Source organism: Rattus norvegicus, chromosome 1, assembly GCF_021556685.1.
Source record: "Rattus norvegicus strain SHRSP/BbbUtx chromosome 1, alternate assembly SHRSP_T2T, whole genome shotgun sequence".
NCBI classification, from domain to species: Eukaryota; Metazoa; Chordata; class Mammalia; order Rodentia; family Muridae; genus Rattus; species Rattus norvegicus.
Genome location: NC_141534.1, coordinates 186,641,457 through 186,879,722, shown reverse-complemented (window position 1 = coordinate 186,879,722; position 238,266 = coordinate 186,641,457). Strand labels below are relative to the sequence as shown.

Sequence of the window (238,266 nt, the reverse complement as noted above, 5' to 3'; positions counted from 1 at the left end):
CATGGGCTGAAAACTCTGAAACTGTGAATCCAAACCAACCTTTTTTTTATTTTTTATAAGTTGATTAATTCAGAGTCTTTGCTGCAGTGAAGACATTAAATGCACCTTCAATCACATTCATGGGGCTGGGAAACTTGACACTATCAACACATATACAAGTGCATGTTCTTGCTTTATACCTAAAGCTCCCCTAGTTCCAAAGGTAGAGCTTGTCAATCATTGCTCGTTGACACCAGGTATTACTGGGCAAAACAAAGAGTTTTACTGATGTATAAAAGAGTTATTTATTCTATTTTATGTGTATAAATGTTTTGCCTGCACGTATGTGTGTGCACCATATATGTACATGAGGAATTGGAGTTAAGAATGGTTGTGAGCTGTAGGATTACATCATTATGCAGCAAGGATAAGGCAAAGCCTATCACTGAATGAGAAGAAAGGGTAGGCAGGAGAAAAGTCTAGGAAGGAGAGAGGAGGAGGAGGAACCAGGGAAGAATCAAGACAGAGATGACGGAAGAAGATAATTCCAATCCAGGTTGTCTAGGTGAGCCGTTTCTATCTTTATCAATTGGCAGCAAATTTATTCTGTGGATGTATTGTGAATTGAATATTTAACATATAAATCTAATTGCTAAATTACAAGTTTCTGGAACTTTGATTTTACCTGCTAAGGGGACAGTGTGTGAAAACAGCTGGAGTGTGTGGTTCCTGCAAATCCGCACTGAGTGAGGACACTTGGGAACTGGTTCGGTCTTTTTTTTTTTTTTTTTCCTAATTTTTATCGTAATAGGTGATGAACCAACGTGTTGGGCAAGAATTCACTAGAAAGTTAAGATTATCAGCCTAAGAGTTAGAGAGAAAGTTTTATTTTCTAAGAGGGGGCTAGCACCATGTTGAGTCAAGTGATGTCTCAAGCCCAGGAACCTTAAACAAAGAAGTACAGACCCAGGCTAGGATTGCATGCTGTAGGTCCCCTGCTGTGATAATTACTGACAGCTCAGAGAGTTAGAGATTAAAAGCTGCCTGTTTCTTTAACAAAAGTTGTTTGGGAAATGGTTTAATTTAGGTCTGGTTTAATTGCTTTAAAGATAGTAAAAAGCATTAACGTTCTAATAAGTTTTACAAGATACTCATATTCTTTCTAACGTGGGCTCCACGGAAATTTTGGGTTAAAAATCCTGGTTTGACAAGTTGCCTGCTTCTTAATGACAGAAATATGATTAAATTTGTTTTCATAGTTAAAAGAGTACAGGGTTTATCCAAATCATGTGGAGATTTTCACCCATGGTTCAGAACTTAAGGAAAATTAGTCGCTGACTCAAAGTAGAGAGTGGTGATATTTACAAGTTAATAAAGTTATTAAAAAGAAATCTGTATACCAGGCAGAGTGAACACAGACATATATTATGAAAGTTATTAATAAATAAAAATCTGACACTCCAGGTAGACAGCTTGGCAGATCGATGTATTTTGGGTTAAAGTCCTGGTTTGATAAGTTGCTTACTTCTTATTGGTATTGGAATTGATAGAAGGTGTTTGAATTTTTTATGAATTATGGGGTTAAAGGCCATAGGGCTTGATGATGCCAGCTAGTGAGGGTTTGTGGTTATTTTTTATATTTACCACAACAGGAAGCGCAGATTCTCTTAACATGGGCTCCATGGGAATTTTGGGTTAATTTCCTGGCATGACAGATTAGAAAAGCCTAACAGGCTCATACACTATTGTTTAGCTTACTTCTTTTGTAAAAATAGTTTTAATTTTCATAATGGTTGTGATTTTGGCTCTTGTTATGTTATTCCTCTGGGAGAGAGAGTACAAGACACAAGCTTTTCTGGTTACAGACTAAAGAACACAGTATTTTGGGAGAAAGGTTTTGTCTTTGTGTTTTTTAAAAGGGTGATTAGGCTCTGGACACCTTCCAGAGTTATATGGATCAGATTTGATAGAGGGAGACTGCCTAAAAAACAGTTGATTCAAGAGAATCAACAAAAAGTTATCTCGATAAAACATTTGTCTTGAGAATTATATATTGGAGAATGTACCTGCTTGGATTCCTGATCTCAAGGACTTTCAGCTGGGTCCAGCCAAGACAGGCACATCAGGCTACAAGATTCATTCCATTTTCCCTACCCCTTACCCCCACAAGGATTTCTCAACACCTAGGTACAGCTTGAAGAAGTTATTGAAGAGTCGTTGCCCCGATTCCCTGGACTTTGGAGGGCTGAAAGTGGTGATTTTAAGGTTGTTTTTATGAGGAATTCAGAAATGGTCATAATTTAACAGGGAGGAATTTAGCTAGATTGATTCATAAGGCCATAATCTCATTTGGTAACTAAGCCAAAGTTATATTATTTACCTTGGTATAGAATTTACTTGCTACAAAAATTTTTAAAGTACAAGGCTTAGACTCAGTCCTATAACTGCCATTATAAACTGTTTTTAGATGATTAGCAATACAAGTTAAGAGACAGATAACAAACTCATGGTACTGAGTAATTAAAAAGGTGTTTTGGGGATAGTTCAATTAGAAATGGCCAACAGTAGTCAAGGCCTAAGAGTTTAGAAATGCTTTGCACAGATAGATAATCTTCAAAGGTGTGAGAAATCCACAGAATATGGCATTTATGGACATTTCTTTATTAAAGATCATTTGACTAGAGAACTGTCTGCTCCCGACAGCACCCCTTCCTGGATTCAAAGAAGAAAACTGAGTATCAGTGGAGTTGCTCCAATTGTGGCGAGACAGTCACTGGGCAAGAATTGCCTCAATTCATCTATGGACAAATACTGTCCAGAAAGGGATGCATTATGCAGAATAGTTGACTGATAATCTTTGATGAGCCAGAATTGTCAGCACTTCAAAATTCTGCATTACAAAGTTCTGTCAGATGATGCTGGGCCAGAAGGCTGAAGACTGACACTCCAATATTTTGAGGAAGGAGGACTGTCCAGGTGCTCAGCGGTCTCTATAAATTGGCTATGTTTTAGAAGCTATGTTTTGTGCTTCTCATAATTTCAGGTAATATTAGTCATTCTCAGATTTCTCATGGAGTTGAAGACTAGTTTACTCTCATAGCCTACTCAAGCTTTGAGAAAACATAGTCGTCTAGATGATTTTCTAATGGTAATAGTTGTGCACAGCTTATATTTAATGAAAAAAAATTTTTTTAATTAAACAGAAAGAGTGATGTGTAGGCTGATGTCATTATGCAGCAAGGATAAGGCAAAGCCTATCATTGGATGAGAAGGAAGGATAGGCGGGGAAAACGTGTAGGAAGGGAGAAGAGGAGGAAGAGCAAGAGAAATCACGATGGAGACGACAGAGCAGGATGATTCAGATCCAGGTTGACTAAGTCAATTTTATTTTATCTAGGTAGGTGGTTTAAATCTTTATTAATTGGCACTGAATTTATTGTGTAGATGTATTATGGATTGAGTACTTAACATATAAAACTAATTGCTAAATTACAAGTTTCTGGAACTTTGATTTTTACCTGCCAAGGAGACAGTATGTGAAAGTGGCTGGCAGAGAAACAGCTGGAGAGCGGGGCTTCCGCAGATCCAGAGTGAGAACTTGCTGGAATCAGTTCTGCTGCATTTTTTTTTATGTTTTTAAAAATTAGTTTTAAAGTTGTTTTAATGTCTTGAATCAGAATTATTCTTTTGGGGGAGAAATATTAGCTCTTATAAATTCTGATACATGTTCACAGTATATATGTTCACAGTATACATGTTCAAAGTATCTGATACATCTTCAAAGGTGAGGCACTATCCCTTATAACACCTATAAACCTTGAGCTGTCTCTAACATTTTTTAGTGGCACTTTCTTTTCTTTTGTAACATATATTTTATTTTATTTTTCATTGGATATTTTTTATTTACATTTCAAATGTTATTGCCTTTCCTGGTTTCCAGTCCATAAGCCCCCTATCCTATTCCCCTCCCCCTTCTTCTATGGGGGTGTTCCCTCTCCCCAACCATCTCCCTTCCGGCCTTGACCTGACATTCCCCTACACTGTGGAGCATCTAGCCTTGGCAGGACCAAGGGCTTCCCCTCCTGTTGGTGCCCAATAAGGCCGTCCTCTGCTACATGTGCAGCAGGAGCCATGAGTCTGTCCATGTGTACTCTTTGGGTAGTGGTTTAGTCCCTGGGAGCTCTGGTTGGTTGGTACTGTTGTTCTTATGGGGTTGCAAGCCCATTCACCTCATTTGATCCTTTCTCTAACTCCTCCGGTGGGGAGCCCATTCTTTAATGGTTTGCTGTTAGAATTCGCCTCTGTATTTGTCATATGCTAACAGAGCCTCTCAGGAGACAGCTGTATCAGGTTCCTGTCAGTGTGCACTTTTTGGCTTCCTCAATATTACCTAGGTTTGGTTGCTGTATATATATGGGCTGGATCTCCTTCAGTCTCTGCTCCAAACTTTTCCTCTGTATCTCCTCCTATGAATATTTTTATTCCCCCTTTTAAGAAGGACTAAAGCATCTGCACTTTGGTCATCCTTCTTCTTGATCTTTATGTGGTCTGTGGATTATATTTTGGGTAATTCAAGCTTTTGGGTGTGTGTGTGTGTGTGTGTGTGTGTGTGTGTGTGTGTGTGTGTGTGGGTGCATGCCTGTGTGTGTGCGTGTGTGCAAGAGAAAGAGAGAGAGAGAGACAGAGACAGAGACAGAGACAGAGACAGAGACAGAGATTGGGTTACCTCACTCAGGATGACATTTTCTAGTTTCATTCATTTGCCTATGAATTTCATGAAGTCACTGTTTTTGATAGCTGAGTAGTACTCCATTGTGTAGATATACCACATTTTCTGTATCCATTCCTCTGTTGAAGGGCATCTGGGTTCTTTCCAGCTTCTGGCTATTATAAATAAGGCTGCTATGAACATAGTGGAGCACGTGTCCCTGTCATATGCTGGAGCATCATTTGGGTATATGCCCAGGAGAGGAATAGCTGGGTCCTCAGGTAGTTCTATATCCAGTTTTCTGAGGAAGCCCTAGACAGATATCCAGAATGGTTATACCAGCTTGCAATCCCACCAACAATGGAGGAGTGTTCCTCTTTCTCCACATCCTTGCCAGCACTTGTTGTCACCTGAGTTTTTAATGTTAGCCATTCTGACTGATGTGAAGTGGAATCTCAGGGTTGTTTTGATTTGCATTTCCCTGATGGCAAAGGATGTTGGACAATTCTTTAAGTACTTCTCAGCCATTCAATATTCCTCAGCTGAGAATTCTCCAAATTCTTTCTAAGGGTAGTATTTGAATCATTCATCTGCTCAAACAGTAATGCTTGAAAAAGATCAAGAACAATTATTGTGAATGCCTATGACACTGCCCACTGAGGGTCTGGAAACCCCCTTAGAGTTTTCATACAACTCATAGATTAAGGGGTGACATGATGTCTGCAAGGGTAACAAGCAGAGTGATGCTCTACAACAGCAAGAAGTCGTCAGGACACATAGTGCCTCTCCAAGGCACACCCATTATGACTGTGCTAACCAGTGGGCCACATTCCATGAGTTCTAAAGCTGTTTGCTGTCCCTTTCGCATAGACCTTGACAGAATGGCCTCTTTCTTGATCACTTTTCTTATAAAGCCACTAATCCCACCACAAGGGATCCACCTTCACAATCTCCTCTTATCCTGGAGAAGAAGACCCAGTAAAATACAGACAACATATGGACTTGGGGCAATTTAATCACATTAATCAAATACTTTCAACTCCCAAATTCTTCAACTAAAGGTCCTAGATGTATTTGGAGCATGGGTGTGTGTGTGTGTGTGTGTGTGTGTGTGTGTGTGTGTGTATCCCAGTACTCCTACTTTTCTTTCAAATTCCCAGCCCACAGAATTTGTAAGCATGGTTGTTTGAAATGGCAGCATTTGAGGTTAATTTGTTATGCCACAGTGTGCAAATATGATAGGCTGTGCATGTTAAGGGTGAGTTCTGGCTGATATAACTGCTTTTGAAAAGTCACTGACAGGGTATTACATGTAGAGAACCTAGAAGAACAGAAGGATAATGGGGTCAATCTTCCTCATGTGTTGAAATAGACAAGATCTGGGACTTCTTCACAGTCATGCACACCAGCCTTCTTTAAAGGCACAGACTATTATGGGTACTTTATTTCAGCCATAGACAAGAAGAATGGAGCAGAGTGAAGCAAGTCAGGGTCTTAACTGAAGGACAGCAAAGGCAAAGGGCTTCCACTATAAACAACACCCAAGACAGGGCTTATGGGTTGGACCCAGTGTGATGGGATATAGTCAAAATCTCATGGTGGGAGAGACACCTCAGAAAAGTAAGGTGGTAGCATATGCTTGTAACCCCTGTGCTAGTGAGGCAGAGACAGAGACAGAAGGATCCCTGTTTCCAGCAAGTGATCTCCAGACCCATGAAAAATTCTTTCTTGTAGGAGACAGACGATATTTGAGAGAATGACACTCATTGCTTTCCTTTGGTGTTCACATTACAACATTCTTGTGAATGCAACCTTTCACTCACACGTGTACCTGTATATGCATGAACGTGTATTTTACACATAATCTTTCTCACTATAGGATAATGATAATAGGCCAAAGATTAAGAATGATCAGTCAGGAAAAGGAGTATGGGACTCAGATAACTAGTGTTTAGGTTAGATGGTATCACTCAAACTGAAATGGCACAGTGCAGCTTTGGCTGGACAGAGATTTCTCTCTAGCCCTAGAGTTTTCATTAGATGAAGTTTCGAGCATGGCCACTTTAGTGTGAGAAATGAGCAGAGAGTAAAAGCATCGAGAAAAGATGCTAAAGAGAAGAGAGGCATTAAGTTGTCCAAATATACCCGTAAGCTTTGCAAGAGCTGTGTCTAAATATCAGGCTAGCCTTAGAGATTGTCTAATATCATCCTTTATTCTTATTTATTTGTGTGTGTGTGTGTGTGTGTGTGTGTGTGTGTGTGTGTGTGTGCTTGCACTTATGGAGGTCAGAGGACAATATGCAGGAGTTGATTCTCATTCAATCATATAGGTCTTGGGGATTGAACTCAGGTCATCAGATTTGGTGGCAGGTTCCTTCATCTGCTGATGGAGCACACGGGCCCCCTTCTTCTGTTGGTTTTCTTCCAGTGAACCATATTGGGTACCTGAAGCCATATGGATCAAACTCCATATAAACAACTCACACCAGCCAATCAGATTTTATCTTTTTAGAATTAAGTTAGTGACACTGGAGGGGGAAGGTAACAGTGTCAGAGGGTATAAAATGAGGAAAGCTCATGATATGACACCATCCTAAATTTTCACAATGAGCAGGTTAAATATGGATGCTCAGGTATGGGGGAAGTGGGGAAGCGAATGTGATCATCTACTCCTGTGGAGCTGTGTGGAGTGGTTGCCTGCCACTTGACCTCTCTGTGGCTGGCTATACCCCCATGAGTTCTGACTGGCAGTCCATGAAATGTCTCAGACCTTGAAACAGAATAGCTTTTCAAGTCTCATATGCTTATAAACCTTGAAACCCAATGAGGCTTAATTAAAATATTAGTTCTGGAAGAACCAGACCAGGATTTATTTCCAAATCTCAGTGACTAATTTTTGGGTTATTATTCTTGTCAATGCCATCTTCACAAACACTTTTATGTAGACCAGTGTGCAACCCAAGTAAACGCACGAGCCTGTGCCATCTAATATGTGTACAATATGACATGTACACACCCTTGTAGATGAACTCTCTAAAACTTAACAACTTTTCTTAACAAAAACATCTGGAGTTCAATCAAACAACGTAGTATTGGGTTTTCATACTTTAGTGGGAGGGAGGGAGCAAGGGAAGGAGATGTGTTTGGTAGAGACCTTTTTTTCTTTTGCCTGAAGAACAGACTGTAGTAGCCAAAGTAAACATACTGATGAGGCAAGGGAGGGTGCTCAAACGCAGGTGTTGGACAGACAGACCCTGTCTCTGTGACTTGTCTATTGTGTGACTGTGCATTATCACCTGATCTCTGGCTTCCTCCTCTGTAAAACTGAGGACAATGGCTGAAGTCAGAATGAGAGTCACTGGCTCATGGCAAGTGTTTGGTAAGCAGTGCTCTGTTACTGTCACTGAGTGTTCTCCAAGAAGATGCACCGACTCTAGAGAACCTTTGCTTCCATTTCCTGATTGCCCAGTTCTATTAAGAAGGTTCACTAACTCTTTGTCTCTAGGTTACAGGCAAGGCTCCAGCCCCTCAGCAGCTCTCTTTGACCCATAGATGGGCTGATCAGGTTGTCTTGATAGCTGAGCCTGTGGTTTATCATCAACAGAATCATTCATCAGCCCTCTAAGGGATCCCTAGGTCATAAGCTGCTACAGACATCCCCTTCCTGTTTTGCCCAAAGAGTGCCTTCAGAGTTTTGATTTTGAAGTGATTTTATTATTAATTCAAGGAAATAAAGCTAGAACAAAAAATGTGAGCTACAGGAAGTGGTACATTTTGGGGTGCAGAAGATGAGCCTGCAGATGTCACCCAGATGAAGTAAGATGGCTCATGACCTGTATAGGACTCATGACAAGTGTATAACAGTGCCTTGGGCATGCTCTGTAAGTGGTATTTCCTTCTCCTTTGGGCATGATGTCCCTAAGGATTGACACAACTTGGCGAAGACACTAGTGTCCTTCTACACAACCCTTTTTCTATTTCTCTCCAGTTCCTTCTCATCTCTCTCTCTCCTCATTCTGCTTTCCCCTTCTCTCTACCCCTTCCTGACCACATGAATTGGCAATTTCTTTCCCTTGCTGTTTTAGCCTTTTCTGACTTCAAACCTCTTATTCCCTCTTTCTTTCTTCTTTTAGCATGAAACGTGTCATTGTTCTGTGTCAATAACCAAGCAAAGACCTAAATCACATACATGCCTCTACATGAATAATTTCATATTGCTATAGGAAGACTAAGGAGTCATAAGAAAAGGATTGGGAAAGACAGAGCAAGAGCCTTGGGAGTCTCACTGGGCCTGGGCTTATCCTGATGTTTTCCATTCCTTGGCTCGAAGTTTAGCTCGCTCAATTTTTCCTGTGATGGTCTTGGGCAGGTCTAAGACAAACTCCACCTGTTGTGAAAATCAGATTGACATAGGTCATTGGTGACAACAGTGGCATTGGATTTTTAAGAGAAGCTGCTGTGAGCACTTAAGGCTGGAGGGTCCCGGTGAATGAGGATGGAGGATAGAGGATGCGGATGTTCTAGATTGTCTCTTTTTGTATTAAGAACCCTTACAAGAAGCCAGGGCAGGAAGAAGTTGGCTAGAACATGACAGGAAGGTAGAGAACACTGGCTTTTACATATAGTCATGAAAAATGAACATAATGTGGCCCAGAGGCAGACACCTGAGCTCCTACATAACACTGTGCGCTCCAGTTCCTACTCTAGCCAACTGAGGAAGGACCCTTGCCTTTTTTTGAGACACAGCTTAATCATTAAGTATGATAAAGGATAGTAATGTCTTTATGTTCTTTTGGAGAAAGGGCAATAGTATTGTCTCTTCCAAGTGCCTTAGCAGTTCAAATGTGATCTTTGCTGAATAACTATGAAGACCAACTGCTCTAAAGCGTTTACCATTTATTTAGCTTCTGAGCACACTTGAGGAATGGAAGGAAGCCACAAGGAAGAGCTCAGTTTGTTGATAAGAAGAAAACAACTCTGCTTATGGTAAAAAAAAAGAGGAAGAGGAGTTGGGCATGGTTGTAGGAAGGGCACTGCAAGGGAAAAGAACCTGTTGCCTTGGGGATTCTAGAGGAAAGACCAGGGCCAATATTTGAGTGATGCACTCAATATGTATATGGCATGACTGGGCCCCCTCACTTGATCTTAGAAATGTCCAGTTGCAATTCAAAACCCATCACATCTGGAATGGCTGCATGTCTTGCTTCTTTTTAAAAAATTAAAAAATAGGGCTGGAGAGATGGCTCAGAGGTTAAGAGCACCGACTGTTCTTCCCGAGGTCCTGAGTTCAAATCCCAGCAACCACATGGTGGCTCACAACCATCTGTAATGAAATCTGATGCCCTCTTCTGGTGTGTCTGAAGACAGCTACAATGTACTCATATGTAATAAATAAATAAAATATTTTAAAAAAAATTAAAAAATACATTTATTTTTATTGTAGGCATATGGGTGTGTTGTAGGCCTGCATTTATGTCTACCATGTGCAATGCAGTACCAGCAGGCACAGGAAAAGGGCATTGGATCTCCTTGGAACTAGAGTTACAGATGGTTAACTGCCTTGTGGATCTGGGGAATGCAATTAAGATCTCCTGGAGGGGAAGCTAGTGCTCTTGTCTGCTGAGGTGTTTCTATCCTCATTTAACTTCTTTAAAACACTCATTAAATATTTACTCTGTTCCAGCCATGCTCTAAATACCTGATGCTTTTATTTACCTCACTCCACCTCCACATCCCTGCTCCCCAGGCTCCAGAGAGGACATCTAGTTCTCTATTAAATCAAACAAGCCTCCAACAGATCAGAGTTCTCAAGCCAGTTCTCAGGCTGTCCCAGATAACTTACCCTTCTCCTGCTGCACTATAACCCCTTATAATTGACAGGACTCTTCTACCAATTTTGCTATCTTCTTTGCTTCCACAGCCCTAGCAATGGTCAGTCTACTCCTCTCCTGATCTCTTCTCTCTGTTCCTCTCTCTGTCCCAGAGAGGTAGCCAATGGCATTCTACCCCAGATGCCTCTTGCTATTCTCTTCTCTGTTATCTACAAGTAAAAGCCTCCCCGATTAATCATGGAGTGGCCATGTCAGTGGTTTTGTTACTGTATCCTTCACATACAGAAGGGAACATCAATATCCTCCATCCCCACTTTACAGATGAGGAAACCCAGGAGCACAGAGAGTATTAGGTAATTAGCAGAAGTTGATTTTTACCCATGCTCCTAAGAATGTGTTGCACTGCACCCCTTTCATTTAAGAATGAAAGTTTGGTTGTGGACTTTGCTATTTAGTTGAATTGCTCTGCAGGAAGGGAGGATATAGACCCATACCAACCCCTTTCTAGATTGTCTTGGCTAAGGATTACTGTCTTGCCAGGGTCATGTCCCTCCCCACAGCAACATGATTTCATGCCTGTTCTACACGAGGCTATAATGGCCCTTTCCTCTCGTCACTTGGACTCAGGAAAGTTCTGGACTGTCTTCAGATCTTCCCATGGTCTGTCTAGGTTCCTACTGAGACCGAAACCCAGCCTATGTTCACTCTGTTCCATGCTCCCTCTTCATCTCTTGTCATTCTTCCTCTCTCCAGAGATGCACGTCAGAACTTCTTTAACCCCCCCTGGATATGAATATCAGTCTCTAGGGTCTACTCTCAGGGTGACTACCTATGACAATTAGCCTGTACTAAGACACTGGGGCACCCCAGATAACTAAGAACTGAATTGGCTCTAAGTTTAACATGGTTTTTCTCACTTTCACCCCAGCCTCAAAGTATGTTTCTCCCTATTCTCTGGTACAAACTCTTATTTTGTACAGAATCCAACAACTAGGTTTGCTATAGTTTGGACAAGAAGTACCCACAAAAACCCATGTGTTAAAGGCTAATGCAGTGTTCAGGGGAGGGTCTTTGAAGGTGTGATTGGATCACCATCTTCATCAATGGTTTAATCCACTTGTGAGTTTAGAACCTGGTGGCATTGTTAGAAGGCAGTGGGCTCTTTGGAAGTGGGCATTCTTTCCAGGGGTATCTTGTCCCTAGTCTCTTCCTTTATTGCTGTTTCTTGACTAGTTGAGGTAGAGGTCAACAGCTTCTCTCTACTGTGTCCTTCCACCATGACATTTCTACCTTGTCACATGTCTAAAACTAAAGGGGTCAGTTGACCAGGGATCACAAGTTCTGAAACCATGAACCAAAAATATCTACTTCCTTCTTCAAGTGTTTCAGAGGCAGGGATGAGAAGCTGAGTAGACATGGTCTTCCTGCCTTGGCAGTGCACTTGCCTTGGTCTCCAAAGTGAAAGCCACTGGTAGTCTCTGCAGTCATTGCATTCTGTCATTTCTACTAAGGGCATTTCCATTTCCCCAGAAGAGCTTCTCATTCCTCACTTAGACCACATTCTGGGTGTAGGGAAGAACTTTCTCCCATCCTTTCTGTACTCTCTGCAGGGATGACCACATGACTCAGAACTGATCAATTAAGACACCCCACTGTCTTGGTTGCATAGAATGATTTAATAGTGGATACTTAACCCAGCAAGAAGCAATTCCAATGTCATCACTGGTCTTCGGGGAATATGCATACAGTTTAGCAAACACTGCGGTTTGCTAAGTTGCTATGAATATATATTTGGAGTGGATGGCAGCTCAGAGGGAGAATGTTTCAACAAATGAAGCCAATACAGAAGAAGGAAAGTGGAAAAATGAAACAGAAATCTCTAACCACATCATACACATGCCTGGAACTATGAAGAAGGTTGTGCCAACTCATGGACTTGTCAATTACGTAAGCAGCAAATTTCGATTTATATATATTTTTTTTTGGTTCTTTTTTTCGGAGCTGGGGACTGAACCCAGGGCGTTGCGCTTCCTAGGTAAGTGCTCTACCACTGAGCTAAATCCCCAGCCCCTCGATTTATATTTCTATCATTGCAACTGAACTCTGTATAGTTCTGAATATTTTTGCAAAGTCCTACTGTACAGCCTGCAAGTAGAGGTCAGAAATTACTGGAACTTCCATTAAATAATTTGGCTTTTAATTCAGAATAAGTTAAAGGCTGGGGCCATTTTTCATGCACCAAGATAGTTGTAGAATTGTCTTTGGAGAGATTTTGGTCACTGCAGGGAGGAAATGTAAATTAGAGGCCTTGTCCTCATGCCAAAGAAGAGAAATAAAACAGATGTTCTTTTGCAAAGCACAGGGGACATGGGTGGTGACAGCCTTACCTTCCTGGGGTACTTGTAGGGTGCTGTCACTGACTTCACGTGTTCCTGAAGAACCTTGGTGAGCTGGTCTTGGTCATGGGACAGGAACTCAGGGGCTAGAACCACAAATGCCTTCACCACCTACAGCAAGAATGGAAACCAAGAGGAATCTTCTCTTGAGATAAAGCAAAATCAATATCAAGATACCCACCATGGCTACTGCAACTAAATGCCTGCATTCATCCAAATATCAGAAGCAAAGGAAAGGAAAACATGGGAAGTGGATAAGAACAGCCAACATTCCAACGTGTTCTCAAGTGACTTATTTGTTTGAATGAGAATCAAGGATAAGAGATCCCAGGCTCAGCTCATACACTAGGGGCAGTAAAGATTGCTGGGAGGAAAACCAAGACTGGGGACTCTAACTTTAAATGGTTTGTTTAATCTCTTAAAAAATGTACTCATCTGTAGGATGAGATAAAATTTTCATATGTAATTCACAGGAAAGGAAATAAAACCACCTATAACTCAGCTTGGTCAAAGGCCCTCTTTTGCTCTCTCAGTGGCTCTTGTTATCTTACATGCCACATGTCTGTATCTGCCAGACATGTGACATCACCAAGCCTGTGCCATGAAGAAGTGCACTGGTACACAGACCCATGTGTCTGCCTTAAGCCCTCTTCACATACATCCTAAGCTCTGTACAATCTTGCAACCCTGGTGCTTTCCTTATTCATTGCATGGCTCAAGGGCTACATCTTCTAGACCAAATCCCTCTTCTTTTACTCTTTTACTCTTGTTAAGAGACAGATCCTTCCAGGTATTGCTGAGACTTGTCCCTGGCGTCCTGCAAATATACAGCACAGTTAAAACTCACAACAGTCCCTCACCTTACAAATGGGCAAATTGAAGGAAATAGTGATCAAGCAGTTTGGTGCTTGCCAATAGATAATTGGCAGTATGGCCAATATGTGAACCCAAGCTACCAAGCCTGTGCATCTGTGTTCTTAACCACCTTATAATACTGTTCTCATGTTTGACAACTGCTCTGTCACCTCTCTTCTGATAGGGTCTGGGCTGCTGATCACAGCTGTTTCAACCACGGCAGGATGTTCCATCAGTGCATTCTCCACCTCGGAAGGTCCAATTCGGTACCTGCAAAAATATGTCTTTCAGGGAAGATGGGACACCCAGCCTCTAGGACTGAGAACAAGGTGGAACAAAAAGCCTAGAATACCCATTCTTGTCCAGAAACTGTGCTCACCCACTGGAATTAATGATATCGTCTGTCCGTCCCATGAAGTGGAAATACCCTTCTGTATCCTTAATTCCCCGGTCTCCCAGAAGCCAAAAGTCTCCTCGAATATTAGCCTGTGTCTTCTTGGGATTGTCCTAGTGAGCACAGAAACAGAGAGCTACTGTGTCTGCAAAGTCTAAGTCCCCTGCCCCAGAGCTTCTATAAATAGTTACTTTAGTTCACCACCCAAGTACACTGTATGGTGGAGCTAACACAAATCTACCAATCTTGGATTTCCCAGCTAACCTGGATCTTCTCTCCATTTATTTCAGTCATTATACTAAGAGTCTCTCACCTACTACCCTAAATCACAATCTTACAGATGATATTAACATATTCACTGTTCCCCGTCCAGGTTCCGTTTTCCCTTCCACAGACAATTTAACCTCTCTTCATCTACAACACCACACAAGGTTATTGAATCCATTTGGCATTTCCCCACTGATCTTCCATTGTACTGGAAAGGTCGAGAGACAGCCAGCAGAATTCCAAAGCCTCACCCCATGTTAATACTTCCACCATGGCTGGCCCCTCTATTTAACTGAGCCTCTGGCATATAAGTGGTAAGGATGCTTGAGGGCTACTGACTGTCTGGACATTTTTATATCTTACTCAGGTGTGGGAGCATGGGTTTTAAGTTGAGATGCAAGGGTAGGGGCTTGTCTGAAGCCAAACCAATATTCCAGGCTGTAGAGCTGGGAGCAAATTTCTTGGTCACTGGCTCAGATTTTGTAGTCACCATGCAGATTAGATTCTGCTCGCCCTAAACATATCTGCCAACATCACTGTATCAGTTTCCTTGTGTGTTTGATGGGGACCCCCATATCCTAGCTCTCCTGCTAGCAACTGGGACCACATGGGGGAAAGTGTACATGCAGTGTTTGGAAAAGAATGTAATGTAGCTATGTCCCGCATGCCCCAGTTTCCTCTGTATAGTGAGAGTGATAATTTGGATCTGTCATGGTTACTTTATTTAGCATACTTATATATAGTGAAATAACAATGGCTTTGTAATTACCATTGTCATTATATTCTGTATTGATACAACCTGATCCCAATTCACCAAAGAGGAAGTGAGACAGGGATATGAATAACTTGCTCCTGATGGTCCAGCAAATACTGGGGTAGCATTTGAACTTAAGCAAGTTGGCTCTAAAATATTTACATGTCTAGGAGCATTAAATATGTCTAAGGTGTATTAGGAGTCTTAAGACAATGCTTGCCTCATAGTATATATTCAACAAACTAATGGTTTTCAACCTTCCTATGTTGCAGCTCTCATGTTCCTCCTATAGTTCCCATGTGGTGGTGATCCCCAATTATAAAATTATTTTTGTTGCTACTTCACAACTGTAATTTTGGTACCAAAATGTTGGGAACTGCTGTAATAAATGATAGGAAGAACATTACCATTAGACTTGCTTATTTACTATTTTGGGTACAAGCTTTTGCTACACATTTAATGGTGTGTAGTTGATGTTGTCCCTTACCCATTTCCAACAGTTGTAGATTTGACTGTGTTTATAATCTCTGACTTTACCATCACTTCCTGGTGAGAGAGCTGGCCCTACCCATGTGTTATTTGTGAGGGTCTTCCAGATGTCTAGATGCTTGATGCTATCGGTACTATTGTGATTCTCTCTGGGGAGTACCCAGCATGTCTCCAAAGCTCCACAATACCATAAGGCCCAGGTCCATGCTTTGCGGAGAGAGCAGGGAGAATGCTGCTGTGTGTAGCTCAGCACAATAAGAACGCTGGTATGATGTAGGAAGGTTTGTTGTTGCCAAGGCTCATAGGGAACTGTGAGATCTTTAGTGATTTCTTAGGATGGCAAGAGGGAATGATCTGGCTTCTCTGTGTACAAAATACCCATTTTGTTTGTTTGTTTTTGTCATTCTAATTTTATATTATTGCTGGCTTACACAGAATTAGGTATAATTATGGAAAAGCACCCATTCTTGAACTCTGGTAACTCTGTGAATCTCACCAATACCTCTTAGGGGTGTTCATAACATTAGGCATCCCTTGTTCTATGTGGTCTATCTCATCATTGCAGGGAACAGAGGGAGAGCTTAGGTCCTTACCACATATCCAGAGAACATGCCTATAGGCCTGATGGGCTTCACCCTGAGAGCCATGTCTCCTTCCTTGCCAGGGGGCAGGACATTGCCCTGCTCATCTATGACCTGAAGGAAGGGGAAGATTGGATAGATGACTCACAGAAGAGGAGCTAGCACAAACAGTTAGCCACAATCAGAGTTGGCCTCGTATGATCATTTTGTTCTTGACAGGTACCCAAAGTCAAGAGAAGCCAAGAGGCTTAAGTTTGGATTCCTCGTCCACCTGCCAGGCTTTGTGCCAGTAAAGCTTATCAGTATGCTGGACCAGGCTCTAAGAGTTCAGGAGCAACGTGTGCCTCCCATTATCATTGCAAGCCTCCTCACTTGTAGACCTATAGACTAAAATTCAAATGTTGTTCTGCTACCTGGACCACTGGCATTCAGCTATGAGGCATTATGCTTAGACACTGACTGATGTAAAACAGAAACACTAATGGTGAACAAAGCAGGATCCTAAAAGACATTTCCATTCAGTTGTCATAATTAAGACATTACCATAGCGAATGACAGATCATCACACATGAATTAGACATAAGCCATCATACTTCTGATCAACAGAATTCTACATGTTTTCACAGACACATAAACATAAATACCAGTTCTTAGAATGCAGCCCAAATCAATAAAAAGAGAAAAAACTTTCATTATAATACAGTCACTACAATCTAATAAAAACAGAGCAACATCCATTGACAAACATTCAGAGAGTGGTAGAGCTACACTGTCTTATCATATGTCAATGAATGGGATCGTGTTACAACTGGTACCTGCTGACACAGTGAAATGGTGCCTAGTTGTTAAATTTTAAGCCCAAGTTACAAAACGTCATGTCAAATCACTTCTATTTTTCTTTTAAAATCATGTTTAATTCGGTAATTATCCAAGCAATTTGTTAGATAAGCAAAATGGCTCCCATTTTTCTCCCTCCCTTGCTTCTTTCCCTCCCTTTCTTCCTATTTTCTTCCTTTACATTCATTCATATTTTGTGTATGTGCGTGTGCATGTAGGTTGGAGTTTGAGCTTTCCTTGTACCATGTGAGTCTCAGAGAACTAAACTCTTATGCATCAAGTCATTACACTGCCCCCCCCATTTAAAATAGTATTTTAATGTATCAGTATTATTTTTTTAAGTTCAAATTTGTTATTTTGAGAATTTCATACACTAAATTTTGTTATTCCCATCCCCCTCCCCATTTTTTTTTATTAACTTGAGTATTTCTTATTTACATTTCGAGTGTTATTCCCTTTCCCGGTTTCCAGGCAAACATCCCCCTAATCCCTCCCCCTCCCCTTCTTTATGGGTGTTCCCCTCCCCATCCTCCCCCCATTGCCGCCCTCCCCCAACAATCTAGTTCACTGCCCTCCCCAATTTTTTATCTCTTCCTCTTTATTCCTCTCAAATCATGCCCTTTTCTTCTTTAACTACTGTTGCATACATACATACATGCATACATACTACATACAACATAAATACACACATATATACATACAACACACACACACATGCACAAACACACCATGCTGAAACCATTTAGTGTTACTCAAATATGTTTGTGCTTAGGGTTAAATTTGGGGGCTTGGATAAGCAACTAGAGGGCTTGTCCCTGGAGAAAACCACTCAGTCTTGTAGCCACTGATTACTTCTAATTCTTCACATAGATGTGGAGCCTTGTGAAATCTTCCCCACGATGTTTCCCCAGACTTAAATGTGGAGGTTTCACTAAACGTAACAATTGGGATTGGTTACCCCACTGCCAGTTGTCCTCTGCATTTGGATAACCTGTGAATCTCTGTAGTGGTCTCCTCTCCTCTCCTCTCCTCTCCTCTCCTCTCCTCTCCTCTCCTCTCCTCTCCTCTCCTCTCCCCTCCCCTCCCCTCCCCTCCCCTCCCCTCCCCTCCCCTCCCCTCCCCTCCCCTCCCCTTCTCTCTCTCTCTCTCTCTCTCTCTCATTTCATCTACCCCATTTTCCCCATGATGTCTTTCTACCTTCCTTGTTTCTGTGATTACTCCATGGTATGTACTCAATCCTAAAGGTTTGGAACTAGGATCCTGAAATAAGTGAGTAGTCACAGTGTTTCTTTGTCTGGGTTACCTCACTCAGTATAATATGTTCTATTCATTCACCTGCAAAGTTCATGGTTTCATTTTTCTTTACAGATGAATAATATTCCATAATGTATTTATATTAGTTTTCATTATCTATTCCTCAGTTGGAAGGTATTTAGGTTGTTTCCATTTTCTGGCTGTTGTGAGCAGAGCAGGAATAAATGTGGCTGTGGAATGGGATGTGAATCCTTGGAGCATATGCGAAGGAGTGAGATAGCTGGGACATATGGCTGAACTACTTCTAATTTTCTGTGAATTCTCCACATTGATTTCCACAGTGAATCATCATTCCACAATCCCACCAACAATAAGTGAGGGTTCCCCTTTTCTCCTGTCCTTGATGGCATTTGTTTTAGTTCTTTTCTTGGTCTTGACCATTCTGACTGGGGCAAAATAATACCCCATAGAAGCTTTAGTTTTACACTTCTCTAATTGCTAAAGATAATGAATACCTTTGTTTTTTAAACATTTTTACTTTTTCCTTGGAGAACTCTGTACATTCCAAAAGACTGTTTTTGAATTGGGTCATTTGTTCTCTTGATTTTTTCTTTTTTCTTTTTTCTTTTCTCTTTTTTCTTTTTGAGTTGTTTTTATAGTCTGAGCACTATTCCTTGGTCATGTGTATAGCTGACAAAGAGTCTCTGCTACTCTGTGAGCATCCTCTTCACTTGGCTGATTATTTCTTTTATGAGGTCCTATTTGCCAATTGCTGGCCTTAATTACTAAGCAAATGATGTCTTACCTAGAAAGCCCTCTCCTGTGTTGGTGTCTCATAGGCTACTGCCGATGTTTCTTCCTAGTAGTTTAAGAATTTTATGTTTCATATTTGGTTCTTTCATTTACTTGATTCTTTTTTCTTTTTTTTCTGTTTTCTTTTTCTTTTTTTATTAAAGCTGGACTTCAACAACAAAAGAAACACCAGAAAGCCTACACATTTGTGGAAATTGAACAACTCTCTACTTAAGGATCTCTGGGTCAAGGAAGTAATGAAAAAGAAATGAAATACTTTCCAGAATTCAATGAAAATGAAGGCACAACAATTCAATACAGTATCTGAAGTTCTAGACAGAACAACAAGACAACTAAAAGAGATCAAGGGATACAAATTGGAAAGGAAGAAGTTAAAGTATTAATATTTATGGATGATATGATAGTATATATAAACAACTCAAAAATTCTTCAAGAGAACTCCTATAGCTTATAAACACCTTCAGCAAAGTGTCTGGATACAAAATTAACTCAAAGAAATCAGTAGCTGTCCTTTATACAAGTGATAAATGGGCAGAGAAAGAAGTTAGGGAAACAACACCCTTTATAATAGTCATGAATAATATAAACTATCTTGGTGTAACTCTAACCAAGCAAGTCAAAGATATGTATGACAAAAACTTCAAGTCCTTGAAGAAAAAAATCAAAGAAGATATCAGAAGATGGAAAGATCTTTCATGCTTGTGGATAGGTAGGATTAATATAGGGAAAATGGCCATCTTACCGAAAGCAATCTATAGATTCAATGCAATCTCCATCAAAATTCCAACACAATGTTTTTATAGACTTTGAAAGAACAAGTCTCAACCCCTATGGAAAAACATCCATTTGATTCCTTGGGACTGATTTAATCATTATACTAGTGAATATCCAGTTTTCCCAGCACTATTTGTTGATGATCACTGTCTTCCCTTCAGTGTGTCTTTTTGTTATCTTTGCCAAAGTGAAGCTGGCTACAATTACATGCATTTGTTTGGGTCTTCTGTACTATTAACCTCCATAGCTGCTTTTATGCTGGACTATGCTTTTCACTGCTGTATCTCTGTAATATAGCCTGAAATTTGGTATGGTAACCCTGGAGGTTTTAATTGATATCGTATCACATCTATAAAATGATTTTCATAGACTGATAATTTTTACAATATTAATTATGCCAATTCCTATTTATGGGAAGTCATTTTATTTTCTAGTGTCTTCCTAAATTTCTTTCTTCAGAAATCTAAAGTTTTCACTGAAAAGTTTTACTTCCTTGGTTAGGTTTACTCCTAGATAAGATGGGATTATACTCATATCTCTTTCTCAGTATGTTTGTTGTTGGTGTACAGAAGAATTAATAATTTTTGTAAGTTGATTTTTGGATTCTGACACTTCACTGAAATGTAGAATATTTCTAGAAGTTTGTTGTTGAAATTTAGTGGATCATACATATATATATATATAATTTCATATCATTTGCAAATAGGGCTAATATGACTTCTTTTCCTATTTAATTTCATTCTCCTGTTTTATTACTGTAGCTTATGCTTCTAGTACTCTACAGAAAAGGAGTGGAAAGTGTAAAAATCAATTTCAAATCTGTTTCTCCTTCTGGCCCTTTAGTTCCCATCAGTAGTGACTCTGAGACTAATTAGTTATTATTAGATGCCTAGGCTATAGGCTTTCCCCAGACTAGATTGCAACTTATTTAACCCACTTGACTATTAACTATTTTGTCTACCATGTGGATACTTACCTCTCTTTTAGTCCTAGCCTTGTTCTTCCTTAAAGTTTTCTCAGCATCTCCCTGCTGGTCTGTCTCCCATCTTGTCTCTCTTTATCTCTTACTATTCCCCAGAATCTTCTCTCTCTCTGCCAGTGTCCCACCTCCTATTTCCTGCCCCAGCTCATTGACCATCAGTGTTTTTTTATTGACAGATGATATTCATAAGAGATTCTTTCGGGGGCTGAAGAGATGGCTCAGTGGTTAAGAGCATCGACTGTTCTTCCAGAGGTCCTGAGTTCAAATCCCAGCAACCACATGGTAGCTCACAACCTTCTGGTGTGTCTTCTGGTGTGTCTGAAGACAGCTACAGTGTACCCATATACAAAAAGAGATTCTTTCTATGGGGGAGGGTGGATATCCTTGTCTCAGTCCTGATTTTAATCTAATTTTTTCCAACTTTTCTTCATTGAGGGTGATTTTGGCCATAGTTTTCTCATATATAATGTTTATTATATTGAGTTTTGTGCCTCCAGTCTTATTCTCTACAGAACCTTTACCATGAAATTGGGTTGGATTTTGTCAAAGGCTTTTGTGCATTATTGAGATAATCATGTGATCTTTGTCTTTAAGTCAAGTTCTTTGATTTATTATATTTATCATTTTAGGTAATTTGAACCATGCCTGAGTATCTAAAGACAACTTGATCATTATGGATGATATTTCTTAAATGAATTTTGCCTTTATGTTCATCAGCCATATCTCTCTGTAGCTCTATTTATTACCTGGTTTGGGTGTTACAGTTATTATGGTTTCCCAGGTATGTGAAAGTACTCCTTCTGTTTGTATTTTTAAAAGTTTTGGCTATAGTTCTTGTTTGAAAGACTGGTAGAATTTTATCTAGATGCGATGGCTTTGTTTGTTTTTGTTTTAAGTTGGAAAGTGGAGATTTGTGGCACTCACCTAGCTAGGCTGGAATAACTGATACCAGTTCAACTCAGTAAAAGCATAATTAACAAGTACAATTCCATGCATTAATACCCACCCCCATCACCCTCAGCAAACCTGGACATCATAAGGGACAATGGCTGTTCCCAGGTAGCCTGGTTTGACTTTCATTGTCCTAGAAACTCTGCAGGTAATTCCCTGTGGAGAGACACAGACAGAATAGCAAGCCTCAAGAAGATCCACACAGTCAGGGAAGGAAAGGTTCAGAAGCAGGTCTCACCTCTGCCCTCAGTTGCTAGAATCCCTGTCTTCTCCATTCCTGTACCCTGGCTCCCTCTTTTTGCCACCAAACATTTTGTTCAGAGGACAATCTGGTTACTCCCCAGGGAAAAGAAATAAACAACCACTCTCCACAAATCCAACTAAATGGGTGGAATGAGTTAGAGTGACTAAAACCAACAGTAACAGATCACACATCTCAAAATTGGAGAAGCAATGTTCCCAACACAGAGGAATGGTAAGTGTTTGAATAAGTGGATAGGATAAACACTTTGGGTGATCATAACATGTAGCACATAGATATAGAAATATTACACTGTAGATTTGGGGTACAACTTGGTGGCAGAATAATTGCTTAAAATTTGAAAGCCCCTTGGCTTGGTTCTCAGTTGAAGCAGATGCAGATGCAGATGCAGAAGAAAGAAGAAGAAGAAGAAGAAGAAGAAGAAGAAGAAGAAGAAGAAGAAGAAGAAGAAGAAGAAGAAGAAGAAGAAGAAGAGAGGAGGAGGAGGAGGAAGAGGAGGAGGAGAGGAAGAAGAAAGGAAGAAGAAAGAAGGAAGAAGAGGAAAAGGAAGGGAAAGGAGAAGGAAGAGGATGAGGTGGTAAGAGAATGAATAAAAAGGGAAGGGAGGAGGAGGATGAAGGAGAGGGAAAGGAGGAAAAATTTTATGTTCAGTTCTTATGTGTCACGTAATTATTTGAAAATATGAAGTTACCCTCTTCAATCCGGGAGGCCTACATTCATGATAGGGACAGTTTCCCTGAATCCTGAAACCTGCCCTCAGAGAGGCTGTGGTACGGAGAAGCTCCGTCTGTACATGCCCTTGTCTGGACAGACAGCAACATTTGCTGTGTGTGCTCTCTGTGTACTATGGTCCTCACTCATGTTTTCCAGCTCTTCCTGACTGCTTCACGTCCCAGTGACAGCACTGCCTTCAGCCTGCTGGGGACACTACCAAGGGAGGCATCAGCCAGAGAAGGTAGGTGAGAGGGCAGAGTGGAGGAGAGAAAAATAAGAGATGCTCTGAAAAGAAGCAAGTCGAGTTGGGGGACAGAATCTCTAGGCTATTCTGAGGAGTAGCACAGATGGTGCAAATATGTGCTGCCCATCAACTCCAAGATGTATCGTCAGGGATGGTAAGATTGTACTGGCTCGTCCCTGTCCCTTGCCTCTGTTTGAGCAGGTGAGTGCCGTGCCTGACATATATGAGGGTGTCAGTTTTCTGCTAATGCATGACTCCATCACAGAAGACTTCCATGATCATTTTGTTAGAGTGAATAGCTGGGTTTTGGTTGCCATGGTGATGGTGTTGAAGAAAGAACTGTTAGGTCAGTAAGAAGAATTACTTTTCTGATGGGACTGAGTGGTGGCTCCAATCTTAGACTTTCAAGCCCTCAAAACTATGAACCACAACAGCTAGTTTTCTTCATAAATCGGCTAGCCTCAGGTATTAGGTTATTGTAATACAGATCAGACTAAGCTGTGCTGACCTTTTCTACTTTGTGAGTCCTTCTTTTTTCTACCCTTTATCCCCCAGTTTCACCCCCTATCACTAGATAGGTGAGAAAGGAGAGAGGAGGGAGAGAGAGAGAGAGAGAGAGAGAGAGAGAGAGAGAGAGAGAGAGCGCTGAGTCTAATTTCTTTTTTTCTTCTGGTGGGTTTTTGCTATTTTGTGGGTTCTTCTTTTTCCTATCCTTATCCCTATCTCTCTAGTTTCAATTCCATCACTAGATAGGAGAAAAAGAAGAGAGGAGGGGTGGAGAAAGATATAGAGATCTCTGAATCCAATTTCTTTCTTCTTGTTTAGTTTGAGCATGACTAAAAAAACCACAAACACCCCATACGTACACATACCTTGAATGACCACCAACCACCAACCCCACCTATGGGGGTCCTTGCATTTATGTACTATCTGGAAATTTCCCAGAATTCCAAATTTCACACAACTGCAGAAACTATCTGCAACTTGCAAAACCATGCCTCTGTTAGAGCATGATGCAAATCATAATCACCTGCTGTGAAGCAGCCCCATATCTCCACACCTGGGATGAAAATGAAAACATATTCCTATAATATTTCTCTGTCTTCCAAGGAAACCAAAATTCCAGAATTCTCACTACACTAAACCTCTTGCTCTTGACTACTCTTTGCCTTTTTTCATAACCTTTTTCATCACCTACCATGGCATCTATTATTTGATTTTTCTGTCTTCCTCCCCACCAGAATGCAATCCCCATGAAATCAAGATCATGATCATTTTGTTCCCATTGTAGTTGTTCAATAAGTATTTCTCAACTAAAAGAGTGATACCCTATTTCACTAAATGTCCTCAGTATCGAACAGAATCTGAATCTAGCAGGTGCACAAAGCCCATGGTTCCTTGGGGAGCAAATACCGTTTCTGTCTGGCCATAGATTTCTCGGATTTCCAGTCCTGTCTTGGCTTTCCAACTCTCCAGAGTCTCCGGGAGGAGGGTCTCTCCTCCACTGAAGCAGCTATGCAGATGTGGGAACTTGTAACTAAAGAAGAGAGTTCATTTACTTTTAGCTTCATTGGAACTGAAGTCTACCCAGGCTTGCGCTGAGCTCTGGGTGCTGTGATGATGTTCCTGGCTTTAGATAGGCTAAGTATGTCCAGCTTAATAGGTACAGGGATGGGTCTAGAGGATCCTACCAGTCCCCGACAGGTCCATCACCTGGAAAGATCCTGTTGTAGCAACATCCGGTAAATGAGGGGGGCACCCAGCAGGGTATTGATGGGGTAGCTGGAAAGCACCTGTAAAGAGAAAGCTCTCTGAGACACTGCTCATTAGACTAAATGCCAAACTCACCGTGTCAGTCACTACTTCTCGAGTTTTAGTGATCCCGACTGAAGTCCTTGTTTGTCTGTTGTGTTTGTCTTACACGTAAAAAGTCTCAATATTCTCACACATTCCCAAGGCCCAACAGAGGAATGAACAGATAGAAAAAAGTTCAAGACTCATGCGGAACACTTTTGTCGAAGCCTGGCTGGCTCTTGCCACTCAGTTTAAGATTCATCCTCATAATCTCCCATTCCACCCAACCAGAGCCTCAGCCATCATGGGGAACAGACTAGATGCTGCAGCAAATGAATCATGTGACCTTTACTCAGTGCCTTATCCTTCTGGGACCTGGTTTATTATAGGCTATTTCTAGAAAAATCGCGGTGAAAGACAATTCCCGAAAGGCATGGAACAGAATGCTTCCTCAAGAAGTTCCCACAGTGACCTCATGCAGTATGTACTGTGATCCTGCTTATGGGCCTGAGCCCTGCAAGACTAAGTAGATTGTAAACAACTGGAGGATTCAGTATTTGCCATGTGCTATGTAATGTTCTCTCCCCAACCATGCTTGTTTTGTGCAGAACAGAACAGTGATCTAAGCGAACATCTGGAAAAAAACAACAATAAAGAACATGCAAGCATCACACAGTCGGATCCTGCATGTGTAGCAGACAACTCTATGCTGTGTCATATTTCTGCAACCAAAATGAAAGCACACTTACTGTTTGTTACTATGTGGTAATAAGCAGCTATGGCATGTAGATTTTCTCAATGACTATTTCAGACTATATAGGAAAAGGAATCCCACCCCCCACTCCTCTTAATCCTCCCATATAAATTCCCCAAACTGGACATAAGTCAAACACCCATCTGTAATATGATGGGAAAGAAATGATGGTTCATTTCTAGATATATTCTTAGAATGGAATGCTATAGAGCAATTAAAAAAAAACTTCATATATATGAAAAAATATAGATCAACCTCACAAAGAAATTGGCTTAGGGAAAGAAACCAGGCACAAAGGGAAATACATCCTATACCTGAATTCACAAAAAAAGGAAAAAAAGAGAAAGGGTAAAATCTAAGCTGGTAGAAGTCAAAAGAGTTAGTAACTTATGAGGTGAGGACATGGGCAGGGTAGGCATGGGCACCTTCTGCAGCTATGGAAATATTTGAGGTTGCTATCTGGTGATAGTTACATGTGAGTCTGATGTAAGCCATGCATCTTATTTATATGCTGGATGGAGCAATAGTAGCCATAAGAAAAGAATGAGAGTTTCGAGTTCTTTATATATATTAGCCCTCTATTAGATGTAGGATTGGTAAAGATCTTTTCCCAATCTGTTGGTTGCCATTTTGTCCTACTGACAATGTCCTTTGCCTTACAGAAGCTTTGCAGCTTTATGAGGTTCCATTTGTTGATTCTTGATCTTAGAGCATAAGCCATTGGTGTTCTGTTCAGGAAAATTTCCCCAGTGACCATGTGTTTGAGATACTTCCCCACTTTTTCTTCTATTAGTTACACTGTATCTGGTTTTATGTGGAGGACCTTGATCCACTTGGACTTGAGCTTTGTACACAGCAATAAGAATGGATTGATCTGCATTCTTCTACATGCTGACTGCCAGTTGAACCAGCACCATTTGTTGAAAATGCTATCTTTTTTCCACTGGATGGTTTAGCTCCTTTGTCAAAGATCAAGTGACCATAGGTGTGTGGGTTCATTTCTGGGTCTTCAATTATATTCCACTGGTCTACCTGACTGTCTCTGTACCAATACCATACACTTTTTATCACGATTGCTCTGTAATGCAGCTACAGGTTAGGGAAGTTAGACTTCAAAGAATCAAATAATCCTATTAAAAATGCGGTACAGAGCTAAACAAAGAATTCTCAACTGAGGAATATGGAATGTCTGAGAAGCATCTAAATAAATGTTCAACATCCTTAGTCATCAGGGAAATGCAAATCAAAACAACCCTGAGATTCCACCTCACACCATTCAGAATAGCTAAGATCAAAAACTCAGGTGACAGCAGATGCTGGCGAGGATGTGGAGAAAGAGGAACACTCCTCCATTGTTGGTGGGATTGCAAACTGGTACAACCACTCTGGAAATCAGTCTGGGGGCTTCTCAGAAAATTGGACATAACACTACCTGAGGACCCAGCTGTGCCACTCCTGGGCATATACCCAAAAGATGCTCCAGTATATAACAAGGACACATGCTCCACTATGTTCATAGCAGCCTTATTTATAATAGCCAGAAGCTGGAAAGAACCCAGATGCCCTTCAACAGAGGAATGGATACAGAAAATATGGTACATTTACACAATGGAGTACTCCTCAGCTATTAAAAACAATGACTTCATGAAATCTATAGGCAAATGGATGGAACTAGAAAATGTCATCCTGAGTGAGGTAACCCAAACACAAAAGAACACACATGATATGTACTCACTGATAAGTGGGTATTAGCCCAAAAGTTTGGAATATCCAAGATACAATTTATAGACCACATGAAGCTCAAGAAGAAGAAAGATAAAAGCATGGATGCTTCTGTCCTTCTTAGAAGGGGGAACAAAAATACTCACATGAGGAAATATGGGGACAAAGTGTGAAGCAGGGCCTAAAGGAAAAGCCACCCAGAGACTGCCACACCTGGGGATCCATCCCACATGCAGTCACTAAACCCAATCACTATTAGGGATGCCAAGCAGTGCATGCTGTCAGGAGCCTGATATAACTGTCTCCTGAGAGGTTTTGCCAGAGACTGACAAATACAGAGGTGGATGCTCACAGTCAATCATTGGACTGAGAACAGGGTCCCCAATGGAGGAGTTAGAGAAAGGACTGAAAGAGCTAAAGGGGTTTGCAACCCATAGAAAGAACAACAATATCAACCAACCAGACATCAGTGGGAGGAGATACCCTTGGTCCTATGAAGGATTAATGTCCCAGTGTGGGGGAATGCCTGAGCAGGGAGGCAGGGGGAAGGGGATGGGGGAATGGGGTGGGGGTTTCTGGAGGGGAGCCCGGGAAGGGGGATAATATTTGAGGTGTGGATAAATAAAATATGCAGTGGAAAAATGGAAAAAAATAAAAAGAATGACTCCGTTCTCACCTCCTCCTTTCTCTTCCTCTCCACTCTCTGCTCTGTGGCTATGTGAACCTCGTAGTCTGAGGCCTTTCTATGCAGAAGCCTAAGCTTACAGAGGCAATGTCTGACTCATATAAATGATTTTCCAATTGTACATTAGAATAGTGGCATTCCATACATTTTAACCATTGTCTTGTGTTATACCACAAATAAATAAGGAAATATGAAACACACACACACACACACATACACACACACACATGAATAAGCACACTCATGCATGTGCATAGACACGCACGCATGCACACAGATGCACATATATACATATATGTGTGAGGAAGATGGTATTACCTATCATCTCGTTTTCTGAGATATGACATCAAGAGAAGTGTCTCTTTCTTGGGAGAACTACCAACTAGTCCCATCTCCTGAATGCAAGTCATTCATCAATGTATGCATCCATCTTTCTCCCTAGACAATGAGCTTTGTTAGATGGTGCAGACTTCCATCTTTCTTCCTGCTGTCCACTGCTCATCCACGTGGCTGGGGTTTAGCAGAATTTTTATGAACTTAAATTAACTGCAATAACCTGAAGTGTGCCAATCTGGAATTTACTCTGACCAACCAATGCAAATGGTCCTCTCTTACCTTTAGAACAGTTTGTGGATCAAACTTTGGCAAAAGATGGACAAATATGCACGTTCCCAATACCCAAGGTTCCAGAAATGACCCTAAAATGTTTAATATCCAGCCTGTGTCTGAGATGGTCCACATTGTGTCAGAAGGTCCCAGTCCTGTCCAGCTGAAACACAGAAAGCAGGCACAGGGAGATGAGTGTATATCAACACTGTGGCACTTGAGGGGCTGTGATGGGGAAGGGCTAGATGTGGGGATGCAGTGTGTGTGAAAGTGTGGGAGTGCTGTACAAACTGTTACCCTACAAGAAACAATTTAGCAGAGAACTGGTTTTCACTCTCACATTTGTTTCAATACTAGGACACTGGCTGGCAAGCAGAATCACCTAGAAAATGCTTAGTAACAAAAGACATCAGAGGAAACGTTTGTGTGTGTGTGTGTGTGTGTGTGTGTGTGTGTGTGTGTGTGTGTATGCATGCATGTATGCATGTATGTACATATGAGTGTGCAGATACATATGTATGGAGTGTTCGGGTGTCCTTGTCTATCACTCTCCACCTTATTCTTTGAGATAGGGTCTCTCACTAAATCTGGGACTCACTAATTGGCTAGACTGGCTGGCCAATGGGCTCTAGGGGGTTCCTACTAGCCATGTTCCTCCAGTGCTGGAATTACAGACATGCATCACCACATGCATCACTCTGCAGGTGCTGGAGATCTGAGCCCAGGTTCTTACTCTTGTAAAAGCATTTTGCCCAGTGAGCCCAGGCCCTCAGCCTTCAGGTCAACACATGATAATCTTGTCAACATCAGAGTTGTTGAGTAGGCCTTTGGTTCTCTTTGCTCCAAGTACTGCCTGAACACAGCTGCAGTACTGAAAATATCTGTTTCCTTTCTTTCTCCAGGGCAGAATAAGAGGCATCAACCCCTTGTCAAAGCAAAGATGTAATAGGATAAACAGAAAAAACACACAATCATTTACACACACACACACACACACACACACACACAGAAGATGATTGATCTCTTTAGGAAATTAAGCATATTGGGACCTATTAGGGATGATGGTAGTGAAAGGTATTGTCTTCATTTAAAAAGTAATTTATTACATGTCCTTTAAAATTGCACTTTATTTCAGCTCATCTATTAAGTTATTTATTTTGTGTGCAATTATGCACACGTGTGTGCTCATGAGGAGGGTACACACTCCTGTGTGTACATATGTGTCTGTTTGTTGAGGCCAGAGATGAACATCAGGTGTTGTACTCAGGTCCTCTCTATCTTAAATTTTGAGATAGTATCTCTCACTGTCTGCCCTGGAATTTACAAATTAGGCTAAGCTTGGCAGCCTGGAAGTCTCAGGACACCACCAATTGCCACCTCTAAGATTTAGCATTACAAATGTGAGCAACCAAACTACTTTTTTAAAATGTGATTCTGGAGACCACTGTCTTATTGCTTGTGTGACAAGGACTTTATGACTCCTCACTCCTAATTTAGACTAATTTCGTCTTCTGATATAGTTGACTCCCTGGTAGGACATTTATTCTTTTAAAAAGTTTTTTAATATTAATATATGTCCTGTTCAAATAATAAAGTTATCATTGGAGGAAGGAGTTATGGGAAAAGAACACAAAGATCTTCAGCCATTAGCTCATGAAGACCTTGGCACTGTATCTTCCGACTCCACAGGTCACAGTGGCCTAGGAATGAAATCAGTGCTGTTGTGCGGCCTATGTTCTAGAAACTCCAATAACACAATTCATTTCATTCCTCTAATGATCCTTTTCACATGAATTGATTTCCAAATAATATGTTCCCAGCAAAAAAGAAGATGTCCTGGAGTCTGAGTACCATTAAAGAAAATTGCCAGACAACCCCAAATACAAGGTAGAGAGCACCGTGGAAGAGGACTTTTGTACCCTATTGCTATCCATTCATCCTACTAGTGTGGCTTGACACAAGGAAGAAGTATTGAGACCTTGAGTTGTCTAAAACAGAAATGCCACACTGAAGAGTTCCCAGTATGTGAAGCCTTGCTTTTATAGCCCCACTTCTCTGTTGTCTTTCTTGAAGTCCCCAGGGAAGATCAGACCTGACTTCAGAACAGTTGTTATGAATCTATCGAAGGAAAAGGCTCGACTTACCCAGCATCCATCTTGGCCTTGAGGCCCAGGCTGCAGTGGGAGTGCTCTGCCATCTTGGGAGGGCCACTGGTCCCGCTAGTGAAATAGATGGCAGCTGATTCTTGGCTTACAGTCTCCACACACTGATGAATGGGGGATGCATCCCTACAGGAACCAGAGTCAATGTGTCAGATCTAGCCTGGACACTGGACACTGGAGGCGGTGCCTCATCTTCTCTCAGTTGCCCTCTAGTCAGATGACCGTCTCTAAAGGGAAGCTCTTGAGTGACAAAACTGATGGATTCCTGAGTGAGTCCGACTTAGCACTTTGTTAACTATGTGAGTTTGTACAAGTTACTTAACATCTATGAGTCTCACTTTCCATATATGTGAAAAGGGGTCAAGAAAACCTGTCTCAGAGAGTTTAGCGAGAAAGGTAACTCTACAACAAAAAAAGCAAGGGCTTAAGTAGCCGAGGCTTAATGTTAATTCAGTTTTGTTGGGCCCCAGAATGATACCAGGAGCACAGTTAGTTTTCCAAGTGGTTTTAAAAAAATTATTTATTTACATTTTATGCATATGGGTGTTTTGCCTGCATTTATACACATCATGTCTGTTTACTGTGGAGGCCAGAAGAGGGCATTTTATCCTCTGGAACTGGAGTTACAGAAAGTTGTTAATCTGCCATATAGATGTTGGGAATTAAACCCAAGTCCACAGGATGAGCAGAGCTAGTGATCTCTTGACACCCACTTTTATTCTCTGGAAGAACTTACAAGTTTTTTAGGCGGTCTTTCTAGTGTATTGAATTTGAATCTCTAAAAGCTGGTATTTTATTGCTTTTTTTAATGAAAATTCTTTCAAAGATCATGACAGAAGAAATGGGGCAAAAACCTTTATGTTCTCTCTAAATATTTCCTAAGTCTCTAATGGATGGATATGGCAAGAAACCCATTTATCTAGTCAGCCTTGGTATGAAATTCTGGAAGAACCACCATTCTGGAAAGTGTCTCCTACGGATACAGAATTAGGGATATAGAATGTGGGGAGAGCCTGAAAGTCAGTGCACCAGGCATCTCTGAGGGTTGCCTCGTATACTGTTGGACTCACTTCACATTTGATCTATGGCTGTGATGAATAGTTCCAGATGCCTTTCAATCCCATTCAGTATGTAGTATGTGAATGTATATCTGGGTACTTGTATGGTACAAGTCTGTAGTGTGTTTATGTAATATGCATTTTATGTGCCTCTGCCATTTGTCTGTCTGTTTGTACATTCGTGTGTGCGTCTCTCTCTCTCTCTCTCTCTCTCTCTCTCTCTCTCTCTCTCTCTCTCTCTCTGTGTGTGTGTGTGTGTGTGTGTGTGTGTGCTGTATTCATGTATGTGCTAAGCACATACCTGCATGTGACCACTCAAATGCCACAGATGTTTCCTGCTTCTGCTCTCTGCAACATTGCCTTAAGACAAGATCTCTCAATGAACTGGAATCTTAGCTTATGGTAAGGCTAGATTGGCCTATGAACATTTGGGATCTGCCTGTGTTTACCTCTCAGTGCTAGAGTTCCAGTCATGGGCAGCCATGCTGGCTTTTTACATGGATGCAGGAGATTTGAATCTGGTCTCTTGCTTATACAGCAAGTGCTCTTATCCACTGTGACACATCCTTAGGCCCTTAGTCTCCTGGGGATTTTTTATTGGATCTTTTATGTATTTACATTTCAAATGCTATTTCCTCTCCCCCTCTTCCATCTCCCTCCCCCCTCCCCTCTGCTTCTATGAAGATGCTCCCACTCCCACCCATCCACCCCCACCTCGACACCCTGGAATTCCCCTACATTGGGGAATCGAGCCTTCAAAGGACCAAGGGCCTCTCCTCCTACTGATGCCAGACAATATGCTACATATGCAGTTGGAGCCATGGGTCCCTCCATGTGTACTCATTGGTTGGTGGTTTAGTCCCTGGGAGCTCTGGGGGTGTGGGTGGGGGCAGTGTTGGTTGATGTTGTTCTTCCTATGGGGTTGCAAACCATCTGAGGATTTTTTTAATGCTACTATGGCATGGGACTCTGTACCTGCAAATATAAAAGTCCAGAAGTGTGAGGTAATAATGTCCTTTCCAACCATCAGCAAATGAATGTCAGTCCTTTGTTAGAAAATCCTTGGGGGTGTTCTTTGTGCTTTGGGGGAGGTGTCTGAATGCCCAGTTCTACCCACCTTTGGAGTGAGTCTATACTAAACACTTGCAATTGCTTTCCTTTCTTCATTGTCTCAGTCTCCTTAGGTTTATACTGTGCACAACTATACAATTTCTGGTTTGGATTTCTAGTTTGAGTGAAAACCCGGCTAAGGCAAGAGATACTCACTTTAGCAGTGCCTTGAAGTTTAGCCATCCTTCTCGATTTTTTTCAGACACCAGCAACTTGATTTTCAGAAAAGAGCAGTCAGGGGCCACAGCATCCACTTCCTGAACCACTTCATCCCCAGCCACAATGGCCCTGGCCTTGGATGATTGCAGCCTGTAGAGTATGTCTGTGGATTTCATCTGGGTGGTTCCAGGCATGAAAACAAGACCTGAAGAAGCCAAACAGTTTAAAGAGAGCTAGGAAGAGAATTGTCTTCTTCCCCAGAGAAGGGCTGTGCACGGCCATGGGACCAACAGGAAGGGCAGGAGAGAGGACCAGTGGAGAATAAGGACAGCACATTCTCTGGAGGTTTCTTTGGGGAGAAGAGGCTGTAGTTCTCTGCCCTCCATTTCTTCCACAGGGGAGAGTGCCCAGCCTGTGTGGGCAGTTACTAACCAGAACGCATGCAGCCGAGGGTCACCAGCCACCACTCTGGGACTCGAGGAAGCACTACTGCTACACGGTCCCCACGCTGCAGGCCACAGGCCCCGGTGAGAACATTGGCCGTCTGTTTACTGATTTCACTCAGTTCTCTGAAGTTCCACTTTAGTTCTTCCCCACTGCCATTCATCCACCATAGGGCTGGACCTGGAGATCTCTTGCCAGCCTGAAGAAAGAGAAAGCCTGGTGAGCAGAAGACCTACAGGGACACAGCACGTAGGACGGTTGTTAGGATAATCGTCTTATGCAATGTTTAAAGGTTGTCTTTGTGTTATTCAAATGTTGATTTCTGTACCCGCAGTGTTGATAACTGTCTGGGTTTTGGTATTGTTGTTTTTATGAAGCATCACCTGTTTTAGTGTTTTGTAAAACATCTTCTCCATCACTTGATTGATTTAATAAAGAGCTGTGGCCCAGAGTGGGCGGGAGAGGAACATCCAGGCAGATAGGAATTCTGGGAAAGGATCAGGCCTGAGCACACAAGGGCAGGGTGGGGATGTCTCCAGCTGGACATGGGGATGGAAGGAACAGGCGCCGGGGCTGTGTGAGAGAGATCTAATGACTATGTGGCAACTGTGGCTGAGTATAGATGGTGAAGTTATACAAGCTAGTGGGAACAAGCCTAAGCTATAAGGTCTAATCTTTTATTAATAATAAAAGGTCTTCATGTCATTATTGGGGGCTGTCAGGTCAAGATATTCTGGTGATAGGAACACAGCAAACAGAACAAATTTCAGGTGTAGGGGTAGGCTTGTCAATCTGAGGACATCCACACACAATTAAAAAGTGTTGAAAACCCTCAAGTTATTTTTTAAAATGTGGGTTAGACCTATTAACACAATGGAGACTTTTAATATGCATGTTTTTAAAAAGCAACAGTAAAACACATTATATATTACTGTGATAGATGATATGATTGGCAGTTGGATTAGCTTGAGAATGCCTAAGAGATGAGTAAAGTGTACCTCTCATGTATGCCTGTGGGATTACATCCTTATCGTGTAAACTGTAGGACAAATTCCACTCCCTAGAACACATTACCAAAAAGCAGGTCGTGGTGACACACACTGGTAATTCAGGTACTGGGGAGGTGGAGACCGGCAGATCTCTGTGCCTTGACATCCAGTGTAGTGTACTCACTGAGTCACTGGTCTGTGAGGGACCTCCTCTCCAAACCCAAAGTGATGGATCTGAGGAAGGGCACGTGAGGTTGACCTCTGGCATCCACTTGCACTCGTACATTTTAAACATGTATACATGTGTGCACATCAGTGCATATATACACACAGAGACAAAGGGACTTTTGTTGTTAGGCATTGCCCTTGTCCTGCGGTTCCTTCCTCTGGATTCAAACAGTCCCTTGTAGGACAGGAGAGGCTCCGGGGCTCAGGAAACTAACAAAGCAAACAATGAACAAGTCTACAAGACGCACAGGCACGTGACTCTTCAAGGAGCCAGTTCAGGCTGTTTTAGTTAAGTCGTAAATGGCTAGTTGCATAACACATCAATAGTACATGCTCAGGAGGGCTTCTCAGTGACACATGTCCCTCTGGGTTACTCCTGTAACTCCCTTCCCACACCCTTGTAGCTAACCCCAAAGGCTTATTGTCTCATCAGTATTGACTTAGATCAGATCAGTTCTTGGGCCTCTCATCACATAGCTGGGGTGAACACCACGCCTCCCAGGAAGAGCTATGGAACAACCTTGAACCTGTGTTCCATCTTCAACAGAGCGGAGGGTACAATTGCCGAGCTAAGGTTATGTCACAGAGCCAGGACCTCAGAACAACATCACCGTCACAGTTCCCTTTGGGTATCCTGGTTTGGTTCCCTTGCTGGTTAAGTCCAGCCTTTCTCCTGCCTTAGCCTGGGTGAGCCAGTTCAGCCTTTTGAATTGTATTTCTGATGAAGGCAGTGGTAAGCTGGTAGTGAATGAAACTCATAGATGGAAAAGAAACTTGGAGGTTTCTACATCCCTGCCTCCACCCCGACCCCATCTCTTGGGCTGAAGCCCTTTTCTACTCTGTTGAGTGGGCATCTTACTCACAGACCTTGAGAGCAGGTACATATGGCCTAGTTTTCTGAGAAGACTGGCTAAGCCTTGAGTGTTGGTTTCTTTCTGTGATCATGTTAATCAGAATGTCCATCACTGTGACAAACACCTTAGTGTATCTCTTAGCTTGTGCATCAGAGGGTTCTGTCAATATCCCTTGGCTGTGTTGACTCTGAGCATGCGTAAGGTGAGGCAGAGAGTCACAGCAGTAGGCATGTGTGACAGGGGCTACTTACTCTACTACAGATAGGAAGTAAAGAGAGAATCAGAGACCACAGACAAAGCAAACCTTCAGGGTTATGTTCCCAGTGACCTGCTTCCTCTAGTCCCACTGTGTAAAGCTTCTACCACCTCCCAATCCATCATAACCAGCAGGAGATCAAATGTTTAAAGTGAGCTTATGGGGTCACTGCTGTAACAAGACCTCAGACCTTAGCACGACTCACTCTACGATGAAAGTACCATTCAGTTAAATTCAGCATGGAGACAGAAACACTTACCAAAACTAAAACAAAGGCCCAATCTGTCAAAACGCATCTTGTTCTGGGAAAGTCTCTAAGTGTATTAACCTTGCTCTTTAGCTTCTGTAGTTCTGTTCTGGCTAACTGAAGTATGTCAACCTAGAGCATGCTGGTTTGTGCTTAAAAGATCACCCTGAGAATGACTCAGGGATGAACCGGGACTCCGAACACCCAGTGTAGCTGTGGCTGGCTAATGAAGACTTTCTATTATCCTAGACCCATGTCAGAGCAGTCTTCTCTGGTGAACGCCTCACAATGTTTCTGAAAGCCCCGGAGAAAAACCAGAGACCATGAGTCACTGGGGTCTCAGAGCCCCTTAGCAAAATAGTGTAGTTGTCAGGGCACTCCTGCGGTGTGTGCAACTTGAGATGTTCCAGGCCCCCCAGGAATTCCTTTGATCAATTACTGCCTATCACTTCAGAGGGTCCGGACACTTCCACCACAATAAAAACAAATTGGAAAGTCAACTGATCTGTCACCTCCAGAAGTAAGTCTGGTTAAGGTGCCTTCTGTTTGGACACATAGGAGAGATAGGACATGGCTGGCCATCCCAGTGTCCAGGATCTGTGTGAGAGTCCTGTCTGCCTGCTAAGGCATATGAATGTGTGGTAGCCACCCCTGGTTTTTTTCTCTCTGTCTCTCTGTCTCTGTCTCTGTCTCTTTCTCTCTCTCTTTCTCTTTCTGTATATATGTATGTGTGTATGTGTATGTGTGTGTGTGTGTGTGTCTTTGTGTGGGCATACCTCTCTTTGTCTTTCTATGTGTTTCTGTCAGATCTGTTTCTCTGCATTGACCAGTAGCTTTCTCTTGTGTGAAAACAAACTGGCTTAAGAACTATGCCCCCATCTTTTTGGGGACCTGAATCTTCTTGCTTCTGCCAGATCACCCAGAGAAACCCAAAAAGACCCCTCACTCGTTCCTCTTCAGGAACAGGCCCTCTTGCCCAGTCTGTTGCTGGATTCCCATTCGTAGTCAGAGCTAGCCCCCGTGTGGAGGTAGGAAAGAACTGGATGTCTCATTCAGGGCTGCCTGCCATCTAAGGAAAACATACAAGGAGGGGAAGACTCTCTTGGATGAGCGCTCCTTCTGCTCTGTGCCTGCTCTAAGCAGCCCCAGGGAAGGGGAAAAATTCCCTGGGCTGAGCTGGAAGGAAAAAAAGAAAGGTTCCACTCATTTTTCCATTACAATTGTGTCTCCTTTTTTACCAGTGATTCATAAAAACCCATATTCTTTGAAAAAGTAAAAACAAACAAACAAAAAAACAAACAAATGCCCCTGGGCAGGCAAGCGGATGACTACCAGACAACACAGCCTGGATAAAATGGATTTTTCCTTCTGTCTAACTAACATTGATCAAACAGACTTTAAACAACTTTCACTGTGTCCTTTCTAAAGGATTAAAGATAGCTACTAAAAAGATTTCCTTTGTTACCAACTTGTCCCCAGATATTAAAAAATATTAAGTTATAACTAGGTCCCAGTTGCTAGAAGTCCCTTGAAGAGTGCTTAACAGTAGAGAGCTGAGTGGGACAAGATCTTTTATATAACTGAAAGCCACTATCCCATTCTCTCATGATGAAACAGTGAGACTGACAGATACCCAGCAAAGGTTGGGTGTCTCACCCTCACGTAGGGGATTAAAGAAACCAATACCTTAGGATTGGCCAAACCCTAAGCTCCTATAATTGTCCAATTACCCAGTTTAGCTACCTCTTTCCAAATGAAACAATACCCAGTGACCTTGGACACGTAAGGGGAACTTGCAGTTTACATTGCCTAGCTTAAAAACACAGACATCTTGGTCCCTAGACAGTCACCTTGGACTCTACCTCTTCTGCCTATGAAGAAACATGAAACCTCTGATTCTCATGAGTCTGGTTCTTCCAGAGAATCAGGTGTACATGGTCTTTGACCTGAAATATGTATTCTCCAGCCTCTCATTGGCAGAAATGAATGGACCTATCTTGGATTTTACATGTACAGACCCAATGGGAGGTTACAGTGGGCAACTTACCTGGACAGGGCTGCTCCAGGAATTAAAGACACTAAATGCAGACTTCTTGCCATTCTGCCAGAAGTTTCCTGGGAAGGTAGATTATAAAAGGGCCACTGCTGCCAGAGTTGTAGACCTTGGGCTACAGAATGTCAGCTAAGAGTGTCCAACTTTGTGTATCAGAAGCTACCCATCTTTGCTACCAGCTGAAGGAAGGGAAAAGGAGCCAGTCTCAGATAGGATTGCTACCATCCTTCAAGTCCCAACTCCAGAGCCTAAGAGACAGGTTTGAGAGTTCCTGGGTATAGGTGGATATTGCTGCCTCTGGATACCAGGGTTTGTGGAAATAAGAAGACCTTTATACACCCAGCATGGAGTAGGGCACTAAGTTTCTAATCTGGACTGAGACTAAACAAAAGACAGTTGAGGCTTTTAAAACAGCTCTGACTTCTGCTTCAACCCTAAAGGGGTTTTAATACAAACTTTGGGGCCATGAAATACTCTGTGTTTGGAACCTGAAGCCACAGGATGGCCCACCTGTTTAAAAGCTGTGGCAGTTACTGCTAGTTTAATAAAATAAAGCAAACAAGTTAACACTGGGTCAAGATCTTATCTTCCCAACACCCATGACCCGACTGAGGCTCTCTGGTGGAAGTCCAGAATGCTGGTGGCTGTCTAATGATTGTGTGACCTAGTAGCAGGCCTTACTTCTGGCATCCAGTCTGAGAAACCTAGCACCATCAATTTGGCTGCTCTCTTGTCCCTGGTGCTCATTAGTGACTATCAGGAGATGAGAGATAAAAGCAGGTATGTGTAAGCTACAATAGTTACTCTAACTGAAATGATTTGGGTCCATGCCAAGTACCTCAGCTCAGAAAGCAGAACTGATTGCTGTGACCCAGGCTCTCAGATTGGGAAAGGAAAGTCCACCACAGTATACATGGACTGTCAGTGTTATGCTTTTAATACCAGCCATGCCCATAGTATACTCCAGAGAAAAAAGAGAGCTTCTCATTACTAGAAAGGGGGACATTATAAAACTTGCCCCCCAACCCAGAGGCTATTTGTCTTCCTCACAAATTGCTATCCTCCATTGTCAGGCTGCTAACTTGGCTGCCTGATAAATGGCCCTAAGACCATTGGGGCGTATGGATATTCTGATAAAATACCATGACCAAGTAATGCCTGAGACTCCATGGTAAAGGAGAAATGGACAACTTAACCCCACAGGTTGATAGAGGACACCAGAGGGAAAGAGCATTCTCCCAGAAACAATGGGCAGGACTCTGGTAACTGACCCAGGCTACTCATCTGGGATCTACAAAACATTCTGAGTTGCCCAGACTAAGGTATGTTATACAAAGACTGGACAGCCTAGTGCAGGATGCCTCAACTAGACTTCAGGTTTATGCTCAAAATGGACCACTCTTACCCAGGAAGGTGTCTGAATGAGAGACCAACATTCTGGTAAACTCTTGGAAAACTGACTTCAAGATCCAGCCTGCTGGGGGGATGATAAAAATACTTGATAATTTTTTATAACTATTTTGTTCCCTTCTGAAGAAGATTCACACATCCTCCCTTGGGCCCTCTTTATTACCCAGGTTTTTGGGTCTGTGGTGGTTATCCTGCACTTTATGGCTAATGTCCACTTATAAATGAGCACATACTATAGTTATTTCTCTGGGTTTGCATAACCTCACTCAGGATGATATTCTCAAGTTTCATCCATTTGCCTACAAATTTCATGATGTCTTTGTTTTTAATAGCGGAATAGTATTCCATTGTGTAGATGGACTACATTTTCTGTATCCATTCTTCAGTTGAGGAATATCTGGATTGTTTCTAGTTTGGCTATTATGAATAAAGCTGCCATGGACATAGTTAAGCAAGTGTCCCTGTAGTATAGTGAGGCATCTTTTGTGTATATGCCAAGTCACCAGAGGTGGATGAAGAGAGGGAACTGGGTGGGAGAAGGAGTGTGGAGGGGTACAGGAATGGCAATTAGATGTTGGGGCAGGAGACAGGAAAGGGCAGGGAATGAGAACAGAAATCATTGCAGGGAGCATCTCTGGGACTAGCTGGAGACCTGGGATAGAGAAGGTTCTGGGAGTTTATGCGTGGTGACCCTAGCTGAGATTCCTACCAGCGGGGGATATAGACACTGAAGTAGTCACCATCTGTTGTCGGTTGGACTTCCAGTGGAAAGAGAGGAACATAAAACCATCCGCAAAGCCTTCAACTCGAAATTAGTCCTGCCTACAAGATGCACAAAGATAAAGATGGAGCAGAGACTGAGGGAAGAGCTCACCGACTGGCCCGACATGAGATCCATCCCAGGGGAGGAGCCATAATGGGACAAGCTAACTAGCAGGTGATCTTCCTGAGATGGCCTGCTTCAGGTTAGTATATAATCTGTGGCAGGTTCACCCTTATGTGGCAAGGTCACAAAGGAATTCATTTTAGGAAAGATTCCTGCTATTGATATATTTCCCTGTTATTATTAAACATATATAACAATCACTAAGCAATAGCACACCCCTTTGAAGCAGATCTCTGCAGATCTACGATGATGAACTGTCTAGTAGTGATGCTATATAGACAAATGGTTGACTTCCTAAGTCTTAATGGTGATCCTATAAGAATTCTTAAAATTATATCAGTGATTATTAAGCTATTTTATAGTGGGACTGCTACTAGGTCCTTTTTAAATAGTCAAAACTGCAGCCAGAACTCTGCCAGTCTCCCAAGTGTCACCAGTTAATGGCTCTTAGACATTAACCAGACTTTCTCTGACTCACAGCACATTCCAAGAGGTTGTAAAACAATTAACCAAAGGTCATAAACAGAGAACTAATGATTTATTATAGGTGCTAGGACAGAAGATAAAATATTGACTGGGTTTATCTATACAAAACTTCACTAATAACTTAGTTATAGTTTTAAACCTTCAGCGAACCTGTGGAGCTGAGACAGGTGATGAATGTTTAGCCAGATAATTTCTCCTAATGGATATGCATGTAAACACTCTCTGTTGGAAACTTCTGTTTCAATTTATTTGATTTTTTGTGTGAACTTATGATAAACTTTTTAACATGTGATCATGTAATCTGAAAGATGTATAAGTACTGAGGATTAAGAGGAGAGAAATTTTTTCCCTTAGGAGAATTTTTTCCTTTTCCCCTCCTGGAAGAATTTTTTCCCTTTCCTTGCTTAGAAGAATCAAACCCCACCCTCCCCACTGCACCCCCCCACACCGCGCTTAGAATCTTTCTGCTTTTCTCCTTAGATAACTTTTATAGGAAAATTTTTACAACTTGGTAATAAATGCTGTAATCATTTTTCTTTTCTTTTTTTTTTTTTTTGGTTCTTTTTTTTTTTTTTTTCAGAGCTGGGGACCGAACCCAGGGCCTTGCGCTTCCTAGGCAAGTGCTCTACCACTGAGTTAAATCCCCAACTGTAATCATTTTTCTAAGTGTCCATTTTTCTTCCTCGGACTTCTGACTAGCAGGCTGCAAGTCAAAATGCAGCAGTTCCTGCTGAGAGAGAGGCATTACTTAACCCTCCACTATTAGTTAGGCTACCCTTGTTAATCACCTAAGCCAGCAGCCTTTAACCCCTCAGAAAGAGCAAGAAAGTTTTTAGGACTTTTAGAAGTTATCGTCAGCATTTCAGTACACTTAGAGAGCTAGAACATCTGGAGACCCTCAGACTTTGAAGTCAATACGAGAGTCCTACTCTGTGCACTTCACCACCACCCTCTCCGGGCCAGGAGACTCCTAGCAAAAGCAACCCTTGACACTATTCATGATACTCTGCTATGCTTGCAGACAGGTGTCTAGTATAACTGTCATCTGAGAGACTTCATCCAGCAGTAGATGGAGGCAGATGCAGAGACCCACAGTCAAACATCAGGAGGAGCTCAAGAAGTGTTGTGGAAGAGTGGGAGATAGAATTGAGCAAGCTGGACGGGTCAAGGACACCACAAGAAGACCTACAGAGTCAACTAACCTGGGTCCATGTGTGGATCACAGAGACTGAACCACCTACCAAAGAGCATTCAGAGGCTGAACCTAGGTCCCACACACATTTGTAGCAGATGTGCATCTTAGTCTTCATATGAATCCCCTAACAATTGGAGCAAGGGCTGTCTCTGACTCTGTTGCCTGCCACTGGACTCCCTTCCCCTAACTGGATTGCCTGGTTGGGCCTCAGTGGGAAAGGAGTTGCTTAGTCTTGCTGGGACTAGATGTCCCAGGGTGCTGTGGTACCCTAGAGGGACTTCTCCTTTTCTGAGGAGAAGAGGAGGGGGTAGTGGGGAAGGGATTGTAAGGGTGGGACTAGGAGGAGAGGAGGAAGGAGAGGCTGAGATTGGGATATAATGTGAATAAAAAAATAAATTATGGAAAGGAAAAAACTGAAAAAAATACTAGGTAATTTTTAAAGATATTTTTTCAGGGTGGGTAGATTTCCTACTCTGGACTGAAACTGCTCAAATAGAAGCTAAAATCTCCTCCAGGAATTGGTCCCATGATTTAACCTCCCCCTACAATGGGGTCCAACAACGGCCTAGTTTTCATAGCTAAAATCTCTCAAATAATAGCTAAAGCTTTAGACACAGATTGAAATTTCATTTTCCATATAGACTTCAGAGTTCTGGACAGGTTTAAAAAAGGACATTAAGAGAACCCTTAACCAAACTCCATTAGAGTCTACCAAAGGATTGGCAGACCTCCTTCCTTTGCTTTGCTTCAGCCCGCTGCTGCACACCATGTAGGGAGGAATTTATCTGCTTCTTTGAGATTATGTTTGGAAGGCTTGCCCCACTGCTTCCCGGGCTCCAAGAACAGCAGTTGGCAGAATTCTTGTTCTATTCCTTTCTCAAGTCACGACAGGCCCTCCAATCCATTAAGACTTTACACTGGACTATCCAAGTCTCTCACCAGTTTTCCATTGTTCCAGTCCAGTGATACTATCCAGATCAAATAGATAGCCAAAGGGGCCCTGAAACCAACTTGGAAAGGATGCTATAAGGTGATTGTCTCCACTCCTATGGCTGTAAAGGTAACGGATGTTATACCATGGATCCACCTTACCCAGGTCAAGAAAATGGGAGCCATAGATGCTGCTTCTAAATAGACTGTCTCCGGACTTCATTGGGCCCTCTACCTCCTCCTGAGACTTGTGTCTGGTATGAAAACAGGGTTATGCTCCAACCCCCACAGCCCTCATGTCTAGACCTGGGAACTGAGTAAGATAGATATAGGAAAGGTTTTATCTAGTGTGACTACAGACCAACAACCCACATTCCATCTATACATACCCTGTATCTAGGCCCCCTGATTGCCAAAACACAGAGTGTTTAAAAGATTCTGTCCTTTGGAACATAGGAAAAACCTGAGGAATTAGACTCTTTGCCACAGAAAGGGACTCTGGGGACAGAGATAATTATTTCCAAACAAAACTTAGCCAGGATTGCTGGCTATGCTTAGACATCAGGGCCCTGTAATACATAGGGAAAGGAACCAACCAAATTGTCAGCCCATTGTCAAAACTTCCATGACTCTGTTAGAGGACTTACAAGGGGCTAAACCTTGTCTAATATCCAAAACCTGTTACCTTTCCACTTTCTCTTATTCTGATGCCTGCCTTATGGGTGAATTCATATAGACAACAACATTACTGGGCCTCAGAGACTACTTGGTGGGCGTGTACTAATAGGTTGACTAACTCTACCTCTTCTAATACTTTCTAAATTAAGTATATAGGTTGAACAGGACCAAGAAGTATTAGAGTTCAGTTTTTGAATTAAAAGAGCAATTAGATGGTCCTACAAGATCGGAGAGGCTTAGATGTCTCAGGAGATAAAGAAAGTATGTATGGCTTCGGGAAAGTCCTCTTGTTTCTAGGCTAATTTGTTCAGGAGTAATTTGAGGAAGTCTTGCTGTGGTTGGAAAAATAACATATCTGTCTCTCTTCCCTTAATCCCCCTGGCTAACTACTCTGCTATCAGGACTGGCTGCTAATTAATTCTCATTCCGATTAGATTTACAGTGAGCCTCTGTGTCTTAAACTAAAACAGGATGAGTCCATGATTTGACTCATTCACTAACCCCCCCCCCCAACTAAGACAAAGTGAGGCCCCAGACCTTAGCACAACTGACTCCATGATGAAAATACCATTCAGGCTGTAAAACTCAATATGTAGTCAGAATTATCTGCTGAAACTGAAACTTTTCCTCTGGGAAAGGCTCGAAATGTACTGAGCTTAAGAGCCTACCCTAAGAAAGGCTCAGTGTTACCTGGGATCCTGAATACCCAGTGTAGTCACCAGCTGTCTAATAGAGACTTTCTATTGGCTTAAACCCATGTCTGAGCTGATGACTATCCCATAACACTACCTACTTAGTCCAGTACAAGTCCTCTTACCTCACCTTTGCTCCAACCTACCTCTCTTTATTTCATGCTGAAGGTAACAATACAGCATGTGTTTGGGGTTACTATGTTGATAGGTCACAACATGTGCCTCTGTCCTTCATTTTAAAAATGAAGCTTGTATTAATTGTATACAATCATATGTTTAATAACAATTTTCTTACATGTACACAATTCATTCCAATCATATTTACCTTCCCATTTCTCCTGTCTCCTTTGTGTGTGTGTGTGTGTGTGTGTGTGTGTGTGTGTGTGTGTGTGTGTTTCCTAGTAAGTTTTATTAGGAACATGGGGAAAGATTTGCCTACAGGAGGAGCATGGGCATATTACTTGTGGCTATACTACTGAATACAATGTCTATCCATCCCTCTTTAGCCTTTAACTGTGTGAAAATCCTCTGGGAGAGTTGAACCTGTGAGCTTCTCCCTACTCCGTGAAATCTAGTGCAGGTACTTACAGTTGCTGTGAATTCAAGAGTGCAACAGCCATCTCATGCCCAGAAATCTCATTCCACATACCTAATTCTTATGTTCTTTCTGTTCCTTCTTCCATAATATCCCCTGAATCTCTGAGGGGTGTGGGAGAGATGTCTTATTAATGGATGAATATTCAACAATCACTTATTCTCAGCACAGTGACCAGTTGTGAGTGTCTGCAGTTACTGACTCCTGCAAGAAGATGCTTCTCTGACAGAACCCCATGGTTCTTCTGCCTTTCTTCCAAGTCACTCTATGCTGCATCAAGGAAGATGGCCATCCTTTTCACAGTCTGAGATGTAATGAAGTATTCCAGAATGTTCTATGAATGACTTGATAAATGAATGAAATTATTTAAGCTGTACTGTCCAGTCTCCCCTTACCTTCTCCAGGCTGGCCCAGTGATCTATCACATCACTAGCGAAGTTGAACTTGGCAGGGACTTCTTGGTGGCCCCACTGTATGGGCATTAGTTTCTTGATATTCATATGGAAAGAACGGTGGAACATCTCAGTGCCCCAGAAGGTGCAAAGTCTTGGAATTTTCCACAGCCAATGCATATTCAGAGCTGTGAAGGAAGAAATTATAGGTGAGGTCTTCCCTGCTGAATTTTGACATTTAACATAAACTAGTGGGAACAGTTATCTCTTCTCTGTCCTCCATGGTTGATTGGTTGTATTTGTGAATGAATTGAAATGAAACTGAGTGCCTGGTTCAGTCTCTTTCTGTGCATTATTCTCCTAAGGCATCATCCCACCAGCTCCCATTTCTTACTAGGCTTGCTGGCCAGAGAGTCCCAGTCATCCTTTTGTCTCTGCTCCCCTGGCACTGGGCTCATACAAATAGTTTTTAATATGGGTGTTCAGCTTCTGAATGAGGGTTCTTGTGCTATTGCAGTAAGTGCTCTTACCAAGGTGCCATCTCCCTATCACCATTTTCAGGATTTTCTGTGAGAACTACATATCCCAGGTGAGCATTAGCCTTTCCTGAGTCCCGGAGTGACAGCATGGGGAACTAAGCTAGGCCCAATCTGGCCCTTTCCAACCTATGGTTATTTTCAACTAAGTTTTGTAGGCACATTCTAGATCTGTGTTTAGAAGGAAACAGCTATGAAATGAGTGGGATTCTCATTAATGTACCAACTGCTGGCTAATACACTAATTCTTTGGAGTCAGTTTTGGTTGACACATCTAAAAATCCACCCATGTACAGTGCAGGATCTAAATAAGCAATCACTTACAGAATTATAGCTGTTGTAGTTTTCTTGAGCTTCATTGGCTCCAGGGAAAGATGTTCCAAGGCTATAAACATTGGTCTTTGAATTCTGTCACATGCTCTTGGATGAGACTGCAGAATTTTAAGCCTAGTGATCTTTGAGTCAGGGAAGCAAGCCAGCAATCTATCCTGTTGGCTGGCTTCCTAGCCCCCTTGGTTCAGGCAGAAGCCATTAGATGCTTGTCTGTGGCACTTGCAAGTTTTCTCATGATTTCTCAAAAAAGAAGAGGCAAGAGTTTCCTTCCTAGGCCCTGGGCTATAGTGATAGCTAATGTTCTCATTGTTGATGGTCTCTCTCCCTTTCAGTGGCTGACTCTTATCTTCTAGCCTCATCTCTTCAAATAAGAGTATCTACATCTTCATCACTAGCTAACTCCCTACTTCTTCTGTGTACACTCCTGTCCAGCTCTCCCATCCTCCATTTTGGTGGCCGAAGGCTCCTTCTCCTTTATGCAAGGTTGTCCCCTTATTAATTCCTTTGATACTCCCTTTGTGGCTCTAGGAGTTTCGAACTGTTTTCCTTATGGGATTTTTTTCTTGTCCTTGCTATCCTTTACTCCTCATGACTGGTGAGTGTCATCATGATGCATGGTCCCACCTTTTTGCCTCTTGAATAAACACTCACCTCTTATGGAACTCTCTCTGGCAATAGCTTGGCTTGCTTCCCTCTCAGGAAGGAGTTCTAGAGTTCCCGAAGCACCAGTAGAGAGAACAGCACTGATGACAGTTTCCTCATCAAATCTGAGCAGCCTCCAAGGGCTCAGCTAATCATTAATGGGGCATAACTTTCAAGTAATGTTACTCCTCCTAGTCAAGTTTATGTGCAGCACAGTCTTTGAGCTTGTGTTAGGGTGTCAACTGAACTGTTCCTTAGTCCAAGGGAAGTGAAGTTAAGTATCATACTGACATCAAGCTTTTGTGCTGACCAGGGGAAGAGAATGGACTTTCAGAGTCTCTGTGCCCTGCACTGTCTCACTACCTTTAATTTTCGTTCATTTTGCTTCTACCAAGGGTCTCTTTTCCTGCTGTTTGTGACACTGATCTAGGGACACTGCTTGGATTCAGACCTCTTGCCAATGGTTCCACAAGTGTGTCTCTTGGCTGGATCTCTTTTCTGGGTGCTTAGCTATTTGACGTCTCCATTTGAATATCTAATAGGTTTTTTAAAACTATACCCAGATAGTGCTAGGCATCCTATCTCTAAACCATCCCACTGTATCTTAGGCCTTCACCAGCAGCTAGCCCCCTTAATGTTTCTGTTTTCTCTGCACAAAATCTCAGCTTTTCACCTCCTCTATGCCTAGATCTGATCAATCTATTAGTTCTGCCTTCCAACTGTGACTGCAATTTATCCCACTCTCTTTGGTGTCCCAAACCATTATTTTCTATTTGTCTAGGCATTAGCTACTATCACTGTGATGAAACCCGTGGCCAAACGCAAGTTGATGAGGGATGGTTGATTTGGCTCACACTTCCACATTGTAGCGCATCATTGAAAAAGGCCAGGAAAGGAACTCAAACAGGGCAGGAACCTGGAGGTATGAGCTGATGAGGAGGCCATGGAGGAGTGCTGCTTACTGGCTTCTTGTTGTAGAACCCAGGCCTGCTTGCTCAGGGATGACACCAGCTACAATGAGCTGGGTCCTCCCTTACCAATCACTAATTTAAAAAATGCCCTACAGCTGTATCTTATGGAGGCCTCATCTTAATTGAGGCTCCCTCCATTCAATTAACTCCAATGTGTATCAAGATGATGTAAGACTAGCCAGGACACTATCCATAGGAGCATAGGAGTGCTTTCTTTTCTATCCTTCTGCCTCCATCATTGAAATCTGTTCTCAGAATGAGCCTGACTTAACTCAGTCAGACCATGGAGTCTTCCAAATGAAATACATGGCCGTTGTCTTGTAGGTCACTACCTCAAAGTCTTCTTAGAACTCTTCCTCCTGCTTTCCAAGTACAGTCAATGGGCCTTCTTTGTTACCCTGTCTCTATGCTAGACACACTCTGGCCTCAGAAACTTTGTGCATGTGATTCCCTCTGCCTGAAATCCCTCCCCTGAACAGTTGAATGACAAGTTCACCTGTTAGCATCACATCCTGTCTAAAAGTCATCTATGCTAGTTAGGGGTTTTGTTTGATTTGTTTTCTGCTTGTTTATTGTTTATTTGTTTTGGGGTTTTATTTTTGACAGAAGCTAAAATAATCTGGGAAAAGGGAACCTCAGTTGAAAAAAATACATTCACAGGATTGACCCGTGGGCAAATCTGTGGCAGATTTTCTTCATTAATGATTGATGTGGGAGGATCCAACCCACTATATGTAGTACTGCCACAGGGTGGGTGGTCCTGGGTTGCATATATTTCTTATGATATATTACATATATAAACATATTATGCATAAATGTATAAATTAATATATACCATGTAACTATATAACTATACAAATATAAACATATATGTATATAAATTTCCTGAATAAACCTTGGAGACTGAGCCAGTCAGGTGCATTCTTCTATGGCCTCTGCTTCAGTTTCTATCTCTAAGTTCTTTCTGTGAGTTCATGCCATGACTTCTCTGCATAATGGATTGTGAGCTGTAGGATGAAATGAACCCTTGCTTCCTGTGGCTTCTTGTGGTCATAGTGTTTATCACAGCAATAGAAGGCAAATTAGAGCATCATGACTTGCTTTTGTTTTTGCAGCCAAAGCATTCTTTCAACCAAATATTTTCTTACTTCTATATATGTGACGGGTTTGTGTTCAGGTTCCCATGAAGCCAGAAGGGAATTTCAGAACCATGGAGCTGAGTTACATTGTGAGTAGCCTGATGTGGATGCTGGGAAATGAACTCGGGTCCTCTGGAAGAGACTAGTACATGTTCCTAATCACTGAACCATTTCTCCAGCCCCTTAGAGGATTACCTTTGTGAGTCCTTTCAGAAGATCTGATCTAACATCACAGCCTCCATTTTCCATGCTGTATTTCTTCTCTCTGGCCATATGTATCTCACTCACCACATATGCTTTCTCTTTGTTTTCCTTCGTATTTTTTTCACATGTGCTCTTGAGGGGAGGGATTTTTATGTTTCAGGATTCTTATTTCGAAAGTCCTAAAGGAGGTCCAGGTACCCATCCAGTAAATACAGCAAATGTATGTTGAATAAATTGTCCTTCATCCTCAAAATAACTTTGTGAATCAGGGGTTACTTATGTGTCTATGCACACACACACACACACACACACACACACACACACACATGCACACACACATGCCCATGCTATGTTAATATCCTTTTTTGGCAGTTTATACATTCAAACACCATATTGTGATCATACTCGCCCTCTTTCCCTCTCTTCATTTTCCTCCCACTGCTGACTGCCTTCTTTTGAATCCTTTTTGTTCTCTCTCTCTCTCTCTCTCTCTCTCTCTCTCTCTGTGTGTGTGTGTGTGTGTGTGTGTGTGTGTGTGTGTGTGTGTGTGAAGATGTGGTTTTGACCTACTTGGTTTAATTATGGTTTCTTACATGTGCATGAGCATAGATGGGGCATTATATACTGGAGCAGGAGCAACTGACTAATGTCTACACTAGTAAAGAAAATGTCATCTACCTGGAATTGGTGCCAAGCAACCCTTATCTCAGGTCAAGTGGCTGCATTGCCTGTGAGGCAAACAGAGGCAGATAAGATTTCAGAATGGATGGAGAAAGATCAAATAGGGAATCAGAGGAACACAGATGGTCAACTCAGATGGTCACATAGATTCTAGCTGTCTTTGATATGGCTTGGGGGACAAAGGTCAATGTTTCAAACTCACTTTCCTTGTTTATCTTGAGGGATAAAGTGGCTCCTGTTCATCCTTCCTTTCATCTCCACAGCTCTCTGGCAATGTTTCAGTGGTCTAAAGTTCATTTTTGTGTCTTTCTGTTTCCAGTGACCATGAGTAGTTCAGAGTGGCAGAAAGGCCCCAAGTCTGCTTTCCAGCCTTTGAGGACCACTGATAATTCAAGTCTTAGTTTCTCTTTCTGTTGGATAGGGAGAGGTCAACAGTGACATCTCCAAGTTTGCCTAAACGAAGATATGTTGCAAGACATTTTATTGCACTGTAAATTCCAAGATTGCATTGTTTACTAGGAAAATGTGTTTTTACCTGTGACATAGCTCAGTCTTAGCCTATATCTTGGGTAGAAATATAAGCCTGAACTGCTGTTTTCCCATGTGGCTCTATGTTGGTAGGATTTGCTTGGAAAGAGACAAGCTGCTTATGAAAGAATTAGGAAAGGTTTCCTTCCTAGTCAGTGCTTAGCAGTCCCCTGAGATTTACTATGCTCATTGGAAACCCAGAATGACATGTTACTCTTCCCATTGCCTTTCTCCTAGGTGCAGTTGCCCTGTCTCAGGTGCTTATTGGGGACATTAAAGCTATTGACCTCTGATGGGCTTAAGTCTTTTCCTGGATATAAGGCAGGAGTAGATTTCATGCTACCTTTCCTGCTCACTGATACTTTTAAAGTCCCATGTGCCCACTCCTCAGTCTGGATTCGTGTGCTTTTATTTTTTAAGTTAATATACTTATTCTTCACATTTTCATGTGCATGTGTGTGTGCATGTGTGTGTATGTGTATGTAACATATAAAATGTATTTTGACCATGTTCCCCATTATCCTCTTACCACAAAACTCTTTCCACCTAATATGTTCCCTCTTTTCCTTTCATATTTATTTTGATGACATGGTGGGGAGTTATTTGCTTGCACCAAAAGTCATTTAACAGTGGCTAGATCACTGAGGACTATGACAATTAGATTTTCCTGCTTCAGTAACCATTAACTGCTGACCATTCCTCAGGGAAGGAGGCCTTGTGAACCTCTCCAGTATTCACAAGGGAATGTTGATGCATCCAGTGTGGTGAAGAAATCGGCCACTGTTTTGAATTCATGGTGGTTCAGGAAGAAACCTGCTCCATCCTCAAGCTTCCTCCCTTTTTCTCCCCTCTTTTCAACGTTCCCTGAGCCATGGAATGAGTAAAAAAATCTATGGGCATAAAAGTAAATATTTACAAGACATCTTCACACTATCTCCATTTAGCAAAACAACTATGTATGTTCCCCCTCTAGAGACTATGACCTCTCCAGCTTTAGGATTTTGGTCAAGTTAACACTACCAGGCATGAATTCCCTCCTGTAGAATGAGCCTGAAATCCAACCAAAAAGTGATTATCCTCATTGTTGTCATGCCATTACTTTTACCAGTGGACATGTCTTGCCTGGATGATTAATATTGTATGTAGGTTGACTTTTCTCCACTACATGCTGACTAGCACCTCCCAGCACTATGAAAACTAGCCTAGTACGGATGAAGCTCCCAGCTCAGTGCTTGATTTCCCTATGGCTTACAAGCACAATATGTGATGTCTTCAGCAAGGGCCAAGTCTTCTATTTTGGAGGGTAACTAAGAACAATAACAACAGTCTGTATTGTTTGAGGGACTCTAAGGCCTAAATGACCAAATACTCATTTTGGTAACCCATACCTGGTGCTGGGATTTTCATTTAATAACTCATGACTTCTGGGACCACCAATATAGGATTGGCTTCTGTATCGGCTCATACCTCCTTGTTTCTGGGCAAACCACTCTCACCATTTCCAGCACCCCCATCCTATTCCTAGTTCTCAGTCTCCCTACAACTTGCTAGGAAGCTCTGAGGATGTACAATTAGATTGTCTAGGTTTGAATCCTAACCACCTGCTCCTGAGCTGAATGCACACAGAGAAGTGATTTTATTCCTTCTGGCCTCCAGCATTCTTGTCTAGAAAGAAGGGTAACCCTAGAACACCTCTAGAAATGAGTACATTGAACTCAATGGCACCTATCAAACACCTAGCCATAAAGATGTTGAGACTAACAATTGTATGGTGGTGCATTTCAGGACTGCTGGGCATGACTCAGGGGTGGAACATGTGTCTAGCATTTGTGAGACCCTGGGTTTGATCCTCAGCATAACAAAACAAACAAACAAACAAACAAACAAACAAGCAAACAAACCAGAACAGCCAAACTCAGTAACTTCTGGAGAGATGAGATATTTAAATTTTGGTTGAAGTTAAAGTATTTCTTCTTTTAAATTTAATTACTCAAGTTCATGTTATTTACTTATTTAAATCACAAATAAACAAAGAATACAAAATGCATTAATAACTGTAAGGATCTGATGGATTGAAGCCTGTGCAGTTTGGAATAGATTTGGAAGGGACATCTTGAATCAAATCCAAACCCCTGTACAGATGTAGGATCTAGGGATCATTCCTGATGATCCCATGCCTGGGGAAAACTGGATGGTGGCACAGTTCTGGGAATAGCAGTCAAAATCATGCACAGTCAGGTGAACACACACACACACACACACACACACACACACACACACACACACACACAGAGAGAGAGAGAGAGAGAGAGAGAGAGAGAGAGAGACACACACACCCCACACAAATTATTTGTCTTCTTAGAAAATGGGGCAAAGGGTTCTGCAAAGGTATTTGCTGTAATGCTTCTAAAGTCAGTTTCCAAAAGATAAGCCGTGGAACCCCGTCCTCCCCGGCCTATCTGTCCCTGTCAATTAGTTAGCAAATATTTATCAAAAAGACATGGGTGTGACCAAAACATACTCATTCCAGTTTGGAGGAAGATTGGATAATACGATGTAAAATAACTTTTGTAATTTTAGATACTGTTAAGCACATTTAGAAGTCAGCTCATGTCACATTTCCATTTAGAATCAAACAGTGAATCTTGACATAAAATGGCATCCAAGTTTTGCCATCATTGTAAAAGGACCATATGACCATCACACTCACTTCTGGCATCCTGCCTGTTCACACATCCCTTTCACTTCAGCAACACTGCTTCCCTCCTTGATGCCACACCCAGCGCAGCCTTTGCACACATGGAACTCTTATTAGACTGCGACTTCTACTTGAATAGCTTCCTTTAATCCCTCAAATCTTTCACAGACATTTCCTTGTCACAATCTCAGTCATCTTAGTAAAGCTTACCTTAACCACCTACCTACCTAAAATTGCAAGCCACCTCCAGACTGGTTCTCCTTTCCTCCCTTCCTCTCTATTCCCAGACTCTATGATCCTTAATCCTAAATCAATTTTTAACATTATAGAAACAAATTTTAAACATTTTCTTGCTTCTGTCCCCTTCCCCAAGGACTTATGCTTTTTAAATACAGGAATGTGTTTCCCGTCTTGTTTATTGAGTTAGCTAAAAAAAACTTAGGATACAATACATTCCAGAGTATTCACTGAATACCTGGGTATATAAATCAGCAGCATAAGGAAAATAAAACATTTTGACATTATAATGAATGTGGGTGTCTGAAGTATGTAGCTACATACATGACTGCTTCTGCATGTGTGAGTGTGCCTGTGTATGTTTGTGCGCACAAGTGTTATGAATGTCTGAATGTCCGGGCATGTGTGATTGCTTGTGTGTGTGTGTGTGTGTGTGTGTGTGTGTGTGTGTGTGTGTGTGTGATTTATTAGAATGACTTACAGGCTGTGGTCCATCTAATCCAACAGTAGATCCTACGAATGGAAGGTCCAAGAATCCAGTAGTCATAAAGAATCATTTCACAATGCTGAATGTTACAGGTGGTCTTCAGTGTGTGCTGGAATCCCAAAGAAGTAGGCCCTAATGCTAGTGAAGGAATGGACTTGCAAAGAGAAAGGGTTTTTTCTTCCATGTCCTTTATATACACCACAAGATGTAGTCCAGATGACAGGTTTATCTTCCCACTTTAAAGATTTGGCTTAGAGACTGGTCTTCCAACTTCAATGATTAAGAGAAAAATCTTTCACAGGTGTGCTCAGTCATTTGCGTTTTTGTTAATTACAGATGTAGTCAAGTTGACAATCAAGAATAATCATCCCAAGTCCACCCCTTGTCAACTTGACATACAATCACATCTCCTTCTGTCATGATGTCTGTGTTAGGATTACTATTGCTGTGATAAAATACCATGATTAAAGGAAGTTGGAGAGGGAATGGTTTATTTGGCTTCAACTTCCTTATCACTGTTTATCATCAAAAAGGTCAGGATAGGCCTCAGACAGGACAGGAACCTGGAGGTAGGAGCTGATGCAGAGGTCATGGAGAGATGCTGCTTACTGGTTGGCTTCTTGTGGCTTGCTCAGCCTGCTTTCTTATAGAACCCAGGACCACTAACCCAGAGGTGATATCACTTAAAATGGCATGGGTCCCCCCCCATTGATCACTAATTAAGAAAATGCCCCCATTTCCCTATCATCTAGAAGCATTTTCTCAATTGAGGTTGCCTCAGTTCAGATAACTTTAGCTTGTGTCATGTTGACATAAAACTAGATAGCATGCATGCTTAATTTCCAAATGAAAACAAGAATCAGCTTATAATTACACCCAAACAGGCTATAACTATCTCAGGTACAATCACAAAATGCATTACATATTTAACCAAGTCATAATTATTCCTAATATTGTATAACTGTCTCCCTCATATAGCCACAAACACATTATACATTTAGAATAGGTGGCAATGTCCTTTGAGAGACATTCTCTTACTATTTCAAACTTAAATATGATGCCAACTGATATTCTCTCAATTTATGTTATATCACATGATAAAGAAATCAAGGAAAGAAAACACCAATATTTTTACAAATACATTCTTAACAAAATATGACAGAAACATTCATGTCAATTATAATCTTTTCTGCAACTGGTCACATGGCCTTAGCTGGTATTTATACTACCATCCTCTGCTACTCATTCTGTATTTCCTCCACCTTCAACAAATACCTCAGCAGGTCTGGGATCTTTTTCTAGAGGAGGGACCAATGCTTTTAGTCCTGAAGTGACTATGCTCTTTGCCATCCTGCCTGGACTAGGTCATTGTAGTATCCCATTGACTTTAATCACAGGACATGGTAGCACCAAGAGATACTGTACCCTAAAGGATCTCCTGCACTCTAGACATAGTCTTTCTTACTTTTATTGTGCAGAATGAATCCAATTTCCCCTTGGTAATCTGGATTGATCACCCCTCCTAATACTGTTAACCTGTTCTTAGCCTATTGGCTTAAGGGCATCAGAAGCCAGAAGCAGCCAGGCCAGGGAGAACTCTGAGCCTACAATTCAATAGAATGTTTTTTGTGTTTCATAGCAGGAGTGCTCCCCCTCTGGAGTCTCAGCTAGAGGCCAACAGAATTTAAAGTTGTAATAACAAGAAGCAAAAATCTTCCTAGTATGTCACTAGGAATGACAGTGAGTGGGGCTATTCCCTTTTCTACTCCTTGGTTCTTGGACCTGTGAATCCTTGTTATGGGAGAAACTGTACTATTTATCAGATGCTGATTCAAAGCATATTCTGTCTTTTCAAGGACCCCACCCCTATCTTCCATGGTGCTGCCACCTAATTAGGGATGTGCCTATGTTTTCAAAAGGCATTCCATCTTTCTGTCAGGCCAGTTGGTCCATGATTGTGGGAAACATGGTTAGATCAGTGGACTCCATATTCATGGGCCCACTGTCACACTTCTCTAGATGTCAAATGAGTTCCTTGGTTAGAAGAAATACCATGGTGGTTGATAAAGGATCCTGTCAGTCTATGTGTGGTAGTTCTGGCATTATGTGCAGGAAAAGCACGTTTATAACTAGAATAAGTATCTATTCCAGTAAGGACAAAGTGTTGTCCTTTTCACAAAGGAAGTAGTCCAGTGTAGAAAACCTACCACTAGGTTGCTGGTTTAGTTAGCCCAAGGAATGGTGCAATATCTGGTGCTAGGTGAGGGTCTCTTTTGTTAGCAGATCTGGCATTCAGTAGCAGTTTTAGCTAGGTAGGCCTGGGTAAGTGGAAGTCTATGTTGTCAAGGTCATGCATAATCTTCCTCTCTGCCACCATGACTAATTTGTTCGTGGACTCATTGGGTAATGACAGGAATGGCTGGGAAAAGAGGCTGACTGCCCACAGAAAGGGTCATCCTATCTACTCGATTATTGAACTCCTCAGCTGAAGTCATTTTTGATGAGCACTCACATGGGATACAAGTACCTTGAAGTCATTTGGAGAGATCTATCCACATTTTTCTTCCCCAGATGTCTTTCTCACCAAATTTCTAATCATGCTCCTCCTATAGCCCTGATCAACAAGCCAACCTGTTGACTACAGCCTATACATCAGGGAGAAATCACATATCTGGCTATTTCTCCTTCCAAACAAAAATGTTTGACTATGTTAGCTGCTAGAAGTTCTACCCACTGTGAAGATTTCCCTTTACTGGTGTCTTTCATGATTGTCCCAGAAAGGGACATCTGTCCACTTCTAGGTGGCACCTGCATAATAAAATACAGAACCATAGTAAACCAGCTCTTATAGTCTCTTCCTCAGTCAACCAATGATAGGGCACATTCCATGAATCTATAGGTGCATGCTTGGAAGCATAGCAGGGGTCTGTTATCACCAAAGGCCAAGTGAACATCCCTGGTCTGGGCTGCCACATGGGGACATATTGATATCTGAGGTCTGTGCAGGAATGCCCTCCTCAAACCTGGAGGTCATGGAAAAGTTGGCCCTGGGGGTGTGAGGACAGGAGTGTTGACCCTGCCCCTAGCCAGCTGCAGTACTTGGGAGAGTAGGTCCACACTTTGTAGGAGCTTCTGGTGAGCTGGCCCTGAGGGTATGAGGGTGGAAGAGCTGGTTCTGCTACTCATCCCCCCTGTGGTGGCATGGATGAGAGAGAGAGAAAGAGAGAGAGAGAGAGAGAGAGAGAGAGAGAGAGAGAGAGAGAGACTCTCCTCCTCCCTTACCCCTTGCCACCTGCAGCAGGTGGGAGACCTGAGCTGTACCTGACCCTGCAGCTCCATGGAGAGCTGGCCCTGCACCTGCCCTGAGCAGCACAGTAGAGCTGACCCTGCTGGTGGAGGCATGGCTGAGCTAACCCTAAGGGAGTGGCCATGGAGCAGATGGCCCTGCAACTTGTCTGCCATGCAGTAACCTGGGTGAGGGAGAGATGCCCACCTCTTTCACCTTACCACAGTAGGCAGGAGCGCTAACCTCAAGATTATCAAAATGGGAGATCTGGCCCTGCCTTTCACATACTGCAGCCCTTGGGAGAACAGGCTCTGCACCTCACTTGGGCAGAATAATAGAACTGACCCTGGATGTGGGGGGTTGTAGGTGAACTGGTTCCTGAGGGCATGAGCATGGGAGAGTCAGCCCTGCTTCTTGACTGCTGTGTGGTAACATTGGGGACAAGGGAAAGATCCCCTCCCCTCTTTTTTGTCCTTAACACCTGCCTCAAGTAGGAAGACTGGTCCTGAGTGGGTCATGGGAGCAGGAGAGCTGTCCTGGCCCTTCACTTCCTGCAGCACTCCAGAGAGTAGGCCCTGCACTTCAGTGGGGCAGCACAGTAGAACTGACCCTGATGGTGGTGGGGCAGGTGATCCTGAGGGGAGGAGGAAATGACTGGGATTGAGATGCATGATGTAAAATTCACAAAGAACCAATAAAAAGTTTTTCAAGAGGAAAAACGAAATTATAAAATTTGCATGTAAATGAATCATTTTACAATGATCAAGAAACAATCATTCTGGGTAAGGTAATCCAGAGCCAAGAAGACAAATGTCACATTTTCTCTCATTTCTGCACCAGTTTTGAATCTCCAGATGTATGTGTTCTATTGGTAAAACCAATATAGGTCAGGAAACTATAAGGGTTAAGGGTGGGAGATTTTCATTGTAAAGAGGATAGGATGCAGTGGTATAAAGGGGGGAAAATAAAGGACCCAGGAGGGTTGGATTGAATGGAGAATATGTGGGTAGGGTACAGGAAGAATATATATATATATATATATATATATATATATATATATATATATCTTAAATAAAGTTACCCTGTAACAGGTTGGCAATGGCCCTATGAGAAACCACCGGCTATCAAATAAAAAGCCTATTGTCAGGAATAGGCTCCTCTTTTGGAGTTGATGGCCACAGCAGTTTCACAGATGCCCCAATATTACAGGCTATTATCATTGTTCTCTATTACCCTCCAGGACTTGATTGTTAAAAGTACCTACACTGAAGCCACAGGTTCTTGTGGCTCTGACTGAACATCACATGTCAAGGAGGATGGAGAAATCAAGCTGGTATTGACCTTGAAGCATCATCCCTATTGAGAAAAGTAACTATTATCTTTGTCATCTGCTATCCTGTGAGCTACAATAATGATTGGCCTTGCAAAACCTCTCCATGGGTTCAATAGAGCATAAATGTCATGGGAATAACCAACCACTTTCTGATTGGATTTAAGACCTGCTATACAAGATATAATTTATACCTGGCACTACTATGGGGCCAAGAACCTTTGTCTGAACATGTCATAGGACCTAGGGAGAAACTACTGCTATTATTCTGTTAATGGAACACAGTATTGAATACTTCTACTTATCTTTGTACCTATTGATTAGTGCACCTGTTAACCTTCATCAGAGAAGTTTCTTTTGCAATAGATGGTGTGGTGAACATAGACCCGCAACTATTCAAGGTACAGAGAAGAGAAGACAGTGGAGTTCTTAACCCCAAATAAGGCACCTATACCACACTCCTGCCTTTGGAGGCTCAGGGATCATCACAAAAGACAAGATAAAGAGATGGTAAGCCAGAATTTTGCAAGACAAGAAAACTGTTTTTTCATACACAACAGGCAACTGAGCATGTAACACACAGTAGTTGGGACAGCATGAAGAAGACCTGGGTAAGCTCAAGCCAGATTCAACATGGAGTGGAGGTGGAGGTGGGAGTTGGGGGAAGTATGCATGGAGTTCTACCCTTAACTGAGGAGCTACTGGAAACTGAAAGTTGCTGGGAGAAGAGAGTCAGTTGTCCTTATGGGCATGGTCACCCTGCAGGTTGGGATAGGACACCCACAAGTATATGGACTGCAGAAATCGGACTTGATGGGGTTAAAAAAGAGGACACGATGTTGGGTGGGTAGAAAGAGGAGTGAATCTAGGAGGAGTCTGGAGAGGGAAGTGAATGTGACCAAAATGCATTGTATGAAATTCTGAGATAATTAACAAAATAAAAAAACGAATTAAGTAAACCACATACTGTAATTCTAGTACTCATAAGGTTTATATAGGAGGCTCTAGAGTACAAAGCCAAGACAGACTACATAGCAAGACAAAAGAAAAATACATTTCTTTAATAAATGTGGGATTGTATATTGCTTTAGGATTTTATTTTCTAAAGGTGTATTTGAATATACTTCCAATGTACTTCCAATGTATGCAAAGACCCAACACCTAAATTAAATTAAATTTATTTTAGTTCAATTATTAAATTAATTTAAATTTAAATTATTATTTAACTTATAGTTATTGAATTATTCAGGAGTGTGAAGCAATGGCTACTCGATGCTGAATACCTTTTTTTTCTCCATCTTGATTAAGGGGTATTTCTTATTTACATTTACATTTCAATTGCTATTCCCTTTCCCGGTTTCCAGGCCAACATCCACCTAGCCCCTCCCCCGCCCCTTCTATATTGGTGTTCCCTCCCCATGCTCCCCCCATTACCGCCCTCCCCCCAACAATCCCGTTCACTGGGGGTTCAGTCTTGGCAGGACCAAGGGCTTCCCCTTCCACTGGTGATCTTACTAGGCTATTCATTGCTACCTATGAGGTCAGAGTCCAGGGTCAGTCCATGTATAGTCTTTGGGTAGTGGCTTAGTCCCTGGAAAGTCTGGTTGTTTGGCATTGTTGTTCATATGGGGTCTCAAGCCTCTTCAAGCTCTTTCAGTTCTGTCTCTGATTCCTTCATCGGGCATCCCATTCTCACTTCAGTGGTTTGTTGCTGGCACTTGCCTACGTATTTGCCATATTCTGGCTGTGTCTCTCAGGAGAGATCTACACTCAGTTCCTGTCAGTCTGCACTTCTTTGCTTCATCCATCTCATCTAGTTTGGTGGCTGTATATGTATGGGCCACATGTGGGGCAGGCTCTGAATGGGCGTTCCTTCACCCTCTGTTCTAAACTTTGCCTCCCTATTCCCTCCCAAGGGTCTTCTTGTTCTCCTTTTAAAGAAGGAGTGAAGCATATGCATTTTGGTCATTCTTCTTGAGTTTCAGGTGTGCTGTGCATCTAGGGTAATTCAAGCATTTGGGCTAATAGCCACTTATCAATGAGTGCATACCATGTGTGTTTTTCTGTGATTGGGTCACCTCACTCAGGATGATATTTTCCAGTTCCATCCATTTGCCTATGAATTTCATAAAGTCATTGTTTTTGATAGCTGAGTAGTATTCCATTGTGTAGATGTACCACATTTTCTGTATCCATTCCTCTGTTGAAGGGCATCTGGGTTCTTTCCAGCTTCTGGCTATTATAAATAAGGCTGCTATGAAAATAGTGGAGCATGTGTCTTTTTTATACCTTGGGGCATCTTTTGGGTTTATGCCCAAGAGAGGTATAGCTGGATCCTCAGGCAGTTCAATGTCCAATTTTCTGAGGAACCTCCAGACTGATTTCCAGAATGGTTGTACCAGTCTGCAACCCCACCAACAATGGAGGCATGTTCCTTTTTCTCCACATCCTTGCCAGCATCTGCTGTCGCTGGAGTTTTTGATCTTAGCCATTCTGACTGGTGTGAGGTGGAATCTCAGGGTTGTTTTGATTTGCATTTCCCTTATGACTAAAGATGTTGAACATTTCTTTAGGTTCTTCTCAGCCATTCGGCATTCCTCAGCTGTAAATTCTTTGTTTAGCTCTGAACCCCATTTGTTAATAGGGTTATTTGTCTCCCTGCAGTCTAACTTTGTAAATTCTTTGTATATTTTGGATATAAGCCCTCTATCAGTTGTAGGATTGGTAAAGATCTTTTCCCAATCTGTTGGTTGCTGTTTTGTCCTAACAACAGTATCCTTTGCCTTACAGAAGCTTTGCAGTTTTATGAGATCCCATTTGTCGATTCTTGAGCTTAGGGTATAAGCCATTGCTGTTTATTTCAGGAAAATTTCTCCAGTGCCCATGTGTTTGAGATTCTTCCCCACTTTTTCTTCTATTAGTTTGAGTGTATCTGGTTTGATGTGGAGGTCCTTGATCCACTTGGACTTAACCTTTGTACAGAGTGATAAGCATGGATCGATCTGCATTCTTCTACATGTTGACCTCCAGTTGAACCAGCAACATTTACTGAAAATGCTATCTTTTTCCATTGGATGATTTTGGCTCCTTTGTCAAAAATCAAGTGACCATAGGTGTGTGGGTTCATTTCTGGTTCTCCAATTCTATTCCACTGGTCTATCTGTCTGTCTGTACCAATACCATGCAGATTTTATCACTATTGCTCTGTAATACTGCTTGAGTTCAGGGATAGTGATTTCCCTGGAAGTCTTTTTATTGTTGAGGATAGTTTTAGCTATCCTGGGTTTTTTGTTATTCCAGATGAATTTACAAATTGTTCTGTCTAACTCTCTGAAGAATTGGGTTGGAATTTTGATGGGAATTGCATTGAATCTGTAGATCGCTTTTGGTAAAATGGCCATTTTTACTATATTAATCCTGCCAATCCATGAGCGTGGGAGATCTTTCCATCTTCTGAGGTCTTCTTCAATTTCTTTCTTCAGAGTCTTGAAGTTCTTATTGTACAGATCTTTTACTTGCTTGGTTAAAGTCACACTGAGTTATTTTATATTTTTGGGACTATTATGAAGGGTGTCATTTACCTAATTTCTTTCTCGGCTTATTTCTCTTTTGTGTAGAGGAAGGCTACTGATTTATTTGAATTAATTTTATACCCAGCCACTTTGCTGAAGGTGTTTATCAGGTTTAGTAGTTCTCTGGTGGAACTTTTGGGATCACTTAAATATACTATCATATCATCTGCAAATAGTGATAGTTTGACTTCTTCTTTTCCAATCTGTATCCCTTTGATCTCCTTTTGTTGTCTGATTGCTCTGGCTAGGACTTCGAGAAATATATTGAATAAGTAGGGAGAGAGTGGGCAGCCTTGTCTAGTCCCTGATTTTAGTGGGATTGCTTCAAGTTTCTCTCCATTTAGTTTAATATTAGCTACTGATTTGCTGTATATGACTTTTACTATGCTTAGGTATGGTCCTTGAATTCCTGTTCTTTCCAGGACTTTTATCATGAAGGGGTGTTGAATTTTGTCAAATGCTTTCTCAGCATCTAATGAAATGATCGTGTGGTTCTGTTCTTTCAGTTTGTTTATATAATGGATCACGTTGATGGTTTTCCGTATATTAAACCATCCCTGCATGCCTGGGATGAAGCCTACTTGATCATGGTGGATGATTGTTTTGATGTGCTCTTGAATTCGGTTTGCCAGAATTTTATTGAGTATTTTTGCATCAATATTCATAAGGGAAATTGGTCTGAAGTTCTCTTTCTTTGTTGTGTCTTTGTGTGGTTTAGGTATAAGAGTAATTGTGGCTTCGTAGAAGGAATTCGGTAGTGCTCCATCTGTTTCAATTTTGTGGAATAGTTTGGATAATATTGGTATGAGGTCTTCTATGAAGGTTTGATAGAATTCTGCACTAAACCCGTCTGGACCTGGGCTCTTTTTTGGTTGGGAGACTTTTAATGACTGCTTTTAGTTGTTTAGGAGTTATGGGGTTGTTTAAATGGTTTATTTGTTCCTGATTTAAGTTCAGTACCTGGTATCTGTCTAGGAAACTGTCCATTTCCTCCAGATTTTCAAGTTTTGTTGAACAAAGGCTTTTGTAGTAGGATCTGATGATTTTTGAATTTTCTCTGACTCTGTTGTTATGTCTCCCTTTTCATTTCTGATTTTGTTAATTTGGACACACTCTCTGTGTCCTCTGGTTAGTCTGGCTAAGGATTTATCTATTTTGTTGATTTTCTCAAAGAACCAGCTTTTGGTTCTGTTGATTCTTTGTACAGTCCTTTTTGTTTCTACTTGGCTGATTTCAGCTCTGAGTCTGATTATTTCCTGCCTTCTACTCCTCCTGGGTGTGTTTGCTTCTTTTTGTTCTAGAGCTTTTAGGTGTGCTGTCAAGCTGCTGATATATGCTCTCTCCTGTTTCTTTCTGCAGGCACTCAGAGCTATCAGTTTTCCTCTTAGCACAGCTTTCATTGTGTCCCATAAGTTTGGGTATGTTGTACCTTCATTTTCATTAAATTCTAAAAAGTCTTTAATTTCTTTCTTTATCTCTTCCTTGACCAGGTTATCATTGAGTAGAGCATTGTTCAACTTCCATGTGTATGTGGGCGTTCTTCCCTTATTGTTATTGAAGACCAGCTTTAGCCCGTGGTGGTCTGATAGGATGCATAGGATTATTTCTATCTTTCTGTATCTGTTGAGGCCTGTTTTATGACTGATTATATGGTCAATTTTGGACAAAGTACCATGAGGTGGTGAGAAGAAGATATATCCTTTTGTTTTAGGATATAATGTTCTATAAATATCTGTTAAATCCATTTGGTTCATGACTTCTCTTAGTCTGTCTACGTCTCCGTTTAATTTCTGTTTCCATGATCTGTCCATTGATGAGAGAGGGGTGTTGAAATCTCCTACTATTATTGTGTGAGGTGCAATGTGTGTTTTGAGCTTTAGTAAGGTTTCTTTTATGTATGTAGGTGCCCTTGTATTTGGAGCATATATATTTAGGATTGAGAGTTCATCTTGGTGGATTTTTCCTTTGATGAATATGAAGTGTCCTTCCTTATCTTTTTTGATGACTTTTGGTTGAAAATCAATTTTATTCCATATTAGAATGGCTAGTCCAGCTTGTTTCTTCAGGCCATTTGCTTGGAAAGTTGTTTTCCAGCCTTTCACTCCTCAGAGTGTCTGTCTTTGTCTCTGAGGTGTGTTTCCTGTAGGCAGCAGAATGCAGGGTCCTCATTGTGTATCCATTTTGTTAATCTGTGTCTTTTTATTGGGGAGTTGAGTCCATTGATATTGAGAGATATTAGGGAATAATGATTGTGGCTTCCTGTTATATTCATGTTTGGATGTGAGATTATGTTTGTGTGCTTGTCTTTGTTTTGTTGCGAACAATTAATTTCTTGGTTTTTCTAGGGTGTAGCTTGCCTCCTTATGTTGGACTTTACCATTTATTATCCTTTGTGGGGCTGGATTTGTAGAACGTTTTTGTGTAAACTCGGTTTTGTCATGGAATATCTTGGTTTCTCCACCTATGTTAATTGAGAGTTTTGCTGGATACAGTAACCTGGGCTGGCATTTGTGTTCTCTTAGGGTCTGTATGACACCTGTCCAGGATCTTCTGGCTTTCATAGTCTCTGGTGAGAAGTCTGGTGTAATTCTGATAAGTCTGCCTTTATATGTTACTTGATCTTTTTCCCTTACTGCTTTTAATATTCTTTCTTTGTTTTGTGCATTTGGTGTTTTGACTATTTTGTGAAGGAAGGAGTTTCTTTTCTGGTCCAATCTATTTGGAGTTCTGTAGGCTTCTTGTATGTTTATGGGCATCTCTTTCTTTAGGTTAGGAAAGTTTTCTTCTATGATTTTGTTGAAGTATTTACTGGTTCTTTGAGTTGGGAGTCTTCACTCTCTTCTATACCTATTATCCTTAGGTTTGATCTTCTTATTGTGTCCTGGATTTCCTGTATGTTTTGGGCCAGTGTCTTTTTCCATTTTCCATTATTTTTGACAGTTGTATCGATGATTTCTATGGAATCTTCTGCTCCTGAGATTCTGTCTTCTATCTCTTGCATTTTGTTGGTGATGCTCGTATCTATGGCTCCTTGTCTCTTCCTTTGGTTTTCTATATCCAGGATTGTCTCCCTTTGTGCTTTATTGCTTCTATTTCCATTTTTAATTCCTTCACCTGTTTGATTGTGTTTTCCTATAATTCTTTGAGGGATTTTTTGCATTTCCTATCTATAGGCTTCTACTTGTTCATTTGTGTTTTCCTGCATTTCTCTAAGGGAGTTCTGTATGTCCTTCATCATCATGATCAAATGTGATTTTAAATCTAGATCTTGCTTTTCTGGTGTATTTGGACATTCAATGTTGCTTTGGTGGGAGAATTGCGCTCCGATGATGCCATGTAGTCTTGGTTTTTGTTGCTTGGGTTCCTGCGCTTGCCTCTTGCCATCAGGTTGTCTCTGGTGTTACCTTGTTCTGCTATTTTGGACAGTGGCTAGACTGTCCTATAGGCCTGTGTGTCAGGAGTGCTGTAGACCTGTTTTCCTGTTCTCTTTCAGCCAGTTATGGGGACAGAGTGTTCTGCTTTTAGGCATGTAGTCGTTCCTGTCTACTGGTCTTCAGGTGTCCTGAGTCCACCAGGCAGGTCACTTGGAGCAGAAAAGTTGGTCTTACCTCTGGTCTCAGGGCTGAAGTCGCTCCTGAGAGGTGGGTTTCAGCTCGCCGTGAGGGCAGAAACCAGAAGGGCCTGTCCTGCCTTCTCTCGGCACCCTGTGCACAGGGGGCCCAGATAGCGCTAGGCGATTTCCTCTAGAGTCAGAAATGTGGTCAGAGAGTATTCTCTGGCTTCCCAGGGGTGTCTGCCCGTCTGGCAGTCTAGCTCTCCCTCCCATGGGATTTGGGTGCAGGGAGCTGTTTGACCGGGTCCCTTCAGATCCGGGCAGTGTCTGGACTGCAGCATTGAGTGCCCCTATCTTCTTGTTCCCAGAGGCCCTATACAGTTTCCTCTTGGGCCAGGGATGTGGGCAAGGGTGGGCAGTACTGGAGGTCTCTCCTGCCCTGCAGTCTCTGGAGTACCCACCTGTCTGGGCACTGAGCTCTCTCTCCCATGGGGTTTGGGAGCAGGGACTCGTTGCTGAATTCTTGATCTGGGGGTATAAGTTATGTGTATTTCAACACCCTGCTGGGTCTATCAGACCATATAAAGTAGATGTTATCAGTATCTGCCCACATGAGGGCAGAGGTAGAAGCCCTGTGAATTGTGTGAGTATGGCTGGCTCTACCTGAGTGTGAAAGGTTCCCAGCAGTAATCTGCTCTCTTCTGCCTTCCCATGAAACCTTTCCACAGTCTACCGCATTTATCCAGAGGTCTCACTGTTGTCTCTTACCTTTATCCAGGCTTCAGTCAATCCCAGCTCACTAGAGACATCTCCTCCTTCCCCCTCTCTCATGTGTGTTTTTATCACCTGTATATGCATTCATATTTTATACATTTGTGAATCCATATGCATGACTGGGGGTGCAAGTATGTATTTGTGTGAGGTTATGCATGTGCATGGTGGGGAGCAGGGATTGCATATGCATGTGGAGGCCAGAGTTTCATGTCAGGAACCATCTCCTGTTGTTCTTCCACTTTATTCATGGAGGCAGGATCACTCTACAATCAAATCCCAGAGCTTGCTGATATGTCTGGTCTTTCTAGTCGGCTTTCTCTGGAGTCTCCAATCTCTGCCTTGAGGCTGTGCTACCATACTCAGGGAGTATTTGCATGCATTTCTGGGGATCTAAACTCTGGTCCTCTTTCTTGTACAGAAAACACTTTAACTATTAGAATATCTCCTAAGCTCCAATGGAGACTTCTTATGCAAACCACTATATACCTAAGTTCCCTAGGCTTGTCAGTCACTGTGGCATTTACCACAGTCATAACCTTATTGCTACTGCTCCATAATAAATAATACCAGCCTATCCACTAGACTAAACTTTTGTAAGCAGTATTGTGGATTTGTTGAAACACTGCTTACTAGAACTTTAGAATGTGACTAGTGGATTTGGAAATGGGGTCTTGGTTGCTTTCTTACTCCCTTACTTTCATGTTTTTGGGGTTGAACCCAGGGCCTTACATGTGTTAGGGAAATGCTCTACCACTGGCTGCATGTCCAACCCCTTCTTTTACTGACTTAGTTTGAGACAAGGTCTCATTAAGTCACCCAGACTGGCCATGTTTTTACTCTGTGGCTGAGGAAGTCCCTGAAACTTGCACCCCCAACCCCTTACTTAAAGTCAAAATCTGTAAAGAAGTAATAAAATTAATGTAGGTCATGGGCTTCCAAATGCCCTCATGTAGCAGGAAGTGACAGGTGTCCTTAAACAGGAGGAGTTGAGAAGCAAGTATACATGCATCCTTTGCAGGTATGAGAGAAGAGCATAAGGCACAGGACAAACACAACACTTGCAATGCGAAGAGGAACCTCAGGATGGAGCCAACCTTCCAGCACTTTGATTTTAGAGTTGTCCCTGGAATAGAGGAGACAGATTTTTGCTGTCAGCGCCACCCCATCCTGGGACTTGCCTGTAGCAAACTCATGCTGGTTGCCTTTGCTTGTTATCATTTCACAGGCCTCTACACTAAGCACTTGCTCAATAAATACATATCAACCAGTGAGGAGAAATTCTGGGATCTGGGTAGAGGTCACAGGCATTGCTTTGAGTTTCCATCAGTTTCTCCCTTTTGTGGTTAGTGTCAGTCATTCAGAACCACACCTTCTAATTAAAGGACCTAGAAGAACATGGCTTCTCGACACCGTGCCCTGGGATACTTACTACTCATGGACTGAGCAACGATTTATGAACAGTTAGAAATGAGGATGGAGGTGGTTTTGGATGCCATTTCCACTGGTATTTCTTCTAAGGGGTTGCTATGTGTGTATAGTTTACTCACAGCAGTTTCCCAGTGCATGGATATACATCTCTATCTCTCTATCTATAACATCTATATCTATACCTAGATCTAGATCTAGATCTAGATTTAGATATAGATCTGTGCATGTCAGGGCCAGAGGTGAATGTTACTGTTTTCCATTATTCTTCACCATCTTAACTTTTGGAGCTTCTCAACACCTGACTTAAGACAAATGCAGACACTCACAGTCAACCACTGGACTGAGCCCAGGGACCCACATGGAAGAAATAGGGAAAAATGGAAGGAGCTGAAGGGGATTGCAACCCCATAGGAAGAACAACAATATCGACTAACTGGATCCCCCAGAGTTCCCAGGGACTAAACTACCAACCAAAGAATATACATGGAGGGACTCTGACTCCAGCTGCATATGTAGCATCTGGCATCAATGGGAGAGTAGACGTTTGGTTCTGTGGAGGCTTGTTGCCCCAGTGAAGGGGCATGCTAAACAAATGAGGAGGGAGAATATGGATGGAGGGAGCACCCTCTTAGATGTAAAGGGGAGGGAGGATGGGAGGGTGTTTGCAGAGGAGAGACTGGAAAGGGGGACAACATTTGAAATATAAATAAAATAACCAATAAAAAACTTTGAGGGCTTTTCAGTGAGCACATAGCTTACTGATGGGCTAGGCTGGCTAGCCAGGCAGTTCTAGGGATCTTTTTCTCTTCTCCTCCCACTAAGGTTAAGGTTACAGATGTGCATAACCACAGATGGCCTTTACATAGCTATCAGGGATCTGAAAATTGGGTGCTCATGCTCACCCAGGAGGTACTTTATGATCAGCACCATTTCCCAGGCCAGGAAGAAAAGATTGCCCTCTAAAATAACTTGTTCATTAAATTAGTTGTTTCTACTTCTTAAGAAAACCTGAGAGGTGCAAGTGTCTAAGGAAAGGGACCAGTCATGTCTCCAGTGTGTTTCCTCACAGCAGCTTCCCAATGGCAGTTTTCCCTCTAACCTTTAATACAGCTTACATTTCCCCTCCCCTACCCAGGACACAGGCTGTGCCTAAGTACTTGAATAGTTACATTAATTGATCAAGCTAGTGTTAATTGATTTAATTATTTCTCTATTGTTTTGGTGTGTGTGTGTGTGTGTGTGTGTGTGTGTGTGTGTGTTTAGTTTTAAACTGTGCTTCACAGAGTATCTTTGCATACCAAATGTTTACTGTATTTTGAGTCTTTTCTTTTATAGTGAGTCCCAAAAGTGTGATTTCTAAATGGAAGAGTATGGTCAATGTTATGACCCAGATACTGTTACCAAATGACTTCATCCAAAGGGTCACATTTTACATTTCCACTGGCATAACAAGACCATGGATTAAGGTTGTGCTGATTTGTCTGTCCCAGGGACAACAGAATGCTGAAGATCTCCAGAGATGGAAGTTAAGCTTTGGTGAATTTGCTGGACTGGGCTGTGTCTGTGAGCTCTGGACTAGGGATGTTCTTGCATTTGCCAGCATCATTCCAAAATGCCCATTTGGAAGCTGACCATCTTTGATGCCTATTCTCCTCCAAGGAGTAGCTAGCCAGCCCCACTTCCTTCTCCTTGAGAACCTTCAGAGAGTCACAGCATCTTTCTTGGGTTGCGCCTCATCTCCCCCACTCTTGGTTTCTCAATTTACTCCTTAGGATCTTTCCAGAAACCGTCTTTGGCAGTTCCGAAATAAAAGCCACCTGGTGACCAAACAAACAGATACAATCATGCTTAGAAACCAAATGTCAGGGTGGGTTGGCAGGAAGGGGGAGTGGTTGTGGAGGGGGAACACCCTTATAGAAGACGGTGAGGGGGAGGGGATAGGGGGCTTATGGACGGGAAACAGGGAAAGGGAATTCCACTTGAAAATGTAAATAAAAAATATCCAATAAAGTAGAAGAAGAAGAGGAGGAGGAGGAAGAGGAGGAGGAGGAAGAGGAGGAGGAAGAGGAGGAAGGAGAAGAGGAGGAGGAGGAAGAGGAGGAGGAGGAAGAGGAGGAGGAAGAGGAGGAAGGAGAAGAGGAGGAGGAGGAGGAGGAGAGGGAGGAGGGGGAGGAGGAGGAGGAGGAGGAGGAAGAAGAAGAAGAAGAAGAAGAAGAAGAAGAAGAAGAAGAAGAAGAAGAAGAAGAAGAAGAAGAGGAAGAGCAAGAGGAAGAGGAAGAGGAAGAGGAGGAAGAGGAAGAGGAAGAGGAAGAAGAGGAAGAGGAAGAGGAAGAAGAAGGAGAGGAGGAGGAGGAGGAGGAGGAAGCCATCATTTCCCAGAGGAACTGTTGTCTTAATTCGTTACTTTCACTACTTCTTTGGAAAGCTCCCACAATTTAGGGTTTTAACCCCATGTTAACTGTGATAACAGTTAAAACTGCTAGTGCTTGGAGCACATGTGTCTTCACCTCTCAGCAAACCCTTTGCTTCTCACCTACAGATCACTAGAGAAAGAACATGTGCTTCAGAGAGGATCCAATGACAAGAGACACATGAGGTTGAAGCATCAACTGGGGTATGTGCATCCCAGCACACAGCCTGGACCAGGAGACCAGGCCATGGAGCAGGGACTCATTTTGTTCCCCAGCTTTAGGACCCTGGGTGGTTACCTTCCTGGGGTACTTGTATGGAGCAGTCACTGTCTTCACATGCTCCTGGAGTTCCCTGGTCAGGGCTTCTGGGTCATGAGACACATAGGCTGGAGAAAGGACTATAAACGCCTTTACCACCTGCAGGGAGAGAACCCCAGAAAGGATCAAGCCTTCGGAAATGATGCTTTTCTCCTTAAGCTAGTCTTGTAACTATGTGCTTACTTAAACTTAAACATGAGGGTTCAACTAGATCCTCAAGCACAGACAGTGACGTGAACAACACTGTTTCCTCATTTCCTGCCTGTTCAAACCAAAGTACTGAAGCATTGGCTTTTCTGGAATCATTTTGGAGCCCCATCTTACAATGGCTCCATTAGAAGCCAACACTAATTCCCATAAGATATAAAGACCAGGAGGAAGTTCCTTCCCAATGCCAATGGCCATTCACTTCTAGGTTTTTCTGCAGGAGGATAGAGGGGCAGGGGCTGTTCAGGCAGGACTGAGAAAAATGCAGCCCTGCTCCAGGGCCTCTGGTCTTTGGAGAGTGCTTTCTGTACATTTCCCACCAGCAAACATGCAGCTATATCACCATTTCTGTTTCAGTCATTCCAAGGGGCATTCTGTGCCTTGGCTTTGTCTGCCCAGGTTTCCCCTGGAATTTGTCTCCTGATAAAGAGGGAACAACTGTTCAGAACACAATTCCTAAGCTTGTCGAGATGGCTCTGGGGGTAAATGTGTTTGATGCTGAGCCTGACAACCTGAGCTCATTATATGGAGCCTACATGGTTTTACTCTTGCAAGGTGTCCTCTGACTTCCACACATGTGCTGTGATACGTGTGCACTTTTATTCACACACACACACACATATGCACACACATAAAATAATGCATTTTTAAAATACCTAGTCTCCTAGAAATGTCAAAGCCTACATCCATAAAGTCTCACCAACATGACTGCCTCAACATGAGCCCAACAAGGACAATACCAATAAACATGCCAGAGTAGATAGGGGAAAGCCCACAGGTATCTATGCAGCACAGAGAATTACAGGCAACTGGGGAATGTGGTGAAGGGGAGAAACAGTCTTCCCCAGGGAAGAGTTCACCAATTGGTTATCCAAAACCAAACGGTCGGTCCTGTCCTAAGTAATAACATTACACAGACTGAGCAGGTTATATTTAGGAATATATATGTATATACATATATTCCATGTATATATACATATATTAGATATATGTATATACTTATAATAACAATTAATGATAAAAGAGGCCACAAATTTGAAAGAGGGCAAGAAGAGCTATCTGGGAAGGGTTAGAGGAAGGAAAAAGAAGGGGAAAATGTTATTATTATATATATTATCATATATATTATATAACCTCAAAATAAAGTAAAGAATACTTTCTGATAGCAATGGAAGTGCTTAAAACGCCACTTGGCTGCAGGTCTACACCAACACTAAACTCTGCACACTTCCCAAATGTTTGCTAAGGGGTAGCTCTCCTTGCACACTTCCCAAAGGTGTGAACTCACTATCCCTGTGTGTTCAAACAAATCTGGCTTTTAAGAAGAGCTACCTCTTACTATGATTACTGTTAAACCTATTGTGTGCCAGGCCCTGTTCGGCCTCATTTGGATTGCTTGGATTGTCTGCCGTCCAAGTAAAATGGAATTTGGCTTTCGCATCTTGCCTTTGTAGAGTGTATTTATGATTCTAAAGGAGGTTAATCCGAAGGAATGTGTGACTGCAGGTGGGGTTTCAGCTTTGTGGTTCTAGGGGTGGGGCTGAGACCAAAGGAGGGATCTGCCACTCCTCATTCCCCTTGTTCCTTTGGGTGCTTATAAGTAGAAAACAATGACCTTCTGTTCTTCCCTGAAGGCTTACCTCTCCCCGGATGGGGTCTGGGCTGCTGACCACAGCAGACTCCAGGACAGCCGGATGCTCAGCCAGTGCACTCTCTACTTCCACAGGCCCAATCCGGTAGCTGGAAGAGTCAAACTTTTCACATGACTTCCCCTCCCCTCTGGATGCTCAAGGAGAGGAAGAGCTAAACTGACCTTGAAGAGTTGATTACATCATCATTTCTCCCCACGAACCAAAAGTAGCCGTCCTCGTCCATATGTGCTCGGTCCCCAGTGATGTAAAAGTCTCCTTGCTCTGATGCTACTGTCTTCTCAGGATTGTCCTAGAAGAGAGGGGAGTCCATGGAGGATCATTTGGGAACAACGATTTAGGTCAGCTCCTGACTGAAGAGCCCCCAGTGGCCAGCCCCCTTCAACAGGTGCTTTATTGGTTGTCAAGCTGTCCAGAGTTTCTGACAGGACAGAAGGCTGGAGTCCTGCAGATTTGTGACTTCCCTTCCCTCTTTTAATTAAATGAGAGCTGCTGGGTAGGATCCCGAGCAACCACTCATGAGCATCCTTAGAAGAGGTGAACTCATGAGGTTACACACAGGGCAACTGGTGCTGGGTAGGCAAGAACACTGAGCCTAGGCAACAGAAAATAAAGGGCTTGAAACCTCAGTGATACAGTAAAGAAAAAGTCAAGTTATGATTCTAAAATTACATGTACGTGCATGCATGCATGTGCGTGTGTGTGTGTGTGTGTGTGTGTGTGTGTGTATGAATGTGGACAAATGCTATTATTGGAAGTCAGAAACAGTTTCAGGTGTCAGACCTTCCTGACTTTATTCTAGATGGGTCTATTTTTGGATATTTGCACTGCATGCACCAGGCTAGCTGGCCCAGGAGCTTCTGTGGATTCTCCTGTCCCCATTTACTCTTAGGAACTGGGATTTCAGACATGTGTGCTACTATGTGGGGCTTTAGGTAGTTTCTGAGGATTCAAACTCAGGTCTTCATGCTTGCAAGGTAGATGTTTTACTCACAAAGCTGACACAATAGCCTAATTCCAAAAGTCCTAAAGAAAATGTTACTATTTAATGGAAAGAAAAACTTACTAGTGCATGCAAAAATCTGTGTGACTGGTAAATAAATTATCTTGAGTCTAAGATACAAAAAATGGAACTTTCATGATTCCATGTATAGTTTTTTAAAAGAAAACAAAATTACTATATAGCAACAACAATTTGCCAGTTGCTTCATGTTTGAGGTAAAGCATGTTGAATGTAAAGGATCTCATGGAATGGTGAAAGATTATTTAAACAAATGGAAAGACAGAAAGAATGAGTAGGAGTTAGTGAGATGGATCAGTGCTCACCTGATCATCTGAGTTCAATTCACAAACCTACATGGTGAAAGCAGGGAACTGACTTCACCGAGCTGTCTTTTGACCTACACACACACAGTCTGGCATATGTGTGCTCGCGCGCGCACACACACACACACACACACACACACACACACACACACACACAATTAATTAGTGTAAGAAAATTAGAAAGAATGAGTGGAAAGTCAGCTTCTTCTGGGTTGGTTTATAGACTTAATGAAAATCCAATTAAAATTTCTAACAAATGTTTTCATGGGTCTTGACAAGTTGATTTTAAAATGCACAGTCAGTCAGCTTAGTATATGAGCTACAGGGTATCTCTGTGACAAGTAGTTCTTAATTCTTGGCTGCGCTTTCAAATTACGCAGGGGCCTGATCCTCATCATCCCAAAATTTAGTTGATTTGATTTAAGTGGTTGTAGGGATCAGTACTAGTTGAAGCTTCCTGGGTGTTTCTGATGCACATCCAGGCTTGAAAGTTTTACAGAAAAGAATAGGAAGAGATTCTAGCCAAGGTCTAGAGGACAGATAATTACTATCTTATTTTGGAACCTTGGACTGAAGTTCAACCAACAAACCAGAAGCAAACATCTTGAAAACTTGGTCTAGCACCAGCTTGCAGTTGGTTCTTCGGTAAGAAACTTTGCTTTCCAGAATTTAACCTTTCCTATCTGTGTTTGTGCTCTCAACACACTCTTGTTTAAGCATAGGACCTTGCATATAAGTTGTTTGACACCGGATAAGCCATCCACTTTTGTACCTTCCTTGTCAACAGCGGTGTTCCTAATCAATAACTATAGCAACCAACTCAATGCAGTTACTACAAGGGTCATGCTACAGATACTTACAAAACATGCTTCTCAAGGTCTGCATGGAGTGATTACTGTGACTCCTCCCAGCTGTTCCCCACAGCTTACCAGATAGCAGTTGAAGAAACAGAAGGGTCTAGTAGGTTTGATGCGGATGGCAATATTTCCCTCTTTTCCTGGAGGCAGGACATTACCCTCCTCATCTACAATCTAACAGAGAGGTCATAGTATGGTATCTGAGCATCCTTTGTACAGCCAAGTTACTCAAAAGGTCACCCTGCATCCCCCAGAGCATAGATTGCTCAGTGCACTGTCACAGAGGCTGCCTACCTGCACATCATAAGGTGGGCTTGCTTTCCCCATAGATCCAGACTTGATCGTTGAGCCTCTAAAATTGCCACAGATGAGGACCTGGAGAGAAACCAGTGTTAACCATGGGAAGCCTCCATCCCCTTGTTTCCTGGTCCATGCTGGCTCTCACCTGCCTTCTCGTTCTTCTTCCTCCTCTTTTTCTGTCATCTTTCTTTCCCTCGCTTTCATACTCTTCCCTTCTTTTCCCTTATTTTTAAAATCTTCTCTGTCCATGGCCAACAGTCCATTAGGCACTTGTAGTGTTCATGGGTAGAGAACTAAATTGTCATTTAGCTCAAAGATTCACTCACTCCCACATCTTGCCAAGATGGTTATAGGGTTCACTGCTTAAGATTTTATTTAAAAAGACATCATGGGCTATTCTGGAGTGACAATTTCCTTGACCAATTATGAGCATTAATCTTTATTGTCAACTGGATTGAATTTAGAATCCTCTAGAGGACAGTGTATATCTGAGAAAAGGAAACCATTCTGGACATGGATGTGACAATGGACCTTTTCGTTTCTGCCAGGTAGTTTGTCATAGCTACAAAAAGAGTAATCATGGGAGGCATCAGGAAAGCTGCTTTGCAGGGCCATGGCATATGGGAAATTACCTGAGACTTAAAACCAAAAGGAGGCATGGATAATGGCATTCCATAGTCAGTTTCAGGGCCCTAGAGCCAGGGAAGTTTCTGGCAGGTGTCAGGGAGAGGTGAGGAACTGCTGTCAGTTGGTGATCCTCTATAATGGGGCGATGGTTCTGATGAGGAGGTCTGAGACACCAACTCACTGTTTCTGATTGTCCGTAGCCTTCATGGAGCTCCAGGCCTGTCTGGCTTTTCCACTTGTCCCTCACGTCAGGGTTGAGGGCTTCTCCACCGGTCAAACAGTGCCTGAGGCACTGGAACTTGTACCTTTCTCAAGCAGGGAGACAAGGTTATCTATGTCATAAACATTTCTACTTACCCTCCAGCATTGCTAGATATTCAGAGCCCCACTGACACTAGCCCCACTGACACTAGAGGGTAAGTTCCCTTCTGTCCCACAGTAAGCTCCATGCGGTCCAAACTCTCTCTGCAGCTGCGGTCCACAGATCAATCCTATCCAAATTTGGGTTAAAATCAGACTCATATGATAGGTATGGGCACAACAGTGAAGTGTTCAAATTAATCTACCTAAAACAAACTAATAATAAATCCATAGAGGCAATGACCTGACTGAAAGTAATAAATCAATGAAAATTTTAATAGATTAAAAATAGCCTTCTGGGCTGGAGAGATAGCTCAGTGGTTAAGAGCACCAACTGCTCGTCCAGAGGTCCTGAGTTCAATTCCCAGCAACCACATGGTGGCTCACAACCATCTGTAATGAGATCTGATGCCCTCTTCTGGTGTGTCTGAAAACAGCTAGAGTGTACTTATACATGATAAATAAATAAATCTTTAAAAATAGCCTTCTAAGAATCCTCCAATTGCGAAGACTGGATATAAAATTTCCAGAGATATTAAATAAGTAGTAAACCTGTCTGTCAGTTCAAAAGTTACACTAAATATAAATAATTTTGGATCATTTTCTTTTCCCAGTTGTACTTCACTAATTCAGTTCAATTACTTAGTGTTGCTAAGCAGTACCTAACTGGTCTTGAAGAATTATCCAGGGGCTGTTTCCAGCCAAAATAACAGTGTGAGAATATTCACAAGAAAGGAATGAATGGCATTGATTCTTATATTTAGAGGAATACATTTAAAATCATGCAAGCGCTCCATTCTTTGGAATATTTAATGGCCAGGGTATGTGACTTAGGAAGATGAGTGCATGCGAAGACACGGCGTTGGGAAAGGATAGAAGAGGGAGACATGATTAGGATTGGTAAGTTACTCACCCAATACCCCTGCAAACAGCCAAGCCCAACTAGTGGATGCCGTTGTATTTGTACAGGATAAGAGCCAGGCACAGTGTTGTCAACTTTGTTTGAGTATCCCAAGGCAGATACCTAGGAATGGCTGGCTTGGGTTAGGAGATGGAGTGAGTGAGCTTGTTAGTCTAAACAAATGAAAAACCTTTGGTAACCAAAACTATTCTATAGCTGACCTGTGGAAACCCAATGATCACTGTGACAGAAGTCACGAAAATGCTAAGGGTGTGGTGTATGGTGGTGATCCAGTCAAAAATTCGAATTGCTTTAAATACTTTCAGTTTGTTTTCTGGGTATGAATTATGAAGATCCATAAAAACCATCTTTAAAAGCTTAATGTAAGATATGTGGGAGTGTGTGTGTGTGTGTGTGTGTGTGTGTGTGTGTGTGTGTGTGACACAGTAGTGACAAAGAGAGACACATGAAGACATAGAAAGAGGCAGAGGTGGAGCAAGAAACTCCCAGAAAGACAAAGATATAGAGACAGGAAGAAGAAAAGTTGGACTGAAAGATGGATGCCCTCATATGAGGACCCTGTAAGTGCCAAGCAGAGACTGTACCTTGTCAGATCCTCTTGTACAAGCAGCCGGAAGAGGGTTGGGACACAGCAAATGGTGGTTATTGGGAACCTGCAGAGAGTCTAAACAAAACAAGAATTAGACAGTTTTCTCAGAGAAACTCAGGTGAAATGGGATGAGTGAAATGGATCTCAATGTGTCACTGACAAAGCAGGGTAGAACACTACACATGGCAGCTATCTGTCAAGGTGACGTCCATGATCCACCTTCTAGCATTTGCACCTTTATGGGGTCTCCTCTTACACTGCTCCAAGGTTGGTCCATGGGACCAATAGCATCCTGTTGACATGGTGTGTGTCACTTGAGATTAGATGACAGAAAGAATGCAGCTCCTGTCTCAAATGTTCTTACCTTTCTCCCTCTCTTGAGTGACTCACTCTGGAAAGACAAGGTACTAGGCTGTGACTACATTCTAGCTGTCCTCGGCAGACAATGAGGAAATGATACCTCTGGCCAGTTTTCAGTGGACAATCAATAAAAACAACAATCCAGAATTTAAACAGATTACCCAGGATTAACCATGCTCTGAAATGACTGCATTCCTAGAAGCTATCTTTGTAAAAATTATTGTGGGAGATGCCACAACCAGCACAAGACTAAGAGCCTCAGTTTGGTCCTAGAACCCAACCCATGAGAAAAGGAGTCAGGTGTGGTAGTGTATGCAGAGACGGGTAGATCCCTGAGACTCACCGGCCAGCAGTCTAGTCCAAAAGACAAACTCCAGGCCAAAAACAAGTTGGAAACTATTATTTGGCTTACACAGTCAGTTTCTGATGAGTGCTTGTGCTGCTCCTGCCTTTTTACCATGAATTACTATGAATCGCTACACTGCTGCTGTTAGTATGGGTGTACCTGGGAAACTGCAAAATAATAGATCATGAATATGTTGCCATGGCTAGGGATGGTGAAGAGAAAAGCTGCACAGATGGCTGACACATCCTCCAAGAACAATGATGATGGGAAATGAATAACAACTAGTGTATTAGGAACACAGTATCTTTGTTCTCATGACAGCTTAGAGAGTGAGACTCAAAGAAGTCAGGAGACTAGGCTGAGAATACAAATTTGACCAACGAAGAAGTCCATACTCCTTGCCACATTTGACCCAGCTTGTCTCAAAGAGATGGGTATGGGGAGATAGGCTCGTTGATATCTCACAAAATGCCATTTAGAGGAGAGAGCAAAGGCATTCCATGTCTTCACTTGGGATGTCAATCCTCTTCCTTCGTGATAAGAGCCCAGAAAAATAAGACAGGAGGCACTGGGTGAATGACTTGAGTTCGCTGAATGACTCGGTGCAAGGACAGCTGCACACGCTGACTAGACTTTGGATTTTACTTAAAGTTTTGACAAATAGTTTGTGTTTTGACAAAAGCATAGGGAAGAAGGTGAAGGAAAGAGAGGTGCAGCACGCAGTGAAAGGCTTTGATAAAGTTTGGAAAGATGAAATACTTTCATGCCTGGGGATCTATTTTGAGGGCGGGTAATGACTGGAGGTTGCTAAATAGACTGAATCCAGATTACCAAAGTTCTAAGTGAATTTGTCATTCGACTCCTACATTTTCTCATGCTACCTGAAACATTGATTCCATTCATCCCATTTACACTCAGGACACAAGAGGTGATTCAGAGCTTGGCACAGTGGCATACACTCATAACCTCCACTCTTGGCACTCCAACGCAGAAGACCTCTGGTTCAAGGTTATCCTGGGTTACATAGTTATGACTCTGTTTCAAAACAAGGCCTGGAGAAGTTGCACAATGATAGGACATTTGCCCAACATGTGCAAAGCTCAGAAACCCAGGACTAGCTTTTTCTCCTTACATTTAGAATAGTTTTAGCATCAACTTGGGGCAGCTCATGCACAAAAATGCAAGCGCCATTGGCCCAGGCAGAGAAGAGAGTCCAGGCTGCTTTCACCCAACCAGTGTCAGTTGTGTTCCAGAATATGTCAGACTCAGTCAAAGCCATCCACTTCCTGCCAAAAATGAGAGGAAGTCAGAGCACCGTCATCAATAACTCCACCTTTAGAATGGGTTATATTATTCATAATTTGGAGCTCAGACCTCAGGATATACCACTTAAGCTCTTCAAATCTAGACAAGACCCATCAACTCAACTATGATCTCAACAAACGCTTACTCAGCACTTTCTTTGTACTTGTGTTGTAGGCTAAGAAAACAAGTTAAAGGAACAGGTCCTGTACTTCCTCAAAGGAAAGACTACAAGACCCTACCTGACTAACCCTCTGGTTCTTCTCTGAACTCCATTTCCATATTTTTCCTCTTTCCCTCTCTCCCCTCTGTTCACTCATCCATCTTGTATTTGGGCCTTATAGACAAGTCATTCCAATACCTTCCGCTGGCCACAAAACCCAGTCCATAGCTGCACTGGGAATGTTCCACCATCTTGGGGGCCCCCGTGGTTCCACTGGTGAAGTAGATGGCCACTGAATCTCCACTTCTGGTTCTCACGCAGTTGTGTTCTGGAGATGCCGCTCTGGAGAATGCAAGGATACTAAGAGGCACTAATAACAACACTCCAAGCAGTCCCAAAGATATAACAGTGGTAGTAGGGCTGTTTCAACACATTATGTATGGGTGCTGTGTGGAGCACTGTGTCATTTGCAGACATGTTCATAAATAGATACTATCTCTACAACCATTTTTATAGCCAAAGCTACAAAATTGAGTCTCAAATACCCAAATGATTTATTTGAGAGATCCACAAAAGTTGGGTAGATAGCTCATTCAGAACAACACAAAGGAGAGAACATGAGTTTAGATCCTCAGCACCTACAAGAATGCTGTTTGCATCTGTAATTTCAGGCTTGGAGATGCAGAGACAGGAAGATGCCTGACACTCACTGAGCAGCTGTTCTACCTAGATGGTGAGCTCCAGGTTCAGTGAGAGACCCTGTCTCAAGAAAATAAGGCAGTGGAAAGTAATACAGAAACATACATAAAGTTAACCTTTGGTTTGCACATATGTGCATACACCTATATGAACAAGTATACACACACACACACACACACTTACACACAAACGAAGATCTTGTGTACATTTCTTGTGATAGGACAGATGCATGCATTCTCCCGTCTATATTTCTGTCCATCTGACAGAACAGTCCCCTTCCTAACTCAATTCTCAATGTAGAGACATTTTTTTCTAAATGTTTTCTCAAAAATTAGGCGTTTGAGATTAGGTAATTTCCTAAATTCTGGGATTTGAAGACTCAGCTAGCTCCTGGGTCTCAGACCTGGCTGTCTTGTGATCTCTGAGTTAAATTTTAAAAGCAATTCTGTTACTTGTGCTCCACCTTGGACAAAATAAAATCAGAACCTTGCATTTTTTAAGATCAGATAATTTTAATGATAACTGAATTTTAAAAGGATATATTTAGGTTAACTTGATGACTCATCAAAATGTCATGGGCTGAGCATTAGAAATGACAAACCCTAAGGCTCTGATTCAGATATGTCTGGCTAAGTAGGGCAGATGCCAAATTACACAAATTTGTATTTATTCAGGTGCATCTGCTCACAGAGGTGGACACTCTAGGCTCAGGAGTCCAGCTCCCAGTGACCATTTTTGGAATCTTCTGACATTGCTTTGTTTTTAATTTTGTTTTGGGACAGGCTTTGTATTTCAGGCTGGTCTCAAACTCACAATCCCAAATGCTAGGGTGACAGGCATTCTGGTCTCTGTTCAGGACAAATATCTCAAATCCACAGATCAATGCCCGCTGCATCCTTGTTACAGAGCAACGTATATCAACTGTGCCCTAATTCAGCCTTTACTTCTCTTTGGCATTTTAGATGAGTCATTTCCAGTTTCAAGACTGTTTTCTCACCTGTAAAAATAAAATTGCACCTGTGTAGCTCCTTTTAAGGATTAAGCAAGAAGATTTCTTCTTTACTACAGTGTTCTGAACACCAAAGGCAATGTCAGCCACAGAACCGGTGTTATTAAGCCCTTCCCGTGCAAATAAATGCAGCTGGATCTTATTTAGCCTAGAGCCTGTCATACAGCAAGCACTGATATGAGACAGCCTTTTCATTATTGACAGCTTTTTGTGAATTAAATGTATCATAAAATTTAACTTATACACTCTGGTTAAGAATTCCAACAATCTTTGCCACCATGTTAGAGGATGCTGGGATACAGTGGCGCACCCAGTTACTGAGTAACCTTGAACATCCAGGGGTTCACAGGATGATGTGTCTGGCCAGTATCTATTTGGTTCTGTCTCTTTGTATTCAACCCTGTTGCTGAAAAAAGAAAATATTCAAAGCCTATCTCACTGCTACTGTCCTGGAGTGTCCCAATTTACCTCAGGAGTTCCCGGAAATTGATCCAGCCTGGACGACTGGTATCAGACACCAGAAGCTTGGTTTGAAGGGAGGGGCAGTCAGTACTGATGGCATCCACGTGAGGAGCTAGGGCATCACTGGTGATGATGGATTTGACCCTGGCAGCCTGTAGCCGGTACTTGAGATCCTTCTGTGTCAGCTGGGAAATGCCTGGGATCATGACCACACCTTGGGTCACACAGAGAAGAGAGATTGTTAGGAGAGAAGGAAGATCTGAATGTAGAGGACGGAGAAATAAGTAGCTGAGGAGGGCTGGAACACCTGAAGGAACAATCATGGTAACCAGGAAATTCAAAAGACATGGAGTACTCGCCTGTGATAAGAACTGCCGAGGCTTTGCTTCACTCAGTTCTCACAATGCTCAGAAATACATGCTATTGTGAGAAACACACCACAACATTTGAAGAGCCTAGGTCTTTAGACTTTCCTGCCTTGACTAAATCAAATGGTTTCCCCAAGAATACACAGTGAATGTGTGATACAGCTGGACTTGCAGAGCTAAAGCAGCGTTAAACCTGCTCGTCCTGGCTAGTTTTATGTCAACTGGACACACACTTAGAGTCACCTGAAAGGGGGAACCTCAATTAAGAAAATGCGGCCATAAAATCAGCCCACATACAAGTCTATAGGGCATTTTCTTTTTTTTTTTAAAGATTTTATTTATTTATTATATATAGGTACACTGTAGCTGTCTTCAGACACACCAGAAGAGGGCATCGGATCTCTTTACAGATGGTTGTGAGCCACCATGTGGTTGCTGGGAATTGAACTCATGACCTCTGGAAGAGCAGTCGGGTGCTCTTAACCGCTGAGCCATCTCTCCAGCCCTATAGGGCATTTTCTTAGATAGTGGTTGATGTGGGGGAGGGATCCAGTTCACCATGGGTAGAACCATCCCCCAGATGGTGGTCCTGGGCTCTATAAGAAAGCAGATGGAGCAAGTCATGATGAACAGAGCAGCACCCCTCCATGGCCTCTGCATCAGTTCCTGCTTCCAGGTTCCTGCCAGGTTTGAGTTCCTATACAGACTTCCTTCAGTGAAGGACTAAATGTGGAAGTGTAAGTTGAATAAAACCTTTCCTCTCCAAGTTGCTTTTAGTCATGGTGTTCTACCACAGCAATAGCAGGCTGGACGAAGATGCTGAGAGTCCGTGATCTTGAATATATTATATTGTATTGCTGTAACAACTCCTTAGTTCAGTGTTTTTTCATGCTTTTCAAATGAAATGTTGTGCTGAATCCTGTGTTGTATATGGGTCCCTTGCTGATAAAGGAAGTATAATAGGCAGGGACTCCAGAACACCAAAGCTATGCTAAGGGTGGCAAAGTCTATCTACCTCCATGGAGGAAGAATAAGAACGACGGGCAGCCTTGCCATTTGAAAACCCTCAGTATCTTGGAGCACAGATTATTAGTATTTTCCATCGAGTTCAACATACTCATTCATAGAGAAAAACAACTAGTGAGAACAAGAAGCAGAGGGAAAGGTCACTTCAACACAGCATGAGAGCCAAGCCCATGGTCTCACTGCACTTTGCCCTGCCTCCCAAATGCTTACACAATGCAGCACCCAGTATGAATGCTCTGAGTTGAATTGTGTTCTTCTATGCATGTGTATGTTTCAGTCCTATGCATTCATGTGTGTGTTGGTGCTATGTGTGCATGTGTGTGTTTGGATGCTATGTATACATATATGTTGTGCTATGTATGCATGTGTATGGGGGGTGCTATGTGTGTATGTGTGCGTGTCACTCTTCAAGCACTGTCTACCTTGTTTTTGAGACAGGATCTTTCATTGCTTTGGAGCTTGCCTAGTGGCCCAAGCTTGCTGTTGAGCACCAGGGATCTACCTGTCTCTGCCCAGAGCTGAGATTATAAGTATGTATCATCACACGTGGCTTCTTTCCTTTTTAATATGGCTTCTGGGGATCAAACTCGGGTCTTTGTAAGCTAGCCCCAAGCACTGCTGTGCTTTTTCATTCCATCTCTCTGTTGTCACAGCCCACTAAAGTCATTTGTTTGCTATGCTTTAGGAACTGAGGCCCAGGAAGATGCTCGACAGCCAGAGCTGTCAATCAGAGAAAGTCAACCAGTATAACCTGACAAGAGCATATGAGGAAAATGTAGGGATGCAGAACTGTATTGACATCGGCTTTGATCTCTTCTTCTGTGTTAGAATGGAGGTTCCACTTCACGTGATAACATGAGATGTGATTGTAAGTTAATTTTTTATGAATATCAATAAAAGTTATAGGTAGGTGAAAGTGAGATATTTGGTAGGAAAAATAAATAACACTCTGACCAAAAGTTTTTATTTTTATTTTTTAAATCAGGAACAGATCTCTTAGCACAGTTCCCAGCACATAGTAGGTGCTTAGAAACCTGCAGGGTTCCTTGTGCTTTGACCCTTACTAAGTGGTTGATTTTTAATTCTCATGTCATTGTTTGACCACTGCATGCAATCTGGTCTATGACTGTCAGGCAAAGGAAATGTGAACCCCGTATGGGATTCTCTTCATTCCGTCTTCCAAATCTTGTGGGAACTGAAAAGTTCTGGTGGGCAGTGTCAGTCCTACAAAGGGAGCTCTAGACTTGCTCACTGACCTGTTCGCATACAAGCCACGACGGTCAGCCACCATTCTGGGAGTCTCGGAAGCACCAGCATTAATCTGTCTCCAGGTTTCAGGCCACATGCTCCCTCTAAGATGTTGGCTGCCTTCCTGGACTGCTTCCCCAGTTCCTCAAACGTCCACTTGATTTCTGTTCCTGAGCCATTCACCCACCAGAATGCAGGCTTTGGGGGGCGGTGCCCTGTCTGGACAGTAGGTGCAGCCAGGAAAAAAATAGAAGCCATTATTGAGTGGTTTTGCTCATTTGTTTCTAAAGAAAAAACATATTTTATAGATATATTGAATAGTTCCTCTATTATATTGTTTGTTATCAGAGGAGAAGGAGCAATTTTAATTGGACAAAAAATGGGGGAAATGTTGTGGGTTGTCCTGATGCTGTTTGTATTCTGATGCTAATTCTGCTTCCTCATGAGGGGTTGCTCCTGATGAGCAGCCCATTATGTACTCGGGTGATCTCATGTGACCCCTCTGCCTGTTTTAACTGCTCAATAGAAGCTAGAGCCTGTGATTGGGCAGTGGAGGGGAAAGGTGGGAAGGGAGGTTTGAGAGTGGGGGCGGGTGGAGAGGTAGAAGAGGATGAGAGGAGAATGAGAGAGGACTGAAGAAAAGGAGGAAGCCATGATGGAGCAGAACCACATGGCCAGGAGAAACCACGAGTAGCAAGGGGCCTTGTAGCTGGGAAATAACTTAGTATAGTGTTAGATCTGGCCAACTTTGCCTTACAGCCTATAATTATTGGATTGTGTGTTTTTATATGGGCTTATTGGGGCTGGAAATTTCAACAACATAGGTATCTGATCAAAGAGTTCAAAAATCAAAATAATTGGCCAAGAGTATGACTCAGTTAATAGAGTACATGTTTGACATACACCAATTCCTGGGTTCAGTCCCCAACATTGGATAAACAAGGTGCTGTGTAGCGTGCCTATAAAACCAGGACTTAGGAGACAGAAGCAAGAGGATCAGGAATTCAAAATCATCTTTGACTAGTGAGTTTAGGGCTAGCCTTGTCTACATGAGACCCTCCTGTATAAAACTAAAAGCTAACCAGCCAAACACAAACCAAAAACCTTGCCCCCCTCCATGTAGGTCAGGGACTTGTCAGTTTTATTTGTAACTTAATATCCTCCGAGTGTTGAGTTAGGCAAACCTAAACAAATTTCCTATACCAGCATTATAATGTAAAAGGTAAGAAGACTTACACTGTCCATGATCCTCCCTGTTTAATTAAACCATTACTCACTTCACCTACAAATCACCACATACAATTACACAACTCACTAGTTTTTAGAATAGTCCCGCCAGGTTGCATGAGTTTTTGTTGATTTGATAAAATGTCATGACCAAAGGCAACTTATTTTGGCTTAAAGCTCTAGAGAGTTAGATGTCCATGACAGTGGGGAAGTCACGATGGTGGGGAGTTTCCCTCTGGAAATGCTGGGAGACCTCTTACAGCACAGAGAAAACAAACTGAAAGTGGACAAGGCCATAAACTCTGAGACCCTGCCCAGGGCTTGTCCAATGTTTTTCAGTCACTAGTAAGATCCTGTAATGCCCGAGGCTTGCACACTGATTCTGAGATGCACAGGAGTGCACTGGAGGTTTCCAGTTACTCCACTAGCTTCTGGTTTGTCTTCTGCTTGCCCTGTGGACATCTAACACTTCATCTGCTTCATGTAATCATGTTAAACTACTTGCCTACAGTTTTTCAACAAATGGCTTCCCCAGAATAGACTTTCCTTACTGGTTGAGTTGGGCCAAATCTAGACGGCCTCACAATAGTAACACCAAGTCAACTGGTTGTTCAGAAGCAAACAGTCGGCCCTGAAAATATGCATAAAAATAACATACGGACACAGCAAGTTACATTTAGGAATATATGTGTGTCTGTACACACGCATTCAACAATAAGGAAAATGAGAGCTTTGAAGGGAACAGGAGGGATGTGTGCGAAGGTTTGGAGGGAAGAAAGAGAAGGGAGAGAATATGTAACTATATTATAATTATAATCTCAAAAAGGAAAGAAAAACATGGGGGAAATAACACCAAATAGTGATTATTCTTTGGGAAACAAAGCTTTGGACAAACTGGCTTCATTCTTCACCTTCTGAGGCTGTCAGGCTCCACTGGGAACAAGGACTGCTGTTTTCCAGAGCCTCTGGTTGACTAGAAAATTGTGTCAGGACCAGGGAAACTTAAAAGGCCCCCTGGGCTTGCTGTTCAGACCAAGGCTCAGGGAACTATTGTAATAAACCCTTCTGCTGCCAAGGTCTCTGCTTAGTTCTGAGAATTTGGGTTCTCTCTCCTTTTCAGTGTTATTTCAGTATGTAGATGACACAAGCCTAGCGACTGCATAGGCTGCTGCAGTGTCTCACCCATCCTTACTCTGTCTGTACCAATTTACCACGCTCAGTGGTATTGCTGCATCTAGTTGTGGCAGAACTGATGACAGATAAGATAAAATAGGGATCCTAGATCATGCCTGAAAGATAGGCATATGCTACATGCCTGTAGCACCTGGAAGTCTGAGGCAGGAGGCTTGTCATGAGTTCAAGACTGGGCTACAAGTTGGCTATACTTCTAGGTCTGCCTGAGTTTCAGATTGAGACTGTCTCAAAGACAAAGAAACACACTCAGTAGGCAGGCAGGCCGGTGGATCTCTGTGAGTTCAAGGCTAACCTGGTCTATATAATGAATTACAGGCCAGCCAGGGATATATAAACCCATTTTTGTTTGTTTGTTTATTCTTGAGAAAATAAACAAATTTAACACTAAAATTTCCTTGGGAACAAACTTTACATTCTATTATTACCAAGAAATTATTCCTATCAAATATAATACAGATAGCCATAACAGACACATATAGAAAGGGAAATAAGAAGGAAGCATGTGCACATTAAGACATGATATAAAACAAGTTTTGTTTGTTTTTGCTCACTTCTAGGTGAAAAGCTTTGAGCCTGAGCTTCTGTGTCTCCTACTCAGAAGAGAAGAGCATGAGAGACAGAGCTTCCATCTGCTTAAGATCCATCGGAAGAGGATGAAGAGCAGACACAGATGCCCTCTGTGATCTGGGTTCAGACTGGGTGACACTTTAAGCACACTGTTCAAGGTGTGTCTGACTCATACTACTGGGGTCTAATTTGTCCCCTTCAGGTCTCAGGCTTAAATGTTAACAGTTTCAATTTTTTGGACTTACCAAGTTCCCAGGTCACAATGTTGCAATGTGCTTGTCTTACAGTCTCACTGCAGTATCTGGGGGGACTTCAGGTGCCCCCGAGGGAGACCAGGGCAGGGTGAGCCTCACCTTTTCCAGCTGACTCCACACATCTAGCACATCGTGGGCAAAGTTGAAGTACTCTGGCACTGGCCGCTTCCCTAGGCTGATGGCTTCCCAGGTAGCTACAACCTCAGGGATAGGGGGAGGTGGTGGCTGTGTGTGAATCCTGAAGACTCCCCAGGAACTCCTCCGAGCCTGGTAGACCAGACCTCTCAGCCATAACCTCATGTCTTCTGTCACCTTCTGCCTGTCACCAAAGAGGAAGGACTGTAGTGTTGAATTCTGGAATTGGGGTTGAAGAGGAGTCTGTGTCCAGCCCGGAGAGTGGTGGTGTAGCTCATACTGACTGTCATTCCACTGGGACCCTGGAAGTGTCTCTTCTCTGGTATCAGGGTCTGCATGTATCTGAGGCCATCCATTCATAGCCCACTTCTTAAAACTCAGACGTTAAAAGGGATCTCTCAATGACAGTAATTTTGCTGTATTAAAAAATAGTCGAGAACCTGAAGGGATCTACTGGATAAACAGTTCTCTGCACCCAAATCCCGTGGGAGGGAGAGCTAAACCTTCAGAGAGGCAGACAGGCCTGGGAAACCAGAAGAGACTGCTCCCTGCACACACATCTCGGACGCCAGAGGAAAACACCAAATGCCATCTGGAACCCTGGTGCATGGAAGCTCCCGGAAAGGGCGGCGCAGATCTTCCTGGTTGCTGCCGCCGTGAAGAGCTCATAAGCAACACCCCATGAGCGAACTTGAGCCTCGGGACCACAGGTAAGACCAACTTTTCTGCTGCAAGTGACCTGCCTGGTGAACTCAAGACACAGGCCCACAGGAACAACTGAAGACCTGTAGAGAGGAAAAACTACACGCCCAAAAGCAGAACACTCTGTTCCCATAACTGGCTGAAAGAAAACAGGAAAACAGGTCTACAGCACTCCTGACACACAGGCTTATAGGACAGTCTAGCCACTGTCAGAAATAGCAGAACAAAGTAACACTAGAGATAATCTGCTGGCCAGAGGCAAGCACAGGAACCCAAGCAACAGAAACCAAGACTAAATGGCATCATCGGAGCCCAATTCTCCCACCAAAACAAACACGGAATATCCAAACACACCAGAAAAGCAAGATCTAGTTTCAAAATCATATTTGATCATGATGCTGGAGGACTTCAAGAAAGATGTGAAGAACTCCCTTAGAGAAACACAGGAAAACATTAATAAACAAGTAGAAGCCTACAGAGAGGAATCACAAAAATCCCTGAAAGAATTCCAGGAAAACACAATCAAACAGTTGAAGGAATTAAAAATGGAAATAGAAGCAATCAAGAAAGAATACATGGAAACATCCCTGGATATAGAAAACCAAAAGAAGAGACAAGGAGCTGTAGATATAAGCTTCACCAACAGATTACAAGAGATGGAAGAGAGAAACTCAGGAGCAGAAGATTCCATAGAAATCATTGACTCAACTGTCAAAGATAATGTAAAGCGGAAAAAGCTACTGGTCCAAAACATACAGGAAATCCAGGACTCAATGAGAAGATCAAACCTAAGGATAATAGGTATAGAAGAGAGTGAAGACTCCCAGCTCAAAGGACCAGTAAATATCTTCAACAAAATCATAGAAGAAAACTTCCCTAACCTAAAAAAAGAGATACCCATAGACATACAAGAAGCCTACAGAACTCCAAATAGATTGGACCAGAAAAGAAACACCTCCCGTCACATAATAGTCAAAACACCAAACGCATAAAATAAAGAAAGAATATTAAAAGCAGTAAGGGAAAAAGGTCAAGTAACATATAAAGGCAGACCTATCAGAATCACACCAGACTTTTCGCCAGAAACTATGAAGGCCAGAAGATCCTGGACTGATGTCATACAGACCGTAAAAGAACACAAATGCCAGCCCAGGTTACTGTATCCTGCAAAACTCTCAATTAACATAGATGGAGAAACCAAGATATTCCATGACAAAAACAAATTTACACAATATCTTTCTACAAATCCAGCACTACAAAGGATAATAAATGGTAAAGCCCAACATAAGGAGGCAAGCTATACCCTAGAAGAAGCAAGAAACTAATCACTTGGCAACAAAACAAAGAGAAGAAAAGCACACAAACATAACCTCATATCCAAATATGAATATAACAGGAAGCAATAACCACTATTCCTTAATATCTCTCAACATCAATGGCCTCAACTCCCCAATAAAAAGACATAGATTAACAAACTGGATACACAACGAGGACCCTGCATTCTGCTGCCTACAGGAAACACACCTCAGAGACAAAGACAGACACTACCTCAGAGTGAAAGGCTGGAAAACAACTTTCCAAGCAAATGGTCGGAAGCAGCAAGCTGGAGTAGCCATTCTAATATCAAATAAAATCAATTTTCAACTAAAAGTCATCAAAAAAGATAAGGAAGGACACTTCATATTCATCAAAGGAAAAATCCACCAAGATGAACTCTCAATCCTAAATATCTATACCCCAAATACAAGGGCACCTACATATGTAAAAGAAACCTTACTAAAGCTCAAAACACACATTGCACCTCACACAATAGTGGGAGATTTCAACACCCCACTCTCATCAATGGACAGATCATGGAAACAGAAATTAAACAGAGACGTAGACAGACATAGAGAAGTCATGAGCTAAATGGACTTAACAGATATTTATAGAACATTCTATCCTAAAGCAAAAGGATATACCTTCTTCTCAGCTCCTCATGGTACTTTCTCCAAAATTGACCATATAATTGGTCAAAAAACGGGCCTCAACAGGTACAGAAAGATAGAAATAATCCCATGCGTGCTATCAGACCACCACGGCCTAAAACTGGTCTTCAATAACAATAAGGGAAGAATGCCCACATATTCGTGGAAATTGAACAATGCTCTACTCAACGATAACCTGGTCAAGGAAGAAATAAAGAAAGAAATTAAAGACTTTTTAGAATTTAATGAAAATGAAGGTGCAACATACCCAAACTTATGGGACACAATGAAAGCTGTGCTAAGAGGAAAACTCATAGCGCTGAGTGCCTGCAGAAAGAAACAGGAAAGAGCATATGTCAGCAGCTTGACAGCACACCTAAAAACTCTAGAACAAAAAGAAGCAAATACACCCAGGAGGAGTAGAAGGCAGGAAATAATCAAACTCAGAGCTGAAATCAACCAAGTAGAAACAAAAAGAACCATAGAAAGAATCAACAGAACCAAAAGTTGGTTCTTTGAGAAAATCAACAAGATAGATAAACCCTTAGCCAGACTAACAAGAGGACACAGAGAGTGTGTCCAAATTAACAAAATCAGAAATGAAAAGGGAGACATAACAACAGATTCAGAGGAAATTCAAAAAATCACCAGATCTTACTATAAAAGCCTATATTCAACAAAACTTGAAAATCTACAGGAAATGGACAATTTCCTAGACAGATACCAGGTACCGAAGTTAAATCAGGAACAGATAAACCAATTAAACAACCCCATAACTCCTAAGGAAATAGAAGCAGTCATTAAAGGTCTCCCAACCAAAAAGAGCCCAGGTCCAGACGGGTTTAGTGCAGAATTATATCAGACCTTCATAGAAGACTTCATACCAATATTATCCAAACTATTCCACAAAATTGAAACAGATGGATCACTCCCGAATTCCTTCTATGAAGCCACAATTACTCTTATACCTAAACCACACAAAGACCCAACAAAGAAAGAGAACTTCAGACCAATTTCCCTTATGAATATCAACGCAAAAATACTCAATAAAATTCTGGCAAACCGAATCCAAGAGCACATCAAAACAATCATCCACCATGATCAAGTAGGCTTCATCCCAGGCATGCAGGGATGGTTTAATATACGGAAAACCATCAACCTGATCCATTATATAAACAAACTGAAAGAACAAAACCACATGATCATTTCATTAGATGCTGAGAAAGCATTTGACAAAATTCAACACCCCTTCATGATAAAAGTCCTGGAAAGAATAGGAATTCAAGGCCCATACCTAAACATAGTAAAAGCCATATACAGCAAACCAGTTGCTAACATTAAACTAAATGGAGAGAAACTTGAAGCAATCCCACTAAAATCAGGGACTAGACAAGGCTGCCCACTCTCTCCCTACTTATTCAATATAGTTCTTGAAGTTCTAGCCAGAGCAATCAGACAACAAAAGGAGATCAAGGGGATACAGATCGGAAAAGAAGAGGTCAAAATATCACTATTTGCAGATGATATGATAGTATATTTAAGTGATCCCAAAAGTTCCATCAGAGAACTACTAAAGCTGATAAACAACTTCAGCAATGTGGCTGGGTATAAAATTAACTCAAATAAAACAGTAGCCTTCCTCTACACAAAAGAGAAACAAGCCGAGAAAGAAATTAGGGAAACGACACCCTTCATAATAGACCCAAATAATATAAAGTACCTCGGTGTGACTTTAACCAAGCAAGTAAAAGATTTGTACAATAAGAACTTCAAGACTCTGAAGAAAGAAATTGAAGAAGACCTCAGAAGATGGAAAGATCTCCCATGCTCATGGATTGGCAGGATTAATATAGTAAAAATGGCCATTTTACCAAAAGCGATCTACAGATTCAATGCAATCCCCATCAAAATACCAATCCAATTCTTCAAAGAGTTAGAACAATTTGCAAATTCATCTGGAATAACAAAAAACCCAGGAGAGCTAAAGCTATCCTCAACAATAAAAGGACTTCAGGGGGAATCACTATCCCTGAACTCAAGCAGTATTACAGAGCAATAGTGATAAAAACTGCATGGTATTGGTACAGAGACAGACAGATAGACCAATGGAACAGAATTGAAGACCCAGAAATGAACCCACACAGCTATGGTCACTTGATTTTTGACAAAGGAGCCAAAACCATCCAATGGAAAAAAGATAGCATTTTCAGCAAATGGTGCTGGTTCAACTGGAGGTCAACATGTAGAAGAATGCAGATTGATCCATGCTTATCACCCTGTACAAAGCTCAAGTCCAAGTGGATCAAGGACCTCCACATCAAACCACATACACTCAAACTAATAGAAGAAAAACTAGGGAAGCATCTGGAACACATGGGCACTGGAAAAAATTTCCTGAACAAAACACCAATGGCTTATGCTCTAAGATCAAGAATCGACAAATGGGATCTCACAAAACTGCAAAGCTTCTGTAAGGCAAAGGACACTGTGGTTAGGACAAAACGGCAACCAACAGATTGGGAAAAGATCTTTACCAATCCTACAACAGATAGAGGCCTTATATCCAAAATATACAAAGAACTCAAGAAGTTAGACCGCAGGGAGACAAATAACCCTATTAAAAATGGGGTTCAGAGCTAAACAAAGAATTCACAGCTAAGGAATGCCGAATGGCTGAGAAACACCTAAAGAAATGTTCAACATCTTTAGTCATAAGGGAAATGCAAATCAAAACAACCCTGAGATTTCACCTCACACCAGTGAGAATAGCTAAGATCAAAAACTCAGGTGACAGCAGATGCTGGAGAGGATGTGGAGAAAGAGGAACACTCCTGCATTGTTGGTGGGATTGCAGACTGGTACAACCATTCTGGAAATCAGTCTGGAGGTTCCTCAGAAAATTGGACATTGAACTGCCTGAGGATCCAGCTATACCTCTCTTGGGCATATACCCAAAAGATGCCCCAAGGTATAAAAAAGACACATGCTCCACTATGTTCATCGCAGCCTTATTTATAATAGCCAGAAGCTGGAAAGAACCCAGATGCCCTTCAACAGAGGAATGGATACAGAAAATGTGGTACATCTACACAATGGAATATTACTCAGCTATAAAAAACAATGACTTTATGAAATTTTTAGGCAAATGTTTGGAACTGGAAAATATCATCCTGAGTGAGGTAACCCAATCACAGAAAAACACACATGGTATGCACTCATTGATAAGTGGCTATTAGCCCAAATGCTTGAATTACCCTAGATGCCTAGAAAAAATGAAACTCAAGACGGATGATCAAAATGTGAATGTTTCACTCCTTCTTTAAAAGGGGAACAAGGATACCCTTGGCAGGGAATAGAGAGGCAAAGATTAAAACAGAGACTGAAGGAACACCCATTCAGAGCCTGCCCCACATGTGGCCCATACATATACAGCCACCCAATTAGACAAGATGGATGAAGCAAAGAAGTGCAGACCGACAGGAGCCGGATGTAGATCGCTCCTGAGAGACACAGCCAGAATACAGCAAACACAGAGGCGAATGCCAGCAGCAAACCACTGAGCTGAGAATAGGACCCCCGTTGAAGGAATCAGAGAAAGAACTGGAAGAGCTTGAAGGGGCTCGAGACCCCATATGTACAACAATGCCAAGCAACCAGAGCTTCCAGGGACTAAGCCACTACCTAAAGACTATACATGGACTGACCCTGGATTCTGACCTCATAGGTAGCAATGAATATCCTAGTAAGAGCACCAGTGGAAGGGAAAGCCCTGGGTCCTGCTAAGACTGAACCCCCAGTGAACTAGACTGTTGGGGGGAGGGTGGCAATGGGGGGAGGGTTGGGAGGGGAACACCCATAAGAAAGGGGAGGGGGAGGGGGATGTTTGCCCGGAAACCGGGAAAGGGAATAACACTTGAAATGTATATAAGAAATACTCAAGTTAATAAAAAAAATAGTCAACATGCATTTTGTTTATGTATATGGATTTGTATATGTGTTCAGGTGCACATGTGTGTTCACATATGTGTGCTCATGTGCATGTGGAATCCTTGGCTGTTGTTCTTCAGGCACTGTCCCCTGCTTTGAGATAAGGCCTCTCATTATCTTATAACTCACCAGTTAGGCTGTGCTGGCAGGGCAGTGCAACCCAGGAATCCGCCTGTCGCCAGCTCTTCCCTGTAGGTTCTAGGATAGACTTAGGCCCTCATACTTACAGGACAAAGATTTTATTGATTGAATTATCTCCCTAGCCCATTAACTCACATCTTAACTATTTTAACTGATAAATAATTACATAGCCTTAGAGGGCACACTGTGACATTTCATCTAATTTGTGCAATGTGGGATGGTCACATCAGTGTAGTTAACACAGCTGGCATCTGGAAAGGCCCAACTCTGCCCAGTAGAGACAAAATGGTAGCTACACATGCTGCTCACAGCTTTGTAGCACTGAGATGCAGGAAAGTAAGAAAGAAACAAATTAGAAGAATGTATCTTACTTATCCAGGATGTGAACACCACTTCACTTGTGTTTTGTACCAATACTGCAAGCACAGTGAGCACTTGAGGCTAACACAACATAGGTTTCTTAAGTGGCAGGAGCTGCCAGTGGGCAGGGCTGTTTTAGGACCTTGCTGCTCAGAGGATGGGCCTTGGAGCATGAGTGGTCCCCAGAGCTGTGCCTTGGCTCCCACCTGTGAGTGTGACTCTGCATGTTCACAGGATCCCAGAGATATATGGAGCCTGGGGACACTCAGTTTCTGTCCCTTGGGCCAAGTTCCTCTAGTCGTAAGAGAACAGGCAACTAGGAGACAATGACTGTGTTTCCACAGCAGGAAAGGCTCATTCCCACAGCCACTGAAGGCTGACTGTGCACAGAGTATGTTGACACGAAACAAAACTCAATGACATCATTATTCCACACCAATAAGTTGCCCATGCTCCTGAAACCAACCATTCATGCTCTTGTAAGCAGCCCTACTTAAACTCAATGGGTTCAAGAAATAATAACTTAAAAAACCCAAAAATGTCAAAGAGGGACTAGAGGAGGAGGAGGAGGAAAAGGCAGAGGGAGAGGGAGAGGGAAAAGGGAGGGGGGGAGGAGGAGAGGATGGGATTAGTGGGGATGGAAAGGGACAAAGGTGGCAATGAGGATGATTAGGCACTTTATCCATGTCTGAGAAGCCACACTGAACCCATTATTGTGTATAATAACATATGCTTAACCAATAATAAGAATTATTCAAAAAGCTTTTCATTAAGCCCTATGACAACTCTATCCCACATGCTACTTTCCTCATTAGAGGAGGTGGCTTAGAAGGGAAAAAGTTACTTCTGACTCTCACTTTCCAGAGAAGTCTATGTTCAGCCTTTGTCTCGTAGCCACTAACCTGGGGATTAAGAGCCTCAGATATCCCCCGACATCACCCCTGAGTTCTGCCCCAGGTCTGTTTCTTTGACTCTTCCCTTCCTGATGGCTGACCTCCACAGCCTCCAGCTCTTTCTCCACACTTTCCTAAGGTCACCTCATGCCATTCCTATCCTTGATTTAATCCCCCCGCAAAGGTCTCTGGGTAGGTGACACTTGTCAGTGAAGGATTTCTTGCTCAGTTACCTTGTTTTAGAATCTGAGGTGCACAAAAGGCATCTGTGTTCCACTTCGGCAGCAGGACAGACCAAAAAGCTCCTGAGATTTCCCCAGAAGCTGATGGAGGCAGGATTCAGGCAGGGAGCTTTAGCACCAAGCACAGCCTACAGAGAGCCGGATTAGGAGTCAGCAGCTTCAACTTTCAGAGGGTAGGGACACTAAGTCTGTGAAAGCGGCTTCACGCCAGGGTTTCCCAGGCACACAGTGCCTGAAAGATTAAACCCTGCCCTGGAGTCAGCCTGCTAGGTACTGGTACATGTGCTCCCAGGAATTCAGGTCAACAACTAGAAACTTGAACGAGTGCTTTACTCTGCTTTAACAGAAAGGTCATTCGCCGCCCCCCCACCTCCACCCCCACACCACGCCCTTCTCCCAGGGCTTAAAGATTAAAAGTGACCCTGAAGGAGCAGCTTGGCAAAGGATGCATGCAGGATTCTAAGAGCTAATGAAATAGCTCTTGGATGGGGGCCAAGGCAGCGCAATTATATAAATTTGCTGGAAAAAAAAAAGAAAAGAAAAAAAGAACCGGATCTTAGTTAAATAAAGCTGTTGAAATCAGAAAGCTTTCTAATGTCCCCTTACTTCCTCCAGGGTCAAAGTCAATGCTGCGACACAGGCGCACTGCAGGCAAGCGGGCTGCTTCTTTGAGGACAGCAGCAAAAAACTGTCCTGATCCACCGCCATTAGGATACCTCGAGTGTGGCTATCACCAGAACTAGCTTGTGAAGCTCCCACAGGTTAATTTGTGCCCTACCCTACCCCATAATTCATTCCAGCACAGCGCTGCTACATGCCTGTGTCTTCGTTTCTAGCAGCTCCTTCTCCAAGGTCTCCTACCTTCAAGGTGTCACTTGGAGAAGCCCCAGGGCCCTTCCTCAGACCTGAACTGTTTCTATCAGCAGGCTTTTGCCACGCTTCCTCTGACCACCATTCCTTCCTCTCTAGGACAGACCACTTTCCAATGCTGTGCACTTTCAGATAATTCACATCAGGCCTCCCTTTCACACAGGTACACTCGGACATGTGGATGGAGATTTGGGATCCTCTGTGCTCCCTCCCATATCCCTACACTCAGAACAATCCTGCATTTGGGAAAGTTCATGATTCTTTGTTGAGTCCTCAAGTAGCAAAAGCAAAGATTTACTTAGTATTTTTTTTCACTGTCAGATATTGTGTTGGGGTTTTCCATGGGTAGTAGGTTCAAAGTGTGATTTCTGACTTTTGTTTGTTTGTTTATGATAAAGTCTAACCTGGTAAAGTCCCCACCCTCCGGCCCAGGACCTCAGAGCACCTTTCTTAGCAGTAGAGGTGGATGAGGGGTTGTCACACAGGCTGTATAACATTCATGAGCCGTGTTTCTTCTCTCATCTCCTAGTGAGGCCAACCTGGCCATGTCCACATAAGCTGCTTTTCTTTCTCCCTACCGCCTTGGCCACAGTGTCTTTATGAGCCCTAAGCAATAAACTCATGCCTGAATTTGCAGAAATATGTTCTACTCACTCAGATATATGGACAAATGAGCCGTCTTCAAGTGATATAATCTCAATATTCCTATATGTGTCAGTATTTGATAAGAGTTGGGGCTGCAGAGCACTGAAGGCTGAAAACCATAACAATGATATACTAATAATACAAATAGCCTTTATTTTAAAAATATTTCCTGGGTGCCTAGTATACGCTAGGCAAAAAAAAATGACATGTAATTTAGGAGGCAATTAAGGCCCAAGATGGGGTAAGGCTGTTAGCATTTGATACAAAGTTATTGGGAAAGGGCTAGCCAGGAAAGTGGCATGGCCCTTGGCTTAAAGTAGCCAAGAGAAGTCTTGAGTATCCCTGGGTAAAGAGCTTCCTGACCAAGAAAGCTGCAACTCAAAGGCCCCGAGGTAAGAAGATGAGCATCATATTTGAGGAAGAAGAGGTTGATGTGTAGGGAAGACAGTCAAGGAAAGGTGCTAAGAAGGCCTGGAGTGTGGCTCCATGGTAAAATGCTGCTAAGTATGTGTGAAGCCCTGGGTTTGATCCCCAACACTTCTGAAGGGAAGGGGAGGGGAGGGGAGGGAAAGGAAATGGAGGGGAGAGGAGGGAAGTGGAAGGGAGGGGAAGGGAGGGAAGGGAATACGAAGGGGAGGAGTAAAGAGAAGGGGACAGGACAGCAAGTGCAAAGATGGGCAGGGAAGGGGAAGGGAGAGAGAAGAGAAGGGGAGGGAAAGGAAAGGAAGGGAAGGGAGGGGAGGGGAAGAACGAGAAGAGACAGACAATGGTGGGGATGGGAGAGAGTGCTTACTGCTTCCATATACTCAGGTGCTCATTTTGCACCTATCTGTTTAACCCTTTTTATATCCATCAAGTGCCACCTCATTAAACAATAGAGGAAACCAAGCCTCAGGAAAAGGAAACATGTTTAAGGTCACATGGGTTAGGACAGTGCTAAGATTCGAAGGCCAATCCACAGACAGCCAGCTTCCTACAGTCAGGTTGGCTTCTGGCCTTATAAAAAGTCTGTTCCCTGGTGTCCATGGGTACATGCTTTGACCAGGGCTACTAGGCTGGGCCCCTCTTACTCAACAATGGCCCATTCTCAAGCTCCCTTGCCTGGCCCTCTAGAACCCTAGAACTCAGAACATAGTTTCAGAGGCAGTTGTGGCCTCCATGTGCTCAAGCAGGAACTTAATTACTGCTTGTGGATTTCTTGGGATCACTCATTAGCAGACAGGACCTGCTCTCGTCACAAGGGGAAACTTAAAGCCTGCTCCTCAGACTTCTGCATCCTCTCTGATTGCCACAGGGCTGACTGGCCCAGCTCCATATGGTCTGACAGTCCCAAAAATAATCCAGCTTCTTGCAGGTATGAGCTTACTAAATAAGACCACTCTGATTGACAGACTTAACCCTGGTGACCTTACTAAATGTATTATATATTTAAGACAGCAACACATTAGGGTCAGTGCAATGGCTTTATAGGCTCAGCATAACCTTACCCGAGACCTGTTTGGGTTTGGACTCAAGCATTAGTATTTGTAAACAAACAAAACAAAAACCAAAATCTCTCACAAAATCATTATTGTGTAGTTGTAATTGATCCACTAAAATAGGCCATGGGGCTTGTGCTAAGAATTAAACAAGGCCATCCATTCACTCACTCTTCACCGGGCATCAAAACAGGTCCAGATGTGGTTCTAGGAGGTGGGGAAGCAGCTATGAACCATGCTAGTCATTTATATTTAACATCTTTAAAGATCCAGATGCTGTGCTTCATTATCTGAAATCTCAACGCTTGAGAGCTTGAGGTGGGAAGATCATGATCGTCTAAACAGCTTGGCAAAAGCCAACTGGAATACTAAATAAACCCTGGTGTTTGGGAGGCCAGGGTGCTACAGATGGAGGTGAATGAGGTTGGGTGACTTGAGAAACCTCCCCACCTGATAGCTGGTATCTGAGCTGGGGTGACCTCTGGTGTCCATTGGTGCGTACTCTCAGTAGGATCTTCCAAGCTCAGCTCTGGATGACCAGAAGGTGAGATAAACAAGTTGTAGACAGAAACAAAGTTCTGGGGGGGGGGTGAAGCTGGGGAGAGACCGAGGTCACAGGGCATTAAGGACAAGGTCTAGAGACATTGGACCTGAGAGACTGCACAAGTTTTTGGATGATTCATGCTGGCAGATGATAAGAACCTTTCCAGAAAGGGAAGCAATTTGGTCTAGTTCATATTAAAAATGGTAGTCTCTGACTGGACTGCTCTGTGTGTGTGTGTGTGTGTGTGTGTGTGTGTGTGTGTGTGTGTGTGTGTGTGTGTGTGTGTGTGAGAGAGAGAGAGAGAGAGAGAGAGAGAGAGAGAGAGAGAGAGAGAGGATTGAGGAATCCAAAGAATAGAAGACCATTGAGCATCCCCTGGTCTGGATAAGAGCCAATAGTGGTTGGGATATGAAGGCCCATATTGGTGGAATCCTGGTGGACAAACTCCCAGAAAAGAGCTTGGGAACACTCCTTCAGTGTCACCTATTCCTACCAAGGAAGGGTCCCATTCTAGTCACCATCCCCTCCCCTGAATTGGGGACTGACATTGAATCTGAGCTTGGAAGTTTTAGGACTGAGCACTGTCTGGGTGAGAGGGGTCTCAGCAGGGAAACACAACGGACACTGGCCACAGGAGCAGGCAGGCACATAAAGAATGAGGTCCACACCCAGGTAACAAACACTCAAGGCACAGGCGGAGAGCAGCTGAGGGTATAGTGCCTGTAGGGCTGCAGAGCTTGAGGGTCTCCCAGAGATGATGCAGAGGCAAGCCTAGGCTTCAAGGACTCTCAGGAGCAAGAAGAGCAGTGGCTGATGGCTGGGAGGAGGGGTTGCATTCTTTCCGCTCCTGGAGAATGTAAACAGTTAGTTCATTTATTTGCTTGCTGTAGTCACATGTTCCCTCCACAAAGCTTTCTACCATTGCCTGCTTTAAATGCTACACTCTCCCTTTCACCTTTTCCAGTCTTTCTTCCCTGCTCCTGTCCCCAGCTCTTACCAGCATCTTACTTTCTGTCTCATTTACTTGTTTCCCAACAGAACCCAAAGACTCTAGTCTGCTTCTTTCTGTGCCTAGAAAGATTTTGGGTCATCACCTCAAAAGTGCATAATGAGCGAACCAATGAATGAGTGAATGTTCTTGTTTTAATAAAAATGACCCCCATGGGATCATAAGGAGTGGCACTACTCAGGGGGTGTGGCCTTATTCAAGCAGTTGTGGCCTTGTTGGAGAAAGTGCGTTCCTGGCTATTCCTCCTGCTGGGGATACTGATGTAGAGTCTCAGATACTTCTCCAGTACCATGACTGCCTCTGTGCGGCCATGCTTCCATGATGACCGTGGACTGAACCCCTAAAGTGGTAAGGCAGCCCCAATTCAGTGTTGTCCTTTATAAAAGCTGCCATGGTCACTGTGTCTCTTCACAGCAATGGAAACCCTAACTAAGACAGTAAATGGATGGATGGATGGATGGATGGATGGATGGATAGATGACGGATGGATGGATGGATGGATGGATGGATGGATGGATGGATGGATGGACAGATGACTGAATGAGAAAGCAAAGTTGGAATGTGCTGGCTCCAGTCTGCTTCAGTCCTCAGGGTGTCTAGGCGCCATTGGACACAGGGCAGGGTTGGAAGGAGCAAAGTTTATTTGGGCAGGGTGGGTTCACAAGAACTTGGCCAGCTTGAGTGCTGGGGAGAAACAGCCGTCTCTGAGAGGTTTTCAGTGAAACCTTTATTGGGGGTAACAAGGCCTATAGAAACCTCGGGGAGTGGAGTGGGGTTTTGGGTGAGTAACATCATTTGCTGGGGCTGAGGTTTTGGGAATACTTCATTTACATGAAGAGGAATTTCCACTGCTTGCTGGACATGTCCTTATAGGGAATGAGGAAGTTAAAGCTGTAATTTGGCTACACTACCTCAGGAGTGGCAGAAGTGAGGGTTATATATGCTGCATGATGGCACATGCAGGCCTAGAGCAAGGAGGGGCCAGTCCTACTTCTGCGGGTCTCAGGATGAGATTTTGAGAGTTTAGACCTATCTTGACATCACTTTTGCTCTGGACTAGCTCCCGGAGTCACACGGCTTTCTGGCCCCATAAGTATAGAGAAGATCGATGGTGAATGCAGTGACTTGAATGAGCCACATAGGCTCATAGACTTGAATGCTTGGTCACCAGGAGTTGGCACTATTTGAAGGTATTAGGAGGTATGGGCTTTTTGGAAGTGTGTCACTTCTTTGGTATTTCAGAAGCCCAAACCAGCCCCAGAGGCTCTCTTTTCCTGCTGTCTATGGATCTGGATGTAGAAGTCAGTTTCTCCAGCACCCTATCTGCCTGCATGCTACCATGCTCCCCATTATGATGATAATGGACTACACCTCTGAATCTCTAAGGGAGCCCCAATCAAAGGCTTTTCTTCATAAGAGTTGAGAGTGGTCATGGTATCTCTTCACAGCAATAGAACACTGACTAAGACAGTGAGCTTGTCTTACCAGCCGGTAGGGTCTGTTTTCTGTGATACAGACCCGGAGCTCTGGAATCAGGCACTTCGAGTGCATGCCTTAAGTAATGTAGAAAGTGAGGTATGACACCCAAGGCCGTCTTTCTGTCCTTCACACAGGCTTGGTAGCTTGCAAACACCCACACATCACACAAATATGCACACACACACACACACACACACACACACACACCATACACACACAAAAATTGCATGAGATGATCAGGAAAATTTATTCACTGCCTAGATAGTTAATAATACAAAGATGTTATTTCTATTTCACTGAATGTGATAATTATATTGTGGTTTCTATACTCTTAATAATTCCTTATCATTTAGAAATTCATATTGAAATATTTATAGGTGACATGTAGAATGCCTGAGAGATAAACTTCACAATAACTTAAGAGAGTTTATGAGACTATAAATGGAATACTTTGTCGGGCTATGGACCTTAGGAGTGTGTGTCTTGAGGACACATATTACTATTTTCGCTAGTTTGCACCTACGCAAAATTTCCCAGATAAAGAGATAAAACAACAAAGAGTTCAAGAATCATCTAAGGACCTTTGATATTTGAGCCTTAAACTGGTGAGTTTTATGTCAACTTGACACAAGCTAGAGTCACTGGGAGGAGAGAGCCTCAATTGAGAAATTGCCTCAGTATTAGGCTATAGGCAGGCCTGTAGGGCATTTTCTTAATTAGTGGTTAATGGAGGAAGGTCCAGCCCATTGTGGGTGGGGCCACCCAAGGGATGGAGGTCCTGTGTTCTATAAGAAAGACTGAGCAATACATAGATAACAAGCCAGTAAGGAGAACTCTTCAATGGCCTCTGCACCAGCCTCTGCCTCCAGGTTTTTGCCAGTTTTAGTGCCTGTCCTAGCTTCCTTCAGTGATGAACAGTGATATGGAAGTGTAAGCTGAATAAACCCTTTCCTTCACAGCTTGCTCATGGTCAAGGTGTTTCATCATAGCAGTAACTAAGACAGGTCTGTGCTGTCATGAATAGGTTTGGCCTCTATAGATTCATGTGTTTCAGTGCTTGGCTCACAGGGAGTGGCACTATTAGGTGGTGCGGCTTTATTGGAGGAGGTGTGACATTGTTGGAGGAAGTGTGTCAGTGTGGGCGTGGGCTTTGAGGTCTCCTATGCTCACACTCCAGTGTGGAATCCAGCCTTCTCCTGGTCGCCTTTGGATCAGGATGTAGAACTCTCACCTCCTTCCCCAGCACCATCCGCCTGGAGGCTACCATGCTTTGTACCATAGCGATGATGGACTGAACCTCTGAACCTGCAAGCCAGCCCCGATTAAATGTTGTCCTCTATAAGACGTGCCTTGGTCATGGTGTCACTTCACAGCAGTAAAACCCTAAGACAGAAGTTGGTACCAGGAACTGGGCTATTGCTGTGATAGTCTTGCCCATGCTTTTGCCCAGAGGGATGTGGATTTTAGGATTTTTTAAATTAGGAAATCAGTGGAATGTGTTAAGTGGGGATTCATGGGCCATCCTAGTGGGAACATGGAAGACAGTAGTAAGAAGGGTAATTTGAACTGTGGGACCTGGCTCAAGAGTTTTCAGAAGAATGTTAGTATGTAGCCTAGAGACTGTTCTTGTCATATTAGGGAAGGCTATGGCTGCTTTCTGCCCTTGTCTAAGAGTCTGAGGGTAAAATGAAGAGATTTAATTGCATTGACAAGGGAAATCTTGAAACATCCTAGCATAGACACTGACCTGTGGCTCACTCTTATGAAGAGTGTTTTGATCAAATGTAGCAAACAGAGAAAGGAAAAATATGAAATTTTTGGTTCAAGGGTTAAAGGAAGTGGTCTGGGTAGAGTTGGTGGGTCAGGAAGCAGCATTAGTATTAGTAAAGGATAGTGGGAGGTGACCAATCAGAGTCTCACTTTGGCATTCTGCATTGGCACTCATTCTGCAAACTTCTCTCCAAGTAACTAGGAAACCAATGGGCTCCCGTGGCCTGTGTTTGATTCCAGGCCTTGATGAATGAGAGTTGTTCTAGCTTCCCTTATATAATCAGTGTCCAGGGATCGAGGTTGCTCAAACAACCTTGTCTTTTGCTGTATGGCTGCTGCCAAGCTGTGTGCAGCGCCTGAGTGCTGCGAGCCCTGCGTGCTCCATCAGTTCCCCATCAGTGTAGGTTTGAGAAGAAATCTATTTCCCCTGCTGCCCCCTGCAGGCGATCTATGGAACTGCTCTGGACACCTTTGCTGCTGCTGGCTGCTTGCCTCTCAGAGGTCCTTGGCTCACCAGAGATGGACACCGGCATCAACATTTCCCAGCCTTTGCACATCCTGGAGGATCATAACTTAATGGTGTTGACTCCTGAAGGCTTGACGCAGACACTGAATGAGACCCGCTTCCTAATGGTGATTTTCCGTGAGTATCTGGCTCTGGCAATGAAGGGTGTTGCCTGTCTCATTGATTTGGGGGACCACAGGGCTTCAATATACTATCAAATGCATAGAAAGCACAAAAGTACTGCAGGCACTCAGCTGGGCATTGGTCTGTCCCTGTAAGAAGGCAAAATTCTGCTCACTAATAGCTGCTCTGTCACGGTGGAAGGCTATCATCTTTTTTTCTTGAACTCTCTACTACTGAGATACACGCTCAGCTCCTGCTTTTATGGTTTTTAGTCACTCCAATAGCAACCAATACGAACACTTCAAAGTATGTCAACACTTCCCTTCACATGAGCAGAGATTATAGCCATCTGAAAGCGACACTCAATTAAAGTCATTAAGTTCCCATTGTTGATTCTGTCAATACACAATCGAATTCAAAATGAGTTTTTGAAAACTGGTAGGCCTTCTAAATTAACCTTTGGGAAAATCATTTTGGGGAAGGCTTATAAATGTTTAACTCAAAGGTGGGCTTTTTATGCAGGAGAATTTTGAGGAGATTGCAGCGGCTCTCTAATCCTTGGCCGGTCTCTCGTCTTCTTCAGAACTTAGGGTCGATGCTTGGCAGAACCTTTCCTTCTCAGGTCTCAAGCTGTCTGTGTCTAAAACAAACTTCATTATTTTGGGTGTGGTTCTGATCACCTGTTTCTCATAACGTCATGTGCGTATGAATGACACCACCACACATCCAATGTCAAAGTCAGAAACCTCAGGGTCATCCTCCAATTTGCTGTAGCCTCATGTAGGGTGTATTTCTATACTCTACTGTTTCTGTACCCCAAACCCTGTGGTCCCCGGTTCTCTCCACACCATCTGTCTCTGAAGGTCTCCTGCTTACCATTTCCTGCCTGACACCTGAAGTAGGCTCCCCTATGGGTTCCTTGTGTGTTCCGTGTGTTCTCTGTAAAGCACCCAGAGAAGCTGGTTCTCAGAATGCAGCTCTAGTTGTCAGAATGGAATATTTTGGCTCCAGTCTCTGGGCTGTTTGTCCTGCGCTTGGTTCTGTAGTATCCTTGCTTCAGTTTTGACCTTGGACTGTGAGATTTAAGTTTGTGAGGAAGCTTTTACTCATTCCCATTTAGCCTGGGGAAGACTCTTTCCCAGTCTTCTTCTTAGCCTTCCTTCTGGTACATTTGCCAGATCATATCAAAAGTACTTCTAAACTTGCGTGTACTGTGGGCTAGAGAAGCAAACCCTACCCATGTCTATGCCTAGATCTGGCACTAGTGGAACATGGTAGGTCTTCACACATGTCAATTAAAGAATGAATGAATGAATGATATTTTCTTGAGATATCATTTTCTCTGTGACAATTAACTTGAATGAGTCAAAGAAAGAGAGAAAGTCTATTTTTTTGGTAGAAAGTGACCAAGCAAAGATTTAGAAGTCATTGAATTAGGGCCTAAGGCAAAGGTGGCAGGAATGTGTCTTGGGGTCACAGTAGATACTGGTGGGGGTGATGATGAAGATGGCGATTGGGATTAGGATGATGGTGATACTTGGTGATGACGGAGGTAAAAATGGAGAGATGTTGATGGTGATAAATATAATGATGGCAATGGTGACAACTGCCCAGGCCGGCCTTGATTGACAACTCGACTTAGAATAGAGTTATCCATGGGGAGAAGCCTCAGTTGAGAAACTGCTCAGCTCATATTGGTCTGTGGCTTGCCTCTGAGGTACTGTATTAATTATTAGTTAATATAACAGTGTGAAAACCTCTGTGGAATGGATCGCCATTCCTTGGACAGGTGGTCCCTGGCAAGCTTGTAAGCAGCATTTCTCCCTGGTTTATGATTTGATTCCTGTTTGACTTCCTGCTCTGACTTCCCTCAGTGATGGATTATGACCTGGAACTATAAGGCACATAAATTGTTTTTCTCCCCAAGTTGCTTTTGGTTGGAGTGTTTTAGTATAGCCTAAACAAACAAACAAACAAACAAACAAACAAATAAATAAATAAATAAATAAATAAATAAATAAAAAATAGTAACTAATGCAGGATAGAGATTATCCTAAAGATAGTGATGGGTTGGGGTTGGTCTGGCCCTGCTCTGTGTTTAAATGCTAAATACTGGCCCCCAAGATCTGGTTGCCACCAATAAGCACATCCTCCCTTTCACCAAGTAATGCTTTGTAACCTTGCTCCCCAAGTTAATTGGTCAATAAAAGACCACCTATGATTGGGTGGGAGATAGAGGTAGGAGGGTTTTCAGTTACCTGGCTAGGAGTTGCAGATAAGGAAAGAAAAAGAAGAAAGGAGACAGAAGAGGAGGAAACCGCCATGGAAGGAGATGGACCGTGAGCATGTGGCCAGGAAAAACAGTAAGCAACGAGGGACATATGGCTGGGTTGTCAGTCAGAAAAGCTCCGAAACCTGCCCAATGCAGGTTTACAGCTTGTAAATAAAATGCCTGGATTGTGTGTCTCTTTATAAAAGCTAGCTACAATTTATAATTCCTTTTGCAGTGATGTTGATGGAAATGATGATAATGGTAATATGGTAGAGATTAAGATTTAGGAGATGATGGTGGTGGTGGTGGTGGTGGTGGTGGTGGTGGTGGTGGTGGTGGTGGTGAAAATGACAATGATGTAGATAGCGATGTGGGTGATGATGGCAGTGATGGAGAAGCTGATGGTGACGATGGTTGTGGTGATGTAAAGGCATTGCTGATGATAGCTGTCATGGTTTTAACTTTGTCAGTGCTATTTTTTTTGGGCATTTATCAAACACCTGCATTGCAAACACTGTACATCGGTCTCCATCTTACCCATGAAGCAAGTTTGAAAAAGGTTAGGGTCACGCAAACAACTGGTCTCGGTTTAAACCCATTCTTCCACCTAAACGGCTGTTCAATCTGTCCCATACCACTCCATTGACCTTCAGAAGATGTACGTATTTACTCATAAGTATTCACTGAAGGCTTGGAATGGCCAAGATGTATTCTCAGCACCGAGGAATGAGTGGTGAGCTACATATCCTTCCCAGAACTCACGGGCAGGAGAGGAGAGACAAACGCTTTAGAAGCAAAACCTGTGGTGTATCTTGTGGCTAAAAGTACTATGGAGAAGAGAAGGGGTGGGCGGGACGAAAGTCTGAGAGGCCTGTGGCCTTGGCAGCACAGTCTCCTCTACCTCCATTTCAGACAGCCCATGCGGTTCTGTGTGGAGTCTCTAAATGCTCTACCATTTGGCAATGATCCCAAGGCTTCTCCTGCCTGATCACATGCGCTCACACACTCAGCAAGCATGAGCCCAGCATGATGAGGTCTGCAGGGAAGCTGGGAGAGGCCATTGAGCAGAGCGACTGGCAAAGAGGCCAGAGCTTGCTGCTGGCGATAGATGGGTGTAATGAAGGTAACAATGGTGGCGGAGCAGATAGAAGAAGCATCGATCCGTGTGGGAGGCACGAAGTCTCTGCCGCCATCCTTGCTTGGGGAGTTTTATGACAGTGATCATTCACACTCAGGACCCAGCAGTGATGGGCAACCAGGCCAGTGCCAGCTGTCACAAGGCCCAGCCTCCAAGGCATTGCTTTATGAACATATATCTGTCAGATGTGGCCTTGGCACCCATCCCCAAGTGTGCCAGATGGACAGGAGGTTTGGAAAAGATAGAATGTTCTGGGTTGAAAGGGAAGCTGTTTTCCCCCAGTCCCGACTCAGATATCAGCCTCAGACATGTGGCAGTAGGTTTCTGCAGTCTGTCACTGTCATCAGGACGTTTACCATTTCATCTCCTCCCCCGCCAGCGTGGACATCCATGCCATGGCCAAGGTCAGTTCTCTGAGGCTGATTTTAGTAAAGAGCCCCTACCTCACTCGCTGCCCAGCTGTGTGAAGAGCCAAGGACTCCAGAATATTAATATACTATAACAGAGTACAAAGTCCCCTTGGCTACCCCTTGGCAAGGTGGTGGGATCAGAGAGGGGAGTGAGAATCAAGTGTGCCCAGCTCCTCACACACTCCTCACCTGATTTTGGAGAGTTCCTAGTCACTGCAGGAGAGGCACAATGATTGCTTAGTTCCACAACATTCCACCAGATGGCGCAAATGAGCTATATCACTAGCCCTTAATTTCTGACCAAAGAAAAATTTACATCATTTAATAACAGTGGTAATTAAAATGCATTATGTCTTTATTATGCGATAGCCATTAATCTAAGTGTTTTTACATGCCTAGGGAAAGTTAAAAAATAGGAGCTCTGCAGCCAGCTTGAGTATGTCCTGGTATCAGGGCTTTGGGCAAGTATGTGGTTTTGTTGTATCTCAGTTTCCTCACCTATAAAATTGGAGGAGGAGGATGACGATGATGATGATGGTGGTGGTGGTGATGATGATGATAACATCTATCTAAGATTACTGAGAGGGGCAATAGTCTTAATACCTGTAAAACCCTTAGAAAATACTAAGCACCATGTCACTGTTAAATAATTTCACTTGATTCTGAAAATCTCCCAAATCATTCCTTTCTAAGATGCATTTGCCTCTTTGCCTGTAACATTTCTGAAACCTACTCCTTAGTTGTGAACACAGGGGCCAGGGGCTCCCAGGACAAAGAGGACCGGAAAGGGAAGGGGAGAGAGAAGCCTAGTTTATCTTTACACTGCTTCTTTCAGACAATCCAACCTTAAAACAGTCCAGGAAGCTGGCCAAGGAGCTGGGCAAAGCTGCGGAGATCTTTGGGAAGGGCAAGAATGGCTTGGGCTTTGGCAAAGTGGACATCACCATGGAGACGGAGCTTAAGCAGGAGTTTGACATCACCCATGCCCCGGAGTTGAAGCTGTTTTATGAGGGCAACAGGTTAGAACCCATCAGCTGCAAAGGTAATGGTGACTGGAATTCAGGTGGTTGCATGCTCATGGGAAGCCATTGGCAGGTCAAGGATGGATATGTGACATTCTGGTCCACATGCTTCCCAGTTGACCTGGGATCCTTATATTGTCACTCCCTGGAGCCATCTCCTTTTTCCTCGGTATCCAAACACAGGAAGTCACCATAGGTAGTGGGCATGGCTGGAGAGTGGCAACATTATTCCTACTTGTGATCCATTGGCTGGAATTCTGATCCATGATCCCACTGAAATGCAAGAAGGCTTAGACATATGGCTCACCTCTATGTCCAGAAGGAAAATGGGACTTGGTGAGCATTCAGCCTTCCCACCACAAGACCTCAGCCAAGGAGGGGAACATGAGTTTTAGACTCCAGACCAGAGGTTCTTTCCAACTCTGCTCTTGTACTAGAGAATTTTGTCAGGGAAACACTTCTGGCCCAAAGAGGGAGTTGCCAGGGGCTGAGGACATAGCCTTGATAGTAAAGTGCTTGCCAAGGACTCAGGTTTGATCTCCAGGATCCCTATGGGAAAAAAATGCAGGATTGGTGATGACTTCTTGTAATCCCAGAGCTGGGGAGGTGGAAATGGGCAGGTGGATAGGACTAGCAAGTCATCCAAGCGAGCTGACTTGGTAACTTTTAGACCAGTGAGAGGCCCCATTTGAAAAAAAGGGGGGTGAACACGGGACATGTATGGTTGACCTTTGAGCCTCTGAATACACACACACACACACACACACACACACACACACACATGCACACACAGACATGTACATTCACACACATAAACAATCAAGAAGAACCCAAGGGTACTGGAACAGAAGGTTGAGTGGGGTGTCTACCCAGTACTTTCTCTCCCACTGTCACTCATTGCTTTATTTGCTGACAAATTTATTCACAAACCCAGATACTGACACATTACCATGATGATGATGTCTGGAGAATTATATACTTTAGTGTGTGGCACAGATGATCCTGATTTTTAAGTGTTAATAGATATGGGAAGTATAAACAGATACTGGATAGGTTGGTGCAGCAGATGGATGGATGGACTCACTGCTGGGTGGAAGAATGGATGAATCTTACAAAACTGGGGAAGCCTGAAAGAACTCAGCAGGATGGCACTGAGGTAGCTCAGTGGGTGAAGCCATTTGCTGCCAAGACTGGACCTGAGTTCCATTCCTGCAACCCTCGGGGTGGAAGAGGGCAGTCCATGCCTGTGAGTTGTTCTCTGACCTCCACAGGTAAGTTGTGGCACACATCCTTGAATAATTCATAAATGAGTGTAACAAAAGAACCAAGCCCATCTTCTAGAATGGCACCACGGTATATGCGTATATGCGTCGAACGGCAGAATCAGAAAACAGGCACTGCTGTTTACAGAGTTTGGCACTTCTGAAGCCTTCTAAGCAGGGAACACAAGAAAATCCCAGGAGCTAAATGAGCCACACAAAGGAGACAGTCCAACTCAAGAGATGAAGAAGAAGTAGGCAGTTTAGCTTTGAACAAACCTAATGGAATATTGCTCCAGGACCTGGAGAATTAGACTTTAGGAGCAAGGGAAATGCAAGCTCGTTGCAGTTCTCAGAATGCCCACAAGAGGGCGCAGGGAAGACACTGGGCAGGCTGGCTGGGAAAGGCACTTTGTGTAACAAACCAGGCCCCAACAGTCCAAATGAGGGGTAGTGTGTGGAACCAGAAAAGGTGACAAGAGGGATGGCATTTGATTGCTCGGGATGCTGAGGAATGATCCTCAGTAAGAGGCAACCATCTAAGCCAAGCAAGGGCCCTTGATGTCTTGGCCTCAGGGAGAACCGTGAAGAATGAAGCAGGCCTGGTGTACTTTGTGCAAATAAACACCTGCTCATGGCATAGCTCAGGTGCTGGCTTGCCCTTCCCTGTTGACGGACAACTGAGACCTGATTCCGTCAAGAGATGATAGATGATTGTGTTGTAGCTTCTACACTCTATGTGAGGTTGGAGGAGAACGTACTCAAGGACTCCTTCGTCTTGGAGGTGGCAATGAGTTATTGAGACCACCTCTGCCATGCAGCAGGTTTCCCTCTCCTCTTCCAAGAAGTCTACCCTGACTGCTTAGGGCATGCAGCCTGCTTCTCAGCTGTGTTTCCACGGTATCTGTGCATTCTGATCAAGAGGTTACCTCACAAAATGCTATCTGCTTTGAAGCCACAAAGACAAGGGTGATCTAACCTCCATCCTTGGGTTCCTGCCTCTGCAGCCAAGTCCTCGCCTTTTGCCTCAGGAGCAACCAATGCCTCTTGCCTAGCCTCAGTTTCCTGATCTTAAAATGAGGCATGTGAAATCTCTACCACCCCGGGGCTGCTCGGAAGGCGGGGCAATGCTTGCAAGGCACAGGGCCTGGTGGGGCCAGCACTGGCTTCTGGGTGCTTTGTATGCTTCTCAACAGCCCAGCCCAGCAGTGACTTTTACAGCTGGTGCCCAGTAAAGTGTCACAACTTCTACACAGCATCCTAGGCTGGGGCTGGCAAAACGGCTCAGTAGGTAAAGGGGCTTGCTGCCAAGCCTGGCAACCCAAGTTTGATCTCTGAAACCCACACATTGGGCTCCAACAAACTACCCTGACCTTCACACATACTCCTTGGTACCTGCACACTGGCACACATAAATAAATACATTGAAATATTGAACGCTTTTTTTTTTAACAAAGGCAATGCTCAGGCTAGTTAGCAGTAAAGTCAGGGAAGACTTCTGGAAAGGGATGAGTAGTAGATATTTGAGCCTTATGAGGCAGAAAATCTGTCATAACTACCCACTCTGCTGTACACTATGTGAACAGGCATGGTTGTATTTCAATAAAGTTTTATTTATAAAATCAAACAGCAGGCCATATTTGGCTCAAGGGCTAAGTTTGTTGAATGGTGATCTCCATGGTGCTTTATATTAAATAAATGGAAATGTTTATTATTAAGTATTAATTTCAGAACAATTATGTTCTGAATAGTTAAGTTTGAACAAAATGAAATAACAAGAGCCCAGTTCAGGAAGGCACACACCCGAAGACAACACATTAAATTTTGAGCTTACTCCTCTGCCTCTCAATGTTACTTCCCAAGCACAGAAAGGGGAAACGGGATGCTAGGATAGCCCACTCTTTGAATAGGATGTGCTTAGACTGTGAGTACTTGAGAAAAGCTATAGACCTCGGCTTACATTTGCTCACTCTAGACAGAATGAATAATACCTACTTGACAGGACTCCTTGGAGTTCCAAGAGGAGACATTGCTCTGCGCACCACCTGCACTGGGATTATTTATGACCATTGGTGGGATGCGGTCCTTGCTGGGTCAAAGCTCGGTCCTCCAGTATGCAAGGACTGGTGGTGAGAGACTTGGCTGTGTCTACCTCCCCGCAGGAAGGAGACTCAAATGGCCTCTGGGGCCTCTATTAGTTGATGCAGTCACAGCTTGTGCTTGGAAATATGCAGCCAAGCTCTGGCCCTGTCAATCATTGACGCAGCATTCACACCTGAGTTACTAACACTGTGTCCTCTGGCACCGAGCCAGGAGCCAGGGGAGGCACAGTGTCTGGCAAGGGCAGTACCCAAGCTGCAGGCACTTGGGAATAAGATGCTCCAAGAACCCGAACTTTCCAGTCTCCAGAGCACCAGACAGAGAAGAGGAGAAGCAACTCCCAGAAGAAGAGGCCTGGGCGCAACTCTTCTCAAGCTGGCTTTCCTGGTGGTCCACTTCCTTTGCTCCCTCATTGTATAGTGATTTTGTTTTCTCTTTGTTTTTCTTTCTTTTTAGCACTAACTGTGCCTGGAAGCGCACAAGTTTACTCCAAATCGTGACAACAGTTTCAGAAAGTGATACACTTACAGAAATCATAAGAAAATATCCAGGGCTGGGGAGGGGGTGGTAAGACAGAATGACTGGGGGCAGGGAGCACATGAACAAGGAAACCATCAGTGCAGGGAAGAATTGAGGCTGCAGTCATGGGCCTGCTGACCTGATGGTTAAGCTCATTTGAAGGCTTTCTTGGTGATCTCTTCTGTGTGTGCATGCTGCTTTGCCTTGTTTGAGATGGGGTCACTCTGTAGCCCAGGTTGGCCTGGGGCTTGAGGCTCCTCCTCCTTCAGTCCTGAGAGTTAGGGTTATAGGCATGAGGCCTTGTTGTCAATCTTAATTGTGTCTACCAAAGCTGAGCGTTCCATCTTCTGTGCCCAGAAATCCTGATGGAAGCTAGTCACTGTGCTCTGGGTTAACATACCCTAGGATTCCAGCTATAGGGAGCAAGGGACAGGGAAAGAGATTCGTGATGTTAGAGGTGAGGAACACGAGGACTCTGGGGTGGGAGGCTTCCATGGAGCTTGTCTTCCTCAACATACGAAGACCCTGAAAGGCTGGCCAGGACCACACCCCACACCCTATTTCTTTATCTGAGTAGCAGTTACATGCACATGTCTATTTTGTAAAAAGTCATTAAATATACATTATCATGCACTTCTGCTTGGAACAGTGTTAATCACGGTTTTCCTACAGTTCTAATGCTCTGAGGATGGAGGTTCTCAACCTGGGGGGGTCTTGACGCCTTTGGGGATTGAATGACCCTTTCACAGTGGTTACATATCAGAAATCCTGCATATCAGATATTTACATTATAATTCAAAACATTAGCAAAATTACCACCATGAAGTAAGAATGAAAATAATTGCATGGTTGAGGGGAGGGGTCGCCACAACATGAGGAACTGTATTAGAGGGTCAAGGCAGCATCAGTAAGGCTGAGAACCACTGTCTTCGGAATTGTGGTGCTTCCTGTTGTCTTTTTGACTGGATCTAGAATCCCCTGGCAGATGGGGCTCTGGGCACAGCTGTGGAGGATTAGCTTTATTGGGCTAATTGATGTGGGAAGACTCACGCTAACTGAGGGCGGGCCTTCCCCAGACAGGTACTAGAGGATGAGAACTGGAGCAAGTGAGCTGAGCATGATACTCACTGCTCTCTGTGTTTTGATGTCACATGACCTCCTGCTTCCAGGCTCCTGCCCACCACCTTGACTTCTCTGCTGTGATGGGCTGTGCTTCGACCTATGAGCCAGAGCGAGCGCTTTTCCCTTCCGTTGCTTTTGCCAGACAGTTTGTTTGTTTGTTTGCTTGTTTGCTTGTCTTTGCTTTTAATCATAGCAGCTAAAACGTAACTAAGATATTGGAAGTCTCTTTCAGTTGCCTCTGCGATTCTGGATGAACTGCTCAGTCTTTATGAGGCAATTTGTCCTGCTTCGGGGCCTTTGCACGAGTGTTGTGCTCTAACTTGGAGGCTATCCTTTTCTTAATGCTTCCTGCTTAGCTCCTGGCCATTTTTCAGATTTTAGCTCCTATGTCATTGTCCCTACCAAACTTTTTTTTGATCTTGGCTTCCAGGTCAGATATTTTTGCCACAAGTTCATATAACTTTGCTCCAAATATTTCCTTTGGGTATGATTATACACTTGTTTGTGCAATTAGCTGACTATTGTCTTCCTCAACATATAGGAGCTTCAAAAGCTGTGGTAATTTGTTTCTTTTCTACTCACAACAACATCTGCAAGACTTAAGTATTGCACCTTAATGCAATGAGGGGAAATCAATACACATATGTCCAGTAAATGAATAGTTAAAGGAATTACCAAGTCACAAATGATGGTTTGGCTGCATTTTGAAGCGATTCAAAACAGATCCTGTTGTGTTCAAAAATTATTTAAAGATTTCTCCATAACCCTATACCAGACACTACCGTAAACAAGAACTTACCCCATTTTTTTGTCTTGTGAAACTGATGTTTCTAGGAAAGGCACATCTGACTGTACACAGCCATGTGTCCATTCTGGTATACCATATGTTTTCCCAGATTTGGAATATGTGTCCTCACTCTAGAGGTTAGGAATTCTGTGCTTGGCTCTCCCATGTGGCAGTTAAATGATAGAAGCCGGGGTTCTGGAACCTTCCAGGATATTTAGATCTCATTGAGAACATTAGAATCATAGATGCAGAAACTGGATGTTCCCCGAATTTTCAGAAACATGTGACCTTTTGACTTATATCTTAAGAAAACAAATTCCTTTTTCTATCACCTTAGAGAGGACTGAAGATGCTTCCTCCAGGGTTAGATTCCTAGGTGAGCTGACGAACTGGCTGTTGGCAAACTGAACCTTGCTTTCCTCATCTGCAAAATGGGAATAGAGTTGTTGTGAAGCTTTAATATAAGTACGAAATTCAGTACAGGGTCCGGGCTGTGGGGAGAAGTTAGGAACAGTCAGCTGTGGTTGATAGACTCATGTCTTGCAATTCTGGAGGAAAAAAAAAAAGAAAACTGAGATACCGTCTTTAGCCTGCAAAGGGTGGGATTCAAGACATGAAGTTTCTGTTCATTGAATTCCGGGAAGTTCTGATGGTACTCATTTCATTGTCTCTCTTCAGATGTGGTTGAATCAACAGCTTTGGTTGTTTGGTTGAGAAGACAAATTAGCAAGAAAGCCCTTTTGTTCAACAACAGCAACGAAGTGGCCGATTTTGTGAAATCCAGGCCCCTGGTCATCGTTGGCTTCTTCCAGGTACTGGGGTAGAGAGTTGTAGGTCATTTCTGAGTGGTGTGGGGAGGGAAGGAGGGTTTCTAACTTGGATCGGAGCTTTGCCCAATTTCTCCATCCACTGAACTGGTGTTTCCAAGAAGCTCCTGGTTCAAACGAAGAAAGAGAACACAAAAGTTGAAATGTTAGAAGTTAGAGAATGGGGAAAAAATGGAGAGAGTAGGAGGAAATTGGCATTCCTATTTAGTTGGTTTTAACAGTGGAACTGATCTCTGGGGTATCTATGTAGCATGTCGGAGACTAAGAGGATGCCTTTGTTTTCCAGCTTGAGGATGATTTTAACTATGATTCTAACAGTGCCTGTAACTATGCGGAGGCTTAGCCGGTCTCTAGGGATCAATCCCCATCCAGATGCAGTAGGGAAGATGCTTGGAAAAACACATAAAGAATTTAAATGTCACTATGAATTGTATTATGGTCACTTTCTATTGCTCTTTATTCTTTACAGTTATAAATATTACCAAGTATGTTTGCTTGTAGAAAACGAGTTTTTCATGTGCCTTAACTGATTTACTTTGGATTGACAATTCTTCATCTCTCAATAACATCCATCTTTGCTATCATGTTCACATGAGGAGAGTGCATAGCTCTTCCCTTTCTCCTCCCCCAAGAGTATTCTTGCCCCAAATATTCCTTCATGCTGAATGCTGAATCCCCAAGGCCAACAGGGCAGCTGCATCCCAATACCAGTTCACATTTGCTGTTCTGTACAGTCAAATCAAATCGCTTCTTCTGAAAGTGCTTCAGGAATTAATTTTAAAAAATTCTCAGTTCATGGGTTAGGACAACTTTTAATAAAAGGAAAAGTGAAGATATCCAGTTATCACCTTTGATCTCTGAGAATTCGCTGTGTGTGGTTCAGTCATAGTCAGAGAAACATTCTGGATGGGAAACATGCATAAAAGGAGACAGACCACCCAGCAAAACCCCAACACTTAGAAAATCAAAGGCATAGATGGAGTATTCTTTCCTATCTTCCCCTCAAGCCAGGCACTGTTGCTTCTCCAGAGAATCATGGAATGGTCTTTCCCAAACAGGATTTAGAGGAAGAAGTGGCAGAATTGTTTTATGACACCATCAAGGACTTTCCAGAACTAACGTTTGGAGCAATACAAATAAAAAATTCATTTGGGCGATTCCACGTGATCCTTGACAGCGTCCTTGTATTTAAAAAGGTAGGTCTTGGCCCTATTGATTGTGAGGGCTCTTTCACTTCATACTAAGGAATAGCACTTGGGGACAAGCTCTGGTTCTATTAACTATGACCTAAGTGTCACTGGTTAGTTGACTTGTGAGAAATCTGTTTTCCTGGTCCCCTGACTTCCCAACTTCTCTGCCTTTGCCAATATCTGCCATACATAGAATTTGGGGAGTTCCTTCACAAACCCTATTAAACTTTTGTTACCTGTAGTCTGTCTACACATCTAAGTTCTGCAGAGTAAACCAATTATAAAACCAAAGGCTTTAGCAGTTGTGGAAAATACATTTCAGGTGTTTTTTTTTATTTACTAATGATAAATACCTTTATTAAGTACTTGGATTCTTTATTAGACCTATGGGCAGAAAGTGGTATATTTTATTTATCTACCAATTATAGTAATTTAATTTTGAAATTATAATTACATAATCTATCCCTTTCCTTTCCTCCCTCTAACTATCCTATATACTCTTGCTCTTTCTCTAATTCATGTTCTCTTTTTACTTAGTTATTATATACATGCACATATAACACACACACACACACACACACACACACACACACACACAAAACTAAATGCATAGATACAACGTTCTCAGTCCGTATAATTTATAGAAAGGTCTATGTTAAACTGACAAACATTGAACACTAGGGTTAGACTAGTTATAAATCCTGACTTCAGGGTTGGGGTATGATTCAATGGTAGAGTACATGCTCGTACATGTGAAGCTCAAGGTTCCATCCTAGTACTAACCAACTAGATAACTAACTCCAGAGTCTGTCTGTAACCTAGTAGTTTTGGATAGGTTATTTCATTTCTCTGTGCCACAATTCCCTCATGTGGAAAGTGTGAGGGGTATGAATACAACAAAGAAAAAGAAGAAAGAGAAAAGGAAAAGTGGGAGACCAATATTAGCACCTTCCAACATCACCAATTGTTTGGAAATCCTACAAGGCTAAGAGAACTAACACATACACCTTGTTCGGGTCGGTAGCTAGCACAACTACAGCTTTCCAATTAGAATTATGGGACTGCTGCTATGACCAGCAAAGAGCTGGAACTTTATACATAGGACATCTTAGGACTATAACACATTGAAGCAAGAAAACAAAGACAAAAATCAAGTTTGTGTTCTAAAACCATCAGGATGGCTGGTGTCAGGGGCAGGGGTGGGGAAGCTGGAAGGAAGCAGAGGAGAGGTGGAGAGGTCAGTGTGGAAAGCATTTCAAGAGTCTAGGGGAGAAGTTTGTACCAAGTTCTGGCTGGTGGGGGTGAAGACTGCTCACGGACTGTAAGTTACCACATTACCCCTATGTTTATCCAAATCCTTCTGGGAGCAGTTACATAGCAGGATTAGATATTCCAACTATTCATTAGGAAAAACACATAGCGGGGAGGAACTCAGAGAGCCATCAGATCACAACGAAGGTGGGACCCTTTGGAGAAGAAGTCTCAGAGATGGGGCTTTAACCACAGGAAGTTGATCGGAGGTGCCTCTTGGGGAAGTCTTGGATCTTCCAGTTCTGGGTTTGCCTTTGTATCCCTGAAACCTTCAGCCACTCTTTGGTGCAATGTGGCACGGTACTCAGCCTTAATGCAAGTATTTTGGTGGATTTCAGAGCATAGCAGCTGGGACTGCCAGTCCATCACATTTGCTATCTCACATACAGACTGATTTGCTCAATGTTCCTAGTTATTAAGTATTTGGGTTATGTACTATTCCTGCCAATATCCTCAATGTTTTACTCTCATGCTGGGGTGGGATGTACTATTTACATCTGTTAGGTGTATATATTATGGAAGTTATTGCCATCTAACATGCCTTTCCCCTGGCTCAAGGGGAGAGTTGTGAAACGTCAAGAGCTTATTAACGACAGTACAAACAAAGACTATCTCAATCAAGTCATAAAGCAACAGCTCACGGGTTTTGTGATTGAATTCAACCCTGAGGTCAGTGGCAAAGGGGTCCAGAAGAACAGTGGGTACCCTTGCGTGTGTCCTTTGAATGACACGTTTTCCTTGCAATTTCAGAATAAGGACCTGATTTATGAGATGAACATCTTAAATCACATGTTGCTCTTTATCTCCAAAAACTCAGAGCCATACAGCACCATAATCCGGCATTACAGACAAATTTCAAAGGAATTCCAGAACAAGGTTTGTAGCCCAGCTCATTGTTGAAAGCTCTTTAATGGCGCAGAGGAACCGCAGCACACTCTTGAGTATAGTTGTCTTTTCTACTCACTATACATTAATTCGGAAATTATGTGCACATAATTTGTGTATGTAGTTCACAATTTACATATCAATGCTACATAATGTTTACTATTTTATTTCAGATGAGTCTGTTCTATTCTTCCTTTGTGGGGAGCCAAGCCTATGGTCTTTCATTCATCTTAGTAAATATGCTCAAGGTGTTCTTTTCAGGTCTATGTTCTACAGAGACTCTGACTTCAATGTAGAAAATACACACTCAAATCAATGAGCTAAAGTACATTTCCTGGTGCTTGTAACTTCTCTCAGCAGCACCAGTGGAAAGAAATCACCTCTTATCCCTATGTCTGTGTGTGTGACTTACTGCATCTGGACTATGAAAGATTTTTTGGTTTTGTTTTGTTTTTTTGTTTTTTTTCATTTACAGTAATTCTGAAATTAAACGATAATGTTGAAACATAAAAACAGAGCAAAGACACTGAAGTACAAACACGCTAGTTTTCAGAAAGATGCTTCCAATAACAGATACCTCTCACAAGTATTAATCTACTTCATTTCTCAGCTTTATACTTTCAGATATTTAATGTGACTGTGGCCTGGTGACTTCTCATGAGCTATAATAGTCAATACTTAGCTATGTTTATTTTTTTTAAAAAAATTACTATTAGTCTGTGGGTATGTGTGCACATGGGGATATGTATCCCACAGTATGTGTGTGGATATCAGGGGACAGCCGTGAGGAATCTGTTCTCTCTTTTTAGGATGCAGATCTTGGAAACTGAACTCCAGTGCAGCAGACGGTTTTACCTGCTGAGCTGTCTTGCTGACCTTGAACTGTATTTCCTTTTTTTTTTATTTTGTTTTGCCTTAATCCTTTAATGTAGCTGGAATTTTATCTTGGAACAGATCAGGAGAGGGAACTCTAAATTCATGTTGCCACAATTTGGGGAGAGCATCCCCAAATGTCATTACTGAGCTACAGATAACGGGTTTGACTAATATTGTCCCACCAAACCTCACCACTTTACTGCCTACTACAGTATCCGGGGTGTAGAAATAACTGATACTTATTGGATGTGTTCAAAATAGTTTAACAGTCTGTTCTAGTTTGTTATTTTTGTTTTGTTTTGTTTTATAGTTTCCATAGAGCCCAGAAGACTGGTGCATTGTCTCTTGTGGGCAAACCTTTGGATGGATGAATGACCTGAGAGTAGGTGACAGCAGGTGTCTGTGAAAACCTCTAACTCATCTCCTTGCATCCATTCTCACTTATTCTCTGCAACTAATTGTTTGCACATTCCTCTCCTCAAAACTCTCTGGCTTGATACTGTCTTTATTCTCCTCAAACCAGACCTAAGTTTCCTACTAGACTTCTGATCTCCACTTTCACTTTCATAGCGTCCGATTTCATCCCCCACGATGCTCTCCGTCACGGTGCTGGTGTCTCACTTTCCTTTCCTTTCCAGAACATTTTGATTTCCGTGTTCTTTTTTCTACTAGAGATTTTCTTCTCTCGTGTCGAGTTTCTAATTGATGAACTGATAGTCCCTGTACTGTTTGCTAAAATGGATTTTTCTCCTGGCACGCTGACTTCTCTGAGCTCGAGCCCATGTCTTAGCTCATCTGCATGGTTTCTCTGCCCCATCACTCTGTTGTGTTTTCTAATCCTCGCTTGTCATTACCTAAATGTGTTTCTCATCCATGTCCTCCACTAGAATGTAAGTTTCACAGAGCAGAGATTCCGTCTTCCACGTAGATTTTTGAATATGTACTCGGCACTCTATGAACATTTATTGTGTGAATGTATGAATAAATGGGTTACGGGTTTCCTTCATAGAGTAAGTTTGAATTGACACGTGGGAAACATTTTTCCACTTGCCATTCAGTAAACCAGGCCTTTGCCCACCTTCTAAACTCTCTAAGCAACTCTCTAAAGCAAGTATGATCAGGCTTAGCATTTTCCAGAGGAGGGAGCCAAGGCATGAAACAAGGATAAACAGAAAGGACATGCTAAGTTCCTAAAGCTGTGTGGCTTATGCACCGCATAAAAACTATGTTGAGGAGGCTGCCTGTCTGCTCGTGGGTATAGGAGTGAGTCTGCCTTGGGGTGCTCCCTAATCCTTGCTATTTGAGTTTCATTAGTTCCTAGCTTCTCAGTGGTTCCCTACCCTTGATCCGAAGGGTCCAGAGCTACAAGAAACTTTGCTTGACTTGGCAGATTCTTTTCGTCCTTGTGAATTCGGATGAACCTAAAAACAAACGCATCTTTGAGTACTTCCAGATCTCAAGAGTCAATGTCCCATCTGTTCAAATCCTGAACTTAAGCTCTGATGCCAGGTACAAAATGCCCACGGATAATATAACCTTTGAAAGCCTCAAGAAATTCTGCAATAGCTTCCTCAGCAGAACTGCCAAGGTAAGCCTGCTCTCAGGTGAGTCATGACTAGAACCTGAGCACCTCCTTACAGTCCTGTTGGGTTTTGTCCAGCTATAGGAAGAGACAGCACAGAGACCATTCCAAGGTTCAATGGAATACAGTCTCTTCATTTCTGCCTTGAATCACTGCATCTCGTGACTTCTTCTGAGGCTGGAGATATGCTGCCAGTTCTTCAGTCATAAAGAAAATTCTCAGGAGAAGTTCAGCTGTTCTAGAGAGCTGACTTGTCACCTGAAGGAGGTCTTCATCGTTACAGCCTCTTCTCAGAATATCCCCTTGAACTAGGGTCAGAAGAGAAGAGATGAAGCAAGTAGCATCCAGGAGTTAGCCTCAGAGCTTCAGAGACCCTTAACGTGTGTGTTGGCTGGAGAGGAGTAGTCCATGTTGCTGGAAGGGATAGGTACAGGAACTTAACCATAAGCACTCTTGCTGATGTCATAGTGGTTTTTTTACAAACCAAAACATCTTTGAGAGTAAACAGAGAATCCTTCAAACATGTTTTGGATAGTGACAGGCGTGATGACAGGGGTGTATGGAGAGCCTTCAGATAATTCAACATCTATGGGGACCTTACCTCCGGCTGCTTCCATCCCCTTCTGTCTGTTTCTATGGGGACCCTGTGTCCTCTGCAGCCTTCTCAGGGGAAGCTCTTCTCTGACTTACATGATCCTGAGGTCAGATGAAAAAGCTGGTGTCCTTCCTCATGCTTCCAAACCATTTCTCTATCATCTAAAATCCAATGTTCTTTGACTTTCATGCCTTTGGCATCAATTTCACCACTTCCGTCTTTTCTGTGTTGCTACCCTCTGGCCATCTCCCTTTCTTTAATGATGCAGACTTCTCAGGGCAGGCTATCTGCTTTACCATCCTTCCTAGACACTAACATCTGACACGCTTGTCTCTGTTCTCTGTGAATTGTCATGTCTGCACCATCTCAGCCACTTGGCTCATGTGCTAATAATCCAGAGCTGGAAGTTCCTCCAAAGGCCTCATTTCAAGCTTCTCCTCCTCTTAATTCACTTCACTACTGACCACACTACTAAACGCCCCACCCCTCCCATGACCTTTGATCTTTGGATCCTATTTCAGTCTCTAGGGTGACATTCTCCATGAACTTGGATTCTATGTTTTTTTTTCCCTTAACTCTGATAACTTCCTCATCCTCTTCATGTTCCATTTCTTCTATACCTTGAGGGTATAGAAGGTACACACACACACACACACACACACACACACGTATATGTATATACATATATACATATATATACATATATACATATATACACATACACACATATGTATATGTATATACATATATACATATATATATATATATATATATATATATACATACACACACACACACACACACACACCTCCAGGCAAAAATCTAACTCCTGCTGAACACACTTGTTTTATTCTACCTCCATAGTAATGTTCAAAAGGAGCTACTTTACCATGAGACTGACCGACCTTGTAGACACACCAACCAAACCTCCCTCTACCAAGAAATATTTCAGAATCTCTGTATAAATCTCTCTATGGTATTTATCTCTTTAACTTTAGGTCAATTTCTCTTCCAGTCCCATTCCTATTTTCTCTCTCAGCTCAACAGTCTAGTCATGTACCATCAAGGGAAGAGAAGTCTTTATGCTAGAGGCATCCGCACATTCTGTTATCACATCTACAATGTGCCTGAGACCCTCCCTAGCCTCTCTTTCCTCCAGTTACATGCAGGGTGCTTTTCCACTCTTCAAAAGTCAACACATTCTCTTGTGCTACTGGAACACAGATAAACATTCGCCACCTGATCAGTGATTTCCATCTGATCTGCCTATTCCCAATTCTTCATTGTTTGCATCATAGTTTTTCTTCCATGGCCAGTTTCCCACCACCTTTATGCTTCCAGTGAAAGCACCTTCAAGTCATTTCCAGAGGCTGTAAGGTAGAGGAGGGATATCATCACTAAAGAGAAGGCTAAAGAGTTTGACAGAAGCCACATGGCAAGGACTTCATAAGCATATTAAAGATTTGGCATTCCATATACCAGGAGAAACTAGATCTCCACGAAACAAATAGAGCTTTAATTGTAGGAAAGAAAGGCATAGTGAGGTTTCGAAGGAGATTCAGAGGGAATCTATGTGAGGAGCATGGGCTAGCTAGACTAGGGCAGTCACAGGGAAATGGAAAAGAGAGGGTATAGACTCAAGAGATACCCAAGAGTCAGTGATAGTATAGAAAAACAAATTCTAAGATTTCTAAAACTTTAAGCCAAAACAGCTGCTAAATTCATTCTTTCCGTCATCCATTTGAACAATTTTTACTGAGGTCTTTCTATGTGCAAATACTTGATAAAGGAAGAAAAGAAGTCCTTTATGGTGTACTACCTAGTCTGGAAGAAAAAAAATAGAAAAAAAGGAAGTGAATATTAATTCTGAAAGAAGCATGAGGAAATATTTCAAAGAACTTATGGTGGTAGAACCTCATATAACTTGGGAAATCTAAAGCATTTCTCCAAAGAGCATCTTGAAGGATAAATTTGAATTAACTGGATGGAAGGAGAGTAGAACTTGAAGTAAGGCCTTCCGGGCACTCTAGAGTGTACCAGTCAGAAGTGGCTTAGGCTTTGGGGCAACTGATGATCAGTATAGCCAAAGAAATGCAAGAGGGAAAGTAGTGATGAACTTGGGGGACACCAGCGCACAAACGCCTTGTCTTGACTCTCACAGTAATGAGGACAGCCATAGTCTTAATGGAGAAGCTAATGGCATAAGTCCCACTGTCGTCTGAGAATCCCAAGAATTGTGTATGGATAAACTGCAGCCCAGAGCTCTGACTCCCCTTCAGCACCCTGACTCCAGGCTGCTCTGGACCAGTGAGAAGATATCACTGGGTTCATGATTATCTCTGCATTGCAAATCCTTTCAAGAGTTTGTCTTTCCAAAACAAAGCCTTTCATTGTTTATAATGGAGGGTTGGGAACCCCAGTTGCTTGTTCTTTTCCATACCGGGGAGTGTTAGACCTCTTGAATTTGCTTCCTAGAAACACAAATCCAGTGAAGAGATTCCAAAATATTGGGACCAAGAGCCAGTTAAGAAGCTCGTGGGAAAGAACTTCAATGTGGTTGTCTTTGATAAGGAGAAGGATGTGTTTGTGATGTTCTGTAAGTATCTTCATGGAGACAGTGAGAGCCTAAGGGCTCCAATACTTTACAAGTATTGTTTGTGAATTCTTGGACAGTGCAGGCTTTAAACCCATAAACTCTAAAACCATGCTGAGGATTATCTCCTGACTCTCAACAACATTAGCTCAGGATGCCAGCAGCCACAGGCAACTTGGTGCCCCAAATTAATTCTTCCCATGTGTGAATGCTTTCCAGCTAATCCAGACCTATGACAATGTGTAACAGCAGTAACATGGCTGGCTAACACGGCTTTACTGGATGCAACAGTACGTTAGGACTCAGGCTTGCTTCACTGTATACCTATGTCATTATTACCTAACAAATCCTCTTGAAAGCAGCTATTGCTGTGCTTCCAATGTGTGGATCACTCAACAGAATCTCAGCCAACAATTATTCCCAGTGTTACTCAGTAAGTGCTAGAAACTGGATTTTGACCATTTTCCGTCTGGCTCCAGCACCTACATTCATGCTGCCATCCATAATTCCCCTACTTTGGACCGTATCTGATTCATCCAATGTTCCTGTGAGGTAGAGGCACAAATGTTTCATGTCAAGGACTTTGTATATAGTATATGGCATGTTGCAAGCACTCCACAAATAATGACTACTGTTACTCCATCGTAATTATTTCCACTGCCGACCAAGGACTGTGACTCTTTCCCATCATCTATAGTTTATACGCCAGCCTCCCCAAACTAGAACCTTCTCTCCATGAGACACTGCAGAAGGTGACTCCAAAGCTACTTCAGACAGGTAAAGGTAGCATTTAGTGAGCTTGTACACCAGGCCAGGCTTGTGTGTAGCAAGGTGGTGAGGATAGCACATTGCCTTTCTCCAAGATACAGGTCAAGGTCACACAGTAAACGCTAAGAGCCAAAGTACAGCCGTCCCTGTGCTGAGCCCATCATACACCCTTTCACAACCTCAATGAAGCAGACACTTGACAGCTGACAGTGCTTCTGAGAGCTATACAGCTGAGTCATAGCTCTCTGCTCCCTTTCATCGATGAGCTGAGGAAGCCTTTCTCCACTTCTGAGACACACAGAGTTCTGAGAACACTCATTTGCCTCTGATGAAAGGCAAGAGCAGCCTCATTTTCTTAGAAGCAGGGCTGTCGGATTGCACCCTGGGGCTTCAGCCATTATAGTCCTCCATGTTCCTAGCCAGGGCCTATCAGACTCCAGGGGGTGTCTGGGTGCAGCAGGCAGGAGATTTGGTCACCAGGGGTACTTGGTTGATAAATGGATAGATGAGCTTGTCAGGGCCTCTGAGGCCATTCCTCCCACAGAGCAAAACTCTTGAGTTCTGAACTTCAGATGAGGGCAAATCAGTGAGGTCTGGATTTCCCTGTTTTGGATCTCCGCTCTGGTCTCTTTCCAAAGGGCCAGCTGTCTGGGTCACTCAAAGCTCAAGGAACTTTCCACAAGGAAGGCCAGTGTCCCCTGCCAAGGGTAGTTGTCACAATTTTAAGACATACCTGTTTAGCTTCCTGGGCATATTTTCTTCCAAGGGACTAAAAGGCATGTCCGATAGTTATATAATAATATATGTTATGTAACTTTATACTATGCCATATTTGTAGTACAATCAAGCCCGACTGACCTTTCTTCAGATCCTATTCCCTTCGCTTAATTTTCTGGATGACCTTGGGTAAGTAGCTTAACTTCTGTGCTATAAACACACCATTTTCCCTCGAACATAACAACGGCATAGATATTTTCCTTGGTTTTCTCTTCAACTGCAGTGGAATACTATTCTAAAAGGAAAGGTTTTGTTTTGTTGTTTTATTTTGTTGTTTTAAAGACCATATTAACACATGGAAAATGTTAGTGTCTAAGAGAAACAGAACTAGGCTTAATTTTTATTCTGATTACTTAATAGTGATCGTATACTGAGATATAAAAATAAGCTATGGTGTTATTAAAAGAGAGTGTAGCCTGCTGAGCAGACTCGTGGTAAGAAGGCAACAGGGCTGCTACACGGCATCAGCTTTCAGAGTCCTGGACAGCAGGAGCTGAGATACACCCTTCCTTTCCAGATGCACCCTGGTCTGAGAAGTGCAGGGTGCTATTACCACTTCTGGAAGAGCTGGGTATAAAGTATCAAAACCACTCCACAGTCATCATCGCCAAGATTGACATAACAGCAAATGACATTCAGCTGGCGAACCCAGAACAGTACCCATTCTTCCGGCTTTTCCCTACTGACTCGCAAGAGGTGAGAGACTCTTGGGACCACATAGTTGAAAATGTGTCATTACTGGGAATGCAGCTTCTCTCTAGCTCAGCCTTTTACTGAACATTCTCAGTCCCAGTCCCTAGTATGTTCTCATATTCAAGTGCAGAATATTTTCCGTCATATTACAGGCAAGTTCTAAGACTTGTAATCGCACACAGCTTGAGCCCATTGCTTATTGTTGGCCAATCACCATGTCATCTGGGTATATGGATGTTTTGATAGGACAGAGTTGCCTCTAATATTGAGGCTGTCCTCTCTGTACTTCAGACTACAGAGAATAAAGGATGTCTGTGCAGGAATATTGGGCTGGAATGCTACCAGATTAAAAACATGTATCCCAGACATCAACAATCCTCTTTACACTTGGGAATCCTAGTTCTTGTCCAACCATAACCAGGACTGGTGAAACATATTCTCTATGGGGCTTTGGTAGATGGAAAATGGTATCAAAGAGGCATGAGTCAAGGTCCTTGTTTCAGAAATGAGAGGTTGAAAGTGAGGAAAAGCATGACATAGATCCATCTATGTATGCAGTGGGGGTGGGGTACAGAATCTGGAGAATAAATGGGGCTAAAGTTTTCATACAGACTTGGGACTCTGGAGAATGGTTGAGATTTACATTTGATTAAAGGACAGGTCATGAACTCTATAGGTAGGATGTATATCATGTGTGATGAGGGGGAAAGGATGACCAGATCACTGAGTGCATGTGATAGCATCCCAGTGTAGAAGGTACATGTAGTAAATCTGGGGAAAATGAAATTAAATTGACAGGATGAGGCTAAGAGCCACCAATCTCAAGTTATGTGGTAAAAAGTCCCCTTAAAGACCCACAAAAGAAAGGGAACTATTATGAATGCTTGCTGACCACACAGTAGGTGTTTAACACCATTTTTGTTATTGTTACAATACTACTAAAACCAGTTACTCAAAAGAGCAAGTGCGTGTGATACTTACCATAAGCCAAGCACTGCTTTAGACACATTTCCTATATTAGCTCATTTAATCCAACAACACTATGGGAAAGCTCTTGGAGTTAATACCATATGAGAAAACTGCATTCAGTAAGGAAGTCACATGGGTAAGTAATCCAGTCAGGGGTTAGACCTATAAAGTATGACTTTGTGGTTCATATATGATCCATTCCTCATGTCCTCTGATGAGAGAGTTCTTATCCTTATTTCAGAGCCATGGAAAAGGACACTCACAGAGGTTAAGACATTTTTGGTATGTCTAGGCTGTTAGGAATTTGATCCTGGGTTTAGTTTTATAATACTCTATGAGCAACTTACAGGAAGAAGCTCCCATCTTAATCCTGCTCTGCTGTCTTCCTAGGCTGTCATGTATAAAGGAGAGCACACCATGAAGGGCTTTTGTGACTTCCTGGAAAGCCATGTCAAGGTTAGGATTGAGGAAGATGATGAGGTAAGGCACACAACTACAGACTGGGTCTTCTCTTCACCACACAATTACCAGGAAACCCATATAACAATCATGCCAAGAGTCCCATCTATTATCTCATTCTCTCTGGAGACAGCTTTGATGCTGCCCTGGACAACCACCCACTCTGAGTGAGCTCACTGGTTATTTTATGGGAACTTGTGACAAGGAAGTAGGAACAGCAGTCATTAGATAACAGACTCTCAAGTAACATACAGCCTTCAAAACGGCCCGCTTGTCACTTTCCTGAGATAGTGATCAAATGTCTTGATGGGAGTCTGCCCTCTGGAGTTGCTGTCCTGATAAATGTGACCACAGTCACCCCTTTCTCCTAACCATGCCAGAGTGAGCCACCTTCTAGAAGATGGCATCTAAATCAGTTAAGGTACTTTCTGTTGCTAATATCAAAGTCACCTTGCCTACTTCAGTAGCAATGGGTGTTTATCCCATTTACCTAGTAGGACGCTGGCCCAGCAGGACCCAGATGGTCATATCTGCTTTCTGTCTTCCTGCTTTCTTCTGTCTTGGGAGTTTTCTCAAGCAGTCACTTCCCCATAGATGGTAAATGTTACCCCCATGGCTCCAAACTTACCTCCTCTCAGTTTAGAAAGAAAAGATCCATTTCTCAGTAGTAGTAATGTGCATGCTAGAGAGGTATCTCATTAACTAAGTCAAAGTCACCTGATCTGTCCTGGAGTTAGGGACTGGTCACCACACCTGTCATATAAGAAGTGTGCCCTCTGTCAAAGGGGTCAGAACCATAGTTAGGCACTTTATCATCTTTATCTATGAGGAAACAAAGGCCACAAATGATTCTTTCTGGGCTGACCCAGAACAGCATTACTGGTTTTCACCACAATGTTTACACATACTTCCTTACTCTGTCTTTCCTTCCCTCTCTTGTTCCCACATTTTCTTTACTAGCTATTGTACATTGAGCAAAATGAAGTGGCAGAGGAGGAAGTGTTAGCTGAGCCAGAGATGCAGCACATAGACAAGTTGCCTGAGAAGCCGCCTCTCAAGGTAGAAGACACAAGCAAACAAGACAGGCCAGCCAAAGAGTCTCCTGCGCTGGGCAGTATAAGCCAGCCAGAGGAGCTGGAGAGAAGGAAGGAAACGGCTGAGAAGGAGAAGAAAGTGGCTCAGCCAAAGGAACAGCCAAAACCAGAGAGAAAACTGGATATCAAAGAAGAACTTTAGCTTCTCTGAAGCCAGGGAGGAAGGCAACCAATTCCAGGTCCTGACATCAGTTTCTGAGTGAATCTACTCTGACAATGCCATATATTGAGTGGTAGGGTGGGTGGGGGCTATACAATAAAGCCTAATGAGTTTCTCTGATTTTGTTTCCTCATCTCCTCTTTTTCCTGATTGGTACCAACTGGAAAAGCCACTTGGTCTGGAGCCATGGGCAGCAAGGGGAGCCATGATGTCAATACCAAATGAATGTTTGTAGCTCCCTGGTCCTTTGCCTACTTTTAGAACATCATTAGAGGCCAGTTTCATTGTTCCCATTTGCAGATGCCAGAGATGGAAACACAAAGAGACTGACTAACCAGTCAGAACCACACAGTTTGAAAACTGTTGAAGTCTATCACTTATATCGCTCTAGAGCTCCTCTCTTTAACCGCTATGTAAGTAACCTCCCACGAGTTGGGCCTTCATGACTTTGGCTGTCTTGTAAGTGAGATGTAATGCCAGGCTTGCACCATAAGAAATCCAATGCCAAGCCTGTCTCTAGATAGCTACAGGCTAGTATGTGACCCACCATCATGAGGTTAGGCCAGAATCATCCCCTGTGACCTTTTCTCTTACTACTATAAACTTGATGACCTACATGATTTTACCCATTCTCCTCCATGGCACTTCACGCTCCTCTTTCCACACGACCCCACCTCTTCCTATGTGACTCCAGCTGTCCCTTTGATGAGACCCATCCTGTACTTTCTATGTGACTCCACCTAACTCTCTGTATTGCTAAGTCCCCCATAGTTTCTTTAGAGCAGAAGATGCTCTCTCTACCCTGTAACTGGTATCTTCATGACATTTAGAGTATTTCCAATTTCTCTATTCCTACAAAGTCTTGAGAAGTCTAGCATTATGGATCTCTATTTCTCCTCAGGTCTCACAGTTTCCATACACCATTCACACTTTTAGAATATTCTTTGAAGATAACAAATTCTCTCTGTGGGTTTGTTCCCTTTACCCAAACGCATGCTTTCAGGATACTTACCCCACCCCCCATCTTCACTCATCTCTACGTTTGTCATTCAATTCTCCAATGTAACCACTTCTAAAAGGCTCTCCGAGACAAGAATATTTGAAAGCATTTTGCTATTTCACCAAGTGATTGCACAATGTCTGCTCCCAACAACACCGTGACCAGCCCCATGAATACATATACTGCCTCCTTAGTGTCTGCTGTGTGTTCTGCATGGTACATCGCAGATGCTCAGTAAACATCCTTGGAGCAAATGGAATTATCAGATAGCACCTTCTCTCCAAGAGGCATGATCTCATGGCTATCCCCAAAGGAAGAGGTAAGGACATTGTCCCAGGTCCATGCTGGTCTCTACATTCATGGTTTCTAACACAGATGTAATAGCTTAAAAACAACATGGATTTACTCTCACATTCTTTGAGAGGCCAGAAATCTGACTTCAATTTCATTAGACTTGATACACATTTGTGATTCTGGTGCTTAGGAGGCAGGTGCAGGGGGACTATGATTTAAAGCCCATTGTGAGAACCTGTCTTGATTTTTTTTTCATGTTGGGTTAAAAGTCAGGGATCATCAGGGTCAGTGCATTCTGGAAGCAACCTTTGCCTTGCAGCCTCTCGGAGGGCTACCTGCATTCCTCGGCTTGGGTTTGGTCCTGGAATCACTGTGACCTCATGCTTCATCCCCACATTCCTTCTGCATTCATCTTCTAAGCACTGCTGTGCTTGTGTCCCACCTTCAGGACGCTCCCACTTCCCCCATCTCGCTTCAATTTAGTCATACCTGTATAGTACTTTTCACTCTGCGAAAGCAATGTTTGTGGGTCCAAGGGATTAGAATGTGGGTATATTTGGGGGGTGTCATTATTCAATGTTTCATACTTACACTGATTTTATGATTCGTTTTACTGGGGGGCTATTGGAACTCCCAAGAAGTAGTGAGGGGTATTGTTGTAGGAACTATGTATGTTCCCTAAGTTCCTCATGGACCTCTGTGCTTTCCACCCATCACACAAGGCAAAAGCTATTTGTATTTTTAGACCCCCAGAAGCAATTCCCTCTCTCAACCCGACATAACTGACTTGCTCACGTCTAGATGAAGCAAGGAACAGCCTGAGGCCCTGGAACTCACTGGAGCCAGATGCCTCTATGGGGTTATGTTTTAGTATTCAGAACACGATGCAAGACTCACCTGCCTTCACCTCACAGCCATGTGGCTGCCTCTCAAAGGAGGGGTCCATGGGACTGCTGAGACTAACTCACGTGGAACTGAGTCCGCTACAAGCAGTGGCATGGAGACCAAGGCTGCAATGTGCATGTTCCAAAAGTGCACCTGGGGCCTCAGAGATGAGAAGAGGAGAAGTAGCAGAAAGATAGGGTACAGATACCCCTCTATTAGGAAGGGGTTCCTCACAGCTCATTTTCTGGTCTTTCCAAATGGATCCACCTGTCACTTGAACCTCTTCTGTTTCATCAGCTTCTCAAAACCCTCCATCCCCTCAACTCCACCCTACTGAAAAGGATGGAACCACTTTTCAGTATAAGACTCTTCAATGGCTAAGCATGGAATACTCTTTACCCCTCAAGATAGAAAGTTGACTGAAGGGATAAGTCTGAATAAAATTGGCCTTCAGGGGTTGGGGATTTAGCTCAGCGGTAGAGTGCTTGCCTAGCAAGCGCAAGGCCCTGGGTTCGGTCCCCAGCTCCGAAAAAAAAAATTGGCCTTCAGTTTGCAGTTAATTAACACTAGCTAGGTATGTAACCTTGAAGATGTTACTCTATTTCTCTGAACTTCAGTCTGTTCTCCTAGTTTACTGAGATAATATAAGAGCACACACTGGGCATCTCCTGTCACCAAATAAAGTTTCCAGTACCAGGAATGGGTTACATCTAATCAGGTTGTTGGTCAAAAGAGCCCATGGAAACTCCCAAACAATCCAGGCTATTGACAAGACTTTTGATGTCTCTCCATAAACTGACAGCAAGGCCCCACTGCTGAAAACAATACCTACACAACTCACTGAACACAGAGAAGTTGAGTTGGTGCCTGAGCAGAGCCTCCATCTAAAGGTATTCATGGTCCTAGTAGACACTCCACCAAAGATAAAGGTAAACCCTTAGCCAGCCATACACCCTTTGATTTATAAGAGTGGCCTGCCTGCAAGATATATTGGTGCAATAATGGTCCAGAGCTTGAGGGAGTAACCCACCACTATCTGATGAGTTAAAGCCCACTCCATGAGATCAAACCCATACCTAACAGTGCTTGGGTGGGTGAGAACCTGAGACCAGATAGGCCAGGGACCTAGGGGGAAACTACATATGACTGTTGTGCTAAAAGAACACAGCAATAAAATAGCTCCTAGTGACATTCCACCGTATCTATAGATCAGTGCTTTGTTTATCCATCATCAGAGAAATTTTCTCTTCAGTAGATAGGAACAAATACAGAGACCCACAGCCAGACAATATCCAGAGTGAGATCCCTTGGAACACTCAGCTCTAAAAGGGATGTTTTCATCAAATCCCTCCCTTCAGGATTCATGAAACCCCGTAGAAGAGAAATCAGAAAGAGGGTAAGAGCCAGAGGGATGGGGGGCATCTAAAAATTAAAGCCTTCAAGACACAACAGGGAGGGAACACACATGAACTCACAGAGAGCCTGCATGGGCTTGCACCAGATGGGGTTCTAGAGTTGAAAGAAGTGGATGAACGCTCTGACTCCTAACCCAGAAGTTAGCCCTAATTGATAGCCACTTGCAAAAAAGAAAAAAACTAGTTTCTTCAAAGGGAGTCTCACTGGGAAAATAAGTCACTTCAAATGGTAGGTCCTATGCCCAGCAGTAGAGGGCCAAGAAAATATGAACTCAGTGTCACCTTTGGAGATTCTTTGTCAGAGAGATTTTCTTTTGTTTTTTCCTACCTTGCAGGTCCTTTGCACATTTGTTGTGGTGTCTTGTTTCAGGTTTTTGGAATTGCTGAATGTGAATGTGTGTGTCTCTACATAGATAAACATTTCTTGAGCTTTTTCTACTTCCTTCTCTTATTTGGCTGTTTTTTATATTCTGATTATTTTGTTCTTTATTTTATTATTATTTCATATTTGAGACAGAAACAGTGTGGATCCAAATGGGAGAGGAGGTTAGAGGAACTGGAAAGAGTAATGGAGGGGGAACCATAATCAGGAGTAACCATAATCAGGGGGAACTATAATCAGGAGGAACCATAATTGAGGGAACCATAATCAGGGGGAACTATAATCAGAATATACTCTATGAAAATATTCTATTTTAATGAAACAAAAACAGTCTGGCCAAAGAGAAGCACTTTGGTCATAACAATTCACATCAAATGCCCTGCCTGTGTTGACAAGTTAAGCGAAAAAATATTTCAAGAGATCCAAGTCTCCTTCAAGACCAAGTATGTACAGAACACTGTCCAAGAAGTAAGACTGCATTTGACAACAGGCATGTCTTTGACAGTGTGGTGTAATTTCAGTGAAGATGGCACTTCAGAAAGCACACTGGTGTGAAATGGAGAGAGTAGATAAATCCTTTGGGAAATTTGGTCACAAAAAGTAGGGTATAAAATAACTTGGTGCGTGTGAGATTAATGGAGTGTCTCTGTAAGTTAGTCTATATAGGATATGGGAATAAGTGAAGGAGAGAAGGGAAGACATTGAAGCACCCAAGGAGAGAGGGCTCTTCCTCCCTTAAGTGAATGATGTGCCCTTTATCCCGAGGAGAAGAGATGCAGGTTGCCTGGAAAGATGAGAGATCAACATTTGTGAAGGATGCCAGGAAGTCATGTCAAAGTAAGTCATCCCACAGGAAGTCATCCCACAGGAAGTCATCCCATGTGTGTAAATGGAGAGAGGGGTCAAGGGTTGAGCAAAGAAGGATAAGCAAGTAAATGGCTGATGCAGATACTCTGAGGATGGCCCAGCTTGTGATGAGTGAAATGGATTTAGTATTATGATGTTATGGCAAGGCTGATGGCCAGGTGGCCAGATCCTTAAATAAGGGGGCATTGCATGGGGGAAGGAGGCCAGAGGAGTGGAAAAGGAAAGTAGATTCAAAAGTACCAGAGGAGCCAGGAAGCAAAGGAGTAGGAGAGATGGGTTCACACAAGTCTTAACCCTCCCCATATGTGTATGAGCATGCACGCAGTGAGCTAGTGTGCGTACATGTGCATATGTGGGTGTGAAGGCCAGAGGCCAATCTTGGGTGTCAATCTTCAGGACCTATCTACCTTGCTTCTGAGACACAGCTTCTCACTGGCCTGGATCTCATTAAGCAGGTTATGCTGGCTGGCCAGCAAGCCCCAGGAATCAGCATGGTTATGCCTCCCTGTGCTGGGACTACAAGAGCACACTATCACACCCAGCTTTTTATGTGGGTGCCGGGGATGGGATTGGTCACAAATCTTTAAGCTTCTGTGGCAGACACTTTAGTGAGTGAGTTACTTTCCTAGTCCTCTACTGAGGTTTCTTCAGGTGGGGAGGAAGGGATGGGATAAGCAAGTTTAGGAATGGTTGGTTTCTTGAATTTCAGAGGGTTTGGGAAATAGAAGCTATATATTCAGTTTTCTGGTTCCCGGCTAGCTTTCTGGGGTGATCACAGCACTGAATAGTAGCCCTGTATGACAGCCACACCAAGGAGACAGGAGTTGGGGTATGGCTCTGGAGTGGTTGGTAGACATAGAAAGGGTTCCTAGTAGCAAGATGTTTGTCATCTCTAGAGACTTAGACAGCCCAGGAAAGTTTGTCCTCTGAGGACCAGCCAGGCACTGAGACTGGAATGCATCAAATCTAGAGACCAGAAAACATAGTGCTAACACTTAGGAATAGACACTAGACCAAAGTCTCCTTGCTCCTACTTAAAGCTTTGCTAATTCTGCAAACTTCAAAAAATTGCCACCTTTAAATCCAGGAGGAATACAAGAATAGAGTTTACATGGGACCTTGTAAGAAAGACACAGGGCATAAGTAACTGAAGTTACAAAGAGAAGAATCAGTGATAGTAAACAAGTACACACACATACATACACACATGCACACATACATACATACATACATACATACATACATACATATGCACACACACATGCATACACACACACATGTAGGCACTAAACATAAACTGCAAAAGTGAACAAAAAGATAATTTTCACTTTAGCAAAGAGAATGGAATGTTGGCCAAAATGAAAGTTATATTCAGAACTATTTTGTACTAGAGGGAGGTTATAAATAATTGCTATTGTTATATTCTATTTTACTCTTTGTGGCAGGGTCTCATGCACCCTAAGTTGGCCTCAAACTCACTATGAAGTTGACAATGGCCTTGAGCTTCTGATCCTCATGTCTGTACTCGCAAGTGCTGGGATTACAGGTGTGCTCCACTATACTCAGTTTATGCCGTGCTAAGGACTGAGCCAGAGATATATATGTACATATGCTTTGGTCTAAAACTTTCACTTCTAGTACATTATGAAGAGACAGAATAAGAAATGTCCCAAGAAAGTCAATGTGGTTGTCATGGTTATGCTTCCTGCTCAGTCAATACAGTGGCTTTTTCTCAACACAGTGACATCTATTGTATCAAGGTTTGGATTTCCTTCTATGTGGAGCTGGGTGTGGCTTGTGGCTCAGCTTCTAGCTATTTCTATCTGTGACTCCATATCAGCAAAGCATCCAGTGCAGAATTTGATTGAATCAAATGTCACCAAGTATTTTCACTTACATCATCTCCATTAACCAGCATCACTGTTCAGGGTGAAGCATCTCATCTCATGGCAAAGGAAATGGTCTCATGAAATAGAAGAGTTAAATTCCCTAGGATACAAGTCATGGTGGACTCAGGCAAACAGCCTCTTCAATTATAAGATAATTCCCCAACCCAAGGATCCTCTACTGTCTGGACTCTAGTCTTGTCTGACAGAGGTCCAGTTGAGGGATGTCCAGATGGTCTTGCAACCTGATAACTTTCTCAGAGACTCTCTCTTTCCTGTCTGGACTCTAGTGGGGAGGACTAATCTGGTGAAGCTGTTCTTCAGATCAGGTGTGTGTTCCAGGCTTCGAAGCAAATGTTTCTGTTATCCTAACCCAGGCTGGCTTCAGATATTGTCTTTTTTCCTGCCCCTTTGGTATTGGGTCCACCTTGTCCTTGCCCAGGTCTAAGAAAAAGCCCAGAACCTTGGCACTGCTTTGCCAGTTAATGTCTAACCGAGGAATGTCTTGCTGCCAAAAGGTGCAAACAGAGACCTTGTATTTCCAGGCACAGGTGTGACCCCCAATGTCAATCATTTTCTGTCTCTAACTACCAGAGGAAAAACTAACAACAACAGCCTCATGGTTTGGAAAAGGTGAACTCTATGCCAAATGGGAAGAAAAATTCTACCCCCACAGAAACAATCTCAAGGGGCAGAAGCAGAGAATAATTGGAGGGAGAGGGCCAGCCAAGGGCAGACATATATATATATATTGATCACAGGCACTTACTTGTGAATGGACCAGTCCTGTCCTGGGTTCAGGTAAGACTGTCTGGAGCTGTGATCTCTCGTATCCACCTCTCTATCTAATCCCATCCTCTTTCAGGGCAGTTGAGAGGAAGTTTAGCATCTGGACACTGGGGTCCTGTCGCTGACCATCATGTTATCCTGGTTTGCTGCTGTAAAATTTAGCATAATGTTTGCATCCATCTAGAGTTATTTCACCTGTTGCAACCACAAGCAATCATTTTGAAAATAGTAATATGTATTATAGTCTTCCTTATCCATATAAACGGTGTCTCCTGGTCTATATAAGTGATGTTTTCTGATCCATATAAAAGGTACATGACAAAAGCATTTCTTCTGTCTATAGGGAAGGGGATTAGATTATGCACGCGCCTCACCCAGCTCTGTTCTCAAGATTCCAGGCATCAGAAACACAAGGGAAATCCAAAGTACCCAACCTATCCTTGCCTTCGGCAGGTGTTTCCAGGACCAGAAATAGAGGGCAGAGCACAAAGGATGGGGCAGCTGCTCTCTTTGACCTGGCTGCTGCTGGTTATGGTGGTAACCCCCTGGTTCACTGTAGCTGGAGCCAATGACTCACCAGAAGCAAGTAAGTGTGTGTGTGTGTGTGTGTGTGTGTGTGTGTGTGTGCGTGCGTGCGTGCGTGTGTGTGTGTGTGTGTGTGCGCGCGCGTGTGTGTAGAGCAATGTTCCCTTTGCAGGAGCAATCTTAGCCCCTCTTTTATCACACTTGATATGATCTTTATTCTAAGCCTATTCCTCGGATTGTAATGAGCACAGGACTCACTTCAAAGTTTTGTTAAGGTGCAAATTCTGCTTTAGTAGGTCTAGCAAGGAGCCTGAGACTCTGAATTAATAACAGCGTGTGGATGATTTTGATGGCAGGACAAGGGGCTAGTACATCTCCAAATCATATCTGCATTTCACTATAAAGTCACGAGCATGCCCAGTTACATAAGAGGTTTGACTCACTTCTTCTATGAGTGTGAGGTCATCCCATGGGGGTAGCTTTGCCTTCTACCCTGGAATACTTTGGAGTCACATTAAATATAATTGTGAGGTCATGGTTAAAAGCACATGTTCTGTGGTCAGGCCATGTGTGTGTACCCTGTTTGACAACGTGTAAGAGACTTGCTCTTTCGGAATCTCAATGTTCTGTTCTGTAAATAAAGAAAATAAAGATGGGTACCTGGTGGTACATTGGGAAAGATTTGGTAACCTCCAAAATGAAAAGTACACATCTTTTGCCAGACACACAGTGATGGTAAGCTTTTTCCTTCTACTGTTAAAAGTGGAGCGTCAGTGTCCTGGCAAACGGGCTGGAGATCTTCAGAGAGAAGAGACGCTGGGCAGGGTCTTGATGAAGTCTGAATAGGCAGAGAAAAGGACCTGAATAGAAGGCACAGATTGGAAAGGCTGTTAGCCCTGGTGACAAGTTAGCCCTTTGATGTGACAATATGGTCATTTTAAAAGAAGGCACAATGGGAAGGCCCTGCATGCCTAACTAGATGAGTAGAAAAGTCTACTGGGGGGAGCTCGGATGGGTGGGTTTTGAAGGTGTCAACAATGTAACAAGTCCTGGGATTTGCCGGCTGTTGAGGTTCTGAGGCTGGGCTCTTCTGTTCACAGGAAGGTGTTCTGAATGCCACGACAATGCCACCTGTGTGTTGGATGGGGTGGTCACCACATGCTCCTGCCAGGCAGGCTTCACTGGAGATGGGCTGGTGTGTGAGGACATAGATGAGTGTGCCACCCCGTGGACTCACAACTGCTCCAACAGCATCTGCGTGAACACACTGGGCTCCTACGAGTGCTCCTGTCAGGATGGCTTTCGTCTGACGCCTGGGCTGGGCTGCATTGATGTGAATGAGTGCACAGAGCAGGGGCTCAGTAACTGTCATTCCCTGGCTACCTGTGTCAACACGGAAGGCAGCTACTCATGCGTGTGTCCCAAGGGCTATAGAGGGGATGGTTGGTACTGTGAGTGCTCCCCTGGCTCCTGTCAGCCAGGGCTGGACTGCTTGCCTCAGGGTCCCAGTGGAAAGCTGGTGTGCCAAGACCCCTGCAATGTCTATGAAACCCTGACTGAGTACTGGCGCAGCACAGACTATGGTGCCGGCTACTCCTGTGACTCAGATATGCACGGCTGGTACCGGTTCACAGGCCAGGGTGGCGTTCGCATGGCTGAGACCTGTGTGCCCGTCCTGAGGTGCAACACGGCTGCACCCATGTGGCTCAATGGCTCGCATCCTTCGAGCAGAGAGGGCATTGTGAGCCGCACAGCCTGCGCACACTGGAGCGACCACTGCTGCCTGTGGTCCACAGAGATCCAGGTGAAGGCCTGCCCTGGTGGCTTCTATGTTTACAACTTGACAGAGCCCCCTGAGTGCAATCTGGCTTACTGCACCGGTGAGTCTGGCAATGCCCTACATCCTTAGTCTGCAGGGGTCGGTCTTGAGGCACAAGCTGTTGATTATTTGTATTGGTAATATTGCAGATCCTAGCTCCGTGGAGGGGACTTGCGAAGAATGCGGGGTAGATGAAGACTGCGTATCTGATAACGGCAGATGGCGCTGCCAGTGTAAACAGGACTTCAACATTACAGGTGAGACCCAGAGGGAGATATTTTGAGAGAATGATCAGCACTTAGCGGTGAGGCTCATGCTGGTGTGGGCCTGTGACCTAGACGATACATATCCAATCAGTGAGCTGGAAAGCCTGGGCAGTTTGAGGTTCCTCCTCACTTGGTTCCTAAGTTCTCAGAGGGTAGGGGCTGGGGGGACCTCTTCCTATTCAGTATCTTCTTTCTGAGGACCCCATGGCGGGATCACTAGGTAACCAGAAGCTGCTGAGCCACCTGCCACATCAGAACTGGATTGTAGCAGTTCTATGGTCAGTGTACATTACAGGACAAGGCACTGGTCCCCTCTCCTCTTGTTTCCTCATGGTGTCATTGAAGACGGCTGAGTCTGTTCCAGACTTGGGTCATGTGTTGTTTGATGGTCTGATCCTGCTGATAATCCAAGTATTCTTTGTATGGTGAATTGTATGATGAACACAGTCCTCTCCAAGTTGGTGGTGCTTGCTTCCTTGAGGTTGGTTCAGGGTGTGGGCAGTCATATTACATTTGCAAATAACGCCTCACAAGGTTAGCTGTGGAAAGGAACACATGGGCAGGAAGTTATTAAGTTTCTGTTGTGCTTTAGTAAAATACTTTCACAAGACTAAATGAATTTTTTAAAAAAATTAAAAAGTTATATGCAATGGGGTGTGTGTGTGTGTGTGTGTGTGTGTGTGTGTGTGTGTGTGAGTGTGTGTGTGTTGTGTATATGTGAGGAGGGCCTCAAGTACCATGGCACATGGGTGGAGATAAGAAAACAACTTGCGGAACTTGGTTCTGTTTTTCTACTGTATAGTTCCTAGAGCCTGAACTTAGGTAGTAAGGCTTGACAGCAAACACCTTTACCCACAGAGTCATACATCAACCCCCAAATACTTGACTAATAAGAAAAACATTCTAGCTTTTCATTATTGTTTACTCCAAACCCTGAGCCTATTCTTTGTCCAAGAGGGAAACTAACTAGTACATGGCCTCAGAGTCACCATCAATGAGGGGACTGGCACCTGCATGTAGCAAGGATACCAGAATAAATGGCAATTAATTTTTTCTTTTTTCTATTTTCTCCTGTCATCTGGATTTGATGTTAATAATGGATGAGTGAAAGACCCTCAAACTAACCTAAATTTTGTATACAAAAGGAGCATGGAGCTGGGTGGCTGGCAGTTGGACCTACCCATTGATGTTCATAATTCAGTTTTGTCTGGGAGAGAACTGTGATTAGCCTAAGGCATCTTAAGTGCCACCATCTGGTAGTCAGCCCAGTGAACATGCTGTGACCCTGGGGAAATGCCTGGCCTCAGAGGCACAGGCTCCTAATCCTGCTGTTTCTGACCATTTTCAGATGTCTCCCTCTTGGAGCACAGGCTGGAGTGTGAGGCCAATGAAATCAAGATATCCCTCAGCAAGTGCCAGCTACAGAGTTTGGGCTTTATGAAGGTCTTCATGTACCTGAATGACAGACAGTGCTCAGGCTTCAGTGAGAGGGGTGAACGAGACTGGATGTCCATAGTGACTCCTGCCAGGGATGGTCCCTGTGGGACAGTATTGAGGGTAAGTCTTTGCCAGTAGAGACAGTAGGGTTAGAATGCTTAGTGCCAGGTTAAGCCCTAAGTCTACCCCTTGTACAAGCTTTGGGTGAGTTGTTTGACCTGACTGAATAATTTCATCATGGAGGGATTGTTACTTCTCTGTAGGGTGTTGAGAGGATTAAATTAACCCCTGTGTCTGATCTAATCTTGATCTATAAAGATGGCTTCCCATTTTACACACAGGAAAGGTAGGGCTAGGCTGGCAGAGATGGCTTCCAGCCACTAGGGTCAACATTGGGACAAGAGGAAAGCCTGTTTGTGTCCAGGGATCCTGAGGAGAACCTGGCCCCCCAGAGCTCTCTGCAGTGATCAGCCCATAATGTTTGTGTGGCTGGTGCCTGGCTTTCTCCTGTCTCTTGCATCCCTGGAAAGAAAGTGTGAAGAAGTAAAAGAACAGATGGAAAGGAAGAAATTGTTATTTGTTAGGGACAGTGTAAAAAGACATTAGGGATAGCCTGCATATGATTTTTAGTTTTTAAGAGAAAACTTGCAGTTTTGAAACTAGCCCAGGCTTTGTAGATCCCTTGCTCTGCAGGGATATACTCAGATCTTAGGGAACCATGAATTCCCATCCCTTCATCCTTGAAGCAGAGATTCAACAGTCCAGTCACTCTAGGCATGGTAATGCAGAAGGAGGATGTAGCTCATGGTCTTGAACACGATGTCTTCTCCTAAAGTCACTTCTGTTGTGACACAGAGATGGAGAGGGCAGCTTTCAGGTGTCCAGACAATCTCATTGGCTGTAAAATCCTGCTCAGTGTCTTATGTCCCTTCTCCTACTCCTCTTCCCCCAACACAGAGAAATGAAACCCACGCCACCTACAGCAACACCCTCTACCTGGCAAGTGAGATCATCATCAGGGATATCAACATCAGAATCAACTTTGAATGCTCTTACCCTCTGGACATGAAAGTCAGTCTGAAGACCTCCCTACAGCCTATGGTTAGGTGAGGGTGCAAGGACCTCCAGTGATCCTGGGGGCTTCAGCCTAGAATCCCTAACCCTAATCCCCTTAGCCCCTTACCCTCTTACCTCTTCATCTCCTCAGCCCCTTAACCCCTCAGTCCCTCACCCTTCACTCCTTCAGACCCTCAGATCTTCAGCCATGAGATCTTCAGCTGCCTTGCCAAATAGGAACTGGCTTTGGAGGCTGGGAGGCAGGATTGCTTAGTGGAGACAGTGAGGAATCCCCGAACCCAGATTCCAGCCCAGACTTTGACATATATTTACTGGATAGCTGTGGGGAGCCCAGATCCACCATCTAACTGTTGCCCCCATGTGCAAGGGGGATTTAACAATACTTTCATTGCCTTTGTTAGGACAATGATATTTTGCAAAAGTGAATAAAATACTAGTCTCTGTCTTTTCAGAAGGATTGGGTGGTCTTGCTTCTGGAAGGGATTTTGAGAAATCATATCTCATATTTAGATCTCAGTTTTTATCCTCTGAATTGAAAATGTCTGATTAAAGAAGAATTTACAGATCATGCTCTTCAGAGCTGCCTTGATTGGGTGCAAAAGTAGCTGGAGAGGTGAACCAGAAAAACTCTGTCCATTTTGATGAAAAATAGAATTCTTTTGCTAAATGAAATTGAAAGTCTTGAGTATGGTGAGTCACAAGCCACTGATGCTCATGTTGGGAAAGACAACAACAGGTGCAATCACTAGTAATTATTGAGCATTTGCTCTATGCTAAACATCATGTTAAATGCTTTATAGGAAACATCTCATGAGAGTATTACAGTAACTCTAAAAGAGTGGCTCTCAACCTCCCTAATGCTGTACCCCTTTAGTACCGTTCCTCATGCTGTGGTGACCCCCAACCATAAAATTATTTTCGTTGCTATTTCATAACTATAATTTTGCTAGTGTCATAAATCACAGTATAAATGTTTTGAGAGATAGAGGTTTGCCAAAGGAGTCGTGATTCATAGGTTGAGAACTGCTACAATAGAAAGGGCAGACTCAGGGAAGAGTTCTGGGCTGATATGTGTCTGACTTGCTTACTTTGGGTTATTGAATAGAGTGAATTGGGATAATGTACTCATGTCCTGGGCCTGCCTTTAAGATGCCAGAGCAATACGTATGTGACCAAATCTCTCTGGGGCTCATGGGAGTATCAGCCTGATTTCCATTGTAAAGTGGACCTCTGTGTGGCTGGGCATGTCTCAGACACCTTATTTTGTGTGACACAAACACCTCTTTCTCCTTTGAGAGACCATCCAATGGAATTCCTATTAGCTTGAGTGTTTAGATTAAAAGCCACCTATTTATAAGACCCAGTCTCCTGTAGGTATCAAAAGTAACATTATGATGGATCCTCAGAACTCAAGTCTGCAGGACTCCTGACAGCTCACCTTTTTTTGCCTTTTAAGGCTGAGACTCAAGAAGTCCAGGCAGGTCCCTCAAAAATTTGTCCTATTTTGAAAAATGGTAGCAAGGGGCCACCAGGGTTGCAGTGGTCATGATACTCAAGACATGGTGTATGGATCTGTAACATCAGAATCATCAGGACCTTGCTAGAGATGTAGAACCCTCAGTGGTACTTGAGATCTGCTCAGTCTGAGTACCCTTCTTCCCAACATCCCATACCCCTGTGTCACTGCAGTTTGCCAATCTGCGATGAGGGATCCAGTGCCGCCACTGAATAAAAACACCAGATAACTACAAGATGGCTGACCAAAAAGTGTAACCATCTGTGAGTGTTCTCAACTTGGTCCTCTTACCAGCTCTTCTTCCTCTACAGTGCCTTGAACATCAGCTTGGGTGGGACAGGCAAGTTCACTGTGCAGATGGCACTGTTCCAGAACCCTACCTACACACAGCCTTACCAAGGTCCTTCTGTGATGCTCTCCACTGAGGCTTTTCTGTATGTGGGCACCATGCTGGATGGGGGTGACTTGTCCCGGTTTGTACTGCTAATGACCAACTGCTATGCCACACCCAGTAGCAACTCCACGGACCCTGTAAAATACTTCATTATCCAGGACAGGTAAAGCATTTGATCCTATGTGGGGTCTCATAGATGGGGTCTGGAGAGATGTCTTTAGAATTAATGGGGGAAGTGTATCTTCATAATCCGGTAGCTGAAATTTAGCATCCTGACCCACTCCAAATACAGGCAAAAAGCCACAAAAGGGTTCCATCCTTGAGAATGCAGGGATCTACCTATGCAATTCATTAGTTTTTAGCTCCGAATTCATTAGGATTCTCCCTAAATCTTATTATGTAATGACTTTGCAAGTATGTAAAGCACATATCAAATGGTTTTTAAAAAAAAAACATTTTAAGAGGTGTGCCTAGAGTTAACTGTTTTTCTTTGTATTCTTGAAACATCTTGTTTTATGAAAGAAAACATTCTATTTGAAGAGAGTTCCGTACGTTCACTGGAGTGCCAGGTGGGCATCCATGACTCAGAAAATATAAGAAACCTAATGGAAAGAGAGGATCTGGCTGGAAAGAGTACAGAATGGGCGTGGTCAGCTAAGGAGCTGCTGGAACCATGAGGGCACGGGTGTGCTGTCCCTTCCATAAGAGGCCTTAATTAATAGATATTTTGAAAGTTTGCTGATTTCCAGGTGGTGTGGTTGCCCTGGTGAGGACAAGAGTTGAAACCCATTACACTCACGCAGCTTAAATTCTGAAGGCAAGATGCAGTTACATGAAAGTGAGATATGCAGAGTGCTGGAGAGAAAAGGCCTCTTGGATGAATGAATTCGGGGAGGAAGAGGCTTCTCTGCCTATGATGCAGGCAGGGGGGTATTCCTGAGAGGCCTTGACTTACCCTCTCCTGAGGATGGTCTTTAGAATCAGCCTGATTACCTGGAAGATACATGCTCACCCAATTTTCACCCTCTGCTTAGAATATACCTTTGTTATAAAGTAGAAGTCTGTTCTAGAATTTCTCATTATGAATAGTGCCCAACTAACACCTGATAGCTTTGTTCTATTTGTAAGATCTCTTCTGTTCATATGACAAGTTATACAATGGGATTGCCATGTGTAGTCACGATCAATATGTATGCAGGATTGTGTCCTAAGAAAGAAAAAAGATTAAATAAGCAACAATACAGATGTTGGGACACACAGGCAACCTGGAATTGTGACAATGTTGACATGATTGTGACAGGGCATGAGAAGGATATGAGCTCCATCCTTGGCTTTTCCATTTCCTTGCTCTGAGGTGCAAGTCAACTCATGTACTTGGATGTTTGTTTTCTCATATGCCACATGGGGATAAATAACACATGCTCTGCAGGAAACTCTAATGTTATTTTTCATGAGTATAAAATTGCTTCAAGAATGTCCTAAAAAAGCAGGAAGAAATGTGGTGTGTATTTGTGTCTCTGTGTGGGTGCATGAGGAAGCTGGCCTGAGCGTTATGACTCATGGAGAAGTGTTACATCACAAGACAGGAGGCAAGTTGAGGACACTGAAGGTGACCAGAGAGGACACTAGGATATCTGCTTGGGTTGAGTATTTGGGGCTGTCATGAGCTGTGTTGAATATGGATTTCCATTTTGGAATGGGTTACTGCTTAATTTCATGTCATCGTCGGTTTCCTCTTGTTCTTGTTCTTGTTGTTGTTCTTCTTGTTCTTGTTGTTGTTCTTCTTGTTCTTGTTGTTGTTCTTCTTGTTCTTGTTGTTGTTCTTCTTGTTCTTGTTCTTCTTGTTCTTGTTCTTCTTGTTCTTCTTGTTCTTCTTCTTGTTCTTGTTCTTCTTCTTATTATTATTCTTATTCCTCCTCCTCTTTTTCTTCTTCTTCTTCTTGTTCTTGTTTTTCTTGTTCTTCTTTCTTGTTCTTCTTCTTGTCCTTGTTCCTGTTCTTGTTCTTCTTGTTCTTGTTCTTCTTGTTCTTGTTCTTCTTCTTGTTCTTGTTCTTCTTGTTCTTCTTCTTGTTCTTGTTCTTCTTCTTGTTCTTGTTCTTCTTGTTCTTCTTCTTGTTCTTGTTCTTCTTATTATTATTATTCTTATTCCTCCTCCTCTTTTTCTTCTTCTTCTTGTTTTTCTTGTTCTTCTTCTTTCTTGTTCTTCTTCTTCTTTCTTGTTCTTCTTCTTGTCCTTGTTCCTGTTCTTGTTCTTCTTGTTCTTCTTGTTCTTGTTCTTCTTGTTCTTCTTCTTGTTCTTGTTCTTGTTCTTCTTCTTGTTCTTGTTCTTCTTGTTGTTCTTGTTCTTCTTGTTCTTGTTCTTCTTGTTCTTGTTCTTCTTGTTCTTCTTGTTCTTGTTCTTGTTCTTCTTGTTCTTCTTCTTGTTCTTCTTGTTCTTCTTGTTCTTGTTCTTCTTGTTCTTGTTCTTCTTCTTCTTCTTCTTCTTCTTCTCCTCCTCCTCCTCCTCCTCCTCCTCCTTCTCCTTCTCCTTCTCCTTCTCCTCCTCCTCCTTCCCCTTCTCCTTCTCCTCCTTCTCCTTCTCCTCCTTCTTTTCCTCCTCCTCTTCCTTGTCTTTCTCTTTTTACTCCTTCTTTTCCTCTTTCTATCTCTTCTTCCTTCACTCCCTCCTGCTCCTTCTTCTCTTCCTCCTCCCCTCCTTCTCTCCTCCTTCTCCTCCTCTTTCTTCTTCCCTCTTCCTTCTTCTTCCTTCTTCTTTCTTCTTCATTTTCTTCCTCTTCCTCTTTTTTCCCCTCCTCCTTTTTTTCAAGTAGAGTTTGGGATGCTAGGATTGGATCTGATTTATAGTGGTTATCTAATACAGAGTGAATGCTGCTTTGAATGATTCTTTATTGGTTCTTTAATTTGCCATTCTAGCTTTCTTCTAAATTATCTTTGGACAACCATGAAATGTAACAGGCATACCCAGTTCACATGCCCAGAATGGCCAGTACAAATGTGAACTTCTGGATGCCATTAAATGCATTGCAGTTCGGGGCACACACTTGTGTAGGATCAGGAGCTGGCAGGACTCCCTGGTTTCTGTGGAACAGGCACCCATTCAACAGCATAGAACAGACACTGATTCTTGAATATGCATCCCTATCAATGAGAAGTTTCTGACTTCTGGATTGTTCCAACTCTGTAGTTGAAGTTTTTTTTTTTTATCAATTTTTAGCCCCAAAGATGGCATTTTAAGTACTTTGCAAAAAATAACTAAGTTAACCCTCACAATTATTTTTTGACATGGACTATAATTAATACTCCTGTATGCTTATTGAGAAATTGAGGAAAAAAGATTTAACTGGCTGCCCAAAGTCACACGGCTAACAGGTAATGATGTAGTATTAAAACCTAAGAAGTAGAGCTTCAAAGTCTTGGCTTAACAAACTCTATCATATCTTAATTTTCCCCATTCAGATGTCCACATACAGAAGATACAACCATTCAGGTGACAGAGAATGGCGAGTCCTCTCAGGCCCGGTTCTCTATTCAGATGTTCCGGTTTGCAGGAAACTCCGACCTTGTCTACCTTCACTGCGAGGTGTACCTGTGTGACACTATGAGTGAGCAGTGTAAACCTGTGAGTCATATACCCACCATAACAGCCCATCTCTATCATCAAGACATTTGGCCACAGGCATAAAAGAAGACATGAATTTGTGATGTTTTCCTATCTTAACATAAGGGCACAGAGCTGCAAGATAGAGTGGGCAGGGCCAATCAGGGCACTTAGTCTACCTGACTGTTAGGAAGCAGTGACTGTCTCAGAGTGCTTGGCTAATAAATTGGCCTTATTTGCAAACTGCAAGCATATCTGTCAATGAGAGGAGCTAAGCTTCCGGTGTTATATGCAACTCAGTTGTTTTAATATATTCAAGCTTCACAAAAATTCACCAATACTTTCTCTCTTTCTCAATTGGAAAAATTCAAAATGCTTAAGTGACTTGTCCACAATAAGTGGCCAGGCTGGGTGTGAGCTCCTATCTTCTATATGAGGCAGGAGGATGCTCTTCTGACCTGGCCACCCACATGTCGTGGTAAATCTCCAACCCAAATAAGCCTCTGCAAGGAAAACACGACTAAATTAATATAAATATAAGCTGCATGCCTAGATTGGGCATATCTACCACTACACTACTCTATTCCCCAGCTATGAAATCCCTCATAACTTGTCATTTCTCCAGGCCACATGCTTCTGTTCCATTTTCCTTCCACCTCCTTCTCTTCAGTCTTCCTCTTTCTCCTTCCTCCTCTCATTCTTCCTTTCACTCTCTCCTCATAGCCCCAAAATGTTTTAGCTCCACCTCTCTTCCACTGCCTTATCACTGACTCTAGCCTTTATTTTACAAGTTAAACTGGGGAGAGGGTTCACGTGAAGTCACCTGAGTACATGATTCACTCCACATCCCAGGCAGCCTCTCTTGAGGAAGCAGAATTAGTATCAAAATTCAAATAGCACCAGGGCAATCCACAATACCCACGTCTTATGCCAGGATCATACTCTACCTTCCTCTCCACACATGAGTGATTTTTCTGTGTCATTCTTCCCCCACAGACCTGTTCTGGTACTAGATATCGAAGTGGGAACTTCATAGATCAGACCCGTGTCCTGAACTTGGGTCCCATCACACGACAAGGTGAGAGATCTACTTTTCTGTCATGCTTCTGAATGGGGAAGAGGCAAGGTGGCAGAGCCTGGCTTCTTGGGCCTACTGGGAACTGAAGAATGAGCATCTGTGGACTCTCTGGGCATAAGGTGGGCTATCCGCTGCCTTGCTCTTTTACCAGTTGTAGAGGATTCATTCATTCATTCATTCATTCATTCATTCATTGCGGAGACATTCTTTGGTGCTTACTGTGGTTTAAGATCTTGTGACAAGCCCAGCAGATCTGCTCCCTCGGATCTTATTGATTAGTAGGGAAAATGGCATCGTTTAGATGTGTAGAACTGCAGTTGCCTTGGCGTAGTAAGAACATGTACACAGACTTTGGGACTGTCCTGAACAAGGAAACAAACACAGTCTTGGTGATGGAGAAAGATGGAAAAGAAACTGACCTGTTAGGAGAACTGAGGGAAGCTAGGCTGGTGGTGTTGGATAAACTAGTGTAGGTGGGGCAAGTGCTGTGGAACTTTGTAGATCATGATAGGTTTTAAAGCCATTCTTCTGAAGGCAATGGGAGTGGGGCTCTGGAACGATCCAGTTTAGGGGAGAGGCATGGTCAGATTTTGGTTTCAGAAAGATGACTTTGACTATGCAGGGAAGCTTATCTCAGCTTCCTTGGAAGTCACATGCCTTACTTCTCATGGATCTTTCTGTTTCTCCCAAAGGTGTCCAGGCCTCAGTGTCCAAGGCTGCTTCCAGCAACTTGGGTAAGTTTAGGTTCTTTTTGTATAGTTACCTGCCCCATGACAGCCCTCTCTGGTTTCTATCTGGGGGTCTGAGTGGACGGGAGGGCATCGCCTTCAGAGCCTGAGATACCAAGAAGTGATTTCTCTTGGAAACATCTAGACATTGGTCTTTATTCATGTACACACTCATGCTGTCTCACAGTAGTGTGCAGGAACAGAGGCATGACCCAACAGCCTGAGAGAATGTAGTATCCAGTATCCAGGTATATTTGCACACATGCTCAGATCTCTATGATATCACACACATTTTAACTGTGTGCATATTTGTATCTGCTTACACACAGATCACACACTCCTATTTGCATAGACATACACATACTAATATCTGCACACAGCTTACACACATATCTGTACACAAACCATTGATACTCATACACACACACACATCTTCACACACATTCATGAACATACAGAATATACATATTCACATCTGTATATGAATCACAAACATTCAGGTCTGCATGCACAAACCATACACACTCACATCTGTGCACAAACCATACATACTCATATCCTCGCACAGACTGTACACACTCATGTCTGCATATAGACCAGGCACACTCATGTTTGCACACATATCACAATACTCACATATGCAATACAGATCCCATATGTTCATAAATGCACATCCTGATTACATACATTCGTATCTGCACACACAGATCACACGTGTTTGTGTCTTTTTACACAGATGTACACAGAGCTGCAGTTCTCCCAAGGACATGTACATCTGCCCTACCCTTTTCTTGGTTGGCACTTCCTGAAGCTGAGGGTCATCTCTAACACCTCCCGGGGTTGTTCCACAGGCTACAAATATTTGCTGAGGGCTACTTTTTGCCAACTGAGCCAGTCAAACATGAAACTTTTTTTTTTTTTGCTTCTTCAGGCCTCAGACCACAAAAGCCAGAAACTGGTGATATTTTTGTGGCCTTTCTCTTATGCCTGCTGCCTTATTTGACACTTTAGATGAAAATTGAATCCACATAACAAATGCCTTTCTTGGCTTGTAGAACCTGGATCTAAGAGAGCTGTTACACTGACCTGGTGTTTATCATAAGTTCTGTATCACTGAGCTCGGAGCTGGAAAGTTGTGGTGCTCCTATGACTTAGGCTTGTCCTCTGTGCCTAACCTTCAGGGTCTCTGGGATGGTTGAGTGTGTTAGGTACTAGAAGAGCATCCATACCAAGTATTCACTACTGCCATTTTCAAACCACTTCAAATGGAATGGAGTCTTTATCTACTTTCCCACCCAAAGCATACACCTTCTTCTAACTGCCTAGTAAGAAAGAGTAGTCTCCTTCTTGGCTATTCTGTAGGAAACTGTCTTGTGTTGTTCTGCACAAAAGGATACCAACATCTGCCATGTTCCTATATTTGTTTACCTTTTAGGGTTCCTGAGCATCTGGCTGCTGCTGTTTCTCTCAGCTACTTTGACCCTGATGGTTCATTGATGGAAAACAGAAAACCTGGTGTGGCTCCCAGTTCACTTCCTGCTGGCCAGGAGTGGGGATGCAGGCTGGTAAGCAGCCAGGAGAGAGGGAGCTCACACTGCCTCCAGCTTGCACTTACCCTTTTCCTTTAACCCTCACCATCAAAACCGAGTTGATATCTTTCAATGCTGCTGATTCTTCAACTGGAACATGTAATGTGTCTGTACATGAAGCCCCTGTCTCTTTAAGGAATGTATCAAAATAATAAGTTTAAAACAATCAGCTTTTGGAGTCGTTAATTCAAATCATTATGGAGCACACAGTTGCTGTGAGCACTGTCTGTGGTGCTGAGCATTACACGGTGGGAATAAAACAGATCCTTTCCTTATCTTTATGTACTTCACAGTTGCTCCAAGAAACGGGGCTCAATGAGTTTTCTGCCATGTGACCCCAGATAAGACACACAATGTATATGAACTTCACTTGTCTATTCATTCATGTTTACATCCATCCTTCCATTCAAAACATTTGCCAAGTCACTACTGTGCTGGTTTCTGAGATCTGCTGGGGATATAGCAGTCAGCATAGACAGTGAGCAATTCCAAAGGTTGCCAGAGACTCAAGGAGTAGAGACTTTAACAGACAACAGGAGCTGGCTGATTCCTTGCAATGGGAGACAAACCTGATCCTCTCATAGGGCTCTGTGGTTTTTCAGAAATGCGTTTTGAGGACTCCACATGTTCTAGGCCTACACCAAATGCTAAGAAACATTTGTTGATAAGACAGAGTCAGTCCCTGCTGTGTAGCTCTCAGGTCCTAAGGAAGAGATGTTGAAGCAATGGCAGGTGTCTTATGTCTCCTTCGGACTCCTGTTTACTGGATTTTTACTTGTGAATCTTAAAGTTGTAGGCCTTTTCTCAACCATCAGCAGCGGGGGAGAGCACAGCCATTCACCTTCCATTGGTAGAGAGTCATTGTGAGGCTTCATACATGAACAGGAGCCAGACACCCAGAGATCCTAGAGGTCTCCAGACAAAAAGTCACCAATGCTGATGGGAACTCTTTTCTCTGACCCAGCTGTTTCCTGGCCTCCATCAGATACCAGGGAAAGTCACACTTGTGGGTCTGAAGCAAGGGCTGCTGGGACAATGTGTCTTATGCTAAGAGCTCTTATCACACACAGACATACACAGAATGTGCAGGCCTCTTGCTATTATACAAGAGCTGTGCAGGTGGCCCAAAAACTGGTCTGATGCTGCCCAACCCACAATTAGTCTGTGGTCAGCTTGGACTGAATGACGCTATACAGAATGCTCTGTGTTGTGACTTGGGAGCTGCAGACCTTGAAGAGAATGTCTAGGCCATGGAAAACAGGATCAGCAGCTAAAGGCAAAAACTGGGTGAGGAGGGGGAGGAGAAATATCACAATGACGTCTTTGCCCCTTTCTTGTCTTTTCCTTACTTGCTTTCTATCTGCCAGTTACACCACTTTAATGTATCCCTTAGATATTCTGTGCACAAATTAAATGCCAGATACTTTTACAGTAATGAGGAAATAGGAAATTACCGAAATAGAGCCATTTGGTAAAGAAGATACTTTGAAATAATAACTATGAAATGTAACAAGCGGTGACAATCATCGGGGAGGAGAAAAAGGGCAAGGGCTGCATAAGAGAGTAACAAGAGTATCTTTTCCACATAGAATGACAGGGTACAGTCTCTCTGACATGCAGAGACTGAGAGAGTAGGGGGCTGAGCCATCAGCTGGGGACAGATGGCTGGAACAGCAGCAGTGAATATACTGAACCTTGTGTCTTTCCATGAAGGCTGACCAACACCTGCACACCGAAAGCGTGACTCACGAGAGGAGGCCTGACATAGACATTTGCTTCCACCCATTTGTTAATTAAACAAATGCTTTCTCAGTGAAGATCAAAATCCCTGTTCACAAAGCTCCTGAAGACTCAATGGGCAGATTAGTTATCAGGCAAGCAATGTGATTTGAATTGTCCTAGAGAGGTCTGGGAACAGAACCGAGGGTCAGGCAGAATGTAGGTTCGGAAAGGCTTCCTAGCAGAGGTGGTAAACATGAGGTAATCTGGGCAAGGGAAAGATTATTCAAGCATTTGGGGATGAGAAAGAGCCCAGAGAATCTGGCATTAGTGTGAAGTCGAGCTGGTACAGTGAAGTAAGAAAAGAAGTAGGAAGTGTAAAATGGTCAGATCCCTAGGGCATAGAGTGCTGAGAGCAAAGGAAAACACAGGCACAGGAAAAACTGCAGAAACAAGGGGACCTGCATGAAAGCACAGAGACCCATAACCAGCACCAAAATCACCCTTTCACACGATGGTGACCTAAACTTGGATTGGTGAAGTAAAAATAAAGAGGGCATTCAAGACATTGAAATGTTGGAAGTCACAGTGTAGAGCTTCCTGGAATTGAGGCTTGAGGAGAGGAGTCAAGTCTCCAGCTTGGAAGACTGGGAGCAGTGCTACCACTGAGCAAGGTGGATGGTAGAAATAGGGACAGGAGGTGGGGTCAGGGAAGCTGATGAGTTCAGATTGGAAGCTGTTAAGTTTGGGGGACCCTCAAGTGTCTAAACGCGGGAGGAGGAGCCAAACAGAACCTGGAGACTGGTTGTGAAGCTCAGGAGAGGCATCGAAGCTGGGGCTCAGCCTGCGGATGAATTTGACATTCTGTGCTATAGTTTGAATGTGAAATGGTCCTCACAGGTCCCTCTTTCCAACGTGTTTTGCAGGTGGTGGTGTTATCTGAGATGCTGTGGAGCCTCTAAGAGGTGGGGTGCAGTTGGCAGAAGTAGATCACTTGAAGGCAGACCTTTCAATGTTAGGCCTGAGCTCACTTCCTGTCTTGCTCTCTACTTCCTGATCTTTCATGATGTGAACAAATTCTGCCACATGCCCACTGCCACAGACTAAACTCTGTACTATTGTCTCTTCCATGATGGACTGAAGCTCCCTGTTCTGATTGGTTTTCTGTCACCTTGATACAAGCTACAGTGAGTTATCAAGGGAAAGAAATGTTAGCTGAGAAAATGCTTCTGTAATATTGGCTGGGAGAGGGAGAGTCCATTGTGTCTGGGAGTGGAGCCCCTGGCAAATCAACCATACCCAAGGAGAGATTCACACATCCAAGAATATTTGGGCAGTATAATTGGCCTCAGAGGAAAAAGAGATACACAAAGTTGTGTGCACAGGGGACAATGGGGTTAGATATTGGAAGACTTGGAGAAGGAACAGAATCTGAACAAACCTTTAAAGCTATTGTCACAGTTCTGTGCTGGCCAGTGTCTAGGCTAGTCCACTTGTTTTAAAGACTCAGAGGAGAGGCTACACTAGTGCTGATTTTGTTCAAAAGCCTCAGACATCTCTTTTTCATTCTAGAATTCACCCTTTCTAAACATTCCATCAAAAATTGGGTAAACTCTGTGTGCTAAGAATGGGGGGCTCTCAGACCTGTCCCTTCTTTTGTGCACATTCCCAGGCCCCAGGTGAGTCAAGCAGAAGTGTTCTAATGTCATTAGCTAGGAGCAGGAATTGAATTGGATCTCTGCTGAGCAAACAAGCCCATTTGGTTTCTGTCTACTTTGCTTTAGGCATTTTCGCTTCCTTCTTATTAGTGTTTGCTCTGTGGGAATGGACATGACATTAGCTTTGTGGGTTTACTGGAAGATCCAATGTGAGAAAATAATGATTGTGGGGTATTGACTGCGCCTGGTGTCGCCAACCTTAAGTACATATTTCAGTTGCTTACAGAGAAACATTCGTGTGAAACAGCACCTTCTGGAAGAGTTTCCATGCCGGTGGCACAAAAGCCCTTCTTTCGCTACCCTTGATGGTCAATGGCTTATCTTACCTGTGTTCCTTAAGTCCTAGTGCCTGGGAACTTAGTGCCAGACCTACTTCAGCACCAATCATGAAGAGCCACATGGGTGGGGAGTGTCAGTATAAAAGAGGCAGGCAGCAGGCTATGTTCCCACACTGGGCAGAGGAAGGAGGATACTCTGGCTTCTTTTATGGTAAGTCCTGTTCCAAAACCCAGTGGGATTTATTCCTCCCAGTGAGTTTCATCCTCTTTATGTCCTGGACTTGCTATGGCCATCTGCAAACTTTCTGAACCCAGAAGTGACTCTGGGCCTTAGCCATTGTCAAATGGTCCTCAGATAAGTCAGTTCATAGTCCTACTCATAGGTGTCCAATTGGGTTGGCATCTCTAAAAGCATAGTCCTGGATACTCCTCTGTCTCTGTTCTCTTATAATTTATTCATGATATTCCATCAGAAACAGGTTTCTAGCCCCAATTTCCACCCTTTAGAGGTTGTAAGAAATCACCCAGAGGTGCCCTTTCAGGGCACAAAAGGGTAAATGTCACTGGAAGTCAGCAGACATTTTTTGTCTTTATATTGTTTGCTTCTTTCTTGCTTTTTCATTCATTAATTATTTCATCATGTAATTCTTTTTAAACTGGGATGCCAGTGTATGCCCTCTTCTGTACAGAGAGAAAAAGGCTTAGAATAGTCTCTAACATAGTGCCACTTGTGAAATTCCAGAGTGCCTTAGCAGAACCTGATGCATATAATCAAGATAGATAGAACTCTCCTCCCTAGATACCAATAATCATTAGAATTCTTGCCTTCAATTTCCAGAGACTGTCAGTTGCATCTACGCAGGGACTTCGCAGATACTGCTCCTGGAAAGTCTACAGCTCTGACCCACCTTTTGCTAGCTTGCTATGGATTTCATCTTGAAATGCCCGTATTCCCATCCCACTCCATTTCTGCGTGTCATGTTAACAGTTTGGGTTCCGAGAACCTGGACCTGTTGCCATATGTTGGCCATGTAATGTCCGTATTTTCAGAGAAGTTGCTGCATCAATATTATTTGGATTATGTACTCTTAAGACAAAACTTCTTCACCAACAACAGTGCCTTTCTGGAGTGGTTCAGAGACCTAAGTGAGACAAATCATGGAAGGGGCTTCAAGCAAATAGAGTCATATGATAGGTGCTGAGCCGACAGGCGTTTCAACCTTACCCAGGGGCTAAAGGTCTGTTAGCTTGACCTAATGTGAGCCTTTCCTTTTCTATAGATTTATGGAGGATCTGCAGGCTGCAGAATAACCAGCAAGCCTCACTTTATGAAAAGGATGGTGGCTTGTGACCTGCTGTGGCTGGCTGCAGCCTCCTGCCTTCTGACACTGGTATTTCCATCTACAACACATCAAGGTGAGTGTCTGCTCACCAGGGATCCCATCAAGGTGAGTGTCTGCTCACCAGGGATCCCAGAAGCTCCAGGAGACCTGGGGAAGGAGCAGAGGAAGGGAGGAGAAAAGGCTGCTTGGTTGGTTCCAAAACCAGGGAATTGGAAACAAAGACTAGAGAAGAGCAAGGGAGGCAGGACTCTCTCAGAGCCTGAAAGGGAAGGGGAGCCAGGAACCTTAGCTTGTGCAGTCCCTCCAGGAGGTGATTAGAGAGCACAGACTGAAAGATAAGGGAGATCATTCTGCCACTCTATTCCCCTTCTTTATCAAGTTGCCCATCTATAAAAACTAGGTGCTAGATTTAACAATATCTCTATTTTTCAAAGATTCCCCCTCTCTCTCTGTGCATGTGTGTGTGTGTGTGTGTGTGTGTGTGTGTGTGTGTGTGTGTGTGTGTTTTGCTGGCTCTCCATCTTCTGGCCTTGGCCTCCACAATACACAATGCTGAGATTAGAATGAGATATTACCCACACCCAGCTCCCAAGGTCTGCAAATGGGAGCAACCCAGACAGTTCTAGCAAAAGTTCCCAGCTATGCTCAAGGTGCGAATTCGAGCCCTATGGTGGGAGGGTAGGGAGAGAACTGAGTTCTCACTCCCATGGGAAAGCACAGGGTGTGTGGGAAATGAGCCAAGAATAACAAGGACGACAATTCCTCTTCTTAGAGCAAACACATACATGAGCAAAGCTGAAAAGCAGCCTTTTCCTTCCTTTGAAAAAAAGTCTCACTGATGCATATAAGATTGTGAGCCCAAAGGTGTGCTTCACTCATCATTCTACAGGTAACTTGCTGGACCTAGGCTCTTGGGTCTGGCATCATATGGAAGACATCTCATTTAACCTTGAAGGCTTTGTCTCTCAAATGAAGCATACATACCCAAAAGGACCCTGGGAGGGTCTTCAAAAGCTTTAGCGGTTGGATATTTATTTTATAAATATTAACAGAATTAATAGAATCATCCCTACATCCTATGTTTGCATTTGCATATGTGTGCGCGCACACGCACACACACATGCGCACACAGGTGTGCAAGCGCACCATTCTACCATTCCTCCAGTCCCATCCACTTTGCTTTATAACACACTTTCTCAGTCTCAGTGTAGGTTAGGCTGGCTGGTTGGTGAACCCCCAAGGACCTTCCTATTCCCACCTCCCCAGCACTGGGATTAGAAACTCATACCACTGTGCCTAGCTTTTAAAAGCGAGTTCTCCATGCTCAAACTCACATCTTTCATGCTTACAAGGTGCTATACTTACTGAGCTATCTCTTCAGACCCCTACACAAAACTAATTTTTAAAGAGAATCTCTGGGAAAAAAAATCTCCTGAGAGCATCAGCACCTTTCCAGGTTACCAGCCAGGTCAGAGCTGCTCTTAAATCCCCTCTTCCAGCATCTGACCATCCCCTTCGTCGTTTCTCTGGCTCTTCAGACATCCCAGCTCACCCTCCTCTAGAACAGAAATGGGCCTGTTCGGTGAGTGGTTTTCAGTGGAGATAATTTTGGCTTTCGAAACCATTCAAGATGCTTGGAATCTTCAAAAGCAGCCTCTTAATTGGGTGGGTAGAGGCCAAGGGTTCTTTAATTCTATTTGAAGACACCTGTACAATAATAAATAACTCAGTCAATAATATACCAATAATACTAAGTTTGGGGATGATTGACATGTTGCGTCTGTAGATGCTGGCCTGTAATGTTATCTACTGATAGGAAACAATGTTAATTTTATAATACACTAAAAGCCCCCGTCAGTGTGTGTGTGTGTGTGTGTGTGTGTGTGTGTGTGTGTGTGTGTGTGTGTGTTCATGCATGCATGGGAAAATTCCAAGGGCTATAAACAAATTTCTGATTGCTTCTAGAGATGGATCCAACTTAGGATAACTTTTACCTTAAGACATGTATCTTAAGACTCATCTTTTGCCAAACTAAGCAACATGTCAATATTGATTTCTGCTTAACTCACTTTACTAACAACTAAGAGTTTTCTCAGGGAGTATTATACTACATTTATGGGCAAAACAAACAATGGTTGAGCAGGACCTACATGGTATCTTGCTAGTGGCCCACAGAGAAGCTCTTTGTAACCCAGTGTGGGGCAGTGGGGGTTGTACAAGGTGTTGGCCTGGATGTCCTTGCTCCTGATCATTCTGCCTCCTGAATGACAAAGTTTGGTGTTAATTACTGCAATCTGTACCTATTGGTCTCGTTGGGATCAGTAGGACATTCAAAGCAAAATGGAGAAGGGCTAAGAACCCTAAGGGCTTTGGAGTTGCTCAATAAACTCACATGCTCTCTGTTCTTCTCAGGTTATGGAAACCCCAGAAACACCTCCAATGTGGACTTGGACTGTGGAGCCCCCGGCTCATCAAGTGCTGGCATCTGCTTTGACCCCTGCCAGAATCACACCGTCCTGAATGATCCCTCCAGAAGCACAGAGAACACGGTGTCATCAGAGGAGTGTGATAGTCACCTGAGGGGCTGGTACCGCTTTGTGGGTGATGGGGGAGTGAAGATGCCGGAGACCTGTGTGAATGTGTACCGGTGCCACACCTATGCTCCCATGTGGCTGAGTGGATCGCACCCCATCCTTGGAGATGGCATTGTCAACCGCACAGCCTGTGCCAACTGGAATGAAAATTGTTGTTTCTGGAGTTCTGAGGTCCAGGTGAAGGCCTGTTTGGGAGAATCAGGAGAATATCACGTGTACAAGTTACAGGGCACCCCTGAATGCAGTCTGAGATACTGTACAGGTAAGCAGCAGCTGCAGGGAAATGTGAGCTTTAGTGCCCAGAACTCAGTGGAGCTAGAAGAGACAGTCAGGAGGAGACTGAACAAAGCAACCACCACTGGGCTCCTGTCAGGGATACACATGGAAATGTAATTTGGGACATGCCAGGTACAAGCCTGAAATTTACATTTGAGTGTGAGATAGCCTGACTTGTAAATGAATATTGCATAATATTGGGCTAGTTAGGAGGCTTAGCAGTAGAAGTGCTTGCTATGAAATGGTGGGCACATTTAGAGTTTAGATCCCCAGAACCCATGTAAGAAGTGCAACATGATCAAGCATGCCTGCTACTGTGGGAACCAGGGACAGGATGTTGGATCTTAGTACAATGAGAGACCCTGTCTTAAGGGAATAAGGTGAAGAGTGACTGAGCAGGACACCTGACATCCTCCTCTAGCCTCTGTGCATGCATGAGTGCTCACACCCACACATATGTATATAGCACAGACACAGACACAGACACACACACACACACATACACACACGAAGATACATATAGACACACAGAGAGAGAGAGAGAGAGAGAGAGAGAGAGACATTCAAACCCACATAGATATATACAAAGACACTCTGACATACACATAGACTCACACAGACACACACATAGAAACATACACAGACACACAGATAGACACACACAGACACACAGACACAAGCACACACAGAAACATACAAACAATAGGAAGAACCCAAGCTCATTCAAATTTTACTTGTCTCAAACTGTACTCCTCTTAGAACGTGTTTTCTGATCTGAAGCAAAGGGTAAAGCTAACAGCTTGCACTGCCCACAATACACTCACTACCATTCTTCTTTAATCATAGCAGTGCACTGAAACTCCCTACTCAGTACAGGAAGTAGGATCCATGTAGTTGTTCCTATTAGGGTCTGGAACACAGAAAGGTCACCACTGTCCCTGTACCACAGAGCTGGAATAAGAAGAGCTGGTACTTAAACCCAGGCCCTGTAGTGCTGGCAACCATGGAATTAAAATTATTCGTTCTGTCACAGGTTTCTACCATAGGGCTCAAACGGACCATAGCATGGAAAGTAGTTAACATAGTACTTGGCCTGCCAGGCAGTTTCAGGGATATTACTCCCTCTGCTGGGTTTGGGAGCTAGGAAATGTGAATTGTGACCATGGCTCTTCTGGCAAGTATCTCATATGTTTAGAAAGACTGTGATGTAATGAGAGCCTTGCTTTGGGAGGACTTAGACCCACCCTGCTCTGCATCCTAATCTTTCCTCTCCATTCCTTCCCTCTAGACCCCTCCACCGCACCGAAAAAGTGTGAGATTGCTTGTCGTCCCGAGGAGGAATGTGTATTCCAAAATAACAGCTGGACCTGTGTCTGTAGGCAAGACCTCAATGTTTCTGGTGAGCAGCTCCTCGGGCTGAGTAGACAGGGCAAGAGGCATGAGGCTTAGGGGGTTGAGAAGAGGCAGGGACCAGAGGAAGGGGCCATAAAATGGACATTGGGGAAGCCTTGAGTTATAAGCCAGTGAGTTTGCAAGGGTGAGAGAGGGCGGGGCCAGACCAAACTTCCAGGTCAGCTGCTGAAATACTCTAGCAACAAGTGGCTATGGTGTGGGCTTTGGTTTAATCTAGAATAAAGATGAAAACAGGAGGACCATTTTGTCTTCCAAACAGCAGCTAAGTCACATCTGTACCTCAGATGCTTAGAAGTCTTGGAGCAGAGGCCTCCTTACCAGTTTGAGTGTGATTTCTATTGGAGTCCCAGACCCCATCTAGTCTATTCAGCACCTTGATAGGCATGGGGCAAGGCAGAGAATGTAGATGCCCTTCATTGTTTCTAGTCCCCTCTTCACTCCACTGACCTCCCTCTTGGCCTCCTAGACACTCAGAGTTTGCAGCCTCTTCTGGACTGTGGGGCTAATGAGATCAAGGTGAAGCTGGACAAGTGTTTGCTGGGAGGTCTGGGTTTCAAGGAGGACATCATCACCTACCTGAATGACCGGAACTGCAGAGGTACCATGAAAGATGAGCCCAACAACTGGGTGTCCACGACCAGCCCTGTTGTGGCTAATGACTGTGGGAACATCCTGGAGGTAAGTGCTGTTCACGCCCATCGCTACTGGAAGATAAGATCTGTGCTAATGGGAACATCTTCCTAGCTGTGAGATCTTAGGCAAATGTCTTATCCTCTTTGGACCTCCAGGGCTATGTGATTTTACACACTCTGGTCCATGTTAAAGAGCTTAGGCTGGGATTAACACTTGAACTTTATAAAGTGGGCTCTAATATGATGATCTTAATTAAGGGTGGTGAAGGAAGAGCAGGAACATCAACCTCTGGCTCTTCCACAGGGTCAGTCATTCATTTTCTAGTGTTTACTCTGGGCTTCCCATACTCTGGGTTAGCACAACAGGCAGAAGAGAAACCCTACTCCCTGGAGGCCAGAATTCAAGGGGCTCCATTCCTGGGAATACTGACGATGGAACCATACAGATCTGAGTTCAACATACACCTACACACATCTGCATAATAAATACATATGGTTTGTTTTTGGTTTTGTTTTGTGCCAAAGAACAATGGGACCCATGCCATCTATAGAAACACCCTCTCCTTGGCCACTGATTTCATTATCAGGGACTTCCTTGTCAACGTCAACTTCCAGTGTGCCTACCCTCTGGACATGAATGTCAGTCTCCAAACTGCACTCCAGCCCATCGTAAGGTATTGTCTTGACCTTTGATCTTTGACATGTAGCTCTGACATTGATCACACAATCTATAATGTCCACACAGTGTTACCAACCTGCTTCAAGAGCTTCCACTCCCTAATTTGTCCATTTCTGAATTAGAGTTAAGAACTTTCAGCCTGATCAAGACACTTATGAATAGTGAAGACATCCACTATGAGGCAGCACTATACCATTGATAAGTGCTTAAGATGTGCTCAGAAAACAAATACTACAGGAACTGTCTATTGAGAAGAAAGGCAGCAAGCAATGAATCATATCTTAATTAATAATTAGACAATGCAATGTAGAAGAAGCTTGGGGTGTTTTGGGTAAGTGGACACAGGTCCCAGACCTAATCTCTTGGGGTAGAGATCAGAAGGGGATATAGAGGCTTTATTAAAGGCTTGGGATTTAAGTCTACCTTTGAAGAAACAGCACCTATCCTCAGCAGAAAGAGACCGAAACAACAGTCCAGGTGGAATGGGATCCAGGCTTCTGTTTGCATCTGTTTCTCACCACACCTTTGCCTGGAATGAAACTTATTGACCTGGGTTTATTTACATAGTCCTGGAATTGCCAGGGTTTTTTTCTAAACTGTCATCCAGAAATCCAGGGTGCCTGTCCCATCTCCCAATTGCCTCCTGGACTCTCAATTGCAGGATTAAATGGGTTAAAAATGCTGAAGTTCAAATGTTTCCAAGCTTTAAGTGTCTTGGAGCCTATGCTCATAAATATAAAAATGAAAGCCATTCATCTGGTTCAAATGGGTTCATCTGAAGATTGTGGGGTGGAGAAACAGGACATAAGGCTAAAAATAGTGAGCCTATAAGATCTGAACTCAATCCTTGTTGCCCAGGTGATAAGATGGCACTGTTTACTAACTCTTCTTCCTTGAGTAAGAGCTTAATGTACTTGTCATACTGGGTGAAATGGGTACAGATCCTGGAGACAGGCTCAACTGTCTGCCAAGTTCAGTGCTTAGATGCCAATAAGAGTTCTGTTTCAAAGGATCATCAGCTATTAATTTAGAGATCAGAGATGCATCTTCCCATCCCCCATAGCTTTATACTAACACAGGGCTTGATTTAGTTGCCCTTTCTGTTCAAAGCCTGATATACGCACTCTTGTGCTTTCCCTTATCTCAGTTCCCTGAATGTTGATGTGGGTGGAGCAGGAGAGTTCACTGTTACGATGGCACTCTTCCAAGACCAAAGCTACACACACCCTTATGAAGGAAGCAAAGTGTTGCTTCCAGTGGAGAATATACTCTACGTGGGCGCCCTCTTGAATAGGGGTGATACCTCCAGGTTCAAACTGTTGCTGACCAACTGCTATGCCACCCCTTCAGGAGACAGGAATGACATTGTGAAGTACTTCATCATCAGGAACAGGTATCGGGAGACTCTGCGATTTGTTTGTTTTTGTCATAACTAAGTTTTGGGTAAAACCTTCTCCAGTGTTGGCAGAAGTGTAAATTGGTTCACCCCACTTGGACATAATTTGACATAACATATTGTAAGCATCCTGTTTGATCTTGGAATGTTATTCCTGACATATTAACCTAAAGTATTAAAACAAATTGGGTGAGTCCAGTGCAGAAATACCAATCATTTCCCATTTCAGTGTTCTTGATCATTTTCCTGTAAAAGCGTAGCACAATGAAGTGATAATGGACCAGTATATAGATATTTAAATTGATTAAAGTGGACATGATATTACAAACAGTATAGGAGAGGATATGATTGGATATTATTTAATGATAAAAACAAAGGAAATGCTTACCTAGGAAGCGCAAGGCCCTGGGTTCGGTCCCCAGCTCCGAAAAAAAGAACCAAAAAAAAAAAAAAAACCATGCCTATTTTGAGGTCACAATTCAAATGATATTAATGGTCCTTGGTAATATTTGTCTTTGAGTTCAGATGTATGCCAAGCACTGTGATGAGAAAATGAACACGGCAGCCCCATTGAGTGCTTGTTCATATTAGTCATATGAAATGGACATGATTATCTCTGCTCTACAGTCAAGGGACACATGGAGGAATTGGGGAAATGGAGGGCATGATCACATTTCATAGGCATATAATTTTCAGTAATACAGAATTTTTTAAATAATGTGAAAAAAAACCAAATAAACTAGACCATGGAGGGATAACAAGAATAATTAACCAGCCCTGGATTACTTACCTAAAAATGGGGACTTGCCCTAGAAACTGTGAACCCCAAAATTTAAACTACAAAATCTTATTGAGGAATGATGGACTAGAAAAATGTCATAAAAGTATGATGGCAATTTTTCAGTGTTTGGTTAGAAGTTACTCCTTTGCCCTTTTCATTTTCCTAGATGCCCAAACCAACGTGATTCCACCATCAATGTGGAGGAGAATGGGGTGTCCTCGGAAAGCCGATTTTCAGTGCAGATGTTCATGTTTGCTGGAAATTATGACCTAGTTTTCCTGCATTGTGAGGTTTACCTGTGTGACTCCACTACTGAACAGTGTCAACCAGTGAGTGTCTTTTTGGACTGACGCCCAGTAGGTTCTCTATATACATTTATTGGGTTTACAGATGGAGGCATGGATGGAAAGAAGATTGGATAAATGCATAGAGGGAAGGAAGGAAGGTAGGAAAGAAGGAGGGAGAGAGGGGGAGAAAGAAAAGAGAGGGAGGGAGGAGGGAAGAAATTGGCTGTATAGATGAATAACTGGATGGATGGATGGATGGATGGATGGATGGATGGATGGATGGATGCTTGAAGAGGTGGAGAGACAGGTGGATGGGTAGATGACTATAAAAGAAATGGTTAAGGGGCTGGGGATTTAGCTCAGTGGTAGAGCGCTTACCTAGGAAGCGCAAGGCCCTGGGTTCGGTCCCCAGCTCCGGAAAAAAAAAAAAAGAAATGGTTAAAGAAGGACGCTGCACAGACTTTGAGTATCCCCAAAGCCTATTTATGAGTAATCGTTGTCTCTTTAGAAGGCAGAACAGCTTTCCTTAGTATAGCAGTTATTATGAATAATTATGGTATTATAGATTAAGCATAATTGATACAAAGATCTCAAACCCAAAATTGTTCCAAAAATCTTAAAGTTTTTGAGGACCAAGATGAAGTTCAACATGTTTCAGATTTTGGAATATTTGGGTTGCAGAGTCTTGTATTATAGATGAGTAGCTTGTAAAGACTGTGAATATTACCAAAACTGAGAAATTCCCAAATACTGAAGACTTCTTTACCTCAGGCTTTCAGATGAAGGATGTGTGTGTGTGTGTGTGTGTGTGTGTGTGTGTGTGTGTGTGTGTGAGTGTGTGTGTGTGTGTCTTGCTGTGGTAAGGCTTTTTTTAGTCCCCCCTCTATGTCAGGCACTTTCTACCACAGTTCTTTCATTGTTACCTAACTGAGCTCTCCCAATGAAGAAATGAAGCCTCACTATGCAGATAAAGAAACCAGGGATCAGAGAAGTTCCTAACTCAAAGCCCCACACAGAACTAGAATATCAGATTTGAATGGTCCCCATCTGAGCCCATGCATTCACCACTACTGGACACTTTTTTGAATGGCTGATGTTCCTTGAGTGTTTTCAACATGTCTATATGTTGCTACTATTATGGTTTATTTTAATATTTAAAACCAGGTGTGCATAACTCTGTGGTAAAAGGCCTGCTATGCAAGCACAAGAGCCCAAGTTTGGGTACCCAGAATGCATATGAAAACTAGGATTGTGGCATGTATCTATAACCCAAGTCCTGGGAGTGCAGAGACAGAATGATTTTGGGGACTCACTGTATCACCAGCCTAACCAAAATAACAAGCCCTAGGATAACTGAGAGACCATGTATCAAAAAAGTAAGGTGGGCAGCAATGGAGAAAGACAGTTAGTGTTAGTCCTTGACCTTCTTACATGCTTGTATGCATAAATGAATAAATGAATGTATGAGTAACTGACAAAAGAAAACCAAACATGAACTGTTGATTATAATAGACAGATGAAGACATTTGTCCCAATTGTATAAGAGAGAATAGAGATGAGATTCAAACTCAAGTGTGTTAAGGTTTGACTGAATTCTCACAGTTGACAGAAACCACACCATCAGAAAGAAGGCCATATGATAGGATATCCAAGTGCTTAGGCCATGGGTCCACAGATATCCATATCTATATCTGTGATATGCTGTACATAGGGACCGGGTGTTTGCATTCTAATATAATGAGTTCTATGTCTCTACAGTCTTGCTCTACAAGTCGACTTCGCAGTAGTGAACCAGCCATCGACTTAACTCGGGTTCTGGATATAGGACCCATCACTAAGAAAAGTAAGTGGGTGAGACTTGGTACAAGGATAGATGGCCACGTGCTGTTAATTAATCTTAGATGTCTAGAGTCATCAATGCCAGCAGCCTTGGGTTTTTCTGCTTTTTCGGTTCACCCATTAGTGATGAATGTCTTTCTATGAGTTTTGGCATTTATGGTGGTGCCTAAGTGTTAGAGACTAGGTATAACTCTTACATTTGTCAGAATACTTAATCCCTCCATGATTGTTTCCTTTTGATTGGTTAAAATTCAAGGCTCAGAGAGATTAATAGATTTATCTAAGATCACTTGTTTATGATTGGCAGGAGTTAGAATGAAACCAGATGAGTCTATTTCACTGCTTTTCCTCACAGCGTATACAGGGCCCTTTAGGTTGACTGTCCTTTCCAAGGCTATGGTCCTCTGGAGATAGGACAGAGGGGTAGCTAAGCAACCACTCTGTAAGTTTTCATCTATCTTACACAAGTGTCTATAGTACTTTCATGATTTGTATTGCCACCTGAATGGAGGAGTTAAGAGCCTCTCCTACCAAACAAGAAAGAACTTTCTGGCTTGAAGAAATTAAGATGCAGTTATGTTAATTCCTGTCAAATAATATTTTCACTTTCACTCTGTGCCAAACAGTTTTATGTGTATCATCAGCTTTGCTGTTCTGGGCAGCCTCAGGAGGTAACCCTACTCCCGCTCAGCCTCTGCAAAGAACAAGTTGAGCTGTCACATGAAGAAGGCTCTGCCTTGAGTGGTCCTGTCCCCTTATTGAGCTCTCAACTTAGAGCCTTGTGTGATGTCCCAGGACAATTTGAAGAGGAGGATTATGGGCATCCTCCTTGGAAACTAGTCCACAGGTTTTGTTAGCTGTCTGTTTCTGTGACTGGAATTGACTTAAAGGAGGAAAGATCTATTTTGTCTCATGGTTTCGAGGTTTCAGTCCACAGTGACTTGCCTCTAATCTATGGGCCTCTATTCAGGCAGAATGCCACAGAAAAAGGGTGAGGCAGAACAAAGATGCTCAATTTATTGCAACCAGGAAGGGGAAGGGAGAGGGGAGGGGAGGGAGAGAAAAGGAGTGAATCATGGAACTTTCAAACTTCCTGCTTTGAAACCCCCAAGTTTCCCAGGCTATAGAATAGTACTGTGCACATTCAGGGAAGTTTTTGACTCCTTTAGTTGATCTTCTCTGGATAATACACACACACACACACACACACACACACACACACACACACACACACACCCTGAGCTGTGCTTTACCATCTCCTAGGCACCTCTGGTTGACAATGGAAAGTAGCCACCATCGAGGGCTGGAATTCCAGCTCTTGCTACTGTCTGAAAAATCAACATAGCAAGTTCCTTAACATCACTGAGCCTCTGTCTTCCCACTGGCAAATGGGAGATGGAGGTACTTTCCCCACAAATCCATTAGGAAAATTAGATAGAATGTGCTTAGATACGTACCTGCCAGATGACAGAAACCTTCACGGTGAGGACTGCCTGTGAGGGTAATGACTGGGACCCAGGAAGATTGGGATCAGCTGTAGCTCCATGGCAGCAGCCATCAGCGCATGACCAAGGAGACCCTCACCTGCTGCTCTTGCCCACAGGTGTTCAGAATCCTGATACCTCCAACGGGACTCCCCGCAATACAGGTACATGGCTTCCTTATGCTTTTCTCACAGCACTACCAAGTCTTTCCTTTTGTCCTCCAACCCTCTACATCTATGCGTCCCCTTCAATGTGTCAGGCCCTGTGCTTGGAACCATGGCTTAGTGAAATGAGGCTAACCCTAGAGTGGATCTAGCAGTGGAGCCAGGTGCTCAACAGCAAATGTTTACCAAGTAAGACTGTGTGCTCTAGGAACTGATAATACAATGCTGATCAAGTCAGAGCAGGTACCTTCCCTCAGAGAGCTTGTGTTCCAGGATGAGAAATAAATAAAAAAAATAGTTTAGTTAGCAATAAAAGATGGGTGGTGTGATAGAAGTTACAGACATAAGTAATAAAGTCTCAAATTAGAGAGACGTTTATTTCTGTAAGACGAGTGGAATCTTATGTGTAAGAGAATCCAGGATAGAATGATCAGTCAAGGATTCAAGCTCCTTCCTGCTTGCTCTCTCATGTGAGGTCATCAGTTTAATGGTGTAAGTTAGCATCCAGAGTTCAGGACAGGGGAACAATGAAGGAAGTCAGTGAGTGTTGTGGAGCATGTCGGCGGCTGGCCCCCAACACCTCCATTTATGTCTCCTTGTTTATTATCTAGCTATGTGGCCACCCCTGGCTGCAAAGGAACCTTGGAAATGGAATCTCTGTTTGGGATGGCCTATGCCCACGCAGTGTCTGATGGGGTAATGATCAAAGCAGGAAGAGATCATGGATCGGAAGAACTGTTAGAGAAATCATTTGACCTAGAGAGAAAGTGTCTCTGGATCGGGAAGTATTAGGTGAATGGAGCTGAACAGGCAGAAGCAACATCAGCTGACTAAATAAATGAGACATGGGCATAAGATGCTCAGGGACAAGCAGATAGAGGGAGCAGGAGTGCATGGAGGCCTAATTAACCATATCAGAGGAAGTCAAGAGAGTTCAGATGGCACAGTATCCAAATGGGGCTTTGATGAATGAGGTGGAATTTAAGGCCAGAGACATCAAAGAATGTGTTTTGGATAAGATGGAAAACATATTTTTTCTATCCTCTGAAAAACAGATATTTTGAACATAGGCAGGAAAATGGTCTTTTCATGTTCAAGACCTCAACTTTACGGCAGTCTAAATATGTCCCAGGCAAGAACAGTTCAGTGGTAACTTCTATGGTATCCAGAAAATTAAAACTCGTTGTGTGATTTTATGACATGCACAGAGCACAGAGCAAAAGTGCCTGGGAGTCAGTCACCTCAAGTCTCCCCCATTTTCGTCACCTTTTTAGCTTAGCACAGTGATCAGAACAGTGACTTTCCAACCTGCTGAGCTGTCTCTCTTCTTGGGTGGGCTGTGAATGTTGGCACCGTCTAGAGGTGGAGGGAATGGATCTAACAAGAGGCAGCAAGCTGCCACAAGAGGGCTCTGTGGTTCTCATAGTTTGCCATCACTCAGATTCACTTCTGATGCTTCAGCATTAACTAGGTCTCATCTCTCATCGTAAAAACGCTCTGTCATAATTTGTGTGTCTGAAGATCATGTGCTCCCCTCCCCACTCTCTAGTATATCACCAAATTACTTTGAATTGTTGGGGGTAGAGAGATGTCTAATTTGGTAGTGGTGTCAAAGGGGGTTGACATGCTTATACAAAACATCTGCCATCAAATATTTCCCCCTCCCTAACACTGAACATACAATAGTACGCAGAACACACACACACACACACACACACACACACACACACACACACACACACACACGATATCAAAGTCTAGTTTTCAAAACCAACACTTATGCAATGCTTCCCATGTTGTAGGCACATATTTTACATTTTATTTTATTGTGGCATCGGGGATTGAACCTAAGACCACCGGCTTGCCATGTAAGCAGGTTGTCACTGAGATATAGTTTTCAGTCCACAAGTGCTATACTAAATGCTTGATATGAACTGATTTATTGAAATCTTATGAAATCTAATATATCAATAGGTACTATAAATAGTTACATTTTCTATATAAGGAAAATTGGGCAAAAAAGACACATAATGTTTTGTCCACGTCTACCCAGGTAGTTGCGGACCTGAGGTTCCTATCTAAATAGTAAGCCTCAGAGGTGGTGCATTCTAATCATGTCTTTTGGTCTATTCTTTATTAGTCACTGTAAGTGATGCACAAACTCTAGCCAATAACCCTAAATCCTCTATGCCTTTGTGCTAGGGAATACAGTTATGATCTAGTCCTTAGAAACTCATACTCCTCTTACCCTCCGGTAATTCTTGGTAACATCACTATGTTCTGTGAGTCAGATCCAGGATATTTGGCAAATGAGAGAATATGCTGGAGGCTTTTATTACTACCCAACAAGGGAAATTTATAATTTTCATCCTTATTTCACTGACAAGGTCTAGTCTCCTGGTATCACCTCTTTGCAAAGAAGACTGAGAAGATCCCTGTCTGTGTTCCCAGAAGAAAATGGAAAAAGCAGTTGTTGTCCCAACCAAATTTTGAGCTATGCTGCCTTCTGGTTTTTCTGCAGCAAGTGGCAAGGAGGCTATCTGGCATTGACTGCTAAGTGTCATCAAAGCTTAACATTTGACTCGTGTCTCTTGTATTTCAGGGTTCCTGTTGGCCTGGCCCACGTTCTTCCTGCCTGTCTTCCTGGCCTGGCTGTTCTGAGAGTCCAGCTGGGCACCTGGCCTTAAAGTTCTTCCCTCTGGCAACGGCTCATATCCACCGTTCAGTAGAACTGAATCCCTCTGTGAATCATGTGAACAGCCCAGGAGATGCAATGTGTATTGATAACTCCTGGTTAGAGTTGTCCTGATAGTGGGCAGAAAAGGGCAAATCCCATGATTCTTTCAAAATCTCTCTTGTCCTGACAGCCGATGTCATGAATACATGAACCCTTGCATTTATTCTTTGTGATATGTTTCCATTCTGGTCTAAACAGTGAGCCTGGGACACATGCAGTTGTGGGGAGGAGGTTGAAGACTCTCAAAGGGGAGACTGGTTCCACTAGTTCTCTAAGCTCTCCACCACTACAATGGTCCCCAGAACTACACGCATCTCTACACTTGGGGCCTGTACACTGGAAGCATATCAGATGCTTTCCTTACTAATTAGGATTTCTAAAGAGTATATTAAATAATCTGATGATAGTGGATCAAGAAGACCAAAGGAAGTAGTATATCTTACTACACTCACTTACACACTAGGAGTCAGATCACAGAAGCCACGAGACAGCACAGTTTGTCCACCATTCCATCTAACGCACTTCCTGAAGCTATATAGCTGGTTACAGCTGCTTTTCTGTGTGTGTCTCCTGCACCTCAGTTGCACACCACTTCCTCATTCATGGAACTGCAGCGATGATCTACCATCTTGTTGCCCCAGACTCACACTGCTTTAGGGTACTCCCGTTTGCTGTTTGGGTCTCCAGCTCCCCTCAACTGAGGTGAGTTAAGTGGGACCAAGGAACACTAAATAGCCTATGAGACGAACCTCATGGGTGGGTCACAAATGAATGAGACTGTTTCTTCCCATGAACCACTGTGACAGCAGCTTCTGTTTCCTTGTGAGCTTTAAGGTCAATGTCTACTGCATTCCTGTGGAGACTGAATGGTAGAAACTGGCCGACAGCAGAGGTCTGGACATCATAAACTTCTCCCTTCTCCATGGCTGAGTTTCTCTATTCAGTAGATTGAACGGTTTGGAACCAGAACAAGGTTCTTAAATCTTTTAAGTAGTACAATTCTCCTGTTAAGTATACTTCTACATGAACCCAGATAGTCAGAGGTGAAAGGAAACAGACTCTTGGAAGTGTTAGGTAGGAAACTTCACTTTTCAATCTGTGGCTTCCTTGACATCAGGCCCTCACAGCAAGTCCAAGATAACACATAAAGCTACCAGAACAAAATGGTTAGGCTTCCTGAGAGAAATGAACTTGAAATCTCCTTTAGAATAAGTAGATAGGATTCCACCCAACTAGGGCCAAACTTGGAGGAATAAATGTCCTCTGTCTGTCTGCCTTTTTATATCTCTCTATAGCTATCATCTATCTAGCCCTCCATCTCATCTACTTATCAATTTATCTTTCCACTTATGTGTCATACACCTAGCTAGGTAACTAGTTGTCCCTGCTTTTTACTCTGTTTTCAAGTGAGCATGGGATTTGAGAAATAGTCTCTACCTACTCCATCCGCTTCATGCATTTTGTCAACATAAATGTGCTGAATAACTGCTAAATCTCAGGCCCAGGTTCTGGATAAGATAAAACATGAATCATAATCCTTTCCCTCAGACAATCCTGTTAGAACATACTTAAGAATAACACACTTAAATACATATATGCCTGTCCTTGGTTTCTAGTTCTATGCACCTAGATGCTTCTGTATACATTAACATAAAAAGTTTAATAGTTATATATACACACAGACAAACACAGACAGACACACATATAGACACACACAGAGACACACATATAGACACACACAGAGACACACACATACAACAAGGTTGTTAAGGTTATGTGCCTGAGGCTATATCTTCACATACAAAAAGCTATACTTAAACCCTCCAGATCAGCCACTTATATATTTATTACTAGCATGAATAACCTTGTAATGATCAATATTTTTAACATGAACTATGGACATTCTACCCTCAAATTAAATATTAAAGGTAGGTACAGTCATCCTCTCCAGTTTAAAGATGAGTAAACAATCTTTGTGGTGAGGATATTATAGATTTTTAAGTGCTGAGGTCAGGGCTTATGCCCAGGTAGGCAGACTTTGGAGCACATATGCTTAGCTAAATTTTGTGTTCTGCCTCCATTAGTACAGTACACACACAATATCACAGCTTCATATGTCCCATATGTATAAATGATCCATCAAAGATATATGTGTTCATAGAAAATGTCTGTGTGTGTTCACAGACACATGTGAACAGATAAATAAATTGGCAAACAGAAGCATGCATACCAGTGTTGATACTCAGTGTTAATGTGTTTATTGACATATGCATGACTTTTTAATACAAAAAAACAAACAGACTTCTCATATATACTGTACAGAAGCACTCAGCTGATCCTCATGCATGAATGCATATTTATACACACACACACACACACACACGCACATGCCATAAACATAAGAGAGAGAGAGAGAGAGAGAGAGAGAGAGTCACATGCACACACACTTCCAAGACACAAGACCCAAATTCTGAACAAATTCCCACAAAGCAGGCAGAACTCCAGCCATGTATCCTTTCCCATTAACTTTCTTCTTCCTCCTCTGCTCCAAGTGCTGCCCAGCAAGGTGCTGAATAAGAAAGTGTCCAGTCCAGGATGGCACAGTTGATAATGTCCTCTGAGGTAATGTGCTCTGGGTCCAGCACCTAGAAACTCTATGGTAGAAGGATGATGGGGACAATGAAAAGAAAGCTGACTCAGATTCAGAAAAAACTGTCTTAGTCCTTATGGAGCTTCTGAAGCAACTGGTGTCAGAAGCACAGGGTACAGGGCACAGGTCATAGGGCAGTCTTACCCTTCTAGGGCTCAGAGTCTCCTTAGCAAAAGGGGGCATGCAGACTAATAGCAGCCAAAGCCAAGCAAAACAAAACCGAGGCAGCCTTGCTCATCTTGGAGAGGAGGAACATTCTCTGTCTCAACAAGTCTAGCCCTTTCGTTTTGTAGATGGGAACGAGGTTCAGAAGAGAAATAGCATGTCCATTCTTTCTCTCTGTCATGACAAGGTGGACATTAAAGAGGCACAGGCAGCAATATAGCTAGTGTCCTGGAGAAGATGTGGAATCAGGGCCTCGGAGCTTGAGTTGCACTGATCAGGGACTGGATCAGGGAAGAGTGGGTGGGGAGAATGTAAGAACTCAATAAGGAGGAAGGTTGTGCTTTATCTTAATTGAATTAAAAAGGACTTGAGGTTTGAAGCAAAATAATAGTTATCGATGGGGGTGTAGTCAAGAGAAACACTGGGGTGAATATTATTCATTGACAAAAGGGGAAGGGAACAAACTTATTAAGAGTTTGGAAAGAGGCTGACATGGTGCCACACCAAGCAATGTGTGCAGGTAGAGGACACGTAGAGGCCAGCCTGCCACCATGTCATTGAGGCAGATGGACAGAGAACACCCAAAGACCTGCCCACCGCCATAGCACATGGCCCAGTCTGGGAAAGACACCTAGAGGCCTGATGCTCCAGGACAGCTTGAGCAGGTGGAGGACACACAGAGGCCCACCAGCTGTGTGGCCCACGCACAGTGGGAGCCACTATGAGATGCAAGTATATGGTGGACAGAGAGAGAATGAGGAGAAGAACATTTTGAGCATTATAAAGAGAGGTGGAACAGGGGACATGAGGGCGGAGAGGAAGAATTTGTTGGTAGTAGCCAATCTTGACACCTGGGGCCATGGTGAAGTCCTGCCCTGTGCTGCTGCTGAGGGCCATGCATGAGTCTGTGGCAGCAGCAGGGATCTGTGTCGATGTCCATGGCCCATGCTACCACTGAAGACCATGTGAACGTTCCTAGTCTGGGATGCTTCATAGGATCATGTAGATATACAAGGGCTATGCAGAGTTGGCCCTGCCCCTCACTGGTGGCAGCACTCTGGAGATCTGATTTCATTTCTCACTGACTTCAGCACTCAGGAGAGTGGGCCCTGGACCTCACTTGGGCAGCACAGTAGAGCTGGCCCTGGTGGAGGGCACTGCAGTGAACCAGCCCTGAGGGTACAAGCAGGTGAGCTGGTCCTGCCACTCCATCTGTCTGCCTGTGAAGTGGCATGGGCGTGAGGTTGATGTCCTGTGTCCCCTTCCCCCTTGTCACCTGTGGCAGTCAAAAGAGCTGGCCCTGCACCCTCACCAGCTGGCCCTGCACCACCACCACCCTCAACACAGGCCAAGGCACAAATGAGCAAGCCTTGAGCATGTGAGAGTGTCAGAGCTGTCCCAGCCCTCATTTGGCTGCAGCACTTGGAAAAATGGGGCCCACCCTTCAACTGGGCATGACAGTAGAGCTGGCTCTGGTGGTATGGTTAACTAGGACCAAGGGCATGAGTGTGGGAGAGCTGCCCCTGCCCATTGCTGGCTGTATCTTTTGGTGAGCTAGCTGGGACAATGCTGGAGAGCTGGCAGACTGACTAACTCAACTACCACCCAGGCCCAGATCCAGGACTTGGAGTTCTCTTACCCCCAAGTCTACCTCATTTATGAATTGCTGAAGCTTATGAAAGAACTGGTCCTGTAGATCCAAAGCTGCAGAACCTCCATAACAAAGGGCAACAATAGGATATCCGAGAGGAGTCCTGGTAAGGATTCAATATTGATGCTATAGCAGAGATCCAAGACCTTGTACCCGACCATTGACTCAATGCAATAAACATTTGCTAATAAAGATGTGGGACACACTAGGACACACTGCAGCTTCCACAATGTGGTGTTTTCTATGCTTTGTTTTGTTTTGTCTATCTTCTTTTGGGGAGAAGATTACAAAGGCAGAGGGCAGATAGGAAGAGATGGGGAGATGAGTGGGACTGGGGTGCATGATGTGAAACTCACAAAGAAACAGTAAAATGTTTTTTTAAGAGTTTGGAAAACTTAAGTTTGGCCTAGAACTCAATGCATGCAGCAGGCAATGAGCAATGAAATCTTGGGGCGCCGTATAGTGATGCTTTTCAGTACACAAGTATCAGAAAGACATGTGGAGGCTTGGGATGTAACTCAGTGGTAGAGCACTTGTCTAGAATGCACAAGTCCATGTACTCAGTTTGAAAAATGTTAGGGACCCAGTGACAATGGCAGATTTTTGGAGCTCCCATCTAGAAGCAAAACTCACTTTGTTTTCATAAATGTCTTGTAAGTTGGTTGTGTTGTCAAGGGATAGATGGGCTTGTTTGAAGATTTTCTAAATTGGCTCTGGGTTACTTGAGAAGAGTTAATTTAATTTAAGGGACTGAACCCTTGTCCTCTGGTCTACAGGCTATCCTTCAAGTGTTCCATTTTTATGTGTAAAAGTGAAGTAACTGTGACTAGAAGGTTACTGGGGACACAGGAGACAAAAGCCAGGATGTCACTTTGAAATGCATCATGGGGAAGATAATGGCAGCAGCATCACCATCAATCATCATGACTACTGTTATTCTCATCAGAACAAGTGAAAGCAGCTTTTCACAACTCTTTACTGATTCTCTCATCCCCTACATACAACCAAAAGCCATCCTTGAAAATCATGTTTTCTAAATCAGAAAGGAATCAAGGTAAGCATACCGCAGAGAGCTGTGTGCATACCTGATTGTTGCTGCCCTATGCATACTAGCCAGGCTATAGAGGATCAGCCTAGGTTTCAACCAATAGCTGGCTAAATGATGGCTATGTGGTATGCATCTACTCAATGGAGTTTTATCGGGCCATAAAGAATAAAGTTATACTGTTTTCATGAAAATGGATGTCACTGGATACCATCATGTTAAACAAAATAAGCCAGGGCCAGAAAGAAAAAATACCACATATTCTCTCTTGTATATGAACCTGTAAATCATTTACCTATGTGACATAAAAATGGGAAGAAAACTCTGTGGGAAAAGATGTAGGGCTAGCAAGAGGGGAGCTCAAAGGAAGAAGCCTTTGTGAGTCTGTCATTACATACATGGGAAATCCTTTATGAGTCTATCATATACATTGACTACATGCCATTGTGGCTTTGACTTCGTTTCTGTTGCTGTGATAAAAGTACCCTCAAAAAAAAGCATATTTAAGAGAAATATTTGACTGCATTTACAGGTCACAACCTGTCATTATGGGGAAGTCAAGGCATAAGCTTGAAGCTACTGATGACATCACATTCATAGTCAAGTACAGAAATGAGTGTATGCATACTTGTTAGTGCTTGACTCACTTTTATGACTCTCTACACTTGCACAGTTCAGGACTCCCTGACTAGGGACTAGTGGCACCCAAAGTGGGCTGGATTTTTCCAAGAGTAGTTAGTATAATTGAGACAATACTTCCTCTTCCCACAGACATGGCCTCAGGCCAACTTGATCCAGACAGTCCTTCATTGCAACTCCCTTCCCAAGTGATTCCAATTTTATTGACAATCAACACCAGCCACCATAAATGCCAATTAGACACCTTATCCACACAAATTGAGTCAAAACTAGAACACTATAGATTTTACATTGGACCGATTTATAGAAGACAAAAGCTGGGCTAATCACTAGTTCAGAAATGCTCTTCAAGCAGTGCTTGTGAGTACATTTATATTTTATAAGACATAGTATTACACAACAAAGGAAGTTCTGGGTATAACATGGCTAAGCCTACACTCCACACTGGAACTTTGCTCAAAATGATTTTCCTTTAACCTAAAGTAATTACTGTTACCTCCTCTCCCAAAAAAATTCAGTCTTTTCATTAGTAGATGAATGCTCCTTACAAAAGCATTGTATTCAATTATTATCTTTTAAATTTTAAAATTACATTTGTCATCCTTTAACACATCCAATATAGTTTGTGAATGCTTAGTATATAAAAACCAGCCAGTCAAACGCTATATTTATTGATTGAGTATTTAGCTTAATCCTCACAATAGTCCTTTGATAGGGGCTATCAAGATGTACTGTTATTTTTCCATTTTGTATAGGAAAAATTGGGTACAGAGAAGCATAAGTAACACTCCAGTGTCATACAAATACCACACTGCCTCCCATTTATTTGGTGTCTGTAGTTGGGGCAGTAATCAAAGGTCACACTTTGCAGCTGAGACACAGGTTCAAGAGTATTAATGTCACTTTCCCAAAGCTGCACAGTTCAGATGAGACCAATTATAAAGGCGTAACTCAGTTGTTCTTCCTTGACACATGACCTCCTTACATGACCTTTTGTTGGTCTATGATAGCCTCAGAATTTTCCAAGTTGTCTGTGTACATACCTGTGTATAGATATATACACATACATGTGTTCATGCATCTACATACATGCCTATGTGTAGGAGCATGTGTGTGGTGAAAGTTACTAGTTCTGTCAAGGCTACAGAATATTAAAACAACTCTTCTCAGGGCAGCATTAATATCCTTTCACCCTCAGCGGGAACTAGCCCTTAACCCTGGGAGACCCAAAAGAATGTCACTGGTGATCTAATTCAGCCTCCTCTCCTGTCCCTAAGGAAACTGACACCTCGTGTGCAGTGGAGCTGAAACAAAGCAATTCATGCTTGGTTCGACTTCCACTAGTGTAACAGTTCAAACACACCACCCGCCTTCCATGGAGTCAATGGTAAATGGAGATATTTGACAATCCAAGTCTGTCATGGACAAACTGTGCATTTCAAACCTCTCCCTCAGCCCAGCTCTCTTTGACCTGGTCCAAGGCTGTCCCTGTACAAAGTCCCTCTGGTAAACCTTGACCTCAGAACCCTCCAGTTAGATCAGAACCTGGAGAAATACTTCTTTAGTCTCAGAAGGGCCAGGCAGAAAGGAGGTTCAAGGTCAGAAAGGAGCAGAGAGGACTCTTGGATTCTTTCAGGCCCTAATTGAGGAGCCCAGTGAGGCAGCTCATTGGTGACTGGTTCCTCCCTCCTTGGGAACTGGTTTGCCCTGTCATGCTCTCCTGTGCAACTGAGGCTTACCAGTTAGAAGATAAGCATTTAAGATTTTATCTTCAAAACAGTTATGTCTCTTATTACTTTTATTACTGCTGGTGGTGAAGTGATGAACAAGGTGAGGTCTGTCTACAGTTACAGAATAGCTTCGATACATTTTATTGTCATATAATAGACATCTCATGCCCATTCCTCTCTGTGGACTGATAGGTTTTTAACACAGTGACACCCTCTTTCTGAAATAAGTCAGATGCAATGATGCTCATTTGTAATCCTAGCTAATCTAGGCTACACAGCAAATCCCTGTCTCACAGAAAATAAAATAGAACTGGCAATGCTCCCCAGGCGCCATCCCTTCCTCCTCCTGTCTTTATACCACCCCAGGCTAATCATTTTCTCCTATTATAGCTTCGCCTAATTTTGAAATTTCTACAAAAGGAATCACACAATAGGGATCTTTGAGCCTAACTTTTTATGTTCAAAGTTTCCTTTGTAAGTTTGGAAACTGTTTGTTGTGTTTAATTACACTTTGATCATTTTAATTGCTGGCATCTTTCTATTGGGAGAATTGAGTTCGCTTTACTGATGTTTATTGATCTATTCTACTGTTGATGGGGATGCGTGTTGTTTCCAGTTTTTAGCTATAGAGACTCTTTAGACCCGTTTATGTCATTGTGTATGTATTCAGCATTAGATCTATTGCCAAGCCATTTCCCAAAATGTTTGCTAGACATGATAACCTGAACATTCCAAGCTTCATTAGCACCTAGTAATAATTGCACACTTCACACCCTTTGTTTCCTCCGGGTCTCACATGAACAAATCTCAGTTCTGTAGCTTCATATAGACACAGCTTCTCTCAGGCAGGTCCTAGGATCTTTATTCGCACCACCTTATACACAGCAACTAGTCTGGGAACTCTTAATCCCTAAGCAGGTGTTGGCTTACACTGCTCTGACGCAATGGTCTTAAGTCTCCCTCCCTAAACTCCTGTGATTCTGGGAAGTCATTTTTCCCAACTCTGATCTGGGGTTCTAAACCCCCACCCCCACCCCCCACCCCACCCCACCCCACACACACACAGGAGAGAGGCAACTGATAGCTCATTTCCCTAGGCCTAGCCTCAGGAACTGAGATCGGTGTTATTCCTGCTCTCTGCGGAATGGTCAGTAGAAGGCGCTGTGAGAACACATCTCCAAGGGGAAGGACAGCCTTGGTTCCACAACCGCTATTGCCAGAAGGGATTTGCAAAATCTATCTACTTCCAAACATTCATTTTACAGATGAGCAATCAGATATCCAGACAGGAGACAAGACTTGCCCAAGGTCATATGGCTAGTGTTTGGGGAGTGGCGATGACTCTTAGACCCTTGCCATTCTCTCACTCTATGGAGGCGTTGCCAAGCACTCAGTCCTGGAGTTGAGGCCTTGAGCCTGCCACAGCCTATTTTCAACCTCCAATGCCAAGTGACCACCTTCCACCTAGTCCAGTGGGGAAAGGCACTAGATGCTGGAAGTGGGGCAGAACATGTATGGCCCTTTTGATGCCACGATCTTTGGGAAAGTATTTTATTTTTTGATTATTGGGAACATTCTAGGTCCCAGTATTGTGCTGTTTAGAATGGGTTTTAGACTTGAATACTTCTTCTGGGAATCTTTTGGCCTCAGAATTCATAGACCCATATTCACAATCCCATAGTCCATAACTAAGGATTTGTCATTTCCTGCCCATATCACCCATTCTACAGTCCCCACTGCTCAGAACGTACTTTTTATACTCACTCTTACTTGTTCATCTCCTTATAAGTGACCTGCTTCGATGCCTGTCTTTTGAGTCAGCTCCAAACTCTATGAAATAAGGATCTGAATTAGACAGGCCTAAGTTCAAACCCCCACCTCACTGTGTGCTTACCAGCAACATGACCTCAGTAATTCCCAGAAGCCTTTGTAAAGGGAGGATCTGAGCTTAGCCCTAGTTCTTACTTGCTTTGTTTCTGGGTAATAAACCCAAGAGAGAAGGGTACCTTACATTTGTTGTAAGAAGGGTCAGGATGCTCTGAGGAGAGCTTCAGATGGGACACAGTGGTTCAAACTATATTTTGCACGAATAAGGCACTGGGTTCAATTCTCAGCACCTCTTTGTCAAATGATCTGAAGCATTGAGAGAGGTCCAAGGAGAATATATTTTAAATACTCCTACTGTAAATTAATGACTGGGCCCAGGGTTTTCTAGACACAAAGGGAATCAAGAGAAAGGGGGAAATGGGAAGAAGATTTGACTCCAGGAGATGAGTTCCAGCATCCACATCATTAACCATCACCTCCTTTCTACTTTAATTGTGTATGTTCCCTCAAGCTCTCTGGTCTGTTTGAATAGATGAGCCATTGAACTTGGGTTTCAGATACCTTAATCCCAGGACACTTCAGGCTCAACATTATCTACCATGGTAGAACAGGAGCAGCCAAGCTTCAAAGAGGCTACACTATTTTCTCATAGCTGGACAGAGTTTGGAGAAAGCTGGTTCCAAATCCTTATCTATTCTGCTATGGGTTGCTTTTGGCCTGGAGCAGTGGAACCTGCTCTCACTGACAGTCCTCAGAATCAAGATGAAAAATTACCAATGTGCTGCCAAGAAGTCTTCAAACTCATGCAGAGGGACACTAGAGGACAGGCTCATGCAGAGGGACACTGGAGGACAGGCTCATGGAAAAGCTCCATTCATTCTGGATGTGTCTATGTGTCTACCTACTGGTATTTTGGGGGGAGTTGTAATTTGTTTGTTTGTTTTGTTCTTTTTGTCCCCAAGCTAAATTCCAAAGCTGCCATGTCCCTTTGGCATGCTCTTCCTCTCAAACGTGATCTCCATGGCCTAGAAGTTCTAGACCTTGGCAGCCAAAGCTATGAATGGCTTGTGGTTGAATTTTCACTTCCCATCAGCACCTGATAAATATCACCGAGGGTATGTCCTACGTCACATCTCTTAAAATTCACTGTTGTCCTGCTCTGCACTGAGGTGATATCTTTGTATCTTCCTATCCTTAGAAGTTGTAAATAAACTTTTTACAGAGAGTGAACCATCTGATTCCCCCCAAACATCTAGTACAGAATCTGGCACTTATATACTATACTATATACTATATAAATATACTATATAAATTCATGCTGAAAGGATAGTTGGATAGGTGGATGGGAAGAAAGATGGTTTAAACAGATAGATAAAGTTATAGATGTATGGGTAGGCAGATAAGGGATGGATGGTATTCTAGTCACTTTTGCTGCTTTTGTGGTAAATGTCATGGCTAAAATCCACTTGAAGGAAGCCAAGGCAGGAACTCAAAGCAGGAGCTTGAAGTAGAAACTATACAGAAATGATGCTTATTGGCTTGCTACCTCTGGGATTCTTAGATTGCTTTCTTCTGCAGCCCAGGCTGGCCTGCCTAGTACTGAATCCTCCTACATCAGTCATAAATCAAGACAATTTCCCACAGATATGTCTACAGGTCAATAATGGAGGCAATTCTTTAACTCAGGCTCCCTTTTCTCAGGTGAGTCTATTTTGTGCTAAGCTGATAATAAAAACTAACAAGTATAAATTGATAGGTTGGTTGATAATTAAATAGATATATGGATGGAGTGGGTGAATGTTATGTAGGTAGCTGGATAGAGGACAAATAGGTCAGTAGAAGGATAGGTGGTTATACAGATGGATGGGCAAATGGATAAATCTATAAAAAATAGGTGGGGGAATGAATGGACGGATGAGTAGTTACATGGATAGGAGGAATAGGGGTGAATAGATAAATAGCTGAACGCACAGGTAAGTGGGTAACGTAAGAGTATGTGGATAAGGAATGGACGGGTGGGTAGTTGAAAAGATGAATGAACAGAAGGATAGATGATAGATCGGTGTGTGGATGGGCAAGGGCTGGATTCATGAGCAGATGAGTGGACAGGTACGTGAATATGCCAGATAGCTGTCTGAAGATTCACGTCCAATTGTGCCATCTATGCCCCATTTCTGCTAATGGATCCCCATCTCTTTTAGAATAAAATCCAAGTTCCTGCTCCAAACAAAGCTCTGTTGGCCCAGCAAGGTGTGGCATCTTTTGAGTGTTTCAGTCAGAGTCCATGCCAGCTTCCTCTTTACTAATGGTCTTCAGGCATACTAATCATTTTTCATTTTCTAGAAAGAGTCTGACTCACCTCTGCCTCAGGAGCTGTCTAAATATCCTGTTCTCTGCCGAGGACGTAATTCCTCTGAGTTCAAATAGTAGACCCCTATCTCCTTTGTAGTTTTGTTTCAAAAGAAAGAAATTCTTGGGGACGCCTCTTCCCTCAACTTCCATTTAAATTATGTCCTTCTCATTTTCTCTGAAGCTTGTCTGTACCTCTTCCACACTCGCCATGGCTCTTGATTGAACATTTGCCACTTATTTGTTAGTGGTTATCTTCTGTTGCTCTGTAAGCTTCAAGAGAGTAGGGAAGCAGGATGCCGTCTGTCTTAAGTATCCTTGATACTTAGGAGACATTTCATGCTCACATTTTAGAGGTGGTTGGATGAATGGATGAACAGGCATAGGTATGTTCTGACATCAAGGAGTTATAAAACGTAGCTGGAGTACTGCTAGTCCTCGCTCCTTGTCAATAAGCATCACCAATAAATACTTTCAGGTACAGAATCATGAAGCCTGATAAATCTTCAAGTTAGTGATGATCTATCTCTCTGATCAATACATTCAGTTAATTTTATATTGATGCCTAGATGGAGAGACAACTAGTTACTTGATCATTAACCATTCTCCTCTCTCTCTCTCTCTCTCTCTCTCTCTCTCTCTCTCTTCCTCCCTCCCTCCCTCCCCCTATCTCTATCTATCTATCTATCTATCTATCTATCTATCTATCTATCTATCTATCTCTATCTCTCCCATCTTTCTCCTCATCTGTCTGTTTTTTTGAGAAAGGTTTTCTCTGTGTAGTCCTGGCTGTCCTAGAGCTTACTCTATAGATGAAGGTGACCTCTGGCTACTGTTCCCTTATTGATCATCAAAAGCAGAACCTGTATTTTGCTGTTGGTGGTGATAGATCCAGGTTTAAAAAATAAACTAACAGGGGCTGGAGAGACATCTCAGTGGTTGAGAGTGCCTGATGTTCTTTCAGAGTACCTAAGTTGGGTTCCCAACACCTAGGTTGAGAAACTCAGGTTTAGGAACTATAACTCTAGATTCAAGGAATCTGATGCCGATAGGCACCCAAGGCATTAACATAAAAATAAAACATTTTAAACATTAAAAAATTTAAAATCCCAAAGCTTCATTCTCGTCCTTTGCAGGGAAGCATGAGTGTGTAACTCAGCTCTAACCAAAGTGGGATTATCTACCATAGTTCTAGACAGTCTCCTTCAGGAATACTCTGGCTTTGGGAGCAGACTCTTTGAGCCTCTTCTCTTTGTGTTTCTGGAAAACAAGCCTGAGGACCAAAGCTGTGGTGGCCATTCTGTACCCCTACAGCAATAAGGTAACAGAAGCCAATGGTGGATGTTAGAAAGATTAGGATACAAAATTCTGGAATATTGAGAACATCAGAGAATTAACATAGCCTCAGCACCACCCACCTCTCCATACCCACTCTGCATTTTATGCCCCCCTGAAAAAACTATTTTCAACAAGCCAATGTCATTTGGATTTTCTATTATGTGTAACCAGCCAACTTGATCCACATCTGTTATAGTCACTAACAATTTGATTGGCACAGCTGGGGTTTGAAAACAAGTCCTCCATGTTCAATGCCTTTTTCATGGGATGGTACATGTCACCTGGAAGCAGCCTATCCATCTACCACTTTCTCTACTCCTTCTGCTTTTACCCTTAATAGCTCCCTCATACCTTGGTAAAAGAGATATGTATAAACATACATACATACATACATACATACATACATACATACAAACATACACACACACATACACAGAGAGAGACATATGTATATACAGTGGGAGAGAGGGAGGGAGGGAGAGTGCAAAGGAGAGAGGGAGAGAGAGAGAGAGAGGGAGAGAGAAGAAGGAGAGAGAGAGAGAGAGAGATCTTGTTTCAACCTTGTAAGTTCTTGCCATGTGATCTATAAGTCTGAGCCTTGGTACTGACTTCACAGAGTTGTCGTGGAGATTAAATGAGTTAGTGCTTCTAAAACACCTAACCCAGAGCATCATGCTGGATTCATATCAGCATCACCTAAGGACTTTATAAAACATGTCAATGGCTGGACCACCCCAGACCAATTAAATAAGAATCACCAGGAATGAAATCCAGCACTGATATCAAGGCAGAACAAAAAGAAGTCTCTATAGATCTTTCTAATGTACATCCAGGACAGCTAGCCTCTGACTTAAAGCCACAGTAGGGACACACACACACACACACACACACACACACACACACACACACTAACATTTCTCTTCCAGATCTCTCCTTTCCCTTAAATGGCATACTTCTCCCAATAGCTGTCCCTCTAAGACTCTCCTTTCTCAGTTCTAACAGTACTGGCCACCTTCTCTGGGTATAGGTACCACTGTGTAGATAATATTACCTGCCTACATGTCTTTTTCCTATTGCTTATATGTCACCTGTGACCTGCTCATCTACCATCACTTTCTCTGATGATGTTTCTGATTCCCTCGCCACCTTGGAGGGAGGGAAGAAAAGAGGGAGGGAAGGAGGGATGGAGAGAGGAAGAGAGAGGGGGGAAGAGAGAGACATTTAACTTTTAACTTCATGGTTTTCAAGAGCAAGAAGTCTAATCCCTAAAGGAAATTAGACATATGGTAATAATTTAATTATCAGTATAGATAGATAGATAGATAGATAGATAGAGATAGATATTGATATATAATGACCTACTATGTGCCAGATATGCTACCACTGTCCAAAGACAAGAAGCTATAGAGTTCAAGTCCAAGTCCAGTAGTTCTCCTCCCATGATGAAAATTGCTCAAGGAACCTCAGGCAAGCCATTGCCCTCCCTGAGCACCCTTTCTTTAGCTGTAATTGGAGATAACCATGTGGCAACGTCATAGACTGAATTATGCGCATATACAGTGTTGGTATCAGGAACTGGCTTTCACCTTTGAACCCAGTGGCAATGTCACTCATAGGCGACAGGAACCTCATGCATCTGTTGCCATGGTAATGGCCATACATTCCCAGTGTTCGTTTGGTTTACCTCCCACCTTTACATGCTAGTGGTTATATCACAGTCTAAATAAAAGGCAGGCCCTTCCTGCCCCCTTCCCTTCTTCTTCTTTCTTTTTTACCCTCTTTGTCTCCCCCCCTCCACAATAAACCTCACCCACATGGAGCTGCATTAGCCTGGTGTGGTCTGTCCAGATGCAAGCCGTGATTCTATAACAACAGTCACCAGTTCCTAGCTTATGAGAGCTGCTACTAGCATCTTATTTTGCCTTGACCATAACCTAGTGCAGTATGCGCTATTTCTATTTTTCCCATTTTAACAGGAGATTCTGTCTCCAGAAATCTTTGCTTACAGAGAAAAAGAAAGCTTGTAAGGGGCAACTCAGAGAGTTGACTTCAGGATCTGAACTCCTCCCTCTCCAGTTTCTCTCAGGCAAAGTGGCTCAGTGACTTTGTGCCATCTCCCCAACAAGACTTTGGCCTGAGGTCAAGGAATAAATAGACTTATGGGAAGGAAAGGAAAAAGCCTGATTTGAATAGCCAGGCTTAGAAGGAGATCCCACCCTTCCCCATCCCCTGAATCTCTGGATGCCTCAGAGATAGCCAGTAGGTTACTGCCACACAGGCCTGAGACCTCATGACCCCTGAAGAGCAGGATGAAGGAAGAAGAGAGTAAGGGCAGCTCGTCAAGAAGGAGGAAAGGAATAAAGCACAGAGGAGTTGGAGAAGGGGGCAGGGATAGCACCAGACAACCTACAAGAGCAGAAAGAAAGGCATCCAGGATTGTGGCGGGGTGGGGGGGAACTAGGGGGTAAAGAGAGCCCAGCGGTGCCCAGCTGATCTTTCCCCAAGTGGAAGAGCTGTTGCTATGACAACATCAAGAGGCAGATCGATGCTTGGCTTTGGATGGAGCACTCAGTCACTGCCAACTCCCTCCCCTCTTCTCTCCCTGAGGTGGGGAGTGTGAGCATGGGGGAGCGGTAACCACTATTCCCAGAGCCCCATGGAGCCACAATGTGGGTCTCTGTAGCAATTGACTAAGACACTGCACACCTTCTCTCCAGAGTCAGGAGGCCTGAGACAATATTTTTCTGCTTTCTGGCCCTTTGGTTTGAGAGAGATGAATGGAGAACAGTTTTCTCAGACCTGAGAGCTGGGGATCTGCCTGGTTGCTGTCACTAGGGTCAGAGGGCACAGGAGCCAAGCATCACTTCTCTCCTCTCTCTTTTTCTAATTTTTATTTATTCTTACATATATTACATCCCGACCACAGTTTCCCCTCCATCCTCTCCTTCCAGTCCCAACACCCCTCCTTCATCCACTTTTCTGTTTCCCTTCAGAAAAGGCCAGGCCTCTCAGAAATATCAACCAAACATGAAATATCACATCACAGTAAGACTAGGCACCTCCCTCATGTTAAGGCTGGATGAGGCAACTCAGCAGGAGAAAAGGGGTCCCAAAAGCAGGTAAAAGTATCAAAGATGGCTCCCGTTGTAAAGAGTTCTGTGAGAAGATCAAGGTACACAACTGGTACGTGTGCAGAGAGCCTATATCAGAACCATACCAGCTCCCTGATTGTCAGTTCCATCTCTGTGAGCCCCTATGAGCCCAGGTTAGTTGTTTCGGTGGCTTTTCTTGTGATGTCCTTGACCCTTCTGTTTCCTACAGTTTTTCCTCCCCACTTCCATAGGATTCACCCAGCTCTGTCTAGTGTTTGGCTGTGGATCTTGGCATCTGTTTCCATCAGCTACTGGATAGAGCCTGCCTGGTTACCATTATGTGAGACACCTGTCAAAGAATATAGTAGAATATCATTAGGAATCATTCTCCCACCCCTGGTGTGTTTGATAGATCTCTGAGCTATCAGGCCTCTGGCTCCTGACACTCCAGGCAGTGTCATGGGTGGGCTCCTCAGCAATAAAGTAATCATGTTGTAATCTACAGAGCCAGAGAGGCTAAGTAACAAGGAGGGTCCAAGAGGGGATATGTGTGACTCCCCCTGTGAAGGGGAAATAGAATAGTCAATGAGTAGACTGCATCCAGGCAGGTGGGAATGGAAACAGTAGGGACCACATGGGAGGAGATTAAGGGAGAAAGTACTGGGGAAACAACTGAAATTTTGAGGCTTTCCAAAAAGGTAGAAACCTAGGGCAATGGAAATTCCCAAGAATCTATGAGTGTAAGCTTAGTTAATTGAGATATACAAATCTGGAACTGGCCATCTCCTGTAATCAGGCAAGACTTCCAGTAGAGGGGTTGGGACACTGATCCAAACACAAAACCCCCAGTTTGTCCTGCTTGCCAGATGTGCTGGGGTAAAGGTAGCCCAGAAATTGTAGGAGCGATGAACCAATGACTGGCCCTGTTGAGACTCAAGCCACATCTCTTAGTCATGCAGAGAGAGCTGCTAAGAACCGGCAAGGCAGGTCCTGAATTCTTTCCAGGACTCATGCACATGAACTGAACATGGAAAAGTGCAGCAAGAAAAGTGGCAGGAGCAGAACATTTTGAAACATAGCAAGGACGTCTTCTATCAGCCTCAGGAGAAAGGGTCACAAGGAGGATCCCACGGAGTCCCATCCGGCCTCAATAATCAAATCTTCATTCATTGGTCATTTCTTTGAGCTTATAAAAAAAAACTGTAAGCACAGCAAGGCAGGACGACATGTTGGCATCTTTCCTAGGGGAAAGGTAGGCAGGGTGGAGGTGTGGGGACAGGAATGTGAGTGCTCTGTTCTTTGACCCTGGTATGCTATTGAATTTGATTTGTTTGTGTTTGGACCTTGTTTTGATTTGATTTTGACTTTCTGAGACAGGGTTGTGTAGCCCAGATTGTCTTCAAACTTACTATTGACTGGAATACATGGTTATCCTCCTGCCTAGGCTTCCTGAGTGCTGGGATCACAGGCATGAATTATCATGCCAAGCTTAAGTTATGGGACTTTTAAATTTCTTTCCTCTGTAGAGTAATTCTTTAAAGAATAGTAATTTGGGAGTTACTGTAGGCATTATATGAGTTAAAAGTAAGAATATGTTTGAAGGCAGATCTCATTAAGTAATGGGTGTTATCTCCAGTTACACCTGCCCTAACCTGGGAAAGGGTTTTGTAAGCATAGAAAGATGAGAGAAAGTCTTGAAGCCCATTGGGTATCAGGGACTATACTGGCATCATCCAATGTGTGTTCCTCAGCAGTTTTGGAGAACCTCTCACCCTCAGTTTTCAGAAGAGGAAACAGTGTCTTGAAGAAACCAAGTGTATTCATTGCCAAGGTTGTACTGAAGGCTAGGAACAGGCCTGAGATTTGAATGATCTCGGGTTTCTCTGGCTCCAGAATGTTCACTGAAAATAACTGATGAGGAGCACAGGTTCTTGCCCATGAAAGGCTTGGCTTGGGGGTGATCTTGGCATAATGACGTAAGTTTCATCCAGGAAGGCAGTAGAGAACAGGCTGGGGGACCCCTGAAACCTATCCTACCCATCTCCTCTGCTGAGGCTCCCTTCACACATTTTCTCAGAGGTCAAGTTCAAGGTCACAAGTGGACTCTGGATAAATCCGTGGGAGCAGCTTGTTACTGATTTCAGCTAAAGAATGAAGAGAAAGGTGGGTAAGAAAGACAACCTGACCAGAACAGCAAGCTTCTCCATTCTCTCCATCAGGGCCACAGATTTCTCAAGTCCCACCTGCGCAACAAGGGACAAATCTTACCAGTCCTTCCTAATTCCTACAGTGTCTTCACCACGGAGTGCAGAGGTAAGGGGACTCTGCAAAGGGGAAGCTGACAGACTGGGTCTTTTCTGGGTGGGCAGAAGGAATCTTCTTCAGCCAGAATGGACACACAGGTGCTATAGGAAGGGTGAAACTACCAAGCAGAGCCTCTCCAGCAACGATGTATAGGAAGCTGTGGGCGGGCACTGGCCCTGAGGGGAAGGAGACGGGAACTTGGGGTCAGCGCTGCTACCAAGAAGACACTGAGCGTCACAAACAGCACTATGGATTCAGCCCTCTGCTGTCTGCTTTTGCTTGAAAAATGAATGTAAGTTTAATTAATTAAATAACTCAATTAATTAATAATTAATTATGTGTTGTGTGTGTACGTGTGGGATGTGCATGTGTGGGATGTGTGTGTGTGCGCGTGCGCGCGCACACGCACGTGCTGATGAATGTGCAGGTATGTGAGCATGTGGAAGCCACGGGGAAGATATCAGTTTCTTTCGCTGTCACTCCCTCCATCTTATTTTCTTAGGACAAGAACTGTCACTGAACCAGAAGAAAGCTTGCTGTTTGGCTAGGCTGGCTGCCCAGTGAGCTTCCTGTCTCTGCTTCTCCTTCAATGCATATATAACCATGGCAGCTTTTTACACGGGTGCTGGGGATTTGAACTCATGTTCACATGCTTGAACAGAAAGTTCTTTTAGCCACTGAGTCATCTTCGAATCTCATTCAGCCCCAAACCATCTTTCTAAGATCAGCAAGGTCTGTTTTTACTTTGAAACTGAGTTAGAAGTCTATAGGGAAAATGACGTGGTGTGTGAAAAGAAACGATTAATGGCACTCTGGCATTTGAAAGGCCTTATGGGGTTTCTATTAAGATCACGTGTCTCTCAGGCAGTCAGGGAATAGTCTCTGAGGCACTCTGAGACACACCATTGAGGCTGAGAAGAAAAAACTGCAAGGAGACAGTGGTAGCTGTGGCATCTGGCAAGAGCAGTGTTCCCTTTCTACGTGTAGGATGAAATTAGCCTTGCTTCATGGATGAGAGACTCTAGGGGAGAAGACCTATTGAGCTACCCAGGTCTATCTGAGTTGCACCAAGAAATGGAACTAGAGTACAGGGGTGGGCTTTTTCATCAATATTTCTTAAATATTTCTATTAGGTTCTTTTGAGAATTTTATACATTGTATTTTGAACATTTCCCTCCCCCATCCTCTCCTGGACCCACCCCATTTTATATCTATTTTATACTCACCTAACTTTGTGTCACTCATTTGTTAACGCATTAAGTCCCATTTGTGCTGGCTAATATTTTTTAGGTATGTTAGACCTAATGTGGCCTGTACTCTTAAAAGAAAAACAACTACCCTACCCTCTTCCTGAAGCTGTAATTACCATAGCTCCTCAGCTAGGAGTGGGGCCTCCTGTGTACTCCTGCCCCCTGCCTCAGTCTGTGTTGAGATTTTCTCTGCCTTGAGCTTGCTCAGATCTTGTGCATGCTGTCAAAACCACCGTGAGTTCCTATGTGCAGCTGCCCTGCTGTGTCTAGAGAACACTGTTTCCTTATAGCCATCCACCATCTCTGGCTCTTACAGGCTTTCCCTGTGCCCTTCTGGAATGATCTCAGAGCCTTGAGAGGAGGGGGCATGTGATAGGTGATTTCTCCAGGGAGAGCAGTACCCCAGGACAGGCATTCCTAGAGGCTGGTTCTACTGTTGTATCCCAGCAAGAGGCTTTACCTCCCTGTGTCTGCTTATTCACCGGTAAACTAAGGATTAGCTATGATAATGTATAGAAAACACCCTTCAGTGTCAGGTATTGGAAACACATTTTGGAGAGCCTGAATTTTCCTGTTATCTCTGACTAGCCTTGCTATATGTGGTGATGAATTTTAATTTATCAACTTGACACAATCTAGAACCCCCTGTGAGGGATTATTTTAACTATGCTAACTCGTGTGGAAAGATTTGCTCACTGGAGGTGGTATCATTCCCTAGGCAGGGGATCCTGGACTGTGTAAGAACTGAAACAGAGCAGCAGCATGCATACATTTCCTGGCCTCCTTTTCCTGACCATGGACTTAAGGTCAGCAGTTGTTTCAAGTGTCTGCTCTTTGACGGTCTTGCTATGGTGGACTGTAACATGAAATTGTAAGCCAAAATAAACCATTTCTCTACTAAAGTGACTTTTATCAGAATGTGTTATCACAGTAACAGGAAATGACTCTAAGACATTAGTCCTGGATAAGCCTTTCTGGTCTTTAGAGCATCAGAGTTACTATGGAAACAGATGAGCCTCCCATCTGGAGATCCTGACTTGGTTGGTTGGGAGGAGGCTGCACACCTGTTTTCTTTTCAGCCTATTAGAGACCCTGAATTCATTCACAGTCAAAATGATGTGTGGTCCTCAGAGAAGGGTCTCTGAACCTGCAGTACCAGCATCACCTGGGAATTTTCTAGAAATTATACATCGTAGGGAAACCAGAAAAAAAAATCAGATTGAAAAAAGGAATCTCTTTTGGCAAGTCCTATACATACAGTATGTATTCAGATTTTGGGAATCTTGTTCAGCCCTAAGTTCAATTGCTTTTTCGGTCATGGGCATTGGAGGACCAAAGTGAAGGAACTATGTCAGCACAGGAGAAGGTGTGCATGGACCAGGGAAATAAGTGAGGTGGAGGAGCCAAAGGACCAGCTGAGACCATGGTCTTTCTGAGTGTGTTGACTTGCTATGCTGCAGAACCTTCTAAAAGAATTAATGGCCTAGGAGTGGAAAGAAAACTCAGTCTGTAAACTGCTTCCTACATAAGCACAAGAAACTCAGTCTGATCCCCAAAGCCCAGTAAAAACACCAGGTCTGATGTAACCTGCGCTAGGGAGGTGGAGACAGGCAGACCCTGGGGATTAGTGGCCAGCTACTCTAGTCCTACACCAAAAGCTCCAGACCAGTGAGAGAGCCTGGCTCAACAAAGTGGAGGAGCAACCTGGGGGACTGACCTCTGGTGTGGTCATATATACACACACATCCCTCTCCCCCAAAACAATTTAAAGTCTTCAGTGGATGGAACAGGGGAGGGCAACATGAAGGAGTGAGGGCACAAAGTAAGAATGGTGTGTCTTCTTGCAAAGGCAATTTACCAGAAGATGTTCTAGGAGCAAAAAAGTTAAATTACTGTGCCAATGAGCAATAGGAAACATGACAGTTAGATTAAAGCCAACAGATGTATTAGGGCACAGAATGCCACCTGGTTATACATTGCTGAGGTAGAAGAAAGGCCTTGGAATCACTTTATACTTGAATTTGGGAGTTCCGGACTGCAGCTGTGGTCCCAAGTCCCTCTTCTCACCCTGTGGACTCTTCAGTGGAAAACATGGCTTTTAATGAGCGAATTAATGAACTGACTAATTCATCAATTGCTTGACGGATCAGACAAATGGCTGAGTCCCTACCTTATGCCAAACCTATTATTGAGTCCAAAGAAATTCTTGAAATAAAAACACACGAGTTTCTTCCATGCCAAAGCTTACAGCTTAATGTGTGTGGGGGTGTGGGGTGGGAGACTGTGTTCACGGACAGGCTGGGGCATTAACCTAACTACCACACAGGTAGATTTGTAGTCGAAAACTGAAGTTTTCTGAATAAAGTCAGCAAAGGGACATCTAAGAGCAGGTGACAGGGGACTAAGCCTACAGTCAGATTAGAAAGGGATTTTCCAGAAAATGCCATAGGAACTCTGACTGGAGACATGTGAAAGGCCGTGTGTCCAGCTTGTCCGGAGCAGCCTGGTCTGGTTTTGCTCACTCTGCCTTCTTAGCCTTGAAGTCCTTTCCTACTCCATTTGTTAACGCTCATCCTTGTTAGAGGTACATACTTGGCCCAGTCTGCTCCAAGTAATAGTGATCCCTGACCTCTTTGACCTCTTCATCCTCTGAACCTACATGGTGTATCCTTTCAGCACCTACTTTAATGACCAACTCCCAGTTTCTGTCATTTGGGTCCCATCTACATGTCTTCTGTACCCAGGTAATAGCAACAACAGACATGGCTTGATCCTAGTCTTCCGATTGTATTTATAGACAATCTCATGTGATCCAGATTGGCTTCCAAGTTACTAACTAGCTGAGGCTGGTGTTGAATTTCCCATCTTCTTGTCTCTCCCTTCTGAGTGCTGAGATTGCAGGTGTGGGTCACCACACCTGCCCAAAAGTATATTTTAAAGGGAATTTTTATTCAACATCATTATAGGAAAATTATATGGATACAATGACATAAACATGCCTATGTAAAAGGTGGCTCATAAAGTAAGCACTTCTGCCAGATATGGTGGTGCATGCCTTTGATCCTGGTACTCAGGAGGCAGGCCAGCCTGGTCTCCAGAATGAGTTCCAGGACAGCTGTGGCTATGTGGAGCGATCCTCTCTCAATAAAAGGGGACTTCTCCTTTTGTTATGAAAGGAGACAAAGGAGTGATTGAAGGGTATGAAAGGCATGTCAGAACCAGGATATTCTCCATGACACATGAGATTTGAGATATGAAGAGGCAAATTTGTCTCATTGGCTTCTCTTAGCTGTGTAGCATCTTATATAAGCACATGATTCACCACTGCATTTCTGTGTGGCTGTTGCTTGTGAAGGTTACATTGCTGTTGCTGCTGCTGTTGTTTTGGGAAGGATGTCAGGATGCTAACAAACTACAGAGTCTCTTGATATACAGCTCTTTCTGATCTCTGTGGCACTCGCAGGAGCTGTCCACATGGCTTTTAAAAGGAAGGTTCACTAACTCACCATGCCTGTGTCCCATGACTTCTGGGATCTGTTGACTCCTTAATCTCTTCTGCTAAGTGCTTCACATGATTTTCTCCCTTGAATTCTCATTACAACATCTTTGAGTATAGAGGTAGTCTTGTCCCTTTGTTCTACAGAAGAGACTGAAGGTCAAGACAGGGAAGACAAGACTTGAAGAGGTTTGTACAAAAAGGAAGAGGTGGGTTGAACCTTGAACTCAGGTCTAAGTACTCTGGTTTCTTGGACTTAGTCCATGGTCAAGTGCTTGTGGTCACTTCAAACAACTCAGCATCCAGACACTGCAAAGTTCGTTCAGACCTGAGCCACAGACATCTACTTTGAAGGACAATGCCAACTTCCTCAGAGAAAGTCCATCTTTTCATTTCATGAAAAGAAAATAAGGTCAGAGAAGTGAAAAACAGCTGAGGAAAGAGGTGGTGGCCAGCACCACGGACTGTGCGTCAGCCTAGTAAAGTTCATCACAGTACTCTCCTCCCTTCTGCTCTCCGCTGACACCCATTGTCTTCAGTGTGGGACCAAACACCTTATTTTCACATACTGCCACAGTAAGCTTTGCTACTCATATGGTGATTAATATTCAAGAATTAAACTTTATTTTAAATTCATGTACATACAAAACATGCAAGAAAAATTAAAGAAGAAGGTGACTCAGTCCAGTTTGATTTACAAGTTCTTAAAATGGTGTCAAAACAGCTTGCATTCAGCAGAAAGCACACATCATCTACATATATATGTGTGTATATACATGTGTATATATACATATGTGTATACATACATATATATATGTATAATATATGTATATATTATATATGCATATATGAATGTGCCACAGTGTACTCCTGTAGATTTGATGACAACTTGAAGTCAGTTCTTTCCTTTCACTACATGGTTTCTGGGGAATCAAGTTCATTTCATCAAGCTTGGTAGACAAAGAGTCTTTACCCACTGGGACATTTTGCTGTTCCCTATGCTTCAAAGTTTTCATCTTTTCCCCAGGCTGATGTTCTATAACCTAACACTGTTCAGGCAGTGGTCACAGCTACAGGACAAAGTGAATCATGTGATCTCTAGTGTGCTGTGTTGCCATGCTTCAGTATTCCATAGGGTAAACGTGCTAATTACATTGCAACCTACTATTTTCGATGTGTAGCAGATTTAGAGAAATATCCAGAGAGCCAAGTCTCTCCCACCCTATCAACCAGAAATCATTCCTCAGAAGAACTACCCTTGTCACTGTCTTTGCTGTCCTTCCACAGAGTTTACATATGCAAGTATGCATACATATACATATATGTACCATCATTGCCCATGGAGGAAACTCCAGCCAGTTTTTGTTCTATATGTCCTCTCCATCCACAGGTCTCAGGAAGTCATTTGTCTGCACCATGCCTCTTTGTTGACATACATATACATTTTTATTCTCATTTTTTCAATTATAATTGCATGTCATTGAACCAATGTGTCCACATCCCTCTACCCCCTAGTCTTCATCCCCTTATTCTTTTTATTAAAAGGATCAACTAATAATTGTTAGGTGTATGTAATTGAATATGGTGTGTGTGTGTGTGTGTGTGTGTGTGTGTGTGTGTGTGTGTCCCCATGTGTACATAGAAGCCAGAAGAGGATGTCAAGTCCACCCTGTCCCATTGAGACAGAAGCTTTCAGGAACTTGGAGCTAGGCTGGTGGCCAGTAAGCCATAGAGATCCTCCAATCCTCTTGTCTCCATGTTTTCACAGCTGTACATACCCAACTTTTAACATGACTATGGGCATTTGAACTCAAGCTTTCATGCTTACACAGAAAGTACTCACACCCTCAGCAACTTTCCAACCCTCTCTCCATTCCTAACTAGAACCCCAAATTCTTGTTACATGTTGGAGGTCCTAGAGACATAGCCCTGCCTCTGTCTTTCCTCTTGTTATTCCTTCTCCAGCTATACTGTCCTTGCCACTCCCCAGGAACATAAAACAAGGCTTTATCACAAAGTTCTGCACCAACCAGACCCTCTGTCTCCTCTTTTACTAGGTCATGAACATCGTCACTCATGTACTGCTCCACATGCATGCTATGGGATCCATGTCCCACCCAGAATATACAATAAACATACATTGACAAATAGAAACATTTTTCTGGGTGGTAAATGGAGAGCTACAACATCCAATGTAGGGTTAGGGATATCTAAGTGGCTCATTGAACATTTGGAGAGCGGCAAGAAAGAGGATGGCAAGAGGAGGGAAGAGAAAGAGAGAAAGGGAGCTAAAAGTCTTGTGTTTGTGTTTCATTGCTGAAGTATAATTAATGTACCATAAATACATAAGTATACACTTTTGTGAGTTTTAGTAAACTTTTAAAACTGTACAACCATCATCATGATCCAGTTTAAGAGTTCTGTCAAATCCAACATTCTTCCCTGGTGACATTCTATCTGAGCTAGTATGCATCCTGCTCAAAGCCCTAGTCCTCAGTGAACTCTGATCAGCTTCCTGACAATAACATTGCCTTTAAATTTTTTAATTTAAATGTGGCCATACATTAAATCATCCTTCCTATCTAGCACCTACCACCAAAATGTCTGCTATGTTTTTTGTCACTACATCCATGATATCACATGCTTTAGCAGCCATTGTTCCTTTTCCTTGCTGGATAATATTCCATTATATGGATATACCATAAGTTAATAGATATTTGTATTGTCTCCAATTTGGAGCCACTTAGCATTTTTTCATATATGCAGTTTTGTAACAACATAGGTTCTAAGATCTTTGGAGTAGACACCTAGGAGTGAAATTGTTGATCTTCCTGGTTGCTGCCGCCGCAGAGAGCTCGTGGGCAGTACCCCGGGAGCAAACTTGAGCCTCGGGACCACAGGTAAGACCAACTTTTCTGCTGCAAGAGACCTGCCTGGTGAATTCGGGACACACAGAGGCAGAATTCCTCTAGGACCGGGCACTTCCTGTGTTTACCGGGAGTCCCACACCCTCGGATCCTGGCCCGCAGCAGCTCTCTGCTCCCAGACCCCGTGGGAGAGAAACCTCACTGTCTGGTCAGGTGGGCACTCCTGAGGCTGCAGAGCGGAAGAGAGCACCAACACTGCCCACCCCTGCCCACATCCCTGGCCCAAGAGGAAACTGTATAAGGCCTCTGGGTTCCCGTGGGGGAGGGCCAAGGAGAGGCAGGACCCCTGCACCTGAGACACCGCCGGAACCTGAAGGAGCAGACCGGATAAAAAGTTCTCTGCACCCAAATCCCATGGGAGGGAGAGCTAAACCTTCAGAGAGGCAGACACGCCTGGGAAACCAGAAGAGAATGCACTCTGCACACATCTCAGACATCAGAGGAAAACACCAAACGCCATTTGGAACCCTGGTGCACTGAAGCTCCCGGAAACTGCGGCGCAGATCTTCCTGGTTGCTGCCGCCACAGAGAGCTCGTGGGCAGCACCCCGCTAGCGAACTTGAGCCTCGGGACCACAGGTAAGACCAACTTTTCTGCTGCAAGTGACCTGCCTGGTGAACTCAAGACACAGGCCCACAGGAACAGCTGAAGACCTGTAGAGAGGAAAAACTACACGCCCGAAAGCAGAACACTCTGTCCCCATAACTGGCTGAAAGAAAACAGGAAAACAGGTCTACAGCACTCCTGACACACAGGCTTATAGGACAGTCTAGCCACTGTCAGAAATAGCAGAACAAAGTAACACTAGAGATAATCTGATGGCGAGAGGCAAGCGCAGGAACCCAAGCAACAGAAACCAAGACTACATGGCACCATCGGAGCCCAATTCTCCCATCAAAACAAATATGGAATATCCAAACACACCAGAAAAGCAAGATCTAGTTTCAAAATCATATGTGATCATGATGCTGGAGGACTTCAAGAAAGACGTGAAGAACTCCCTTAGAGAACAAGTAGAAGCCTACAGAGAGGAATCGCAAAAATCCCTGAAAGAATTCCAGGAAATCATAAATAAACAAGTAGAAGCCCATAGAGAGGAGTCACAAAAATCCCTGAAAGAATTCCAGGAAATCATGAATAAACAAGTAGAAGCCCAAAGAGAGGAGTCACAAAAATCCCTGAAAGAATTCCAGGAAACACAATCAAACAGTTGAAGGAATTAAAAATGGAAATAGAAGCAATCAAGAAAGAACACATGGAAACAACCCTGGATATAGAAAACCAAAAGAAGAGACAAGGAGCTGTAGATACGAGCTTCACCAACAGAATACAAGAGATGGAAGAGAGAATCTCAGGAGCAGAAGATTCCATAGAAATTATTGACTCAACTGTCAAAGATAATGTAAAGCAGAAAAAGCTACTGGTCCAAAACATACAGGAAATCCAGGACTCAATGAGAAGATCAAACCTAAGGATAATAGGTATAGAAGAGAGTGAAGACTCCCAGCTCAAAGGACCAGTAAATACCTTCAACAAAATCATAGAAGAAAACTTCCCTAACCTAAAAAAAGACATACCCATAGGCATACAAGAAGCCTACAGAACCCCAAATAGATTGGACCAGAAAAGAAACTCCTCCCGTCACATAATAGTCAAAACACCAAATGCACAAAATAAAGAAAGAATATTAAAAGCAGTAAGGGAAAAAGGTCAAGTAACATATAAAGGGAGACCTATCAGAATCACACCAGACTTCTCGCCAGAAACTATGAAGGCCAGAAGATCCTGGACTGATGTTATACAGACCCTAAGAGAACACAAATGCCAGCCCAGGATACTGTATTCTGCAAAACTCTCAATTAACATATATGGAGAAACCAAGATATTCCATGACAAAACCAAATTTACACAATATCTTTCTACAAGTCCAGCACTACAAAGGATAATAAATGGTAAAGCCCAACATAAGGAGGCAAGCTATACCCTAGAAGAAGCAAGAAACTAATCTTCTTGGCAACAAAACAAAGAGAAGAAAAGCACACAAACATAACCTCACATCCAAATATGAATATAACGGGAAGCAATAATCACTATTCCTTAATATCTCTCAACATCAATGGCCTCAACTCCCCAATAAAAAGACATAGATTAACAAACTGGATACGCAACGAGGACCCTGCATTCTGCTGCCTACAGGAAACACACCTCAGAGACAAAGACAGACACTACCTCAGAGTGAAAGGCTGGAAAACAACTTTTCAAGCAAATGGTCAGAAGAAGCAAGCTGGAGTAGCCATTCTAATATCAAATAAAATCAATTTTCAACTAAAAGTCATCAAAAAAGATAAGGAAGGACACTTCATATTCATCAAAGGAAAAATCCACCAAGATGAACTCTCAATCCTAAATATCTATGCCCCAAATACAAGGGCACCTACATACGTAAAAGAAACCTTACTAAAGCTCAAAACACACATTGCACCTCACACAATAATAGTAAGCGATTTCAACACCCCACTATCGTCAATGGACAGATCATGGAAACAGAAATTAAACAGAGACGTAGACAGACTAAGAGAAGTCATGAGCCAAATGGACTTACAAGATATTTATAGAACATTCTATCCTAAAGCAAAAGGATATACCTTCTTCTCAGCTCCTCATGGTACTTTCTCCAAAATTGACCATATAATTGGTCAAAAAACGGGCCTCAACAGGTACAGAAAGATAGAAATAATCCCATGCGTGCTATCAGACCACCACGGCCTAAAACTGGTCTTCAATAACAATAAGGGAAGAATGCCCACATATACGTGGAAATTGAACAATGCTCTACTCAATGATAACCTGGTCAAGGAAGAAATAAAGAACGAAATTAAAGACTTTTTAGAATTTAATGAAAATGAAGGTACAACATACCCAAACTTATGGGACACAATGAAAGCTGTGCTAAGAGGAAAACTCATAGCGCTGAGTGCCTGCAGAAAGAAACAGGAAAGAGCATATGTCAGCAGCTTGACAGCACACCTAAAAGCTCTAGAACAAAAAGAAGCAAATACACCCAGGAGGAGTAGAAGGCAGGAAATAATCAAACTCAGAGCTGAAATCAACCAAGTAGAAACAAAAAGGACCATAGAAAGAATCAACAGAACCAAAAGTTGGTTCTTTGAGAAAATCAACAAGATAGATAAACCCTTAGCCAGACTAACGAGAGGACACAGAGAGTGTGTCCAAATTAACAAAATCAGAAATGAAAAGGGAGACATAACTACAGATTCAGAGGAAATTCAAAAAATCATCAGATCTTACTATAAAAGCCTATATTCAGCAAAACTTGAAAATCTACAGGAAATGGACAATTTCCTAGACAGATACCAGGTACCAAAGTTAAATCAGGAACAGATAAACCAGTTAAACAACCCCATAACTCCTAAGGAAATAGAAGCAGTCATTAAAGGTCTCCCAACCAAAAAGAGCCCAGGTCCAGATGGGTTTAGAAGCAGTCATTAAAGGTCTCCCAACCAAAAAGAGCCCAGAATTCTATCAGACCTTCATAGAAGACCTCATACCAATATTATCCAAACTATTCCACAAAATTGAAACAGATGGAGCGCTACCGAATTCCTTCTATGAAGCCACAATTACTCTTATACCTAAACCACACAAAGACCCAACAAAGAAAGAGAACTTCAGACCAATTTCCCTTATGAATATCGACGCAAAAATACTCAATAAAATTCTGGCAAACCGAATCCAAGAGCACATCAAAACAATCATCCACCATGATCAAGTAGGCTTCATCCCACGCATGCAGGGATGGTTTAATGTATGGAAAACCATCAACGTGATCCATTATATAAACAAACTGAAAGAACAAAACCACATGATCATTTCATTAGATGCTGAGAAAGCATTTGACAAAATTCAACACCCCTTCATGATAAAAGTCCTGGAAAGAATAGGAATTCAAGGCCCATACCTAAACATAGTAAAAGCCATATACAGCAAACCAGTTGCTAACATTAAACTAAATGAAGAGAAACTTGAAGCAATCCCACTAAAATCAGGGACTAGACAAGGCTGCCCACTTTCTCCCTACTTATTCAATATAGTTCTTGAAGTTCTAGACAGAGCAATCAGACAACAAAAGGAGGTCAAGGGGATACAGATCGGAAAAGAAGAAGTCAAAATATCACTATTTGCAGATGATATGATAGTATATTTAAGTGATCCCAAAAGTTCCACCAGAGAACTACTAAAGCTGACAAACAACTTCAGCAAAGTGGCTGGGTATAAAATTAACTCAAATAAATCAGTAGCCTTCCTCTACACAAAAGAGAAACAAGCCGAGAAAGAAATTAGGGAAACGACACCCTTCATAATAGACCCAAATAATATAAAGTACCTCGGTGTGACTTTAACGAAGCAAGTAAAAGATTTGTACAGTAAGAACTTCAAGACACTGAAGAAAGAAATTGAAGAAGACCTCAGAAGATGGAAAGATCTCCCATGCTCATGGATTGGCAGGATTAATATAGTAAAAATGGCCATTTTACCAAAAGCGATCTACAGATTCAATGCAATCCCCATCAAAATACCAATCCAATTCTTCAAAGAGTTAGACAGAACAATTTGCAAATTCATCTGGAATAACAAAAAACCCAGGATAGCTAAAACTATCCTCAACAATAAAAGGACTTCAGGGGGAATCACTATCCTTGAACTCAAGCAGTATTACAGAGCAATAGTGATAAAAACTGCATGGTATTGGTACAGAGACAGACAGATAGACCAATGGAATAGAATTGAAGACCCAGAAATGAACCTACACACCTATGGGCACTTGATTTTTGACAAAGGAGCCAAAACCATCCAATGGAAAAAAGATAGCATTTTCAGCAAATGGTGCTGGTTCAACTGGAGGTCAACATGTAGAAGAATGCAGATCGATCCATGCTTATCACCCTGTACAAAGCTTAAGTCCAAGTGGATCAAGGACCTCCACATCAAACCAGACACACTCAAACTAATAGAAGAAAAACTAGGGAAGCATCTGGAACACATGGGCACTGGAAAAAATTTCCTGAAGAAAACACCAATGGCTTATGCTCTAAGATCAAGAATCGACAAATGGGATCTCATAAAACTGCAAAGCTTCTGTAAGGCAAAGAACACTGTGGTTAGGACAAAACGGCAACCAACAGATTGGGAAAAGATCTTTACCAATCCTACAACAGATAAGGGCCTTATATCCAAAATATACAAAGAACTCAAGAAGTTAGACCGCAGGGAGACAAATAACCCTATTAAAAATGGGGTTCAGAGCTAAACAAAGAATTCACAGCTGAGGAATGCCGAATGGCTGAGAAACACCTAAAGAAATGTTCAACATCTTTAGTCATAAGGGAAATGCAAATCAAAACAACCCTGAGATTTCACCTCACACCCGTGAGAATGGCTAAGATCAAAAACTCAGGTGACAGCAGATGCTGGCGAGGATGCGGAGAAAGAGGAACACTCCTCCATTGTTGGTGGGGTTGCAGACTGGTACAACCATTCTGGAAATCAGACTGGAGGTGCCTCATAAAATTGGACATTGAACTGCCTGAGGATCCAGCTATACCTCTCTTGGGCATATACCCAAAAGATGCCCCAACATATAAAAAAAACACGTGCTCCACTATGTTCATCGCAGCCTTATTTATAATAGCCAGAAGCTGGAAAGAACCAGATGCCCTTCAACAGAGGAATGGATACAGAAAATGTGGTACATCTACACAATGGAATATTACTCAGCTATAAAAAACAATGACTTTATGAAATTCGTGGGCAAATGGTTGGAACTGGAAAATATCATCCTGAGTGAGCTAACCCAATCACAGAAAGACATACATGGTATGCACTCATTGATAAGTGGCTATTAACCCAAATGCTTGAATTACCCTAGATGCCTACAACAAATGAAACTCAAGACGGATGATCAAAATGTGAATGCTTCACTCCTTCTTTAAAAGGGGAACAAGAATATCCTTGGCAGGGAAGGGAGAGGCAAAGATTAAAACAGAGACTGAAGGAACACCCATTCAGAGCCTGCCCCACATGTGGCCCATACATATACAGCCACCCAATTAGAGAAGATGGATGAAGCAAAGAAGTGCAGACCGACAGGAGCCGGATGTACATCGCTCCTGAGAGACACAGCCAGAATACAGCAAATACAGAGGCGAATGCCAGCAGCAAACCACTGAACTGAGAATAGGTCCCCCGTTGAAGGAATCAAAGAAAGAACTGGAAGAGCTTGAAGGGGCTCGAGACCCCATATGTACAACAGTGCCAAGCAACCAGAGGTTCCAGGGACTAAGCCACTACCTAAAGACTATACATGGACTGAACCTGGACTCTGACCTCATAGGTAGCAATGAATATCCTAGTAAGAGCACCAGTGGAAGGGGAAGCCCCGGGTCCTGCTAAGACTGAACCCCCAGTGAACTAGACTGTTGGGGGAAGGGCGGCAATGGGGGGAGGGTTGGGAGGGGAACACCTATACGGAAGGGGAGGGGGGAGGGGGAGGTTTGCCTGGAAACCGGGAAAGGGAATAACACTCGAAATGTATATAAGAAATACTCAAGTTAATAAAAAAAAAGGAGTGAAATTGTTAAATGACAACTATATGAGAGACTTTATATCTTTATTTTTTGAATTTGCCAAATGAGGTAAGAAATTGCTCCAAACTGGTATAGGAAAATGTGGATAAAACTCTGAGCAGCAAGCTAATCTCCAAGTTCTAAGTACACGACCAGTTCACTTGAACTGTGTTTGAAATCTGTCTTTGGCTAAGTGATGTATTGTCTGGGCGATGGAGGGGACAGTGGCATCTTCTAGACTTCAAACTACTAATTGTGCCTAACTATCCAATGAATGGACAGACGAAATGTGGTATATCCATACAACGGAATACTATCCAGCAAGGAAAAGGAGCAATGGCTGTGAAAGCATGATGTCATGGATGTAGTGACAAAGATCAAGGCAGACATTCTGATGGTGAGAGCTAGATAGAACGTTTCTTCTTGAACAATGGTTTGAGTGAGTAGTGGTCGATGAAGTTGATTGCTGCAACATGATGTGACAAGAAGGACTGACTAAAGGACATTGACCAAAGGTAAATGGCTGGCCACATTTGCAGTGTGGGAGCCAGCTTTCTAGTCCCTGACAAGGTCCTCTCTCTGTGTCACCATCTTCAACAGCAGGGGTCCTAAAACCAGAACCTTCACATGCAAAAGCTCAGATTCTGCCAAGCTCATCCTAGGAAATCCTGTCTTAGGCTTTGAAATGCTGTTTATACTAATGAAGCTCAGCACAAGAGTGATCTTGGGCTTCATTTCAGGAAAACGCCCTGCTAGCTCCCCCACTTCACTTTGCTCTGATTGTAAAGCCTTTATGTATTGAGTGGTTGACCTCAGGTGAGAGCCTGAGGGATGGGGTCTGAGCCACACTTCCTCATCCACCATGAGAAAAGAACGTGTGGACTACAGCTCTGTCTTTAAAAATCCTTTGTAGCAGGGCTGGAGAGATGGCTCAGCGGTTAAGAGCACTGACTGCTCTTCCAGAGGTCATGAGTTCAATCCCCAGCAACCACATGGTGGCTCACAACCATCTGTAATGGGATCTGGTGCCCTCTTCGGGCCTGCAACCACATATGCAGGCAGAATGCTGTACATAAAATAAATAAAAAATCCTTTGTAGCATGAAACCGGTATCGATCCTAAAGCTTAATTTTTTGCTTCAAAAGTCAATCTCTGGTATTCCTAACTTAACAATACCCAATTTGAAGGTAGAAACAAACAAACAAAGAGCTCAGACTGCATGTAGAGCTTCTAAGCAATTGGGGTACATACATAGTCTCTGGAATGGGCTCCTGCCTCTGCAAAAAACCCCAAAACACTGAGAAAATGACAGGCCAGGTGGGTAGACATTTTAGAATGTGCTTGGTGTAATAGAAGCTCTGACTGAGAAAATGGTAATTGAAGCTGACTTGCAGGTGTGAAGGGCTGAGAGACTTGCAACTTTCTGATGACCCTTTGTGGAAAGGGATTAACAGAAGCTGGAAGCAGAGGGGAGAACCAAGGCCTTGTGGCTGGGGGACTGCCAAGGGAAGGGGTCCTGGCAATATTACTCTGGAGGGAAGGATTGTGTCTCCACTGTGTGCTATCTTGACAGAATTCCTGATGCTAGCTAGTACATAAGGAAAAGGGATTCTATTCATTCAGCTTTAGAAGCCAGATGCGCATGATCAGGAGGCCTCAAATGACAGTTTTCATAGTCAACTTGATGAGAATTAGTTACTGGGAAACACAGCTGCAGCAGTGGCTGTAAAGCTGTCTCCAGAAAGGTTTATGTAAGCAGGGAATTCCCACCCTGAATGCAGGCAGAACCATCCCCTGGGCTGAGGACCGAAGATGAATAAAAAGGAGAAGTGGACTGGGAACGAGGGAGTCCCCTAACCAAACCCAGTCCTTCAGCCGTTAAGAATTCCCTATCTGAATGAGCTCATTATTATAAGATCAGGTATAATGGAAAAGTGCTGATGTTTGTACTGTCAATAAAGGTTTATTGGAACATAGCCACACCCATTTGTCCACACCTCATTTCTGGCTGTCATTACAAGGACAGCACTATGTAGTCATTATCAAAATGTAATGGCTTCAAAATTGGGGGCGGGGGGAATCTATCTGTTTGTTTCCTTGTAGAGGAGTTTGTCACCTCCTCTTCTAAAGGACGAAGCCCAGACACATAGTTTACAGAAGTCTGGACACATAGTTTTCAGAAGATGGGTGCACAGGAGACTTCTCAGGAAATGAGTGCAGTTTTGTAGGTGTGAAGTTTTTTTTTTGCATACTGTGACTTGGACTCCTGGGGAATCTGAACTTCTCAAGGACTAAGAACAATTGGAGATTGGTCTGGAGAAACTGTGTAGCAAATGATAGCTTCATCCTGCATCTTGCCCATTCCCTGCCACCTATCCCTGAAATTCTTGTTCATTTACTGAAGCACACCTACACATATACTTAAGCCCATGTATACTCCCTCAGACAGAGGGTGCTCACTCTTTCTGGTCTTCTTATCCACTCCTGCCTGCTGCTCTGTGCTCTGAGTCTGCTTTTCCCATTCCAAGTAGATAGCCTGTTGCACTGGACTAGGCTGGACGGTGGGAAACTTAGCCAGGGTGTGTGGGTGCAATGCAGGGCCTTGATCGGCAGTAAGTGCACAAGTAAAGAACACATACCCACAGGAACAGCTTTGGAGAACTGGTTCAACTTAATGGGGCTAGGGAGAAAGAGGTATTTATGCCCCTGAAAAGGTGGGCAGGTGTGGCTGTGTACAGTAAGCCAGAACGGGGCTGTTGGAAACACTTTATTCATCTTCCTACTAATCTACTTTCTCTGCTAAATCCAGCACCCCCCCTTTCCAGGGGCTAGGGAGCCTGAGGAGGAAAAACCTTATAAGGTCATACAAGACCTGATAACTATCATGGTGGTAAATTCTTACTGGAATTGAGAGTGGGGCAGCTGGCTGACTTTCTGGCACCAGGTTGGAAGAGAGGAGGAAGCCAACTCCTATGGTCCTCATATGAGGTATCCAGGGTGAATGAAGTTCTCTTAGACCCTTCCCCTGTTATGGTCTCACATCTGCTCATTCCTCAAAGCCCGGTTTTTCCTTCAGGAGCAAGCACAACATTAACACATCTTTAGTAAGGAGTCGAAGACACACAGGAACCAGGCCGCTGCCATTCTTGGCAGTAAGAGTTGAACTAAGAATATGATGGGGTATGGGACACTCAAACCACACCCTAACCTGGTCCTGGAACTTCAAAGAAGGCTTTATAGGGGTGGAGATAACAGAACTCAATCCCCAAATGGACCAGAAATTAGCCAATGTGTCTGACTAGGAGGCAGAGGGTCCTGCATGAAGCAGCATGTGCAGAGGTTCAGGGGTAACAGACGGGGGCCAGCAGGTGGGAACCAGGAAGGAAGCACGGTGTGAGACTGTAGCACTGAGGAACACAGAGCTTCTGAGCAATAGAGGGCCCCTTCCCAGGTGGGATAACGATGAGCAAGAGAGACGTGTGCAGCATGTGTAAGTGATCTTGTCCGTATTGTCTCACTGAACCACTAGTACACTCTGAGGGTGGGGACCTAGTTTTCTCATCTCCATCCTCACAGCACATTCTGCCATTTCTTGTGTGGAACAGAGAACTTGGCTGGTATTCATAGAACGTTGGGGAAAGCCGAAACTCTTTCAGATCAAGATTCTGGTCCTCGCGGACTTCTGCTGACCCATTCCAGGACCCTGGCCAGGTTGTACCATAAATGCCCAGCATTCGCTGGGCCAGCAAAAGAAGGGAAAGGACACTGTCAACATCAAATATTAAATTAGCGATAGAATCAGTCTGGAAACCATTTTCTCTGCTAAATCCAGCACCCCCTTTCCACTGGGGTTCTCAGAGGGCAGATCAATGCAGAATTTTGCTGTGTGGCTGACTGCACATCCTCCATCAAGCATGCATATTCATCTTCAAGGAGCCGATCAATTCACCTCAAGACATCATTCTTCCAAAACAAACCCTGGGTTGATAAGCGACATCCCCATGGTGGCTTGGAGATGATATGAATCCTGTACACAAATAAGGACAATCCTATATATAAGTGAAGAAACTGACAAGCCAACAGCTCAGTCTGCTTGTGTCCACAGATGTGGCAAACACACATCTTCCCAAATCCCAGATCCTGTGCACTTATCTGGGTGTAAGGCTTTGCTTTGGAGACAGGGGCTAGGTTGAAAGTCTTGGGTCCTGACCCGTACAATGGCCTCTTAGACTGAGAGCTTTAGTTTGGAGTGAGGGACAGCTCAGTAGTTTTCAAGGCTCTCCATCAAGTTGCTATGAGAATAGAGACTCGAACGTAACTTTCATATTTTTACCAGCAGCTGGGGTGACTTAAAATGCCTGGACAGAACCAATGCATCTTCTCCTTGGCCTAACTGCTTAGCTTTGCGTCTCTTTCAGTCAGCTTCTCTGAGGCCAGGCCTAAGTCCCATCCAGCCCTCAGCAGGAGTAGTTCTGACACCATTGCACTGAGGAGTCTGGCCACACTGGTTTTTAGCTAAGGCAGTGGAGACAACTTCCCCTGGTCATGTTTAAGGTTTAGTTTTAGAATTGTCTTCTACTGCCCAGCACTGACCATCTTCCATGAGGTTCCAGTGTGTGAATACTCCTTTGCTTCAGACGAAACCTCACGTGGGATTGAAATAAAGTATTACCTCATCCTTAGGTCAAGGTAAGCATGCCACCCAGTTGTCTTTGCATTCCTCAGGCACCTTGCATTCTGGATATCACAGGGCCTTTGTGCCTGTCTTCTCTTTACCCAGAATGCTTTGGTATGTTTGGCTTCTTTAAAAAAATGTGAGAACCCCAATCCTTTCCCAACCTCCCTTTTTCTTTCCTTCTCTTAGAGGCAATGGTCTGGAAGGAAAACCAAGGTCTCACTATATCCTCCACCTATACTGAGGAGCAGAGGCTGGGGTCAACAAAACAGTTCGGCATAGCTGCAGTCTTTTGCAGCAAACAGAGCAGGCAGTGGGTGGTGGTGTCAGATATAGCACAGATAAGGCTGGATTTCTTCAATTTTAAAAGTCTCAGAATGTCTACCATTCCCATCTCCCTGTCCCATTCCCCTTCAAGAGAATCAATCTTTTCTTTCTTGCTGGAACTGAACATCACATTTAAATCCCCATTGTATCATAAAATATGTCTCTTACATCCACACCGATTTACAGAATGTATTACTGGATTTTGCGTGTTCCTTTTCTGTAAAGATCTATCTTAATCCAATATTGCCCCATCTCCATTAAGGCGCCTCCTTTAAAGATTGTCTCTGTAGAACACTCCTTAAGTGCCTTCAGTTTCATCCCCACTGTTGGCTGGAAAAGTCTAAAACTATAGACTACTGACAACTTCATGAGGACCTACTATGTTCCCCTAACTTATGTGATGGGGAAATGTGTGGTTTAGAACACAAGTTGGGTGCTAAAATAACAGTGGTTAAATGAACTTTAATTCTTTCATATTTAACAGTGTGGCACTTACAGAGGTGACATGGAGGCCTCATGGTGTCATAAATACCAGGTTTCTCCTATGTCATGGCTCTGCCATCTTGAGTCATCACCCCTGTGCAAAATGCTGTATCATGACATTATAGCCAGGTGTGAAAGGAATGAGGACAGGGAAATGCCACTTATCTCTACAGAAGTTATAGATGGCAGCATAGCTGTACACTTCCCAGGAGCTTGGATTGGAGTTACTCATAGGACTGTACCTAGCGGCAAGGGAATCTGGGAAATATAATCTTTAGTCCAAAAAGCATGACCTTAGAAATCAGATGTTTTATCACTCTATAGAGAAGAAAGGGGCATTTATTTGGGCACTGCCAGCAACACATGCTCCCACATTATAAGTAAGACCAGCTCCCAAGATTTTTGAGCCTATGATAAAAGCAAGAAAGAAGATAAAAATCAAATTGTCAGAGTGTGAGATAACTTCATTTAAACCGGGGAGTCTCTGCCTCAGTCATAACTTAATATGAAACAGCCCCCAATTCTTGTATTGTCCTGTCTGTGTGGCAAGGAAGATGGCACCCTGTGGGTATAGATGTGGCTTCTCTCAAATAAAGGGGAATTCTCATAGCAGAACCTCCTGGAGGGTAGTCCATGACAGGAGATGAAGGTTATAAAAATGAACCTTACATGAGCATGTGGGACACTATCTCCACAATGTTAGTAAGCAGTTTGGCCTGGACTCCACGGTGCTCTGATGTCAGAACTATTTCCAGTGAAGGAAGGAGGGGACTCAGGCCTGGCTGTAGAGAGGTGTGCTAAGAGAGACATGAAGCTAAGCAGTTAGGAAAAGGATCCACTGGTCCTGTCCAAGCAAGGGGAAATATTCTGCTTCACATCTTTTGAAACCAGCCTCAAGTCACCTATAAGAATTCAAAACCTATATTATGGTTGCTATCCTTGTGTCTGGGATTAAGACAGGGTTCTTATGCTACTCTTAGGATGCAGTGATTCTGCTGCTCTGAACTTCTCTCAATCCTTAAGTAATGTTACATCTTCTGCATCCTGGGGCCTTTGTACTCACCTCATTTCCTGTAGCACCTCCCTCTGTCACCTCTGCCTTCATTCTTCTGCCTATCTTGATATATCATCTAGATCTATAGTAACCCTGAAAGGCTCCCTGATGTCCACTCCAGTAAGTTATTTCTGACACATTTCTATTGGTTCTTTTTATCACTACTGTAATGAAAATCCTCCAGGCCAGGCAACTGTTTCAAAGAGCAGAGTTTATTCATCTTACAATTTGGGATGATGAGTGGCCACAGTACAGGGTCTGGAATGGACACTCCCTTTTTTAATTACTTCAAATGGGGACACATCTGGGAAGAAAAATAGCATTATGAAGTAGAAAGCCAATGAGTCTGGGCTCCTATGATACTTTTGGAGGAGATATTTCCAATGACCTAAGGATTGCCCACCAAGTTCCAACTCTGAAGAAGACCAAGTTTCCAACATACAATGCTTTGCGGACGAACTGCATCCAAAAGAGGTACTCCTTGCTTACTGAACTTACGCTGTTCAGTTACATGCATGCTGTTTTATTGTTTGATCTGTATCTGTGAGCACCACAAGGACAGGAGCCATGTAGCTGGAAAAAAATGGAAAACCAACTTTTTTCATGCCAAGTGCTCTGGTGATCTCAGCACCGGGAAAGTGAGGACAGGCAGATTCCTGGCATTTGTTGGCCAACCAGGCTCGCTTAATCAGTGGGTTCCACACCAAGTGTGAGACCCTGTTTCAAAGAAGCAATCAAAACAAAACTATTTAAGATGGACAGTTCTGGAGGAATGGCACTCAATGTTGTCCTTGGGCTTTAACGTGCATATTCATATGCAACATGTACATCACGTGCACACACAAAGAAAGAATGAGTTTAGACTTTCACTGATGATGAAAAATGCCTATAGTGAGCAAAACTAAATTCAGGAGCAAATCATGCAGTATAATTTTTATTTCTGTTGAAATGAAGATTCATTTATTCTGTTGGCAATGTGCATTGCTGTTAAGTCATCAATAGTGATTGAAATTTACTGAAAGGTTGCTATTTTTCAAGGGTCATGCTAAACAATAAGGACCAAGCAACCAACAAAACTCTGTTTATTAGGGGATCATCACCAGTCCCCAGACCACTCTTTCAGGGAATGGCAGCTTGCTTTCTATCTCTGTAACAAAATACCTGTGAGATAATCAAATTATAAAGAGAAAAGGTTTACTTGGATTCACTCTTTCAGAGCTTTCAAACTGATATTGGGCAGACCATTGTTCTGAATCTCTGGGGGCAGGGCCCTAGTGGCAACAGCAGGGAGAACAGAGCTGGCTGCTTTCCTCATAGCCAGGAAAGGTGACAGAAAGGAGAGTAAGAAGGTCCTGTGATCTTCTTTAGTGGTGTGACCCCAATGACCCTTAGGCCTCTTACTAAGTGCCAACTCCAATAGGATATACCACCTCCCAGAAGGAGCAGCTTGAGGACCCAGACATTAGTCCATGGGACTTTGGAGACACTTTCCAAAACCATAACACCTAATGGTCACTGAAGCCAATGGTCCCTGAGCCTCAGTTTACTCATCAAATAAAAATGACTGCAGTTAATAACGATATATTGAATTCTTGACAATCACTGGACATGAAGGACAATTCAAGTATATTTTCACACAAAAATGAATCAATAAAATCAGTGATATATACATAAAACTGTTGTTTAGTCATTCTCCTGTGTGTAGATATATCACTGTGCAGCCTGTGCAACAAATATAGAGAATTTTAAATCTCATTCATTCATTCATTCATTCATTCAATGTGTCTGTCTGTCTGCACGTGCAGCTATAATTCAGAAGACAGCTGCAGGAGTTGGTTTCCTCCCTTACCATGCAAGTCCTGGGTATGAACCCAGATCGTTAGCCTGGCAGTAGGTACCTCTACCCCTCCAGTGATTCTCAGGATGTGTGTCATGACCTCTTCAGGAGTTGAATGACCTTTTCACAGGGGTCACATATCAGATGTCCTTCATATCATATATTTACATTATAATTTATAACAGTAGCAGAATTACAATTATGAAGTAGCAGTGAAATAATTTTATGGTTAGGGGTCATACAACAAGAGAAATTGTTTTAAAGGGCCATAGCAAAGGGTCACTGCTTTTTGCTGGTCTCTACATAGAACTTTTTAAATTTAAAAATGTGGTTTTTTTTTTAAAATTACTTTTCATATTTCTTCCATAAGATCTAGTAATTTTCTACATATACATATAAGGTGTATAAACACAGGAAGATAATAATGGCAGTGAATAGCAATGTAGTCAGGCTAAGCATACGGGACTGAAGTCACCGAATGAGGGCTTGGTTCCTATGTATTCATCATGTCAGAGTCTTGTTGGCACTACTCCAGCATACCAGGGAGGACCAAGATACTCTACAGGACCATGAGGCTGCTCAGGTCCTGGTAAATCCAGCTACTGGAGATCAATACCAACCAAACCATAATGAGTTCAGCCACTTGGACTATCTGGTTAGTCATTCAGAGCCTGAGTTCTTGCTCAGGCTTCTCAGGCTCTTCCTTGCCCACTTCCCATGTCTCTTCCTCCTGTATCCTCACACTTGTCTTCTGGAAGTCCTGCCTGGAAGACTCTGTAACAGACCCAATCCTTGCAGACAGGTTTTCCCCTTTCCTCTCCCTTGTTGAACATTGGGTTCCATTCCTAAAGCTAGCTCCTAAGGTCCATTCTTATATTTGACTCCTGACTCATTGCTGAGACAAAATACCAAGGTGCAACAATCAGAATTCTTTATTTGGTTAACGTGTCCAGTCAGGCTTACCTCCTCACCCTAACACAAAATTCCCCCCAAAGCCCTTAAAAACCCACTCCTGCAGAAACACCTGCTGCTTGCTGTCTTTCTTTGCCCAATCCAGAGACAGCCCCATACTTGCCCTTGAGGGGTAATAAATCTCCTTTGTGCTGAGAATTTGGTGTCCGGGTGTCTATACTAACTCTGATGGCACCCATCCCACCACACACACACCCAACAGACAAACTGCGCCCGTCTCAGCCTTCGGCACTTCAGTCCTGCCTGTCGGTCTTTTTAATACCTTACCCCAGAAGAGGCGGAGTAGCTTATGGCTTCCAGAACCTTCTGTGTATCTCTCCACTAACTGACTTGCTCATGACCACTGTTCGCCATAATTACATTCTTCTTCTTTTCCATTCTCTCCTCTCCTCTAGTGTCGGCTCCAGACTCCACAAGAACAGAGACCTCATCCTTCTAGCCCCTGGTGGAACTCCACCTTTTAAAATTCTGCCCATCACAGAGTGGATGTTTAATAAATTCTTGCCTGAGCCAGGCATTGTGGTGCATGCTTAGAATCCCAGCACTCGGGAGGCTGAGGCACAGGGAGCACAAATCCAAGGCTAACCCGGGACAGTTGAGACCTTAAATCAAAATCCCAGGTCCTGGCAGTGTAACTCAGTGATAGAGCTCTTACTAGCATACACAATGCTCCAGGTGCACCTCAGCACTGAATTAAAACTAAACGAATACCCATGTGAATGTAGGAGCAGGTGAATGTGCCCTGAACCACGGCGCACACAGCACAGAATGACACAGTGAGACACATCGTTTGTATTGTTGGCTTGTGATACTTTTCATTCCCTGCTTCTCGTTCCCTGTCACACTTGAGAACTCTCTGGAGTTATGAAACTAGCGTTTGCTTCAATATGCCAGACCCTTCCTCCAGGCTGCTCTTCCTCCACAGTGCTGAGTAATTATCTTCTAGAATCTATGGTGGCTCCGGTTTTGATTAAATGCTTTCCTGGCTTTTAACATTCTGGGCCTGCCGATTAGACTGTGACCTGCCATGGCTTCAACCAGCGCAAAGATTGACTGAGACGAACCTTGTCCTCTTCTTATTTGCTGTGATTTCCTTGAGCATTTTGATCCAGGCAAGGCGTATGACATTATTGATTTGCTCTGCTCTACTCACCGATGGCCTCATCTGCAAGAGCTGGGATCTTTATGGCTTCAATAATTTCCCGTAGTGCAGGGAGCTCTTTTGTATTTTGGCTTGGCACTTTGCAGTTCTGTAAATTTTTTATGGACTCTGAGGTTAAATTTTGTCCCCTGCTTCTACATTCGTCAGGATGTTGGCTTGAGCTCTAAGAAAGCACGTGACCTTTCTCTACCTAGGTGCGTCCTACCCCGCCCTGTTATTTTACAGAAGGAGGTAGAGATAGAGAGAAGGAATGAGGAAGGGAGAAACAGACAACAGAAGAGAGGCAGAGAATATTCTAGAATTGTTTTTGTTCTGTAATTCTTACTGGAAAAGATTTAAAAAAGGAATGGCCCAGAAAGCTTCAGTGACTTCCCTACATTAACACGGTGGGTAACTCTCCTGCCTCTTGGGTAGTCACTGATGATATTCACCAAACTGTTTTTTCCTCTCCTCCTGAGTACAAAGCAGAATTGCTCTTCTCTTTCTCCATAGAATCACATGACTTTCTGCAGCATTTCCAGGTAGAGAAGACAGTGTCTCACAAAGGCCATAGAACATGAGTAGGAAGTAGAACATCTGTCATATTTGGCACTGAGCTTCAGAGACAGCTAAGCCTGGTGGTGTGCACCTGTAATGACAGCAATTGTGAGACTGAGGCAGGTGGGTTGCAAGTTCAAGGTCAGCCTAGGCTGCATAGGGAGATTCTGTATAAAATGAAGCAGAGCAAAACAAAACCACAGAACCACCACCATAACTAAAGGCTTGGAGCTGTTTGTTACCAGAGCATACCCAAGCTCATCCTAACAGACTGTGGTCCAGAGCTTCCAAAACCTGATGTGTGGAAGCCTTGAGATATTGGCTGGATAACCTAGAAGACAGAGGTAAAAAGAGACCTGGAAACTGTACATATTCTAACATGGGATTCTCCATCTACAGTCTGTTTAGAGTTAACAAAGGTGTAAAGCAGGGTTAGGCCTAATTTCCTAGGAAAATAGATCATGTCAAACATGTTCCCGAGCTTCCTTTCAGACTGGAATTCCCACATCTCCCCATCAGAGGCTCTCTGCTCTGATTTCACAAATCTCCCTTTAACTAATCTCCACTTGCTCGTTCATTCATGAGCCCGTGTCCTCTGGGATCTTGGTGTTTATAAAGGTGACTGTAGACGCGGAAGTGTCAAACTGTTACATGCTCTTCTCATTACCTCACCACCAACCCTGCACTTTACTTCCAACACCGTCACCTTTACTCCTGGGGTGAGAGCCAACCAAAACCTTTCTATCAGAAAGCCTTCCTGCTACTCCTTCCCCCAAAACACATTTAGCCCCCTATTTTCTGTGCTTACGACAGGCTGGCTTTCTTTGTCTATGGAGCATCTAATATTTCCACAGCTCACACATTTGTCTCCTTCTCCAGACCACGCCTCTTCTAGGGCAGGGGCCATTCCTCAGTCCCTCGTTGTGTTGGAGGATTAAGTACCTGACTCACAATCTGTGTCCAGTGCGTATAGGGTGAATGAGGGAGTAAGCAGTGTTGGTTCAATCTTACTATTATTAATCTATTCTGCATCTAACACCTCAGAACCTTAGCGCTCCGAACTTTATTAAGCCCATTTTAAATAATTCCATGTCTAACCCAGATCTGTCCTTCAAAAGGGATTATATTATTTCTCCCCAGAATAGAAGTACATTATGCATAATCCTTGCCACCTTATTTTTCTAATTATAATTATATTTTGGGCAAATTACATATTTGGGATTTTGTGTCTATATTACACCATTACTTGTTGTTGTCATCACGTTTTTTTTTGAGGGACAGTTGCACTCTATAGCCCAGGCTGACATAAAGCTTTTTGATGTACCCCAGGCTGGTCTCGGCTTCCTGAACGCTGGGTTTATTAGCAAGGGCCAGGATGCCTTCTCCATAATTTTTCTTGGCTGCATAAACTCTGCTGTATGTAAATATAAATAATTCTGCAAAATCTCATGTAACTGGTCATTTAGGCTTTCTACATTTTTGCTATTTTAAGGCATAGTTTAATACTTGGAGACTTCCTCGGCAGATTTATGATCTTCTCTTATCATTTTTCCCCATGTTTTTGATACAAAGAGGTTTGGTCAAAGGATGTTATACGTTAAATGGTCAGATCCAGAGTTCCAGGCCCTGTCTGGCTTCGTGTTTGGATATGTGTTTAATACACACACTTATCTGGGTAGGCTATGGTAGACCACCTCTTTATTTAATATCCGGGTTTACCTGGACCAGGAGAAAGAGAGCCAGTGGGACTATGAAAGGCAGTCTGGTTCCTAGTTGAGTTAAGGCTAGAAGCCCAGAAAACCCTGAAGGGATGGTAAGAGCTTTGTCTGCTCTGGGGCACCAAGCACCTATCACTAATTGAATTTGTGGCCATCAGTCATGTAAGGGCAACGCCACAAGCCCCCAGAGGAGGAAAAGGATGTAGGCCCAAGACAGAGATCTCCATTCTAATGAGGTACCTAAAGGCCTGGAGACTTAGCCAATGAGCTTTCCTTCCCAGACACTCCTCCCTGCCAAAGGTATTTAGTCTCTGGCCCACTCTGAGAAGTAGGGTATGGTTTTACACATCCACTTTCCACCATGACAATAAATGCCTTAAAACCATGAACTGCCTCTTTTCATCGGAATCTGCTATAGGGAACCATGGAGAAGGCCTTCGCCTGTAGAGCTAGTCTCCTATAGAAGGCTGCTCTGTGCTCCCAGTCACAACCGCCACCAAGCCCAAGTCTGCAACTTGCCACCTAGCCAAGGATTGCCCCCCACCCCTCAGGACCAGCCAGAGCCCCCTTCCACCCCCACTCCCACCCCCATGGCCCTGGGCTAGATCCAGCCTAGGCTCAGATTTCATTCTCAGCTCTTCCTCGACTTCCAGCTGCACCAAGAGCTTCAGACTGTGCTTTCCCAACCCCCAACCCCTAACCCCCACCCTCGGTTTCTGGGGCTTCCGTACAGCCCAGCACCTGCCCAGTGAGAAAAGCACAGTGGACTTCGGCCATGCCCAGTGGTGGAGTGGATGCGGGACCCACAACCCTATAAGAGCCTATGGATACTCTGACATGTCTAAAAGGAAGAGGCCATGAAGACTTGTTTATTGAGGGAAGCAAATGCCACTTAATGAGCCTGCCTCCCTTCAGGCCTAGGAATGTGTTTGTAGCCAGTGGGAATGTCCTCCTTCTGGTTGCATTTCAAACATAATAAATCATGCACACCCTCATTAGCTCAGAGCTTGGAACATAGCAAGATGCGGGCTGTACAGTAATCCTTGTCGTTCCTCCATCTACATCAGCACCATCGATCTGTCCACGACACCCCAAGTCAGCAGGCTTTGTGATGGCCGGCTCCCTGCTCAGCTGTCTTCCTTCCTACACTTATGTCTGAGCACAAACCCAGCTCTCTGTCTTGTGTGTTCTTCAACCACATTTGACAGAATCCATATTTTCCACTTTAAATATTCATAGCAAACTTGGAGAGAAAACATTCTCTTTTCAAGTGGCCTTCTAATTTCGTTTCACAGTGAAGGTCAGAACAGCTAGCGCTCTCTGCAGGGACGACTCTCCTCCTTGTCAGCAGCAGCAAGGATGGAATCCTTTAACCCAACCCCAGCTCTGAGCCCCTCCCCACATTCTTCCAAATGCTCCTTCCTAAGGGAGAAACAGACCAGAAAGTACTCCCTAATAAGGAATGCTATATGAAATGTTACATTGCATTGTTTTTATGGCTATAAGAATTACAAATCTGTAGCAATGTCAGAATATATATGTAAAATATATACGTACTCAGAATAAGCAGAGGCCACATTTAACCCACCATTCGGATAACCACATTTAGCAGGTTGCTATCTAAGTTTTAGGAGTTTTTTACAAAAAAAGATTATATATAGCATACATGCTACGTGAGAAATGTATTTCACATATCCCCTTGGAACCTTCTTTTTCTAATTACAACACCACTGGGCTCTTGCTCTGGACCCCCTCAGCTGCTTTGTCCTTGTGGATGAGCTACTGTGTGTAGCTCAGAGGAGAGGAGGGCACATTTTTCAAGGGGTGAGAGTAGACACTTGCCACTAAGACTATTTTCTTTATCTACACTGCAGATGGGTTTTATATAATTACAAATTACAGGTTTCTGGAAGTGACTGCTTTCTTGGGAGTGTTTTCCTGTCCAGATTGTTGACCGGATCGTTTGGATGGACTCTTATGGGCGTGGGTGATGGGACGCATTCACAGTTTCTCAGAAGGCCTTCTATATAGTCACCTTAGAAGAGCTGTGATCCGGGAACTGGGTTTATAGAGTTAATGTGTTTATGACCTTTAGGGAAGGGCAGGATGTGAAGTCTCCCACCAAGGTTAGAGACAGGACCCAGTCTGTTTCCTCTGGCCAGTATTTACTGTCCTGTTGTTCCAACCCTGGCTTTACAAGCTGCTGATTAGGATGTCAGGGTCTGTTCTCAATGTCCTCAAGGTCTCTGACCCTGCTGACAACCATCAAGATACTTGGCAGTAATTGAATTGTGGGATCCTCATTGTTTTCAAGAGTATATATGTGCATATTATTTGTAAGATAATTTTAATGGCTGTGTAAAATCCTATTGCATATAAGTACTGGAGATAGTTAACCACCACATTGTTACTAGGCATCTAGGCTACTTCCACTAATTTGTTATTTACATAAAAAAAGTAACTTGAAGGGCTTGGTGCAATAGTTCAGCAGGTAAAGACATTCCTTTCCAGGCCTGATGATTTGACTCCAGTCCCTGGGACCTGTATGGTGCAAAGACTCCTGCAAGTTATTAATGCATTAGTGAACACACACCTCTCTCACACCAGAACAATCAATACAAAAAAATTACCCTGAGATCTTAACTGCTTGGGTCCCTTCTCCATTTAAATTTCTTGAGGTAGATCAACTGGAAATGAAGAATAAGAGCTTTCTTTAAAAAAAATTAAGCCTTGACTTAATTTACCAGAAAGGAGAGAGCTGTTCTTTCTGGTAAACGAGCAATGACAAGCAGATGTCCTTATAACCTCACTGGTCCTGAGGAGTAGGATTCTGGATTTTCAACCATCCATAGCCGAGTGGGGAGAAAATATTAATTTTCTGTCTCATTTCAACAATATATCACATTAATATGGTAATATGTGTGAGATCCTGAGTTGGATCCCTAGAACTATGGAAAACAGAAAAACAAAATTAAAAAAGCAAACTCCTCTACAGGTTCTTATGTATCCCAGGCTGGTCTTGAACATATTATATAGCCTACTATGACCTTAAGCTTCTGCTCTGCACAATTTTACCTCCTGTTGTGGAGCTCACAGTCAGATACTACGTGCCCAGCTTATTCTGCAATCAAAACTTAAGGCTTCCTGCATGCTGGGCAAGCATTTTACCATTGATCTCTGTATTCAGACTGCTTCCTCCAAAGCTGCCTTGTAAGCCTGGGGTTGCATTGGAAGAACACTTGCAAGGCCTGGACTCAGTCTCAGTGCAGAGGAAGGGGCATCAGCCATGCAATTCCATCAGGAAGCCACAGGCTCAGAAAGTCCACTAAGGATGTGGGTATTGATTTTATTTGGGAGTTTTGTGGTTGTTGCTGTTGTTTTTTGGTTTGATGTTTTTGTGTTTTATGATGCTTTGACATCTCAAGAGCTCGCTAACCAAGCAGGAAATACACCTCCCAAAGCTATCTAGATCTCTGAGACCCCAAATCCTATCAGCAGCTTTTCTTGTGCAAGTCAATTCACTACACTCAAAGGCCTCCTTTAGCAGGCTTGGACACCACAACTTTTCTTGTCATCATCACCATCAGACCATGTACCAGGCAAACCAGGAGAGTCCCACACCACAAATTCCATGGTAGTTACTCAGCCATCCTAAGCCTGGGTAATCAGCCTGCCATGTGTCCCTACTGTGGCCTCAATATGTTCTTTCCCTGGGTTTCCTCCTACCACACCCATCTTCTGACCAACATGATATATATATATATATATATATATATATATATATATATATATATATACACACACACACACACACACACACACACACACACACACACACACACACACCCTCAAATAAGTCTCAAACGGCATGGACCTGCCCCTCATCTTGGGAACTGTGAGTTGAGGTCTTTTCACGAGTTGCCATCTCTTTTTGGTCTCCCTGACCCTATCTAACAACATAGCCTGCATTTTAAAACAACAGCTTTATAAACCATGCAGAATAGGCTACTATTAGAGAAATCACCTAGTCCTGGGATGTGGTGTCAGACAGTCTTGAGAGTCAATGAAATGGCCTGGCTTGCTGGCTCTGTGACTTTAGATAAGTGTCCTAACTCCTGTGACACTCTGTGTCCCAAAGGTGAGGTGTCTGATGGGAGGATTTGATGAAATTCACTAAGCTGGGCAGTAGCTTAGTGGGATTCAAATCTGCATGAATTTAAATACAAAGCCCGCACTCTTGACAAGGTAGACCACACTGTCCTTCAAATTGCTGTCACCTCTGAAAGTCCTGCAGGGGGCCTTACAACCATACAGTGTCCCTGATAGCATCACCCAAGTGCAACTGTAGTCTGAGACATAGATGGGAATAAGGGAACACAGGGGGTTCCCATTACAAATGATGTTTCCCCGTCTTCATCTGGGGTCCTCATGAGTCAGAGTCTTACAAACTGAGCTAATACAAGGCCAAGGCCTGCTCTACCTACCCAGCATATCTTGGAACATTCCAGAAGCCGTCCTGAATGAGCAGGTGAGTTACAGAAGCATAGTCACTAGGGGACTGGCTTAATTTAATACATGCAAGCAAGGACTTTTCCATTTGAGTTCTAGTCCCTGCCATCCTCCAAAACTGCTTCATAAGACCAGGAGTGCACATCGTAGAGGTCTTTTCTGTTTTTGTTTTGTTTTGCTTTGCTTTGCTTTTGTTTTGTTTGTTTTTTGCAAGACCTGGCTTGCATCCCAGTACCATTCTTGGTGTCGTGGTTTGGGGAAACTAGGTCTGTAGTTCTTGAACAGATCCTAGAACCTTCAGCTGCCTCTCTGCTCTCAAGAGGTGCAAGGAAAGAAAGAGCCCATGTACCTATGCCATATGCACCTGCCATTTACCTGGAGTCTGCTTTCCGCTTCCTTCAGATATAGTTTTTGAAAAAGTGTTCTTCACTAAAATCCTAAACAAGAAATAAAATGTGAAAAAATGAACTCATAATCACAATCTCACAGAAGTCCAAAAGCAAGCCTGTGAGTGGGAGACATTCTTCACAGGTCAGAAAACTGAGACTTCTAAGTCTCACTCAGGATCATCCCTCTAAGGTGGCATAGCTATTATTTGGAGCCACGTCTCCCTGACTTTTGGTGAGGAGTGGTTGGTGAGATAGGATCTCATGTACTGAAATTGAGCTCAATCACTGAGAACCATCTTGGAGGAGGAGGAGGAAGAGAAGGAGGAAGAGGAGGAAGAGGAGGAGGAAGAAGAGGAGGAGGAAGAGGAGGAGGAGAACAAAGAGGAGGAGGAGGCAGATGGTGATTTACCTTACAGAACTTTTGCATATATGTTATGGTTTCCAATTTTATTTTTATGGGTTTTTATCCTGACAGGTGAGGTAAACAAAAACTGCCAACTCTAACCCAGAAGCTATCTACAATTGAAACAGCTCACAAAGATAAGATGATTTTCTCCAATGGAGTCTGGGTATACAACCCATACTTAAGGACAGGCCCCATTCTCAGTCATAGATGACCGACATGAAGTGAATTTGAAATGGTATTTTTGGAGTTGTGTTTTGTGTTTATTGTCTCACAATGCTTTGTCTGGGCTGTGGGTTCTTTTTGCAAAGGAAAGAAGTCATTTTTTATGTGCATGGGTATGTTGCATCCAGGTGTGTCTATGCGCCATATATGTGCCCCATGCTACCAATGCCACGAGCTCTATTGCTTAGCCATTTTCTCTAGCTCTAACCTTGGATTTTTGATCCTCCTCCCTCACCTCGCACTGCTAGGATTTTACACACGTGCCGACATGACCAATGCCCAGTGCACTTTTTTCCTCCTACTGAATACTGAACCCAGCACTCAAAGATGGTAATAGAGCTACGTCTCCAGCCTGGTGACTGCTTGACTTCTGACTGCTCTGCCCTTCTTTTCATAAAGGTAGCACATTCACATCTGGGCACTGATTTGTTCTTTGTTGGCAGTCTTCTTATTCCAACAAGTCATTAATAAATATTTGTAACACGGCATATTGTGTAGACTTCCTTTTTAATCAATACTATTGTTCCCTTTCCTGCTTGTTCAAGATACCTGCTTCATGTTGTTCTTGCTCTGAAAAGCCTGCTATGACCCTTAAACAGCCCACCTCAGTTCATAAAGCTATGTATTTAGGAAAATGTCTAATGCTAATAGACACCGTTAATTCTACAGACTAAGCAACCCCCTCACACACAGCCTGTAACATAGCTGGGAGGAATACTTTACATCCATTAGTGGAGAAAGGACACATTTTTTTTTTATTAACTTGAGTATTTCTTATATACATTTCAAGTGTTATTCCCTTTCCCGGTTTCCGGGCAAACATCCCCCTCCCCCCTCCCCTTCCTTATGGGTGTCCCCCTCCCAACCCTCCCCCCATTGCCGCCCTCCCCCCATAGTCTAGTTCACTGGGGGTTCAGTCTTAGCAGGACCCGGGGCTTCCCCTTCCACTGGTGCTCTTACTAGGATATTCATTGCTACCTATGAGGTCAGAGTCCAGGGTCAGTCCATGTATAGTCTTTAGGTAGTGGCTTAGTCCCTGGAAGCTCTGGTTGCTTGGCATTGTTGTACTTTTGGGGTCTCGAGCCCCTTCAAGCTCTTTCAGTTCTTTCTCTGATTCCTTCAATAGGGGACCTATTCTCAGTTCAGTGGTTTGCTGCTGGCATTCGCCTCTGTATTTGCTGTATTCTGGCTGTGTCTCTCAGGAGCGATCTACATCCGGCTCCTGTCGGTCTGCACTTCTTTGCTTCATCCATCTTGTCTAATTGGGTGGCTGTATATGTATGGGCCACATGTGGGGCAGGCTCTGAATGGGTGTTCCTTCAGTCTCTGTTTTAATCTTTGCCTCTCCCTTCCCTGCCAAGGGTATTCTTTTTCCTCATTTAAAGAAGGAGTGAAGCATTCACATTTTGATCATCCGTCTTGAGTTTCATTTGTTCTAGGGATCTAGGGTAATTCAAGCATTTGGGCTAATAGCCACTTATCAATGAGTGCATACCATGTATGTCTTTCTGTGATTGGGTTAGCTCACTCAGGATGATATTTTCCAGTTCCAACCATTTGCCTACGAATTTCATAAACTCGTTGTTTTTGATAGCTGAGTAATATTCCATTGTGTAGATGTACCACATTTTCTGTATCCATTCCTCTGTTGAAGGGCATCTGGGTTCTTTCCATTTTCTGGCTATTATAAATAAGGCTGCGATGAACATAGTGGAGCACGTGTCTCTTTTATATGTTGAGGCATCTTTTGGGTATATGCCCAAGAGAGGTATAGCAGGATCCTCAGGCAGTTCAATGTCCAATTTTCTGAGGAACCTCCAGACTGATTTCCAGAATGGTTTTACCAGTCTGCAATCCCACCAACAATGGAGGAGTGTTCCTCTTTCTCCACATCCTCGCCAGCATCTGCTGTCACCTGAGTTTTTGATCTTAGCCATTCTCACTGGTGTGAGGTGAAATCTCAGGGTTATTTGATTTGCATTTCCCTTATGACTAAAGATGTTGAACATTTCTTTAGGTGTTTCTCAGCCATTCGGCATTCCTCAGCTGTGAATTCTTTGTTTAGCTCTGAACCCCATTTTTTAATAGGGTTATTTGTTTCCCTGCGGTCTAACTTCTTGAGTTCTTTGTATATTTTGGATATAAGGCCTCTATCTGTTGTAGGATTGGTAAAGATCGTTTCCCAATTTGTTGGTTACCGTTTTGTCCTAACCACAGTGTCCTTTGCCTTACAGAAGCTTTGCAGTTTTATGAGATGCCATTTGTCGATTCTTGATCTTAGAGCGTAAGCCATTGGTGTTTTGTTCAGGAAATTTTTTCCAGTGCCCATGTGTTCCAGATGCTTCCCTAGTTTTTCTTCTATTAGTTTGAGTGTGTCTGGTTTGATGTGGAGGTCCTTGATCCACTTGGACTTAAGCTTTGTACAGGGTGATAAGCATGGATCGATATGCATTCTTCTACTTGTTGACCTCCAGTTGAACCAGCACCATTTGCTGAAAATGCTATCTTTTTTCCATTGGATGATTTTGGCTCCTTTGTCAAAAATCAAGTGACCATAGGTGTGTGGGTTCATTTCTGGGTCTTCAATTCTATTCCATTGGTCTATCTGTCTGTCTCTGTACCAATACCATGCAGTTTTTATCACTATTGCTCTGTAATACTGCTTGAGTTCAGGGATAGTGATTCCCCCTGAAGTCCTTTTATTGTTGAGGATAGCTTTAGCTATCCTGGGTTTTTTGTTATTCCAGATGAATTTGCAAATTGTTCTGTCTAACTCTTTGAAGAATTGGATTGGTATTTTGATGGGGATTGCATTGAATCTGTAGATTGCTTTTGGTAAAATGGCCATTTTTACTAAATTAATCCTGCCAATCCATGAGCATGGGAGATCTTTCCATCTTCTGAGGTCTTCTTCAATTTCTTTCCTCAGTGTCTTGAAGTTCTTATTGTACAAATCTTTTACTTGCTTGGTTAAAGTCACACCGAGGTACTTTATATTATTTGGGTCTATGATGAAGGGTGTCGTTTCCCTAATTTCTTTCTCGGCTTGTTTCTCTTTTGTATAGAGGAAGGCAACTGATTTATTTGAGTTAATTTTATACCCAGCCACTTTGCTGAAGTTGTTTATCAGCTTTAGTAGTTCTCTGGTGGAACTTTTGGGATCACTTAAATATACTATCATGTCATCTGCAAATAGTGATATTTTGACCTCTTCTTTTCCGATCTGTATCCTCTTGATCTTCTTTTGTTGTCTGATTGCTCTGGCTAGAACTTCAAGAACTATATTGAATAAGTAGGGACAGAGTGGGCAGCCTTGTCTAGTCCCTGATTTTAGTGGGATTGCTTCAAGTTTCTCTCCATTTAGTTTAATGTTAGCAACTGGTTTGCTGTATATGCCTTTTACTATGTTTAGGTATGGGCCTTGAATTCCTATTCTTTCCAGGACTTTTATCATGAAGGGGTGTTGAATTTTGTCAAATGCTTTCTCAGCATCTAATGAAATGATCATGTGGTTCTGTTCTTTCAGTTTGTTTATAGAATGGATCACGTTGATGGTTTTCCGTATATTAAACCATCCCTGCATGCCTGGGATGAAGCCTACTTGATCATGGTGGATGATTGTTTTGATGTGCTCTTGAATTCGGTTTGCCAGAATTTTATTGAGTATTTTTGCATCGATATTCATAAGGGAAATTGGTCTGAAGTTCTCTTTCTTTGTTGTGTCTTTGTGTGGTTTAGGTATAAGAGTAATTGTGGCTTCGTAGAAGGAATTCGGTAGTGCTCCATCTGTTTCAATTTTGTGGAATAGTTTGGATAATATTGGTATGAGGTCTTCTATGAAGGTTTGATAGAATTCTACACTAAACCCGTCTGGACCTGGGCTCTTTTTGGTTGGGAGACCTTTAATGACTGCTTCTATTTCCTTAGGAGTTATGGGGTTGTTTAACTGGTTTATCTGTTCCTGATTTAACTTCGATACCTGGTATCTGTCTAGGAAATTGTCCATTTCCTGAAGATTTTCAAGTTTTGTTGAATATAGGTCTTTATAGTAAGATCTGATGATTTTTTGAATTTCCTCTGAATCTGTAGTTATGTCTCCCTTTTCATTTCTGATTTTGTTAATTTGGACGCACTCTCTGTGTCCTCTCGTTAGTCTGGCTAAGGGTTTATCTATCTTGTTGATTTTCTCAAAGAACCAACTTTTGGTTCTGTTGATTCTTTCTATGGTCCTTTTTGTTTCTACTTGGTTGATTTCAGCTCTGAGTTTGATTATTTCCTGCCTTCTACTCCTCCTGGGTGTATTTGCTTCTTTTTGTTCTAGAGCTTTTAGGTGTGCTGTCAAGCTGCTGACATATGCTCTTTCCTGTTTCTTTCTGCAGGCACTCAGCGCTATGAGTTTTCCTCTTAGCACAGCTTTCATTGTGTCCCATAAGTTTGGGTATGTTGTATCTTCATTTTCATTAAATTCTAAAAAGTTTTTAATTTCTTTCTTTATTTCTTCCTTGACCAGGTTATCATTGAGTAGAGCATTGTTCAATTTCCACGTATATGTGGGCATTCTTCCCTTATTGTTATTGAAGACCAGTTTTAGGTGGTCTGATAGCATGCATGGGATTATTTCTATCTTTCTGTACCTGTTGAGGCTCGTTTTTTGACCAATTATATGGTCAGTTTTGGAGAAAGTACCATGAGGAGCTGAGAAGAAGGTATATCCTTTTGCTTTAGGATAGAATGTTCTATAAATATCCGTTAAGTCCATTTGGCTCATGACTTCTCTTAGTCTGTCGACATCACTGTTTAATTTCTGTTTCCATGATCTGTCCATTGATGAGAGTGGTGTGTTGAAATCTTCCACTATTATTGTGTGAGGTGCAATGTGTGCTTTGAGCTTTAGTAAGGTTTCTTTTACGTATGTAGGTGCCCTTGTATTTGGGGCATAGATATTTAGGATTGAGAGTTCATCTTGGTGGATTTTTCCTTTGATGAATATGAAGTGTCCTTCCTTATCTTTTTTGATGACTTTTAGTTGGAAATTGATTTTATTTGATATTAGAATGGCTACTCCAGCTTGCTTCTTCTGACCATTTGCTTGGAAAGTTGTTTTCCAGCCTTTCACTCTGAGGTAGTGTCTGTCTTTGTCTCTGAGGTGTGTTTCCTGTAGGCAGCAGAATGCAGGGTCCTCATTGTGTATCCAGTTTGTTAATCTATGTCTTTTTATTGGGGAGTTGAGGCCATTGATATTGAGAGATATTAAGGAATAGTGATTATTGCTTCCCGTTATATTCATATTTGGATGTGAGGTTATGTTTGTGTGCTTTCATTCTCCTTGTTTTGTTGCCAAGACGATTAGTTTCTTGCTTTTTCTAGGGTATAGCTTGCCTCCTTATGTTGGGCTTTACCATTTATTATCCTTTGTAGTGCTGGATTTGTAGAAAGATATTGTGTAAATTTGGTTTTGTCATGGAATATCTTGGTTTCTCCATCAATGTTAATTGAGAGTTTTGCTGGATACAGTATCCTGGGCTGGCATTTGTGTTCTCTTAGGGTCTGTATAACATCAGTCCAGGATCTTCTGGCCTTCATAGTTTCTGGCGAGAAGTCTGGTGTGATTCTGATAGGTCTCCCTTTATATGTTACTTGACCTTTTTCCCTTACTGCTTTTAATATTCTTTCTTTATTTTGTGCGTTTGGTGTTTTGACAATTATGTGACGGGAGGTGTTTCTTTTCTGGTCCAATCTATTTGGAGTTCTGTAGGCTTCTTGTATGTCTATGGGTATCTCTTTTTTTAGGTTAGGGAAGTTTTCTTCTATGATTTTGTTGAAGATATTTACTGGTCCTTTGAGCTGGGAGTCTTCACTCTCTTCTATACCTATTATCCTTAGGTTTGATCTTCTCATTGAGTCCTGGATTTCCTGTATGTTTTGGACCAGTAGCTTTTTCTGCTTTACATTATCTTTGACAGTTGAGTCAATGATTTCTATGGAATCTTCTGCTCCTGAGATTCTCTCTTCCATCTCTTGTATTCTGTTGGTGAAACTTGTATCTACAGCTCCTTGTCTCTTCTTTTGGTTTTCTATATCCAGGGTTGTTTCCATGTGTTCTTTCTTGATTGCTTCTATTTCCATTTTTAATTCCTTCAACTGTTTGATTGTGTTTTCCTGGAATTCTTTCAGGGATTTTTGTGTCTCCTCTCTATGGGCTTCTACTTGTTTATTTATGTTTTCCTGGAATTCTTTCAGGGATTTTTGTGTCTCCTCTGTATGGGCTTCTACTTGTTTATTTATGTTTTCCTGGAATTCTTTCAGGGATTTTTGCGATTCTTTCAGGCATTTTTGTGATTCCTCTCTGTAGGCTTCTACTTGTTCTCTAAGGGAGTTCTTTATGTCTTTCTTGAAGTCCTCCAGCATCATGATCAAATATGATTTTGAAACTAGGTCTTGCTTTTCTGGTGTGTTTGGATATTCCGTGTTTGCTTTGGTGGGAGAATTGGGCTCCGATGGTGCCATGTAGTCTTGGTTTCTGTTGCTTGGGTTCCTGCGCTTGCCTCTCGCCATCAGATTATCTCTAGTGTTACTTTGTTCTGCTATTTCTGACAGTGGCTAGACTGTCCTATAAGCCTGTGTGTCAGGAGTGCTGTAGACCTGTTTTCCTCTCTTTCAGTCAGTTATGGGGACAGAGTGTTCTGCTTTCGGGCGTGTGGTTTTTCCTCTCTACAGGTCTTCAGCTGTTCCTGTGGGCCTGTGTCTTGAGTTCACTAGGCAGCTTTCTTGCAACAGAAAAGTTGGTCTTACCTGTGGTCCCGAGGCTCAAGTTCGCTCGTGGGGTGCTACCCACGGGCTCTCTGCAGCGGCAGCAACCAGGAAGACCTGTGCCGCCGTTTCCGTGAGCTTCAGTGCACCAGGGTTCCAGATGGTCTTTGGCTTTTTCCTCTGGCGTCCGAGATGTGTGTGCAGAGAGCAGTCTCTTCTGGTTTCCCAGGCTTGTCTGCCTCTCTGAGGGTTTAGCTTTCCCTCCCACGGGATTTGGGTGCAGAGAACTGTTTATCCGGTCTGTTTCCTTCTGGTTCTGGTGGTGTCTCAGGCACAGGGGTCCTGCCGCTCCTGGGCCCTCCCCCATGGGAGCCCAGAGGCCTTATACAGTTTCCTCTTGGGCCAGGGATGTGGGCAGGGGTGAGCGGTGTTGGTGGTCTCTTCCGCTCTGCAGCCTCAGGAGTGCCCACCTGACCAGGCGGTTGGGTCTCTCTCTCACAGGGTCTGGGGGCAGAGAGCTGCTGCGGGCCGGGATCCGCGGGTGTGGGACTTCCGGTAAACACAGAACGTGCCCGGTCCTAGAGAAATTCTGCTTTCCTGTGTCCAAAGCTCACCAGGCAGCTTTCTTGCAGCAGAAAATTTGGTCTTACCTGTGGTCCCGAGGCTCAAGTTCGCTCGTGGGGTGCTGCCCACGGGCTCTCTGCAGCGGCAGCAACCAGGAAGACCTGTGCCGCCGTTTCCGGGAGCTTCAGTGCACCAGGGTTCCAGATGGTCTTTGGCTTTTTCCTCTGGCGTCCGAGATGTGTGTGCAGAGAGCAGTCTCTTCTGGTTTCCCAGGCTTGTCTGCCTCTCTGAAGGTTCAGCTCTCCCTCCCACGGGATTTGGGTGCAGAGAACTGTTTATCCGGTCTGTTTCCTTCTGGTTCTGGTGGTGTCTCAGGCACAGGGGTCCTGCCACTCCTGGGCCCTCCCCCATGGGAGCCCAGAGGCCTTATACAGTTTCCTCTTGGGCCAGGGATGTGGGCAGGGGTGAGCAGTGTTGGTGGTCTCTTCCGCTCTGCAGCCTCAGGAGTCGAAAGGACACATTTGTACAGTCAGGGGTACATTGCTATGCTATCTGCAGTCGAGTGATCCATGTTGTTTAGACTAGCAGACATTCTCTGGAGCTAAGGCAGGTTCTTTTACCACAACAGCTATGTTTCTCAGCCAGCGCAGAGCCATCCGTCTGTCCACTCAAATTCATTGTCTCAGGGAGGACCTGAGATTCACAGTCATCATGAGACCAATGAGTCCCAAGTGTCAACTCTAGGAGTGGTTCTGATGCTGACTATTGCCCCTGTATATGAAGGACAACCTTCTCTGGGTGGCTGCAATGGTAACAGTGAGCACCACACAAAATCCCTCTGCTGAAACGCTATGCATTAATATGAGGGAAACATCTGGCCCGGAAGTCAAGAACCTCAAAGGCTTTGGTTTATGTTTGACCTCATGGAGCCCTTAGTCATCAGAGACATAGCCACAAAATCACATCAGAAAGGACATTACTCTGCTAAGGACGCCAAGTCACAGAGCCTGCAGAACATATGGTGTAGCAGATTAAGAGCCCAAGAGGGACTTCCTGTGCTAAGGTGCTTGGCTCATTTGTGTGGCTTAGCACCTATAGCTGAAGTCACTTCCTCTTAGTCAAAGGCTGAGGACACCAGAGGCCAGAGCAGGGCACCACCCAAGCAAGGGGTCAGGCGAAGGGTTGAGTTATAGCTTATGAATTGACTGGCTTGGGGCTTTTAGATTAACAATAATCAATGAATCAATGAGTTCCAACAGTTTCAGAAAGAAAGGGACATCAGCAGGGCACATCACTCAGATGTGGCTTGCAGTTGACCATGGCGATCTGAGCAAACCTCCAATGCAACAGTTCCCTTAGTCCTAAGATGTTGTGCACAACAGGCATCTTTGAGACTCTTCCTTACTCCCTTCCTAGTGCCCCAACTCTCCTTATCCTTTCTGCTGAATCTCCACACCTTTCCCCTATGGTGGCTCTCCTCCTGACCAGGGTAGGTGCTTTCTCCATACTGCCTGATTAAATCCTTAGAACCACCCATACACAGCAGCTCAGAGGAAGAAGTGTGGTACAGGGGTTCTGTGTACAGACCCAGAGTCAGCTCGTGCTGCACATACTTTTCCATGAGATTCATAAAATGAGGTAGGTTGAATGGAGGCTCCCCAAGGTAGCAAAAATTCATTCCCAGAATCTTCTAATGCCTGGCATGAACATTTTTGCAAATGTGCTTAAGGATCTTGAGATGAAGAGGATTTTCCCAGGTAGCTAAGATGGACCATGTGCTGGTTAGTTTTTTTCAACTTGACACAAACTAGGTACAGCTTGGAGAAGGAAACCTAACAGTGGAATTGTCCCCATTACATTGGCTCATGGGCCTGTCTGTGGGGTATTGTCTTGATTGGTTATTAATGTGGGAGGGACCAGCTGTCTGTGAGTGGTGCTACCTCTGAGTAAGTGGTCCTGGCCTGGGCGCTATAAGAAAGCAGTTGAACAAGCCACAAGGCAGTGCATCTCAACCTTCCTAATGCCGTGACCCTTTAATACAGTTCCTCTTGTGGTGACTCCCAACCAAAAAAATCATTTTTGTTGCTGCATCATAAGTGTAATTTTGCTACTGTTATGAACTGTAATGTATATGTCTGTACTTTCTGAGGGTCTTAGGTGACATTGGGAAAGGGTCATTCAACCCTCCAAAGGGATTGGAACCCACATGTTGAGAAATGCTGTAGTAAGAAACAAGCCAGTAAGTAGTGGCCTCTGTTTCTGTTATTGTCTCTAGATCCCCGCCTTGAGCTCCTGCCCTGGTTTCCCTCAGTAATGGAGGATGACCTAAGAAATAAACCCTTTCTTTCCCAGGTTGCTATTTATTGTGGTATTTTATCACAGTGACGAAAGACCAGCTACTTCAAGTCCTAGGAGTTATCCTAAGTGTCTTTTCAAGAGAAGCAGAGAGAAATATGGTGAAGACACAGACAGGGTAAGGTGACATGTCCATAGAAACAGAGATGTAGCCATAAGCTAAGGACCGCTAGCATCTACCAGAGGCAGATGCAAAGAAAGATTCTGGAGTGGATGTGGCCCTGACAGAACCTTGACTTCAGAGCCTTAAAGATTAGGGTGGAAGTTGAGGCCATTTTCTACTGCTTTTGGTCCACCTAGTCAGCGAGAGACCTAAGGCAGGATTCCCCTCTTTCAATTTTTCACATTCTGCTATCCACTGTGATTATGAACAGTGGACATGGTAATAAAACAAATGGCCACTGCTCTTGTCGTGCCAAGTTTTGAACCAGGTACTGTAGAAATTCATTGTCTTCTCAATCACTGTACTCACCTTTCAGGTGGAGAATGTAAGGTTCTCACCTTCTCAGGCAGTCAGTGGCATGCCCAAGCTTGAATGGATTAAATCCAGGTCCATCTTGCCCTATGCCCCCAGATCCAGTAAGTTCCAGTACTGTAACAGCCTCCTATGTGTCAGATACCATGCTCTGTGTCTCCACATGCTTGCTCTCTTCTTGAATGCTATGGGACTCCCTGTTTTGCAAGTGAGGAGACAGATTCTGACCAGGTAGGCCATAGATGGTCACTTAGAAAGCCATAGCCATGATACAACCTGAAGCCCAATCTATGACTCTGGAGCCCCAGCTAACTCGCTGGTACACCATCTATTACAGCTTAAACTCACATGCAGACATCTTGGCAGCTAGTGTTTGCAAAAGACATTAAATTCACTCTGTATTTCTCTCATTGCATTCAAGAAGGCCAGGCAGGCAGAAGACAAAACAGGAATGCATTAAGCACTCCTAAACTCTGTGAACTTTAGCTGACTCCATGAAAGGCACAGTGTGTCGGTCATCTGGAGGAAACCCAGGAGGGACTACTCAATAAGGAACACCAATACCCCCTCCATGGGTCTTGTCAGGGCAGGCTTGTAGAGTATCCATTTGCTGCGTCATAATGGCATTTGATGTAAATGTCTGTGTAAAAATGGTCACTGTACTCTTCTCCCATCCCTCCAAGCCCAGTTCTTTTAAGGAACCCCTCTTGAAACTGTCCTTTGCACTTGAGTCAAGTGGTCTCTCTTCTATGAAGTGTTGTCTTCCTACTGAGAATGACAATTTTTAGAGCCCTGTCTTGGGTACTCTGCATGCAACTGTGTCACTCCTACTTTTTATCCCAATAAAAGTGGGAGAGGTACCTCATGGGTCACTTCCTGTGCACCCATTTTATCCTTCCATCCCAATAGCACCCTTGCGAAGCACATTTTACCCATGATCATATGTAAAAGCTCTGGGTGGATGATGCCGACAATGGCTGAGATGGCACCATATGGCAGTAAACCTCCCTCTATGGCAGACACTGTTAACAAGAGTTCTTTATGCCTAAACTCATCAGTCTTCACAACACATCACATACCACACTTAAAATGGGTGTTAGCAGATACTAGAGCTCCCTTTGCAGATGAGGAAATGGAAGAACTAAACAAGGTTTCATACCTGCTCATTGGAAAAGGCAGTGAATACTGAATACATATTTCTTTAACCTGTCAGACCATCAGTTTACTTCTCTATGTGTTTTTTACTGCTCCAATAGTAAGGACTAGTAAGGATGCAAGTAGAAGAAAACTAGGAAGGTGTGACCCCGAGTCCTAACTATTCACTATCTGAACTTTTATAGAAAACATCTGAGAATTCCTGCTCTGGCTCCAGAACTTATGATCTAAGAAAGCCCTATGTCTTCCTTTCAACTCTTTCCCCAAAGCCCAAAGAGAGCGATTGATACTGAGCACCCAGTGCAGTCCTGCATCAGATATATCTGCATTTGAGTTTCGTTGCTGGAAAAGCTGTCTTGATGTGGAACACTGGAGTCTTCATTTATAACCTTATGCTGGGGTTGGGTATGATTTCTGACTCCATTTCCTACTGTGATTGGAGGTTTGGTCCTCAAGATGATGCTTTTCAGAATTGGTGAGTCCTCTGAGTCTGGGACCCAGTAGGGAATCTTGGGAAGCTGGTGCTTACAACATTCCCTAGGGTTGTTTGTTTCTTGTATTGAAGAATAAAGCCAGAGCCTTTCACATGCCAGGCAACACTCTACCATTATGCTACAAACCTTGCCTTTTTTATTTTAAAATTTGAGAGAGAATCTCACTGGGTAGCCCGGGACTCACACTCCTGATCCTCCTGCTCCAGCTACCTGAATGGCTGAGATTCTAGGCATGTATCACGGCAATCAGCTCCCCCTTGAATTGCCCCGAGAAGGCTGTTATTAGAGGGTCAAGCCAGGGCCAGACATTTTTATTGTGGTAACAGAAAGTTGACTGTTGCACTTCAGATAACAAAATTTTTCCTGGAGGGTGTGTCTATGGAAAGGAATCACAGGATACCTTGACTAAAATGGCAGGCAGACAGTAGATCCAAAACAAGTGCTCAGAAATCATCAGTGACACAGGTGAGGAGGCAACTCCCTTCCCCTCCCCTGCATCCCAACAGCAGAAAAGCACCCTCTCTCCCATCCACAAAGAACTAACACCTGTTATTCTATTGAAGTGCAAAGCAGCTCCCATCTAATTCACATTTGCAGGCCATCATCAATATGCTGTTTCAGTTCAGCAGATGCAGAGAGAATTCGCCAATCTTCAGCACAGCCGGCCACCTCCCTGGAGGGTAACGTGGAGGAGAAACAGTGGAGGAGGAACAATTGGAGTGGAGCCAAAGATCAGTCGCTCCCTATGCAGCTGGAGGCTTCGAAGGCCTGTCAGCTGTCCTTAGTATTCCACTGGCCCCTCCTAAAAAGTAGACAAGGGGACATTCTGGATACAGAAGTGGAATCCTAGGAATCCTGCAAGCTTATATAGAATCCTTTAATTGGGGTAGGTCTGTAGAGGACAAGAAGGCCTGGGATGTACCTGAAGGAGCCATCTCCGACCCCTTTGTGGGATTTCTGGACCAAGGGACAATTTGTCACACTACTGTCTCTGAATGCATTCCTGTGGGCATGCTGAGGAGCCCAGTCACTGCCAATAGTGACAGACGACATTGGTTGACTCCATAGCATTTCACATTCACAGTAGCCCAGTGAGCAAGATCTCTGCATCCGTTTCCTTCTTCTCTCCTTGAATGAATACCTCGCTGGAGCAACTGACAGGAGGAGGAGTTTATTTTGGCTCATGGTTTCAGATGGTCCCATCTGTCACTGCAGAGGAGGAATGGTGAAGCAGCTCTGTACATGGCTGGCAGTGGGAGTTTGTGGCTGATGTTTCTTGTGTCTTGGAAGATCTGGAAGCATAATGTAAGAGTGGAAGTCACTGGGCTATGACCTTCAAGACCCCTTCCTAGGGCCCTACCTCTGCCAGCCACGCTTCCTGACCTCAAACAGCACAAGAGTCTATGAGAAAATCTGTCAGATTCAAACTATAACAGTTTTCATTTTACTAATGAAAATATTGAAACACAGAAAGCCGAGAGACACAAGACACTAGCCAGAGAGTAGGTATAGTTTAGCAGAAGAAACTGACTATAAAGCCAAATAGATTCAAATTTGAGGCCATGTGAGCTAGGGAAAAATTTCATTTCACTTACTCTTGATTTCCATACCAACCCCACCCACCCACCCACACACACACTTCCAGTGTCTACTTTCTTGCACTGCTATGAGAACTAAGTGGACCACGTTAAGCCTGATAACGCTGGCAGGGATCAGAGTAACAATAGCAATTATTATGCTTTTCTATATAGATACTCATTTCTGGCATGATCAATACCTTCTCCTGGTATTAAGTAGCCCTTTTTGTCCTTTAAGGAACCATAGTTTGCCATCTCCCTGATGGTTTAGGGACAGAAGTAATTATAAGTAAAAATTGACTTCTATCTGTCATCTACTCACATCCAACAGGCCAGACACCTCAGAGCCGCCATAATTGGTTCTGATTCAGGCACATAATTACACAAGGCCCGTAAGTTTCAGAACATGAAGTTATTGATTGAAATACTGGGAAAGAAATGCTTTTATTCCATTGACATTTCAACTTGAAGCTTCTGTGGCCCACCAGAATGAAGCAAGACAAAGGAAATCATACTTGAGAAAGAAAGAGCGCAATTAGCTTTCTACCTAAATCCTGTCATTTGTACCCTTTAATCCAGACAGATCTGAAGGGAGACTGTGGGCCTCTCCATTATGTACAGCCAACCAATTCTCCTTTTCTGCTAAAGTCAGCTGAAGCAGAGATGGGTTTACCTTTGCAAGCCTTGATAGCGGCATCCCGTCTGATAGGCATCACTAATGGCGAAGAGCAGAGCACAAGGGTCCTTTTCTCAACCTTCCATTGTTCTTTCCTTCCCACCTTCTCATTGCTCCTTCACTCATGTCTCCTTTTTCAGGTTGAATCATCTCCTCTTTCTCTTCTGATTCTAGAGTTTTCAGAGTCTGCACCCTACCTCTGTTTTTCTATGGTAACAATCTTAAAAGACTAACACCAAGCTGAGAGAGTAGAAGTGAAATACTTACTCACTGATTAGAGAGGACCATACTTTGAAAGAGTACAAATAAACTAAGCAGTTAGCCACTAATAACAAGAATACCAACTCTTTTAGGAAGCCTTCTAGAACCTTCTATCCACTAAGGCTAGATCTCTCTTTGGGTCTCCTCCCACCAAATTTGCTAGTATTTATAGCATTGTGTTACAGTTTCCAGATAATAGGTTTATATCCCATCAGTCTATATAGCTTTTATAACCAGGTTATTTCTTTCTACCTGAATACCCTGGTGCTATGATGGTTAAGTGGTGGTTTCCCCCAAAGTATGTATATGCCCTAGTACCCCCAGTCTGAAAATACTATCAGTGAAATATGATCAAATTAAAGATGCTGAGAGGAGTTTATCTTGGATGTGGGAGTTGGGCCATAAGTACAGTGTGTGGATTAGGAGAGGAAGCACACAGGAGGGAGGCCAAGCAGGAAGAGCATCACGAGAGCCTCAAGTCAAGGAATGTTAGCAGCAGAAAGAAGAAAATAATGAGTTCTTCTAGACATCCCCAGGAGTGGGGGTCAGCCTATTGACACCTTGATTCCAGACTTCTAGCTTCTAGCACTGTGATAAATGAGTTTCCACTGCTTTAAGTTTGTTAAGCAGTCACAGGAAACTAAAACCTTTAAGCAAGTGCTGTGTATAAGGCTCAGTGCTTGGTCCACTGGTCAAGGAAGCTACACAGGTGTCATATCTTTCAGTCAAGTCAGATCGATTGATAATGTCTACAGGCTGGGGTGGAGAGTATTTGCTCTTGGAAAAGAAAGGACAATGAATTAGTGATGGCCTGCCATGGGTTAGTGAATAAAATAATATGAACATAAATGTTACGTAATTGTACTTCCCATGGCTACATCCAATGCCGTCATTTGCTGTGAAATAGCCCCTATAGACTCGTGTATTTGAATATGTCACCCCACTTGGTAACACTGTCTGAGAAAGTTGTAGAACCTTTGGTATAGTGAGTTAGCCAGCAGGAGTGGGTTGCTGGAGAGGGCCTTGAAGGTGATATGTAGCTTCCCCTTCAGCCCAAGCTCTCTCTTTCTTGCCCTGTTGAGCGGCTGTCACTATAATCAGAGCTGATTCAGCTGCCATGCCTCCTTCACCCTACTGGACCATATCCCCTAAAACTGTGAGCCAAAATAAAACCCTCCTCCTTTAAGTGACTTCTGTCAGGTATTTTGTCACAGGTTTGCTAGTGTTGTGGAAATTCCTCCCAAGCAAGATGTTAACCACGTTTATCCCTTCTTTATAAGGCCATAAACAAAAGTTCAGTTATATCAAAGTTCATCCCAGAGACTCCGGTTCTGAGTGAACCAGTTAATTAACTTGTGTGTAAATTTAAGTACCTTGTGCACAAAGCATGCACGGGTGAGGGATGAATGGTAGAAGTGTAGGTGAACCCAAAGTGGTTGCACTGGAAAGTCTTCGCCCAGCATAGATCACCATAGTCACATAAATGGAGTCCCTTTCTCTTAGCCTTGCTGACCCCATATACTCTAGTACCCCACTGAGACATCACTGCATACAAATGACTGGGAAGAGTAGCTGAATGCTCAGATGGGAGGGGTGTCTGATGACGCTCCATTCCCCTCCTGTAAGGGAATTCTAGCAGTTCAGAGGCCTGCTTGCAATACTCCAAGCACAGCTGATCTAATGGAAACAGTGGCCGTCTTTCTCAGAGAAAGTGCTCTGCAGCTGCTTAGCCATGTTTCCCTCATGGTTGGTGCCATC

General features: G+C 43.2%; 5 protein-coding genes across 14 annotated transcripts; 3 read left to right on the top strand and 2 right to left on the bottom strand.

The window, feature by feature from the left end:
- Positions 1–8,379: 8,379 nt before the first annotated feature.
- On the bottom strand, positions 8,380–47,106 carry Acsm2 (acyl-CoA synthetase medium-chain family member 2). 3 transcript variants are annotated; one of them, NM_144748.1, is given in 14 exon segments: positions 8,384–9,074; positions 12,906–13,025; positions 13,940–14,039; positions 14,149–14,276; positions 16,267–16,368; positions 21,941–22,021; positions 24,499–24,622; positions 24,799–24,878; positions 28,656–28,809; positions 30,791–30,934; positions 33,133–33,340; positions 33,568–33,778; positions 45,474–45,658; positions 46,991–47,088. In NM_144748.1, coding segments are annotated over 13 exon segments (1,719 nt in total). In that variant the 5' UTR covers positions 45,651–45,658; positions 46,991–47,088; the 3' UTR covers positions 8,384–8,984.
- A 19,538-nt stretch (positions 47,107–66,644) lies between these two features.
- Positions 66,645–96,306, bottom strand: Acsm5 (acyl-CoA synthetase medium-chain family member 5). Of its 6 annotated transcripts, none has more exons than XM_087571445.1 (15): positions 96,079–96,242; positions 87,760–87,979; positions 84,427–84,637; positions 81,783–81,990; positions 79,805–79,948; positions 79,274–79,427; positions 77,431–77,510; positions 75,746–75,869; positions 74,932–75,012; positions 74,710–74,811; positions 72,619–72,746; positions 72,446–72,545; positions 70,578–70,697; positions 69,567–69,686; positions 66,645–67,564 (listed from the first exon to the last, which is right to left on the bottom strand). In XM_087571445.1, exons 2-14 carry the CDS (start codon positions 87,958–87,960, stop codon positions 69,603–69,605), a joined length of 1,737 nt encoding a protein of 578 aa, XP_087427571.1. In that variant the 5' UTR covers positions 87,961–87,979; positions 96,079–96,242; the 3' UTR covers positions 66,645–67,564; positions 69,567–69,602.
- Positions 96,307–98,744: 2,438 nt separating this feature from the next.
- Pdilt (protein disulfide isomerase-like, testis expressed) lies at positions 98,745–130,038 on the top strand. The gene is given in 12 exon segments (NM_001013902.1): positions 98,745–98,956; positions 104,326–104,525; positions 109,166–109,372; positions 115,818–115,951; positions 117,025–117,162; positions 119,026–119,136; positions 119,218–119,343; positions 121,619–121,816; positions 124,881–125,001; positions 127,061–127,239; positions 128,596–128,685; positions 129,625–130,038. Coding segments are annotated over 11 exon segments (1,773 nt in total). The 5' UTR covers positions 98,745–98,956; positions 104,326–104,332; the 3' UTR covers positions 129,901–130,038.
- Positions 130,039–137,215: 7,177 nt separating this feature from the next.
- Positions 137,216–151,632, top strand: Umod (uromodulin). Of its 3 annotated transcripts, none has more exons than XM_087626932.1 (11): positions 137,216–137,448; positions 137,890–138,022; positions 139,062–139,841; positions 139,930–140,037; positions 141,395–141,603; positions 142,441–142,589; positions 144,388–144,633; positions 147,927–148,089; positions 149,065–149,146; positions 149,839–149,880; positions 151,310–151,632. In XM_087626932.1, the coding sequence occupies exons 2-11, from the start codon at positions 137,929–137,931 to the stop codon at positions 151,369–151,371; spliced, it is 1,935 nt and encodes a 644-aa protein (XP_087483058.1). In that variant the 5' UTR covers positions 137,216–137,448; positions 137,890–137,928; the 3' UTR covers positions 151,372–151,632.
- A 3,715-nt stretch (positions 151,633–155,347) lies between these two features.
- Positions 155,348–170,954, top strand: Gp2 (glycoprotein 2). The gene is given in 11 exon segments (NM_134418.3): positions 155,348–155,389; positions 156,459–156,594; positions 158,934–159,377; positions 160,680–160,790; positions 161,271–161,482; positions 161,962–162,110; positions 163,263–163,508; positions 164,459–164,621; positions 166,338–166,422; positions 168,022–168,066; positions 170,669–170,954. Coding segments are annotated over 10 exon segments (1,602 nt in total). The 5' UTR covers positions 155,348–155,389; positions 156,459–156,506; the 3' UTR covers positions 170,728–170,954.
- The last annotated feature ends 67,312 nt before the right edge of the window (positions 170,955–238,266 follow it).

Excerpts from the sequence above, each read along its gene's own strand:
- Acsm2 (XM_087618642.1), bottom strand. The coding sequence starts at position 45,650 with ATGCATTGGCTGTGGAAAATTCCAAGACTTTGCACCTTCTGGGGCACT. Across the intron at positions 13,026-13,939 it reads CAGACCCTATCAGAAGAGAG|GTGGTGAAGGCATTTGTGGT; the intron begins GTGACAGAGCAG and ends TTCTTGCTGTAG. Across the intron at positions 9,075-12,905 it reads CCTACAAGTACCCCAGGAAG|GTGGAGTTTGTCTTAGACCT; the intron begins GTAAGGCTGTCA and ends TTTTCACAACAG.
- Umod (XM_087626932.1), top strand. The coding sequence starts at position 137,929 with ATGGGGCAGCTGCTCTCTTTGACCTGGCTGCTGCTGGTTATGGTGGTA. Across the intron at positions 149,147-149,838 it reads GGGTCCCATCACACGACAAG|GTGTCCAGGCCTCAGTGTCC; the intron begins GTGAGAGATCTA and ends TTTCTCCCAAAG. Across the intron at positions 149,881-151,309 it reads GGCTGCTTCCAGCAACTTGG|GGTTCCTGAGCATCTGGCTG; the intron begins GTAAGTTTAGGT and ends TTTACCTTTTAG.
- Acsm5 (XM_087571445.1), bottom strand. The coding sequence starts at position 87,960 with ATGAGGTTATGGCTGAGAGGTCTGGTCTACCAGGCTCGGAGGAGTTCC. Across the intron at positions 72,747-74,709 it reads GTTTCTTCAACTGCTATCTG|GACAATCCTGAGAAGACAGT; the intron begins GTAAGCTGTGGG and ends CCTCTCTTCTAG. Across the intron at positions 69,687-70,577 it reads CATACAAGTACCCCAGGAAG|GTGGCTTTTATTTCGGAACT; the intron begins GTAACCACCCAG and ends TTTGGTCACCAG.